The following is a 277,563-nucleotide window of genomic DNA, read 5'->3' on the forward strand; positions in this document are numbered from 1 at the left end:
GGGCGGCTTGAGCAAACGCCCCCGTATTGTACTTAGCCGCCCCCCGTTGTCTCGCGTTGCTCCGCACGTGGAAAACGCTACAAATTACCGCGCGCCCATTTATCAAACAGAAAAGGCCGTCACCGTGGTACAGGCCGAGTCGACGCCGCCGGGATGGAGAAGCTACCCGGAAGCATGCCGGAGCGCTTCCCGAAATAGCATGCAGGGCGATCGTAGCCTTGCAGTCGCCGCCACAGCGAAGCCGCCGCCTGGTCGATACAGTAGCAGAAGTCTCTCGAAATGCGGCCGCCTGCCCCGATTCCAAGAGCGGTTAACACGGCACGCGAGTGACCTTTCAAACGGGACAGGGAATTCGCGACATTTTGATCGGGAGCAAGGGAAAAGCGAGAACGTTGTAAATGTAAAGAGAGAGTCCATACCACAGCGAGGCTGATTCCAAGTGCCAGATAAACACTTGGAGGAGCTTGCGCAAAACATTCAACATCATCACCATCATCGTCTGCCTATTTTTATGTCCACTACAGTACGAAGGCCCCTCCCGGCGATTGCCACTTACCCCTGTCTTGCGTTAGGTGATTCCAAATTGCGTCTGCAAGTTTCCTAATTTCATCACCCCACCTAATTTTCTACCGTCCTCGACACCGTCCCTTCCGTTCGCACCTGTTCTGTAACCCTAATATAATAGCCCATCGGTTATCTACCTTACGTATTACATGGTCTGCCCAGCTCCTTTTTTTTATCTTCGTGTCAACTAGAATATCGGCTATCCCCGTTCGCTCTCTGGTCCACAGCGCTCTCTCCCTGTCTCGTAGCGTTATGCATAACGTTTTTCGTTCCATTGCTGTTTGCGCGCTCCTTAACTTGTTCTCGAGCTTCTTTGTTAACTACCAATCTTCTGCTTCATATATCAACACCGGCAGAATGCAATAATTGTACATTTTCCTTTTCAACGACAGGGGTAATCTCCCAGTCAGGATTTGGTAATGCCTGCCGTATGGACTCCAACCCATTTTTATTCTTTTATAAATTTCCCTTTCATGATCAGGGTCCCCTGTGAGTAATTCAGCTAGATAAATGCGCTCCTGTAGAGACTCTAAAGGCTGACTGGCGATCGTGAGTTCTTGTTCCCTCGCCAGGCTATTGAACATTACCCGTGTGCACAAGACATTACCCGTCGGTAAACTTGCCGCTCAAGTTAGTAAAACCGGGCGCGCTGGTATCCTCGCATCGTAAAGCAGCACGAGAAAACGACACCCAAGGCTGATGAGGGGAAGAGAAGCGCTGGATTGTTGTTGTTGTTCATGCGATCGAACTCAGCACTTGTCCCATCTCCCTCCACTGCCTTGTGTGCCGTTTACTCTCGCGCTCCTTCTTTCTTGATGCGAAAGAAAAATATACATCCCCGGTTCAAATATTCACACAAGTAACGGTTCGTTAGCGCGCAGTAACTTTTGAATGGCAGGAATCGCGCTTGTCCTAAACTTGTTGCATCTGTCAGTCGGAGACCTAACGTTACTCGCGTGAAGCATTCTGCCCGTGTATAAATTTACCTACGGTTGAACTGCTCGGTGCAGCTGACAATTTCCACAATGCAGGATGCCAAGAGACCAAACTAAGAACACTCGTGCAAGTATTACAGCACTGCGCAGGCGCGTCACAATGTTGCAGGCGTCACTGGCGTCGCGCCTCGTTAGTGCACGAGATGAAACCGGCGAAAAAATAAAAAAAAAATACTACGACAAACTGCCGTCGTTTGTCGGCGCTACATTTAGCTTGACGTCTACTGTCCTTTCCACTCAGACCAGTGTGTATCCGCCACGATGCGGTAATACTAAGCACACAGCTGCTTGAAAGGTACTGTGCGCACAAGGCTCGTGCCGTGACAGTGGAAGCAGCAGCACGCTGCCCTCGCTCCGGCAGAGCCGACTAAGGATAGCATGACGGTGCTCCGTCTTGTTGCACGACGCGGAACAAGAGATTGGTGCACCATTTAGCCCGGTCTCGCACCCTTCATGAGGGTGACTAGGCGTGACTCCGCTTTGACGCTTTGGCAGCCAAGCTATAACTCCACGTCTTTGTACATACCTCTTCTAACCCTATGCACGCGCGGACCGCGCATGCGCGTCGATACTGTGACAGCACGGCGGTGGCGGCGCGAACGCGCCTGCAGTGTCCTAAGTGCTATAGCAATAAAGTGGCCTTTGTAAATTGTTAATTTCTTGCAACAAAAAGAAAATGAAGTATGTTACAGTGCAGGTGCGAAAGCAGCTGAAAGTTCGAACGCGCATTTTGCTAACATGGGCACGAAAATAAATGCGGTAAATGCACTGCCACCCAAACCCATGCAGCAGCCGCGAGAAAGCACTTCTCGTGTACAAATTTAAGGCCGACGAAGAACATTGTGAATGCGGTTAGGGTGCAAGCCATCTACTTGTACTGGAGCGAACATAAGGCAATCGCCAATGCGGTCCAATAAATAAAAGGCTGTAAAGTAGTGCACTTGCAAAAGCGGTAACAGTAGGACCGTATCAAGAGCGGTAGTTAGCATAACTATTTTATCGTTCGAGAGAACAAAGCTTTTCTCTTTGTGAATAAACAAGAGTGATTAGAACTATTTAAAAGACATTTCAAACAAAACATAATTAGAACCGTTTTCTTTATTTTGCCAGCTAATGTCGTTAAGAGCCAGATTTTTCACTTGGCCCTTGAGCTTCGCACAGAATGCCTGACGTAGCCCCCTCAGTAAGGGTGGTGCCTGGCCTGCGCTCACGGTTTCAAGTTCCAGCACGGCCCGGCCTGTACAGTGTTTTAAGGCTAAACCCCATGAGCGCGATCTTGTGCGCGACAACGACGAGCGACGGCTTCGAGCGACGGATCGGGCCGTCGCGTGAACAGATCGCTCGGTCTTGTCGCGCGATCGCTCGGTTCTGCAAATCTAGAATTCGTCGCTCGTCGCCCGGAAGTGCTATGAGCGACTAGCCAATGGCGCGAAGCCAGAACTGGATGTACATAACTCAAGTACTTCCGATTGTCGCACGGAACTAGCAAACGATTGAATTTTTATACGTGCAAGGATAAGAACCTACTGCAAGACTTTCAGAAATATGTTATGCTGCTTTTTACAGTAAAACATATCAACTTAAGTTAATAAAGCACGTGTCACGCTAGTTTCGGCGCTTATATTGCTGCCCTCACACCGGCAACACTGGGGAGACGTCGCTCGAAGTCATCGCTCGCATGGGGTACGACTTGTAGGCGACGAGCGAACGCGAGAGCCATCTCCATCGCGTCGCTTGTCGCTGTCGCGTGCAAGATCGCTTGCATGAGGTTTATACTTAAACAAGTGTCACGCGACGACCCATTGAGCGGTAGGTTACTGTCCCTTGCGCTAGACGCTTCGCCCACGCATAAATTTACCAACGGACAAAGGGACCCGTGCCCTGACCCTGACCTGGCTCTTAACCTAAATGAAACATCCACGCTGCCGGGAGAGAGACGTCTGTAATGTCCACAATGTTTATTTCTTGGCAGGCTCACAGGCGCGGGCGGGTCATGACACAAGCCTGCCCACCTATGGAGCGTACCAACTGGTTTATTCTTCTTGTCAGGCTAGAAGCAGGGATCCTTTTTCAGGATGGAGTCTTCTTTCATAAACATAGGCAGTGGTACCCACGTGTGATGTTCGTGATGCTCGTCCACTTGCAACCATTGTAGGTTGCCCCAGTTCACTTTAGCTACAAAAATATGTCCAACACGACGATTGCTTGCATACCAGCTGTTACGAATTGCACCACTGTAAGAACTGTTTTGTGAATACCGGTCGTATTCTTAGGTGCTCATATATATATATATATGTGCCTCCTAATTACTCTGTCTTGTGACAGGTTATGTGGCATAGGGGTGGCGAAGTAGCTTTATTTACAAACAAAGGCATTGATTTTGTAGTGCTACCGAGTCTCCCTAACACTGACTGTGCTTATTAAAATCGGCTCCCGCTCAACTCTCAGCCTGGTCCGAATTCACGTAGATATTTTCATGTTACACGTTCCTGTAGCGGGGTGTGCGCCACAGCGTTCACATTGTGACGCTGCACCTTGTCTTGCTCTCGCGATTTACCTAAACAATCTCACGCTCTTCCGCCTTCATTTAAGATCCCTTCGACTGTTCGTTTCAGAGAGCCCCTGCATCGCTACAGTGTCGTGAAAAGCAGCACTCGTGTATTTGGAGGGTATGTGTGCCCTAAGTGCATGGGACAGTCTAGCTTCATTATACACAACGGAGCCGATTTAGCCCTTAATTAAGCTTTGTTGGTGGCTTTAGTCTTCGGTATGCGAATGGTCATGCGTACTCGGCCTCAAGTGCAACGGAGGTGCCACGAGTGCAATGGTTTTGTTGTTATTATTATTATTATCATCATTATTGTAGCAGTAATTGTTTTGTGCGCTTATTTATTTTGAAAGCAATTCAGAAGCGTCGTGTTGGCGAAATATCCACTTGAGTCGAAACGGCGAACAGGGCCACGTGAGAAGCCGCGCCTTCCCAAGCGAATTATGTTTGCTCGATGCAGCAAACAGAGGGAAACATGCCTGGCACGTTAGATCTGTATGTCCGCATGTGCCTTGCCGTTTGCGAAATGTCAGCAAACCGGAGACGTCAACGGCAGTCACCACAGTAGTAGCATCTTGTGGCGCTTCGATCAACGAGAAAGCGTGAGAAATGCCTTTTTTTTTCTTTTTTATTGAAAATATGCTACACGCCGCCATTTTTTAAGCAGAAGTACCACTCTACCTTAATAATTATGTTCCTGCCGACGCCTTTGTCAGCAACAAAGCAGCTCACGTACGTTATTGCATGTGCGTTCTTGTTGAGCTCAACGTAACAAGATGGCGCCACAGAAATGTTGATCACCTCTACTTCTAAGCTATCTTGCAAATTCTAACACAGTCGGACGCCTTTATAACGAAGCGCTGGGGGCCTCCAAAATCATTCGTTATGCAGGTCACTTCGTTGTAAAGGTCGCGCACCGCACAGCTCGCTATAGAACACTGAAAGATTCCTTCGTTACAGGGGTCATTTCGTCGTAGCGGCAGGCGGTCAACTGCACTTATATGGACAGGTAAACTATTTACTGGACAAGCCGAAGTAATGGTTCATTAACCGCTAGATGGAAGGAAGACAACGGAGAAAAACAAAGTCAGCACACAGAGCGTTGGCCGATGTCTTTTTGAAGGGCCGCAGTCCATAATGGATCAGCACCAACTAGCCCGACGTACTACACTTCTTCAGGAAGTGATGCTTGTTGACATAGCCCTGTTGCTGGCTGCGAATTGGAATGAGTTCCATAAATTGGAATTTCCCGAAAGGTACGCGTTGTAGAAGTGCGTCAGAGAACATGCACCAAATAATTTGTGGCACTCCACTCTACGACGCCTCGACACGATCTTTGGAGACAACGTTCTGGCGCTATATTCGCATCGGCATTAAATTAAGTCGAGTAGGCTTGTATGAACACGCACACTACAAATGAGCGGTATTAAAGGACACAAGGTATCACAAGCACCCTGTCCGTAAGTGTTTCTTTTTGTTCCTTCGGAGTACCTAATAACCGGTTCAGAACAAAAGCGGCTTTACAGAAAACGAGGAGCAGGAGGAAAGGGGGAAGGAAAGCGGCCCGGCTTCGAAATGAACTAGGAGGAGGAGAAGGAAAGAAGGAAGGTAAGCCGCCCGGCTTCCAAATGAGCTTGATTATACAGTACTTAAACGGCAAAACGTTGGCTTTCTACACTCGCAAATCACTATCCCACAGAAGCAGGATATAGTTTTTAACCGGCGCAGCGACAGCACTATCATGGCCAGCGGCGTGGCACTCTGCTCGCCTTTAGAATACCGATTACGGGACAAAACTTATCCCCGGCTTTTCCCATTTATACTATCTCGGGCGTCCCTCTCTTGCTGACTATGACCACAATGTCTCCCAACATCAAAAATACATTGTGATGTCAAGTTATCTGTTGGTGCAGTATGCACACAGTGTATTTACCGCACTATCTGTTTTACGTGAAGTTATTTTATACCAAAACATCCTCTCCTCAAGCAAAAATTTCAGGTTCAGGGCCCCGTGAGAACCCCGGGACGTGCTAGTGGTATACTCAGGCTGGGTGAATCGTTAAACATTCCAATACAAGGCTTGACGGTAGTAGTTGCGGCGAGCAGAACGCAAGTGGTATTAACTCCACATGTACACACGTGCGAACTACACGGTTCGACTACACTGAGACTACGCACTAAAAAATTTCTGAAGCAGTCTTTACTAACGCCTGTGGAAGTGAACGAACAGAAATTTTGATACTGCTCCAACATCATTCCTTACCTTTCCTAATGCAGCTTCTTAAAGGCAACAGCTTCGCCTGCAGAACAGTGCAATACGAGCCAACAAATGGCGTACAATTTAATGTGCTAACACATCTGGCGTCAGCATACAAGCATGTCCACGAGGAAGGCCAAAGGCCGCTTCACGTAACTGAGTTCAGTTCTATTGCAACCTGTCAGGAAACCGAGCATTTCTAGACCAGCCAGTAAGAAACTTCTGTCGTAAATCCAGGTTCTTGATCAATGCCTGAAATGTTGCACTTGAGTCAACGCTTTCACGTAAAGAGACATTTACAGACGTTAAGTATCTGGCGCACGGAGGAACAAAGGCACTCGTAAACTCCGGAGGATGTGACGCAGTTTAATTACAGTAGAACGTTGCGGTACAGGCATGATTTATGGTGACGTAATGTGGGCGATGAGGCACTGTATTCCTTGAGGCAATGAGCCGAGGGCCTTTCAGAAGGCGATCTTCTTCATGAGCAGGTACACATGGTTGTCCACTTCGAAGCCGTGCAAGTTGTTCGGGTCACCTTGCAGCCGCATCAGCAGGCCCCCGAAGGAGACGTACGACGCACTGCACGTGGTCAAAGCAGACAAAACACTAAAGAATGAGCTCAGCGATATACGAAACAACATACAAATAGAAAGTTTCTGCGCAGCAAGTGCAAATTCTTTCCGAACGAGATGTCACGTCTGCGTAGAACATTGTGAGTTCGCGCACTATGTACCCACTATCATCTCGCTTGTGTGCAGGCATTCCGCCTATGCTCGCTGCACCAAAAATATCAAGTGGTGCTAGTCACAAACGAAAAAAAAAAAAAAAAGTCGACATCTTTCAGCCAGGAAATGAAATATCGTAAAAGTGAATAAACAATTATTTGATTCCATGTCGTTTTACACAACATATTTCCTGCTATAAACCACATCAGTAGAAACAGGCGGAACGGTTAATGAGTGCGCACCTGAGGTCAACTTGTGCTCTTGAATGCAAAAAAAAAAAAAGAACAGTGAGTTTATAACTACAACAAAACGGTCTGAGCATTATGCAACCACCGCTTTATTACCGCAAAAGTAACATGGGTAATAGCTACTCAATAGTGAAAAGACCTCGCAAAAGCGCAAACATTGCAAGTTAGAAGTAACGAAGATTTGAGTTTGAAAATGTCAAACCAGTTTTACATAAATATTTTTTTTTCGCACAAGGTTTGCTTTACTTCCTTATTTTTTAATTGAATCAGTTTTGTTTTAGCAAACATACGTGTTCTTGCGACACTTTGTAACATTTTGCTCTCCTCTGCAATGTGCGCGCTTCAATCACAAAATGAATGAATGAATGAATGAATGAATGAATGAATGAATGAATGAATGAATGAATGAATGAATGAATTAGAGCGCCCAATGACAGCTCGAGTCAGTATTCGGCACGCTTGCCCGTCATTGCATACTCACGCTGACGCGCAAAGATGACAGAAGTTCCCTCGTTGCCAGACGAAAGGAGGAATACACTGTATCGGCAATACAGCTAGTGGTTGTAGTACGTCGCACACAACCAGCTAACCACACTGCCATACAGTGAACCCTCGCACTCCAACGTGGAGCCGAAGGCGATAACAAAAAGAAGCACTGATCAACTCGGCAGGTAAAGAAGGGGGCACTTACCTCATAACATGCTCTGGCCTTTGCTTGCAACCAACCAACCAACCAACTAACCAAACGAAAGACTCGTTTTTATTTCGAAAAGCCTTGGCAGTAAATTATTGTTACTGCGCTGCATGTTTGTTCCTTGGGCGTGCGGACGTTTCATTCATTTGTTCTGAGTAAACGCACTTAGCATGAGAACCACTATCGCTGCTTTAGCAGGGGATTATACAGAGGAGAACGCGGAGCCCTATTTTCCTGTGTGGGCTACGTCTGAGCCTCTCTGGCCGGAGGGCCCAATTTCTTTCTTCGGCGGGAAGTCTCGCATCTCCTTGAGGCTTTCTTACAAGGCTTTGGATGACGAGTGTCATAAATCGACGACTAACGCGCACGCGCGCGCGTGCGAAAACACAAGCACAAAAGAGACAAGTATGCACAAAAGCACGAATAAATGCGAGACGAGCAGCGATGCCTCCTTCTAGCCGAACCATGCGTGCAGAACGTCGTTTTCCGAATCCCTTGTTTCAAGCAACAGGGCTCCACAACTTTCTTTCGTCCCTTGAAGGCACCGAAATGGTTCCGCAGCGCAGGAAGAAGCGCCAATGACGATCGCAAGACAGTAGCAAGTGTGGAAGGTATATATTGCGGGGGAGAAACGAAATAAACAAGACCTTCAAGGTTACCAATTCCACCTACTGCGCAGACGGCAAAGGCACACTCAACGCGGTTCAATCCCTCCAAAGCATTGCATAAAGGGGTCGCATCCGGTCTGTTTTCCACGAAAGCCTGATAACAATCTCCATCCATTACACTGCACAACACGACGAGGAAGTGCCGAGCGCAAACCACCACCAATGAGCCGGCCGACAATGCGGGCAGCAGTAAGCTTGGACAATCCTGTGCTGCCTTTTGAAGGCAAGAAGTGGAAGAAGAAATGGGTCGTTCACGGGTCCTGCGCAGCTGCGGCACTACCGTCATACGAAACCGCGGCATGCAGGAAAAAACAAATAAAGGTATGCCCAGGTGCGGCGCAGCACGCAGTAACGTATAAAGCAGCAGGACGGCACGTGCAAGAGGGTGTCGCGCGCGCGCCCGAGTCCTTGCGTTATAAGAACATCGGGTCGCCTTCCTCTTCACAATCTCTCTCTTTCTCTCTCTCTCTTGCTCTTTCGCTGCGTCTCGACGATAACAGACGCGTGCAATGCGGCGCCACTGAGGAATGAACGAAAGAGTGGGGGTGGGGGGGGGGGGGGTAACAACCAAACAAAAGAAACAAGCGAAGAGCCACTACAAAAACGGGCAGTGAGGAAATGAAGCCCGCGGGCGCCAGGCCAACGCCAATAAACGAGCCCCATGCAGAGAGGCGCACAACTCTCGCTGCCTTCGGCTGCAGCCCCGCAACGGCAGCGCCAAAGGGCGCTAGGAAGGAAGGCGTCGCGCGCAACTCGCCGGCGCCGAACTTAAGAAAGGGCGACGTTCTCCTTCTCTCTGCTAGAATTATTTACTGCTCCGGATCCTGACTGGAGAAGAAAACAAAATATTGTAGAGCGAGAGAGAGAGAGAAAAATATATATAAAAGATCACGGGCAGACCGCAGGCACCTGTATGCCGACAAGCCAGCTGCGCGGGCTGCGGCAGCGCAGAAGCAGCATTTCACGGTCACTTCTCGCCAACCGAACTCTCGAACGCGAGCGCTCCCTCTCCGGCACTTTCGCCCCTCCACTACTCAATCGACGGCTGCTGGATGGATGGTGCCCGCGAAAATCGCTCCCCCTCGCCTTGGGCGGGCGAACGGCCGGTAGGCAGGCAGGCACGCGAGCAATGTCGACCGCACGTTGAGAGAGAAAGAGAGAGAAAAAAAAAACGGAAGAAGGACGCGCGAGACGACGCCTCATCCTTTCTAGCGTGCCTGCCCTTGCACAGACGCAGTCCTAGCCGGAGGCCTTGAAAACGCAAGGCCTCGAGGAATGATGCGTGCCGAGCGACGGAGGCACGCGCCACTCGGCGCCGCTCGAAGCAGCGCAGGAATAAAACCCCTTACGCGGGAACAACGGACTGAGGATGGGGCCGAGAACGCGCGCACGAAACGCGTGGCGACGCCAAGAGGTCAAATGGCGCAGAATCTGGATGTTCATAGTCGGTTGCTAATAAGAAAGCCAAAAACGCCATTTCAGTGCCCATTCCGTAACGAAGTCGTGCAGCTCAATAAGTAAGCAAGCACCAGTTCTCAAATCCCGTCCAGACAGAAACGACACACTGACAGCCAATGCCATCATCAGCCTGTATTAAACTCAAGTGCAGGATAAAGGTCTGCTTGACGTGTTAAAATACTTCTGCACTGTGTCAGCCGAGCCCATCCTTTGGCTTCACACAGAGTGCAATCGAACTGTTGATGCGAAACCATGGTTACAGGCAGCGCGAACTTGACACGCGCGCAGGAACAAAATCCCTGTGAATGTCCCTGTGTCCGCATCAAGTTTGCGCTGCCTGAAACTATCCACCCTATGCCTACAAATTCTCTATTCTTACCACACTAACCTTGTGCCGCCCTTAATCGCGTTCCGCCTGTCATTTTCGTTTTCACTGCTCGCTTCGTAGTTTGAGGCTTACTAAATTGCTAGCTATCCACCACGGATCCAACCCCGAGGCGAATCGATGTAATTAATACGTTAATAATCTTAACGTCAAGATGATAAAATCTGACGGCCACTAAGCGCACCTGAGCAAGTAACCACTTACGCACGGCAAAATCGCATAGCCGACAGAGAGAGCCAGATTAAGAGATTTGCGATTAACTCCTTTTCTTTCTTTCTTTTTCAGATAACCCAGAAAACGAAAGCTTACACCTAGGCAAATTAAAGGAGGGGGGGGGGGGTAAACACAATAGTCGAACTGCGCACCGCCTCGCGACGAATTAATGTCAGCGACATGCTCGCACACGTGTAATCTCTTAGCCAATGAGCTCCTCATTCCTGTTGCGCAACGGATCGATGCGGTGTGCACAAGGCGATTCCGGCCAGGTAGCCGGCACATAAGATGCCCAACCGAACACGCGCGCCCTATTTTTCCAAAGATAGCAAACGAGGTCACTCCCTCTCGGGCAGCGTCCCGGTGAGTGGGCGATATACAAAAATAGGAGCGCCAGGTTCACGTTTCGCACAGTAGCTAAGCGATTTAATCCCGAAAGAAACTCGCTGAAGGCGCTAGCAGAAGCTCCCCGATTCTTAATTGCCTTCAGCAGCAGCCGCGTACATGGCTCGGATCGCGTGGAAGACTAGCTGCTACCGGCTAGGTAGCGGGCTCGATTCCCAGCTGCGGCGTAATGCGAAATGGCTCGCTCAAGAACCGCTAAAAAGCTGGTGAAAGAAACTCGAGTGGGCGAAATTAGCCAGGAGCCTTCTACTAATCGGCCTCCCTCTTATACCACTATGCAAGCTCTGGCCTGGAAATGACTAAATATCATTACCTGTACCCTTCAGTTATAAGCGAATGAGAGAGAGAGAGAGAGAGAGAGGCGCGTTAACCAGGTTGCATCTGGTTTGCTATGGAAACCGCGAAATCTTCTTTCACGCTACTAGCTTAAAAGTATAGAAGTTGTAAAATGACACTGCGCAGGCCACGGAAGAGCGCTATGTCTTTCTGCTAATTTCATTTTTCAAGCTACCGGCAGGACAAGCACGCCGGGACATAAATGCAATCGCATTGGCGCGTATCGCGCCACTTCGTAGCCGCCCATTGCCTCGCACCCCAGACACATTCATCCCCCGTCTCCTTCCTACGGAAGCGTAAACGACCCCGATATCATAGGTATCGCGCGCCAGAAACCCAGAGAGACGGCGCCGTCCGATACCGGGGCAGGGATTTAAACTCATCGCCGCCTCCTTATCGTCTGTTGTGGCCGCCTAAAGGAAGCCGGCGCGCCAGGCTCGAGTACAAGGATTCACAACGGCGCGGTAGAGATAACTCTTACGAATACTTTATTCCCGCTCGATCCGGGTTATGCAGCCCCACGGGCTCGCAAAAGGCGGCGGCGATAGTAACGGAGGAGCACGCGCTCCCCAACCTGGCGCCTGCCGATAGCGTACTATACAAAGCGAAAGTATGTCCGTTATTTCGCGGAGTTCTTAACCGCGCGATATACAACCAGGCGTCCAGAAGGCGGAGCTAGTTAACGTCCGCATGTCTGACCGACCCTCCTCCGTGGCCGCAAGCGCAACTAATGGAGGTTTAATGGCTGACGAGCTCGAAACAATGCCGAACCGAAAGGACCGCAGCGAAAGCGTCATTGTTCGTTCACTATATAATCACTCCCTTTACTATATAAAGCAGTCTCTTTACGAGATCTGCGTATGACACAGCGCCGCACACTGTTGCGCCTAACAACACATCCACGACTCTTCAATGCAGAGTGCATGGGACGGAAGACATAAAAAGAGAGACCTTGCCGACATGTTCTAACGAGCACTGGTTTCTCTATTGCTCCGTTATATGCGTGGTCTGGTCCGGAGCAGCGCGCGCTCGCGATGCAAGGCGTGGGTGGGTGGCGAAACCAGTGGCAACATTGTAACGGCCTAACCCGGAAGCAGCAGCCACTGTCCTCCTCGGATCAAACCTGCTTCCTCCGCAGGCAAGCGCCCCTGTCGATCGAGCGCACCTGGCGCGAGCGCACGCGCGCGCTTCGATCCGTCGAGCGCGCGCGGCATACTCGACGACAACGTCACGCGCGACCTTCCTGACGTCACAATGACGCACTTCCAGTCCGCTTATCCTCCAACGCGTTGTTGTTCATCTGCTGCCCTTCTTCCTCCGCGAGCACTTTTATTTTATGTCTCCGAAAGACTCGAGCAATTGGGGTCGTGCTTCAATGTATGCGCGCGTGTGCGGTGTAGAGGCGCGCGGGCGGCTTTGTCGAAACTACCACTTCGTTAAAACTTTCGGCGCGCTTTGACGAAGCAAACTTCGACTCGCTCGTTACAATTGTAAAGAACGCACTTCGCTCGCATGTGTGACCATAAGGAGTTTACTGCGATAAATTACTAGAGCGAACTTTGGCGCCAGCGTCTACGGGAGTTGCAAGCATGTGGAATGGTTCAGCGAGCATGGGAATCACGAGTACTACACGGATTCGCCTAAACTTCATCTTTCTGGCTTCGAACGGCTTTGTGTCTTTACAAATTGATCATTTTCCGACAAAGTAATCGCATTACAAATGCAGCAATTCTGAACGACTTGCACGAGAGCAGAAACCCATTGTATAAATGCCTATCGAAAAAAAAAATTATGTATGTTTGAAAGTCATAAATGTCAAGCGCTCTATATTGCGCCACAAAATCGTCCAAAGCCTCAAAAACACGAATGTTAGACATGCACGTACCACCCTGTCATTCACATGGTAGCTGAACGTAACGCAAGGGCTCTCTGTAGTCTGTCTCCTCTCGTATATCAGCAAACAACGAAGGAAAACGTAGAACTGCACGTGCTCGACTGCAGATACATAATTGGGTCGATGCGCGCTCGCTTCTCGTTCAGATTATGGATCGCCGCAAGTGGCGATCCAAAATTTTTATCGAACACGCGCGCACCATCCACGGAGAACACAGAAAGACCGAGACCAGCCTGTAATTTCCGCGAGTCAACGTGGAATCGAGGATTATTCGGTATTTCTCGAATTCGCGACACTACAGCGTCAAAGGCGCTGCTGTACCGGCTCAATATATCTATGTATGCCGACATGAAAGGTTTCCATACGAGGCGAGAAGTTCGTCGGGTTAACTGCCAGCCAAGCATTCGGAGTCGAATCCACACGTCGCGGTCACAATCGCGGCTTGGAAACCAAACACGAAAAAAAAAAAAAATCGATGTAGGAGAGGAAAGGAAAGCCGTAATCTGTAGCGAAAAATGAGAAAAGCTCTCGAGTGGCACATTGCAGAAATACATGGTTGTAGCACAGAGCCACGATTACAATGACGAAGGAAGCAAAGCTATTGAGCTTTTTTTTTTTTCTAAGTCACGCACAACGATCTGGCGTTGCGCTACCGCCCCAACCATATAAGCTGCGCAGCGCGAAGCCGCACGCACAAATGGTATTTTGCGTGGGCGATAACTTTAGTGCTGAAGCACAGGCGCACTGCTAAATCGTCCTATTAATACGAGCTGAGACAAACCGGCTAAATCGTTCTATTAATACGAGCTGGGACAAACAGGGCGCTCTACCTTTGTCTCGTCACAACATGCAAGAAGGGGACACCATAAAAACGACCTTCGAGTTGTTCTCGCCAATCGCCACCTCGACACGCTGCGCCCGTACAAGGCTCTCATAATCATCCGGTCAACGTACTGCACAAGTACTTACTAAACAGCGCCTCCTACATAAAAATGAAGATAAAAGCACGAGCGGTCTTCCAAAGCAAGTCTGCCGTCTGAAGATAGCCGCGCCCAACAACCAAGATCCGCACTTTATGCAGAGTCGCCGACATCACGCAATAAAAACGGCTTGCAACAACAACTTCATCACGGCTGCCATGTTGTTCGGCCATTGGCACGATGAAAATACTCACGCTTATTCCCCAGCAGCAGTCCGGAAGCTGCGAATGAAGCCCCAATACGGCGTTCGCGGCTGCGCCCGCAAAGCAACTGTGCGAGCTTCGGAACATCAAAAAAAAAAAAAAAAGGAACGGGATCTCACACCAATTACCAGACGCGGCGCCGTCAAGTACCAGCCCTAACGTGGCTGCTCGCGTCTGACCAGCTTCCGACTTACGAAAGATGGACGCTCTACTGGACAAACAACTGCCTCAAAGAGACGAGAAGTGGTTACCAAGCAGCTAGAAATGACATAAGACCGGTACAAACTGGCTTCGTCTCGTGACGTCATTTCTCTAGCGCGTGTGCGACAGCGCCGCAAGAAAAAACGGCTGACACCGGTTTCAGCGATAGTAAAGGAAAAGGAGGGAAAATGAAAGGGAATAAAATGTATCCAGGTTGCGCTCGCATTCATTTGATATTCATTCTTCATCCCGAGAGAGGGATGAAAAAGAAAGAAAGAAAGAAAGAAAGAAAGAAAGAAAGAAAGAAAGAAAGAAAGAAAGAAAGGAAGAAAGAAAGACGCAGACAGAAAGTATTGAAATCACTGAGAGATAGCGTTTGCCCACAAACGCGTTTCACAAGCCGCGCTAATGAACATAAGGTGTCCGGATGTGTATGTATGGACAGCGGAGGCACGAAACCGTCTCAATGAAATCACGGCGCGCAACGTCGCCGTAGAATAACATACGCGCTCGAACGGTCCCTGCAAACGTCGTTCCAAACGGGCCGTCGAGGGTTTCCTCAGGCAGAATAATACGCGTGCGGAGAGAATGGCCAGCGATGTAATCGAGAAAACTCGGCAATAATCGAGGGGCGGCTTAATTACGCCGCGCCATCCGTTTTCCTTATCGCGTTCACCCCGCTCCAACTACACGCGCGACTTGTTTGCAAGCCTGCCCATGCTGCAGGCAGGTCCAGCGAGGAGTGCAAAGTGCACGCCCTGCTGCTGTTTCGAAAAAAAAAAAAATACCTCGCGGTCGTATCGAAGCGAGCCAGCTTTGCTGGAGTGCTGACGGGACCAGCCGCAGCGTCACCTCTGATACCACTAGTATGCAGAAGGCGAAAAACGCGAGCGCAGCGCGCAGGAAAAACAATAAGCAAATAACAAAGAGATAGCGCATTTGGGAAGGCGCTACTGTCCCAGTGTGCCGAGTCGGCGCTAACGCCCGACTGTCGAAAACATCCGCGCCGGTCTGAGCTGTTTTCCTTTCTTTCTTTCTTTCTTTCTTTCTTTCTTTCTTTCTTTCTTTCTTTCTTTGCTTATGAACTTGACGAGCAAGCCGGACGGCCAGGGCCGTTCAAGCCTCGCATTACGAAATTTCCATTCCGACAAATAGTAAAGGGTTTCAGGCAAGCGTTCAACGTAGCAAAACCATTGTAAATGTGAATAATACCGTATAATAATAATAATAATAATAATAATAATAATAATAATAGACACACCTATCATATATATATATATATATATATATATATATATATATATATATATATATATATATATATATATATATATATATATATGTTACAATGCACATCGTATATGTACATGACATGGACTACTGGCGACAGGGCAACTGACGCCTAAGCAACACCGACGATCAGCTTTGAAAGATTTAAGGAGAACGCCCCCGTTTCCGATTCCCCACAGCCGAGGCCCGAACACCTGGCGACGTCGCACGGCTGCATCGTGTTTTCCCGAGACCCGCGGCCAACCAGCTCCACAGTGTTGGCCGGAACACGTTTATAGCGACGACCGCAGATATAGCGAGCGGAAAGCGGAAACATTGCACAACGCCTTGGTCGATACAGCGTAGATGCGGCGGCCGCTTACGTCAGCGTGTGCTTCGCCAAATCCCCGGCAACCTTTTGCAGTGCGGCACAACCCGCAGCTTCCGCGCAAGGCCAAAACTCTAGGGTAATTAAGACGTGCGGAAAACCCTTCCAAAAAAAAAAAGTCAAATTAAATAGCTGACGTCGCGTTCAGTTTGCTTTCCACTGACGCGACTGGAACAGAACAAAAGGGCACGCTGAATAAACCGGAGAAAAACACGACATCTCTCAGTGGACGCAAGGTCGTTTGGTAGTGTTAGTGAACCAAGGTCGCTGCACACTCTTACTTCACGCGCCAATGTCGGCCATCTTTAGCCGCGTGACTCATCACAAATACAGCTAAGCCGATGAAGATGGTAAAATATCTCGCGATCTCGCGCAAGGACAACCTCGGTCACAGTGAAATTTAGCAGTCAATAACGGATCCTTTGCAGGATGAAATATTTAAAAAAAAGGAAAGAGTTAATTTAAACGTCGCGTTTATACCAACACAAGGCGGAGAAGTCCCTTAGGACTAATACAGCTGTGGTGTCTACGACAGCAGTGACCTTTCTCTCATTCGCAAATGGCACGCTGAGAGTATCCAAAGCCTCTCGAGCGAAACAAAAGATGAAGGTTTCGGACTTCCTAGGTTTCTTTAGACTGCCCCCTCTCACACACGCACTTGACTTTTTAACCTTCCGCCCCCATCCAACCAGCATGGCGTCACCGTGGAATTTGCTTACGACCTACGAGGACCGCAGTGCCACGATCCGGAAATTTCCAAACCGGAAGCAAGATCTACTACGTATATCTCTTCCCTTCCCCTTCCGTCTTTGAAATCTTTTTCTTAGTCGTTTAATGACGGTCGCGGTGCAAAATAGAATGATCAATACGGACCGGGGACAGATGGTCACGTCCGTACTGGCAGCACCATCGCTGAAGCAGAGGAGAGGGTGAATGGAGGCCAACAATAAAAAAAGAAAGAAATGAGCGCGAGACAGAGCCCTCGGTATACTGGGCCGCGCATTGAAGGCGGCCGCGCATCGGAGGCAAGAAACGCAGGCAAGGTGGCGGCGGCGAACCTGAGCGAAATGACAGCTGTCGGAAACGCACTCGCAGGCCTCGCAGAATCCACAGGTTGCCTCGCCCCGACTGCAGCGGCTGCCGTGGCGAGCCTAAATGGCGGCAGTATTAAGAGGGTCGCGCGCGACCTTCCCAGCCCTCCCCACCCAGACCGCCGAAAACACTAGGCGCGAGCCCGCCATCACGTTCATATCTACGCTGGGTGACAATGTGACACGACAGCGCCGGCAGCGGCGACCCGTATCCGCAGTGTCAGTGCCAAGGCCGCGGTTTTTATATATGTATATATATACGTCACCGTCATGGCAGCGGTCCATCTGGAAAGTGGCGCGAGCGGAGGAGAAGAGCGTCTCTCCGTACCTGTGGGTGCGAGGAGGGTTGGCCGCTGGCGGTCCGCGTAGAGGGACGCCGCTGACAGCGGCACAACTCGAGGCCAGGACGTCCGGACTTGGGACAAGGCACGGCAGGGAGGTACGCGGACACATCGCGCGACTCCGGGGAGGGCGTCCGTCTGTCCCGAGGCGACGCGCGCGCGAGAGCCGGCGTCACAAACTGCGCACTAACCGCGTCCGGCCCAGGGGGGAAGAGAGGTGGCATCGCGCACCAGGTGCGGGCCCTCGGTACGAGGTCCCGGGCGTCGAGGTCGCCCTTCGGGGAGCCCGCGGTCGAGCTGTCAGGGCCGCTGCGTCCGAGACCCCCGTCGGCCGCACGGAGGAAGAAGTCGCCGCGCTGCGAGAACACGGCCGCCAGCTGGTCTCCTCCCGCTGCTGATGCGGCGGCGCGCCGCCGGGTGGGGGGGGACCCCGCAATCTACGCAGCGCGCGAGAGCGCAGCGCTGACGGAGGTCCACGATCGAAACCGCGCGAGGCTGCGATGTAGCGAACCACCACGAGGCGGCGCCACGGGCCCCGCGCGCGGACCACCGGCTTTGCACGGGCGAAGGAACGCGGAGAAGAGAGAGAGAGAGAGAGAGAGAGAGAGAGAGATCCCGCAGGGGTGGAATGAGAAGGAATGCGAGAGCTTGGCACGCGCGCGCCTCAGGGTCGCGGCGACCGCAGAGAGAGCAGAACCTACCGACCGCCGCACCCCTTCGTCTTGTGCTCGCGCAGTATCGCGCGCAGGGTCTGCACTGCGGCTGTTGTTCGGTGAGTCATGCTGGGAACGAGCCACGTCACGCATTCGGAAGCACAACACCGCTACTAAAAACCCGCTTGCGTCTCGAATGGCTTCGCGCCGAAACGCCGTAACGACGCACGCGTGGCTCGGAGCGAACTATGACGCCTCCACCAGACTCGCCGACGAACTGGAAACGCTGAGTGGAAACCTCCGCGACGATCGACACAAAGCGTCGCAACAAAAGTGGATTGAAGGTCACATGAAAAGAATGTACCACAACGAAATGAGGAATCGCCGCGAAATGAAACCCTGCGGACGTCCAAGAGTGCAAAGTTAAGGCATTTAATAGTTTTGTCATTAAATATTGTTACAATACATCAATAATAGCAAGGAAAGTATAGTAAACGAAAAATAAATACGTTACACGGTTATCCGCTCGCTGCCCAACCACCTGGACCAGCGTGAGTACACGAAATAGCCCGAATAACGGAACGTAGTGCCCCGCCGACAAGGACACTTTGCCGCATCGCTCCCGCGCATCAAGAGAAGCTAGGCTCGAGTACGTGGCGTAACACAATCGTTTCTCTCTGGCTCCCACACAGCCACAGTGGTTGGTTGCTCCACTTCTCGCGCAAAAGAGATACTCCGATAAATAAGATGAGCTGACAATTTCATACGAAGAAAAAATCTGTTTTAATGCCGAAGAGCCTTAACTATGTGATCTTTATAATTTTTTTTTCCGGTAAGCCTCCTGGTAGATTTGTATTGAACTTAATTTTTCTTACGCGGCGCCTATTGCGGTACAACGCAGGCTTCATTCAACAGAGGGCGTTTTTATTCGTCTGCCCAATACTAAATGCCAGACAGCAGACAATCCTTTTTCTATGAATAACAATGTTTGAATTGTAATTACAGTGTTCGTATTCTGAGATGTCCAAACGTTATTTCAGGTCATTCGCTGAGTCGATGTGAAACGTCTCCTTACAAGTTCAAAATAAAAAAAAGAGAGAGAGAGAGAGACAACAGTCGCTAAACGTCACAAGAAAGAAAGAAAAATAAAGAAAGCCGTTATGTTCTTATGCCCCTTTACTCTGCGTTTTGTCAAAGAAAGAGAACTGTATCAGATTTCTTCGCTACCCAGTGAAAAACTCGCATTGCAAGCGTGGCAGTTCGAGCGTTCAGGTTCAAAAAACGCATTCGTGGAGTCGTGTTTTGCAGCAGTAGAGCTGGCGACAAGCTTACATGCAGTGGTCAGGCTGCATGCTGTTAATCAAAAACCTACTTTCTCTGGCCTAACCATTCCAATCCGTTTTGGAAGCTCCAAACTGGTACGTTCCGCAATCCCTGCAACCGACTGAAATTTTATTTAGAACCAAGTACATTTTATTATAATTTTCTCAAGTCCCAGTAACACTTCACATACGCCCAAGGACGCACCGACGTAAGCTTGCAGTTGCCCGCGTGTTTTCTTCCTTCGTTTATTTACGTAAAACTGCCTCAATAACTGCCACAACCAGCGTCCCGACATCGACGCACATTGCGTCAGACTTCGTTGAATCCCCTCCTTTCTTCAAGGAGCACATCGGCGAGGAAGAGAATAAGGTGATTCAATCGCCGCTCCCGATGACTCATCCGGATGAGGAAGCCTGGGAGCTGAGCGATCGCAGGGAAAAACCCGAACGGACGGTAACTTCATCTCTGATCGAGAGGAAGCAACAGGCTTCCACCGGTACTGAATCGCAGCGACCTGCAGCGGCCGTCTTCTTTACAGCCGGGTCTCCGCGAGCTTCGACATGACGGAGGAAAAAACGAGAAACCTCCAGTGATGTTTTTTTTTTTTCTTTCGCAGTATACAAATGCCCTCCTGAATGCGCATCGTCTTGCCCCCTGACCCCTCGGTTGAATTCCGCCATCGCTGCGTGTGATGTGACGGACTTCGGACGCTATTCCGCACTTAAGTAACACGCTAGCGCGGAGGAATTACCGACAGCTTCGGTTCAACAAAACTCCTCCGGATTCAGAAGACTGTAGGGAGCTCATGGTAATTCAGTAACCTCAATTTGCAATCTATATGTGTGAAGGATCGGTCACAAAAATTATTCATATACTATTTACATGCCGCCATAGGTATGTAGCATGCTGCAGCCCCTGCTGGAAGCGACACAAAGCGTGATGCAACGCCAGGTAATCTGAAAACATTCCGGGGCAGCAGACTCCCGCCGACGACAACAAACCCACGGCGGAAGTTCAGTGGCAACGGCGTTGCGCCGCTGAGCTCGAGGGTTCAATTCCGGCCGTGGCGGCCACATTTCAATGGGGGCGAGCGAAATGCAGAAACGCTCGCGCACTTAGATTCAGGTTTCGGCGCACGTGAAAGGCTTCCGAATGGTTGAAATTTACCAGGAGTCCCCCCGCCACTACGGCATGCCTGATAATCAGATAGTGGGTTTAACTATAAATTTAATCATTGATTTAACATCCAACAGGCGTGTGCCGCGTTCCGGAATAGCGGCGAATCGCGCATCTCTCGCTCGCTCTCCTCAAACTTCAAGCCTGCGCCCAAACAATGGGAAACAATCGGCCCCGAGCGGAGCACGTCCCCTCCAGCAGTCCACGAACTCCTTACAAACACGAGTCGGCGCCGCTGGGGCGCAGCAGCAGCAGCAGCAGCAGCAGCTTGGCCGGGCAGTTGGGAAACATTCTGATGCAACGTGTTTACGGCCTGCCGAAACAGTGCCTCCCTCCCTTTTAGCATTCCTTCTGTTTTGCTTCGTTCTTCGCTGCGAAGACGTCGCGGTTCGCGCATATATTTCCGACACAGCGACATCGTGCGACTGCGACAAGGTGGCCATCTCAAGGAAAACGGCCTTATAATGTTATGCAAAAAAAAAAAAAAATACACGTCGTCTGCGTTCGAGCGGAGCATGCGAATGAACTGAGCCTGCATGGCGAATGCAACGCGTAAGCAATACTCCTCAAAAGCACTCGTACACTTCACGAGGAGCCGGTTCAATTTTCGCGATTTAATACGGTGTTTTGGTCGAGCGTTCCCTCGTCTCGATTCGATCAGCCGTTAAAAGGGAAAAATGAAAAGCTGTATTAAATCGAGCTAAACGGGTGGATCACTACTTTAAAAATGCGACTGGGCCAATATAACGACAGCGGAAGCTTGCTTAGAATGTGTTGCAAATGACGCTAAATTACACGGCTGGTGGCATTACATTCGTTGGGGCGCGAACTCAATCTGGCAACTACTGCGAACTTTCCTATAAAGCAAAAAAACTACCGCGGTAGCTAACACACACCGCTAGATTCGTGATGTACTACTGACATCCTCAACGTCGTGCTTGGGCATGAAATTCAAACGGAGATTTTATGCTTTGACATTTTCCTGCATATAATCGTTCCGTTTCTTTTTCTTTTCTTTGCATTTCAATGCAAGCGGACGTTAGAGATAAAAGTCTAACAGTCTGGACACGTTTATTGTTTTGCTGTATCGTTTCTTTAAAGCGGCCCTGAAACATTCTAACAAATCGTAGAATGGCCTCACTATTTAGGCACTTCGTCCCACAAATGTCCATGTCGCACAAGAATTTTCGAATCCTTCAACTAAAAGTGTGCATTTACCACACCGATACCCGGCTTTTTCTCTTTTGGTCTCCGCTAGCGCGCTGGAAGCTACACAGCGATGAAGCCAAGAAGCACCGGTCAAAAGTTGAGTGTCCCGGCTGCCAAAGCGCTCGTTGCGCACACCCCGTGCGGTCGTAGTAGACTACGCTACGCAGACCGCCACTGTCACCTCGGAGGCCACACGAAGCTGACGCAGCTACGTGTAGTGCAAGGATGAAACGATCTTTCTGTCTTCTCGAGATCGCAGACATACATTTTTTTTTCATTTATTTAACTCATAATTAGCAATTACATATAACTAAGAATGTCCTCGCGATCACGAAATCGGCCAGTAGTGTTGGTGGGTCAGCTCATTCGATGCTGCAGCACGACGACACTGCGAAGCGAGAGCAAGCGATTTTTCGGTGCGTTTGACGGTAGATGGTAAATTCCATGCCGCATGGAGTGCAGTTATATTTGTCTGACATGTTCACAGAAGCCTCGTTAAAGGGACACTAAAGAGAAAAATGATTTCTTCTGCATCAGTAAATTACCTTTCTACGACACCAAAAACACCGCTCTTACCACGATAAGATGCTTGGTAAGCCAGAAAAAGCGCATGCAAGAACGAAAGACGGGTGGCGACGCCTCCTTGAAGTTCCCGCACCTGGTCGCTGTGACGTCATGGATTTTGATGGCAGCTTCTAGGGCCTACCTAAGTATATAGCGGTACAGACCGACTACATTGCGTTCTAAAGGAACCAAATATTAACCATGGCAAGCTTCGGGGACCTTTGCTCAGCGAACGCGGCCCAAATGCGAAAACATATTTTGGAATTCCTGACGTCACATTGAAGTACCGGCGTTGGGGTTTCGGCACGAAATTCAAATACTGATACTTCGACCTTCATTTTCTCATCTAATAATCAAACTATTATGTTGAAATGACTGCCTTGCAGAGTTCTCAAATGATGCTTTATTAGTCTAAACTGATTTATTGTTTCGCTTTGGTGTCCCTTTAACAAACTGGCGACGTTTTTTCTTTTCTTTTACTATGTTGAAAAAGTGTTTCAGGACCGCTTTAAACTAGAACGTAACTGTGAGCGCCGGGGACGCTCACTCTGGTTTATAAACCAGAGCCGTAGCTATAGCAAACTTGCAAACTCCGCGATTATGCATCACCTCCAGTTGCCCCGGCACGCTGAAATATTCCTATGCGCTGGGACTTCCGCCATAGCCGCTAACCGCGAAGCAAACGGGTCGTCTGCTTATACGCTATCAAAAGGTTGCTAATAAGAAAATTAGACGACTACCAGTTCTATAGTGTTGCCAAGATTGCTTCCGTAGCACATAGTTATTTATATTGTACTTATTTACATATACTTATATACCAATTAAGCCAAAAGCAAAATTTCGTTGCAGCTGGCTTTTAACAATGACTCTGCTCATTGTAGTTTTCTATGCGTATACATGTCATGGGCGAGAGACAATAAGATACGCTGCTCTGCTATTTGGTTTACGCCGAACGTTTGACATTTTCTCGCTCATTTTACATACAGGGTTCTTTTCAGGTCGCCATTAAAGAACGGCTCACGAACTTTCGCTACCGCCAGCGGATTTTCATGTTGCATTAGCCTAAAAGGGCATCCAGTTCTTTCTTCTTTAGCCCCCCTCCCCCTCGCCCACCCTTTGTCCCCTTTCATTTAGAAACTCGATACTCGCGTGCTAGCATGGCCAGCAAGTTATATGCCAGAACCGCCTGCTCCCATTTCTAGCTTTCTAGAGTACGAGCGCGAACCCACGTACAGCGCGCACCCACGAGGTCGTTAAAACAGGCAAGGAGCACTTAGCTTGGACGTCGGTGGCCCCCTATTTACCAAGAAGCGCCTTTTTAAAAAGAGCGTCTCCCCATTTGCAAGACTAAAAGAGCGGGTCTCCAATGATACTGCCACGAGAAATCTCGACAAAGGAGCGAGTGAGCGCAAGGGGTCGTTCGGTGGGCGCGGAAAGCGGCGAACGCAAATGGCAGCGAAGCAAGACTGAAGCAAATCGAGTCCTCTATCAGTTGCGCACACATACATGTATGCGCGCGCCCAGGCTAGCTGGCTCGCTGGCCCAAGGCCAGGACTCTCGGAGGAACCGCGACGACGCAGCCAGCCAGCGTACGGTGAAGAGACCGACAAACAATGGGTAGGGGACAGGGTCGGTATATTCGCGAAAAACGCGATGTCGGCCGCTGCTCCCGACTCGCAGGAGTCGGCTTCCTTCCGGCCAAGAAGCTCGCAACCTTTATCCTCTTTCAGTGCATGCGCCCACAATGTGACCCTGCCAACGTCACGGAGAGAAATACAATTCGGACGATCGCATGGTAGAATATGTGGTTACTGGACTGCTGATGTACACACTGGAGGAGGACCTCTCCATGTAGCAAACACCCACGACGAAGGCAGTGCTAAGATCCGAGTTTCGCACTATATTACCTAGAGGGAAATCTGGCGCTCTTGCGCTGTGGTATGCAAGGGAATGCCGGTATATTGTGACTTCGGATTGGCATCGTTCTTGGAGAGCCAGGTCACCTTGAAGACGTGCCTAGCAAGCACCGTTCCGTTCGTTACAATGATTCATTTTCTACTAAAACAGCACGTAAAAAGCTCTTTTAGCCTTATTATAACACGTTAACATGTGTTGTTTAATTATGAGAGCTTGTTACTGCATGTAAAATTATATGAAACGTTAGAAGTTTCAGCAGGTCGCTAAATCTGTAGTACAGACGACAAGATTCGCACTCGCTTTGGAACAGTTTATCGTTTGTTCTTGCTTTTCTTCGCTTGGTTATGCATTGTAGGTGAGTAAATTTCACTGGAAGATGCAATACAAGTGAATGACAGCCTTTTATGCAGTCTAATTTAAAAACGCGTTATTTGTGCAGCCATATCCACGTTTTAGACGAAGCCTCTTACAACACGAGCCAACACAAGCCTTGCAGACCCATATACCGTCATTCCCATGACGGCACAGCGTCCCCTAGGGAACTCCCATTGACGGCAGCGCCAAATTTCCCTCTAGGTGTTATTGTGAGAAACTTTATGGCTAAGATTGTCACCGTGGCCCCGGATGGCAGCTGTGACTTGTAAAAGCTATGGAAGTTGAATTTGCAGGCAAGCAAAGCCGGATGACTCATGAAGCTTATTCAATGTGTGGAAGTTTATTCAGTGTGTGTTGTTCTCGTTTATTAAGTGAAAGTCATCCAAAAAAGTGGCTAAAGGAGCCGGCTTAAAAAGTTAAACTGAAATAACGCAAACGCTAAAAAAAAAAAAAGACGTGCTGAGCGCAGCACCAGAACGTCCTCGCTAATTAAGACACCTGAAGCAAGTATTGATTGCATACTAATACACGCTAAAGATTGCTTTGGCGTGTCCGGTATTCCGTTATACGCAATGACGTTTCCGTAATACCAGGATAGTGGATGCTGGTAGCCATATCTTATGAAGGTTCGAGTAATCACAGTGCCTTACAAACATGTTTTCGTCTTTCATAAACGTTCTTGTCGAAAAAAAAAAGCATTTTAAGAGACAATGCGTTGCCCATTATGCCACTGCCGAAAATTTACACCAGCAGCGAGGTAGAATACACTTGGTTATTGCACCAATAGTTCTGTGTTTGTCTGCTTGAACTCCATGTCACCAGGTGGTGCCACCAACCCGACCGCTCAAGACTACGCCTCCGGTAACCCGGTAATCGGCAAACGACACTGCGTATACCGGAATATCGGACACGCTAAAACTAAAGAGATTTAGTGTGTCTAGTATTCCAGCAAACGAGGGCGGTTTGGGAGAATGGCCGGATGGGCGGGAGCGTAAACGTGAGTGGCCAGGTTGGTGCAGTCACCTGGTGGCGTAGAGCTCAACCAGACCAACACACAGCTTGCAGTCACCAAGTATATTCTACTGCGCTGCTGGTGAAAATTTACGCCAGCAGAAAATAATTGGCTATATGCTTGCCTGGTTGGACTTTGCGCCACCAGGAGGCGTCACCAATGCGACCGCTCACGTTTATGCGCCCGCTCATCCGGCAAACCACCCGCGCTAGCCGGAATATTGGCTACTGCATCGGACGGAAGAGGAGTGAAAGGGCACACAGGATCATGTCCGATAAGCATTGGTAGGTAAATAGGCGGTTAGGAGGGCCAGTGGGAGGCGATATTTGTGGCTCCCTCGGCTGTCGACACGATAAGCCAAGGAAAGGTACACGAAAGAAGAAGCCAGGGAGTGCGGTTCTTCCTCTAGGCGGTCGACGGTAGAACTCGGCTCGACGAGAGACAACGGATGCCGAGCTCCGTTGCTGCTGACGCCGCTGTCGCCAGCGGGGGCAGTGGCGTTCGTCAGAAATAACTGATGATAGTCGGCCAAGTGGGACACGCTCGAAAGAAAAGGGTCTCCCTCTCGCGATGCCCGACAGGGCTGACAGGACGCCGACACAGAAGCCCGTCACCACCTCGCGCACAACGAGCGCGCGCGCAACAACGCGGTCGCAGTTTCTCACGCACCCGGTCAGGCCTTTCAAACCGCGGTTAAAACGCGGAAAAGAGGCCGAAAGGGCAAAGTTTAGAATACGGAACTTAACCCGGGGCAAACAAACAAACACGCAAAGAAAAAAACTTTGTGCAGAGCAGAAAAAAACGCGAAGTTCCATAACGGCATCGAAGCTAACCGATGTGAACGACAAAAACTTATCTTGTTAAACAACATGCGTGCGTGCTCGCAACTATCCACGTGCAAACCACGCTCCGCCTCGCGAAACCAGTAATTTCCTAAGCTTGCGGACTCGACGAAAACAGTGCTGAGCCTAGATAAGACGGACCTCGCTTGGTGCTTCTCGATATAGGCTTCGTAGGTTTTTCCCAAAGGAAAAAAAAAAAAAAACTCTTTAACAAGAAGTATAAGGGGGAACCGACGGGACTCGAATTTTCTTCTTCGTTGTCATCTTCATGCAGTAAGGAGCGATTAACAGGGCCGCACAAGTGCGCGCCCTACTCCAGCTGTACCGAACGCCGCGCGGCGCCTCCGCCCGGCATCGCCAGGTTCCACGACGCGAAAGGAAGCCAGCCACCCGGCACGCGCGTCACGCCGCTGCCGCCTCCCTGCCGCGGCTCGATCGAGTTACCGCGTGCGCGCACAGGAATCGTCCTCGAGAGAGGCGTACCGAGTTTCGGCTTTCGCGTCGCTACCGACGCCTGCGGCGAGACATTTTCCAGCCGCCGGGCAGGCTTCGGGTGGCGGACAGGAGCGCGTGTGTCGTCGTGCATACTTGCCCACTTCCTTTCGCGGTCGTGCTTACCGAGAGAACAACGTACACTGCGTGTAACCGATGCGGTCGGCGTCCCCATGGCAACGGCCAGCTGAGTCCCTTCGCGAAACCTAAGGGAAGGCAGGACCGACCGATCGACCGACGATAGCGTTGGAACCGAAGAGATAACCAGAAGCCCAATTTCTGGAGTGGAGGATGAGCGCTAGAAGTGCCGGACCGACGTTGATACCTTAGGAAGGACACCTAGCACCGTGCGGCCCACAGGAAGCATGAACTTGACCGAATTCACAGCACGTTTTGTTTTTATTATTAGTTGCCCATGGGAACATTACGTGACATATGACCTTGCGCCTCAGGTCTTCCGGCGGCACAGGGGTACTAAAATTTTATGGCAGCAAGAATTAGCTCTTCTCGCTGAAGATTCAAACTCGATAAGCAATAACGCACGCGCTCTGCACGGTCTCCTTTACTTCTTTTCGAATACAAATACCTTCGCATATCGCTAGACTTGCTGCCGTAAATATTCATTGTCCTATCCTTTATTGCTTCTTAGTAGGGACCTTCAAGTTCTCTAAATAACCATGCACCCTGCGGCAGCTGCGCCCATTGAGTACAAAGAATAAAACTGAGTATGTTTTTTTTTTATCCTCGTAGAGCCAATCGATTAAATGATCAATTATTTATTTCTGCTATTCGGCACAGTCGTAAAATTAAATTACGAGGTTTCGAGTTCCAAAGCAATTACCGGGCTAGGAAATACGCTTTATATTGGAGGAATTTGAGTTTGGTTGACTTTATTTCACCAGAGTGGCGCGTACCAGAGCGCACATAAGTGACAAATGATAGTGGGAAGTTCCAGATTCATTTCCGCCGCATGAGGCTATTTAATTCGTACTAAATTAAGTCTAGTTGTACGATCGTTTCGCATGCCACCCCCATCGAAATGCGGCCGTCGCGACGGGTAATCGAACCCAGGACCTCGCGCACAGCAGCAGCAGATCGGCATGGCCACCGAGCCACCACGGCGGGTGTCGTGCTCGTTGTAGGTGTTCCAAAGAACTGGGGCCGAATTTACAAAGCTCCTCGTTCGTAAGTGTCCTTTGCGATTGGCTGGCTACCTTCACTAATATATGTCCAGCATCAGGGTTGGCTGGAACGTGCTCTTACGAAGAATTCTAAAGTAAGAGGACTTAGTGAACACGAGTCATGGCTTTTACCCTCCGCGAGGGGACAGACACGTTTGGCAACCACAGTTATGCACTGCGTCACAAAATGTGTTTACCAGCGTTGTTGGTACCGCACACCTCTCCGGTAACCTGGTACCCTGCAAACTTTAAGGTGTTCACAGACAAGTCGAACTCCCCCCCCTCTCCCTCCCTCCCTTCGACGGCCTACAGAGAGGTAGCGAGAAAGAGCAAGGAAAAAACCGGGAAATTAGAGAGGAAGAGGGATGTACCCTAGGCTCACGTGGCCGGCAACCGTTGCTCCAATGCTTCATAACACGAGTTTCAAGAGGCTGCTGTGCAGCACACGCGTAATGCCATTCAATCATGAATGTTTAACACTCCCGGCCGCCGGCCATCTCCACTACTTCGCTTTGAGCGCACGCACCCAGCCAAGCCACCTATGCAGCCAGGACTTGCATTTGACTACAGCTGGCTTTTCTCAGCGAGTACGCGGTAGAATTGAAAACGCAGCCCGCTGAGACAGTGATAAACAGGAAAAGACTGAACGCTGCCTAGGAAGGTTGGCCGCCAATCCCACATATGCCCAAGGGACATCGCTCTTCCCCGTACGGTTTAAAGATAAAAGCATCCCAAGCTAAAATATAGGAATTTTTTTTCTACAAACATTTCTCGCGTTCTCACTGAGGAAAACAAAAAAAAAATAAAAGAAGGAAGACTGTGACCGCCATCGCTTGTCAAAAAAAAAAAAAAAGAAAACCATTCTTTCTTTTCTTTTTTGCATCTTTACTCCTATGCAATTCCTTGGATATATTTTGCACGCGCTCGATACGGCTGCATATTTTTTTTTTTTTTTTTTGCGGTGATTTAATTAGCGGTAACGTAGGAGTGTGCGCTCATACAAGGAATCTGCTGTCTTCGCCAGGCGCATTTCTGAAACCCGTTGCCCTTTTTCACGATGTCTTCACAAACTCCCTCCTCCCCTCCTTCACTACCGCCTAGTCAAATATGTTCCAGTCTTTCCAGCTTTTTTACGAGACTGCGTCTGTAACTACATCGGCCCTTGCGCGCCTCTGCAGACCAAACTATTAACGACGTTTTGGTTGAGCAGTAACTATATCCCAAGGTTCTTAGCTAGGGTGTCAAACTGCCTTAACGGACAATATATATATATATCTATATATATATATATATATATATATATATATATATATATATATATATATATTATTTGTTGTCCTGGCGGGAGTTTCGAAATCGGATTACAGTCGAAATGATGGTCTTTTAAACTATCGCCGTTATGTCTTTGCTATCCGCGGGCGTAATTTTTCCCTCAACACTGTTTTGCGAGAGTGCGATGAAATGAGACCTGGAAACCAGCTTGGGTGCCTATTTTTTCTGCGAAGCCGTATCGGGGAGCCTCACGATTCTCGCGTCGCGACGTGGGCGGTGTCAAGTGTTCGCTTATTAACGCAGCCTGCATTGCGGCCCCGCAGAGCGGCCTCACGACCAAGCCGTCAGAACGCGCTGCTCGACGTCGCTGTCCATAGAGCCGGCGCAGAATACAGAAACATGTGTCGGATATAACGCAGACTATAAATGTACAAAGCTCGCACACAGTGGATCAACATAAGTACTAAGCTCACATATAGTGGATCAACATAAATACTAAGCTCGCATATAGTGGATGAACATAAGTACTAAGCTCGCATATAGTGGATGAACATAAGTACTAAGCTCGCATATAGTGGATCATCTGAAACGGCTCGGGTGTAGCGAAGGAATTTAAAGTATTGGGTCGTTTTCGGTAGAGGCAAACCAGCCTGCAGGCCCCTAGAACTTGCAAAAGGTAGGAGGGACGCCTTAAACAGCTTCACTGTCTTTGATACGAGCTGCTAAGACTCCCATACATTTGCAACGATATTTATTTTTTCTTCTTCGAATGCGCGTGCCACAGGAAAGATCAGTTCTGGTTGGACATTTTTTTTTTAAAGTTTACGGCTGCTTCGTAGACATTCGACGCTTTTTGATTCAGCTCAGCCGATTGGTGCTAGTTTGCGCATTGCAGCAGCGCTGCGTGAACTGGGCGCTTCATCTTTCTCTTCACTCCGGCGCTGAAGTGCGAAGCACTCGTACAACCGCAGGATAAGCTGTAACCCCACCCGCTGGCTTGTTTTGTGCGCCCATGGACGTGAAGTCGTCGCATGCGCGTACTATTCCTTGTGATGAACGAACGTTTTCCATAAGCCGAACGCAATCACGAGCAATTTCAGCTCGCTATACCTTTTTACTACTGTAAAGACGAGTTACAATCGCTATAGCTACGCTTGTGTACAGAGTGTGCATTTGGCTTTGAGTGAATGTTGAGCATATCTTCGGCTATACTTACCTGAAAAAGCTTGTTCATCCAGCTTCCTACAGACGCAGTATTATGGTAGTTGATGACATTTAATTACGCGGGGTATCTCAACGCGAGAACCTGTGCACCATGATGGCAGGCTGGAAACTTATTGTGCAACTTTATATCTTTGTTTCAATTCATTCCTTCAATTTAATCAGTTAATTCATCAATTCCAAAGGCGGGCATCCTATACATCTGTTCTTGAATGTTCAAGGCAACGACGTTCAGGTAAGCCTTTCTCTGCTTTCAAATTTCCCAGTGACAGGGAACTGATTGATCATTTACAAAGACTTCTTATTTTGCGCCACTCCTGAGAGCGACCCTTTCAGCGAACTGTAGGCAAAACTGTTCCGTTTGTTCATTAAATGGCATTTGTGCGTATACATGTAATTCCGCGCTTTATACGTAACTGCACACATTTAGTGGCATGCCATATATTCCTCCGTTTCTGACGCTGAGAATAACGAAGGTGCAATGACTGATGACAATGCAATGACTGATGCGTGACTTGTCTGTAGTCATCGGAGAAAACTGTTCAGACCTCGCACATCGCTTCACGGTCGCACCATTGTCATATATATATCCCAAGAAGCACCGTTCCAAAGGAAGCTGCAAGAACACCAGTTCTAGGTCGCAAACTAATGCAGTTATACAGAACACGGGGAGATCCAGACACAACGTGGTCGCGAACGACAGGAAGAAGAATAACGGGCTCCCAACCACACAACGAGCAGCTTTATTTCCAGAGACTGGCTCCCGACCGGAACGGTCATCCAGAATGGGACAGTGTAGCACTGCCGAAAGAGCACCAATACAAAGGAAAGAAAGATAGAACTACAGAATAACACGATCCGCGCGCACACACGGCACTGCACGAGGCCCACGGCCCGATGCACTCCATCCTGCGCGCGGACGCAAGGACTCACACCCGAAGACGTCGACGCCGCAGACGCACGCTCGAGGACCGCAGGCTGAAGAGGAGGCGGGGCTAAGCAGGAGAGAAGACCGACAGGCGAGCGGGCGCGGACGCCTTCCATTCCAGATAATGCATTTACAGCCATCGCTACGTCACCTTGTAAATGCAGCACTGGAACGAAGCCATCCGTGCGCAAAGACACTTTCAATGTCCGTCCCCGCTGTCGCTTGGGCGCACATACGTCATCCAAGCGCCGTTTCGGAGCAGAGTGAGAGTCTCTTTGCGTGCCTCGGCCGCCACCGCCGGCACAGCACTTCCTCGCCCAGGGCACCGCCAATCACCGCCGCACGCTCCGCGAGCTCGCAATGGCGGGGCGGACGCCCGCGCTAGTGCTGCCGGTAGTGAAGCACGGGCAAGGGGTAGTAAATAAAAAAAAACAAGGCTTTCGCCTTAAAAGAGAGAGAGACAAGCCGTGCACTGCAGGCTGGAGCGTGCGGAGTTTCTGGGCCAAGCCATGCCAGGTGAACGTCGTCGGACGTCCGTGTGTAGAGCGACCGCTCTTCCGATTCACGTCTTCTCCACGCATGCCTGAGCTGCAGGATCGAAATGCGGACACGTGCACAGCGGTGGGGGAAGCTCATGCCGCATTCCAGAACGTTTCTCCACTTAACTGCACTCCGCATCGACACCAAAAAGTGGACCCCGTATTCCTTGCTCCTCCTCCTCGACTGAAGAGATCAATGCGCTTCGATAACGGTATTGCGCGATTACCGATGTGAAACTCCGTAACCATGGAGGCGCTTTCAACGTCTATTCGTGAGACTAGCGGAGCGCTCCTCAGGCAACTCCACGTCGCAGGATACGCGGAGAAGCGTTACTGAGGCGCACTGACCAATTCAGTGAAGGGTCGGCGCTGTTCTCTGGATGGCGCCGTGGAAGAGCTTCGAATCTAAAAACCGATTGACGTGCCTACGGTGGGCCGTGAAAGTTCACCCGCGGCAACCGGCTCGAGCCTAAATCGTTTCGTCGCCGAATGGCCATTGAGGCGATAAGAAACTGAACTGATTCAGTTCACTGCCCTATGTGGGGAAAGTTTACTAATACGCACGTCATTCTAAAGCACGTGGAGCAAGAAGCTCTGAGGAAGCAAAAGTTAACTGTCGTCGTTCCCGTGAACGAAGCGTGCGCTGCGGCAGGACATGCAAAACTTGCTCAACGTGCCAGTCGGCTGGCTGCAGCTGCAAGATGCACTGCCTTATAGAGATTCTAAATCGCAATCGCAACGCGCATGTAATCCGCCTAAGTTAGACTAGCCTGCTCTCATGCATCTTACAGCCTGCTGAAGGTAGCCTGTACAATGGCGCGAGATGAGCCTTTAGTAGAGCTAAACAAAGTTACAGCACCGAGCCTGCATAATCGTTCGAGCTGATTTCCTTAGCGAATACACCGATAACGACAGCAGAATTGTCGCAACATTGACGGTACTTCATGCTTCAAGTCGCAACGCGCCAGAGGGATCCAACGGATAAATTTAACGCTGCCGCGCAGCGGTGCAGTTAGAAAGCGAGAAGTGCAGGACATGCTTAAAACGTTTGCACGTAAATATAGCGGGCCTCTCGGACACTATACAGAGGTTTCAGCCGCTGTCCCATTAAAGCTATTCTACGAAACTGACCAAACTTACAAGTTTAACGCGAATATTTCAGGCCGCATTGACCAATTACGAGCCAAAGACTCAAGAGAGAAGACGGTGGGACATGCGTAACATTCACCAACAAAAAGAAAAACGATACAAGCGAAGAATCACAAGGCAGCAGTTAAACAAGGCCATCACAGCAGTCGGAATGAGACGAGACCAGGCCATGGGCGTACAGCGCGTGCAAGCACTGAGACGAGGCGCTTAAGCGGAGACGACCATCGAAGCTGTGCCGTTGAAGTCGCACGGTGCAATGCTCGCACACAACAGACTGCGAAGGGGCAGAGACGCACACGGACGCACTCGCACACAGGCACACACGTGGACGTAGCGGCACAGAAGACGCGAGCGATCGGCGACGCATCTTCAGGGCAGGTGGGAAACGTGCTGCATCACAGGGAGACAACCACGGCGGGCGACAGACGAGATAACAGAGCACCTCCGCGATGAGGCTGTGACGACGACAGTGGAGGGGGGCAGGCCGCGTGCTAGCCAAAAAAGCGCGTGGCGGGCGTGCCGTCTTCGCAGGAGCGACGCGGTGCACACGACAACGCCGCCGGTCGGACGGCCTGCTCCCGAGAACGCGCGGACGGGCGGTCCCAGCGCGACACAAAACGGCCGACCAGCGGCGGCGGCAGCGGCTGCAGCGCGGGGTCGCCTTACGCCAAGCGCTGCCCCCTCTTCCTCCTCCGCACTTCACCGCCGCCAAAGCGCACGAGAGAGGGGGAGAGAGAGAGAAACCGCAAAGCGCGGGACGCGAGCGTCCCGGGTTCCTCCCCCAACCCCTTCCACATCCGAAAAAACTGCTACTCTCCTTTGCCCACTCGCAAGCCACCTTCCCTTACCCTAGCGGTCCTCGTCGGCCAAAAACAATGACGCAGGCAGGCACAAAGTAACGTGCTGCTGCTGCTGCTCTGCCGTCCAGAACAGCGACGGCGGGGGATGAAAAAGAAGAAAGGACAAAAGAGCGAAAGGAAGAATTAGGCGCACGAGTGGAAGGAGAGGGAAACAGTAACGGACAAATGGAGTTTGGGCACGGCGAGAGAAAGGGCAGAAATCTAGAGGCTCGTATGGGGAAAACAAAGGAAGCGAAAAAAAAAAAGCGCCAGAGACAGATTTTCACGGACCGGCCGGCCCGGTACGCCGTACGTGCGGTTTTGCGCCGAGCGGTCCCCCCCCTGAGCCCTCGCTCACTGCAGTGCTGCTCTCTCCTCGCCCACTTGGCATGCACGGCAAGGGCCCACGCCCCGCGCAGGGGTGGTTCCGGTCGAGAGGTCCACCGCAGCACGGTGCATGCACTTTACTGCTGCCGCTGATGCCGCTGCTACGGCTGCTAGTGGCCAGCTAGTGGCCGGTAGGACGTGCACACCACAGTTAGACCGGGCAAGGAAAAATGAAAGCAAAGAAAGATGAAACGGGAGTCCAGTGCAGTGGTGACAAGAAGCGGCAGTAGGCCGAAAGAAAAGAAATAGAAAATGGCGAAGAATGGGCACGGTGACGGAAGTATAGAGCGCCCCGGAATGGGAGAGTTAGTAAGACAGAAAAAAATGTATAACAAAAAATTGTTTAAGCTTACAGGGAAATAAAGTTCGCTTAACGCCAGCTAACGACGTTAACAAACGACGCGGGCAGATTAGGCGTTTGAAACAAAGCAGAAAGCGAGAGTGGCAAGACGTAGGGGAAGGCGCACTCCGCCTGCGCGCTTGTTTTTGTTTTTTAGAACAAATGGCAGGCAAGAAGTTTCGGGAGACAAACGCGAACAGTGTGCCATAAATCTCGTTCACCGCGGGACAGCCTTTGCATACGCACGAAAAACGAGAAGGCAACAATAAAGAAACCTGAGCGAAAGCCCACGAGCGAAGCAGTAAAATACATCGAGCAGAGCGCGGCGAAACCCACCAGAGAACCCAGATATAGAGATGTTCTTTTTTTTTCTCTCTCATACTTTTGTTTCACGACGTGCTTTATCCGTAATGCCTATTCCACGTAGCGATGCCTATGCCTTTCCCGTCGAACTTCCGGCGCCGTCGTGCGGTGCAGCCGAAAGCGAGCGCGGCACCAGCGGCGCACAGAAAAGAACAGCATGCCAGCCAACCCCGCTCTTGTCGCGCTCGCTGGCTACGGGGCCGCCGGGCCGCGTGCCACTGGGCGATGCCAGAGGAGCGCATCTATTTCGGAGGAGCGCCCGCCCGCGCCTCCGAGCGCCGGCTCGGTTTTTACAGCTGCGCAGAAAACCGCGCGCGGCATTTCCCGCGCGGAGAGCGAGACACAGAGAGACACTGCGAACAGAAAGGCTCACGCCCAAACTCTCGGTCTCTCCGGATACGAGCGCAGGAACGTCCTGGGCCACATGGAAAGCCGGGAGCGGGAGCAGACGGCAAACGACGAACGCGAAGGAGCAGCCTGCCGACGCAGAACCACTCGCCTGACAACGAGACGAATGACGTCTCCAGTCCTTGTCTCTTCCTGCCTTTCGCCTGCCCCTCTCCTCACTGGGGTCTCTCTCTCTCTCTCCATCGCACTTTTCCTACGCGAGCTCCTTTTTTCAGCCATCGCCGGTCTGCAGAAGTAATGGACGCTGCGAGCACTCTCGGGAAAACGCTCGACTAACGTGCTCCACAAACACAACCCCAATCTGAAGATTCGCTCGGGGCATCGAGAAAGGGCTGCTTGCCGAGACGGCGACACGAAGATAATTTCTTTTGGGGGTAAACGAGCCGGACAAAAAAAAAATGTAAGGAAGAAAAATAAAGAAAGAAAGAGCGTTTTGCGGCGATTACTGCAGTCTCTCCGTTATTCCTGACCCGCAGCCCAAAAATTCTCGCTAGTTTGGTCCTAGCTGTCACTTTGAAAATGGTGCACGGTGTCACAAGAGTCCACTTCGCTCTTCAAATTTCGGTGCAACTTCACGTTGCAGCGCGAGGTTGCAATGCGAGTGTTGCAACACCCCCAACCCAACATGCAGACTTCGCAAGAAAACACTGCATCGCTGTGCAAAAGGCGAGGAAGTAAGATTTTAGCACGACGAACCGAGTCGACGAAGGAGTCTGAGAAACGCCGTCAATTGACGATTCTTCTATAAATATTTTCCGCTCCCATAAAAAACGCAGCTCAAAACACTGGTTATTTTAGAAGTCCTAAGCGCCCCCTTGCAAGTGGCCAGACTCATTACGACGTACATGCAGGTATGACTGGCAGAAGGCATCGACTGCGGGACGCGCACGATTCGTGGCTGCCCATTTGCCCTCGCGTCTGCCACCCGAAGCCGATGGCGTCTCACAGCGTCAACAAACGCGCCACGACCTCGGCAAACGCGTATCGCGCGCCATGGTTGCGGCAGCTGCGCCCTCCGATGTATTGAACGGGCTGTCGCGGCGACGGGGTAAATAATCACTGCAGCTGCGCCTGCATTAGAGTAATGGGCGTTAACGAGGGCAGCCCGCGCGCAGGAGACGCCAGAGCGGCACGCGTCGCGTTGTAGATCCGCGCGAACGAGCGCGCCACTAAAAGCGAGCTCACCGTCGCCAAGGGGACGCGGCGCCGCGAAACCGCTACACATCTGTGCAGGAGAATCGATGCCCCGAGTGGGCCCCAACGCTGGCACGCAGTCGCCACCAAAGGCCCTGGTCACCAAAGGGAGCAGGGGGGGGGGGGGGGCAACGGAAAGCGTTTACAAGTCAATATCACACATCGAAGGCATCACGCTACCACTAAGAGTCCTCGGCGCGACAACGAACATTGAGGGCAATTCGCGCCTCTGCGGCTGCGACGGCGCGAATTGGAGGCACTACAAAGCGCAGGGCGGAACGTGGCTGACCATAAGGATTGCTTTCCCGCCACCGGTAATCTTGGTCTGGAGCGGTATGAGAAGAGAACAAATACGTCACGCGTTTTCTACTCCGGGTTGAATCAGCCAGAAAACGCACCTAACCGCCGCTGAGAGCGGCCACAACTGCGTCGAGTCAACGATCACAGCAAGCGACCCTGACAGCGGAAATCGCATCTTTCCTGCACAGCCCCGAAGAGGTACAGGAAGCCGAACTTAGGGATAACAGTACGGAGGCAGTGGGCCAACAGAAGCAACAGAAACGCCTTCGCGAAGAAGCCTCAGACGGTGCAGCACAAATAAACGTGATCAGCAATAGAAACGTCGCAATGGAAAGCGGACTTAAATAGAAGAGACGTCACATACAGTATAAACGTACGACACGAAGGACGACACGTGTCAGACGGCGATAAATAAGCCGCAAAAGAGAATGCTTTCACTCGTAACGAGACGTCCACAAATGGCAACATGTCCCGAGTCTTGCACTGGACTAGATGTCCAGTTGCGTCTAGGACAGCTAGTAAGGCTATTAGTCGATCGGTAATGTGTTGTTTCCTGAAAGAGTCGAACAGAAGACAGAACAAAGGAAATGCCAAGAAACTTACGTTCGTTGGGGGCATCGATGATGTGCGACTGCCGAGACCGACTGATATACCACCAGCTGTGTTCACACAAGTCATATGCCAGTGGGAACCCAGGGTGGTACACTGCCGAGCTGGGCGCATCCAGTACAATGGTATCCGCCCCAATGCTGCTCCGCTTGTGTATTTTAGGTACGTTCAGGCAGTGCGTCTTTTTTTTTCTTTTTTCGTTTGTTCAACACCATCGTTTAATACAAACTAAAGAAAAAAAACTCCTTGCAAGTGTTCCACCATAGCATCTTTTACGCTCCAACACTGTCTCTGTCGTTCCCCCAAACTGGCTTCCTCCCCAGTGTTGAGTGTGGCTAGATGTAAGACACTAATGCCAACCTTCCCACCATTCCCCATTTTCCTCACTATCCCTGTCGATTCCCTTTACATCCAGATCTGCTGTCATGCAAAACTTAGATATAGCTGACAAAAATGCTCGCATTTCAACTCGAGCTGGTTTCGAACACGCCTAACATGGGCACAAAATTACTCAGCGGTTTTGTCGATGCTCTGCTGCTTTCTTTACTACTAACCTATTCATCCCCTGGGGCGTTCGCATAGGAAAATGAAATGGAGGAGCGTTAGGTAGCGCCAACTCGTGATTTTGATTTATTTGACTGCAGTAACCAGCACTTTGACTAAGCAGTTTCGATAGCGAACTATCAGGATATAAACTGCAAAACCGAGAGTGGTCGGCAAGACTGGAAGGCGCTACAAGGTCGGGCGACGAGACGAGCAGCGCTGTGTGCGCATCCCCTTAGTTGTCTTTCACTCTGGCTTTACTGCGACACACGAATGACCACAAAATAGCACGGCCAGCACACTTTTCAATTATTACTGCGCAGCTTGCCCGCTGCTTTTCTTTCTTGTGCGGTGAAGGGACACCATTCATTCTAGACTGGTAAACATATTCTTAATCCTGTGCATTCGTTAACACGGCGGAAAAATTAAGAAGTTGCTCATAAGAGAAAACTAAGGCCAAGGTTTCTTCTTTTAAACTTTCGCTGAAACTGCAACGGCTGTACTGCGACGCCACGAATGTTTCTCGTATATCTGAGTCGTTTTAGCGCAAGGAAAGTTGTTAAATCCTGCTAGGTCGAATATATATGCGCTCCTAAGAACGCAATACAGTGGTTTATGAATATCCAATAAGCTACACGTGAGAAAACGCCGTCAAAGACGTGACACCAAGCGAAGCTGATGCGGGAACTTCAATGTGGCGGCGCCACCCGAGTTTTTTGGGCGTCTCTCCTGGCTTACCAAGCCTTCTCTACGGCTAAGAATGTTCTAATTGCTATTTAAGAAACATAATTAAGTGAATAGGAAAAATTATTATTTCGCTCTCGTTTCGACAAAGACATGGTGGAAAGCAAGGCGTTCGAAGTCAATAATGGCGCGCAGGCTTCGCTGTAATCATTAATTAAGCAACGTGCCGGCCGACGCATTTCGGGAAAGCGTGCATCGCGGGAAAGCCGGCTTGGAAGTTTCCCGAAGGGTTCCTCCTGCACGTTAGCACGGAAGGTGCTATCGAACCGCTAAACCGGCACGGCAGCCCCTGAAATGTACTCACAGTCTGGTGGTCTCGCCCGTGATGTCGTCCCCTTCGATGCGGTAGATCTTGCCGTACATGACGTACTCGAAGCTGTCCGCGCGCGACGGGCCAGTATCGGCCGGGTTGTACTCGCCGTCGTCGGGGTAGCCGTCCTCGCGAAGGGTGGTCGCGATCACCAGCCGAAACTTGTCACCTGCGAGCGATAAAGACGCATAAGCTTTAATACCGATGGCCTTCACGAATTGGTAAGCACGCTGCATGCCAAAGAAAGTTTTCTCGCCAGCGGGCGCCTGACCAAAGCTATGTCAATTGGTCGATATCACCCACGTGAATTTCTTTTCTTTTTTTTTTACTTGGTTTATCAGCAGCTCTTGTAAGACGTGCAGCGATCTGGAATCTTGTAACCAAGGCGGCACACGGGCACTAAGGCCAATGTTTGAGGAAGCAGCCAATCATAGTTTTCCAACGCCTATTACAGTGCATATTAGACATGGAGGACTGGAGATATGATCTACCTTTTTAATAGACGTATAGCTAATGCGCTGTGCCAAAGCCAAAGCAAGCGCGGAAAGCAATATTCCTCGAACGCCAATTACTGTTCCCTCTAAAGCTGAACCCGTACTTTACATAAGTAGCACTGGTAGCGTCAGGACAAAAGTAAATAAAACGAGACAACGTGCCAACAAACGCAAGCTTGGCACAATGATGGGAAAAGGAGTTTTCCATGAATGAATTAGAGCGTAAGCAATGTCACAAAAATGTAGAATGTCCGGGCCATCTCTTATTACCTACGGTGGAAAGCAGATCGCTGAAATCGACGCCCAAGGCTGTATGTTACAACACAACATAAAGAGCTTTGCATGTGTCGGAAACAGACACGGCTGCTTTGAGGCAACCGCGTCTTCTCTTCCATACTTCACGAGAGTGTTTTGCCTTCACTAAGACAACAAATCAAAGCAAGATATACACTCGCAAAGCAAGCATAGCCAGACACAAGAGGAGTTTCCGGTCTAGATTCGGCCAACCTCTATGAGAACAATTTGAATGACAATAAAATAAATAAAATAAATGACAACGAGCCAATTCAGAAAGCGCGTGAACTGAAACTGCGCCATGCTTTAACTGTAACGTCCCCGCGAACGGAACTCTGAACGTTGTGCAGAGCCTCGAAACGTCCAAAGCAAGATCACGGCACGTAACAGTCGAAACTCAGTTTTCTACCAACGTGCTTATAATTCCTACTGCTACGGCGATTCAGCTCGGCTGTACGAGTTGCGAGACGTCTCCAAAGGACGTTATTAACGTCGGTGCCACCTAAGAGAACAACAAAAGACAGGCGCGACGTGGCAAACGAAATTTGGCTCGGTGCACAGCCTACGAAACAGCAGAGGCACGTGCACAGAGAAGGGCGAAAAATATGGCAATGCCGGCTACCACGAGCTTCCCCGTTCATCTATTACCTCTCTCCTCCGTACCACAGTGCCGTCAAGGGCTCGGTTCACTCGTTCATTAAAGGCGCCGCTACATGCCCGAACGAACAAGCGCGCGCGCGCGTGCTCGCTCTGCCCGCCTAGCAACGCCCCGGGCGCGCTGAAGATAGACAATGGCGGTGGTGTGCCTCCTCCCTCGCATGTCGCCGCATTATCAGCTCTTCCTTTGACCAGGGCGGTCCAAAGCGCATGCTTGCACACAAACACGACAACATGCGCCGCACACATCCGCGCGCACGCTGGTCGCCAATCGCTTCCGGGGTCGAAAACAAGCACCGGGAGGGCGAGATTGCCTCGGCTGCGGAGGCAGACTTTGGCAGCGACCGCGTGGCCAGCTCACCGCGTGGGAACGGCCCCCTCCTCGAGCGGGATGACGCCGAGGCGATGCGACTCCCTTATCGCGGCCGTGGGTTCGCGCCCCCTCGCCATGGTTACGCCGAACAACGGCGCCTACACAGCAGAAAGTCTAACGGGGACGGGCTACCCCGCAGTGGAGACGGCACGGGCAGAAGAACGGTGTGGCTATACCCGCGCTGTGGTGGCACAGGGGATATATGGCGTTGCGCTGCTAAGCTCGAGGTCGCATGTCGACGGGAGCGATATGGAAAATGTTCGTGTACTTAGATTTAGGTGCACGTTAAAGAACCCTGGGTGGTCGAAATTAATCCGGAGTTACCTACTACGGCACACCTCACAATCAGAGATCGTGGTTCTGGCACGTAAATTTTTAAGTCGGTGTGGCTTCTCTGCGCCTGCTGAAACCCTGTACAGCTGGAAAAAGAAGGTGAAAAAAAAAAGAACAGGGACCCGCCATGCGGAGACATACCTATATTACAAGAGAATAGCGTGCAGCGATTGCGACAGCACGCTAGATAAAAGTTACTAAGACAATGACATAATGGGCAAACGTCCAATCGTCACCCATAGGCTTAGATTCCACATAAGCAACTCTATGCAGCGAAAGCTACGGGTTGTGTCAGCCAACCAGAAGAGAGCCAACGAGAATGGAGCTCCTTTATTGTCCGCCTCTGATCGCCTTCCGCGCAATTTGGAAGGAAGCGTCAGGGAAAGGATTGGCAGTGCACAAAAGACGAGCCCTCCTCCTCCATCTGAAACATGGCCGGCTCTTGTTTTTTGATCGGCTGACACGAGCCCTATCATACAATGCACGGAGTTTGCGCGTCCTTCACCAGTACAAGGGTGTCGACCGAAGCGCTTGCGTGGAAAAGAGGGGGTCTTGGACGTTCGTGTGTGTGAGTGCGTGCGTGTATGTATGTGAGAGCGCTTTCTTGGGCTCTTATGCTTGTTACCGAGACAGAGTGCCAACTTGACCAGCTACAAGTTCTTCTAAACGCCCGAAGACGTCCTATTAAATATTACGCGCATTAAGAGGTCCGAGGTGAGAGTCCACGGACGCTCATCAGCGCACTGATGGCCTCCCCGAGTGGCCTCTAGTGCCTAAAACTGCTGCTACGGGGAGGGGGGGGGGGGCGTTGATATGAAGGCCGGAACACGTGGCTCAAAAAGAGTGCCGTTTTCTGAAGACCGCTGTCTTGCGCTAGTGCTGACGCCCAGAGGCGAAACTATGCGACAGTCGACGAAAACGCGTGCATGCTCTATGCAAAGCTGGAGAACAATCAAACTAACTAAATATAGCGGTTCTCCCGCTCTGGTCTATGCGGCCATATTTATGTAGAAGATACGACAGTTCAAGTCAATCCGCCACGAGCCACAAATCAACTTCGTACAAGGCAGCTGTTACCAATTGAAAAAAACTTATCTGAGAATATTTCTCGTGTCTGACAATGCATGAAAAGGTCACTGCTACGACGCTGGACTACGCCCAGATAGAGGCGACTGCCAGTGGCACGGCTCGCAGAACCACATTCTCTGGCGCGATGCGGAGAGCTCGGTTCGATTCAACCGCACAGCGAGCGGCGGTGGAAGGCCAAACACAAGTGTGTCCGCGTGATACGCAAGGCCACACTCGTATCGGCCGTGTGACAATACCTGATCGCACAACAAAAGAGAGAAGGCGGGCATGCCGGCACACCTACCGCGATGGCACAATCGCGGCGGGCCAGATAACACTGCCTCGGTGGCACGAGACGAGCGTGCCCCGTAATGGGACGCGGGGGAAAGAAAAAGGGAGACGAAAAATAAAAAGAGCGCGGCTTTGTGCGATTCCGAGAAGTAGGCGTTGCACTCTGCGCCTCTACAGCACATACCCCCTCGCCTTTCCTTGGCCTCCTGCACCAACCTCCCCTTTTACACTTCTATTTTCAGAATGGATTCCAACAGCGGAAAAGGGGGTCTACAGGAGAAGGCAACAGTGATGACATCGAGTTACGTCATCTACCGCAAAAGACCCGGCATGCTGAGCACGGATTACGAAAAACAAGGGTATAATGAATGATGACAAGTATTTAGTAAGAAAAAAAACGGAATGTTGCGAACGAGCCATGCCTACGATCAGCAAGTCAAGCAGATCACCGTATCACGCCACTAGACTTCGCAAACCACAAGAAAGCGGTAGCGGTAAGCTTCGACGCAGAGGCATCAGTCGTTAAACACGGTGGCACGTTCAATAAGACGTCCCACCGCAGTGCCAGATATACGTTCCGTTATACAGCTTTCATGCGCCACTAGTAGAAAGATTTCAACAAGCTTAGGAATCAGCAACAGACGCAAGCGATCTGAGCGAAATCAAACCCAAAGGAACCGAGCCCGGCGACGCCGTGCGGTCCGCGCCGCCTGGAAGATCCACGATGGTGGCGCTGTGCTCCTCCAACCGAACGGCGGGCGTATTCCAGATGGAACAGCAGAGCGTGTCACAGCCAAAAAGCCAGCAGCAGGAGTGAGCGGCAGCGGCCGTCGGCGCCGCAGCTTAAGGCATCTTTGAAAACGCTTATCAGCTAAGCGTCGATGGGCCGTGGGCGAAGACAATAGGTGGCAAAGCGCGCGAATGCAGCCGATAGGCTGGCGCTCCCTCCCTCCCTCGCTGCTCGCAGTTCGCCGCGCTTTCGTCCCTCGTTCCAACGGTTCGCGCGCTGATGTGATGACGAAGCCAACGATCGACCCATTGAAGTTTGAACTGGCCACGGGGCACGGGCCTGTTTCCAATCGCAGGGGCATGACGCAAAAGGCCAATTAATGAACGTCCTTAGCCAACAGCAGCGCCGAAAACTCCAGCGACGCCCCGCGGCGTTGCTTCGCGTCACTAGGCGGCCACGTCGCCGCGAGCCAATGTTTTCGCGAACGGAGCGCTAAGCGCTAAGCCGAAGTCATCGCATATGGCTCCCATATCCGATGACTTCGGCTTAGCGCATGCCACATAGTGGACGAAGTTAGGGCTGTAGCCGTGTGCAACTGCCTCGCAGCACAGAAGTCAGCTTCTCTGCAATGCCGATGAGATAAGCGTTTCACCCAAAGGTCTGGAATGCCTATTAAGCCTGGGAAGCCAGCACGCAACGCGTGTGCTGGGGGAGGCAACCAGCGTAGCTGCCGCGCCCTAAACAGCGTCATCGACGCGGCGCCTTGGTGAAGAAAAAGGCGCAGCGAAGAGGGAACCTGACAGCTGAGCTAAACTGTAGAATACGCCTACGTCGGTAAAAGTGGAGAGACCGACAATGAAGATGAAGCAGATCATACTGGCCCTGCGAAATCATTCAAGTCAAAATTCACTATCACTAATCAACTCTATTGCCCACTGTACGTTCGCGTCACGTCCAAGTAGGCCTCGACTGCTTGACAAGAAGCTGTGCAGTAAGGTTTCACTGCAAATAAACGTAACAATAGAAAGTCAAATGATTGGCAGTTCTATCTCGTACGAGCATGGCCAACGACACGGGCGGAACGAACGGTATATAGGCCACGAAACATTTTCGTTGATCCGCGCGGCACACGCGTCCTATTCCGGCAGTGGGCACAAACCGAAGGCGTTAGTCTCCAACGATTGCACAGTACGCCACACGCAGTAACGTGCTGAAACAACTCGTGCGTCAGAACGGCACGTCCAGATACTGCTACAAGGAACCTACGGTTTGATAACGCTACCAGTGCACAACGAAAAGTTCTCGGGGCTTCAAAACAGAATACCGTCCCACGAAGAAACACTGCCCCCCTCGATCGACGCCCAGCAACGACGGGCTAATAATGTCAGCCATGGCAGAACTACCACTCTCACGTACCGCCCCCAACGCTGGCAAAAGATACGATAACGACGACAGAGGAAGTAGCAGAGTAGCCGTGCCTGGTGACGCCGTCCACGCCCGGGCAAATCATATATATATATATATATATATATATATATATATATATATGTGTGTGTTAACCGAGGGGCCCGATATTTATTAATCATCGCATAAGCAGCCAACAAAGACACCAAGGACAACACCGGGAAATGACTTGTACTTACTAATTGAATTTTAAAAAATGATAAATTAATGGAAATGGAAGTGGATGGGAGAACGGCGCCGCGGTATAGCTCAATTTGTGGAGCATCGCGCGCGTAATGCAAAGATGTGGGATCGTTCCCCAGCTGCGGCAAGTTGTTTTTCCATCCATTTTCATTTCCATTAATTTATCATTTCTTTAATTCAATTATTAAGTACAAGTAATTTCCATTGTGTTGTCCTTGGTGTCCTTGTTTCGCGGCTTCTTACGTTGTAATACACACACACACACACACACACACACACTAGAATACGCTCCGCTCGAGATCCCTTTACGCAATGGCAGACTGTCTTGACAGTCCGGCATAACGATCCCTTTTATGTCTTCCTCGTTTTCACTATTCATTTTTTCCCTTTCTTTCTCTCCGTCTTTTGGGTGTGGAATAATCTCTCCGATTTCTATATGCGGCTTTCAAGGAAAGCTGCCCGTCGGCCCGATAATCTATCTCTCTCCGCAGTGTCCCGCTTCAAGTTCGCCGTTCCCCGCAAATCGCCCTGAGGCAAGTGTGTGTGTGTGTGTGTGTGTGTGTGTGTGTGTGTGTGTGTGTGTGTGTGTGTGTGTGTGTGTGTGTGTGTGTGTGTGTGTGTGTGTGTGTGTGTGTGTGTGTGTGTGTGTGTGTGTGTGTGTGTGTGTGTGTGTGTGAGAGAGAGAGAGAGAGAGAGAGAGAGAGAGAGAGAGAGAGAGAGAGAGAGAGAGAGAGAGAGCATCTAATCTGGACCAGCGCTGCCCATATACGAACGCCGCGCGGCGAAGGCACGCGCCCACCTTCCGCGGAGCCTTCCCGCAACAGCTGGCCAAGAACAACACGTAAACGCCGAAAAGGTCGCACGGGCTCGGCAGGCCGAATGCGAGAGCGCCGTGCGTACGCCGATGGCTGGCGACCGCACAGGAAGGTTAAACCCAACCGAGCGCAAGCTGCCGTGTCGGAGCGCCGAGAACTCAAGTGCGCGGACTCGCAGAGAGTTCGAACGTGCCTTTTCCAGCGGTGAACTTGCGGTCCCAACAAAGTTCAACGTTCCAGTCCTGTGTCCAACCAGCCGCGTTATTTTATTAACAATAAAGATAGAGATAGCTAGAGGTGCTTTAAAGATGTCACACGTACGAGACGCCCACTTAATCTGCGCTTAGAGGGGATTTACCTGCACACCAGAAAGAGTGTCCTCCATAACCGGCACTGAGCATTCGTCAAAGACTGTCATCACTTGCGCTACGACTTGAAATTTTGCGGGCTCCTGCTTTGCGGCGCTACCGCGGCTGGCAGTTGCCTTGTTTAGCCGCTGAGAAGAACACCGGAAGCTTGCCAGGGCCCGGTGTATGTAAACATCAGAATGTTCCATATGTTTTAGTTAAACGGACAATACGCCACTACGCCACGAGACTAACTGTATTCGCATACCACGCCTTTCAAGCAACAAGTCAGTTACAGCGACAGCGGCCGTACTGCGTAGAGCAATGGACGGCGTAAATGTGAAGACAGGATGCGGCAGCACCAATTACAAGTTAGAAAAATAATAATCAAAGGAACAAGAACTCTTCATGCCATAAATTTTAGCAATGCTTCACCAAAGATCACCAGCTGCTTATTATACAGAAACTGATCTCATTGCATTCGGCCAAAGAAAAAAAAAAATACTTGTGGAGGTGGAAAGCCTTTGCAAACAAATGAACCATCACAAATCTACGACGGTGCCCACATTCGTCCTAATTTGTGTACGAAATTAGCTAGACTGGCTTTAATATTCTTTTTCCCTCTGAAAACTTGTTCCTCTCATTTTCTTTTTTTCTTTCTTTCATCGAATAGACGAGGAAACAGTCACAAAAGACTAGCCTAAACTAATTTAGTTCTCCCTGGCGTCTGCCCCAACTGCGGATTACGGGCTGGCTCTTCAAGTTAAGAACAGTTGACAAGCTTTATACCACAGAACAACTGGTCGAAAGGGGAGTTGAGGGCACAATATAAGTTTCCTTAATAGAAAACGTCAGGGACATGCACCCCTGAAAACAGCATCAACGTTATATCTCAGCGTATGCAGCCTATCCAGTTTATACATAAACGCAAGACGCCCGCACGTCGCGACTCCTTCGCCATGCCCTCCAACGGCGACAGGTAAATTTCTGTCCTCCTTCTATTAATGATGTTAACCTTATTTTGAAACTTACGCCAGTTTGCGGTATGTCTTTGTATCTATGTATCTATGGCCGCGCCTAACCTCTTTCTCGCCAACTTGTGTCACTAGGTAGCCGGTGGCCAAATGGGCAGAGTACCGGGCTGCAGTGCCGGGACAACCAAGCTCAAAACCAACCGCCGGACCAACTCGGGTCACTGGGTACGTAAACCTGGATACGTGGTGCTCTTCACTGAATCGCTCTGACGTCAACTTGGATCACTGGGCATGCGCCACTGGTGCTACGTATGTGTTGCTCTTCAATGGGTCATCTTCGCCGACTCAAGTGCGGCCCTGCAGTCCCTGAAGTCGACGCGCGTGCATGAACAACTCGTAATGGACGTCAGACGCCTATGCAATAAAGCCTGCGAACTGCATCAGAGCGTTGTGCTGCAGCGGTTACCAGACCACTGCGGAATACGAGGCAACGTCCTGGTTGCCGACCATGCTGCAAAAGCTGGACACGACACTTCGAGCGAAATGGTCCGGATACCTTTCTCGAGAAAATACGCGGCGACACTGGTATGTGCGCACGCTTGGCGTCTCCAGCGATCCCTCTGGACGGATGCCAGATACCAGTACGGAACCCTAAACAAAATAGATCCATAGTGCGACTTTCACATGCCGCGAGGCCTCAACAGACAAGACTATCATACCTTTACCGCATAAGACTCAACGAAGCCTACACAAACTACTTCAGGTGTAAGATTCAACTCACGGACTCGCCAATGTGCTCTGAATGTAACGTCCCTGAAGACCTGCGACATGTTCTGTGGGACTGCAACCGCTACGCATCAGAGAGAGAGTCTCTGAAGGCGTCACTGCACGTTAAACGGGACTCGAGCTTGACACTACAGCGCATTCTCGGACCATGGCAAAGCACCACCAGTGCGTTACGCGCCACGAAGGCGCTGCTAACGTTATTGCGGGCCACGAACCTTAACAAAACTTTGCAAACATCTCTACTCTCTCTCTCTCTCTCTCTCTCTCTCTCTCTCTCTCTCTCTCTCTCTCTCTCTCTCTCTCTCTCTCTCTGCGTGTGTGTAGCATGTCAGGCGAACAGCGGGGCTAACATCTCCAGCATACCATTAAAGCTTGTTTCTCTCTCTCTCTTCAATGAACCTCTTTCATGCAAACATGGAGCACTGGGTATATGCCACTGCGTACTTGCCGCTCTTCAATGAATCAGGCTTTGGTATCAACTTGAGTCACTGGTTATTTGGCACCGTCTTTCATAATTATATAAAACATATCATTGACAATTACCCACGAACCCTAAGATGGATTGCTACAACAGCATTAAAGTCGCCTGTCCTGTCTGAAGGGTGGATGAACCACCGTTTTTATTTCTCTCTCTCTCTCTCTCTCTCTCTCCTTTTGCTGGGGCACGTTCTCCTCGATGGACCCCATCAGGTAATGTTGTCACGATTGTGCGGGTCATCTTCTAGCCTCGCACGATTATTTTCGGCACGTGCGCCACAAGAGTAGCTCTGCGAGAGGAACGTCTTATACCCAGCGTCAACCGCACAGCGTAGGAGCATCTTAGAAGCCGCCTCATCCTCCTCCCGATGGGTATTTCGAGAACAAAGGAATATACACATAGAGACCACTAAGCACCTACACCACGCGCGCCCTGCTCTCACTGTTTCCATTTTAACTCCTCTGCCTTCACCACGTTTTACTGAAGTCAATACGCCCGTCGCGACTAATTGCATCTTTTCTACAGAAGCTTTTTCTTGTTGTTGTTGTTCAAGGTGCATTTTTAAAGCCTCAGCGCTGGCGCCGTTCCCTTTGGCGCTTATCTCGCCTCTGGGACGCGCTAACAGGATTGATGGTGTATTGCGTTACAAAATAAATGCCGCAGACTATGGGGAGACGCCGTAGCAGAGCGGTAACAATTAGCTTCGACAACTGCAGTTTCTTCAAGAAGCGCACCGAACATGGCCGTCACGATCCGGAACGGCACCGGCGACCTCGCACACAGCGACAGATCGAGCACCATAGTCGCTTTGCAAGCGTGGCTGGTATGCATGTCGCCACGAAGGACAGTCATCATACAAGCTAGGGTGTGTGTCTGGGTAGGTTGGGGGAGGGGGCAGAAGAGGAGACCATTCGTGTTCGTTACAGCTGAAGCAGCAGTGTAAACGGAGCTCTCCGCTGTCCCACCACTCGAACGGGCTCTCCAGACGGCGTTAAATTCAGGGAGTCGAGGTGGCCCTTATCTCCCATCCTGGGAGACAATGGCTGCGCCGCGCATGCCGCATGCGACCCTCAGTGAGAGACAGGCGAGACATGTGGCGCCAAATGAAGTGCTCCGCGCCCGGATGTAAAGGGGAGTTTGTTCGCATGAAGCTGCGACAAAGAAAACCCGGCTGATGTCGGTCGCACGTCTGGGAAACCGTGTGTCATGGAATAGTACGGAATGAATCTCGGTATCACGATAAATGTCGATGTCGAGTCAGAAAGTTCGATGCGAAGAAATCGGTGAGGTCAGCCGAATTTGTTTTGTCTGTAACCTGGTACTACTGCGCGGTCGGCAGGCTAAGAAGGAAAATGAAAGTGAGAGAAAGTGCGGTGAACTTTGCACACGAACGATGGTCATACATGACCTGCGGGCAGGACGTCACGAGACACAGCTGCCAAGACACAGCTGTCAAGTGGCGCTAAACTGCCTGGAGATGAAGCCACTCAGATAAAAATCACAAGAGCGCTATTGCTTCTCGCAGTACCCTTTGAGCGTCGTTCCACGCCCCCAGAATCTTCTCTACGAAAGAGGTCGAACGTCCAATGGAGACAATATACGGCATTGAGCGTCCGGCATTCAGTGCTCTAATCACGGCAGTCCCAGAGGCTGTGCGCGATAGTTTCTAGAGAAACCCACGCGTGTAACAGTTGGTCTCGCATTCGCGGCCTTTGTTGTGCAAAGCGGACATTACAGAGCGGGTGCAATGAAAACCGATTACTTGTTCGATCTGTGGTGCCTATTATGGACCCCGTGCGCAGAGGGCAGATGAAGAAGGAGTGAACTGCCAACTGTGTGATGCAACTTCGAACAATTAAGGATGCTGCGCAATGCTTCCTCGGTCAAATGCTGCAGAACTCGACGCTCACTTTACTGTCTTTAAGCAGGCGGCTTAGATGAAATTAAGAAAAAGAGCGTGCAATTTCACCACAATGGCAAGCACGCGTAATGGATTTCGAACGGCAACCTCGAGAAGTAGACGCACAGTAATGTAACGCAGTTTTGCGCACTAAATGATGACGAATGATGGCTTGTGGAATAACAGAATACTTCTGGCAAAATAGGGAGGCAACCGTGCGAATCCAAAGCCTGCCGATTCCCATTCACGGCTCTAAGCATACACCTACGTGTCCGAACGACTCGTTGAAAATAAGTTGCACATTGTCATTCTCACAATGGTTGAACACCACAAAAGAAAAGCTATGAGAGCACGCAACTAATCCACCTCTCTTTCAACTATTCGCCATACACAACTCGAAGTTTCTTGCAGAATGCTGAAATATAAATGTGACAAAGCCAAACCCATAGATACATAGGAAATGCTCGCGGTAAGTAACCCTCACCTACATCACTTTTTATTTGCTTCGTTGTTGCCGCCAAGTGTGCGTGCGAGTGCACGCTCCATAGACAATGCGCATGCGCGCAGCGGGACACGGGTTTGCACGTTACAACCCACCGGCGACCTTAAGAGATACCAGCCACTTCGTCGCCCGCGCGAAATGAGAGTGCAAACAAACGGCCCTCCGTAACACAAAGAGAGAGAAAGACTGATAGATATCTAACGGCCGTCACGCCGGTATTTGTGCAAGTTCAGAGTCGAGCGGACCCTGCGCGCTTGCATGCCCGCGCATACGCGAGCGAGCACGACGATTCGCTCAATTACTCATCGGACTACCAACGATAAAGGCTGTTAGCCCGAACAATGACGGCCAATGCGCGATCGGCAAGGTCACGCGCGCCTATCACCGATAGCGATCGGGGACATCGCGACAGACACCGGCCCTCCATTCTTTTCTTTTTCTTTGCATTTCGATCACGTATACGTAGGCGTCGGACGCAATACGCTAAATCATGCAAATTTGCTTCCGCGAACAAACGCACTAGGCAAAGTCGGCACCGCCCACCTATACATACTGCGGCGCATCCATACATTACGGTGAGCATTGCGACGCTCGATTGGTGGGTGTCAGGCAGCATGCCGCATAGATTCGCGTAATAGCCGCACGCTTTGCGAGAAAGGCTTTGTGAAAAAATATGGCTGCGCGTATCGCAAGAATCAAACAGCGATCTTGTGCGAAGGAGTTCAACAGTGTCGGCGCGTTTGCGTTCGCGAAATGGAACAAACCACCGAGCGCAGGTCGGAAGAAATTTGCCTAACTTTTCACGTATCAGTGGACGGCGCTCACTTGAACCACATTGGCAAGGTACAACAGCCGCCGACGAGCGGATATGTCTACGGCTCGTCTCGGATATATGGTATTCGCACGCTGTTTCCTTCACAAAAATATATTCGTAAAGCTAGGGACTGGAATCGCACGAGCGTAAAATCTATGCGCAAATAAATTCCATACTTTCTGTCTCAAACTCGGCTGTGCTGCTATTACACGAGTGTGAACAATATTACAGCAAAGTCAGCCCGCTGCATGCTCTACACAGCTAGCACTGCCTGCTACAGTCGGATACAACTGAAGTCTGCAGTGAAGCCCCGCCCATGCCCTCATAACGGCCAGTCACTGTTCCTACGCGAGGCTGCAAGTAGTTCGTACTTCAAGCTTTCCCCGTTACCTAAATAAAATTATAAATTATAAAAATAAAATTATAAGCACGTAATTTTATAAGTTTTCACTCGTATATTATAGTGGAACGGTGAAAGCCTAATTCTTTATTGAATTGGAACAAAACGCTTGCTTCGCTGCAACTATTTGTTGTCAAGTTTCACTTCAGTTGGCAAGTTTCATGAGTAAGAAAGACTCGGCAGTTAAAACGAACTGTACCGTGGACTTTTGAAGAATGAAATGCTCAGACTCCGTACACTTTGTCCACGTCTGCTGCACACTTCATCGCTTCCGCCGATGAAAATACTCTTCAAGAACAGCAGACGCTCCGGAGCTATCGAGTACGACGCCATTTTGAAAACGTCGCATGACGACGACTTCGTTTGCTTCTGTGATCGGCTAGCGGAGTAACACAACCCCGCACGATCCATGTGCCTTGGTTGCCAACTGCTGTTTATTTAAGTTGTATCCTACTGTAGCTCCGGCAAGAAACATAGCTTGAGCCCTTATAACGCACAACGAAGGTTGCCGACTCAAGTCTTGGAAGGGTGGCTTGAATATACATCAGCTTGCAAGAAACATTTTGAACCCTATTTATTGACAGCCTTCATTCAATCGATAGATGATTCAGTTAATAGGCTAGCCGTGTTGATTTCTTACGCGAACATCTAAAGAAGAAAGAGACATTGAGCTGGACGTTCGTTAGAAATAGACCGAAGAGATGCAGTAGGTGCTAAGAGCGCAGTATATGACGGAGAATTAGTGCGGCAGTAGTTCAACTATCTATGGGCAGTAAATAAATGCACGCAGCGACCCAAAACGACCTCGCAGTGGGCTACTTGGACGCAAAAACTGTCTGCTAACAGTTGCCCGCAGGATTCTACCTACGCACGGCTGCATTAGTTGGACTAGGACAATTCAGCTTATTAAGCGAAATCACAGAGAGAGCTTGCTTAAAGAGCGTAATCTACTCTCTCTCTCTCTCTCTCTCTCTCTCTCTCTCTCTCTCTCTCTCTCTCTCTCTCTCTCGCTCTTTTCTTGCTTGCTTGCTTTTTTTTCTGCTACTCCACGTACACTTTCCGTTGACCTGGAGGCGCAGTGCACAGGCCATGGAATGTGCTGCGGAAAACAGGAAACGCTCCGAACATGACCAGCGACGGCACCCTTGCAGAAAGAGCAGGTGTCACAACAAGCAAATAATAAAGGTTCCTCTACTATACCAGCCAAAAATATTCCCGTTTCGGAAATACGATTTCACTGAAGGCGCCACGCAGGCGAAGGCGAGAACCTTGCATCTCGCTTGTATGGTGCCCGAGGCCTGACGATGCCCTCTTCAGATAAACCGCGGAAGATATGACGCACTCGAGAAATGTCATGAGGGGAACGACACCAGAGAATTGTTCTCTAAAAATACTGTCACAGGCGGAATGTGTCACTCGCAGCTTTATCAGCAACGTTCACGCCGAGAACAGTATTGCTGCCTTGTTCATTTATTTGTTCTTTTGTTTTCGGTACGGAAAATTCCGCAAGCGCCGTTAGGTTTGCTACGATGACATTCAATAAGAGAGCGAATGGTCCATCTACGGTGGCTCACAGGATGACGTAGCACGCCTGTCCAGTACTGCGAGAAAACGGACCGTAAAAAAATTGCCGCGGTTAAACGCGGTTAACCCAAGTTATTCGAGCGATATCACGGTTTTGCTTGGTTTGGTAAAGGACACAGACGCTGCACGGTGCGGTGGCAGCAGCGAGCGAATTGACCTTCAGGCTGGGTCTCGCTTCAACGCGAACTAAGCGTCGACCGAAAGCACAGCGCATACAAAGCTATCAGCACTCGGCGCACTTTGTACACATCGCAGATCGCTTCGAAGACGAGGCCCGCGCGACCGCGCACTTTGTCCGCATAGCAGATCGCTTTCAAGATATGAGCGCCCACGCGGCGTACGCAGCAGCCGCCGGTAGTGGCAGGCTAAGTCCCAGTTTTGCCTCGGCTGAGCTTGAAGCTCAGATTTACGGAACCAGCCGCTTTCTGGGTTTGTACCTGGAGCAGTACAGCTATCGCTCTACATGTCTACGAGCAAGCGATCCCCTCCACCCGTTCCTCTCACACAATCACGAGAATCGGGAAAGAGTTCTCCACCCCCTTACTACAATGAAAATAAAGTGTTATCTCTCTCTCTCTCTCTCACGCAGTTAGTCATCATTCGAAAATGTAGCAGAAACTTCTTCCGAAACAACGTGATGTACACTCGGCCATAAAATATTGCGAGGTGCGTGAGCCTTGCGGTGAAACAGCCCTCCACGCCTTCTGGCGGCGCACCTCAGCTGTCGAGACCGACGCTTGCGTGCATGCGCGTCCGCTCCATGACTTCGCTTTGTCCTTGCGCGCCGGCGATAACCGAGTACAGCCGCGAGGTGACCCTCTTGCGATTGGCGCTGTGGCGGCTTGAACGGGAACAACTTCGTTTAGATAACGGAAATCAAAAGCTCATTTTCGTCTTGCCTGTCTCCTCCTATAGAGCGCCTCTTCTGCCACGCTCTTTTGCGGGAGAACACACCGTTCGTAAAAAGAAAGAACGAACTAAGATTGGCCACGAAAAAGCGAAGCGCAGAAAAAAAAAACAAAAGAGCAAATTACTTGTTGCATTTTCAACCTCGCCCTATGCGTCCGCGCTCGTGGCTCGACAAAAAGCGGCCGCAGTGGCCCGCGCCAGCCCACGCTTCACATAGTTTTTTTTTTTTTTTTTTTTTTTTTGCCCGTCGAAACCGCCACAGCGCCAATCGTAAGAGAGGCACCTCGCGGCTACACTTGGATATCGACGGCGCGCGAGGAGGAAATGCAGAAACGTGCGCGCTTGCAGTCAAGGAGGGACGCACATGCGCGCAAGCGTCGGTCTCGACAACCGGGTGCACCGCCAGGAGGCGCGGAGGGCCGTTTCACACGCGCTCGCGCGTCCCGCAATATTTTGTGGCCGAGTGTACCTGACATTGGCCCCTCCGCGCTTCGAGAAACAGACCCGTTATACAGATGTCATCGGCACGATGAGGAGGCGCCCCAGTTGTTCAGCAACGATGGGCACGTCGCTGTCACGAGCCGCATGCACGAACAGCCGAACTCAACAGGTGCAGGGACTCGCAGCGCACTTTGTGCAAAACGGAGTCATGTGGAAAAAGGAGTCTGAAAAGGAATGCTTAGAATTCAGATTTCCCTGACCTGCTATCCAAAGTACTTCCTCAAAGACACCCAACCCATATGTGGGCGCACACCAACGCCGAGAGGGAGCGAGAGAGAAGAGCGATAAGGAAAAGGCGAGGAGGTTAACCAGACTGATCCCGAATGGATATCCTGCACTGGGGAATGGGGAGCGAATGATGAGAAGGAGGAGAGAATTGCATGCGCACATATATGCGCCGGCTTCCATCGTTCAGTCCGTAACTGGTGGTCGTATGGTTGATGGACCTCTAGAAGCGCAGCAGAGCTTTCGTGACCTTGCACATCGCAGATGTTCCAGGCCACAAAGGATAACCAAGGAGAAGGCTGCCACGACGGAGCGATCCACTAGAGCATGTACACGTTTCTTTTGAGGGACACTACCAGCTTCATTTTTGAACTGTCCCTGACCACAAAGTCATTTGGAAGTTCCTAAACCTGCAACGAAATACATTGTTGCTTCGCATAGCCCTGTCCCAGGGTGCACATGGAAGGCTTATTGGGAACAAAAAATGCAGCCACATTTACGAAGCGAAGTTGACAAGTAGAAATGCTGGACATACTACGTAACGTGGTACATTTTGCTTTCTACCATCAGCGCCACAACGATAGCTTCAAATAAGGCTTCCTTGGTAATATCTAAGAACAGTGCAGCTCACAGACTAACACACACAGTTTTAACTCGTTAAAACTCGCTAATTAGAAATAACTACTTTAGGGGGCGTAATGAGGCTGCAGAATGTGTAAACCGCGAATGATCAAGGTTTCTGTTCATTTAGAAGCTACCATGTGACTATCCCTAGTTTAGAAGTATGCGCGCCCAGAAGCGGTTTCCACGTTATGTATTTCAACAAACATGCGCACGAATGCACGAGTGCATGTAACGAATGATGAAAATCCGCATGCACTGTTGTAAAAAAAATTATGGGGTTTTACGTGCCAAAACCACTTTCTCATTATGAGGCACGCCGTAGTGGAGGACTCCGGAAATTTCGACCACTTGGGGTTCTTTAACGTGCACCTAAATCTAAGCACACGAGTGTTTTCGTATTTCGCCCCCATCGAAATGCGGCCGCCGTGGTCGGGATTCGATCCCGCGACCTCGTGCTCAGCAACCTAACACCATAGCCACTGAGCAACCACGGCGGGTAGCACTGTTGTACGGGCAGAAACTGAAACTGTTAACTACTGACGGCGCACTTAAAGCAGCACGCCATTTATAAAACAGCACAATAATTCATAATCGTCCTTATCTCTTCGGCATGTAACTGCCTACAGGGTAGCGCAAACGTAATTAAATACCCTGTCCAACATGAGCCGAGGGACTACACGAACCCGTGATAACGGGGCATGCGCTTTCGCAGTACAACTCCACTCAATGGAATCGTTCCAATGTGCAAGGTCTTAACATGCTGGACACGTATGATAGGCCTGATAGCAGGGTGACCTTTCATGTCAATCACGTTGAAGGCCGGAACAATGCTGAGCACAGATAGACAAGCGCCCATTGGTGGCCATTCCAAAAGCACTCCGCGGACGTTCCTTCTATTCGATCCACTAATGCGATTGAACACGATGAAGACAACTACATTAAATCGATATAGGTGGTGTTTATGCATACACAACAGCAACAATGTAGAACATCACAATGACCGCACGCCGCCTCACTACGCATTATATCATCGTAGACGCCGCTGCAGCTACACACGATGTGTTTACGGTGCAAACGGTCAAGCTTCAATGGCCAACGAGAGAGGGCCCAGGGTCGACGCTGTGGTTCCTGCTAATTCATTTATATATAGCATGCGTATGTATGGATGGGGACGCATACTGTTGCCACTGTTGCACATGCACACATTAGCAGCTTCGTTTGTAGGTAAACGTCTGTAAAACTAACAGTACCACCGAAGTCGGCTTCCTGCCAGAAGTCCTCGTACAGTAGGTAAGCCAGCTTTCACGAACGATATCGGCTAAAGGATCTGCCCATAGACGTACTCGTGTCAGTTTCTTGAGACACAGTGAAAGTGCCCCCTACCAGATAGGCTTTCGCACGTCCACGTAACCACTCCACTCTCACCGAACAGATGCACAGTCGCTTGTCAATGTTACCTGCAACACTCTTGGCCGTGGTCGAACGGGTTCCAAGACTGCACGACAGCTCTGACATACGATGTATTAGTTTAACAAATACCAGTAATTGAAACTGTGTTAGGTAAGTCTGCAATTTTTCGCATGTCGGCGCAGCCGTGCAGTCTTGGGGCCCCTTTAGACCTCGATGTCGAAGGCCGTATTGCACGCGACTGTACATACGCAGCTCATGGCTATGAAGCCAGACGCGCTGCGCAATCGTGAGCGGACCCAACAACCGGCGTGTTTCTCCGAGCCTAATCTTCGCCCCCCCCCCCTACGGCAAAACAAATAAATTATCCCCAGACGAAATGGGAATCGGAACAAGCGAAATCCCTTGTCGGTCAAATCTCAAGTACCAGGTGTGTCACGCGCGCTCTAAGCTCGGAACTTGAAACGTGCGCCGCTGCTGCTGCCGCCCTGTTAGGCCATTTGGTTAATCGAGTTCTTGCACCGCGCACGGCGTTACTAAGGCACCCGACCGACGGTGCTTTTCCAAACACAGGGGTCTCGCATGTGCGCTTGCCAGGAGAGCACGGCGTGTGGCCTGCCGTAGAAGTTTGGTTGGGTAGTATGTGTCTACAATCTATAGGGTGTTCCAGATAACGTTAACAGAGCTGTTCAACAAAAAAAAAAGAACAAAGAAGGAAGGAAGCAAGGAAAAGAAAAGATATTTAAAAAATGCGGTGCAAGATACGATTTTAGGCCATACGGTGTTCGGTCGCCAGACCTCTGACGACCGATGCCTGCAGGTCCTGCAAATATATCTTGCACCATGTTTTTAAATCTTGTTTGTCATTGAACAGCTTGGCTAACTTTAGCTGGGATAGAAGGTATACACCACCGCATTTACACACGAGAGAGCCACGGCCATGTAATTTTCATAGCTTTTTTTTTTCTGTTTGGTTTTATTAAGCTCTAAAATAAGAAAAGTTGTGAAATATGGTTGTAACCATCTTGCACAGCTCCACCTTACGAAAACCTCCGTCATCGAAAGCTATATGGCATTGCATAAGCAGAAAGAAAACCAGGAAAAGCAGGTCGCCTGTCGCATTGGTCACAAACAGCAAAGAGACTGTGCTTTGCTTTTTTTTTTTAACAAAATCACCATTGGTGATGGCCACCAGGCAGACGCTTTACAACGTTCGCCTCGCGAACGTGTAGAGAGAGAGAGAGAGAGAGAGAGAGAGAGAGAGAGAGAGAGAGAGAGATGAAACACGGGACAAAGGAAATTAATCTGCGGTCGCTAGGAAAGGCGTAAAGCTACTGTCTCAATGGCGGCGCAGAGGCTTCTGAATTTGAAAAGGAACGGCAATAAATGCTCACAGCAAGACTTGTACCGCGTGAACGCACGCATCCAGACGAATCCGGCGACAACCATTAAAAGGTAGAATAATAATAGTAATAAAACAAGACGAATCCACAGCCAGACACGGACACTGCGTCGCACAACGACGGAAGACGACGGGAACTGGGGTTAGTGCAAACCGACGCCAAAGTAAAGGGCACCTTCCCGCATGAGACACGTAAGAGAGATATATGGCAGACGACTGGTATAAGAGGGGTAGGGGGAGGGACGAGACCGTATGCGGGCAGCAGTGTTCCTCTGTGAGCAGCATTCCCAGTACACATTTACGACCAAAAAGAAAGGGGGTGCGGGAGGGGGGGGGGGGCAAAACGAAACGCCAGACCAGACGAAGAAAGTGAGTAAAAGGAAATACGGGAGAAAGTTGGGTTCGAGAGAGAGAGAGAGAGAGATTGGGGGGGGGGGGGAGGCAGATCGCGTTTGGCACTGCCGCAAGTTGCGTCGACACCGGCGATCCCGAGCACAAAAAAGCCGGCCCATGGCGACGCGCTGCACTATGCTGCGCGCTGTCGTACAAGAGGCGGACGTGCCGTTGCGACGGGCACACGTATACACACGCATACACGCTCGAGGCCCGATTCGGCGGACCCTGGACACGGCCTCGCACGGACGCGGTCTCCCAGGGCGACCGCGGGGGTCCAGCAGGACGTGATCCCAATGCGCGGACATGTCGCCGCGGGCCCTAATCGACGCCAGCAACGACCACGTCTTCGATGTTCGGTGCGCGCGCGGCCAAGGCGCGGCGCTCTCGCTCGAATTAGGCGAATGAATAGAGCCTCGCCGCGCGCCTCCCGAGGCATAACCCGGAGGGATCGGTCGACCAGCTGAAACCCTTCCCTCGCCAGCTCGAGTCTCTCACTCTCCTCTCGCTTGGGCGCTTTCTCTTAGTTGATTTCTTTGCCTCAAAGTGTTCCAACCGTTTCTTATTTAGCTTTATCTTGCCGTGCTTTCCATTTTACACGCTACATATTCCCTCCCTCCCCTCCCACTCGTCGCGTAGTCTTCGACGTAAGAAGCTCCATTTTCGCATTCTTAATCGCGCTTGTACACAGGCATATGCTTAACCCCCCCCCCGCTCACGCTTAGCATTCTGTAAGGTATACCAGCGTCGCTGGTCACGTTATTAATGCGTCGTCACAGAAGGAGCCGACATGCACTTCCCTTTCAATGTTGCGGCAGTTTCCCACCGAACTCACGACTATTGCTAATTGGGGTAAAGACGGAGTGCTGCATATCTCTGTAGTTAACTGCGCCACGAACAAAATGGAAGCAAACCGTCGAATTATAGCCCGTATTTCGCGCGGGGAGGTGCAGTTAATTGACGCTTGCAGTGCCACAGCAGTTTGACCGACATCCGCGCGAGCGAACTGTGCTATCGCCTGAGTCGTCCTTGCTTACGCAGCGACACTATTGCGACACCATTTATGAAACGTTGCGCGTCAGAAGGAATCTTTCCACCAATACCGCGTAAAACACTGTCATCCGACTGACAAGCAAACGAAACAGTTAAATTTAGCCGACTTCCACGTCGATGTTTATTATCCCATTTCCCGGCTCCTTAACAAATATCACATTCGGACGCGAAAAGTAGTTTCATAAACGATGCTCGTTAGGCATGAACAAGGATACGGAGAGCAGGTAAACGTGTATCTACCACACTTGCTTATCACGCGGCACAAAAGCACGACATTCGAACGCCGATAGTTTCAAAGACGCGACACGACGCAGCCAGTACTCGCAGTCACAGTAGATTCGATCCCTACTTTCGAAACGGGCCGCGTCACTTGCAACAAACGAGCGATCCCTCGGGCGGCGAGTGAATGATCCTCAACAAAAATGAGACGCTTCGGCGAAAGCACCGATCCAAGCTAACGTATTTCCCTACAGCGCCATCCCACTTACTCTAACGAAGAATGAAGTTACACGCGCATAATTTAATAATAATAATAATAATAATAATAATAATAATAATAATAATAATAATAATAATAATAATAGTAATATGAGAATACAGACAGAAACCTACTTCGTTAATTCCCTGTTGGCAGTTAAGCGACCAAAAATGTTGCACTATGAAGTGTTACGACACGGGTAATTACGAGGCTGTGTGTTGCGCAGCGCATGAATGGTATTGGGGAAAAAGATTAGAGGAGAAATAATTCTTTTAGAACAATTCTAGAACCATGCGCTGCGTAAAACACCGCAATGAAATATCACCAACTCGCCCAAGCAACACCCTTGTAGGGCAATCACAAATTGAGAGAGAGAGAGAGAGAGAGAGAGAGAGAGAGAGAGAGAGAGAGAGAGAGAGAGAGAGAGAGAGAGAGAGAGAGAGAGAGAGACGCCATTTTCTGCAGCCCTTTAGAGAGCACGGCTCGGCGCCTTGGGGGTGGAGCGAAGGACATAAAGAGGGAAAAAAAAGATTACAAGTTTAAGTTAGGTTTCAAGAATGATGAAGACCGCCACGACTGACACGGCAGAACCTGTTTCCAAATCAGCCGCTATTAACTAACTTAGCAAGGTGGCTGATTGGGCAAGTTGGTGATTTAACCTCGCCTTTTAACCTCGTGAGTTAATCACGCTTAACCTCCCGCTGTACACTTACGAGTATTAAATGAAAGTATTAATTGAGACTGCCAAGCAACATGCTTTTTTCCGCCTTCTTTCTTCTAACTAATCATAACTTCTGGTAAATATTCCTACTAATTACAATATTTCAACTAAAACCAAAGGCCACAAGTAACATAGGTGACACGTTTTGACTAGTCTGCTCTGCAACTACCACGCTTATTCCTTGTTGCTTCAAGGGTCATTGCCGGGAGTCGGCGCGACTCGTGACCCCACGTGGAAGCACGTAAGCAGCTCACACTGAAAAGGAATCTCGGAGAGTCAAGGCCGCTGCTTAACGGCAGCGTCGCCAACCAGGAGATATTGGGAAAGGGGGGCCCAATCTGCACTGCAACCGCGGAATGGATCCGGAACGGGTCGTCTCTCTCTCCTTCGTGCACCCCCGCACTCATGCAGCCATTGTTCTCAGCAGTGGGCCACTCGAGCACAGCACTACAGCGAAGACAAAACGGCCCCGGATAACAACGGCCGCGCAAAGTACGGCGTTGTCGGGGAGCCACTAGAGAGCGCGAAGAAAGATGCTCGAGGCACTTCCTCGAGACGCTTTCTCAAAGCGAGCAACAATGCAGGCGCCGTCGTCTTCAACGGCGCCTGCGGTCTGCGCGGGGAGGCTTGACAGCGACCGCTGAGAGGTTCTCGAGCACCGAAGAATTCGCAGACCGGTGAAAAGAGAGCAAACAATGGAGAAAGATATAAGCGAACAACGTCCGTGTTCCATCCGTGTCTCTGCAGTGATTGTCCAGATATCTAAACTTGAAATCGTGCACTGTGTGGAGGGGGGGAAAACGGGAAGGAGGGGGAGGGGGTAGCCACAGAAGGCGCCATACGGCAGGAAATTGCTTAATGACAGCCCGAATCGAAGCAATAATGTCGGCGACGCTTTATAGAAATAGCTGCACTTTTATGAATGTATATACAGTGCTCAACGATTGAAACGCGATAATCAGACCGTACACGGCTGCCGGCGCTTATCGGGCCACCAGGGGGCGCTATAGGTGATCGCTGGGGGCACAGGATGCGTCGATGTACTCCTCTCCACGGAGCGTGGGAGGAGGTGCGCATTAAGGCACCCCAGCTGGGGGACCCAAGGCAATCATAATTCCCCGAATTATCTCTCGTTTTCATCGTATATACCACAATACATCAGCTCAAGTGCCTCCAGTACCCGCAGGTAACGCAAGCGCCGACTGCCGCCCGCTCCGGGTATCACGTTTCAGTCGCTTAACACTGTATATTAACACCGTAAGGTAACAGGTTACGCACGTTCTCTATACGATCAACTTATTATGCAACACTAGTAAATCTCGCTTCTTAGCCTAATTTAACCAGCGAAATGTGAGCGCCACCATTCCTTGATCCTTCATTCGCAGCATACAGTCGCGAATGAATGGAAAATATTACACGCGTCAACATCCTGCTCCAGCTAACCACGTTAACATAATGTTTCCGCCACGCAGAATGACACAAGGCTTCGCACGTCTCTACACAACCTCCGTCGCAGGGACGCTTATCACTCCTCTCGTTCCCGTGCAATCTATCCTTATGGCCTAGTTCGCCACTCTGCGCTACAGCCGTGGCTACCGCGGATTGCGCCAAGTTACCAACGTCACCTATCGACCCGGTCGACCCTGTGACGCCGTACGCTCATTCGCAGACCGCGCGCTGTACGAACAGATAATGGCCAAACTGGCTACCGGCTATCAGCCCCCATCGATTTAAGCGCCTCGACGGCTGCCCACTCGCGCGCTCAGTTGAAAAGAGCGAATTTTATAATTACCGGGAGATACAGGCGAAAAAGAAATGCCGCCCCCTTCCTTCCAGTATGTAACGACAGGTGGCCGAAAGTAAGTCCGCGAGGGGAAAACGAGAAAGATAAGGGGGGCAGGCATACATACACGCTCCGCATCTCTCCACGCGCCGTAATCTCTGTCCGGTGCACGCCGAGAGTGAAATATCGGTGTCCGAGATTTCTGAGAAAAGGAAGTGGAAGAACGGCGCATTGTCTCTCGCGTCGCGGAACAAAGGCGAATCCGTAATCATGCAATCTCGAGAGATAGTCGGCCTCTCTTTCGCTTCTCAGCTGTGACGAGTCGGCCGCACCATCGTGTGCGTCTGCGAAAAAAAAAAAAAAAAACAAAAAAATAACCATTTCACAGGCGACCGTGGCGCCATAGTTGAAGATGCCGCGCACTCGAGACACAAAACGTGCAGCGAAGTGCTGAACGTGGGAGATACCGCGATGCTGACACAGTGGGCAACAGCACAGAAAGGACGGCGTCCGCCTCAGATGGCTCATTGTGGCTTCATTCAAGCTGAAGGCACAGAGGGGGTGGAGGGCGGCTTGCTACCTGTGTGTGAATACACAGCTACTCGCTGTGGTTTTTATCATTAACTATAGATGGCTTGCACTGACGTTATCGTTGCCGCCGTGCTAGTGCACTTACACGGTGAGAGGCTGGGTCCGTGACGTCACGTGAAAGCTATCAATATAGCAGCTCCAAACCACCTACCACAAAGGCGAACCCTTTCACAAAAATGAACTGTTATTCGAACGTCGCGGTTCAATGACGTGCCGTGGCGGGTGCTGACTTGAAGGAATGTAACTTTCGCGAGCCAAAGGCGGAGCGTCAAAATGATGCCGTGGATAAAGACTGCATACAACGAACATCCGTCTTGGCAACCACCGTAGAGAATATATATCAATGCGAATAATAGAAAGATGGAAGTGAACTAGGTGCAGGAGAAGGGGCAAGTGCAGGTTACCTGGGTAGGCAATCTTGACTGGTCACTAATTTTCGTTTCGTCTTTCTTTTTGTTACGTAACTATTTTATATTCTGTAATATGTAGATACAATATATAGTTTATATCTACATCAAGTAAAAATGAATTTTCACACGTTCCAGTTACCAGTTTACCAGCCTCGCCTGATTTATGGCCCATCCTTCAGAGTGAGCTACGTCCCCAGGTCACTCAGGAATAGCAACTTCCAGGGATGCTTTTCACATCTGCGTGACGTGACGTTATGCACGGCGCCTCACTGAAGCGACGGGCGTTCTGTGCGCCGGCTCAGCCAATCAGCATTCACTGAAAGTTTTTTTTTTCCCGAAAGTGATCGACCCGGAATACAGCCCTTAAAGACAAGCGAAGGTATACCAAAAGACACAAACGCGCCAACTTAAGGCCAGGTAGAGAACGCGTAATGTGTCGGCTGCGTCACTCCCAATTTGCCCTGAAAAGGAAGAAAAATTGTCACCCACTCTATCTGACTGCCATCCGCTTCGCCCCCCCCCCCCTTCTATTTCACTAAGAGGCCCTCCCAGACCAGACAATGCAATCTAATCGCCACTGCACACCAACGGTCGAGATATCGGCCCCGATCGAACAGTCTTTTGCTTCGGCTGCCTACGACGCGGCCGGACTGCAAGAACAGCACACGCGAGTGCGGCCGCAAGTTTAACGTGCAGAATAAAGAAGAGCTCCCGACGGCCTGCTTTCACTCTCGGCGAGCAAACGCCTCCCGTCCTTTTTTTATCGTTGGATGGCGGCAATGAGCCTTCGGAGTAACGGAGGCCGCAGCTGGTAAAGTTTCACGGTTACAATTATAGAGGGTGTCCAAATTAATTCAAAACAAATTACGGGGTTTTACGTGCCAGAACTACGATCTGATAATGAGCCATGCCGTAGTGGGGGACTCCGAAACTTTGGGCGACCTGGATTTCTTTAATGTGCACGCGGGATTCGATCCCGCGACTTCGCGCTTAGCAGCCCAACACTATAGCCACTGAGCAACCCAGGCAGGTGATGGCGCCCAAATGCACGCCCCGGGATGGCTCACAACAGGTCAGTCACGAAGGCCATGCTTTCGCCAACTGCGTGCGCCGGAAGCGATAAAGAAGCTGGAAACACGTTATAGACGCTTGTTTTGGACCACATCTATTCTAGCGGGAAATCTGGTGCTCGTGTCTACGCGCACCGGGCTGTTTATCCAGCACGCGGAAACGACCATGGTAAGCAAAAGAAGTTGCCCAAATTCGTCCTTCGTGCTTCTCTGTGGATTCTAATGCCGACCTTCTCGAGGATGATGTCTGATAGCACATTTGTCGAGTGGCACTCCTAAGTGTGCTCTTACTTCTAAGCGATGCGCGAACAAGAACGGTGCTTAGAAAACAAATAATCATTGCGCGCGGTGAGTGTTAATTATAGAACTTATCAAACGTTAACCATCACAATTAGAGGCCCAAACACCAGAACTTGCGGCGATTTATTTACACGCATCAAAGGCAACGCTCCACCGTCCCCGTCAGACAGTCGCTTCTCCCCTCCTACTATCTTATACCAGATACCGTGCAAATGAGATAATCAGACCGCTTTTAGCTGACGCCCAGCGCCACAGCGGACTTTAAGCGCGCAAGCAAAAAATCCCTATCGGGCCTTTCGTGTTATCAGTGCGCGCGTTTGTAGTGCCCAAGGTCCCCGAAAGCATTTTGCCCTTGCGCATTGCAAGTCCACTATTCTGCGAAATACGCAATACCTCTAAGCGCGGTGCACTAAATATGTCGATGTTAAACTAATCCCGCTAGCTTGCTCTATAGTTCCAGCTTAAACAAGGCGACAAAGCGTTCTCGAAGTCCCCGGTGGCTTTGTCGGTGTTAAATGAGTGCGATATTATAAACGGCCTGGAACCTCCGAAACAATAAGCGGTAAAACACACATCTGTAAATCATTTATGCCTTCAGCAAGCGCTCTATAGCCCCCGACAACCCCTACACTATTAAAAAAGTTTAAAGCCTTTGGGGCATATCTTGCCCCGCACGATAATCGTCATCTGCATTGCTCGCGCTTCCTCTCCTGCAAACTCTGCGCTCGCTATTTTCCTCTGGAGAATGTTATGTCACGCTGATAACGCGCATGCCGTTCGTGACCTGGAAGTACCGGGCGCGCAGAGTTAATGACAGGAAATGCGGGCAGGGCAGATGACGATTATCGTTGTGGGAAAATATAAGCCCCAAAGGGTGCAAACTCTTTTTTAAGAGAGTAACTGATCGTCCAGGAGAGTCACATAGTGCAATATCTCGCCACAGTGGAAGACGGCAGACACATGGCGATCAATGGACGCACCACAGATGCGGCTGATGAACCGCGCAAATGCAATGTACAGCGTTAGGGTCTATACAGCTTTAGGTCGGCTGTTTCTTTGCTATCTCCCCTGTGTATTTATCTGTACAAATTCTAGCTACGCACGTTATCCGCCGCAAGAATGCGCAGAGCGCGTGATCGACAGAAACGGAAACGCCAATGCGCCCGGCGCAATCAAGAGGCAATTATCTGAAATTGTCGACGGATCCTGAACGCAGCGATTGGGACGTCGCGGTGTTCGTACCCTCCCGCTTCCGATTAACTATATTGCGAAACGACATGCCGAAATACAAAGCTCCCCCACGTACCGATAACGGTTCGTCAGTCATCAAGCTACATTGCGATCTCGATAACTGAGGGAATGGTTGTTTTCATTGTTATAATCAACGGAGTCGAAAATGGCCTTTATTATCACTTCTAAAGCACTATTCTCACCCGGACATGAGCAACGGTAACACTAAAAACGTCATGTAAGGTCGATGACCAATTTAGCAGCAGTTCATTGATAGACGACCGTCCGAATGAACAGAAAAATTAAAAAAAGAAAAAGAAAGACGGGTGGATGCGGGGGGGGGGGGGAGGAAGAAGCCTTTCCAACTGCTTCCAGAGAAGACTACCTGCGAGAGGCGGTTTGTTTATGTGCCTTCTTTATCCTTTAATTGTCTGCTTCCACAATCCGCAAGCCAGCGGCAGCTGCAAAGTTATATTCCGCAATCCAAGTAGCGGTTTCAATTGTGTCGAGCCCAAGGCGCGTCTTCATTGTAACGTTTCCCAGGGATTCACGTACGCACGCAAGCGCGCGCACACACACACACACACACACACACACACACACACACACACACACACACACACACACACACACACACACACACACACACACACACACACGTGCACAAACAAACCATCAAAGCGAAATTCTCTAAGTTGGTGAAAGCTGGAGATCAATCAGCCAAAGACAAGACGTTCGCATTGCAGAACACCGAAAGCAAAGAATAAATCAAAATACAAAACGCGTAAATCAAGAAGCACGCGAAGTGATGTGCGCGAAATGCAAAGCCTTGAACACGCGTTATACCGCAGACGTCACAGTCCATAAAGAGGGAGGAACAACAGCAACCGTGGCCACGGGTTAGAGCTCGGTGACGCATGCAGCGGCTACTGAAGAATGCTTCTCACGCTTGCCGGCAACTGCAGCTTATGTAACCGTAATGTTTGCCGGGAAATGCTGGCGGCGAACGCTATGCACGAACGCGAGCTTTTTGATAGAAACGCGGCCTCGTGCGTGGGCCGATCCCGGAGGTATAGTGCACGGCCGCGCCATGAAATTACATCATGTTCAGGTTACTGATATTGTTTTGCACTTTCAATATTTGAGTCTGGGAAGATTTAACATAAAAGGCATGCGCTGCCGGTGTTTTGTTTCATGACATTTGTTTCTGGGCTGTCATTCTCAAAATTCCGTGGAATAACTTTGTTAACAACGTAAGACAAGGTACGAGCGACTTTAGTGATAGAACGAACGGTGTGGCAATATAACCCGCATATACCACATGTCATATAGCAAGGCGTGGTACACCCAGATACACCTAAACGTATCCGCCAATTTTCGCTCACGGACAGCTGCGCCGACGCCGGCGTCCAGAATTTCTGCGTCAGGGGGCCCTTAACGCTATAGCGCGTTAAAAACAGGCAAAACATACCCCACTTGAAACTTTCAGACGGCAACGATAAAGATCGCTACCCTGTCTCGGCAGTGCTCTGTTCGCAATAAAGAAGTCGTAATTTTTTTTCTCTTCGTAGGGTTACCTTCCTACGAGGCTGTATTGCAACACGACACGATAATGGATTCCAGCGGAGAAAACAGTGAGACGTCAGGCGTCCGCGAGTTGAAAAGAAAATCCAGCCTGGTGGGCGGCTCTTTGCTCTGTATGCATCAGCCAGAATGGAAGGAAAGCATGCTTTCTGTTGAGCGTAGTGGCGAAGAAATAATATACTATCGTCAACCATCAGTTGGATACCAAACCAAGTTATTATACCGCTCTGAAAGGCTTTCAACAAGCACAGCAGGCCGGTTGCGCTCTCAATGCCACTTGCATAGTGCTGCCACCTCTCTCTCTCTCTCTCTCTCTCTCTCTCTCTCTCTCTCTCTCTCTCTCTCTCTCTATCTATCTATCTATCTATCTATCTATCTATCTATCTATCTAACTATCTATCTATCTATCTATCTATCTATCTATCTATCTATCTAATCTATCTATCTATCGTGACAAGAACGTACCGCCAGCTCGGTAAGAAATTAGAAGACGCAATAGAGAATTTTAGTGCGTCCGGTACTCCGGCAGGCGCGGGCGGTTTGCCGGATGAGCGGGGGCGTAAACGTGAGCGGCCAGATTGGTGGCGCCAGCTGGTGGTGCGAAGCTCAACCACCTAAACACAGAGCCAATTACTATATTCTTCTTAGCTGGGGTGTAGGTTTCCGACAGCAGCGTAATTGTGAACACAATTACGCCGCTGCCGGAAATTTGCACCAGCAGTGAAGCAGAATAAAGTAGGTCACTGCAATTTAAGCTCTGTGTTTGTCTGGTTGAGCTCTAGAACACCAGGCGGCTTCACAGCTCCGGCCGCTCACGTTTACGCCCCCGACCATCCGGCAATCCGCCCCAGTTTGCCGGAATAGCGGACACGCTAAAAGTCTCTAATGACGTGGTTAACTAAATCAAATAAAAGCAAACCGAACATCCTCGCTCATATATTGAATTCCGTTGGGCCAACGGGGTAACTGCAACGCAGAGGCAACGCAGAGGCAACGCCGAGCGCGGCACAAAACGTCGAAAGAGCATGCAGTTGCTAGTGTTCATGTTATCACGACGGATCTCGTCATTAATGAAGCACAACCGAACAATGCAACCGGCGATTCCCGAGGAAAATGTGTCCAACCCCATCGTGTGCTCCATATGCACTTGGCAAATGGCGGACCGTTAATCAACAAAAGCGTTCTCTGGAAACACCAATGAAAGCTTGGCTCAAACCAATTGCCAGAGCGTGGGATGTGCAATTGCTTTTTGAACAAATGTGCATGAACGCAAAATCTATTATGATAACTTTCAAGAGTTCCCGTAGTATATCTACCGCGCCATTCAATTCAGGTGCGCACCAGTGATTGCGTAATTTTCGTTCAAATTCTCGCAAGAAATAGCTGTGGGACCAATATATATTTTAAAAGAAAGGAAGAGGTTGTGACTTTGAAAACAAACACAAAAAAAAAGAAGCAGTAGAGTTACGCAGAACCAGCTTTTTCTTTCGGTAAATAGATAGTCTTATTTCCTCGTATAAGTATTGCCATTAACAGAAAACCAGGTTATTGAAGACGCGCACGGCAGTAGCAACGCTGGTAGCGCCACCTTGCGGTGCGGAATTGAACCAGATAGGACATAGAGCTACTATATAGCAGCGGCCCACCGTATTCTACTTAGTTGCTGGTGTCATGGAGGAAGGAGAGAACTAGCACTGAGAGTTACGTAACAAATTTGAAGCCACGAAAGTCGGCCCAAGACGTGATCATGTAGCGGTAAACCTTAGCGTCTTCCACCGCCGGGATAGACGCGCACAGCACACGTGCTTATGAAATGACAGCGGATGCGAAAGCAACCACTGTCTGATGTTCAATGTAACAGTCGAAGGCCTTTATAACGAACTGCTTGGGGCCTTCGAAATCAATCGTTACACAGTTCAATTCGGCGCAGAGCTCGCGCACTGCGCAACTCAATATCGAACTAGGACAGAATTATTCACTCGTCACGCAGGTCATTTGTTTGTCGAGGCGTCAGTTGTAGACGCGCTCGACTGTGTCCGTTGCAATATAAACGACCAAATATATCGGGAGAAAGTGTGCACAGCGCGGTTGGCAGGGGACTCTACAAAACACGCCCAATACAGCTCGATTAAAACCTTCCGCGAAGCAAGGACACACTGGACCGAGTACCCAGAGCAGGGTCACGTGTGTTGGCCGGCTTTTCCAGAGAGAAAAGACGAAGGGCGTGGCTTCACAGAGGCTGGTTGCGTTAATGTAATGCTTCCTCCTGGTTTGTTTACGTCCTCCGTGGCTGGTGAAGAGAGTACTTTAGTTTTTCATCGCACGAGAGCCCACCCATGTATAATACAATACGTTCCTAACGTGTTGGGATTGGACCGTCACGAGAATTCGGCCCCAGCGTTGCCACTGGCGTCCGCGCCTCCGGTAACCCGTTGTTCCGTAAGGGGTAACTCGTATAAGGGCAAGCTAAAACTGTCTAATGAGTGAGACGGCTAGCAAAAGAACATCTGGCAAATAAAAACCACGGCAGCCGGAATCGTGCGCTTTTAACAAGACGCTACGTTCAGGAAAAAAAAACGCAAGAGCCCTTGAAGCAATACACAGTTTTAGCGTTTCCGTAAAGGCATTGCAATCTACGGAATATACCGGGTTACCGGAGACGGTTGCGTGAGCGACCGCGTTGGTGGCGCTATCTTGCGGCGCAGTTTAACCACAGACAACACAGAGCTATTATTGCAATGACCAGCCATATTCTACTTAGCTGCTGGTGTGAAGCGTAGGCAGCAATATTATCGCTAACGTCCATGCTCTTTCTTTCCCCTTTGAAAGGAATACACACGTAATAAAACTATTTCTAACTTTTTGTAATTGGACCAAGCGTCAGAAGATGTCGCTACAAGCGTTGCTACTAGCGCCTGTATATCTGGTAACCCGATATTACGTAAACGGTTATACATTTACGGACAAGCTGAAATTATCTAACGGAGAGCTTGTCAGCACATATGTGTATTGCCGTCGACGGAATGCGGGAACACTGGAGACATGGTGGGTAGCAACTGTAGTGGTAGCGACATCGTGTGGTGGTTTTTTGAACTGTGAGGTGTCACAAACGTTATTAGTACAGTGTACTTGAAAAGTTGTTATCAGGAAGTTCTAGATTCTGCGCGCGCAAACTTAGGGGACGCCAACTACTGCGCTTACAAGAAAAGAAAAAAAGACCCTAAAAGAGTACAAAAAGAACGCAAGCCGGCCGTTGCATTTAGCGTACGCAAAGGTCTATTTGGGTAGGGGGGAAGGAAGGCGGGAAGGAAAGAATAGCGTTAGAGGTTTTAAACACGAAAGTTAGGATCGACATCAGATAGGCAAAAAAGCTAGATAACGATAGATGTAGTAATACATCATCATCATCATCATCATTGACGACTCCGGTATTCCGAAAACGTAATTTCGGCATTCTGTGAATAAGCACAACTCTATCATTCACGATGTGTGGACACCACAGTGAGTGCGCTCTAATCAAGGTCTGCATGCTACGGTTATGCAGACACGACATCAACGGGGGGGACATGATCTTGAGAGCCTGTTCTGTATTCCATTGTGTGAGTGAGACGTCACAAAAGGCGCACGACATTGGCACCTCACAATCGGGCAATCAATGAGCAAACTCCCCCACCTGTACATTTCAGCAGGTCACAAAGGGCGCCAACGCGGCTCAAGCTCTAGTGACTACTTCGCAATATCTCAGGAGTAATCGTCATGCGGAATGCCCACGCTAATCAATAAGCGACTGAACGCACATCTGTAGACGTATTTCGCTCGCGCCTTGAAGACATGATGAAAACTTACTGCATCAGTCGTAAAGTAGTAACTCGGACAACAACCAACTGCGCAGTTTTACGGTGTGGCGCAAACCAACTATTACTCCGACCTCCTACAAGCCGCGCCGGAACTCGTCAGTGAAACCATGCCACAAGCACCGTGTGACGACGAGAGCTCGCACTACCTACGCGGAGAAGCCAGCTGCGTGTTGCCAAGGCTGGGGCCGAGCCGGCAGAGCCTAGCAACGCTTCGCGAAGCGAGTGGTGGTGCCATCTAGCAGCACTCTACCGAAATGCGACGCGATACCGACGACGCCGGGCGACAGAGGCCTCTTCCTTCGCCCGTTTTCAGACCGATCCATTGTCAACACGAGCAGCCGAGGGCGCTCCTTTCCCCTTTCATGCTCTTTCATCCTGGTCTCCACGTGAAAGATTCGGGCCGATCAAGGTTACGTAACGACAGGACCGAGTGGTTTCGGTGGGCGACGGTGACGCAATACCCACGCGCCTGCGCTTTGTTCAAGGCTGCCGAGAAGGAACATTTGCGGACACGTAACCACAAAGGAATAGCCATCGTAGGATGTTAATGCGTAAGTTTTCGAACAGTACAGCTCAGGAAAACGTCGCATTCACGACTGGTCACTTCCAGGGACACTTCCACATTTGCGTAATCTTCTGGTTCCTTCTCCTCTTCGAGGAATTAAGGGGCCAAGTAGTTATGAAGGGCAGGTGCCGCGTAGTTCTACCATGGAACCGGAATTTCCAGACCAAAGAATATCTTTTAAAAATATTTACTTAGCAAAGAATCTAGTTGGTCACTGAGCATCTCTACGCTCCCGCTTTCTCCCTGGCACATCTGATATCCACAGCGTGGACTAAAGCTTTAAACTGGAACCATGCACTGAAGGGCAGCCGACTTATACCCTAGCTACACGGGCAACTTAACCGCGGTTAAACTGACCGTGGTTAACTCGCTCAACCGTGGTTAACGCGAACCGTAGCCCGCCAGAGTTGCACGGGCTATCCCGATCACGGTTAATGGTCTGATAACGTGTCACGTGATCTCTTGCGTACAGGCTCCATTCTGAATAAATTTTCTTCGACATTTGATTACAGTGGTATAAAGATGTTATTTTTCAGCAAAACAATTGTCATATTTGGGGGTTTTAACCTGCAAGACTGTCTTTTGCACGTGCAGGTTATTTATTTTGGATACTCCTGCTTTCACTTGTGAGCATGCCTGGTGGGCACACAACTGTATAAAAAGTCAGAATTAAGGGTCACAAATAGATAAATATAAAATAAAATTAAGTCCACTGAACAAAATGGTAAAAAAAAATTCTTAGTGAACAAATGAATGTTTCAACTAACAAACATTGGTTACATAATTGACGGGAGTACAAGTTTACGCGAACGCACACTGGAACTATACGCTTGCATTTACAAAAAGAAAGAATAGAAAAAGAAGCAAAGGCAGTGCCTTCAAGTGGTAACGTATGTATACACTGCGATTTCACATTGCCCAAATTATCATAAAAAAGTTCGCGTTAAAAATACGGAAGTTATAGTTTAAAAGTAGCGCCATCAAAGCGGACAAGCAAATGAGACGCACACAAACACACAGCGTTTGTGTGTGTCCCACATGTCCAGTTTTATTGCGCTGTTCTTAAATTTTGACATTTGTGCGTAGTCGTCATCTCCACGTAGAGGCGCGCGTTTCGAGTACCTGAGCGCAGGGCGACCAGATTATCTTCCCAGATGCGTATCAGTGCCTCAGTTGTCGCGTCAGGCCAAATGATACGCTTTCTGGAAGACATCTGGGCAGCGCCAGCGCTGCACTTTGGAGAAGTACCTTCCGCAATTTTGCCCGTTTCCGAAACGTCGGTTAAACTAAACCGAGGTTGCTAAGCTCGGTTGGCGGTCAACCGCGGTTAGCGACCTAACCGCAGTTTCGTCTGCAGCGTAACCGCGCTATTACAAAATTTTTCAAATCGTCCGCACAGAACTGAAGACGACGTTATCGTCACGATTCTGCTCACGCAAGAAGACACGTGCAATCTCTGCTTTGCCGACGAGTTCCAACTGGCTCGTTCCGTTATGCAGACGAGACTCTAGAGGCCTGTATCTGCAAGCAACAGGTCGTAGCGTTGAGTGCACCTCAAGTACTTCCAGGAACATCCTCCATCCCGCTTTTGACAAGCAAAAGCATATAGCCGCATGACCCCTACAGCGACCTGCAGTGACATCCAAGGCTTGTGGCAAGCCCCAGCATCGGGACTCGCTACCGTGAAAGCGAAATGCCAATTAAATGAATATTTAAAAAAAAAAGACGAACAGTCATGCGAAAGAAACCGCCGGCCCAGCGTTTTCGCGCACGTGCCCAACACAACGGAGTATAGGAGGAAAAGAGAAAATCGCAGCAAACGGCGAAAGTCCTCGGCGGCCCCCAAGGGAAAAGAACAAACGAAACGTCACGCGACATTTCTGCGTAAGGAAAAGTGGCGACCACCCCCACTCGCTCTTTCTTTTTTTTTTCTTTTCTTTCCTCATGGCAGCAACCGCTCACTGCACGCCAAGAACCCGTTACGACGCATGGTGGACGCGTAGCCGCGACGCAGAACTTCAGTTATGCAGGAATCAGACGAGGAACGAGACAAAACGATGGGCGGGGACGCCGTACACTCAAAAGTGCGAGGATACAGCGGAGGTCCGTAAATGGTCTCCGAGATTTCAACATTTCTTTCTTTCGATAATTCATTAACGTCCCAAAGTGACAAAGGCACTGTAAGAGACGCCGCGGTCGATGCTCGGTACACGCGCGTTCCTTCTTTTTTTTTTTTTTTTCCATCGGAATACAGCTACCGCAGCGGGGAATCGATCCCGCAACCCTCAAACTCAGCAGCAGAACGACAAAGCCATTAAGCTAGCGGCGGGTCAACATCTGCTTAATGCAAATGGCTGGCGCCTTATGGGGAAACCATCAGACGCTCAAAAACGTCCCACTGGTTTGACTGCGGCCTCACTTCATGCATGCTATATGACGTCAAAACGAAGTTATTTTTGACAATGCTGGCATTCGAACCCTGAACTTCAATAGCTTTCAAAGAAAAAAGGAAAGATGTCACGAACGCGCACGCATTCCTTTGCATAACCACAAAGCGGAAACGAAACGGCCTAAGAGCGGTGGGATGGCCTGGCTGCTGGCAGCGCAGGGTCGTCGGGACATCACTATCGATGCCCCTCAGGCAGTTATAGGCACGCCCAAGCGCCGACCGCACGTACCTACAGAATGCGCAGGCGGACAGGCGTGGAAGACGTGGCCACCAGGGGCGGATCACATCCAAGCGTCACGCGTGACTATGCACAAGCAACTTGAGTCCGGCACGCACGAATAACAGTTGTTGCCATGTAATTACGCACCTTATGAATAAGGACTCTTTCGGAGTCCTTTCACAATCGCCATTCGAGAGAGTCTCCACGCATTCCTCCTCTCTCACCACACTTCCCTTTTCGGTAACGGAGACTGCCTGGCGGCCAAGACTTATAGTGTGCCCCTTCCCAAACCCACCCTCCTTCCAGTCGCTTTCTTTCCACGACAGCCCCTACATGCAGCTCGACACACTGGTGCAACACCGCCGCTTGACTCTGCAGCTGTTCATCCAGAGTACTCATAGGAAAGCCAAGAAATAAACAACTAAAACAGCTCCAAATTGGGCTCATATTATGCGCATTAAGAGAAAGAAAGAAAGAAAGAAAGAAAGAAAGAAAGAAAGAAAGAAAGAAAGAAAGAAAGAAAGAAAGAAAGAGTTATTCTGTAGCAAACGTAATCGGTTCGTTACCGAATTATTCATACTATCCACGCCATCGGGAGTTCTAAGGCTGCCATCAAGCTGGTGAACAACACTGTGTGGTGTCAAATTGAATCCTCAAAAGATACTAACTTCATCGTTCGCTTGATCAGACATATGAAGTTACAAAAACATGCAATTCTTCTGCGATTGTAAAGTGCGCCGCAGGAACGAATGGAGAAACTCGGAAGAAGCAGGCCAACTTTACGTTGACATAGCGTCCTTTTATTATCCGTTTTCTAACTTACTTTTCTTCTCCTGTTTTACCGCGAAGACACAAAGGCAGCAGCATAAGAACGATAAAATTTTCAAATTCGTCCCGAGCCACCATGTACTAAGCCTCAGTCTCCTTCAGTCGAAGACAGCCCAAGGTCATCGCAGTACTAGCTAACCAAGTGCCACGACACGAGCAAAGAATGATTTTCCGTTAAGACACACGCGTTCGATGTAGTGGCAGCGGTTTTCCTCCGCCACGTTTACTGAGGCGTAAGTCTTACAGCGCAAGTGCAGTTTGGTTATTCAAAGAGAAGCAGAACGAGCTACAAGCTCATAAAACACGCTTCACCGGCGCAACCGACTACCGAGCTTGGGATGGCCCGAACTATGCGTTCAAAAAAAAGGAGACACGAGAGGGTGCATGCAACTCACCCAGGTCCACAGGGTACAGCATGGTGTTGACGTCGAGGATGAGGTCCATCTTGAAGGACTCGCTCTCGCAATGGAGGCGGCTCACTGCACGACAGAGAAAGAAAGCAAGAAATTAGGAGGAGGGCAGTCAGCGCGAAAGCGCGGCCAAGCTAAATTACAAAGCAGACGCACACCGTTGCTATAGACACCGCAGTGGGAGACCCTGTAGATGCATTTGTGCGCATGCGTACTGGGAATCACAAGCGCAGCGTACCGAGTTCAACTAACTCTATCCATGTGCGCACCTCAGTTTGGGTGAAATCTGAATACACTCCCACTGCTCGTCCCTTGTTGGCCTACAACCTACCTCGTCAATCTGTTTCTTGCCCGTTTGGCGACAAAGGAAAAAAAAAGAAAGAAACTGAAGGTAACCAGCGAAATAACGTGACTATGCATACGACGGCAGTCAAGCAATTATTTATTCCGCGTACACTATAATATGCAAAACGGAGAGCGAAAGATGATGCGACTGCCGCTGCACTATTCCCGAATTGCCCGATCACTAGTAATATGTCTGTCTTCAATGGAGGGACATAAAAGTAGTGTAGACGCACGGAGGTGATTTTCCGCTCATCGGTAAAGCGCCTTGTCCATGTGACTCGGTCCCATGTGACTTCACCATTTGTTCAACCTCGTGAAAAGTGGCAACTGTGTGATGCCTAAAGCGGATACCCATCAGGGGCCGATATTCTAGTTCTTGGTTCCAAATTTAGGCTATATGCTATGAGCGCTTCAGCGCTAATCAGATGTTCTATATCGAAAACAAGAGCGCTATATAAGTCACCAACCACCTCACACGTGCGCATTTTTGGACTGTTACGCCAGACAGAGGGAAGATATGCACCGGAATACCGAAGAATGCGGACGGCAACAGAAGCGCAAATGGCCACGCCTTGTGGCACGCCACCAGCAGGTGTCGCCGATATACGAAGTAGCTAGCAAAAATCCAGGCCGTCGTGAATCGAAGATACGCCCGCAATCAGTCACCACAAAAATATTTCTTCGGGCAACAAGCACAAATTTAAAACTGAAGGAAGAAGTATTCGTTCTTATGGCAACGTGTTTAAAATTCATGGGAAAATCCACACATCGTGCACAATACAGAGAGGAATGCGTGGATACTTAATAGACGCACACATCCAAGTCCGAGTTAGTTCAACGTGGCTGCATAACAATTGAATCTCTTCAAGCTTCCCAGTCTTTTATTTTTTTTTTTCCTCTCATCATTGTGCCGACGTTTGCGCAGTACACATGGGCTTAAATTGCATGACGTGGGTAGGCAGCCTTCATACACACACGCGCGCTCTGGCGCTGTGCAGGGCGTAGGCAGGTGTGCGTATGAAGACTGACCCTTAGACGCAGACGTACGCAGCTGCCCTTTAAAGGCACGGCGACGTGCCTGCAAGAGCGAAATCAGTGTAAGCAGGTTCCATGGGATAAAGCGCATTAATACGCGTGTTAACAATTCAGAAGTGTTTGCAACAAGACAAACATAGCCGTCCATATAACTCATTCGACGTTCCGCTAACACGTTAACAAAGGGGGACGTAGTGACCACCCAGGACTGGTGTGCACGGAGGTCAGCGCACGAAATCAGCAGAGAACAACGCATTTGTCCTTTGACTGCTCATCGCGACAATCAAACAGAACTTACTCAATGCGTGCGGCGAGTGGAAGCTGAAAATCGCTATGCAGAAATGACGCTCACAAGATGACGTAGTTGAGGCACAAAGCTGGTCTAGCAGTTCGTTTCTCGAATAGTGTGACACACTCATATTTGCAGCGCTAAAGAGGCAGCGCAGGGCGAAACTGACGGTGTCCGTCTTGTCTACCTTGTTACGCTGCGTTCCGCCCATTTAACGCTGTAAGTATAACGCACAGCGAAGGATGGTGGCTGTAACGCGACTACCGAAATAATCCGAAGCTGAAACCTGCACACGTACTGGGACAGAGTAACAGAAGGGGACGCCACAACAAAACGTGAAAAAGCGTGTGAGTCCAAGAAAGCAGGCGCGCATCCACTCGCTCTGCGCTTGTTTTGCGCCATCAGCCGTTCAATCTCGAGCAGAACGCCCAGCTTTCGACAACGTGGCCGGCAAGCCCTGAACTTGCCTTAATTCCTACAAAACGCATGCCGTTCTATAGGTTGCCGCAATTGCGGCATAATTAGGCAGATCAGCCATCCTTTGCCGCTCGCTTTGAGGCGCTGCGAGGCACTCTTCAGGAAAAGTAAACATGCCCGCAATGGGCATTAGTAAGAGACGATTGGAGGATTGGTGGAAGAAAAGTAGGGAAACGACAAAAAACGGAGACGTACAAAAGCACAGTTTGCAATACGGGATCAGAAAATTTGGGTGTGGTAGTTCTTTTTTTTTCTTTTTTTATTGTTTAACCTGGGTAGGACATTAGGCAGTATAATAGCAAGAGCTTGGTGGCGCAACCCACTGCCCCGTCCCAAAGGGGACGCTCATAACATCTATCCATCCATCCAGCTGCATTTCCTCGGGTGGAGCGGCACTGTTTTCGTCAACTGACTACGCCACGGCAGTGGTCGCGTTTTATATATAGGGCGCCACGGTACACTGCCAAAAACTCGACGCACGCCTAACGACCTGACGCGTCTGGGAGACGCAACCGGCGAAAAAAAAATGCAGGAAAAGAAAAGAAAAATTAGAAAAGGAGAACAAACGTGGGGAAGTCTAGCGAACCGCTCGCGAGTGAATGTCTAAACTGCTCGCGGCTCTCGCGCAGCACTAACATTAGTGTGGGAATCGGCCAACCGGACATCGACGAGGTCTGCGCGGTGTGAAGGCCTTCCGTCGTCGCACGCAAGAATATATTTGTCATTTCCCCTGCCCCCTTGCAAGCCCTTCGCTCAGCGCTTGGCTTTTTCGAAGAGAATACCAAGGAGCCGGGATTTGGGGGAGGGAGATCAAGATTCTGAGCGAGCGGGAGGGTGCACTTCATCGCCAACCCCTAGTTCCTTGTTGGACGGGTTCCATGTTTCTACCGGCCTTTCCCCCGCTCGGAGCCACGTGAGCAACCCCACACGCAGCGACAGCTAGCCCGGAGCCCGCAGACAGCGGTGGGACTTTTCCTATCCGTGCTCTTCTTCCGGGCCCTATATGTTTCCTCTCTTCAAGCACGAAAAAAAAAAAAGAGAGAGAGAGAGAGACAGAGACACATTTTTTTGTTTCGACAGACGAGTATACGCACTGTCGTCGAGGCGAGTGAAATACGACGTGGAAGGACTCCGGCGACAAGAAGCGCGCGAAATGAAAAGAAGGCAAACTCCGAAGCGTCATAAAAGTCATGCGAAGAGCGTTTCAAGTAACGAAGCCCGATAGGAGCACGCAAATACACGTGCACGACACAGGCGCTCTTCCTGTCCTTGTCTTAAGACGGGACGGTTTAGAACCGAGTGCATGCGCAAGCAGCAGAACTCCTATATGCGTCGCGCCCTTAACCTTAAGCGTTTACCCAACAACACGCAGCACGGAAACGGAATGCAAGCATAGAAGCCCAAAGCCATGAAAGCGCTTGCACTCGAGCGCGTTTGCGAGAGAGAGAGAGAGAGTAAATATTTATTTACAAAATTAGCTGAGACTTTTTCTAGCCACACAAGGATTGCCAAATAGCTTTGTAAATAAAACTGTACTATCTCTCTCCCTCGCAAACACGCTCAAGTATAAGCGCTACCTCGGCTTCGGGCATCTATGCCCGATCTCACATCGCGAACGTCAGGGACTCGGTCCGAATCTTCTGCCAACGTTAAAGAAACTTTCCTACGCGATCGCAACGTTTTTTTTGCGTCGATATTTCCAGCAGTGCCTTCGTCGCTAGCGCTGCGCCCGAGCGGAAGACGTCAACGCACCTGCAACACAACTCGTTCCGACTCTTCGCAGTTAAGAAAAGGAGATAACTTGACATGCAATCCCGAGAGATACCCCAGCAGTATCTCAACATCGGCATCACGGTCGACCGCATCCAAAGTGATGCGACCCTCGCTCCACTCCAGTAGAGAAAGCTAAGTCTTTGTCCCCATCATGACGACACCAGAAGGACACGTGACGCTTATTCTGAAAGACTCGGGGTCCCGGCGTAACGATATGTTACTGGAAATAACGTTCCACACTCGGGAACGCAGCCAAGCCCCGGTCGGTTCTCATGAACAGATTCAGTGTCTGGCAGGACTTGTTTTAATGATGCGACTAAAATTCACCAGACACCCTCAGCACAATGGTTAGAAGGACCACCAGCAAATGATGGTGACCGACTACGTAACCTGAAACGCAGCGTCAACTTCCCGACAGTTTACATACACGGTTCTGCAGGACTATCATAATCAAGGCCAGCAGGATGCCCATCACACACCTTGAATATAAAAAAATAACAATTTAAACTATCAATCAAACAGGCAAGTCAATCAATCAACGTCCGAGGCAGATACAAACAAGCACTAGGTTTACTTCAGCCTATACGAACGTACCTCCGCGTACAAGCTTGCTGCCGGACCTCGGAGCATCGCAGTACCACAATACGAACTTGCACGCAAAACGTAGCCGAGGAAGCAGCCGGTGAAAGACAAATTGACAGGACGAGAAACGAGGCGACGAGAAGTAACAAAATACATGCGGGAAGCGCAGCGGCAGTCGCTCACGCACGTGCAGATCGCCGTCTGCGGGAACCGAACGAGACAAACAGGAAGACAGAGGAATGCATGTACGGGACGCGCGGGCCGGAACACGTTCAGCTGCAGAAGAGAGACGCGCGCTGCCGAAGAACCGTACGCATGGGATAAAAGAAGAAATAAAAGGGACAGAAATGCAGCGATATCTTGCAAGGAAAGCGAGGAATGTACCGCAGTAGCAGCGGTTAAGAAAGTTCCAATACCGCGACGAGCGACAGGTTGCAAAACTTACGCCGATGCGCTAGCGGGAGGAGCGAGTGTTTCGCAAGATTTGACGGCACGCGTACATAGCGTCGCTCGGCTGGCGCGTGACCGGCGCACAAATATCAGTGGATTTTACAAAGCGATCCCGTATATGAAACGTCAGCCACATTTCGCGGCCGTTGGTTGGGAATGGTGTTTCGAGCTCGAAACCGGCCGATTGGCCGAGAGATGCGGTAAACGGATCTTCGCCAAAGACAATGACGAATCCGTTTACCGAATGTTAAAATGAGAAGCATGGTTTAAAGAAAGAACCTCGTTACACGGACCTTGCCCACAGATGTCCCCGGGTATGCTGTAAACTGTATTCTGCACCATGGTTTTCTGTAAAGCAAGACATGCTCAATGGAAAATGCCGATACCACCGAGAGACCAATCTGAGAGTATGTCCGACAGCATTTCTTAAGGGGACACTGAAAGTAACGTAAGTAGGCTAGGATCAATAGATTATTCGTGTAGAATTCTTATCGCCGTTTTCTGTGCCCAAATATGCCACTCTGTTGCGTAGAAACTGGTCGCCGAAACACCCGCGGCTGCTCCTCGATTTCAGCCGCCCGCGCCAAAACGGACGAGTTTACGTAATCTCCGCGTGACCTCCCTTCTATGGCGCAGTCTGTGAATCAGCCACAGCTGACGCTTCAGGGGAGGTAGTACCATAGTCCACAACAGGTGGCGTCATTCCGGTTTCTCATTTCCGTCATATTCTCGATTACAAAACTCTGATCCTGCTACGAATGGCGAATTCGTTATTATAGAAGCCCAATCTTTCAAATTAGCTGGACTTAATATGTTTGTTTTAGTGTCCCTTTAAGCACCATTGCAGGGCCACGGATCAAATCCAATCGGGAAAGCCGCCCATCGAAGCACAAAGCCAGTGCACAGGTATTTCGCAGCTAAACCTTGGACAGGGACTTCACTGCTCCATTTTTTTTTTTTTTTACTCTTAATCTACTTAGTCGTTGCGGAGCAACGTTTGGCAAGCTCCAGTGTACCGGTGGCGGGCGGCGAGCCGCCCCCGCCACGCGGCTCACGCAAGTTCCGCGCACTGGTACCGGCTTTTCTTGGCTCGAGGAAAGTCAGCCCACAAAATAAAACGAAGAAAACAAATGTGGGTGTACGGGGAACGCCTTGCAGGCTAAAGAAATCGATCGGCAAGAGCTGCCAAGCGCACGTCAACCGATGACGTCAATGGTCCCTGTCCCTCCGTCAGGCCAACCATGACAGAAATCGGGCTCCTTCCGGATTCGCACGCAAGGAAACCACGGAGAGAGTAGGAGGCGGTAATGTGCAGTGAAATATGCCGACGACGAAGGATGACACGTGCAATATATAAAGTGCGCAGACTACCTACAAAACACATAAATGGGTTTGTTTAGTCGACCAGTCCCCAAGTTGTCGATACACATTCTATGGAGTGCATAGAAAATTATCACTACACCTACGGATTGCCTAAATGTGTGCAGCATGTCATGCCACCATGCGCTTTTCTATCACTTTCTTTTTCTTTTCGTTTGCACAAAGACAACGATGACCAAGCTGATGGCACGTACGAAAGGGAGCTCCACTACTCACCAAACCACTAACGATCGCCTCTGGGCCCCCACAGTGACCACTGAGAAGCTTTGGAAAGCATTCGTAACTCAAGATGGGACAGAACCACCTCATGGCTGGCGAACCCATAGCTTTCTAACTCCGTACGCTCCTCCGAGAGAAAATCTGCAATTCGGCTACGTTCAAACGGGGGAAAAGCTCGCAAGGAGAAAGCCACTGCAGCCGTCTGGTTTCTATTTCCGCGAGCGAGCCAGAAAGTACAGGCCCAATGAGTCTATAGAAAGACAGTTATCTGGCAGCGCCCTACAGCCAGACCACGCGGCGGCTTCTCGGCACGACAGCAGAACATAACGGACGGCCCAACGTTCCCGACCAAGAGCGCCATCTCAGCGCAGCAGAGCGGCAGCAGCGCGGCTTGCAAGCACCGCAGAAAAGCGTGCCTAAGCGCTGCTACTGCCGAAAGTGCACTGGTACCAGGGGAGAGGGGCAGGAAGGGAACTTGGGCGTCTCGCCCTCCTGGCAGCAGCAGCAGCAGCAGCCGCTACAGTAGTGATGGTGGATGTGCTGGTTTTTTGTGCAGTAGCAGTGCTCTGCCTCACTGCGCCGCCGAGGGGCAAGGTCAAGCGGCCATAAAAATAGCGGCGGCGGAGCCGCGAGAAAGCTTCACCGTCGTTATGTAGTACCACCACCACCACTGATGCCTGCGCATCGCCACCCAAGTCACGGGAACGGCCTGGCGCTGGCCAGCAAAGAAGCGACGGAGGAGAAAGTGGGGGACAGAGAAACGCCGCGCCGCGAAACAGCCCCAGCAACTACAATAACTTGGCGAGAACGTTTCCTTTTATTTGTTCCTTTTCCCTTTTGACGCTTTTTCTCTCTTGTTCTGACCGCTTCCTGCTGAGAGTTTGCCAGCGCGAAGAGCAAACGAGGGCTCCTCCGCGGAACGAGTTGCGCAAGCAAGAAAGGTGGAGGAAATAAAACTAAGAATGGAATGAGCTGCGGGGGGAGGGGGGGGGGTGAAAGCGAACGGAACAGTCGGCGCTCAGATGTAGGTAGTACAAGCCGGTGAGGTGAACCGTGCGACGGAAGCCGGCCGCTTACGCCCGCTACTCGAAACAAAGGACGCTGCACGTGAGTTTTGAGAGAGACGAAAACGCGCATTAAGCCGTCAAAAGAGAGAGCGTGGTTTCTAAGAGTTGGTTGGGTAGTCCGAAAGCTTCGCCGCGAGCGCCGCAAGCATCTCTCGAGTATTTTGCGGCAAGAGCAAGAAGGCGAAGGGAAAGACAGACAGGTGATTGGAAGCGGCGTAAACGTGAATACCGAAATGAGACGACGAGATCGTTTCGTCGTATAGCTCGAGGACGAGGCAGGAGGAAAATGGAGTCGCCTCTCGCTAAATCCATAACGACGTCGCCAGGTACGATAAAGCGGGGAGCCACATCACAGAGCAGGCGCCATTTGCCAGCGCTTGCTACGAGTTGGGAAACGCTGCGTGACTTCTCACCTTCGAGGAGCGCGTGGCCTTCGGGAGGCGTGCCAGATTCTGGGCGAAACGATAGGTCTCGACAGCGAATGTCGAACGCGTTAACCGCGCGCTTCACAACTAAACAACTAATTTTATCATCGTCGCGATCCGGTTTCACAAATTAGGCGGATAGATGAATAGGCATTCGATCAGAGAACACAGTGTCCGTGCCGTGAAGCGAACGAACGCTTGCCAGAAAGGTCTACAGTAAAACACTCCACGAAGTGAAACAGCTAGGTGAAACAGTCAAAAATGCGAGAAAGTACTTCGAGGTCCGCGAAGTCACGCTGACGAAATCGAGCTGAGGCTTGAGCGCGAAATTGATAATAACCGAACAATTCCAGACATTTGAGTTAAAAGTATGGGCTGCTGAGAGAACGATTTGAAATTGCACACTGATCTAGTGCGGCTCTAAAGGGTCCCTCTAAATGTGATTTCTCTACTTCGCACGTTTAATCTTTAAAGTCAAGGTTTCTTTGCGAACCATCGCGGACTTCCTCGACCGTGGCAGCTGGCTGCTGCTGCTGTCTCGCCGAATAGCTCACACTTAAAGAAAGAAAAGAAAAAATAAAATTACATGCCCGATGGCCGGATCGAACCTCGGTCCGAAATCGCAGCACCCCCGTGATCTAACCATTAGGCCCGCAAACGCATGCATACTTCTACCGTGCCAACGCGAACTAGGTCTTCCAGATGATCGCCGCGAGTGTCAGATTGCGTAGCACGTGTGCGCACGTGCCAATTTACGTCAAAGGCGCAAGAATAAAAGGAGCAAACTTATGGCATTTGATAAACCGGCTTCGCGAAAGCTTCGCTTCACGTGGATTCCAAGACGCGCGTTGGATCTGTATTTGATTCACCCCAACACCCGCCCCTCCCCCTTTTTTTCAATATCCTCCGAAAGCGTTTAAAGGGACACTAAAGTGAAACAATAAATCAGTTTAGACTAATGAATCATTGTTTGAGAACCCTGCAGGCAGTCATTTAAAAGAAAGAGTTTGATTATTAGATGAGAAAATGAAGGGCCAAGTATCAGTATTTGAATTTCGCGCCGAATACCCAGCGCCGGTACGTCAGCGGGACGTCAGGGATACCAAAGTATGTTATTGCATTTGGGCCACGTTGGCTGAATAAAGGTTCCCGAAACTTGCCATGTTTAATATTTGATTCCTTTAGAACGCAATAAGTCAATCTGCACCGCTATATATAATTAGTAGGCCCTAGAAGATGCCATCAAAATCCATGACGTCACAGCCCCCAGGTGCGGGAACTTAAGTAGGCGTCGCCACCCGTATTTCTTTGTTCCGCTTTTTCTAGCTTCCCAAACGTCTTATCGTTGTACGAGTGGTGTTTTTGGTGTTGTAGAACGGTAATTTACTGATGCAGAAGAAATCATTTTTCACTTTAGTGTCCCCTTAAGCTCCTTTCCCCCTCCCCACTACTTATGCAGAGTAGCCTGTCAGTGGTCTTACGCCCGGCCGCAAGAATACCTGCATTCCAACAGAAGCTCTCTCTCTCTCTCTCTCTCTCTCTCTCTCTCTCTCTCTCTCTCTCTCTCTCTCTCTCTCTCTCTCTCTCTCTCTCTCTCTCTCTGCATGCAAAGAATAGAATGTCGCCAGAAGGTTAAAAGTGGCAGCCCCAGAGCTGCGAGTGATTGGCCTGAGATGAGCGCGAATGCATTGCGAGTGGACGCGCATATTTCTTAGATTAACACGGCAAGAGGACCTTGGAAAAGCTGGTATGCATTCGATCTTGGGGACCCAGCGCCTACAGAAGATCGAGGTACGGTCGAAGATGCTACTCAAAAGGCGCATTGCGACTGGGACGGAGACAAACAAACACAAACCACATCACAAGCGCTGGTTCCAGAGAGAAAAGAGTCAAATGTAGAAGAAATGTGTTGCAGTACAAAACTTTGATTTGGGCGAGTTGGTTCATGGCTATTCAAAAGACGCAGCGCGACTGGGACGGAGAAAAAGAGACACAAACCACATCTCAAGCGCGAAGACGCACCAACGTTTGTCTTCTGTTCGGTTGTCTCCCAACCTAAACAGTCAAGGAAAGCCAGCTTTCTCTCAGGGTATATGTCAGAGTCAGAGTTTCTGTCAGAGTCAGCCACTTCTCGTGCAATTCACGCCCTACGAATAAGGCGCGAGTTGCGATCCCATCGGGTCCCCCCTCGGCATGAGTTATGCTCACACAAGTGACCTGTGTGAACACTGCTGAGATTCCTACATGTAAACACGATCATCATTCATAGACCGTTTACGTTTAAGACGAGGCTTACGCAAATGAGTTGACACGCGCTCTAAAGAGAGAGCGCACGGGGAACAAGTAACAATAGTTATCGGGAATTATAATGCCACCACATTATTTACAGAAAAGGCTAGACGTCTCACTGTATGCATGCAGTGACGCTGTACGCGCCACCTTTTTTTTTTTTTTTTCTGTCTGACCTTTGCAGGATTCAAGCGAGCGTAAAGGTCACACAAAGCTCGGCATTGTAATCATACTCCGACACTTTTTCTCAGAAGAGGCGCCGCGACTGTTTTGTTCACTGCGCTACGACAATATCGCAGTATTTTTTTTGTTTGTGTGTGTCGTGTTTTATATATCGTGCAGAGAGCAAGCAAGCATGCACGCGCACAGAGCGCGAACGGAATATGCACACACACACACACACACACACACACACACACACACACACACACACACACACACACACACACACACACACACACACGCGCGCGCGCGCGCACACACACACACAATTATATATATATATATATATATATATAGTAGGCAAAGAGGGATTCTTCAGGCTACCTTATACCTTATATATATATATATATATATATATATATATATATATATATATATATATATATATATATATATATATATATATATATATTCTGCAAATTAAGGGGCAATGCACATCACTGCCTATGCTACCGTCGTCGCCATTGTTCTACAGTTAGCAGTAACGAACATCTTGGCGCGTTATTCTCACTGTCGCGTTTTTCACACAATTCACATTTCACCTTTGCTTGCCGGCGCATTCGTGATATATTCCTGAAAAGACCTTCTAAGGGCGTTTTCCTTCGCGGTATCGTAAGGTCATTCGTTCCGCGGCCCCTGTGTCAGTGATGCGTATTGCTCCTTAATTTGCAGAATCCATATATATATATATATATATATAAACGAGAAGGAAGGGGGTTAACCGAGGGGCCCGATTTTTATTAGTCATATCATAAGAAGCCAACAAACACTGACACCAAGGACAACATAGGGGAAATTACTTGTGCTTAATCAATGAAATGAAGAAACGATAAATTAATGGAAATTAATTTCCATTAATTTATCGTTTCTTCATTTCATTGATTAATATATATATATATATATATATAAGGAGCAATACACATCACTGAAAGAAGGCCGCGGAACGAATGACCTTACGATATCGCGGAAGGAAACGCCCTTCAGAAGATCTCTTTAGGAATATATCACGAAGGCGCCGGCAACCAAAGGTTAAGTGCGCGAATTCTGTGAAAAACGCGACAGCGAGAATAACGCGCCAAGGTGTTCGTTGCTGCTAACTGTAGAACAATGGCGACGACGGTATAGCATAGCCTATTTTACCGCGAAGCTGTTTACGGCTAGTGTTTGTTCCCTGCATTTTTCGTGTCCGTCAACCAATCTGCGTGAGCAAAAAACTATCATCATCAGCAATAGCTCGTGTCCCTGCTCGCGAGTTCGTCGTCGTCGCCTTTCACAGTTGGCTCCGTTGGCGCTCTTCACGCCAGCGTTCCCATACTGCCCCTCCCTTGCGAAGGACGGCACTGGCCCTCTGCTGGTCGGTGCGGTGATTTCGGTCTCAAATTCTGTGGCTCAATATTGTAGCGTAGAAAGTTGTCCGCTACCACTTCGTAGCGTAGAAAGTTGTCCGCTACTATATATCGCGAAATGCAAAGAGGAATGTACATAACGAGTGTATAACACGAATGAACGCGGACGTACAAAAATAAATATAAAAATAAATTTAGGAGACCAAAGCGTTTCCAACACATTTCATTCGACCACAAGAGGCTGTCAGTTAGTTACCAGCACTACTCCTCCCGGCCGTTCACGGGCACTACTACGGCGACAAAGCACTCCGTAAAGCCAGGCTGAAATTTTCTACCGGCCCTAATGTTAGCACTACAGACCATCCAATCTGCCCAATAAGGCGGCAGCCTATTTCCCCTAAAATAACAAGGCTTGCTCAAGAATCACGCATGTTCATATTTCACATTTAACGCATAACTTGGCGGTGGAAATGCATTATTGGGAGCCACGAGAAGGGAAGCGCAGTCGAGGACGGCAGAAAACTAGGTGGGGCGATGAAATTAGGAACTTCGCAGGCGCAAGTTGGAATTGGTTGGCGCAGGACAGGGATGAGGAGATCGCAGGATGAGGTCTTTGTCCTACAGTGGGCATAATATATATATATATATATATATATATATATATATATATATATATATATATATATATATATATATATATATATATAATTATTATTATTATTATTATTATTATTATTATTGCGCGCCAGCACTTCCGCTGCGGTATAACGTTCAGTTGCGCGGTTCAGCCACTATATATATATATATGTTATTGCATTCTGCCATGCACTTTCAATGTATTTCTCCGCAGACATCCCTTACGCCTTCCTCGGCTCCGTATCTGCGGCCACATAACGGCTGCCGCTTTAACCAGCGCAAAAACCGCAGTGAACTCGCTGAACCAGCCCCCGTTTACCTATTTCGTCACTTCTCCATTTCCCGCCTTCGCGCGGAAACCCCCTGCCGGCAACACGCTTCCACTCGGGTCATCATCCAGAATTTCGCAAGCGCGGCTTGGTCGCTCCGCAAGTCGGTGCACCTCCCAGGGCTGTTCTCTCGGCGGTTGGGCGCACGCTCGTCGAGCACAAAGTGCCGAGTCACACAGGCATTCGATTCACACCTACACCTCCCCTCCTCTTCCTTCATATAAGCGCGGTCGCGACTGTCGTAACACCTCCTGACGAGCTTGACCCGCACAGTCCTGCTGGTCGACGCACTTTCCGTCCGAGGGCAGTGCCTAAAAAAACATGGCGCTCGTTATACGAACGAATGGATGTCTATTCGCGCAGTCGAAGGGCGAGGCGCGCGTGTGTGTGCGGTGTTACAAAACGACGCGAGCTCGTTGCGTAAAACGGGACGGCGCGAGGTGGCCCAAAATTAACGCGCGCGCGCGCCCACTTCGCGACGAACGCTCGCCACCCGGCGCAGCTCCGGCCCGTTCAGGGAGAACGGGCCGCGACGACGTGCTCGGTTGCGCAAGGAGAACGGTCCCGCGGGCTCAGCAGTGTGCGCGCTTAAGTCTCCTCTGCTTCCTTCCTTTCTTTCTTTTTTTTTTTTTTTCGTTGGCATCGTCAGAAGCAGCACGCCGAAGAGGCGCCGCGTGCTACACGGGTCTCCGCGTTTGCCGATATCCTAAACAGCGCCGCTACTAGATTCTCTGCATTTTACGCGCTCAACCTTTATGAGCCACATAAGGGTCGGGCCATCTAATTATCACGCTTGCGTGCCTTCGCCATGCGAATAACTTTTTTTTAAATATTTGTGTTGGTTGGGTTGGAACCAAAAACCGCACACGACTGTGAAACAGGCACAATACCGCTACTCCCTAGCCGCATTAGATTGCCATAAAGGGAGGCAGATGCTTGCGTGAGTTTATGAGCTAGATACTAAAATGGTTTTAACGGATCACATTTAGGATAGCATCAGAAAATTTTACATTTATTCATTCGTGGTTTATATCAAACGTACTGCGAGATGACCAAAAGAGAAAGACTGAGAGGGGGCGGGGGGGCTAGACCTGGAACAGTTTGCTACCCTACACGTTAGAAGGGGGAGGGGGAATTAACGAGAAAGACAAGTGGTCAAATTATGCGCGTGAATGACCAAGTGGCCAACGCCATCAAGCGCTGCGTGCAGAAGAGTATTAGCGTTCAATTATTAGTTCAATAAAGAATTAGGCTTTACGCCGTTTCACTATAATAGACGAGTGAAAACGTACAAAATTACACGTTAATAATTTTACTTTTGTGGTTACCGCCTTATTTAGGTAACAGGAAAAGTTTCAAGTACGAACTATTTGCAGCCTCGCGGTGGAACAGTGGCTGGCGGTTATGAGGGCGTGGGCGGAGCTTCGCTGCAGGCTTAAGTTGTGTCCGACTATACCTATAACGTCATATCTCGTTAACACATAAGTAAGCTAAGCATGAATTCATGTCGAGTTTGTGTACGGCGAATGCCTAGTGCTATACTGACGCTGTTCCGTGAGTGCGCTAAGCAGCTCACTATCCACTCCTTCGCAACTCTTTTACAACGTCCCTCCCTGCCACCTGCACAAGCGGCTGAAGAAATGCTTTCAGGTTCAGTTGGTCTCGGCGGCCGACGCTCGCTTGCCGTATACAGAGCTCTCACGGTGTACATGCACAGCGAAACAACTGAAATTCAGAAAAGGAAAGAAAGAAAAAAGGAAGTCTGACAATAATAATTCAGTGATCAGTTCAAGACCACTCGAGAAGCGTCCGCGACAATATATTTAGCGTTTTTTTTTTTTTATCAGCCACACTGAACAACGATAATGGCCGCAATAAATACCCGCGCACCACACCTGGTCGATACGGTGTGTGTGCGAATGCTGTTAAAAACGCGACAGCGAGAATAACGCGCCAAGGTGTTCGTTGCTGTTAAGTGTAACACAGTGGCGACGACGGTATAGCATAGCCTATTTTACCGCGAAGCTGTTTACGGCTAGTGTTCCCTGCATTTTTCGTGTCCGTCAACCAATCTGCGTATATATATCTGCAATCTGTAATCTGCAATCTGTATCTGTAACCAATCTGCAATATATATATATATATATATATATATATATATATATATATATATATATATATATATATATATATATATATATATATATATATATGCCAATAAAAGAAAGAAAATTTTCGCACTGTGATATCCAAAGCTCACTCGACGAATTGCACTTCGGCTTTATGAACGAGTTGTATGCCGGAAACTGATTATTTTTTTCTCTCTGTGCCATTGCACTTCACAAGCAGCACATACTGTGAAACGCGCCTGGAATTCGATACAAGGATAATTTGCCTTGTTTACTCACTTTTCTTTCTTTTCCTTTTGTCTGTACCTTTCGCACTTATAGCGCCGCGCTAGAAAATTCTACAATGCATCAACGATAATTCTGGCGCTCGATTAAGCCTTAATATCGTGTGATGCGCAAGTATTTCGCACTAGCGAAATGCTTTGTTTATGCAACTGTCCATTGAAGCGGAAAAGATTCGGGTTTCGAAACATTCATCAGCTATACACAGCCCAGACAACTGCTGCAGCGCGTTTGCGCGTCGATATTATTTTAGGCGCATGCATTACTGTTCTACCGCTATCGTTACAGCTTTTTCACCCTCACCTTCATGAACTACGCATGCGCAGTCGGCGGCAAGAGGTGTCCATAAGGCTATGCTAAAAATACTGCTCTAAAGTAATCGGGGGTAACAGGAGCTACGATCTTTCTTTTTTTCCAGGTTGAATTCTTAAACCGTGCAAACCCCGCGTAGCGCTGTCGAAGCTATGGCCGGCTGTATTCAATTATTGGCCAGAATGACGGGCTACGTGAACTGGTCATCACCCGCGCGCTCCGACCAATTACAAACTGCCATAAATAAGGTGCCAACTCATGTCAGTTGCAGCTAAAAAAAAAAAAAGAATAACTTTGGGGTTTTACGTGCCAAAACCACGATCTGATTACGCGACATGCCGTAGTGGTGGACTCCGGATTAATTTTCATCACCTGGGGTGTTTTAAAGGTGCACCTAATAATGCACGGTCCACGAGGGTTGTTGCATTTCGCCCCCCCCCCCCCCATCGGAACGTGGCCGCTCCGACCGGGAGTCGAACCCGCGACCTCATGCTTAGCAGCGCGACGCCAAAGCCGCCAAAATCACCCGGCCGGGTCTGTTGCAGATCACGCAATGCTTTCTTCCTTTCATTTCTTTTTGCGGGCCACGCGATGCGTCGCGGTGATGGCGGCAGCCACCACTCTGGCTGTGCGCGGTGCACAGCTGGGCAGGTGAATGAAATGGCCAGCGCAAACGAGGAACAGGAGCGCGGGTGAAGAGTGCGGTAAACAAGAACGAGGACAAGTGAATTACGTCGACAGGGCCCGGGAAGAAAATGGCGCGTCGCGCAAACGGCACGCAGCCGCGTGTGAAGGAAGCGAGAAGCACCAGAGACAACGCACGCACGCGGGCGTGTGTGCATATAGAACACACACACACACACACACACACACACACACACACACACACACACACACACACACACACACACACACACACACACACACACACACACAGCGGATGATTGCGACAGCGCGAGAAGCGGCAGCTACGACGACGAACCACAGGAGAGGGCGGCGAAGGAGCGATGGCAAGGGGAGAGTGGCGCGTGGGAGGACAGGCGGTGCCGAGGAAAGGATCCGAAAAAACGAGAGAGATCGAGAAAGGAAGAAGAGACGTAAGAGAAAATTGGACGAGAGCGAGAGGAGAGTGAGAGCAAGGTCATCCGCGTTTCTCGGTCGCCCTTGGACCGCCCTTGCGCACACTCGGGCCGGTCCGAGCGTTCCCAACAGCCCCCACCGCCCCACGCGCGCTTCGCTGAAGCGGTAGCCGCGGGACACCGCCGTCGTCTCACTTATGCACGCGTTGTTCTTTTGGAACCGAAGGTAAAAAATAAAAAAAAACAAAGAACTTGCCACTATGGCGGCAGCGACGTAGCGTGCATTATTTCACGTTCAGAATAATCCCTCTTATAAAATAACGAAGGAACAACAAGAAAGTTCTGTTCTGAGGAAACGTCGCGACGTTGCGAGAGGTACGCATTTTTTTTTCTCTCTCTCTCATTTCGACCGGCACGGCGAAAACGCGACATAAGAAAAGCGCGTTGAAGCCGAAGAACCGAAATTGCCGCGCGTTGCTTGGCGACGAGGCAAGTTGCCAAGCGATGCGGTAGCATAAAGGCACAGCCGCTGAGCCCGAAATCCGCATCCCCTCCTCCCCCCCCCCCCCGCCTTGCCCGTCCGTATCCGGATGGACGGCAAGGTGGCAAGAAGGGGCGTTGTAACGGAGGTTGTCACCATGGCAAACTGCATACTCTACGATGACGTAATAGCCGATTATTATTATTATTATTATTATTATTATTATTATTATTATTATTATTATTATTATTATTATTATTATTAAATAGGCAGGGAATGATGAAAGGGAAACGCCGCGGGCATACTATTCTCACTTTTCTGCAGACACCCGAACTGTCTCGTAACTTGAATAAACGTATACCCATTAATCAAACGAGCCACATCAAACGTAGCGTAACCCCGTTACATAACGGCCGAACACTCGATCACGAACGGCTGAGTGCTTTTCTTCTTTCGCCCCTGTATAAGAAGCGCGGAATCTATCGACGCTGAATATCGAATTAACGTTTCGCATAAGGCATATCGACATATAGTCGGTGATGCGATGCATATGCAGCTTATAAGTCGAAAGTTTGCATTAGCACTCCTTATTATTGTGATTTACGTTTTGTCAACCCGCAACTCATGTTTCAGGCCACCGAGTCAGACGGTCCAATCCGATCCGGAGGACATCGCCGACACTAACCCCCTCATCTTAACTTGAAGCCCATGCCTGACGTAATATAAATGACGCCTGGTGCGAACGCGCCCAAGACGCTCATTGCGTTTCATTCGGTGCGCTCACGACGGGCGTCATTTAAATCAAGTCAAGCGTGTGCTTCAAGCTAAGGTGCATTTCTGAATACGGGGGTAATAGTCCCACCTACGCTTGCCTTTTGAGGCCGTCATCGAAAAAGCGTATTCGGCGACCTCTAACAAGCACCGGGATCGTCGTCATTCTAGATTACTCGGCGCATTCCTGCTTCCGGTGGCACAAATGATGCTTAAATAAATATTAGGAATAGCAGATTTTATTTTTCGCCTAATCCAAGACCCTCACACTTGACTTAAAGCGTAAAAAACGAGGACACAAAAAGGAAGACCGGACAGGGTGAACGCTACTTCAAACTAAATTTTATTGTAAGAAAGACCCGTCTATTTACCAGTCGACAAAGATCAAACTCCCCCCAAAAGAAAAGCTCTTATCGTAGGGACCCTGAACTGAGGGTTCCTCCCACACTGTTCTCGCCATTCAAATATTATTAATAAAGATATTTTACTCTCTCTTGAGGAGTTTGGAGCGCGCTTGCGCAATGAAGTACAGTCAATCACAAAAGTTTGCGGAACTGGGGATCTAAGAAAACGTTCAATTTCTGAGCCGCCAGCCTTTAACAGCATTCAGTAAACCCGAATGTCACAATGCTGTTCACATATACTGGTAGAGGCTCTAAATGGGAATACTATTGGGGGCGAGCTCCACCACTGGAAATGCTGGCGCCACCGTTGGCGTGAGGGACCACGTGGACAAAGCGGCCGCGTCGGAAGCGCCGAAGCGAGCTTTGGGTGCGTGCTTGACAACGCTTGAAATCGCTATAATAGTGGCTGCCTTTGAAGGCGTACGCAACGGAGCCCGGTGTCAGCCTTCACACGTGCCCGCAGGACAAGAAGCTGCGCGAAGCCTGGATGGGTCGCGGAACTTAGAACCGGCAAGCAGCCATCGGCTGCAACTCGGGTGTGCAGCATGCAAGCAATTCCGCGAGGAAGATCTCTGATACAGCGTCGGGGCTGCGATGCTCGGTGTGTGGCAGAAGACGCGCACTGAGACACTGGCCCGCGCGCGCTGCCCGGCTTATGTCATGTAGCTTTGGTCTACCAGCTTGTTAGTGCTAGATACTAGCAAGTTCACTGGAATGGAAAGGCAACGGCATGGCATATGCTCATGACTGTGTTGGCACTAAACAATGAATGCACTGGATTAAGAAAAAGAAACAGCCGGTAATCGCTCGCTGAGAAGACCGACAAGTGTGCAGTGCGACGCAACTTGAGAAAATAATGATATTGAAACGCCTTACACTTTAGAAGAAAAGAAAAACAAAAGATTGAATCGTCACGGCTGGACGTCAAAAGTCGCCGCCGTGGGCGTCGAAGTCCTTAGCTATAAGGAAATTATTTTTGAACAGCTCCGATGGTGTCCACGCGGCAACGGTTACTTGTGTACTGTCAAATGCTCATATATGCTGCGACCTAAAGCTCGCGGCACGGCGAGAAAACGCGCTCTTAGCGAAAGTGAAAGCACTTTTTCAGCCCACTTTCTAATCCGCAAACTGCGCGCAAAATAACATCACCATTCCTTCGTCAGAGGTCGCGCTTCGTCCGCCGTATCGTTAAACAGAGCAAGGCGGCAGACGCTTTCCTCGAATCGGGAAACGGCTGATCTTAACGTCTCGCAGTTCGTTTATGCGCGCTTCATCGCGTCCTCGCGCGGTTCTGCGGAGCGGTCAGGCCGCTCAAATGTCACCGCATGAAGACGGCATATCGGGTGACACAATAGCAGTCGCTGCACGGAGCTGCACGCTGCCTCTCACGGTGGGGCGTCCGAGGCGCGCCCGTAGCAACAGCTCCGGCGCAGCCCACGCGGGGCGACACATATACACAGCGCACAGGCGCGCAAAATCGAAGCTGCTGCTGCTGCAGTGCGCGGGACTATACACACGCTAACGCCACCCCGAGGGGGGTGAGGCAAAGTGCGCGGCAACCTAGACGCGGGGGGGGGGGGGGGGGGGGCAAGGGAAACAGTGCCGGGAAACCGCGTGTTTGCTCAGCGAGACGCGAACTCGGCACAGCACTGACAGCCCGGCGACGACAGCGACATGTACGGCGCATCCGGCAGACTTACACTCCTACGCGTTGGAGTGACGGCGCAAGTTTTGATGTTGCAAACGGCAAATATATATATATATATATATATATATATATATATATAATATATATATATATATATATATATATATATATATATATATTTATTTATTTATTTATATATGCCCGCCTTGTTTCCTTGTTCGCTTCTTCCTCTGTTTTTTACAGCGAAGCTGTTTATGGGCTCGGGTTTCGTATTTTTCTTCTGCGTGTGCAAAAACCGTGGGCCGGTCCCCCGGAGATTGTGAAATACCGCGCCGACCCGCGGCGGAGGTGAAGCAGGCTCCAAGCACTCCGCCAACCTACAAAAATAACTTTCATGTCTTGGTTCCCAATACAACCCGTATAGTATATTAAGCTGATAAGAACAGATACTACACTCTGACCCGCGTCGGCCATGGCCACGTTCGCACCACCCTCTCTTTGTCGGCGTTCCAAGCGCTTGCGTATCTACTTTCCTTCCGCTCTCCCGTGGTGGCGGCCCCGTCGAAACGTCACAGCGTCAAGGGGGGGGGGGGGGGGGTAGAGCTCAAAATTGGGGGGCTTTAAAGGGACACTAAAGTGAAAAATGATTTCTTCTGCATCAGTAAATTACCGTTCTACAACACCAAAAACGCCACTCTTACAACGATAAGACGTTTGGGAAGCTAGAAAAAGCGCAACAACGAAATACGGGTGGCGACGCCTACTTAAGTTCCCGCACCTGGGGGCTGTGACGTCTTGGATTTTGATGAAATCTTCTAGGGCCTACTAATTATATATAGCGGTACAGATTGACTACATTGCGTTCTAAAGGAACCAAATATTAAACATGGCAAGTTTCGGCAACCTTTATTCAGCCAACGCGGCCCAAATGCGAAAACATACTTTGGAGTCCCTGACGTCACGACGACGTACCGGCGCTTGGGTTTCGGCGCGAAATTCAAATACTGATACTTGTACCTTCATTTGCTCATCCAATAATCAAACTATTTTTCTGAAATGACTGCCTGCAGGGTTCTCAAACAATGCTTCATTAGTCTAAACTGATTTATTGTTTCGCTTTAGCGTCCCTTTAAGCGTCACGCGTGCCTAGTGTCCTCCGGCTCCTCGGGGCGGCAGTACCGTCGTCCACGCGAATGTATACAAAAATCACGGTAAATGAGTTTGTGCCTTTGTTAAAAATTCTGTGTGTCGCGTGCTAAACAAGTTCGATGGGCATCCACCGTCACAGAGTGGAATGGCTCATGATCTTTCTTTCTTTTTTTTTTCCCTCATTCCTCGCGCTGTCCTGTGTTTTTCCTCTGCAATATATATATAAGAATCAAGTCCAATGGATTCCGTGCGATGTACAGCTGAAGAGCCCTAACTAAGTATTAATTCCACCGTTGCAAAATTAGAAAGTACAAAACGATTAATATCCCACAATTCGAAGTTTGTTAGCTTCAGCGTCTTTTGGCGTGCGACTTAATATAACGCGCCCCTTCATTCGCCAACAAATTTCTTTTTTCTTTTTCTTTTCTTTTTTTGTCAGAACACGTGCCCTGCACTCGCGAGCTCGCACACTACTTTCTCTCTGCATTTTCGAGACGCGTTTAGACGGCCAATAAAGGGAATATTAAAGGTTGGTACACTGCGCTTTCTGGGACATCTAATACAGATATTTAGTATACAGGTATTTACATATATTACAGGCGTAAATACAGATATTTACGCCTCCGGGCTAGCGGAGGCGTAAACATGAGCGGCCGGATTGGTGACGCCACCTAGTAGCGGAGAGCTCAACCACAGAGCTATTTGTGCTATAAATGTATGTATGCGACTTCGGTGCTGGTGTAAAATTTCGGCGGCGGCATAATAGTGAACACAATGGATTTTTAAATGTCTTGTTTGTTTGTTCGTTTGTTTTACGAGAACTCTCACACAACACGAAAATACGCATATATAAAGCTATAAACTTGGGAGTGCATCTTATTTTTCAATAAGCAATCACCATGCTTCCGCCACAAAAATGCTAATAGAGATGTTTCAAGGAAATAATTTATACGAGCTTAAACCTGATTCAGTGTTTAAGGATTCGCGATACGGAAACACGGACACCAAAATGACGACATGGACAACACAAAAGAACAGCAAAGACAACGCAAACTGCGCTTACGCCGTCCTCGTGTTTTCTTGTGCGCGTGTTTTGCACGCTTGCCGCTACGTGCCGCGAATTACAACCAACACTCAAGTTCCTGTCGTTCTAAGATTTGCGCAACAGCAAGATAGAGAGATCCGACGACTAGTCACCACAGCGAAGCGTTCGTTTACGAACAGGGCGCAGAATGTTGCGCAGGCGCACGCAATTAAAGTATGCGAAATACTTGAGAAAAAGAAACGACGGGGAAAATAAAAAATAAACCGGTAAGCGACGATCGCCCTTGACGCACAGCAGCTGCATGCTGGAGAAACGCTCCGCAGTCAGCGCCGACGGCCTTCGCCGCTGCACACCACGGTCGCGGCGGTGCTTAATTGAACTAAGGCACGCAGCTGTCACCTGACATACCCAACAGATGCGCGCCTATACTACCTCCCGAGACAGTCGGCACAAAGGAACTAATTTGGATGCGCCTGCATCACGGATTTAGTCAAAGCGCTTGCTCCTCTCGAACACAGCGAAACGCTATATCGCGCATGCGCAAAGAAGGGGGAAGAAGAACGGCACTATGATCCGTTAGTAGTAACAGTGCGTTAGTAGCGTAACGCACTAAAAAAAAAAAAAAGCAGACGCATCGGAATAAATATGGCCGGCGCGGGTTCGATTTAGTAAATTCGACTTGTGATCATGTGGCATGCAGTAGTGGTGTGCACTTCGGATTAATTTTGACCACCGTGCACGCAGACCTAAATACCCGAGTGTTGTTGCGTTTTGACTGCCCCCCGCCCCCACCGTCGAAATGCGGCCTCTGGGAATAAAACCCCGACCTCTAATCTAGCTCAGCAGCGAAACGACATAGCCATTGGACTACCGCGGCGAGTAGCCTCGAAAGGAAGGGTAGCCAGAAAAAATAACGCCCTCACAAAAAAAAAAAAAAAATAGAAAGCCGATACTGCAGCAAACAAAGAAACGGCCGGGATCATGAGAAGCGGTCGGCGACGAAACGGCCGCACGAGGCGCGACGACAAGGAGGAGGAGGAGGAGGAGGAGGGGGGAGGGGGCGCAATCCAGACGCCACACAGCAGACAAGCCTCGGGGCTGCAGTGGAAATCAGCATATACGCATGGGAAACATAGGCGCGGCCGCGCATATCGTGCACGCCGCGTTTCAGGAAGGGGGGGCGCGTAATCGCCGACGTGTGCGCGACACGGCGAGCTGCAGCCAGCCGGAGCCGCGTACACGACTGGGTTCCGGAACACCTGTCGCCGGCGCCGCTCCCAGCGCTCGAGCTATACAATTCCGACACGCGGCAATGGGACACGGCGCCGAGGGACCGCATGCCGAGCTCTTCTTTCTTTCACTCTATAGCATTTCGCGGCGCATTCGGACTTGGCTTTGCAAATGTACAAGTGATAAGGGACGACGTTCTGAGAAGTTCCACAGAAAGCTTCTACACTAAGGAAGCAGTAGCCAGAGGAGGTGTTCCCGGTCAACTTATAATGTCTGGGTTTCTTCATCGCGCACTTGGCGTTGCTGATCGGGATTCAATTCAGCGAATTGGTTATTAACAGCGGAACGCCGTGACCACTGAATTACCGAAGCGGGTTTGCCAAGTTCAAAGTGTGGAGCGACACCAATACACGACGAGCGAGCGTCGGGTGATGCTCACATCTTAGAATACGAGGGAACTCGGCAGGTGTGACGAGGTGACGTCTCCAGCCGCACCAGGCCGTCACTTCGCTAAGCAACACCTAGATAACAGAAAGCCCGAGCACTTCGAGTCGTGACGTCACGCCTGGGAGGCCAAGATTGTACGCTCGGCTAGATCGCGATGTTTCTGAAAAAGAGTTCTTACTACGACAGTTGTGTGTCTGCACACCAATTCAGGGTGGTCAAGCGGCGAAACCACATTTACAGGCAAGAAGGTCATTCTATCGTTTTACCTGCAAATGTGTTCTCGCCGCTTAACCTCCGGTAATCTTGCAACGTCCCGGTCTACGCTTACCACCCCGATGACATAAATTTCGGCGCAGCTACTAAAACTAATCGCTTTCAAAACGAAAAACAAAAGCAACTACCTTCACCGTTACGCTCTTAAATATCACGAAGACCACTGAATTCGCATCTGCGACTTCAGTCGCTTCAGCAAACAAAACGCAATAACGCTGTCCTTTAAAATTAGCTCACAATGGCAAGGATCTCCACACGGTGTCCGACACACAGGTTATGCTCGTGCAAGAAACAATACACGTGGCTCATCGTCTGTCGCGTAATAAGTTCAGCAATATGGCGTCAACTTCTTTTGTTGTTAAATACGAACAAAAAATTTGCAGACTAAACAAAGCAATAACGGTCGGTAATATCTTGCGTGAAATGCTACAACAGCCACATTACGGTAAGGATTGGCAGTGAGACGTTCGCGTTTCAGCTGCTACGACAAAGGAAAGTTCAAGAAATTGAGGCGGGCAGGCGATCAGCCCGCTGCGCGTGCGCAATAGCGATTGCGCTGTACGAGTGCCGTGCCCTCTGAGTGACTGAACACACGTGCACAGCTTGCGCAATAAGCCTTGCGCAAACGCGCGAGCTCGTTTCTAACCCGCTCCGGCAACGAAAGCAGCAGCCTGGCTGCTGGGAAAAAAAAAAATCTGGCACGTTTCAAAACTCTTCTCTTCCGGCCTCCCTCCTTACTGCTATTGCTCTCCTCGCCATTCCTCTTTCGGAAGCTCTTTCTTCTATTCGCAGGACTCACAACAGACACCTGCAAGACGAGCCCTCGCAAGAACCCGAGATTTTGTACGTTTGAGTGTGTGTGCGTGTACGTCTGCGTCGTTCACTTTGTCTTGTGTCGGGGCGCGCTATCGCCTAAGGCCTTTAGTATTACGTACCAGCAAGCCCACCGCTCAACCATAGTCGAAAACCTGAGGTCGGCGCCTCACCGCCAAGCCGCAAGCTCAAGCGCGTGAGTTTGTAAAATAAAGCAAGAAGGGCGGCTTCAAAATGGGCGCTCAGCTTTCTTTCTTTTTTTTTTTTCTTTTTTGAAATTGCCGCGCGAGGGAGGAAAAGGAAGAACGACGGGAAAGAGGGAAGTGTGATTGAGAGAGGTACGCTTCCCAGAAACGAGCTCCGTTCCGAGAAGGGAGAAGGAGCGTTGCTCGCTCACTCCGCGTACGCGGCTCTCTGCTCCCCATCCTCCGGCGGCGCGAGATGGCCGAGTCGATTCGCGTCGCCACTTGGCACATGCTACACACACGAGCGGCCGCTGGCCTCGCGGCGTCCAGATTTCCGAGAAATGCGCCCGCCGCACTCTTTCTTCTTCGCCAATCTAAAACCACGCCTTCTCCCTTCCTCTGGATCCTCGAATCGAGGACGCCGCTGCGAACTTCTTCGAATAGCGTTTCGCCGGGGCAAAAGAAGCGAATCGCGCGTTATACTCGCGCGCGGAGGGGTGAACGGGCGCGCAGAAAGGGCGACACGAGGCCCGAGATGTCGCAATCGTGCAGCTTCTTTTGTCTCGTTCCCTCTCGTCTCCCCTCTCTCGATGGCTGGGTTGTGGAAGCGATCAGAGACACGCGGCGTGCCGTGTTGCGTCAAGTCGGCAGGGCTGCTGAACAACGACGCTGCGCGACAATGGATGCAGAGGGCGGTGCGCGTACACAGAGGCCAACGCGTGCTAGTTATCGAAACGAGATCACGCGAGCACTTGGAATGCGAGGCGCTGGCAGTCTCCTTAAGATATTTAAACGCTGCATCAAGCGCATTTACTGTCATGCAAATTCTCGACAGATGGCTCCGTTGACACCTTCGGGAATCCCCCAGATCGCTTCCCCTTTAGCCCCTCTTACTAGTGTCACTGCGTCATCGTCATTGCTGAGATTCCACAACGGTATGCATACGGTTACTCGTCTGCGCTGTTAATGTACAACGCCGGCCTCCGTAATTTTCATACAGCTACTCTTGCGCCTAAAGCTGCTAAGCAGGAATTCTCAATAGACCGATCCCGGAAGTCAACTTTTCGTTGCTGATATTTAGTGCTAGTCTTCGTCTTCATTTCTTCTTGTATCTCTGTGTTGTTGCGCTATACAGATACCTCTCAATGGTGACCGACCAACAAGCCCATATCGCCACCCTCGTCTCATTAGAGAGCTTTAGAACAGGGGCCCCAAACGTTCGGGGCCCCAAAGAAGTAGCGTCAAAGCCACTGTGCATGCGCGAGGCGCGAACTGCGTTTCGGTTTTCCGTCGGGCACACTACTATTTCACTGATTTCGCGGGAGCCCCAAAAACGTTGCGTGAACAAACATGGCGGAACCCATCGAATCGACGGTTCTAACCTAGCACAAAACTGGGTTCGATTCGTGGTAACGCGTAAAGTTCGCAAGCTAGGAGAAGTATCTGCGGTTTTCGCTTTCTCCAAGCTATCGTGTGTTATGAAGATTGATTTATTAGACGCCGTTGATTCCGAACTCGGTTGTCGATATCATGGCTCTTAGGCCTAACACGGCTTAGCTTGGCTGGTGAAGGCACGTAAAGTTGGTTACTCGAAACTAAGCGCAACAAATTGCTTGCTGATAATAGAATAACCTACAAATTGTAATTTAACACAGAAACTCAAATGCCAGAATTACTCTTCTTATTATAAAATGGTACATTTTATTTAATTATTTACGATAGCTTTTCTTTGACGCCGTAGTGGTGCTACAAGCGCAAGACGCTATCCACAAACGCAAAGCTCTATTCTAGAACTCTTCACTCCTGCGTGCCCCAAAGCTAACATCTGCAAATTTCTCTGGGGCCCCTATTCTAAAACTCTCTATTAATAAAGCGAAAAAAAATAACAAAAGAAAATCAAAAGATAGACGAGAATCTACATGCGCTGATCAAGTAACTGTAATCGTGTCATCTAAGAAGAGGGGGGGGGGGGTGCATAACGCTATGTGCGAGGCGAGTGGGCCATTTTGCGGCCTACTAAATTAGGCCTACTGGACCAACCGTCGAAACGGCCTCTTGTCATAGCCACACACAGAGACAAAGCCTAGATTAATGAACACGCAAGCTTCTAGAAGCAGCGCCACATGAGTTCATAAAATGCTATTATTACGCAAGCTCCCAGAAACAGCGCAACGCGAGCTTAGAAAATGTCATTATTGCGCAAGGGCTCAACTCCTAATAGCATATTTGCTCGCTTCCGCGCGGTAAATATCGTGACGTGAAAACTACGCTATTGCCGGTTTCGGTAATTGCGGCAACATGTACGCCTTAGTATGTGCCGAGCAGTACGCTAAGCAGTATGTGCCCAGACGACGCTAAGTGAGAATGTATAATTACACTCCCTTTACTTGGTTTTCATCTTATCTATAAGTAGGCTACCGATTACCCGACCCAAATATTGATGCCGTATACGCAGCGTCTTCATCTTCGCCTAGAACACGATCAAATCGCGTTTATCTTCTAATTCGCGTTGTTATCACCTGGTCCCCCTAACGAGGCCGTTCGGTCGATCAAAGCGGCGCCCTTAGCTTTTTCTCAAGCGTCACTTATTCAACCTCCATTTTCAATATTCCCACAGTCGAAGAGGAAAGCACGCTCTTCTCCGCACGTTGTAAAGTTCCAAGGACCAAAGACTGCAACTGTTCGAAGGGCGCCACGCCCCGGCCGTTTTGTATGCACGACTCGTTCGCTCCTTGGGGGCTCGCGTACGTATGTATGCAGTGGGGCGTGCGACGGCTCCGAAAACACAGGCGCGCGCGAGAGAGAAACGCGCGTTTCCGACGCCTCCTTCGAAAAGCGGGCGAAGCGCCTCTGCCCCCTTTGAGAGCGGAGCGGACAGTCAGTCGCACAAGTGTACAAAAACGCTACGCGGCCAGCCAGGTGTCGCCGCGGTGCGCTCATGTCGACGAAATGCAAATGCCGCGATGAAGCAAGCAAACGACCGTGACGCACCACGCAAACGCATACCTCGCGACGAGGTAAACAAAAAAAGAAAAAAGGAAGTAAAAAAGAAAAACGCTTACACAACTCCGCGAGCCCGGACGGAGTTTCAACGCAGGCGAAAGCCGACTCGGGCGAAGCGTTTCAAAGCGCAGAGCGGAGTCGAAGCATCCGTGCGAGAAAGGAAAGGAAATAACTGCGAGAAAAGGGTCGAACGCTCTGCACTCGCCGGTGATGCTGCATGCCCTAACAGATTGCCAGCTTTCAGCGGCTTTGATGCGCAATTATGCGCCTGCCTTATTATCTCTCCACCCTGAACGAGCTTGGAACGAAAACCACAGATAAGAAGAACGCTCATTCACTAAGCGAAAGACATAAAAGCCTAATCGGGTATTCAGTCGCAATGCAGCGGCCGTTGAATCCGGCGTCTCTCAATAGGGACGCGAACAACCACAGGAAGGACTACCGGGAGCTGAGCGTTACAATTCTTCGCGGACGAAAAAAAAAAAAAAAGAAAAGAAACCACTCGGCGAAAGCGGGAGTTTGCGAACGAAGTGTATTACGTTAGATTTTGCACGTCCTGCTCTGCGCTTGCCAGCTCAAAATGGGCAGACCTGGTGAATGGCCCTTTAAGTACAGTCGCAGCTCGAAGTCGAAATTATAATTCGAACACTATGCACCAGTCGCGGTTAAATTACTTTAAATCAAGAGCAATTATTTACGTCTGGAATGTTTCGAAAACATCCGGATATCGGCACCCAATGGTGATTAAGTTAAATTGTTACCGAACAAAAGCGTTTTCAATTACAATCTATATCTTCTTCAATAAGGTTGATCCAGAAGGTCACAAGAACGCTCAGCCACTCTAGGCAGTGCTGGCTCAGCGCCAGGAAGAGGACGGTTACACGTGTAAGTTCCCATGCACGGTAAACCGCCCATCACCTGCCGCGGTTGCCTAGCGGATATCTCGTTGCACCGCTGAGTTCAAGGTCGCGGTTTCGATCTCGGCCGCATATCGATGGGGTCGAAATGTAAGGGGAAAAAAAACACTCGTGCACTTAATTTATAGGTGCACGTCAAAAAAGCCCAGGTCGTCAAAATTAATCCGGAGTCCCCCCCTACGGCGTGCTTCATAATCAGATCAAGGTATTGGTACGTAAGACCCCAGAATTATTCATTATTTAAACCACCTATCACCCTGGCGCGCTGGGAACACTAGTGCCGGATTTATTTCTAGTGATATTTGTTACTAAACTCCACGACGAGCACGTGACATCCGAGATCAGATGACGCGCACCGCACGAACCTTGGAGCGCACGCCGACGCGTTGCGTGTGCTTCGGCGCTGCGCGACGCGGGAGTGCTGCGTGCAGTCCCCACGTAACTAGAGCCAAATATTACAACTATGCAAATGCCACGTAGCTGGACAGAAAAATACGGTAACGTTGTCTGCCGTCGCGCGCGCGCGCGCGCGTGTGTGCGTGCGTGTGTGTGTGTGTGTGTGTGTGTGTGTGTGCGTGTGCGTGCGTGCGTGCGTGCGTGCGTGCGTGCGTGTGTGTGTGTGTGTGTGTGTGTGTGTGTGTGTTTTCCTGCCAGATTGTCACTCAAAACGACGGACAGCTGAAAGAAGGGGGCGAGTGTGTGTGCACGTGCAGCAACGGCGCTTAGCTAATCTGTTGCACGGCCAATTAACAGAGAGGAGGTCAGCACAAACTACACCGAGGAAAACAAACGCAGACCGGTATACCGATAGGTGTATTTTGGAATCGTGAAACAGCCGCACGGATCACAACATCCGGTGAAACTCTGGTCAACCCCAATGCGCTAAAAACGTTCTACGACTGCGAATGAATGAACGAATGAATTAATGAAACAAATAAGAGAAACCATCGTGGGGACTATAGGTCGCTGCCAACCCGTTTTACGCCAACGTATACAGTACAGGTGGCGCTTACAATAGTACATCTACACGCTCGCCGGTTCAAAACGGCGTTACAAGGTGTCGCCGGCAACGCTGCCGTTCGTCAGCGCCTTGCGGTATCTCAATTACACACCCGTCCGCACGCTGACTCGATTGTTCGGACGTTTCGCTGGCCCCGTGCTGGAACCTCCCCTAGCATTTTCTCATTCCCATCGCGACGTCCTACATCCCGAGGAAACGGCATCATGCGTTTACAGGAGCAGCTGGACGCACGCGCAGTCCGCCCTTGATTCATACGCAGGCTCAGCGTCGTCGTATGCGAATTGCGCTGCGCCAGAGCAATGCGTTAGTATAACACACAACAAGGATTACTGACACCCTCCGCCAAAGTCCAGAAGTCTGCCTTCTGTTCTACTTTCACAACGGCGCAAGGTTTCGCTCCTGTAACGAGCAGGCCACGACGAAAGCTCGGTGCTGCGTGCGAGCGCGCAGTCCCGGCGCACATGTAGAGGCGAAGGGACAACTGGGAAGCGTCGTTCACCCCCTCAACACTGGCGAGCTGCGTTTTGTTTTTTCAGCGGTGGCGGATCTGCTGGCGCAAAAACAAACGGTGTGTGTGGCGGGGTCCCTGCCAATCAAGCCGTGCGCCGCGTGCATCCCAAACACCACCGGCGCACGAACCAGAACGGGTGGGAAACGGATGGGGCGAGGCCCGCGAATGAAGAGTGGGGGCAAGGGCGCGACCCAGCGAGCGATCGAAAAGGACAAACAGAGAGGAACGCAACGGAACGACAACACTGCGGCACCGAAATGGGCCGCCTTGTGGGACAGTCAATAGTACACACACAGGGAGAGGCGCGCCGAGGCCTAAACTCCGCCTATCGCGTGGTAGTGCGCGCATTATATTCTACACAGAGGGGGACCAGCCAGCGCTATACGCTGCGCGGCCACGGCTCCTGGAATCGACGTGGCGGTGCGCGATCGATATGTGGCTGCCTCGGCAAGGTCGTCCTCAGCCGGCGGCCGACCTTGGGGACGACCTCAGCGGAGGAGGCTTTCCCCGGCTGCCGCCGACACCGCCACCGCTACTCGGAGTGAGAACGCTTACTCCCTTTCCTCCTCCTCCTCCTCCTCGCCTGGAGTCGAAACACGGCGGGACCCCACGGTGAGTCGTGTAGCTTAGTGGCAGAAATAATTTAAGAAGGTTTTACGCTACGAACTACACTGAGCCAAACGACGCGGCGAGGAACACCGGATTCTGTTGGACCGAGAACTGGCGTCCTAATTAACGTGCACCATTAAGTATCCGCATACGAGGACGGCGGTCTTTTTCTAATATTATTGTTATTTATTTATTGTTTTGTTTTTCTCATTGCGCCTCTATGTCAGTGCGACGTCAACTTAGTAAACTGGAACAAAATACGTGCGTTCAAGCTCGTGAATAAAGTAACAGCGTTAAGAAAGAAGAAACATGCAAAGTTCTGTATTCGCTTAATTTGTCCAATTTAGTTAGTTTCCTCGTGTCCGACCAACTATCCCAATTCTGTACCTTACTCAAACCCCGCGCTCAGTTGCAGAAGGCCATGGCAGCCGAGACACCGCGGCGGGTGACGGCGAGTACAGGAAGCTAAGTTGCGGGCTGCTTGCAATCCGAATGACGACACGACCCAAGGAAAAGTCTCATATGACACACATGCCACATATCCAATAACCTCGTATGACCATACAATATAATTGGATATGCGTCACATGCGCTATATTAGATTTTCCCCTTTCTTCTTTTAACTAGGAGAATGGTGCAAACAGAGCAGGCATTGGGATACAAAGAGTCGTCGAGGACGAACGCTAAATTTGCGCGTTCTTTTTCCTTTACCTCTTTTCTGGCGCATGCACATTTTGAAACCGGCCTGCTAAGTGCAGTCACGCATAGAACGGTGGCAGGAGCGAACGTGCAGAACGCCGATTATACGTTGCACAATGTCAAGCAGTGTAGCCCGCGACTACTTCGAAGGAAACCTTCGCCCCCAATGGTGGAAGTGAGAAACCGGAACTCGGAATGACCAGCGGAAAAGCGACTCGAGGAAGGGAAGCGGGGTGGGGGAAGCGGTATGCGGAAGTGCGACGTCGGACGGAGCTGGAAATCGATACGAAAGAGGCAGCGCCGTTTCCACAAGCGTAAAGCGCTAACGCCGTCCGCGCGCGATAGCCGAGGACAGCATATATAGCGGCAACGCTGCGAATAGTCGTTCGGCCTCGCGGGTGCGGAACGTACATAGTATGCAGGACCAGAAACGGCGCACTGTGCACGCACGGTTGGTCAAATCCCCGAAAAGGGGCGGACAGTTTGGCCCGCAAGACTACAAACGCCAGACCAGGCTTGCGACCGAGTAAAGTTCACAGTTGGGCCACTTGGCAACTGAACAACTTGAAGAGGCGAGAGGGCGGGGAGGGAAGCGGGGGCCAGCGCGCAGACCACAACACAGAGAAGAAAGTGAACAGGACGTACGGTGCAGGTTTCTCCCCCCCCCCCCCCCCCCTTGTTTTTTTTTAAAGATGTGATAGCAAGGGAAGGTAGGTCACGTCAGAGCCGGTTATACCGAAATCCCAAATTCTTGCGCCCACTCCCTTTTTTTGTGTTGTGTTCTGTGAGCTGCCCCTCTTTTCGATGTGCAGCAGAGAATAGGATGCTCTTTCGCGTGAACTCGCTTGAGATAAGAACAACTTCTTATTTATTTGTTTGTTTGTTTAATCGATAACACATTGTCGCTTCACTTTTGCAAGGCGAAAGAAACAAAAGGAAGCAAAACAAATGCGGTGGGGGTTCTGTCCAGAGGTGTATGTCTGCACGCGCAGTTCCGCGAGTGGATAATAACGCGCCACTGGCACAGTTCATTGCACGAACATTCTCCAAACTCTGCCGCGGATAACTGAGGCTTTCTTTAGCTACGCGAGCGACTCCTGCATTTTTTTCTTTCGAGTCTATGCTATGTAAAAAAGAAAGAGAGATAGGCCGCGGTATTAAAACTTGTCCACTACGAACTGCTAGTGCGACCGAGCGAGAGGCTTAGCCGAAAGAGGCATGAATACCTCGCGGTCCACATTTAACTTGATCGAGATGTCGCAGCAACGGTCTGCGAAATGGCTGCCGAGTTAGCGACGGCCACGTCAACTTGGGGGCTCGCGGTCCTTGTAGCCTATAGGTACGAAGTTGGAGCATTCTAGGAAACGTTTAATAGCGCGTTATTAAAATCGTTCTTACTTTCGTTATTAAATGTCACGTGCGAATTTGGACATTGACAAAATAAAGAAAATTGAAGACAATTGGCTTCTGTAATTCGTTAATCATCTCGCTCAGCAGAAAAACCGTTACCGGGCTAGATAACGTGTACGTACGCGAGTCTCTTGCTTAGTGACAACGAAACAGAGGACACACTGAGCTGCAGCGCAGGCCTGAAGTGACATTTAAACAGGCTATTCTCTATGACGAGGGTGGAGAAAGTCAATTGTTCTGTCACAGACAAAGAGACAGTGGCACATCAGATGTGCCGAAGAACAAAAAGAAAGGCTGAAAGGTCCGACGCTGCACGTCACTGACCTCATAAGTGAAGCGTATAACTCCAAACCAAAAACGTCGGTGCCTGCGGGCGAGTTCGATTCATAACAACACATGAAAAGAGTAAGGGCCTAGACCACGACCTGGCTCACTGTTCGAGACCAGGAAGTCATCGCAAGCTTGAAAAGTATCCTGTCTGTCTGTGAGTAACTGCGAGTGTTACTATGGCAACAACCAGCATCGTCATAAATAATTACCAAGGAAGTCACCACTGCCGAGGCAGAATCTGCGCCCTCCAGCTTTCAAGAACGATATCCAAACGATGGCGACCTCAAGATATCCGTCCACCTAGATACAATGATTAAAAATTATTTCTCGACGAGTGGTGCATACCTCATTTGAAAATTGTAACAGCGCTAACACATGCATCCACAAAATAACAAGGACGAGACACAAGCACTCACTGTCAACTAGATTTTATTGACGGAAGACGGATACCTTATATAAGAGGAAAGGCAAAAGTGAAGGGAGATACAAGGAGTAGTCAGAATTTCGCGTCGCATAATAGTAGAAAGCGGCAGAAGGCAGCAAACGAGTTTCCGGAAAGTACAGCCCCCTACACAATAATCTAGAGCGGTTGCTAGGTCAGGGCGACTTATTTTTGCTGCTGGAGGTGCTTATCGACAGGCCACCGCTATAATCGCATCGCCTTACGCGCAGCGAAGACAGCCGGTTTACGGCGCGATAGGTCAAGCGAGGCTACAAGGCCGCTCTTCGCTCCTTGGCGAATGTCGAGACTTGGTCCAGTGTATATAGTGCAGTATCGTTAATAAAAGAAAGCAGCGAAAGACGACAGCACAGCGAGAAGTGCGAGATAGCAACGACCAGCGCATCTAGCAAAGCGTGCTCGAAACCAAGTTGTCTGGTACTAGCGGTCTATGGCAGAAGTGCAAAGGTAGTTCTGCTTTCACAGGGACTGCAAGGAAGTTCATGGAAGACAGAGAAGGGCACTGAAATGGAAGGCCGAAAAGGAGGCCAGGAGCTGCGAAAGGCGAACAAATGGTGGCTGAAACCTTTCAGTCGCTGGATAGTGCTAACATTCGCGTTGACTTCTTTTTCTTTCTTCTTTTTTTTTCTCTCGTTTGTAAATGCCCTGTAGTGATCGCCGTAATCCCAGTTGTTAATATCCGTGATGGCAGCTCCTATGTTCAGCAAGAAGTGTCGTAGTAAAGATCTAAGGCCGTCTCTAGTTAACATCCACACCACTTTCGCCCACGTTAAGCGCAGGCAAGACTTCGTTGCAGTAGGTCACAATATTTTAAGATAATGGTCTTCATTACGCTTTTGTTCACCCGTCAGATAAGGCACTTTCCAGCCAAACAAGGCGAAACGGAAGGGGATATTTCTTGTCTTTACTTAAAGACGGGTGAATAGGTGAACTATTTGACCTCCTCACCACCAGCGTGAAACGACTATCCGGTGCTAAAAAGCAGCAAGAGAGAAACAAAATTCGAGCGCTTAATGGGCAAGTAGGGAAGGCGGCATCTAGGCAGGCAATCACAAGCAACTTCGCGCGGACACAGGCGCGTCCTTTCGCCGTCGGCTCGCCGGTAGCCGGCCACGCTGAGAGCAGAGGTCCTCGCCAAGGTCAAATTTCCCAAGCCGCGCGCGCGTACCTAATTGCCGCTCCCCCCCAAGCGTCTCTGTCTCTCTCTCCTCCATAAAACAGCAGCAGCACCCGCAATAACAACAACACGAAAAAAAAGAAAAAAAAAAGGAGCGTCGCCGCCACCGCGGTCGCAGTCATGTGACGGACGCTCCAAGGACAGCGCGCGCTCCTTGGCCGAAAGAGAGAGAGAAATCGGGCAGGCGGGCTTCACCGCGAGGCAGCGGAGCGAGCGCAGGCCGCATCTGAGCGGGCGGATGGTGTTTTATTGAAATGCAGCAGTGTGCGCCCGCCTCGGCTCGGTGCCATGGCCGAGACCCGGCGACGGAGGCCACGGTCAGGGTCGTTCGGGCTAACAACCTTCCGCCGCTGCCGCCGGCGCGCCGACTGCTGGGCACGCACGTAGTGGTAGGCTCTGCGTGGCGTAGTACATAGTTTGGCAGCTAGCCTGGCGTAGCTATTATACCACGTCCGCCGACGGCGCAACCAGTGGTTGCCGCGTTCTACTGCTAGGGGCGAGGATCGCGGGAGCAACTCGCAGCTGTGGAAGCCGACCTCTTCACGGTGGGATGCGCAACGAAGAAGCAGACTAACTACGCGCAGATTTACGTTCGTGCTCTTAGAGAACGTCGGGAGATGAACATGACGGCGGAGTAACGGCAGCTTTTGAAATAGCATGAGAGGAGGCGAAACACATGAGTGCCGACTAGCAACCGTAACGTTATTCCGCTGGTCAGCGCTCGTGGGTGTCGTCTCCCCCGTATGAACCCACCGGCCCAAATTAGCACTCTCTCGACAAGAAAGAAAGGCGGCGGAGACGTTATCGATCGCATTACTCTGCGTTCGGTAAAAAAAAGAAAAAAAGAAAAGCGCACGAGGCTTACTGTATATAAGGAGACTCTAAAGTCCTAACACGCTGCTACGATTCCAAAGTTCGACACGAGTCTTTCGTACCGACCTTGGCGAGGACAGTAGACGTACAACGCTGGCCGCCGTACCAAACCATCTCCGCGCTGTGCTGCACGGATCGCACAGCTCGACCTTGGAGGATAGCGCCGCAAGGAAAGTAGTCTGGCCGTACACGGTTCGCGGATATATATATATATATATATATATATATATATATATATATATATATATATATATATATATATATATATATATATATATATATATATATATATAGTGTTGTGTGTGTGTGTGTGTGTGTGTGTGTGTGTGTGTGTGTGTGTGTGTGTGTGTGTGTGTGTGTGTGTGTGTGTGTGTGTCAGCCTTTAAAAAAATTAACAAAAGCGGGCAGCGCTGACTGTTTCAATCGAGTTTCTAGCAACTCTATAAGGCACCTACACACCGCGCTCTCCAATTCGCAGTTTCCTTTTTTTTTTTTGTTTTTTTTTAACTTCAGCTTAAATTCAAGTTCGTTTCTCTGATAGTAAGCCTGTCTCTGTGATAACGCTCCACATCTCCCGGAGGAGCTCACTCCCCGCGTGGAACCATGTTTGAAGGCGCGTTGCAACACTTGATCGATCAGCGCGCTGGTGACGTTTTTCCACACCTGCTCTCTCTCTCTCTTTCTCTCTCTCGGCGCTGACTCAAGCAGGACCGCTGCGACTAGCGGCGTCCCGCTGCATCCGGTCCGGCCGCTCGACCTTGGACCACGAGGACGAAGACGCGGCCTCGGACAAAGGAGAGATACTTCGGCCCACATTCCGCCTGCCGCTGCCTTTTTACACGACAAAGGACCGTCTACGCGAGAGCACACCGCGACGCGAGTGGTTTCAGTTGAATTCCCGCAGGCCTTGTGGAAGCGATAATGACTACATCATTTTTCTAAACGTTAAAGGGAAAATAAAGAGGAGCACTTCAATGAGTGATAAAGTATCCTCTGACAGCTGTATTATTTGCGTTAATTTTGATGGCAGAGGCTCTTTACTGAAAGCGAAAATAAAGGGCAAGGTTTTTTTTTTTTTTCATTTTCCGCCGAAACATCCCTGGCCATGAAAGTCTTTGAGGAAACCAGCAAGGTCACGTTGACGCATACGCCACCTGGACTCTGCAACATGAAGACCGTGACTTGCAGGTGGACCCTACACCTCCTCAGTAGAACATCATCCTCCAATACTACGACCTCTCCCGCCGCATCTATCCATACACAGATCCCTCCCTCGCGAAGACGAGGCCGCCTGTCCTCAACTACAGCTTACACTTTCCCACAACTCAGCTTATGTCACGTTATACACTCCTCCATCTATCCCTATATATGATCCCACTGCGAGGAGTGGGATCATTTATAGTATCATACTAGCTGGGCGTGTCCCAACCTCCCCCCCCCCCCCCCATTTTCAAACCAACAATCGAGCAGTGGGAGGCCATGCTGTCAAGTTCGGACCCGCGCAACCAGCAACAGCTGATGTGGAGAGTCCGTCAGGCAGCCAAAGCCGTCGGAGTCCTGTAACAAGGAACTGGCAGTCATATATAGCTGCACGTGCTGGGGATTGTCTCTTGCGAGTGCTTTCAGGACGAGAGCCACGTATACATTTTCCATGTTACGATAGAATCAAACTGTGCTTGTACACGCTGTTTGCAAAAAAAAATGACTGCGTTGCCATTAGTCGGGAAAACTGCGTCGCAGAAAAGCTAGCTTTACAATTATGAAAAAAAAAAAAGGTCTATTTAGTGGAGGCACAAGAGCAAACTGGCGATAGCTGTTCCGCCGTGCACTTGGCTTCTTGAGCGGAAATCTGTCTTAGGGTTGAATTCACGGTGACCCATTAGACCGCGAGTAATAAACAAAATTTGCCTTGTCCAGACAAAGAGGGCAGCGAGAGCGTCCGATAACTTTGGCAAAACGACGTTCGCGAGTGTCGCAGAACGCGAACGAGGAGGGGCGGTGAAAAATAAAAGTACCAAAGCGAACAGTCAGCTAATCTAACAGTCGAAGTTGTACCGGAACACGGCGTGGGAATGACATTACCGCGGCGCGCTGCCACGGCCGTGAACGCATTCCGCGAAGCGAGCACCCCCGTCCCTCTCCCTCTCTCAGCTGCTGCGACACTTGCGCTCACGATTCTGGCAACACTACGGGAAACGCCGAATGCCAGATAAGGCTGTAACAGCAAGGATATCTGCAGCGACCCTTCAACGCTTCCCCCGCAACTGTGAGCTAGCCGCGTCCCTATAAAAAAAGAACCTTGACAAACAACCCGTGCATGGTCCACTTCGCGGTCTAATGCCGATCCACTATTAAATGTTTCCGGGCACTAACAACCCCCGTCAGGCGCGCAACCATATATTTCGAACTCTTTTAGAGCAGGCGCCCGTCCTGCGCCGAGCGTCGGCGTTGCGAGCACAGCGAATGATGAAAGAGCGAACGCTTAGCGAGGCGGGGGATGAAAGACGGCAATAGCGAAAGGAGCGCGAGGGGGAAAGCGGAGGAGGGTGCAGCGGAACCATGCGGCTGTAAAGCGAAGTGTGGCGAAAGCGGTGAGAAGCGTAGTGCCGCGCAAGACGGGCTCTGCGGCGACGATGGCTGCGATATGGCGCCAGAGTAGCGCGCGTCGTCTGTTCACCGATGGCGCTACTGATACCATATATATGGAAACAAAGCGCTGCATGAGCAGACGTCTGTCTGCGGCGGCTGCTGTGAATCGCGCCCACGCGTCATCGACGCGTTGCCTCTCGCCATCTTCCGATTAGCGAGCCAGTCGCACAACACTTCGCTCCGTTTGCAACATGCCGAACGAGACAGATTGTCCGCGCCAGCCACTATATCGCGAAATGAAAACACACATAGAGTTGAGCCCAAATTTCGCGTTAGGGAGTACCTTAGTCGTCGGTGAATTTTTTTTTTTTTTCAGGAAGCTTCGATGTAACGGTGTAACTACATTACGCTTAAACGTCTCCACAGATTAACCACCTCACGAATTTAAGGAGAAGGAGCCATCAACGAATGTTATATGTGTGGACATAAAGCAAAGCGACATTGTTTTGGCTTTATTTTTATTACTATTATTATGCTTGGCGTAGGACCGGCAAGCCAATCTCACGACGTCGCCATCTGACTGCGACGATTCGTGACTTCAGTAGATATGCTTTCGTTCCAGCAACATTACATAACTCCACAATAGACGAGCCAAGGTGTAATAAACCGATGATCATGCCACAGAATCATGAATGACAATTCGTTTGCGATCAACACTAAAATCGAAAGCACGCGCTTCTGTCACGATAACAGCAAGGTTAATACGTCGCGTAAGATGAATGCGCCGACGCCAGGGAAAACAAAAGTTTGTCCTTGTTTTTAATCTTTTTTTTTTAAATTTTCCTACTCAGTATTCACAAGCTTGCTTACGTTGTTGCGTAACCGAGAGGTAACGCAGCAGGAACTAGGTCGGGCTATTGAAAGGGTGTCCAAAGGCAAATGACTGACGCGTCAAACCTCGCACGCGCACTCGCCCGCTATTTCCCGCCCGCTTATATATATGTAAAAAAAAAAAAGGACCGACCAAGTAGAACCCAAAGAAAGCCGACTAACTAAAAACAAAACAAACCACCCTCTATGAACCCAGCACGAAAACAAGCCAAAGAATAGCTTAAGAAAAACGAAAAGTAACGACACCTTCGTCTTTGGATGAACCAGCTATGCGAGGACCCCAAAGTCTCATTATTCTGCACAGACAACCGTAACAAACAAAAAAAAGGAGGGGGGGGGGCGGTAGAAGGAGTCCCGAGCAGTAAAATCAAACACGCTGTCACGGCGAGTTGCCTCCAGTTGCCGCCACGTCGCCTTCCGCGAATGATTTCTCCAGCGAAGCACAGTCGGACCGCTTCTGCGAAGCGAAGCTTGGCTCGCCATGGCGGCGGCAGACAGTTCTTGCCGCTGCTTTTAACGGCCTCCCCCGCAACTCCGACGCTGGTCGCGCAACGATGAGACGCGCCTCGATACCCCCCGTGTCCTCCCCTTTCTTTCCGATGAGTGAGCGTGCCGCACCTCGAAGTGCCACATGCGACGTTGGTTATTATTCCGGGAATTACCACGAGGCTCACCGGCACCGCGTTACAGAGAGAGAGAATAAACATCTAAGATGATTTTATTTTCTGTTCATGGGTGCCGGATCCATTTTGAGCCCTCAAACGAATAATTTCTCGACTTTGTGCCCCAGTGACGTCAAGTTGACAAGGTCGCGAAACAGTCGAAATAACAACGACAAGAATAAATTATATGGGGTTCTACCCGATATGATTATGAGGTACGACCTAGTGGGGGACTCCGAATTAATTTTGACCACCTGTGGCTCTCTAACTTGTGCCCCCGATGCACGTTACACGGCGCGTCTTTGCGTTCTATCCACGTCGGAATGCGACCGCCGCGGCGGGGTTCGAACCCGCGAGCTCTAGCTCGCGGAGCTCAACGCCATGGCTACTGGGCTACCGCGGCGTGTCGCCAAACAGTGAACGCATCCGTCCAACCGTTGCCGGGCGTACGAATCCATTGGAATTCCGCATACATTGGTCGTTACAGCTGGAAAGCGCCAGTGTTAACAGCCCGTGGTGACGGCAACTTCGGAATACTTTTGCAAAACAGTCTACACAACAGGAATGCATGACGTGTGCTTATAAGCCCATATGGAGCTTACCACGACGGGGGCTGAAATCAGAAGACGGGGAATTTCAAAGTGGAGAGAGGGCGCGATGCCCCCGTTTCCACCCCATCACAGTAAACAAATTGAGATGTCACATTAACGAGATACCAAATAACAGCGATAACTCAGTATAGGCTGGAAAAGGGCCGTTTAGAACGCAACAAATGAAAGCCGATCTACCTTTTCTTAAATGCTTGAGCCGATATCGCCGCGCCGGCTCGCTAGTATGACGTCACGAATTTTTGTTTTTCGCGTATTTGAGTCTTGTGCAGAAAAAAATTATCCAGTACCTCACGCACGCGTCCTCACACACTGACGTTCATTCTTGGAAAAGGTGCTCAAAACTAATCGACAGTAAATAAATTAATAGATACCAGCACGCCCAAGTACCCTAACCTCCTCAACCGCGACACTTGCATTAATTTTTTTTTCTTGCTGCTACAAGTATACCACGGGGTGACGATAACTACTACTGAGAAGGCACTAAACATCTACAGACTTTGTTTTGAAACCATTTGACTTAATTGAGCAGCCTATTGCACCAAATAATATCTACGAACCAAACAAATCCAAACAATTCAAACCTGAAAATGCTGACCACGCTGCTCTCTTTCCAGCGGCAGGTGATTAAATTAAGCGACACGATATAGGGAACCGATAGCGGCGGCGGCAGCCTGCAAAGCATTGTTGCCGCTGCTCATTACATGGTGCGGTGCGCATCCTACGGCGTGTTCCCTATCAGCCGAGCACAGCGATCATCCGCCACACACGTACACACAAATAACACAAAGTCAGTGCCGGATGCGCGCCTGCTGCTGGAAACAATGGCCCAACGCCGCAGGAATGCGCCTTGGCTCGCGCACCGGAAGCCTCTCTCACCATGACAGGCACCCGATGCGTTCTGTAGCCCAACATGGGACGCTCGCGTAGACTGCAAGAAGCTGGAACTCGGGATCGGCTCCATTTTACCACGATTTAACGGTGGCGTTCAACGCTGCAAAGCAACACAGCTGCTATGAGAGACTCCGGAATGGAGGACTGCGCACTGATTCCGACCACCACCGGTTTTTTAACGTGTGTGCTTCAACTTATTAAACATTTTTTCGATTTCGGTCAGCCTCCGTTCAACTGCGAAGTTTTTTTTTTTTTTTTTTGTAAAACTTGCGTTTGTTGTCACTGTTGTCGCCGTCGTTGTTACCGCTGTTTCGCCATCGCGCTCTTTCAAGCGTATATCGACTTTCCCTCCTACGTCACTTGGAGGACATTTCTAACAGTGCGGCTAACGCAAGGAACCGTGACGGCATGTTCAGAGTAACAGCACCGCGCCACGCCAACTGTCGTCGCGTGCCGTATAGTTAGGCAAAGGTGTTGATGCAGTGCTCTGCAAACGCGCATGAATGGGCACGGTCGCGCTTCAACGCGGAAGCACGTGCATTTGTCCTAATGTTTATCGCATGCGTACGATGATGCTTGTCATTCAAAACGTCGATTTACTTTGAAACACAGGCGGGTGGTATTGGTGACGGCGACGTCTGGCGACCATACAAAAAATTAATTGTGGGGTTTTTTATGTGCCAAAACCACGATTTGATTGTGAGGCACGCCGTAGTGGGGGACTGCGGAGTAATTTGGAGCACTTTAACGTGCACCTTAACCGAAGTACAAGGCTATTTTCGCATACCGGCCCCATCGAAATGCGGCCGCCGTGGCCGGGATTCGAACCGGCGACCTCGTGCTCAGCAGCCGAATACCATAGCCACTAAGTAACCACGGCTGGCCTGGCCACCATAAGTCTAGCTGTCTATATAGCGGGCGGCGATGCAGACGGGGAGCGACGAAAACGCGGTTTGCTGGTCTTCCACTTCCGACTGAAGTTGTCAGCTATAACCACGCGACACTACAGCTCTGAGACCCCCCCCCCCTCCCCTCCTCCTAGTCTGAGTGTTATATACATGAGATACGCGCAGGATCTGACATAGTTGGTTATTAACTCAAGGCGCCATGCAGCCACATCGATTCATGATGCATTAGAATGAGCGTTCTTAAGAACGCGAATAGAGAGGTGAACCTTACCGCGCTCCTTGTGGAATATGGAACATCGTCCCGCCCTCACTTTCGTCAATAGGGGCACCAAGCGCCCCAACCACGCTTTCGACGTGTGTGCGCCGCACACCTTATACGCGGTTTCAAATACCAGCGAATGTCGAAAAGCGTGGTGCGCGCCAGGCAGAGCTCGCCTAAAATCGTGCCACAACATCGTATGCGCAAGGCAACAGAAGCTGAATATTCGCGTTAAAGAACGCAGAAGCCGCTCGCAACAATGTTTAACGCCACGCGTGGCACCTATATAGTTGGACCATTTATCAGATGGTCCACACATTGCTCCAACGCGGTCCATCACTGCCATGCGGCGGCTGTAAAGAGGAAACGAAAAACAAACAAAAAAAATCCATAGCTCGAAATCACTGATTAGGGTCGCAGCAGCGCGACTCTGATGCACTTCTTGGCAGAAAGAAACGGGAGATCTGTCCCGCGGGAAATGCTGTGCAGAGAGCGACCCGCGGGAGCAAATTACTTTGTCAGCCTTCCCGAAACTACACTTAACAAGTACATACATACGGTAAGCTGCAGCCATGACAGGGCCGGTGTCAATCGTGACTCGCACTATTTGGCTAATAATAAGCGAAGTCTGGTCTTACTCTAATCGAAAGTGGTGGAAGGCTTAACAACCGCACAGGAAGCAAGAGCCTTCACGGCGTGGAAACTTCTGCGCCTTCACGTGGATGCGGGTGACTGTATGTGCGTGCGAGCGCACATAGCAAACACCTGGCAGGCCCTAGTCTGTAATACAACGGTTCTGCACGCTTAACCGTTGCAAAAGTAGTTATACAAATCCTGTTGGGTTTCAGTCGAATCTTCGTTACACTCAGTAGACTGCATGCTGAGATGCAGTTGAATGCCATGCATGTTCTTACAGGTGTTAGTAGTGTCGAGCTAAGCATTGCCCAACGCCCCCCGCGTCAAAGCACACACGATGCGAATTCCATTCGCAGGCTGCGTTTCACGAGGTGTAAAAAAAAAAAGTGTGTGTGTGTTTGCAGAGAGAGGGGGGGGGGGGGGGGGTTACGTGCCAGAACCACGATCTCATTATGAGGCTTGCCGTAGTGGGGGGCTCCGGAATAATTTGGACCACCTGGGGTTCTTTAACGTGCACCTAAATCTAAGTAACACGGATGTTTCCGCATTTCGCCTCCATCGAAATGCGGCCGCCATGGCCGGGATTTAATCCCGCAATCTCGCACTTATAGCAGCCCCCAACAGCATAGCCACTAAGCAACCACGGCGGGTCACGACGTGCAAGCTTTGCGCAGAACGCACCATTCACCGCACTTGGAAGGAAAGGTATACGTGCAGGGCACTTCCAAGCGGTGTTGGGCGTGTCCACTCCAAGCGCGAGAGTGCCACTAAAACTGAATCACAATATACCGAGCGAATCGAACGGACCTAAAGGGCATTGTAGTGATATTATCAGAGATGCCAGCATTTTTCGTGTAGCACAAACATGACAACTTGAGTTTAATTTAGGTGAAGTATATTCTATTATATCCTGCAATTCCGGGAAGTTATTCGTACTGCAAAACAAAGAAGAAGAAAGAAAAAAAGAAACAAGCAATTCTTTTAAGCTTAGCGCCACGGTATGTTTAAATATAAATCATCCGCAAAAGCTCTGCGATGTGGTGGGGTTTGAGCTTATAAATTATCCAAAACCTTCTTTTTTTGCTTATTTGACTGTCCGAGACGGTGGTTACCTAGTATTCCGCTGACCTCAAGAGCGGAAGGCCGGATATAGTTCGACGTTGCCGCTCCTTTATACGGCCCAGACCGAAGAGCAACGCCGGAAACTGTCGCCGTAAAGCAAGGTAAATTTACCCATAGATCATAGCCACCGACGTCGGCATCCGTTCGAGTCGCGCACTTGACTGCGCAGCGACCCCACACCCTTCCTTCCGCCGAAGAAGGGAAAAAGAGGGGAGGAGAAGTGGGTGCATCGTTTCGCAAGGAGACCACGCATGCATGTATGGGTTCGCCGCCCCGCAGTACATACACGTTTCAAACTCGGGACAGAAACTACTAGGAATATAAGTTAAATTTAAAAAAAACACACATACGAATAAAGCACAGAACAAATCCTCACTGCAAGCAGTAACAACATGGCACACATTTCGTTCCGAGATTTCTACCGTGCGCATTGGGCACAGTAAACAAACACCAAAATGGCACGCCGAACGAAAGCCGGAAATGTGCTTTCGAGTGATACTGCTCTTCGGGCACTCCACCAAATGGTCGTTGAACGCAATAGCTTAAATTTTTTTTTTTTTTCGAGTTCGTTCATTAAGCTGAGAAGACAGCACAATGCGCATCGTGGTTTCACATCTGGAGGCGGGGGATACTACCAATAATTCCAAACCGCAACGGGTGTCCCGACAAACAACGACGGCGCTCAACAACCGCTAAAACGTCACATGCAAGCCCAGGTTTCAGTGGCCCAGTATGATGACACTATAAATAGGCATTGCTCAAGATTATCTGTGCAACAGAAGACGTCCATGCGACGAAATCGCGTGGTGGAAAGGAACCAACGAGCTCTTTATCGGATCTCTGCTGCGCTAACAGTTTGGGAAGCTTCCAAATGTTCCGAAAAGGGGAGGTAACTGACACAGGGTAAAAAAAAAAAAAAGTCCACCGAAATCGACTACCACGTATAGAATTACGATGTGTGCAGCAGAAGTAACAAATGATCTCCTGTCTGGAACAAAGAAAGACAGTACAACAAAATGGGTTAATGCTGCCTTCAACTGTACCATGAAATGGTACATATATGCGTTATGTAAACAAGAAGCCCAAACATTATCTCTGCTAGACGGGGGACAACAAACGTTAATGCTCCTCTACCCACACAATTCCCTAGAGGCTCCACAGAGCATTTTCGCCCAGCATTAGGAAGATACGTGGCGTCCTGCGGAATTACAGCAGGAGTGACAGTAGTAGCACTGTGAAACCGGGCGAGGCTGAGCGCCGAAGGACACAAGTGTCCGACTGCCAGAAAACTATAGTTTGAAACATACGCGCTTGTGTGTGTGCGCGCGCAGTGCGTGAAAGAAACAAGCCTAAACTTTATGATGCGCGCGATCACAAAATGGACTGAATGAATGAATGGGTGTAGTTATTTCTCATAAAAAAATATTTCTATTGTGGTGTTTTGGGTAAAAAGTTGCGCGCATGCATCTCGACCAGCCCAAAAGCCCATCAAAGGCAACACAAAGCGGCGGCCGCTCACACGCGAGTACACAGGGGGGCAGGCGTCAATTTACAGAAATGCATGTACACAAACAGGAAGTATTGCATTTTTAATAGCTAGAAAATAAGTAGTCTGTGTGCACGAGAAAATATTAAACTTATATACATGAGCAGTATAGATTAGTTAGAGTATTTTAAATTGAAAAAGGAATCGTAACATAGCACTACAATCGGTACAGCACAAACTCGAAAAAATGGTCACATGCAGCAGCATAGCATACAGGCAACAAAAAGCATAACGCAACAAAAAATAAATAACAAGAATTGGCTTGACTGAAAGTAGCTTTGCAAGCTCTATAAGGACGGAGCATCCATTTTTCATAAGGCGAGGTTATTGAGTAAGGTCGGAGGTGCATGCCGAAGCAGTTGTTGACCATAATTCGTTCTTGAGTGCGGAATGTTACATTGTGCAGTGTTTGGATCCGACCGCTGGTAGACAGTTGTTTGAAGTCGGAGGCGATCTCACCGCTGGCAACCAGATGTTTGAAGTCGGAGGCGATCTCACCGCTGCCAACCAGAGCGGTGCGATCCCAAACAGCAGGTGCCCTTGTGTCGTAGGCTGCAACATTCTTATATAGACGAGTTGTGCTTCGAATACCGTTTACCGTGTGATTGAGCTCATTGCGATACGTCAGTGCCAAACGGTGCTGAGATTTTGGAATGTAAGTAGATGAAATGTTGTGAACAGTGGCTGAGCAGGAGCGTCGTACGGCTTATTTGATATCAAGCGTATTATATTTTTCTGCACGACAAACAGTGTATGTTAGTTTTAGAAGCCGCGCCCCATACTAGGCAGCAGTGATTTAAACGATTTCTGAACAAAGCATTGCAAATTAGTATTTTTATTTTTCGCGGAAGATATTTAAGGCAGTCCACTGCCCCTACGAGTTGGGACAGTTTTATGCAGCGAGGAAGTCGTAATGGGTGTTCCACTACATATGATCAACAAAGAAGACACCTAGCGCTTTTATTGTTCTTACAATTTCAATTTTCGAGTGCCCTATAAGTAAATCTGTTTCTGGTGCAATTTTCTTCTTACTTTTAGCTTGAAATTTTGTTTGCGTTAATTTCAAGGCCGCTGTCAACAGGCAATTCGTAGAAATTTCCTTAGAACAAAGTCGGCTATCGTTACGAGGCTATGTGCATCGCTTGATTTAAACATCAAAGTGGTGTAGTCAGCATAGACGGCATATTTGTGTTAGGATCAACATTTAACTAAGTCGTTTACGTAGAAATCAGAGAGGACTCGAGATGCTTCCTTGCGGAACACGAACCTGAACTGGCCCGACATGTAATATAGCGTCAAGTTGCATGAGCTGCTTTCCGTGTTTCAAGTACGATGTGATTAAGTATAGAGCTATCTATGCCCCGTATATCGTAATAAGTGAAGTCTTGCAACAATAGAGCATTGCGTATACTGCCAAATGCCTTACTGTAATCTATAGATACTCCTAGGGCTAAAAAACTATTTTCCAAGTTGTTCAGAATGAATTCTTTTTGTTCAAGGAAGGCAATTTCCGTGGACAAATGTTTTCAAAAAGCATGCTGGCAACCACAAATCAATCTCATTCTTTCAGCAAATACTGTTATACGACAGGCAATAATTTTCTCCAATCCTTTTCAAAAGATACGTAACATTGAAATTGGTCTATAATTACACATCTGTGTCTTGTCTCCTTTTTAAATATAGCAAGTACCTTGAAAATCTGCATATTACATGAGAGAGAGAGAGAGAGAGAAACTTTATTCGCAGTCCTTGCTGGGGTCAAAGGAGGGGGCGGGCCGGGAGACTATTCCCACCGGAGCCTACATTCCTCAGGCGGCGGCCAGACCTTAAGTCTTGGCGGCGGCGTCAGCCAGCCGGACAACCCAGATTTGATCCACCGGGCATTCACTGAGAAGCATGGCCTCCCACTGCTCGGGCGTGGTGTTTCTGAATGTAGGATTGGTGCTGTGTTTGATGGCGTGTGGTGCTGCGGGGCATGCCCCGATAATGTGGTCCGGATCTGCGCGGGGCACGTAGCATGTTTTGCAGCTCGGTGTGAAGGCATCGGGGTAGATGTGATGACACAGGGACGGTGTAGGAAAGGTGCGCGTCTGTAAGAGCCGCCACGTGGTCGACTGATGCTTGTTACAAGGGAACGCACCAGGAACAAGACAGATATTGTAGATATACATTAACATCGGAGCTACAATATGAATACTATATGCTTCACATGAGTGATTTGTAAATTATTATCACGTGTGGTACTATTCCTGAATTCGCGGGAAACGGTGACTACTTCAGGTATTGTCGTCGGGCTCGGAAAATGGTGTCCGAACACCTTGACAGGCGTTCATGTTCACTAGTGGATTGTCGATTTCAGTAAGATGTTCACTGAACGCTTTCGGAAGACGCTCCCCTTGTGTTTCTTTTCCGTCGCGTACAACGCATTCTATCGTACTATGTATTCTATACTACGATCTTTATGGTGAACGTTTTAATAGCAAGTTCAATCTGTTCCGCATCTTTCTGCTGTCATTTTCACAAGATTGAAAATATTTTCCATTATACATGTCTTCGCTTTGCGTAGCTGAATATGTAGCTTGTTGCGGAACTTCTTAAACATTTCGAAGCCAGCTATGTCACGCGATTTATTAAATTTGTCATGCCATTTATTTTTCAGTTGAATATGAGTATGCAATTCGTCTGTTATCAATGGTTTGAGAATTTCAGTTGAGGAAGGAAGGAAAGCAGAAAGATGTGCCGAACGTAGGCGGAAGAGAGGGACCGCAAGGCGAAACGGGAAACACCAAAGAGAAACGGAAAGTCCTAGCAGGAGGCAGCCAACTGTGCTGTTGCCAAGCGACCGCGCTGCGTCCGAGGGCGGCGAGGAAAGGATGGAAAGAAAGCAGAGGCGGAGAGGAAAGGCTTTATACCACTGCGCATGCGTCACCCAGTCCCGAGATGCGCCGCGCCGCCCGCCGCTACCGCTGCATTTCAAGTTCAAGGTCAACGCGCAAACAACAAAATACTACGCGCCGCTGCTGCGGCTGCTGCAGCCTCCTGCCAGCCTCCCCGAGCAGACCGCTGCCAACAGCGCTGACGTCAATAAAGGCGAGAGAGAAAGACGGCTTCCCTCGCTCACGCGCGCACAGCAGAGCTAAAGCGGTGCAGTGCTCTGAAAGCTACGGAGGCGCGCAGGGGCGGTCGCTAAGGCGCGGAGGAAGAAAGATAGTTCCCTGTTTCAACAACGTTTGAGTTTGACATTTCTCACCCTTTCCTTACAAAAAAAAAAAAGAAAAAAAAGAAAAGCAACACGAACTCACCGAAGCACTGGTGTACCGCGTCGCACGTGCTGAGTCGTCACCTCGACGGCATGCTAGGAGGACGCGGATGTACACACAAATGCGTTCCCTGTAATAGGTGCGCTTGCGTTCGCACTTATGACTGGCTAGCCTCAGCTGCCTCTCCCACAAGGGTACATCGCTTTAGGGAGGGAGAACACAGCGCCCGCATGCTATCTCTCTTACACACACATGCTCACAGATGCCAGCAGCAGCGGATGCAGCTGCTGCTCGGAAAGTGGAAAACTAAGGATAAAACACAGTAAACCGTTCTGCCTATCTTTATTTCATCTTTCTGAATGAACAAAGCGATAGCGCATAGTAGAGCGAGCGAAAGAAAGCGAGAGCCGTGGTTAATTCTAGCCAGCACGCCATTTTCGCAGGTCGATCTCTGGAAAGAGAAAGAGAGCGCGGCAAAAACATATCGATCTTGTTAGCCAACACTACTCGCGCCGTTTCACCCGTGCAAGGGGAGAATATTAGCTATTCTGCGCGGCAGCTTGCGTACGCGTCAATGGAATGTCTTTTTTTTTTTCTCAGGTGTCACCGCAACATACCTTCGCAACTGTACGAACAAAATGCAGCAGGTGCACACTTAGCCCGCACCGCTGCAAAAGTTAGCAGAACTGACATGATGAAAGAGACTGCGAAGTGTGTGCCTGAGGGGAAATCTGGTGAGAGTGAGGCCGGTGAAGCCATCTCGATCCACTACCGCTGCAGCCGACAGCATCATTCTGGACAAAGCAGGTTGTTTTGGACACTGTCAAACACCACCACCTTGTCGAATTCCACCACCTGGAGGCTTAGAGCCAATCCGAGAGGGCGTGGCCACCTCTGTGAAGCCACGGCGCCTTAATATAAAAACGCGCCTCCTCGAGCACAGTGAGTAGGCGTGCGCACGAAGGTTCCTTCATATATGTGAAACCAATCGACGCTCACAAGATAGCGAACTCGACAATATGGCGGAATTTGACCGAGTCAAGAACTGCACCCCAGGCCGGACGAACAGGAAAAGCTCAACTGCAATGATACCGGACAGCCAGCAGCTATGCCTAGCGAAGCCGCGGCCCATATATAGATCGCCTCGCACGTACCCTACCGAGCACAGGGTCGAGCTCATGTTTGCGTAAGGCGTGGCGAGTGCTGGTCGTGGCCTTGCGCGCGACTCTAGGCTCGAATCGCCCACTGCAACGGATCGAACGTGAATGCGCAGTGTCCTATTATCTCACTATACGCGTTCATGCACGCCTACTTCACTCGCAGTTGCGTTTGCGCCAGTTTTCAACGTGCCAGCAGAGAAAACATGTTCGCGCAGCTCATGTGGAAGGTGAAAGTGTGCCGTGTGCCTCCATACAGGCTGAATATGCTACCAAAAGCGCATTCACGCGGGAAACGAAAGAGGTCAAGCTGTCCGTCTTCAACTCAGCCACCAGGCGGTCGAAAGCACTGGCCAGCTTTGTGTAAACTGGCGGCCAGGTCGATGTCTGGACACACGAAAACATCTCACCATAGCCACAGCTAGAAGTTTCCGAAGTACCGTATTTATTCGAGACCAGGTTGACAGTCCTTCTTTGAAAACCTGACCAGCGATCGATACTCCTCACTCGGCTCAGATTCAAGGCTTTCATTAGGATCCGTCGGAAATGGCAAAATGGCTCGCTACTCCCTAACAGGAAAAGACAATACTGTAACCATTACTAGCCGAAGCTGCACAGTAGTATACAGCTCACTTTTGCACGCTATTTTGACCGCGTTGCGCACAATGCCGTTAGTCAGTCTTTCTTTTTTTTTTTTAAGTTCGCTTTTGGCAGATTGGTACGTACAGTTAGCCGGGGCAAGTGCGTAGTTGGCGCTGAAAACGAGTAATAAATGTTATTTGTTTTCTGTCGCCTACTTTTTCTTTTTTTTTTCACGCTTTCTGAATTTGGAAGGGGGGGGGGGGGGGGGGGATCGAGGCCGCCTTACGTTTGAGTAAACACGGTACGTGCACGAGACCACGCCGCAACAGCACAAGAGACTGCGCAAAGCACATCAGCGACGCGAGAACGCAATGCTCTGAAGAGAAATCTTTCGCAAGGCAAAACACGCACGAGTCCGAGCCAAAAACAACGCGGCCGCTTTCTAGGAACGCCTTGTCGCCAAGGCGTGGATATGGAAGTGCGAGTGCACCCGATGTTGTTGTTGTTGCTGCAGTGACAGCACATTTAGCAGCTCGCAGCAAAAGAAAGAAAAAGCAAAACAAACCGCGCCGAATCACCGAAGCTCCGATAACAGCGATGCAAGCAGCACATTGAACTGCGTGTTTTAGCTTCTTCCTTTTTTTTTTTTTTTCCCTCGGGGAGACGACAGAAACAGTGGCGTCCAACGAGCTCGCACAAGAGTAGCCGATCTCGACCGAGGCGAACAGAGATGCCAGCAGCGGTCCGTATCTCTGAGCGTCGCCGAGCCACTACAGCGAGAAGCCGAAACAATCAGAGGTGAGCGAACCGGGCCGAACCCGCGTTGTTCGCATCGGCACGACAGGAGGAACGATGCTCGACACGTTTGTATTAAGGCTGTAGCCCTTTCAGTTACGAATCCCGACGCACTGTGTGTCAAAGTCATAAAACTTTAATTCCAAATTGGAGTTCATTGGAGTACAATGTTCTCATTGACCCTTCTAATCTAATTATAATATTCGAGAAGCTGATTAATTAATTAATTAAGGCTAATAATCTAATTAGGCGGAATGAAAAAGAAAGAACTTGAGTATCTCCAAGCGACGGCAAACAACATTACCCTGGTTCTGTCCAGCTACGTGGCTTCCGCGTATTTTTAAACCCTGGCTAAAGTTAGCTGGGACACCCTACATATTGGCCGAACTTGCACCCTGCGTTCACGTTGGATTCAGCCGGCGTCATTTATTTCTTCTCGCTTGAACCATCCCCAGAAGGTCGTCATAACTCAGTGTTACACCAGTCACGTACTCGCATTCATTCCCCCCCCCCCCTAAAACATGTAAAGAATGGAGTAACTTGTCACCTTCGTTATAGTGGCCGTAAGAGATGCTGTCCTTTTTGAGACCACAATACAAAACATAAGCCATTAATTATGCCCTAGCCAGACAATGTAATTGTATTATGGTGCCTTTATGTTTAGATGTTCATTGGTATGTGCCTGTTCCTTTATTCTTTGTAGTTACTTTTACGTGTCTTTGTTTTGGTTTACATTGCAATGCCGCAAGTGTTGTGTTACATTTTTTTCTTTTGCTCATGCGCCTCCCCTCTGTAATGTTTAATGCACCATGAGGGTATCATAAATAAATAAACAGAGAATCACTTGTTCTAGCGAAATTCTGCCATTCATCTGTTTCATTGGACGAACGATGACAACAGGGTATCCTCCTATCACATAAGGTTATTATTATTATTATTATTATTATTATTATTATTATTATTATTCAGGCCGTCGTATGTCAGCTGCAGACATCGTTGGAATAGCAAGTGTTTCTTCTAAATTTAGCCCGTGCTAGTTGGTCAGTTCCAATCAAAGTTTGCGATTTATTATTGGTTGCACTCATTCAGACAGTACACGTTCGATTTAGCGGAAAGCTGGGAAATTTTTCTTTCCGCCCGTACATGCAAGCGCGTCACCACAACTGCATCACGAACTAGCAGCACGAACATGCTGCCCGCATCAATAAGCCTCACAGATTAGACAAACAAGGGCTAGTAGCTAAACAAAACAAAGTTTCAGGAACAAGCGGTGCGCGTTAACAAAAAAGAAAAATGTGTTGAAGAGGAAGAGCGAGAGATCTTTTAGTGAAAAGAAAGGCGGAGAAGAAGGTTATAAAAGAGGCTGAACCTCCCCACAATAGCATTCCTTTGCAGACAACAGAACTGCGGTCGTAGCGGTGCATATCGAATCGGATATGCACGGTATTGCTACGGGGAAGGAAAAAAAAATCGTTCTATCACTACGCACAACAAAATTACCTATCTCCTTTTCCGCCACCGCAGTTACATCTCCTCTCGCAAACTATGCGACAGCGTCGCGTGCCTCCTTTCCCTACGCGTACGTGTATCCTCCGACGTGTTCATTAGGCAACCAACTGACGCAAGCCATGCAACCGCTTTTCCCCCTCTTGCTCCCCCACCCCTTCCGCTCTTTCTCTCAATCTCCCTGTCCACGAGTCCGAACGTTTCGTCACTTGCACGTGAGCGGCTACGAGTGTCGACACACACACACACACAGAGAAAAAGAGGCGCAAAGTCGCAGCCAACGACGCCGCCATCGGACAGGTCGGAGCCTCGGGTTCTGTGAACACTGCGAAAAGGGACTAGCGCCAGCTACCAAAACGAGCTCACTTTTCCAAGGAGATCCGCCTGAAGGAGTGCTAACGTGGCATTCCCTACTCTTCTCTCTTTCTCTTGCGTTAAATAGAGGTTCAGACACTCTATACTCTAAAAAAGTGCTGGCAAGCGTGACAGCGCCCTACGTAATGTACCATAGTTACTGTTTATACGAACAAGTCTCAGTTTCGGTGCCCGAGAGGTGGCTACGTCACGACGCGTTGGCTCGCTCCGCTCCTGCGATCGAAGCCGGAACAAACGTGCACAGCACTCCTTTGTTATGAGCTGAGTCACCATGCTTGGCCATACGCGACGTCAGCAAATTTTGGTTATGACGCCACGACAACGATGGTGACACCGAGGCTCACGTTTCGAGACCAAATTTAGTATCACTCACATTAAAAATGATCTTATTAGTGTTCAACAACCTTCATACTGTCATCCATGCAGCTGTTACAAACAGAGGCAGGTGACCCTTTAAAATGGGAGGGCATCACCCAGTGACATACCCTATGCAAAAGCTTTTCGTAACACTTCCACGATTTCCTATTCGGTATTTATAGCATCTGATAAGGTTTTCGAACGCTATCCGTGTGAAAGCCACACTTGCGAAAGCTATACTGAAACACGGTGTAAACGTTCGCGTAATGTCGTATCTAGCTCGATATCCTTCCTCCTTCAGCCCAGCCTTGCGCCGGCATTTTAAAGCGAAGCTTCCGTTGCCCAGAACACCCTGGTTTCGAGCCTGTCGGTCGGTCTATCGGTCATTATCTCGCCGGATGCATTTGCTGATATGTATATTGTCACCGGCCTATGTATAAGCACTGAATGTTGACCCACAAAGCGGTGCCAGCGGGCGCACGTACGCGTGCTCCATAAGTGAAAAAGAATGTTACGACATAAACCTGCAAGTATAATGTCGGCTCATATACAGGTATGTCTAAAGCCATCAGACCACTTAGTGAAATAGCGTATGATATTCAAGGGCTTCTTAAATTTTTCTTACACATTCGGACTACATCACCCCTTCTTGGACCAACGGGAGTGTGCCCAGTCTCGGAAAACACACCTCTGAACGGATATCTGTCGCTGCTATACAGGTGGCATAGAAACGACCTTAATTCGGCTGTGTGACATACTGACATGCGAATGACGTAAATTGAGTTCGAGCTGCTTAACGCAGCCATGGACTCGGGGCTTCTGAGTCTGCGTCTTTTTACAAACACGGCGTCGCCATCCTTCCCTCGACAAACGTCATACATCGCCGTCGCCCACGTGACATCGCTGCGCCGACGTCTCCCAGTTTCAGCCGCGTGAACTGCTGTTCGCATTTTCGTATGGCTCGTGAACGGAGTGGTGTGCGAACATGAGCAAATCATGACATCAAGGTTGTGACCTGTGCGGTGCACAAACATAAACAGTGCGTGCACTTGATGAAAATAAAGACAATTCTACGCATCTAAATTAGTCGCACACCATTTCATTAACCGCATCACCGAACCTTCGCTTCACATAGACTCCAGCATGTGCGTTAGTGCGCATAATTTGTTTTCTCCGTCCGTTCTTATTGTGTTGTTCGCAAGAAACGGCGTGCCCCACCAACCAAAGATAAACCTTAGGGTTCGCTGCAACCATGGCCCGGTGATGTATATGGCTCAGTTTCGAAAGAGGGGTGGGCGCCCCGTTAGTCCTGACATTACAATGTGGCCGTTGGCTAACCCGGTGCCCGCCCGAGAAGGCTTATAAAATAAAAAGAAGAAAAGAAAGACGAAAGAAATGTGGCAAGATCGGCCTGAAGGAGGGTTCTCGGAGAACAGTCAGGGAGGGAGGCGCTTATTGAGTCACGGCTGAGTACGGGTGACGAAACAGCTCAAAACACCCACTCAGCGGTTACAGGTGCTACCGCTACATCTTTCTTTTTTTTTTTTTCTAAACAGCAGCACGTGACAACGCGTGCCTCTTTTCTGTTTACTGTAACTGCCAGATATCAGTTTCGCGCGCTGTGAGGACACGCGGGAAGTAAGGGGAAACAGAAAACCGCCTCGGGCCACTCGAAATCGTTTTGCGCAAGAGGGAGCGAGCCGACAATAACAGACACGAACTGGCGCAGCATCTGGTGGCGTCGAAGTACTATGCTAGTCCGTGTTCCAAGAGAAGAAAAGAAAAAAAGAAAACAATGTAAGCAGATTGTAGCTCACCAGCTACATAATAGAGGTGACGTCAAAAATTCCTTATCCCTCTCTCTCTCTCTCTCTCTGATTTTACGGAACTGCCATTGATGTAGGCACTTCGTACAGTTTGCTCATCGGTACTCAATAAATACGACATCAAAAAATATCCTCCCTTATCTCTCTCGTTGACATTACAGAAAGGCCCCATTACAGGCTTCTGTAAAAATAAATTACTTCAAAGCAATGATAAGCTCGCGGGGCCAGCCCGATAGCTGCCTTAACCGCGCTACGATTGCTTCTCTAAGCAACAACTAACCCGCTCAGCAACAAGTTCTTTTGAATTACCCAGTAACTTCCACTGTTTAGGTGGAGCTCAAAAGCTGAGCTATGCAGGTATACAGTATGCGTAAGTATGTTAGAAAACACAGAAGCGGTACTGAAGCAACTACTACCACAGAGTCACGATCTCAGACCATACTCACTCAGCTAGTGGCTCTGCAATGGGTTAATCTGACCTCTTCATACCTTCTTAAATTTCAGTACAAAAATATGTACAATTAGGTAGCACTTAGAGAAATCGAGAATGAAGGAACTGTAGGGATGTTACTAGATTTTTTTTTTTTTGTCCTGTTTGCTACTCTACACACGAGGAGCGGATAGAGAGAGAGAAGCTTCGTCAGTTGAGTAACTCAACACAATTTTTTTTTTCTCAATAATGTTTACTACTACTCGTCCTGATTCGGGGATAGAACCCGGTACCAACGCCCTCCATCCCTTTCGAAATCACTGAATGCAGTAGAGCCTCATCACTATGAAGCAACTGCCACTCTCGAAAAAGCAGGCGCAAGTGCGCGCTCCGAGGGCACCAGTCTCGGGTTCTCTCTCCCGCTTTCCATTTTCACTCGTCTAACATCATTATTACTTGTAGTGTCGGAGAAAACGACGCGCTCGCGCTCCTAGGCGGCAGGCACGAGAGGGTTCGCGCAGAAGGCATGCTTCGCGGCTGGAACGGTAACGAAAAAAAGAAAAGGGGGGGGGGGTCGGGAGAGAGAGAGAGGAAGAACAGCGCTTGCGTCTAGCCTAGGGAACAGGTACACTCTGCGCGACGACTGCAACCAACGGCAGCAGCGGGGAAACGGCGAGAAAGGGCCGCTAGGCGCGCGCAAGCCAGGCTCAGCTGCAGCAGCCTGCGCTGGCTGCGCGCGCTATGAATGAGGAGACGAACCTGACCTTGAAAACGGTTGGTCGGGGACGCGCGCGCGGAGAAAAAAAAAAAAAAAAAGAAGAAAGAAATAAAAGCTCTCGGCCGATTTGGCGATGCTCCTGAGCAGATCCCCGGCCGCGCAGACGGGGCAGCAGCAACACCAGCGCGCCGAACGACGGCGAACGGCATTGAGGAAACGGAGGAAGAAAACAAAAATCGATCGCCGAAAGAACAGCATCGGCGATATTTTCACGCGGGTCGCGCTACACTGACGCGCTACACTCTATACACACTTATATCGCTCGCATCCGCGCGTGCGTCCATTTGCGAACGATGTAGATGCGCGTGTGTTTGTGTGCTAGAGGAGAAAGCTCTCGCTGTCGCTACAGGGCTGGCGCGCTAACGTTTGTCAGGTGCGCGTTTGCAGAGAGCACAGGAAGCGTGGAGGGAAAAACAAAACTGAAAGAGAAGCAAGTACGCCACCGAAGCAAATACCTTCGACGTGGCAGCAGGCGAGGCACGCTACAAGACAGGCCGCGGCTGTTTACGAGGCGACAGGCGGGGAGTGGCAATGAAATCACTGAAAATGTTTCCCACGCAATTTTAAGCTACGTCAGCACGATAAAAAAGAACAAAAGAAAAACACGAGAAGCGAGTGTAGAGGCGCGAGGGAGTGATGTGGACCAGTGCAAAAAAAAAAAAAAAGGTAACTCCAATGACGTGGAACTTTCAAGAGAAGCCAACAGTACATCGCGCACGCACAAGCAGGTGCAACTAACGAGATTACAAGCGTACGAGGACAGCGAGGGGGAAGCAGAAAAGAAAAAAAATGCAGAAAAAGATGGCTGAACCGACCCAATAACGGCAAGGTGGTCAAACACAGAACGCCCGCAAGTGGCTTGAGCCATGCGTCTTTTCCTTCAAAGGCATCTCGTGAAAGGTAGCGAGCGCGTTTCGCGCTAAGGACGTTGAGATAACAAAAAAAAAAGCAATATGGAACGTCTACTTTTGTTATGCTTGTTGTTTGCAGCGCGGTGATTCATTCGGGGCGAGTGCGCGCGCTCTAGAGCAAGTGCGCTACGTGGACACGGCCGCTGCCGCCCCTCCAACCGCACCTGACATAAAAGGAACCCAGCGCCAGCCGAGGCGAAGCTCGTGATATAGCTGGAGGTGATAACGTTTATCAGCAGCGGTGCGCACCAGCTCGCTTTATCGGTCGGGCCAAAATGTAGGAAATAAACACATCTCGCTAATCAACGTAGGCGCTCCATCTCAGCGCGCACACACGCGCGCGCGCGCCAGCTATGCGTGGATTTGTTCGAATCGCGCCTTGAGAAGGCGAAGTTCGGTGCTATTTTTTTCTTTTTTTTTTTCTTCAGGAACGACGATGATTGTACCATCGTCTCTCTCGACCGTCGCTTGCCCTTCAGAGGCTAAAATCAAGTTTTCTTTCCCCGCATTTTTCTCATTGTTCTTCCTGCTACATTTATCATCGCATCGACGAATGGGTCCGATATTTTTTTAGAAAAAAGAAAGCTCACCTAGGACGCTGTTCTTTGGCCATGGCTGTCACACGGCGAGACCGGAGCGCAGGCGGTGGAGCGCCCTTCGAGCCGGGGACTCGAGCCCAAACTAACTGCGTCATTCCTTGAAGACTCGCGCGCCGAGCGGGGAGTTTTCCGACGGAGCTTGGGGCAACTGAGAATGCGCCGTATCATTGGAGCGCCTTCCCTCCTTCTCGACATCGGCGCGCGCGCGGCCGTCCTCTCTCTTGCGCCAGGGCCCTTCGCGCTCCCTCGCCCTCTTGCGTCGTCACCGGGAAAACACTTTCAAGCGCCGCCCTCGCTCTTCTCCCCGGGGCCGCCGAAATGCTTACGTAACGTTCCTTTCGTCCTTTCCTGCCCCATCCGCCACACATACACACGCGCTCCGGTGCGAAATCGCCCGCTCTTTCGCAGTTTTCTTTTTCCCCCTTTCGCCACCGCCAATCCGAACATTTAGTTGCTACTCTCGCTAGATTTTTTTTTTCTTCGTAAAATCGTTACATACAGACCGTTGAAAAGGATTACGTGGATCGACCTAGTTATACTGGTTATATTCGAAGGCTCTGCAAGGCGGCTCACTGAATGGACTTTTCCTTTCGATCAAGCGCCACTGACTTTCTCTTCCATATATATATATATATATATATAGTCTTTTGTTTCCCAGGAAGCACGGGAGTCGATTTTAACGTGACCGAAATGGCAAGTGTAGTAGCCGACGGCTCGTGCCGTTGTATTAAATTATCAAAGCTCCCTCTAATTTTTTTAACCTAATTATTCAAGCTTCGTTCGCGGACCGTTAATATATCAAGGACGCCGCACCGTGCTGTTGGTCACACCACGGCAGAGAGAAGAAAATGGGGTTGGGGACATGGAAGGGTTGAGATAGGCGGCGAGCATGGTCTACGTGCTGCAGCGTGTCAACAGTATCAGCTGATGCAGGCCCACAACAAACAACTGCGGATGCCTGACTACGTCAAGCTAGCGGCGAAGGCTCCGCGCATGCGCGTATCGCCCTCACTGCGCGACTGCCAAGGAAGCGCTGTCGGCAAATAACAACCCCACGCGCTCTGAGTTGTTTGCAAAGCACAGCGAGAGAATGACAAACGAACACGTGAATGCAACTCAACTACAACAAGTAGCTATAACACAAGACGCCGAATAGGAAACGGCGTTCAGAAAGCGCACAGCCAGTCTGGTGCTCCGGACATGCACCGACGCAATCGATACGCGAGGCGCTGTACCTCTTGTGAGATATGTGATGACAGGGAAGCTCGGCAAAAGCAGACATACTTTGGAGAACCCAGCATGCAGAGCTCGCCATACATCATACATTGTATTTCTCATTATATGCAACTTCGTAGGCTGAACTCTAGCAGTGATCCGTATATGGCACAATATGCATGTTGAGGTTAAGCGCATTTCTGAATAAACAACTACTAGTTATTTTGTTGACCATATGCTATCACCAGGAAAACAGCGGACGAATCTTACACACGCTCATGTGTTGCGAAGACGGCGTCATGATAATCAGTTTCGGTTTCCGCACGCTCGGTTTCACCGGTTATTTTACCGGCTTCGAAATGTAGCGGGCACGAAGCGTGCGGCCGCGTGTACAACGCATGACTACTTTCTCAAGCTGCGTGCATTCAAATGAATGCAGTTAGCGGCTACTTCACTAACTATTTCAGTCATTGCATGCGTGGGCGTGCTGTGGTGAGAAAAATAAAAGAAATGACGAATCGTGCAGTTAAAATACAGCGTCAGCGTCATTCATTGGCCGGCGTGCACTGCACGTGGTTAGGCAGGATGAAGTACTCTTTGGCATACCAAAGCAAATGTACTACATGAGAACGAGAGGCTGTTCATTTGCACTTAAATAAAAGCTGTAATCTTACCTCTGTCAAATTTCTTCCCTTCGGGATCGATGTCTTTCACGTCAAAAATATCCTCGAATAAAACACCCGCCATTTTGGATGCACTAGCGCCGCTTGTGGATGACAGTTTGAAACGTCACGGAACGAATTCAGCGGGACGCTCATTGCGTATAACATTTTATGACTCTAAAGTTTTAAATTTAATGACTGTGTGCAATAAAATGTTGTTGAATATTTTGGATATCTTTAACAGGAAACGGAAGTGGTTTTAAATACCCGATGCAAAAAAGCAAAATGGCTTGAGCTTTTTCGTTTTATTTCGGTTCTGCTTGGGCGTTATCGCCTGTGTTTCTAATTAGATTTTTGTTGCAGCCGCTATGGGCCCGTGTATCCGCATTTAGTGCGTGTTGAAGTGACTCGTGCGCTATCAAATAGTGATTGTTTTACACCGCGAGACGATGTGACAGCGTCGAATGGCTGCCCCTCCTCCACGCCGAAATGTCAGCAGTAGGCCGCACAAGCAGCACCTGTCTCCTCTTCAGGTTCTGCTGCAAATGGGATTTCCAAAACACAGAGCGTGAGTGCCGGCCCGTCACCTAACGAGCTTAAGCAGGGCGCAATCTCTTGCGCTATGGGTGCCCGTGCATTGATTTGGCAGTGTTGAAGTCGGCGGAGGCACGTCCACGAGTCAAGGACCTGTGGTTGTGCGCCTGTGACTAACTGGAGCGCTCCCGTTTGCGCCTCTCGTAGGCGGCTTTGAGAGGAAGCTTATCGTCGTATAACGCTTCCTAAGGCCTTGAACTCTGGTTTTTACCAAGCGCGCACTGCTGTCGTTTCCTGCGCGAGTGCTGTCTTTTCGCGGGAGCTGATTCGTCATCGTTTCAATTTTTTTCTTCTTCTTTCTCGTTTCAGCGAGAAGGCTCTTGCAGCGACGGGGGACAGGGGAGTGCAGTTAGCGGCTGATTGGTAATGCCGACTTTCGAGCTGTTTCTGGTGCCGTGCCTCGTGAAGTGGTCCCGCGGGTTCTCAGATTTCGATGCCGTAAGGTGTCCGTCAAAGATCAGAAGCCGCTATCGCGGTGATACCTTTCCTACGCGCAAAAAGAAAATCGTCTTTATTCTATAGCGAGTATCAACATTTGCGCTCGCTGGGCCACTATCACACAAAACAACAATATTTTAAAGTTCTCCATCACAAGAAGTGTTCAAGCTTCAGTTTCGTTTACGTGTGTAATTGGCACATTTGGCATCTTTCAAATGATGTGAACACTAGATGCTTCCTACACTTCCAAGTTAGCAGTAGACAAAAATATGTTTAAGAAAATGCTTGTTAAATGACCCTATTTGCCACTTAGTACCAGAGACTATTTGCTGTTTAATGAATGCTTACACTAACTTGGAGTTTCTCTTGATTTGGTCCACGTTTGATTTTAGTTGCAATGATCTCCTGCATGTTATGCATGTGTGTTTCCTGTCCATCTTGCATTGATACTCAACTGCGTTTCCTCGCGTTGCTTTCACCCCTTACCAGGCTCTTAGCTCACGTCAATGACCCCACCTTGGACGACAGCACCCCTAGAGAGTATATCCTTTATCTCTGTCCGGTGGGACCGCTTCTGGAGCAGCTGCAGAAGTTCTCTCTCCAGTCTATGCTGCAGTGTGGACGCAACGGTGCACACAACTATCTGCCGCACATCACGTTGTGCTCTTTTTTCCAGGTGAAAGCTTTTCATCTTTACTTAAATTCTTGCATGAAAAGTTACGAAAAACCATACTATACCAGGACACAGGACACATACGCATACACAGGACTCATACACAGGACACCAAGCTCAAACTATCAGCTGTTTATATATATATATATATATAAAGAATGTGAATAGATAGGTGCTGTACCGTTTGGACGTAATTCAAGAATGAAAAGAATGTTTATTCAGAAAACACCCAGGGTATATATAGTCGTCGGCATTCAAAGGCACATGCTGCCGTAATCTTCGTGCTGTCAATAAGTTCAAGCTGATGCATGCGACGCATACATAGTTCTGCACGATACACCTTCCTCTGTTTAATAGTTTGTTAAAGCCAAGATACACGATTCACTTGATTGAAATTGTGGTCGTACTGCAGCCGTCTTGGCTGATGAGTTATCCGCTTAGAACGTCTTGGGAGCGGTGTTGTAAGTTGAGTCGGGTTTGCGTGTACTGCAGTTGGGGATGTTACCAGCTGGTCGTCCTCACTTTCCGGCTCATCGCTGTATAGGTCATCATGTCGAAATGGCTCACGCGTTGGAATCAGGTGTCTCCGATTCCAACGAAGTACTTGGTCATCTTCAGTAACGATGCGATAGGACCTCTGCGCTGCCGATCCCACGACCTGCACTTTGCAGGTCCATGCTTTATCTCGGATCCTCGCCACATCTCTTTTTCGGAGTACTGGTAGGTCCTTTTTGTGGGCGCCAAGTTGTCTACGCTTAGACAAAAAATTTTTAGGTTGCAAGCTTAAGTCGGGAAGGGAAGCCTGGTTCATAGTCTCCTGCCTTGCAACAGCTCACACGGGGAACGACCGTCCTCCTGTGGTGTAGATCGGTAGCTGAGCAGGCCCAGCCAGAAGTCGTCGTGACTTTCTTGTGTTTTTTTCATGATCCATTTTACTATCTAGACGCCTCTCTCTGCTAGTCCATTGTACTGTAGAAAGCCAGGACTAGATGTCACGTGCTTGAAGTCCTACCTGAACGCAAAGGTGGCAAACTCGTGACATGCGAACTGGGGGCCATTGTCACTGCATACCTCGACTGATATTCCATATCACGCAAAAATGCAGCTCAATTTGGCAAAGATTGTGTTCGTCGTGGCGTCGCCCAGTTTTTCCCACTTCCAGGAAGTTTGACTGTGCATTGAACACGCACAAGTGCAAGCTTCCCCCTTGCTGAAAGATATCAACGCCGACTCTGTACCAAGCGTGATCTGGCGTTGGTCTGAGCATAAAAAGCTCGCTTGGTTGCCTGTATGCGTAGTTTCGGCAGACGGCACAACTTTTCAACATAGTTTCAATATCTGCATTAAGTCTGGGCCAAAACACCAATCGTCGGCCTCGTGCTTTGCATTTGTTTATGCCCAGTTGCCCTTCGTGTATACGTTGAAGCATTTTGTCCCTCATTGGCTTTGGAACAACTACTTTGGTTCCCTTTACCACCATTCCCCCTGTTAGTGACAGCTCAGTAGCAAAAAAGGTTTCATGCAGCCTTCAAGATTGCTGCTGCCACTGATGTAGCGCATCACTTTTTGTAACTCCAGGGCACTTGCAGTTGCCGCAATTAAACGGTCAAAAGTTTTTCTGCTTACCAGGTCCGAGACTGCACCAGTTGCGTGAACCTCTATTTCTTCTGTCGAGCCACTTGTGTCCCCTGGTGGTTGATGGGCGTTGACCTTGAGAGCATGTCGGTGAGCAGCAGTTGCTTCCCTGGTACAAATTCAAGCACATAGTCGTAGTTCAGTAAGCTCATGAAGAAACGCTGAAGACGTCGCGGCATGTCACTGATCCCTTTGGATGCAATGGCTAGCAGTGGTCGGTGGTCGGTCTCTATGATTATCTTACGCCCATATGCGAAGTAGTGAAATTTTTCACACCTGAACGTTTTTCCCATTGCCTCTTTTTCAATTTGCGAATATGGTTGCTCAGTCTCATTCATCACGTGTGATGCATGCGCAACAGGCCGCCAGCTGTCACCGTGAAGCTGTAGAAGTGCAGCACCTAGTCCACTTTTAGAAGCGTCAGAAAAAATTTTAATTTCCCTGGCAGCATCGAAAACAGCCAACACAGGTGCGCTTCTGAGCCATGTGCAGATGGCTGTCCATTCATTTGCGTGGTTGGCCAACCATTCAAACTTGGTGTCCTTCTTGATGAGACTGCGCAAAAGTTTGGTCTTTTCTGCCAGATTCGGGATGTATTTTCCAAAGTAATTGTTAACACCTAACATTCTGTGCACTGCAGCTTTGTTCGTTGGCTGCGACATTTCTTTAAGGGACATGCTCAGTGCGGCATTGGCCTTATTCTATCTCGGCTGATGACATTACCCAAAAATTCAACTTCAGTAAGCCCGAACTTGTACTTGCTTGCATTAAAAGTTAAGCCAGTGTTTTTTGCCAGTTGCAATGCATTTCGAAGGCATGTGTCATGTTCTTCTTTAGTAACACCCCAGACAAGGACGTGATCTACATATACACGCACCCCCAGAGCCCTGTCAAAAATTTCGCTCAAAGTTTTTTAAAAGACTTCTGGAACCGAGGCGATTCTGAAGGGCAGCCTCAGCAAGTGGTAGCGACCAAAGGGTGTGCCGAATGTGCAGATTTTTGATGTGGCGTTGTCCAAAGGAATTTGGTGGAAACCTGAATTCGCATCGAGGCAGGAAAAATATTGAACGCCAGAGAGCTCAGCCTCAATGTCTTCATGCTTAGGCATCTGATAGTGCTCATGTTTCAGGCACTCATTGATATGCCTAGGATCGATGCATACACATAGTGTGCCATCCTTTTTACGTTCAATAACGAGCGGGCTCACCCAATCCGTTGGTTCTGTCACTTTCGTGATGATGGCGCCCCTTTCCATGCGGTCCAGCTCTTCCCGCAGTGGTTCTTGTGTCAAGGGTACGCGCCGCGCTGGCTGAACTACAGCTATCGAACCAGTGCATAATACCATCCGATACTGATGGGCAGCAAAGCCTGTTCGTTGGAAGAGTTGAGGAAATTCCTGCAGTATTTCGTGGGCAGTGCTAGCGTTGACTGTATCCACCGACCTCGCCACCAGTCCGAGCGCCTCACATAGTCAGAGTATTGCTGCGCGCTGGCTGAACTACAGCTATCGAACCAGTGCATAATACCATCCGATACTGATGGGCAGCAAAGCCTGTTCGTTGGAAGAGTTGAGGAAATTCCTGCAGTATTTCGTGGGCAGTGCTAGCGTTGACTGCATCCACCGACCTCGCCACCAGTCCGAGCGCCTCACATAGTCAGAGTATTGCCTGGTTGCCTTTTTTGACTATGAAGTCGAAACTCCCAGCCTGCTCTTTTATGTTCTCTGGTAACGTCGCAACACCAAAGTGTTTGATGGTGTCACCGCTATATGACTGCAGAAGGGAACTGCTTGGCTTCAAACTTTGCATCTCCTTGCACTTTCGATAGACCAAGTAAGGCAGCAAGTTAGCTTGGGAGCCTGTGTCCACTTTCAAGAAGGCATCCTGGCCGGTCACTTCAGCGTTTGCGATCCAGTCCGTTGAGCTTCTCACACTGCAAGTTTTTTTACATCAAGGATGTCAAAGGTGCCCTGCACGTTGACCACTTCGCCTACTGTAGACCCTTTCTTGCAACACGCGGCAAAATGTTTGCCGCCACCACACACAAAACACGTCTTCCTGAACGCCGGACACCTGCTGTGTTCGTGCGACTGGTTGCATTTCATGCATTTAAACAGACGCTTCTTTACTGACGCTACCTGTTTTTCCGCCTGAGCCCATGCCTTATTCTGCTGGCTGGACAGTTCAGCAGCCTTGCAGATTTGTTCGGTCTTGTCTAGCATAAGGTCTTTCACTTTGATGAGCTTCTCCCGCATTTTGGGGTTATGTACACCGAACACAACCTGGTCGCGGATCATTGACTCGGTTAATTCAGCAAAGTTGCAGCTTCGGGACAGCTTTCGTAGGTCGTGCAGGAAATACTCAAAGGGCTCAGCTTCGTCCTGGGTTCTTGACCTGAAAATGTACCTCTCAGAGACTTCGTTTTGCTGTTCTTGACAGTACTCTTTAAACTTCCGCACGACCGTCGTGTAATCATCCTTGCGTTCTGCCTCCAGAAAGGGGAAGTTGTTAAACACCTCAAGTGCATCGTCGCCAGCAACACTCAGCAGCAGCGCAGCCTTGACATCTTCTGACCTTGGTTCTTTCGTAGATACTGTCACTTGTAGGACCAGTTCGAACTTCTGGATGAACAGGTTCCAATTCTTCGCGATGTTGTCGAATGAGCCGGAAAATTGCAGATGCTCTGGGGGCTTGACTAGCTTCATTGCTCGGAATGATTACGTTCATCAAGCAACCCCACTCCTGACACCATGTATCGTTCGGACGGATTCCAGGAATGAAAAGAACATTTATTCAGGAAACACCCAGGGTATATATAGTCATTAGTTGTCGGCACTCACAGGCACATGCTGCCGTAATCTTCGTGCTGTCAGTCAGTTCAAACTGATGCGTGCGATGCATGCACATTCTGCACAATACAGGTGCCATCATTGAATCTGCAACGACAAGTCACAGAGCCAATGAACGCCATAATTTGTCACTGATCTATCGATCTATGATTTATCTTTTTGTTGCTAAATGCTGTGAAAGGCACACTGATACTTGTGTCAGGAGTAACAACCTCAGTTAAATATGCTTAGATAGCTTGTGTAGCTTTTTCTTTGGTTGCTGAATGTGTGTACGATCTCCGTCCTAGCAAAAATAGTTTTGCACTTGCATCTAGCGCAGTGCACAGCTAGATGATCTAGTGCTTGCGGCAGAATACAGTTGTATCAGCATTCATGCATTGTCTGACATAAGCAGCACCAAACAATAATATAATCTTGTACACATCTGCATATTCCCTTTAACCCTCCATTTATTTATTAAAACAAGCTAGAATAAGCAATAGCATGGACAGGAGCTCTCTGTCATGTATTTATGGGCAGTTGTTGAGAAAACTAACTGTTCTCATAGCTTTACTAGTTGACTGCTCTGCCTAGGTGATCTCGGACCAAAGGCTTTCACACAAGTATTCTTTGCATGTGCATAAGCAAAAACTAAATGAAAAGAAGTCCTCGACCTCCTAAGCAGACGTTATCAGCCACTTCTACTCTACTAAATGTCACACTTAAATGCCACATTTAGTTGAGAGCTCGTGGCAAGAAGCATTGCTCACGACATTAATCTAAAGTTAAGTTCTGGGATTGTACAGGCCAAGACCACAATCTGATTATCAGACATGCGTAATAGCGGGGACTCCGGATTAATTTTGCCCACCTGGGGTTAACATACACTTGATGCAAAATCCACGATCATTTTTTGCATTCCGCCCCTATTGAAACACTGTCGCCATTGCCTAAGCTTCAGCCTTCTGCCTCGAGCTTACCAGTGCAACGCCACAGCCGCTAAGCCACCACGGCGGGTGACACATTCGCCTATAGCACAGCTGTATGACAGCTACTGCTTTGACAATGCTCAGTTCCTGCTTTAATTCTTGGAGGAAAGCAGTATGCAGTGTGTTATACAGTATATTTGTGTATAGTTAAACATCAGCTCATAGTAAACCTATTTGTTTGTTCAAATTGGACTTCTACACCTTCAGTGTGGAAAAAAATGTTATCAAAATAATGAATAGCCAAACCTAATATACTTGTAGTAGTAAGCAGCAGTGGCCTTCGCATTGAATTTTAATAAATAAAAATACCTGGAACACAACTAACACGCTTCGGAGTCATTTTTTTTTTTTTTTTCGTGCTTTAACCAATATCTTCAAGAACAGTGAAACAGGATGGTAAAATCTGCTGAAAATAGAATGAAGAGGAGAATACCAGAGCAACTGTGATGTACATGAGTGCTTCAGTGTACCACACTGTTCTCCCCTTCCCCCCCCCTCGCCCCGTCTGAAACTCAGATAGATGTGTGCAAGTATTTTTGATTGAAAAAGGCCAGGATGTTTATAGCACCTCTGTTAAAGTAGTTGTAATGTGATATTTTTTACTTCTCATATGTCTTGTGTTAAATGAAGGTCCTAGACTTTAAATTCCAGCTTCGGAGAGCCCTACATAGTATACAGCAACAGCTTTTCTGTGTACGAGTCTCGGTTTCTTTTCCCAGGAGGTGCATGTGCCTTGATGTGGTGACTTGGAAGGTGGTCACATGAGAGCAAGGCATCCTGATGTGTTGGCAACCACTCTGGCTAACTCAGTCGTGTTGTCTACAATGTTGCCACTTGTTGTGCAGCCCGACATAGTAAGATAACAAATGACCGAGCGAGCCAGAGTGAGTGCTTATACATGACAGTGCTCGGCTTCTGCGTGACAATATCATGGCTCGTTTGTACAAAAGCAATTATAGCTCATTATTTTGAGCTGTCAGAGGCCTGCCATTTCTTTTTCAAAGGTTTCGAGATCAAGGACCTTAATTTGAAGCAAGAAATGAAAAGTCACAAATGTTACGTCAGTATTCCTTCAATAACACAGCAGAACCAGCACTCACAGGAAAAAACCTGGAGATTGTTAGCCTTTATGAGAGTAGCTGCTAATTCAAAATGCTGCTTTCAAAGCAGCATGGAACAAAAAATTGGCCTTGCGAGGATGCCTTGCATATTGATGGGGGCAGAATGCAGATATGCTCGCATGTTGTTCTTTGAATGCACGTTAAAGAACCCAAGGTGGCCAGAATTATAAAAGAGCTCCTCCCCACTATAGCGCCTCTCATATCCCGCTGTGTACTGTTTGAATATTAAACCCCACAAAATGATTTAATTCATTTTGTGACCTCACAGCTACCATTATGTCATTTGCAAAGGGAAGCGGCGTGTAAGACTAGGACTAAGAAAGATCGACAACACAAGCACTGCCTAAGAACAGTGTCTTTATTGCAACAAGGCACTGTATAAAACAAGCACAGCCCCCACAGGCATCGAGCGTATCGTCAAAGATATGAAATTATAGACAAAACTTTTCTTATGTATTAGAAGTGTAAAACATTGATTTTAAAGAAGTGGATATCTCTCAGGAACGGTCCAAGGTGCACTTTCTAAGAATAAAATTTCTGTTTTGCTTCGAGCTATCAAAGCCATGCTCACACATACGTTGCCTCCTTTGTAAATCTGCATACTTCGGCTATCGAACACTCGTAAGCTTTTCGGTATCTGCCAACAGTCTCGTGGGCACCTACGATTGCCACAATGTAGCACTCAGTTGCTCCCTTGCTTCTAGCGATGGTTGTTTCCCTGTTCTTCAAGGTGAAAATTGGCGCTCTGTCCGGTTTGGCCTATGTACAGGTGGGTCTACTGCTAGAGGGAACACGCGAGCGCATGGCTCAGGCTTCGTGTAGCGCCACGTACAGGAAATGACGCAGACCAACCGCATGTGCGAAACGGCGCAGGGGCAGTGCGTGTCACACCTCGTCTGCTACCAAGCCGTCCCTTCACTTTGCTTTGCTCACGTGTAGCCTCACCTGTGAAAGCTTAAGAAAGCTTAAAGAAAGCTCAAAGGAGAAAGCTTAAGCTCACCTGTGAAATTTAGAAAGTGCTTAAGTACGCTCACTATCTACGGCAGTGGCGTAGAATGCAAATGTCCCTGTGCTGTGTCTCGCACGAGTGTTTCACAGAGGGAAATACATCCGTAACGCCATCGGCAACTGCAAATTCTTCTATCTCTAGTAGTGCGTTAGTGTAACTCCCTCACTATCATTTCGGAAGGAAAGAGCGATACTTAGAAAGGACTGTATACATGTTCACGTTTCTGATTCACCAACGGCAGCTTTACAAGGCGTTTCATATCTTCCAGCAACTCGACAGACTAAGACCACTGGAGGAGGTCAGTGAAACATGCCGTGCACAACAGTGCCAAAAACAAAGTGCAGCGTCACTCGTTTCATTGAGTCAATTTCCATGCTCCATCCACGAAGTGAATGTTTCAATCTGTCGTGCGATAACGTCCGAATGCGAAGATTCCACCAGGAAAACAGCGCTTCATGTCACCTATAATGTTCTGAAAGCTTGATCATTTCTATGCTCTTAGCATCCAGATGGCTGGCAAGTCGAGTGCAATTTTGCTCCTTTAAATTGCATTATTTGCAACCGCAACTCAAGACCTGTGGAAGCCCAACTGCACACAGGCAAAGTGAAGAGGGACACTACACCACGTATAGCATGCGCCGCTCCTTTGCCATTTTGTGCTTTTTCTTGGTTTTCGCCACTTCTCGTACATGGCACTGCACAGAGCATGAGCCATGCGCTCGTGTGTTCCCTCTAACATTGGACCGACCTGTACATCTTCTTGCAGGACAGCGGTTCTTCATGCACAACTCCGATGGTGCAGTTCACATGCGGCCATCTTTTACCATCTTTGCCTGAGTTCTCTCTGATTTTGCCCTCACTAGTGAGCTTCTGAAGGCTCAAGAGCTGAGGTTTCTGGACCCAAACCTAAAAACTTGTCGAGCGAGCAATAGGGACTGGCGCACTTTGATATGCTATTTCAAGTTCATGCTTCTACCATAGTTTACTCGAGCTTCAAAGCTCAATAAGAAGATTGACCAGCGCGAGATTTTCTGTTCTGCTACTACAAGATCTAGCAGAAAGGTTCCTGAAATCTTTCTGCAAGAGCACGCAGCATGGGCAGAATGCCTGCGCCTGGTTAAAAACGTGCATACTTCCTCGCGTCCATTCCATATTTCACAGAATCAAAAACATTGCTCAGCGAGTAGGAGTTTCTGTTGCTTTTTCAGCCCCAAACAAGTTAGACCAGCTCTGCAGACGTATGAACCACGTCTGCAGTGTGAACTCAAAAAGGATATATACATTGTCAAGCACACGAGACTGCATGGGAACTGTACCATCAGAGTTGTATTCGAAATACCACTGTCTTGTAAGAAGACATACGTAACCGCATGCTGCCTGAATGTTCGCCTTGGAGAACACGAAAACAACCTTCGCCAGAAGCAAGGGAGCAACTCAGCACTACATTGTGACAATTGTGGGTCCCTACCAGACTTCCGCGAATGTAGGGTTATCAGCAGAAACCTGCAAATTTACTCACATTGGATAGCTGAAGTATAAGCAATTCACAAAGGAGGCAATGCATGTGGGAGCACGGCTTCGATAGCTCTAAACAATAAAAAGAAATCTCACTCTTAGAAAGTGCATCTTTAGACCATTCCTCAGGGATTACTACTACTTTAAAATTGATGATTCGCCCTTCTTCTACATAACAATTCCTTTATCTATCATTTTATATCTTTGACGATATGCTCAATGCAGGCAGGGGGCTGTGCGTGTTCTGTATATTGCCTTTTTGCAATAAAGACAATTTTCGTCAGCACTTGTGTTGTCGATCTTTCTTAGTCCTCATCTTATGCGTTGTTTCCCCTTCCAAATGGAAGACAAACTAGCCCAACATTAACCCCTTATACCATTGTATGTTTGGAGCTGGGGAAAAAGAGCAACGTTTTCAGCAGCTCTTATTTAGAACAGTGCAAATTAGAGTTGAAAAGTTTGCAAATTTATAAATTTGCTGTATGCTCCTTCTAATATTAGTGCTCGTATGCTACCAAAAGCAACCCACCACAGTGGCTTAGCAGCTATGGTCTTTCACTGGTAAGCAAGAGGTCGTGAAATCCAATTTCAGCAATGGTGGCCACATTTCGATGTCCCATGCATTGAGGTCACATTAAAAATCCCCTGGTGGTCATAATTAATCCGGAGTCACGCACTACGGCGTTCCTTACAATCAAATTGTGGTTTTGGCACATAAAATCCCAGAATTCAATTCAGTTTCAATGCTACCAAAAGCACTTTTTGTAATGCACTTCAGGGCATCCTCTTCATAATTGAAACTCATAAACAAAACAAAAAGGCTACAAAGCCTTAAAGCTGTGTTTAGTGTTTGTGTGAGAAATGTATCTCTTCAGAATGACCGCTAGTTTACTATTGAAGTTGTCAGCATTCACTATGGATGTACCACGGTGTAGAATGGCATTCTGTCGCTGTGGTATCTTCTATTCATCTGCTCATAAATGCAGATATATCTAGATTACAGGGGTTTCTTTTTTTTGCTTCTGAACTTGCTAGAACCATTGTCAACATGCCAATTGAGTGTATTGATGTTCCTATTTTACTGCTCTTTGTTCATAAACCAGTAAGTGGTTCAGTAATGAAATGGTCTTTCTGGGAGAAGACTTTTGAGTGGATTGCGCTTTAAGTAGAGCTCCCAGTATATCATGCCACCAAGTTATTTGCTTTGATGTAGTTATACTTTGGAAGTAAGCATTGCACATTCTTGCAACTTCACAGCTATTCACGAGGGTTAAGCAACAGCCTCGATACATGCATTTCTTTCTCCAGGAGCTACAGAAAAAGGTTTATAAATTTACTATTTTTACAAGAGTTTTTGTTGGAGCCAGTGTTTTCCAAGAAACGGACAGAAAAATTTTAAAAGTCACCTTGAGTTGCACAGTTTGCACTGAAATAAATGTTGAGCCGTGCACTGCAAAGTGTGCAAGGATCGTCTGTGAGGAATTGTCAAGAAACATTAAAGGCAGCCCATGAGGCGGTGATGAGGCAGGGCCTTGACGTTCCCCCATGGGAGACCTAAGCTTGGGTCGCATTAAACCTTGCCGGATATTCAATAAAGTTGCATCCATGCATCCATTGATAATTATTATTTTTTTTATGTTCGTTCAATAGTGAAAGAATTTGTTTCGTCATTCACTTTTTCCAGGCTCCCGATGATGCTATTGGACACCTTAGTCGAGCACTGCAGCACGTAGTGGAGAAGCTGAAAGTGGAACTTCCGGAGTCTATTAAGCTCGAACATTACACCTCACAAACATTTCTCGGACTCTTTGTGGCCGAAGAACACAACGACGCGTTAAAAAAGCTTGCTGTTTATTTTATGCGAGAGGTGTCTGAATTTAGTGAGTATTGTTTTTTCTATTTCTTTCTTATCAATTAGTTTGTCACTGTTTTGTTATATTCGTTATCCATGTGACATGCATACAGTGCCAAGCATAGGTCCAACAGGACGCACTCTCTTCTTTGTAGTAGTGTTCATAATTCCAAATTGCTTTAGGTACAAGTCACAACAGTTAACAGTTATCATTCAAACTAGTATTTTCTTTCTCATGCCATTCAATCCTCAGGCAATTATTATTATTATTATTAATATTATTATTATTATTATTATTATTATTATTATTATTATTATTCAGAAAATATTTCAATGAAAATTGGCAACCCTATGCATGTCATGTAGCATCTTGTGTAAAATTTTAAAACTAAAGATGGGTACTAGCATAGTTACAATCTTGCATAATGAGGCTGTCTAGCTTAGAAAAGTTATCAGCTTAGCTGTTCTAAGGCATAACAAATTGCTTGTTTCATCTTGATCATCTTGATGGTAAGGTGGGAAACACAGCATTTCGGAACGCTGTATGCTAGTGCTGTGCACAAGTATCATTCTTGTTCCTTGGCGATCAAGCTCTGCATTCTCAGTGCCTTTTGTTGGCAACTTGTTTCATTAAGACAGTAGAAGTCTGTGCATGCCTGTATAGTTGGACTGTCATTAATTTGATCCCAGTTGGTTGTACAGAATTTTCAAATTATTCGCTTGCTCTTAAGCTTTGTCAAATTAATAGAAGTCAAATGCTCAGTGTAGCATACATTTTCTTTTTCATTTATAACTTACATTGGTTAGCAATATTTACTCTGCTGCGCATGGTGATCGAGCGTTCACACCGCATACTTGCCTTGTAGGCTCAGTGCGCTTAACACGACTAACCATGGGTTGTGCATCGTGTTCTGTCTTTGTAGTTGTATCCGATATCGGAGCACTGGAGGTGTTGGGCACTTGCTTCCCATGGTGCTCGTCTTCTTATGCTTCCCTTAGCAAGACTGCTTCGCGAAACAGGCGTAAGCTCGGCACAGACCACTCTCTGGCAATCGCTCCCTTTTGGAGGCACATGTCTGCACTAGCTCAACTGCATGTTCCACTTGCACATCTTCTGATGATAGTGATGAGGATGACGATAGTCATCGTAACAGTATAAAGCAGGATACATGTGGTACAATGCAGTGACCAATACAAAATGTGGTGCTGGCTCGAGGTCATTTGGACAGTAGCTTTCACGAGATTTCACATGACTTGGCACCGGGCGGATCAGCGTCTACAGGAAGTGAAGTGCAAATTAAAAGCATGATTGACACTCTGCAAGGAGGTATACCATAAAGCTTAACCAGCACATTTTATAAGAGGTACCAGAGGTGGTATTCTCAAATGATCACTTCTGTGAGATTACTGTGCAAGTAATGCTGTTACCCATATACTCCGATACATGAGGTGCCAAGTAATGTAATCTCAGGAAAGGGGTCATTAGAAAATATCACCCCGGGAACCTGTTAAAAGCTTGTTGGTTGCTGCTGCTAGCATGACTAGCCGTGCCTTAGATTGCACGAGGAATCACACCACATGTTCCCTGCTTAACAATAATAACAACCTTAAAGCAGCAGCCACACTGAACATATTTACAACATATCCTTGGTGCATAGCTATCTGGTGTCGGTCCGCTCATTTTCAACTGTGCAATAACAATAATGTTATCATAAAGGAAGTGCACACCGGGGTGTATATGCCTTAATCGGCAGCCATATTGAACACATTCCACCCAGGAAAACAGAATGATGATGTAGCATAAGGTGAATGCACAGATATCAAACGCTATCTCACTGATGATATGTCAGAAGTACATTCGATGTGGTTGCTGCCTAATTCTCACGTGATAGCAGTAGGGACACGCTCAGTAAAACCTGTTGAATCTAGTGAGCAACATGACAACCTCTAACCCTGCTAGAACGCATGAGCATGTACTAATCGCCAGCCTGGCCCCCTTTCTTTTCATTCCTTTCTCTATCTGTTTCGTGGTGTTTCATCTCTGTGCGTGCACTTTAGAATTGCTGTGGTGGATGCGCATTAGCTGCATTAGCCAAAACCTTTGGGAGCAAGGAAATGTCAGTTGCTGCCATTCCATACCATCGACACAACCTGCTTGCATTTTACCGACGAATGTGCCTGGATATTACAGTGAATTTTCTGCTTTAGTTAATTGCCCTTCTACAATGCAAAAAAGCCATTCTTAGTGTGAGAAAACGTTATGTAAGCCAGAAAGATGCAAAATTGAATGAGGGTGGCAACGCCGCCTCGGCGGCACCAGCTGGTTGTAGTGTTAAGGATTTTGACGGTGTCTGCTTGGTCCTTGCTAATTGTTAATCGGTGAAGGTGGGCTACATCACATTCTGAAGGAGCCAGCGACTGAACTTAAAAAGTTTGAACTTTTACTGAGCCACAATGGGCCAAACTGCGAGAAAATGCATTGAAATCTGACTTCATATTGACATAACGACACTGGAGTTCTGATGCAAACTTAAAAAAAGAATGAAAGTTTGGCCTGCCTTTTCCCTTCCAGTAATAAACCTCATAGTGCAATATTAACAAAAATAGAGTTGTGAAAGATTACTTTATCAGTCTAAACTGATTTAATGTTTCCCTTTAGTGTCTCCCTTTAGGGTCTTTTTAAACCTGGACAGTGCATGTTAAGTAATGCCCACGTAGAGTTCTGGTCCAAAACATTGCTTTTCTGTCAAAAATTAGTGCTTCTTGTTCAAGGCTTCATTAATATGTTTGGCACCAGAAAGGAAAATGGTCCTAGTTATCTTCTTGGCCCTTGCTTTATTGCCAAAACCCATTTTTTGCCCCCTGACAATCATTGCAGTAAGTTAAGTGCACTTTTGGCATAGTATTCTGGCATTCAGGCATGCAAGGCAGTTTCTGCCACCGTAGTGTGATGTCATTCTTATACATTTAAAGCAGAAGTGTTAGGCTACAATTCCAGAGCACGAGAACTGCAACTGTTCTTGTTAAAGTAATCGTCATCCATGTTTTAGCAACAGTGCTGGGAGCAGCACTTGCCACTACCCAATGCACTGCAGTAAAACATCTGTTCTTCAACATTGACTGAATTTATTGGGAGCATAATCATGCTTTTGCATCTCTAGTTTGTGCTTTAATGGTGGTGACCATTGCTGCGAGTGGCAGAGGAACCAAAAGAACATTCATCAAATTTCTCCAGCTGTCAAAGTCAAACTGCTGACCTGGTGGCCTCCAAAGGTGCATTCGCTGACCGCTTCCCTGATGCCTTCTGGCCCCCTTTCTAGGCTAGTTGCAGTGTGCATGATGCACATGAAATGATCGAAGGATGCTTCCACACTGCTCAAGTAGTCGATGAGCATGTTAGTGCCAATATCTCTGCTGGCCAGATATTTTATCAGCCCTGAAATGAAAGGGCTGTCGAAAGTCAAGTGCATAAGAACCAAGTGTAACCTGCAGGCACATTGATCTCACCAAGGGAAGAAAAAAGTGTAATCAGTGCACAGTAATCCATCCATGCAGTGTAAACACAGCGCTTATAAGCACATCCTCAGCACCCCAATAGCAGTTTGTTGGTAAAGGCACATAACAGGCTATTATCAGCTGTGGATGTATCGGTGCACACTGGGGCATGCTAGGTCCGTCGAAGTTGAAGCTGCTGCTACAGTGACAACTGCATGGACATATGTAGGGCACAGGCAGATCTTGTTGAAGCTAAACATTGAAGCAATGAACATCCAAGTTTGATGTGCAATGGCAGTAGGAAGCTGCGCATACTCAAACGAGATGTTGGCATCAGGCAGACGAGGCTAGTGAGGATAGGCTAGCCAGATAGGTTGGTTTGCTCATTTATGGTGTGACACAAACACGATGAAACGTGCTGTTCCACATTTGCTCACTTTTTCTTTTTTTTTGCCGAAAAATGCCAACTAGCTCAGAAGCAGCTGCACTTTTCAATGAGAAGTTTCTCCACACAGTTTTGTTGCCTTCTCATTGCATTCTTGCCTCTCAGAGGGTTATAACTGTAGCTGTAACTGTAGGCAAGAGTGACTTCTGGTGAGCTATTCTGCGTTGCTTCAAGGGGGCACTCGAGAATAAAACTTGCACAGTACTTCACACTATTTGTGGTGACTGCAATTCATGAACGGAACACCACCAGCTGAACTGCCCTTGTAATTTGAGTGTCCAGAATGTAATTCAAATATCCCTCACTTTCACATCGCATGTAGTACACCTTCGATGGAAGCCGGGTGTCTAATTCTCAAACATTTGAAGTAAATGCACAGTCAACGCTTCTGTGTTTGCACCAATGGCACGGTACATAGTAAATATGAAAGATGAAGCCAGTGCCACACCATTTGTAATTACAACCATCAACATCCCTTGCACGGCAACTGTGGCTATCTTCTTAACGGTAAGGAGATGTGTTGCTGTAGAAGCAGCTTAAAGCTAACTCAAGTATTACAATATGCAGCCAGTCATCGTACCCTCCAGCCAAAGATAAACACTACTGAGTCCCATGTGTGCATTAAGGAAACCTATATGGTTTGAATTAGTTGGGAGGTCTAGACTACATCATGCTTTATAGCTGAGATGTTGCTTCAGAACTCTACACTCCAGCAGATCATTCACTTGTCGGTCACATGCCGAGATCAGATTAGTGAAGCACAGGAATGCTCGTCAGTTAGTCAAACGTAAGTGTGGTAACAAACTCATCATGGGCAGGTCTTACGCAAGAGACATGAGGATTGCATTTAGTGAGCTTTGAACTGGTTCCTATTGCACATGCTGCACACAAGTATCGGATCTCATCTTTGCAGTGACTATCAACAGAATGGTATGGGCAGACTGCAAAAAGTATGTCAGTGCTTATGAATATGTCGGGGATTAAAGAGCAAACAGGGATATCCAATATTCCAGTTGAGATTAAGAGAAAGAAGTGGGGGGGAGTTAGACAGGCCATATGATGCACAGGGCAGATAACCAATGTCGGTACTCATGAACGTGTAGATTCAAGAATAAATGCGGTAGCCAATATTCGAGTCAAGATTTAAAAAAAAGGAATTGGAGTTGCGTAGGGAAAGTAATGCATCGGGGCAATAACCAATAGTCTATGTGCGTTAGTGTTATCAAATGGGTGTCAAGGGAAGGGAAATGCAGTCGAATATGGCATAGTACGATAAAATAAGAAAATTTGAGGGCAAATGATGATGTCAACTTGCACAAGACAGGGTAATTAGAGATCAATGGGGAAGGCCTTTATACTCCAATGGACATAAAATGGGCTGGTAATGATGACAAGGACTAGTGAACTGTTCATGGGCACTTGGATGGCCGATGAGGTGGCAGATAAGTTCACGAGTGCAGTAAAATGGTAATAATGAGTTACTTAAGGTTCGGTGCATTTCAATACTTTCTTACGTGTGTTTTTCTAGTTTAAGTTCCCTCCCTCACCTTGTCAATGGATGGCTCTGCAGGCTGCGTCATAGAAGTGGAAAGAATGTACAAAGATTTTATTTGGTATTACACTTTCAAAGCCAAAGCTTGCCATGCGGTGTTGCCATGCGGTGTTGCCATGCAGAGAGTGCATGCTGTGGTTTCACTAGTGGCAGCTAGTTTCCTTCCAACTAGGGGTGTGTAAATCAAATAGTGTTCAATTTGATTTTGTCTTCCATTGGAATAGTCACTATTCATAAACACGAATATTTCTGTAATAGCATTTTAATGTTGTCAGGCTGCACGACAAAGCCGAAGGAAGAGAAAGTAGACGTGTGCTGGCTGCTGCCTGTTGGCCTTGCATGACCGTCCTGTCCCTTGCTCTATGCTAACCATCTGTCATCTTGTAAATGAACCCATCCTATCCGTTACAATCTTGGTGGACGTGCTGGGTACATCACACTGGACAAACGAGCTATACTGCCCCTTGGATGCAGCAAACGGTCGGCCAGGCTACCACCAGGAGACGCTGACATGAGTGATTTGGACGGAGGCGACATTAGTGTGGAAACCGCGGAAGAAAGCATTTGCCCAAGGTATGCTGGCTACTGGAGACCTCATTGTGAAGCACGCACATTATCAGGCAAAGCGAATGAGGACATTGAAGACTGGTTGAGACACTGTCAGAGGGTGAGCCTCTACAGTGAATGGAGTGCATCTGTGCAGCTCCCTTACATTGTATTTTTCCTTGCCGGAACTGCCCGTATGGGGTTCGACAATAACGAGGCTTCACTCACAACTTGGGGACAGCTTCGTCGAAGAGATAAAGAAATGCTTTGGTGACTCTCTTTCAAAAAATAAAAGGGCTGAACAGGCACTTTTAGGATGAGTGCAGTTACTGAGAGAGACAAGCACCACCTACCTCGAGAAAATTCTGAAGCTTTGTGGACACAAGTATGCCGGACGAGGACAAGGTTGGACACCTACTAAAGAGAATTGCTGTAAGATGTATACATCTTTTTTATCTCTAAGGAAGACCTCACTACCCCTTCTGACTTAAGCCGTCACACTCGTACATTTGAGGCTCTTAAAACATGCCACATTCATCCCAAGTTCGGACGGCTGGACAATGTGACCAACGTAGCAACGACCTTGCTGCTTTAGTACGACGAGCCATCAGAAATGAGCTGGCTCATTTTCAAGGCCCAAATGCCGACTGCATTTGCCACCAATGCTCCATTGAAGAGCACTACCGTGAGGCACTGTCAGCCTGGCCACGACCTGCCTACAGCAAGCATCCCGTTTACCACAACACCCATGCCCAGAGCACCATGGTCCAGCCACGACCTACTAGATTGGAACGTCTAGATTTGAACGATTGATACGACAGACAGCTGCGATGTTCATCTCCTGTCAACAACATGCCTTGGGGATCTGTGCCCAACTTCAATGAAAATCGTAGGCCACCTGTTTGCTACCGCTGTGGGGCTCAGGGACACATTGTGAGGTATTGCCGCTGTCTCCCACAGCGTGCTTCGCAAGATCGCGCATATTCACCCCCCATGCAAGAAGCTGCAACCTGGCAACCATTTGTCCCTTTTCGTCAGCTACATCGAGAGTACATGCCAAGGAACGACTCCCCAGTATCTGACCGCAGTCTGACTCCACCACCGACCCGGACACGTCAATCGCCATCTCCGCGTCGCCACTCGCCTACACCACCCGAGCTGGGAATCTAGTTAGTCAATCAATGGAATTGAGGTCGCAGGATGGTCACTTTTGCAAATGCCTTTGCCTGTCGTCATGTTAAAGACAAAAGTGTGTGTTTGTGTCAGTGGTGTAAATGCTGTTTCTTTGGTAGATACTGGTGCTTCAGTGTCTGTGATGTGTCTTTCTTTCAAGAATCGTCTAGGACCGAAAGTGATGCTTGCTTGGGACAGAAATACCAAGTTTCACGGAGTTGGCGGTGAACTGTTAAGTCCTGTGGGAGTATGTTCACTTGTGATAACCATTGGTGGAAAGGCATTTAGAACGTAATTTACTGTACTTGCACGCACCGCACATGAAGTAATTCTTGGTAGTGACTTCTTACGCGAGTGTGGGTCAACAGACTGCAGGTCTGGTGAAGTTTCACTCAGCAGCAATGTCGGACCACCAGCGCTCAACAACGTTTCATCCGATTGTCAAAAAGTATTTTCGTGTTCATTAATGTATGTGTGCCTGTGCAGATGGTACTGTTCATCCCAGTGACCTCGTCACGCACCCATGTTGGTTATTGCTGTGGATTAATTGAGCCCGAGTACGTCAACACTCTAAAGAAAAATGTACTTGTCTCAAGCTCACTTATCAAAGTTGTAGAAGGTTGTGCTCACGTGTGGACGGTGAATGTGTCCTGCAAATCGGTTATTTTGCCTGCCAGACTGAAAGTAGCATGCTTTGAGGAAGATGGTGTTGTGAGCATTCGTGCAGTTGCTACTTCCACGGATGCAAGCTCGTCGCTCAGTGACCACTCTTCAATATTTAAGAGCATGATTAATAAATTGCTCCCCCTTCTCACAAACAAACACTCCAAGACCTCCTTGCCCACTATGCTTCAGTGTTTGACTTTGCACAAGAGCATCTACATTCACCACTGCACTCCCGGGTACACCTCCGCATCAATACTGGAACAGCGTCGCCTATACGACAGAAGCCGTACCATTTTTCTTCAGCCAAGCGCAAAGTGATCGCCGAACAAGTTATACATGCTACAGAAAGGCGTCATCCAGAAGTCCAATAGTCCATGGACGGCTTCAGTTTTATTGGTCAAGAAGAAAGATGATTCATGGCGATTCTACATCTACTACAGGTGCCTAAATGCAGTGACAAAGAAGGATGTGTATCTTCTCCCACATACAGATGACGCCATTGACTGTTTACATTCAGCCTTGTACTTCTCCTCTGTCGATCTGTGCTCAGGCTACTGGCAGATACCTATGCACCCCCCAAACAAGGAGAAGACTGCCTTCGTAACGCCGGATGGACTCTTCGAGTTTAACGTAATGCCTTTTGGTTTGTGTAATACTCCAGCAACATTTGAACGATTTTTGGACACAATTCTGTGCAGACTTCGATGGGAAATATGCGTGTGTTACCTGGACGATGTTGTCGTTTACGACAAGACATTTCACGAGCACAATCAGCAACTGGAAATTGTCCTTGACTGCATATGGCAAGCTGGACTGATACTAAACTCCGAAAAGTGCCACTTTGGCAAGCGTCAAACAGTTGTTTTGGGTTTCCTTGTCGACAAAGAAGGCATCCGCCCAGACCCGCAGCAGCTTGTAGCTGTTCATGTCTTCCACCAGCTGAAGACAGCAAAAGACTTCCACAGTTTCCTATGATTACGTTCGTACTTTCGCCGTTTTATCAAGGACTTTGCATACCCACTCATCCGCTCACGGGGCTCTTTCACAAGGACATACCATTTACGTGGACTACTGAGTTTGAGTCTATATTCTGTCAACCAAAATTTCTGCTCACCTCAGCTCCAATTTTGCACCACTTTGATCCTGAAGCCTAAACTGAGCTTCACACCAATGCTAGTGGTCTGGGTGTCGGAGCTGTGCTCGTACCGATACATGGTGGACGCCAACAAGCCATCGCCTATGCAAGCCATACTCTTGCCAAGACTGAGCAGAATTATACCACAACCGAATTGGAACGCCTCATGGTAGTCTTCGCCATCCACAAGTTTCAACCATACTTGTATGGCCACCACTTCACGATAGTGCCAGACCATCATTCTCTTTGCTGGTTCGTTGGACTATGCAATCCATCTAGCCGATTAGCTTGGTGGTTATTACGGCTTCAAGAATATGACTTTTCTATCACATACAACAGTGGTCACTGTCACACCGATGCTGACTGTTTATCTCGCCTTCCATCAGCAAACATGCGAGATACGGACGATGACTTAAATGAATACCTCTTTACCATCTCCAAACAGTTTCCTGATGCCACAGCCTCCAAACATGAGTGACAGCATGACCCTTTCGTTAGACCTAGTCTTGACGCCGCTCGGCCATCAGCACGAGGCTTACCTTTCATTATTATCGACGGCTTACTGTATAAGACAAATTATTCTGCCGATGGCGCTCCACTTCTCCTCGTGGTCCCCCAGACATTGAGCCCTATAATCCTTCAGGCCATGCACGATGACATCAGGTCAGGCCACCTTGGCTTTGCTTGGACGCTCCACTGACTGCACGAGCATTTCTGTTGGCCCAAGCTCTGGAAGATGGGGAAGCAGTATGTTTCCAGCTGTGCAATTTGCAAACACCATAAGCAGCTAACGACACCTTCTGCAGGTGACATGCAGCCAGTTCAGCCTCTGACCTTGCCATTTGAAAAAAAATTGGTGTCGACTTGCTGGGTCTCTTCCCCAAGTCTACTACTGGACGTCGCTGGATTATTGTGTGTATGGACTGTTTGACCCGGTATGCTGAGACAGCGGCACTTGCTTCAGCTACAGCAGCTTACATTTCATATTTCCTGCTGTACTCCATGATTATCCGCCACGGTGCTCCACGAGTTGTGATTAGTGATCGTGGATGGCAGTTTACTGCAGACGTTGTTGAAGAATTACTGCATCTTTGTAATGTGATTACCGTCACTCGACCTCTTGCCACCCACAAGCAAACAGCCTCACTGAGCACACGAATTGTACCCTGTCCAACATGCTTGCTATGTATGTCTCCACAAATAACAAAAATTGGGATTCTATTTTACCAGTTGTTACGGACGCTTACAATACTGCCAAGCATGAAGCTACAGGTTATGCTCCTTTCTTCTGTATGCTCGCAACCCCCCAAAGCTTTATCGACATCTCCCTCCCCCCTGGTCTCCACATGATAACTCCTCAATAGGCCAGACTTTATGTCATGCCGAAGAAGCCTGTCAACTGGCCCACTTCCGGACTCTCTCCTCTCAAAATCGTGCCAAGGCTCGTTATGATGCTTGACATGCTCATCACATTTACTCCTGGGGTCTTTGTTTGGCTTTGCACACCTGAACGGAAAAAGGGGTAAAATGTAAATGTAATGTAAAATTGTAGCAAAAGTGATATAAATTTCATGCACGCTGCCATAGTAGACATAGTAGAGCACAAGAACATATACAGTGTAGCATGCTATGTGTCATTCCGGGCAGATGTTTCAGGCTATGCTACTACCTTTTGCCTCAGTAAAGGGCACTGAGTGTTCAAACTGCTTATTTGTGCCTAATGTCCCATTTGTGCTTCTTGTAAACAATGCCTCATAATGTGCAATGTAATGGCAGACGCTTGCTATCATGAATATATCGGGATGTAAGCATAATTTTGAAAATGATGGTAAAAATGGGTGTTTGTTATTCAAAAAATATTCAATTCCGATTCGATTTGTGTTTGATTCATTCTTAAAAATTTACCATTCGCACACCCCTACTTTCAACAACGTACCCTGTTCCCAATATGGGGATGCCAAAATGGCACATTTCATTTGTCGGCAAGTTGTACTGGTGTAGCATGGAGTGGCACTGGCTCAAATATATTTCCTTTTATAAAGCTTTTGACTGCTCATTTCACTAGCTGCAGTAAACACAAAAACAAAACAGTCACATGGAATAATGTACCCCCCACCAATCTTGAATGTAAGCTGTTTGCTTAGTATCTTTCCTTCCCTTTTTTTTTCTTTTTTGTGCGCTTATTTTCCTATGCATATGCATGAAGTAAATATATTATGCTTCCTTTGCTTAACTTTTTTTTAAGTGTGTTATTCATGGATGCTTTGCATGCCAACCTCGCTTCTATCATTGTTGTGTCAGTGACAGTGTTAGTACGTATGGTTAGGTATTTTTGTCTGATAAACATAACTGGGCAGAGGGACTTTCTTTTTGTTGCTGTTTGGGCCTACTAAGTGGCCACTCAAAGCTTCAGCGGGAAACACTGCCTGTACATGTCTTCCTCGTGCCATTCTTTTTGTGGTGAACTTGTGATTTCCTTTTCTTTAGAAAGATGTTCTAAACAAATTCACTGGTTGACAAACCTGTAATTGCCTTTTCTTATGGAAGGTAGTTCAACATGTATTCTCTGGTCTGTAAGGCTAAACCAGTCATAGCTTTCAGTAGAATTGCGTGTACCCATTGTTTTGACTAAGAGCTTTATTGAAACATTTTGAAACCTAGTGTCACTGTGATTTTGATAGTAACAATTGCCTGCCTGTAGGTCATTGTAGTACTTGCTTTTTTGTCACTTTGCATAGGCATCCAAGTGGAGCCCTACCTGAAGGCCCTGCATATCACGCTCGCGTACCAGTTTCAGTTGGAACATTACGCCACATTAGAAAAGCTTAGCCAAGCCATCAACACCAATGCTGCGACCTGCTGGGAACTCAGGCTGTATTCACGCGACACCAGGATAAAGGGTTGTGAGGTAGAGCCAAGTGTCACTGAATGGTCTTCAATTTGTTTGCAGCAGAGAGCTGTGTCCCTCATTTTATGCTCTGGTGGTATTCTTGAGTAATCACTTTTGGGGATACGATCACTTTTGCGAGATTTCACATGATTTGGCACTGGACACATCGAATGGCCAACAGTGTTCTGGCACTTTGCAAAGATGGTGAGCTTGGCACTGTGGAAATTTGGTTTCTCGGACTCAGCCGTGGCCCTCAAGAAAGACACTAAGGCCAACAACCTGTGGGCTTAATCTTTTTCTCATGAAGCCAGGCTCCTTCTGGCAGCTTGGTGTTCCAAGTGCTCACACCAGAGCTCGGATTGTGCTGTGTGCCATGAGCAGTAGTCAACCCAGCATCTGGCGAGGAACACCCCATAGTTCTCTCCCCTTGTGGCTATTCGATGACCCAGCGTCTGGGAGAGCAGACAGCAAAGAGCTGGAAACAGTGTCAGATATATGTGCCAACAGATCTGGCGCAGAGTCATGCAAAATTTTGCTTAAGTGACGTTATCCGGAACGTGATTATTATTAAGTCTCACCTTGCAGTGAATGTATTGTCATGGAAAAGTGAAACTCAAACAAGTTTAGAACACACTAGAATGCATCCTTTCAGTTCTGCGTTCACCATTTCATTTGGCGTCAGCGCGATTTCAACTTGTGCTCCTTGATTTGGGCCTGCATTATCTTTGGAGATCAGATGTATAATAGCAGTTTGAAATTGCATTTCCAAGTTATTACTAATCAGGGGCATTCTACTATATAAATTCCTGTTTGCATTTCATTTTTCTGCATTAGTACAACTTTATATATTACAGGTGTGTTAGTTGCCGATGTACATGTACCGTGTGCCCTAGCTAACATTAGCCAAGCTGTTCAACAACAACAAAAAAAAAGATTTAAGGGACGCTGTGCAAGATACAATTATAAGACCTCCGGTGTTCAGTCGTAAGAGGTCTGGTGACTGAACAAAGCAGGTCTTAAAACCATATCTTGCAGCATGTTTTCTTTTTTTTTTTTTTTTCATTGGAACAGTTTCATGAAAGTTAGCTGGGACACCCTATGTAGCACATACACATACTTGCAGTGAACGCAGAGTAGAAGACGCATCGGGCCCACTTCATGTACTGTGTGGTGCTCCTACTTTCTCACCCATTGCAATGACTCAAGTGCTATGGCATTGCGCTAATGAACATGAGGTCACGGGTTTGATTCCCGAATGCAGTGGCTTCAATTCAGTGGTCATTGAATTCAAAAATGCCTATGTAGTTAGGTTTGGATACATGCTAAAGAATACGGTTATATGTAAACAAGAGCCCTCTGCTGGATTTCATAGCTCTAGTGTTGCTTTGAAACATAAAACCCAACCAGTCGGTCACCTGCTCAGATCAGGTTACTGCAGCATGATGACAGCCATTTTATGAGACTTCAGTGTCAATGCAGTTGTAAAGTTTTGACAGGCAGAGCTCTATCTCGTAAAGTCGTGAGGACTAAAGGTAATGACTTCTGATAGTAGCCCTACGGCAAGCTATAGAACTGCCCTTCGAGTCATATTCGTTCTGACACTCGCCAGAACCACGGAAAAATGATCGAGGACTTAATGCATTGAACGACCCATACAAATATTCCTTCTTTCCTAGGACTAATAAACAGTGCAATGCATTACCGAAAAACGTTGTTGACATTACAAATGCCGATACATTTATGAAAATGTTTGAATGTGTTAACTGAAATGTTGGCTGTGTGTATATACAGGGTGTCCCAGCTAACTTGGACCAAGATTTTAAAAATACCCAAGAGCTCTAGAGAAATCGTACCGACTGCATAGTAGCCGTAGTCGTATGTACTTACAGCCAGCATTTTTTTCATCACGAAGTATTACTTAATTAATTATAGTTAGTTAACTTTTTAATTATTGCTTGAATTGCAAACATATCAATTACAATGTTGTAGGGCACCTTAAATAACCTCCAAATCAAGCATTTATTTCGTGCTGAAGTGGTCCTGGTTGTTTTTTCGAAGAAAAAACATCCCGCGAAATACGCAAAATACGAAACAGATGCGCACTCGCACGCCACTACTCAAGCGCCTACAAGCAACCATTGAAAGATATACAGCTGCATTCTCTTATCGCCGCATCGTACAAGGCTTCGCAGCGCTTATCAATGTGTGAGTGGCGTGTTCTCTTGATGCCGCGACCATCACATAGTGTGAAGCCCTGTATTGAGTTGCCGCCCCTAGTAAAGCCGTGTATCCGTGACTATTCACTTGGGAGCGCTTGAGCAGCGGCTATCTATTTCGTATTTTGGATGTTTCGCGCGCCTTTGTTGTTTCTCTGAAAAACCAACGAGGCAAAGCTGAGCACTAAACAAATGCTTGATTCGCAGGTTATGTGAGGTGCCCAGCAACTGATATGTTTGAGATTCAAGCAATAATTAAGAAGTTCGCTAATTAAAAGTAATTCATAATTAACACTTAGTGATGGAAAAGATACTGGCCATGAGTACATACGACTACGGCTACTATGCAGTCGGTACGATTTCTCTAGAGCTCTTGGGTAGTCTTAAAATGTTGTTCCAAGTTGGCTGGGACACCCTGTATATATATATATATATATATGTTACTAAGCCATCTTCCCTTGTTACAGGTCCACAAAGTGCTGTACTCGCATGTGCCAAAGGAGCCTGATGAGCTAGAACTTCTCATTGGTGACTTTGTGTATGTGAGCGGAGAGCACCTTGGTGCGGCCACCGATGGCTGGGTGGAGGGCACTTCGTGGCTTACGGGAGCCACGGGTTTCCTGCCCAAGAACTACATTGAGCGGACGGCTGAGTCGGACGCCTGGACTCTGCACAGGTACAACCATACTGACATTAAGAAAGCTGCTCGTTACTGGCGGCCAAGCAAACAAAAAGAGATCAGTGTGGTTTAAAGGACAACTGCAGCAAAATTTTGGTCCCATGAGAAGCCTAGTTTCAGACAGTGTCTTTTTTGAAACACGAGTAGATGCGTGTTGAAAGGTTTGCAAAAGTGGACGTTTATGACACCGAAACTGCAAAAAAAGCTCCACCATTAACATTCGCTGGATTGTGACTCATAGTTCGGAATTCACATCTCAGCATGACCTCTGAGATTAGGCGTCACTCACTACGCGCTGAAAAATCTTGGAGGCTACGTGCTGGGACTTAAGTTATATCCGCTAACCACCAGGTGCAGAGGTCATCTTTTTAGATGCTATTTAAATGCTGGTATTAGTAAAGTTAGACAATTACGAGCCCTGCCAAGATTGCTTCAGTAGTATGTACTTATCATTTATAACCAATTTAGCCAAAATGAAGTCTTGTTCGAATTGGCCTTTAATGTACAAATGTGATTTAGTCATGTTTCACTGGAAATTAAGGGGGCATTAGCATGTTAAACACTGAAGAAACCAACCTCTCTCACTGCTTAAATTTGTGGCCAAATAAAACTACATCCATGAAAAAAGAAGATGTTGGTATGCACCATCTAATTATATGCAACATTGTCTCATACTTTTATGTCACAAATTATTATGTAATTTTTACATGGAAGGCATTGCAGATCTGAAGTTACCACCGAATGAGCGGAGTGACACGTACCTGCAACCAGCAAGCAGCCACAGCACACCACCTGTGCTCATAACCAAAGCATATTCTATCACATGCTGGAAGTGCAGAGGTGCACCAATATGTGATTTGTTATAACCTTATTATATTCACAAGTTGTAGTTGTAATATACGAAGTAGTTGTCGCATAGAAAGTGCCGCAGGTCAAGAAAGATTGTAGAAGGCAAACATGCAAAATGCGCAGAGTTGGACTGCACAACTTCCATAGCTTCCACAATTTTGCCAGCTAAGTATGAAACTGAGTATAGAGAATATAAAGAGGTGGAAATGGGGGTCTGCCCAAAGTTCCAGTGAAGAATCTGAACTCTCTATTGGGGGAACTTGGGCCCAGAAAGACAAGCTAAACTCAAATCATAGTGATAGCATCAAGCATGATGTCTAAGTTGCACTCACAAATCAAGTCTGTCGGCTATTTATATGTGTAACTGCGTTACATTCCTGAGTACTTGTTGGTACTTGCGTACATTTGAGAACGTACAACACTATTTGCATAGTGCACAATCTAATTAGACATTTTTCAATATAGCATTGATGGCAAATTTCAAGACATTTAAGATACAGTTGGCTGATCTTGCACCAAGCAATAACTTGATATCACTGATCCGGGGAAAGACTGTCACTGGCAGAATGTAAAACAATGTACGCTTGGCAATATACTGACAGTGAATGGCGTGAAAGAAATGTGGGGAAAAAAAGCAACCAGATGGGACATGCGCCTCAGTTTGCAAGAAGGACCTGCCCAGTCAAGAAAAGCAGGAGTCAATGTTCCATCAAGCACAGAACACAGTTCGTGAACTGTGTACAGAGTGTTGTTTGCAGAATTCTCCTTTCCTGTGGTGCGTGATATGTGGGCCAGATGGGTAGATGCCTCGATGAGCGCTTGATAGAGCACGCTAATAATGTCCGAAATGGATAGGAAGGCTTTCTTGCTCTGCATGCCAGAACATTTGGATGTGCTCCACAATTCCAGCGGACCAGCGAATGTAACGATGAGCAAATACGTGTAATCAGCGAGGCAGCTGAGATGGCTAGGGAACATTGTGCCTGTGTGAGTGAACCGTCGGTTGCCTTATCCAGTAAAAAACTCAAATACTTGGAAGGTAGAAGTATGCGCAGCGGGTGTCGGTGACTGTCTGGGCTTTCACTCTCTCACTTTTTGGTTTTCGTTGGTTCTTTTTCTTTCTCATTGCAAATTTGTTTCGTGTGAGGCTTTCCCTGTATGTGTATATACAGTTAAACCTTGATATAACAAAGTCAGTAAAATTGCAATTTGTTTTGTTATATATATAAAATTTTTGTATTAACATTCGACCTTTCATGCAAATAAGTAGAGTCACTAGTCGATCTTTTTTACACGGAAAGGGGCCACAGAATTTTCCAAATTATCGGGCAATAGAAGAAAGTGAATTTGAGTGAGAAAACAATTCATTTTGATAGATTTGGGAGTCGGCGACGAATGACACGGTTTCATGCCTCGTACGTCAACAATATCTTCTCGGGGGTACGAATTAAACGAAGCCAGCCACGCTTTTGCATGCACTTCATCCCAGTGGCTGATAGCGTCGCCCCCACTGGGACGACACTATCAGAAAAAGCACCGGCAGCGGGGAGCGAATGCTTCGTCTGCCTCTTGCTCTAATGAGTCACCGAAAGTCGATATTACGCAACCTCCAATACTAAATGTGTGGTAAGACAGCTTACATGGCGCCGCGCTGTCTCGGCACGCCCACTCTTTGCACACGCAGCAGATTACCTCTAAAGCAGGATGCACGGGCTGCATGTGTGGTCAGATGCACTTATAGCCGTGCGCAGCCGCCGCCAACACGCTTGCCACCTTACCCTCCACTCCACCCCATCACGCGCGCTTGATCACATTACCGCGAGCTCACTCCCTTACCCCTCTTTCCCTTTCTTCATGTGTGAAGGCAGCACTCGTGATGCCACCATCTTTCTTGTCTCACCATTTGCACACTTTCACTCACACCTAAAGCACACAGTGCGCATGACCCGATAGGACATTATCGAACTTGGACTTTATACGGAACATGATGCTGCTCCACTTCGGCGATCGTTCTTGTCACGCAGTGCACTATTTGAGGGGTACGTTTGCAAGCAGCAAGTTGTAATTCAATCATTTGACCATCTGCGTACACGAAAGTTCACATTTATTTTCTCAGCATTGCTTTTGTGGCGGCAGTGAAATTTCCTTATGTTGAAATTGCATACAAACACAATTTGTTATATTGAAGTTCTAAATACATGGTTCTCTATAAAGAAGAGGTTATGAAAATTAAATACTTCATTATATCGAGGTTCAACTGTAGTCACGTTTCTGTCAATAAATATTGTCAGTTCGAAGTCAACACTTGTCTCGTCTGGTTGCTTTTCGTCCTGTCTCCGTCCCCCCTATTTTTTTTATTTTTTTTTTTCCTTTTCCCCGTGCTGCTTACTGTCAGTATGAATTACCGACTAGCCTAGGTAGCCACCTTGACAATATAATACTTACGTATGTGCCTCCCATTCATTAATTGTGCTTAGGGCGAGTATTTGGTGGGCCTTGACATGATCTGCTTCCAGTTTCATGACCAAATGCGTGTTAGCTGATCACACCTTGAGGAGGTGTTCGCCTGGCAACCTACGTTGTTTTCTTTGTCTTATTATTGGGTGTGTTGGTTAGGATTTAGGCATTAAAATGCACAGTGTGACTTGTATTGAAGGTTCATTAAGTGCACTCAAACCTCATTATAACAAAACGCAATATAACGAAGGAAATGAAATTCCCCTTGACATACCTATAGAGGTCCACGTATTTAGAACCTGGCTTTAATGAAATGTAATTGTTCAGCCAATGAACATAAGGAACTAGGTTCATTTCTGAAACAAAAAAATACCGGACCGTTGCACGCCGAATACATCCCTTTCCAGGGGGTTCGGCACTCGTTCGCCGTGGCACTTCAAAATTTTGCGTCCCTGTGTCGAATACGCCATCAAGCGACACTGGTCTTTCTCACCACCAGCTGTAGCTGCACACTTGCCCTCAAGCAGTGGCTCACTATCACACTTCTCCACTGACCTCTCTTGCATATGCCTGGCTGCACGAGCCATGCCACAGTGTGTGGCAACGCACGGCGGTGCGAAAGATTAGTGCGCTCCCTTCTACTGCATGGCGCCGCTGGCCATGGCCTCCGAGATCTCCTCCAGCACAATCTAGGGGGTCGCGCTCAAGCCTGTGCGAGCCACGCCATGCTGCATGGCTACGCACAACAGTGCAAAAGATTACTGCACTCACTTCTCTCCTCTACAATGCACCTTGAACCTGGCCTCCAACATCTCCCCAGTGCAATCTCGGGGGTCACACCCAGACTGTGCGTTCGCTACTACTTCTCCATGCAGCGCGCCACGTGGGCTGACAGCTGGGCGCGGCCTCCAAAATTGCAGTGGCAGCCATGAAATCTCGGAGGCCACGAGACGGCTGAGCCAAGTTCACTTGCCTCCTCGTTTGCACAGTGGAGTGCTGTGTTGTGTGCCACTTGCTGCTCGACCACGATGAACCAAGTAGAAAGTGGACCCGCAAGACCATCACAATAGAACAGACGGCAGCCATCTAAAAGCTATCATGCCAAGTGCTAAGAAGTCGTGTGTCGCACATGCCGGAGATTCTTTTCTTGTTTTATTCAAATTTCATTGCATGCATGACTGTGTAGTGATTCCACGGGCCGCGATGCCGTCTTCTTGTTTCCATCTGTACAGTTGTGTACCCCATTGCTTATATATTGCAGTAAATGGCAGAAATGAATATGACGAAGTAATTTTGCCTCCACCATCAACTTCGTAATGACAAGGTTCAAGTGTACTTGACTCTGTTTTAAAGGCAGTAGAATAATTTAAGAATTGTAGCGAGGATCTGGGGCAGGTCCATTTCCCTTCCTCCTGAGCGGCATTCCGGTAGAGGCACAATACAACTGCACTCTTGCACCAGTCATGTGATGCCCATTAAAGAGGCACTAAAGAGAAGCACTAAATCAGTTTAAATGGATAAAGTAGTCTTTCACAACTATATTTTGGTCACTTTTTGCAATAGAAAGTTGATTACTTAAGTAAGCAGAAGTAGAAGAGTAGTAAGGTAATAAAATAGAAAATGAAAATCAAACTGTTTGAATTTCATATCAGAACCACAGCGCCGGTTTGTGTCACTGTTACATCATGAATTTCAGAGCATTTTCTCATATCTTGACAGTTGTGATTAAAAATTAAATTCTGGGGTTTTTACGTGCTGAAACCACTGTATGATTATGAGGCACACCATAGTGGAGGATTCCGGATTTTGACCACCTGAAGTTATTTTTACTATGCACCCAATAGCAGTGTGGTGCAGTAAAATTTTCGAAACTCTTAAGTTCATTCTTTGGATCTTTTAAGATACAATGAAGTCCATCGTTACCTAGAAACAATTAACTGGGCCCTAGCAGATGGCATCAAAATTCATGACATCACAACAAGGCTGGTGGAGGAACTCCTAGGTAGCATCAACAGCAGTCTTTTGTTTTTTTGTCTTTTCTGGCTTGTTATGAAGCGTGTTCTCACTTTAAGAGTGATTTTTTTTTATTGTGTAAAGCTAATTTACTATCACAGCTCAAGTTATTTTTTTTCTTGCCATGTCTATTTAAAGGAACCAATGTGGTAAAAGTAATCTAAATCCCGCCACTGTGGCATCTCTCAGCTTGTGTTGCTTCAGTATGTTAAACACCATCAGTCAGTGAATGCTTTCAAAGCGAAGATTTCCTTGCCAATATTCTAATGCTCAGCGTTCGTTGTTGTTTCCTCACCAGATATATTTGTTAATATTTATAGACTGCTTCGTCCTCTGGGTATGTGTCCATTCCTGGCTAATCCCCCAGAATAGATGTGTCACTGTGACACAAGGGGTATGAGGCCTTAAATTTATTTAAGTACGTGTCATACTACTCTGTGCATATGCCTCTCATCAGTGTTGTTCCCTCGATGAGCATCGTACATTGCGTTTGTCCTCATGATGCAGGCAGCTAACAGGTACAGGCTGCGAGGCTCTGTCGGTGTCATCCACCACTGCTGCTGCCTCGCCAATTCAAATGAGCTTTGCATCATTGAGATTCCAACATTGCATTGGATCTGCATGGTTTTTGTTCCCCAACTCTGTGCAGGTCCATAACAATAGTGAAGGATGTCTTCATTGATGGCCTGGACGATGGCGTGCTCCAAAGAAGGCCAGCAGTGGCAGCAGCCCAAGCTCCGCCAAGCCCTCAGGTGAGTGTGACCCATTTACCTCTGCATGATACTTTAGAGCGGCAGCTGGTATGGGGACCACCCAGCTACATTCGCAGCATCACCATGGGTTACCGCCATTGGCCATAGTAGTTCCCCAGTAGTGATCGCATTCATGTTGTCAGGATGACACTAAAACAGGCAATGTAACACGTACCTCAGTCATCTTTTGGGCACTTTAGAAATACTTAATTGCGCCAAGGCTTCTGGTTAAAGCCACGAGGCATGCAGAACATCATTAAAGTTAATATTCGGGCTTCTTTGTCTCTGAGCCATCTAAATTGTTCCACGAAAGTGCTCTGCTCACACATACTTTACAGAGGCTTGGCATCAGGCTGCCTGCAACAAGTTAACCCTTTAATGATGGAATATATAAGTGCCCGAAAAATAATGTTTATTATCTCTATAAATGGTGCAAAACACACTGAGAATAACCATAATCAATGAAAAGAAAAAAAATATTTTGTTAAAACTTTTTGAGCAATAGAGGGAAAACACCATGCAGACAAAGGGAAGTGAGTGAGCTTCACATCAAGCCAGATACACCTTTGTTTGGAATTTGTAGAGACAGCTCTCGCCATATGTTAACCATAGGGGTACATTTCATTTGCTTTGCATCATTTGTGTGAACCCACTGCGGCGGGAGATCTTGTATCAGTCTCTCTCCTCTGACCATGCCTTCAAGGGGAAGCGAATTATGTGGCAAACATCATCCTCATCCAATGTTCGTGCTTTAAAGCAACAAATTATGCTTAATGCCTGTCATTCAGTGTTGGCTAAAGACATTTATCCAGAAACTTCATACTGAATACCAAAACTCAGGGAAAAGAGACTTCTGGTATGTTGCCTGTAGGCAACACTCTTCTATAAAGGGTTAAACGAGTACTGAAAATAGATTTTTTTTGCTTGCAATTTATTGACAAAAAATGAATGTCCAAGTCCTCCTAAGTTCTTGGAAAAAATACCAACCTGCATAAGAGCAAACAAAAATATTTACTGAATACAGCCAAATCTAATAAGAAAATTGCACCCAACACAAAATGACCTTCACTACATCCAATATTTGGCTTAAGCGTACGCACCTATTGGGGAAAAAGAAGTTTCAGTCAGGTCTGTGGAACAGAAACACAAGCTTGAGGCCTCCAATGGGCCACCAAAATCAGCCAGCAAAGTGTATTCTGCAGGTTTTCATGGCCTTTCAGCAGCTTGCTGGACCAATGCATGGCACGAAAACTACAATAAATTATGTTACTCCTGCAGTTAATTGCATTTGCTCTGTGTCATAATCTCACAGTAAGGTTGATAATGCCAGGTCAGGCATCTTGAGCCCAACTTTCATATAAATTAAGACATTGTCAGGTTTTAGTAAGGGTGAAAAACCAGACAGTGCCAAAACTGTGTTAAGAATCTAACTCTTTATAGAACAAACTTGTGCCCAGAAAAAGAAGCAGCACTCAAAGCATAATGATACCTACGAGCACAGTTGTGAGTCATTGAAATCTGATCTCATGAGTCAAGTGCTTTGGCTAGTTTTGTATGACTCATCATAAATTCCAGTGTAATCGCTGGTGCTCGGGTATGTTTGAGAATGTACGCCGCTATTTGCATCGCACATGCAATCTAATTAATTAAACAACGCTTTTTTCACTACAGAATCAGTGACAACATGAAGGAAAGTTCCAATACATGTAGGCACGTCTTGCGCCAATTGCTTTGTAATGTTGGTTAGCTGGTGAAAAATAGCCACTGAAAGAGATAAACAATGTATGCATGTCAGCACCTTACAGGTGTCTCCCGACCTTCAAACTTGGCTAAATGTTGTCATTTTATGCTTGAATGAGTATTTGGTAGTTTCTGCAACTTCAAGAAATATGTCTCGGTACTCCTTTAACCTTTATTCTTTCTGGCATATTGCGGGCCGCATTCATGAGCTGTGCATTTGGTTGCAGGTGTGTCCCAAAGTACCAGTAGCCCCAGTAGCTCCAGCATCACCTGTAGCAGCAGCAGTTGTACAGCCAGGGCCTCCGCAGGTTGCAGAAAGGGAGGAAAAGGTCACCACTCCACCAAAGGAGATCATCTACGAAAACCTAGGATTTTTAAATCAAGCAGTAAGTGCCAACTTGGAACAACCCGCGGTTGCAATGTGACATGTTCGGCAAAAACAAAAAAAGAAAAAGTACCGTATTTACTCGAATCCAATGCGCACTTTCTTTCCGATAAAATGGGTCCAAAAATTGCGTGCACGTTAGAATCGAGTACAACCCTAAATCTGCGTTACGATATTGTCATTGGCATTTCAAAATGGCCACCTCATACGCGCTTTGAGCCTAGCTGCTGTAGCTTTCTCCATGTGCTGTAGTATGTGTGCTTAGCCAATGCTTCCTTCGGCTTAGGTTAGTGCACCATCTGTATTCCTGTTTTCTGCATTTGCTCTGTCAGCATGGAAGTGTCGACTGCAAAGACATGCGGAGTTCATCACGATGCCGCAGTTAAAAGGAAAGCGATAACGTGTGCAGAGACGGACGGAAATCGGGCCGCGTCACGGGCGTTCGGAGTTCCCGAAACTTGCATGTGGGACTGGCGAAAACAGCAGGAGAGGCGTACTACCCCAGCGGCTGCTAGGTACGGCGCGGCTGCACGGCTCCTATCTTGAAAGTGATCTGCGACAGAGACAAGAGTCTATGCATCTAGGTGCACCGCGCTGTGTTCTCGTCGCTTAGTTCATGTTGAAGCGAGAGGCAGCACAAAGGTCAATTCCCTCGCTCCTGCTACCGTACATCGTCACTCCAGCGTTTAAAGAGTTTCCGCAGTCATTGAGTGAGACGTGTTCATGTTTGCTTGTTTGCGTGTGACACCGTGCTTGTTAATTTAGTTAGTAAGCGAACGTTTAAAAGTTTATACGGCCGATAAAACTACTATCCTTACTTCTCGTATAGCTGTCTACTAATTTGCTATCGTCATCGATGCTTCGCCTTTCAAGGGAAACTATGACTTTCTTTATTTATCGCAACTTTAGTGCATTGGGAGTAAATCTTTTGTTTTTTCCAAATGAGAGAAAGTTGTATTTCTGTATGAAAGAATGAGGTGTGCGGTACTATAAACGACTTTTCTTTAGGTCACGGCAAATTGGTGCGCGTTACAGTCGGGGACGGTTCTTTTTTTTTTCCCTTTCTTTTGGGGGGTCACGGAAAACGGGTGCGCGTTACAATTAAGCAAATACGGTAAGTTTACTAAAAAGGAATGCTAAAGAGAGAGTCTAAATGAACTCAGATCGATGAAGTATAATTTGAATACTATTTTCATCGATTTCATGGTAAATGATTGATTACTAGAAGAGAAATTGAAAGTCAAACCATTTTTTTTTTTTTCATTTTCACACCAATACCCCGGTGCCGGTGCATCAGTGTGATGTCATTGGTTCCAAAGTATTTTCTCGTATTTAGGCTATTGTGCCTCTTTAAAAGTTCTTCAAGCTTGCTAATTTCAGTCTTTGGTTCCCTAAAGCGCCCCTCACCAGGTTTGGCCACTTTAAACACACAAGCACAGTGCATATGTCACACACTGAGAATCTTGTCTGCAAAATGTTACTGTGCTCTGCGTCGCGAAAACAGCTAAAATTCTAAACCAAATGTTGCACGTCCTCCTTCTTGAGAAGTGCAGCTTCCAGCCAGAGAGCCAAGGTAACATGCACAAACATCGTGACCCGAAATGCAATCTTGGCAATGTCACTCACTGTGGCACGTTGCTTCAGTAAACACGCAGCGCCACCACCAGGAATGCACCACACAGTTAAATACGAAGAGGAATTGAACAGAATATGTTCCAGCAAAAGAAAGCATAATACTAGCCACAATGTGTGGAGCCAAACAAAGGGAAAACATAATGTAGAAGTATACTATACTAATATAGCATAGCTAATTTTTATTTTTGGTGACCCTTTGACAACAGCAAAAAGTGTTAGCTGGACAAATGCAACTGTCAAGTCACGACTAAATTTTATTCTAACAGACTATGGTCTCCATTGCTGTAGGAAAGCACTGTGGTGCTTATGCTGCAACAGGGAAATGTTGTTGATCCTTTGCCTTAGCAGCAAGCCTAAGCATCCAGATAGACTAAATATAGGCTGCCTTTAGTGTAAGTCTCCATGCACAAGAATTGCTTGCAGCCAGTTGAAGCAGTACTACCAGGGTGTTGCCGCCACTGCTGGTGAGCTGGAAATTCTGAGGGAAAGTGCACCATGCAGGTGCTTGGCACTTTGCATGACTTCAAGTAAACATATTCAAAAAGGCATAGTAGTTGCAAGTTTTGAAGTGCCATTGTCAGCGATGTTCTTCCTAAAGCTGTCTGCCAGTTGAACTTCACAATAGAAGTGAGCAATATTGACAGTACTGCTAATGTTCCACCTTCTTGTTTGTTCCTTCGCTTTATGTTTTACGATAGTGTGTGCAAAATATGATTTGGCACCTGAAAAGAGATGGAACGTGACTTCTGTGATCAAACAAAGTTGGAAAAAACTGGTGACCCTTATCACAACCTTGAAAAAGTTATCCATACAGGAACTTCAGGTATCTCACATGACTCAGCAATTCAATATTGACATCAAATCCTATGAAAAATATTGTTGGATTTTTAAGGCGTTATTACAACTTTTCTTTTAGATAGTTATTCAAAACGCTCATGCTTATGACAAGGGAGATTTTATAGCAGAACCTCTGCGAGAAATAGAGCCCTGAGGAAAGTGCATTGCTTAAGGAAATGAAGAGCTAAGAAGATACACGTGCACAGTGTAAGAAAAGAAACTGTTGCACACTACATCATGCTGCATGTTCTTGTTTTGTCATGTTTTATTTGTGAACAGCAAAAAATCTGTTCATAGGAAATTTAGTTACAAACCAGCACTGCTGTCTGTGCAGCCTTTATGTTTCCAGTGCATTAACCTTAAAGAGGCGCTGAAACACTTTTTGAACAGTAAGCAAATAGAGTTTTATTTTAGCGTACACTATAAAATAGCCGGTCGTCTCTGCGCATGCGCAGAACGCTAAACGACCTATAGCATATAGTGCACGCTATTTGTCAGATTTAGTGTTAGCATCTTTGCATGGTTTGCGGAGTTTGCGTGAAACATGCCGGCAGTCTTTGCTGCCCGCTTCGAATTAAATTTGTCGTTGCTTTTGTAAAATGCACTTCGTTCATAGCAAATGACTGTGTAAACGGCTTTCGCTTAGTCTCAGGCCGCTTCGACGACAGAGTATTATGGATAACCTTGTGGTGTTTTCGAGATTGCTTCTCGTTTCAAACGAGTCGAAGCCTAACGAAAGAAACATTCAAGATGTCAGTGCCACCTATTGCTGCAGTGAGGAGATAACTGCAACGACGGCATATGGCCTCTGAGATTCAAAGATCTTGCAGGTCAACTAAAGCTGTGAAAAACATACGGTGCTTAGCGTACGCTATACTAAAGCTGTCTAATGTTGCCAATCTGTTATAGAGGCTGCTGTAAACATGTGAGCCAAATATTACTGCACTGAATGCAGCAGATAATTCACAATCTCGTGTCATAAGCAGCGAAATATCACGTGCCCTTGCTTCCACATTGTCATCATGCAGCAGCATCAAAAGCATGGCAGACTAACGCTATTGGTTGGTTTCGGGATCCTGAGAAAATTCTCAGTAACACATAATTGCACATTCTTAGCTAAATAAATTAAACATATATATGTGTGATATCATAAGTATGGAAAAATTATTTCATCTATGCACTGCCGGCTGCATCTCCTGCGCGTGACCTGCCTCTGAGAGTCACCGCAGCAACCAGGTGCCACAATGAGCCCTTTTGCCCTGTTTCGCCGTAGGGTGCCTGAATGCTCTCCTCCTCAACACCGCACCGTGCACAGAGTGGGGAAGAAGGAGAACCATTTTGGCTTCTCACCTACGTAGCTTCTAGCATTATTGCGGAGATGAAGAGAGAGAGAAAGCCACCTATAGGTGCGATAACATTACTACTACTTGAAGGATATGAAAAAATGTAGCGGCATGAGATTTGTGAGACGTCCTTTTATAGTGAGGCCATTCTATGATTAGTTAGAGTAGTGTTTCAGGGCCCCTTTAACCATTTTAGATGATCCAAGCTCCTCCATTCCAAGCCATTCTGAAACCGTCCATGCCACTCCCTAAACCATTATAATAAGTATAAATCATCAAGGCTAATTGGTGTACCACTTAAATGTATTGTGCAAGACAAGCTTGTCTGCTCTTGTGAAATAAGCAATCGGTGTAAGTTCCAGGAAACTCTGTCCTCAGTATAAGAAAATGCTGAAAAGGTAACGTCCCTAAACACATGTTGTGATCAGCAGGATACAAGTCACGAGAGTGTCTTAAAAGGGTGATCGTTTGGGCTAGTTGGTTTTCCATGTTGTGTGGTGCTGCGCTTGTCCTCGTTTTTCTGTGTCCCTTGTCCCACTTCGCGCTGCACCTGCACGCAGTCTCAGGACGACTTAAATCAAAGTATTTTGGGGCAGGTTTTTTTGTTCACAGTAAGTATACTGACAACAAAACTCTTAAAGAATTTCCATGGCCTGAACTTTATCAATCCATCCCTTAATATACCGTACTTGCACAATTAAAACACGCACTCAAATTTCACTCAATTTTCACACGGTTAAAATGAGGAACTAAAAGTGCACATGAATGTAATTTATAAATTTATATAAATTTATAAGAGAAAAATATATAGTGTGTCCTCACATTCACGATCAGAAAAAATGAGACGTGCAGAATTTTCACAGAAGGGACACTTTCCTTTTAATTTATCTTTCATGATTGAAGCTGCGCATTGTCCCTCCCATCTGTGCTTCATTGGCTAAAGGTGCCAAGCACATAAGGTGGTATTCCTGACTGATCACTTTTAAAAGATACTACTATCACTTTCACAAGATTTTAAGTGACTCAGCATCAGACTTGTCAAAATATGTGACCTGGCACTCTGTACTGATGTAGTGAGCTTGGTAAAGCACCAGAAACGCTGGTGGCCGTATATGCCGGGGCATCCAATGCAAAGCCGCACGACATCTCGCGAAAGTAATAGCATCTCTGAAAGGGATTGTAGTCTAGCACAAAATGAACCCATGGCAACCTTGAAGAAAATGTGCTCTGCCGCCATCTCATGCTGGTGATCATGCTGCATCTGACAGCTTTGGCGGTAGGCTGTTGCCAAGGCTGCGAATGCGGTTTTGGTTTTGTATCCTGTTGCAATGCACAGGAAATTTTCGGACCCAATGTCTTTTGGAAAAGGAGTGCCTTTTAGATACACGCAAAATACAGCAAACCCAGGACATTTGGAAAATTTGTTCAAGCTTTTCCGGGGTGCTTTACCGATGCACAAGTTCTCTGCTGTTGCGTACACTCTTCTAAATGTAATTTAAACCCAGTGCACGCCTCTTTGAGGAATTGGCGACATAACCATATGTCCTGTTTTTGTATTCTTTCATTCATCCTTTCAAAGGCAAAGCAGGAAAGCACCAAGGTCAGCACGAGTCCACGAAAGCTCTACGTTGCTCGACATGCAGAGCGAGTCGATTTTACATTTGGTGCCTGGCTGCCGATCTGTTTTGATGCAGCTGGTAAGAGTCAATTTGCTCGTATGCATGTTGATAGGATGTGCTGTGATCAATGCGCCTTGTTTTCATTTGCTTCATTTATGTGGAATAGATGCGGAACCACCATTTCAACACCTGCTTTTTCTTTCGAATGGTTTGCTAGTGCTTGTAGACAAAGTTCCCACTTGCAATACCTCATTTGCATCTGACTTTGCTTGTTCTAGCTGGTGAGGCTTTTTATTGCAAAAGCAATTATGTGGACACTCCAAGTGAATTTTTGCCGTCGCCATGAGGTTCTATATATGTAATTGGGTACATCTATGCTATATGCCATGCCACGCTATATGACATAGTCTATGCGGGTTATAATGCCATACCATTCTATCACTAATGTTGCTCATACCAGGTCTTACATTCTTGACAATATTACTCCTCAGAATTTTGAATGTGGCAGCCCGCAAACAAACGTCATAGAACTAAACACCAACACCGCATACCTTTTGTCTTAAATCTTCTTAGACTTAAGTAGCAAAAGTGCGAAACAATAACGGAGCTGAAACCTGAAAACGTTGTAATTTTATTGGCACGGCTGTGCACTGGATCGGCCCAGGAAAGAAGTTTGAAACCTACCTGATACAGAGAAGTGGTGTTGCTAAGAAATGCGTTGACTTTAAATAATAACCATAAATGAAATTATCAGATGGCAGGATTCAAACGGAGAACCCCTTGCTCAACAGCTAGTTTTTACTTAGTCAGCCTAATTTACTTCCAATTCATACTGCCACTACAGCTACTAGTCTTACACTTCTTGTAATATTCAAACATGTTGCTATCGCATTCATTGCTTCACTCTTATGGAAAAACTGTGATATTTTTGAATGTGTTACATCTCTAACATCATCCTTAATACTTCCGTGTTTGTGCTGCCATGGAGAGAGCTCAGCTCTGTTTAAAAAGTGATGTGGTTCTTAAGAGACAAAAAAGACAGGAAAAAAATATATTTTTTTTTTAAATAGTATTTGGATAGCTGTAGGCAGACTGATTATATCCCTTGTAGTTACTAACCGTCTAGCACTATAAATATTTCAATATTGTTTGTTATATTCAAGTAACAATGAGCCTTGTTTCTTTTTTTTTTTTTCACATTTTCACAAAACGCAAACTTTGGGCTTCGTGCAATCTTTCAGGAGTGACATCTCGGCCATCAGGGCATCTAGAATCATAATTTTTATTACAGCATGTAGCTAAATGCATTCGAAAGACATTCAAATTTTGGTTCAACTTCTTGTTTCTCAGCTGTACAGTAAATAAGTCAGCTACATTTTGAACACAACACATTCAAGTGCTGTATAATTGTTAACACTTGATATACCAAAAAAGTATTCCTACCATTGCAAACCTTATGCTTCTTAGTGTTAAGCTATGTGCCTAAAGCCATATTTTGGTGAGTAGTCCTTGCTCTATTGTTCCTGGAAACAGTAGTAATCTACTTCTAATTAGCTTTGGACCTAATAGGCCCATTATAAAGAGGAATGCATACCTGTAATCAGCATAAAAAGACTAAACAATATTGTGCAGTCTCCGTGAATCCCATAAATAAGGCTTTAAAGATAGCTTTAAAACCCACTTCCTTAAGGAGTGCTGATGCAAAAATCTTGTATCTATCTCATTTTACTTTATGTACTAGGTAGCTGTAGACAGCATAATTACAGCATGAAGCCCCAATTCTTGTAAAAGTGCAGCAAATAATTCTTTAAATCTTCTTTTAATACTACTAAATGCACCACTGCTTGTACGTAAAATAGGAGACCTTACGTACGAGCATGACTGATATTGGAGGTAGTGGACTCATGGTATCATAAGCCACTCATGCGTGCCAATTAGGCAGCCTGGTACAGTGGTTGAAGGTTATTCAATGACCTTACCTCTGGAAGCTCACTGGAAGTTTGCCACATGACACCTCCAGCAGCCATCATCATCTTCCTTGGCCACCTTTTATACAAGTCACGCTCCGGTGCAGGTGTCTCGTGCCTCGTGCTCCGAACTGTGAGATTAAAAAAGGAAGAAGAATAAAAGAGAGCTTCTTCTGCTCCTGCTATCAGTCCAAACGGTTCTCAGGTCTTTCGCTCGCCCACTCACTCATTGTTGTAGTAGACCTAACCTTGGTCCCTATAACATGGTGATGTGGACGTAATGTGGCGCGTTTCTGCAGCCTTCAGCTTCTGGGAGAAAAAAACCTGAATGGGCATCAGGAGTTGCACTGCAACTGTTTTAAAATGGCACCGACAGTCGCACTAGATGCATAGACGCATTGGCGCAACATGTAGAGGATGCAGCAGCAGGGTGGCACGTGCCAATCCAGCAAATTGGCCCTTCCGCCTTTCTTCATTGTGCATTTATCTGCATTCGACATGGGCTAAACTACACACTCCACTGTCACGATTCTGGCAATGCAGAAAGTCTATGTTACCTCCGCCAAAATAGAGTGGGTACATTATAGGCTTTAAAACTTTTAGGTTGCCATGTTATGATGATGATGATTATTATTATTATTACCTGTGGTATTTCGTAGTACAAGGTCCACGTATAGCCAAAGAGCACCAAGAACGTAACAATGTTGCATTTCTACTGTGGTGGCCAGGTGTCTATAGTGTTGTGCTGCTGAGCTCAAGGTTGTGGTTTCAATCCTGATCATGGCAGCGACATTCTAATGGAGTGCACCTATTGCTTGTGTATTGCACATCGGGTGCACGTTAAAGAACCCCAGCTGGTCAAAAATTAATCCGTAGCCTCCCACCTACAGCATGCATCATAATCAGATTGCGGTTTTGGCACTTAAAACCCCAGAATTTGACTTTTTCTTTCATGGCAGTGGAATAATGAGTGGTTGGATAGAGTACAAATAATGCCCATAACACGGCTATACAGGAGCTTAAAAGTTGATGGTGGTATAGCTGCCTAACAAATAAATATATAAGCCTTACAAACATAGGCTGCATGAGTGCAAGTGTGTAGCATATATGGAATTGTGGTTACGTGTTGCATTAAAAGCGGTAAATTAGTATTTCACCATTTTCTCTGACTGGACACTTTGTGGCACGCCTATTGAATCCATGTTCTCCTGCAATGATGACCAGTCGTGGGATGATCAAAAGGGCAATTCACTATATTGCATACTTTTCTGTGTAGATGCAGCCTTTCTGTGAACTGTAACAGTAGCTAAGAAAGTGTTGTGCACCTATACATCAGGGGTTCGAGTCATGCAATGGATTTCATTGAAAGAATTATTGCTGCAATGAGGCCCCATGTAGTATGCACAAGAGACCCTGACACTTTGCCTTTTTTTTTTTTAATGGCGCTTGCAAAGGCAGATTGAAAGGAGGACCTGCAAATGCACGGCATTTAATGTGCCGAAATATCCCAAAGGGACAGCTCAAACTTCATGAGCTTGCTCTTCATTCCTGAGCTGTTTTGCTGCAACAAACAAGCAGGATTGCCATTCTTCTCCGGTTACTCTCTTGCTTGTGGTGGTGTTTTCTGTGTATTGGGGCTAACATCTGTTGTCGATTACTTGGTTAAAAGTCATCCCTGCATGTGAACTCATTTAAAATGTTGCACTTTGTGTAGTAATAAAATAAGTAATATAAAGGCATGTTTAGAGATGCGGTTAATACTTGAGTATGCTGTATCTAGGGGTTGTTGAAGCACATGCTGCTGCATGTACCAAGTGAAAGTCACAATGAACAGTCCTTTGATTTTCTTTGTTCGTGACTTGATAGGAGGTTCTCGAATCATGCTAGCTAGAGACGACTTCGTTGTTGCTGCCTTGACTCGTGAATTGCAAGCAGTACTCCTGACATAGTCAAATCCCACCATTGCTTGTAAAGTGGGGCATTTCACTGTCCAAAATAAATAACAAATAATAGTCGTGCGCGAGCATTGTAAAATTCAAAAGACAAATCGAGTAGTCTTTACTGTTAGATTTGAACAATTTAATATTTGATGTGAAATATTTGTGTCTATTCAAATGGATACAACAGTTGTTGCAGTTTATGGGAAGAGGAGGCTCTTCCGAATGATTCTGCCGCAAGAGAGTGCACGGAGAAAGTCATTTCTGCACAGTAGTTTCCAGTCATTAAATAAGCATGCCTCACGTTAGGCAGCCTGTGAATTTGCTGTCTCAACTTAATCAAACCGAATTGTTGCACTTCGCCAATCTCACCATGTTCGTATTAAATTAAAATTATGTGCAGTGCTGTAGTGTTACTCTTAGCGCCTTTAACAAGCACTCACACTGCTATGAGCTTCCTTCAAGTTGAAGAGCTGTTTCTTGTTTGTTCCATTTCTTTTATGACGTACTACATACAATTGCCTTTCAATTGTTTTTCATCTATAAGCTCTCCACTTGACCTGGCATCCAGTTACTGGCATTGCATGTATTGAATAATGCAAATAAGCCTTTTCTTTTTTTTTTTTCTTTTCAGAGTGGACTCTGTGCAGCCTTTATATTTCACTTTGTTTAGAAATTGAAAATATTAGGTATTCGATGCGATTCGAAGATTTAGTTATGTGAGCACTCGTAGTAAATAACAGCAAAGGCACTATTATTACTTGCTACTGATCAGACGATTGTTCGCATTCCTTGCCAGAGTTCTTGAGCAGTGAAGGTACGATGCAAAGTTGGCTAGACATCTTGGATTAGGGAACTGGAAAGAGACATTTTGAAAGTTGGTTGTGGCCACAAGCGCAATGGTTTCATATTTTTTCACAAAGGCTGCACACCAAGTGTGTGTTCTGTGCCATTATTGAAAAACACTGCTCTCTCTCTCCCCACCCTCATTTGACCCATGCTATGCATGATGCCACACTCACATTTGTCTGTCTTGCTCTCAGGAAACTACACGCGGCGGGACTTGAACATGCCAGCCGTGGTACCAGAGAGGAAAGGAGGCTACATGGACTATGCTAAGGACTCCCCTCTGACTAACATTGGCCTGTATCAGGCCACACTGACAGGTTTGTGAACAACACAGCCTCCCTACAATGCATTCAAATAACCATTACACAAAGACAATACACACTGAAGACTAGTAAAGCATAACAGAAAATGAACTTCCATTGAAGAAATAAGCACTACATCTTGCCCGTGCCAGTGCAGCACCCTAAATCTTTTTGCAAAGCAGCGTACAATTGCAGGACAGTGATCAGGATAGATAGAGACAAACCACTGTGCTGGCCTGCAATAACAAGAGTACAGTAAAAGCTCGTTAATTCACAACTCATTAATTCGCAATTTCGGATAATTCGAAGTAGCTGCCGCGGTCGATCCAGCAATATATATATATAAAAAGCAATATGTAACATATCCCGCTAATTCACACTAAAATCCGCGCCACCACCGATAATTCGAAATCCGTGCCATCGTGGACGTCGCCAGCGTGCACAGGAGCACGCTGGCGACGCTACTGTCACCACGCGTACTGCACAGCTTTGCTCTTTCCATCTGTGGCCCTTTGTTGAGTACTGACCGGAGAGAGACGCGTTTTCACCTGGCCAGGCACGACCAATGTCTCTGTTGCAGGTCGGTTCTCTCCCTCTCTCAAGGCCTTCAAGGTAAAAACTTGGATGCAGCGCTGCGTCTCTCTCTCATGTTACATATTGGAGGCTATGCGCTTTTCCTACGAAGTTTTTTGCCAAGAAGCGGCACCAGGTAATGTCTAAAACGTGGCAGCCATGGTGTTTATTGGTGCTCGCATTCCAAAGAAGCATAGCCTTTGAGATTCGTGCCTGTTATTCAAAGAAAAGCATAGCTCAAATGCATGTTTGGATGCCACCTATGCATGTAGTGGACCTCAGCAGCGTGCAGCTGGTGCAGCTACGAGAGTACAACGGAAACCAACATCTCAGCAGCTTGTGGTGCATTTCAGTTCTTGTTCCTGGGGCAAGCGTCGGCGGTGCTTCTCCTCTCCTACCTGCTTTTCTCCCGCTTTCCGCTCCCTCTAGGCGCTGAGCCATGCTCCCTCAAGGGCTGCAGAAAATAGCGCTAACCTTTCCTTTCTCAACACGAACTACTTCTCTCTCGGCCGTGCAAAGGCACCTTTAAAGTCCAGCGTTTTCGGCACGCATCACATGCGACCTGTCACGCTACACCGCTTGGGCTGTGCCAGCCAAAACGCCGTCCTCTCTATACTTCGACGCACACGCTGTCGGCTGCTCTCTTCGGTGCATGCGCAGAACGATCCCCAACCCATGCGCCACTTTGAACAGCTGTCTGTGACTGTCAGTGAAGCCAATGTGGCGAAGCGAAGTGGGCGCCTTTTTAAAGTGAAGCTTTCTTTGCCTCTTCCTTCGATTTTCCCACTGCTGATGCTGTTGCTGCTGTTGTCTGGCACACTGCATCCAAGACAGGAGCAAGGCAATGGAAGAAACTAACTCATTTTGACCCCACCACATCGGATGTGCACAATGCCCTCTGGAGCTCTTTGGGCATGGCCACATTAGCCTTTTGACAGCTGTAATTATCCATGACCCCCCTCAAAAGCATTGCAGAAACTGAGTGCTTACCTTTCTAGTAACTTGCGAGTCGAGAGGGGACATAAATAGAATTGTAGAGAGGAGGGGGGGAGAAGAGGCACTTCCGGTACAAGGAGGGGAGGGGGGAGAGGGAACAGGTGACGTGAGAAGGCAAGGAAACGCTAATACGATACGACAGCAGTTGTGGGGAAACTGGATAAGCTTAAGTTCAAGGTATGTTACAGTATGTTTCTGCTATTTCTGAAAAATAAACACCGTGCTAATATGTCAAGTGGACAACTTATGCAGGGCGTGCAGAAGCAGAAGCCGCATTAATTAAAGCGCACCGTAGGGTCCAGGCGACACTACGGAAGCAGTTGCACATCAAATCAATACTGTGCCCGCCGTGGTAGCTTTCCGGCTATGGCACCGCTCGAGGTCACAGATTTGATCCTGACTGCGGCAGCCGCATTCAGATGGAGGCAAAATAAAAAATGCACGTGCACTTAGATTTTGGGGCACATTAAAGACCACAGTGTCGGAATTAATACAGAGTCCACCACGGTGGCATGCCTCATAATCTGATTGCTGTTTGGCACACACAGCCCCATAATCCAAGTTTAATACTTCTTCTGTCACAATGTGATGTACCATGTGAGGCAGTGACAGTGCTCACCCATCTGAGTTTGTGAAATATGGCGCACAACAACGCCTCAAGCAAACACCTCTCCCTACGTGTTCTGTGTACTACGCAGACAAACAGCAGTGGTGCACGCAAGGTAGCATGTAACATCTACTCACCACTCTCGTGTTAGACTAAACATTGAAGAAATTAAGCTTTTGCCGTCAACGTTACAGCCAATTATCATCAATAAAAGCAACCAGCACAAAAATGGTCGCTTACATCGATTGCCACAGTGCGTGGGATCTTCATAATTTTCTCTCCACGCCATGCATTATGGGTCGGCGCAGTTGGCGCGACGAACGCGCATATGGAGCAAGAGTCATCTCGTCGTCGGGCACGTCGCATCTCGTTGACTGCGTCCAGCAACGTTGGCTACACCAGTGCATCAAACTATTGAGTTGTTGTTCTCGCCAACATGACGTAGTGTGTACGCGTGCACGCACATTATGTCAGACTATATATGCACCTTAGCCAAGCAATTTTTTCTGGCTTTCATTAGTTCGAATTTTGTATAATTTGAACTTTCGTAGTATCCCCGCTGAATTGGAATCAACGAGCTTTTACGGTACACCAACATGTCCAAACTGCCACTCTTAGTCTATAGTCTATCCCATTCAAGTGTTGTGCACAATTGTGTACCCCGAGATAGTGCATCAAAAGCAAATTCGCAGATGAAACCAATGATATTTCAAACATGTTGCAAACATCGTGAAACACTTATGATTGGACCTGTGCTGCAAGTTTGTGTGATAAAGTCAACGCTTGTTAACACGGGCTGTGATGATCCAGAGGTGAAGGTCTGTTATATCCTAAGTTCTCTCCAAAATTACGGTCGCATTATGTTGTAGATTGACAAAACTTTGCAAATAATACTGCTGTTTAACCCCTAAGTGATCGCAGAAATACTAAGAACGTAGAAATTAATATAGATAACTATTGATAAATGGGTTTACGTGGTAATCATACAACCAAGCGTCCCGACGTCTTCCTTTCTGCCATTTACCCAGTGCTGGTTGCTGACAAATGGTAATTTCCCCATACTAGAACATACAGTTGAACCCACTTACAACGATACCGGATCTAATAAAATATCAGCTATAACCATGAGAAGCTGCTACACCATCAACTTTGTATGTTTTCTATGGTGAAATAACCCGCTTACTACAATGCCCCGATGCTGCATTATTGGTTATAACAGCACCGTGTCATCGTTTTATTCCTTCTGTTGTCCTTGTCTTGGGTGCGCTGTTACAATCGGTTATAACGATGAAGTCTGGCTGCTGGGTGTGCGAGTCGAAAGATGGTGAAATGCAAACTTCTTGAAAAGAAGAAACGAAAACGAAAAATTCGAATACGCTGCACGATGGGCCGCTGCTTCAATAGCCACCGTGCGCTCATTTTCCAGCCATCTCCACACGCCTCTCCCCCATCTCTCTTCCATCCTTCCGAACACAAATGGGCTGCGCCCATAGCTCTAAGCTGCCCCACCCTCCGAAACACGATTGGACCGCACTAACTGCACTGCTCGCAGATTGCTCGCAGATTGCTCACATGTTGCTCGCTGGCTCCTCATTCAGCGCCGATCTGCAACCAGCTTAATCACTCGCATTTGTCTTTGTTGGTTGCGTCGAAATCGTTCCTGGCCATGCTGTTCCTCAGCCTCATTTGACCAACAGTTGGTTTGACTTGCCGCCGAAACAGAAGATGGCTGATGCGCCCACTGACCATCGGCTATACACGACGTTGCCGGGGAAAGAAAGCACACAGCTATAGATTTGGAAACTAAGTGCTTCTAGCCGATGAGGCGATTGTCGTGAACGGGCTTGCATCAGATGGCAGCAGCGGCGACGGCAGCGATGATGCGGAAGGGCAGGTTGCCTCAACATTATCCTTACAGAAGGCCCAGCAGGTGGTTCAGTCTCTCCGGGGCTTCGTTTTCACGAGGGACCTTCCGCTACACTACGTAGAGCACCTGGATGCCTTGGAGAAGGATGTCGGCAAGCTTCAAGTAATGCATGCAAGGCTGACGGACATAGGGTTTTCTCGTGCAAGTCAGTGAGAAGTATGTGGCGCGATGCTTGTGGCGATCCCGCCTCAGCGTTTCTTCTGGATTTCTCAAGCTGACAGGCTGCCGCGACAGCCTTTTCGCAATTTTTGAAAGGCCCATTTTGGGGCCACCAATGCAATACCTCAGCAGTGCTAGCATTGTCGTTTGCCACCCGTGACCCCTCTTTGCAGTTGTTATAGCAGTGCCATTCTTTAACGCCGACAGCCACGGCTTGTTACACACGATCGGAGTGCCCAGGAAGCAGTTAAACGAGTGAACACAATCAGCAGCCAGATGGAGAAAGGTAGTGGGGAGGGGCACTGGCCTCCCAACCGTTGTAGTTCTCTCGCATCAGCTCCGCCATCCCCCTATTTTGATTTTTTCATGCAGCCCGGTTATAACAATGATCAGTTATAACAATGGAATTTTTGTGGTACTTGAATATTTTTATAAGTGGGTTCGACTGTACACACATCCACACAACGGCAAGATAAACTGCCGGCGCATTGGCAGGGAGACTGACGACCAGTGCTGCTGTGCCGGCCACCAGGGCCGAGCATGTTGCCACCACCAATGACAAACATTGGCTACAATTTGTTCTGCACGCATTACAGTGGCCGGTAGTATAAACTGACGTCTTAATTTTGTTTTTCGCGACAAGCAGCGATTACTGTTAAATCTGTAGCACAAACTAGAACTGTGCTGCAAGGCGAGTTCAACTCGGAGCCTACATCTGGCCACCACTGCACTGCACGCGAGACGATTTGACCACATCAAGCGCCTCACAATCTCAACCTGTGAATAGCAGCAGTTATCTTCCTTTTTGTGCAAAGTGATGCGGTGAGAAACGAAAAAATGTTCGGAACGGTTCATTTCGCAATTGTTGGCGGTTGTTTTAGAGAGCACCGTATGCTATGGCTTTGCTACAAAGCTGGTTTGGCCTAGTGGGGCTCTCGGCACTTGATCGGCACTGCACCAACAGCTGTGGGCAGCGGTGCTCTACTTGTGTGGTTGACGCAAAAACTCTTCAACGGCAGAGCGTCATGCGGAACACCAGTGTGGAAAACATGCGGGTAGTGTATTCATTCCTTAACCCTTTGAGGGTCAACGTTTTTCACCAAATGTGACCTCCCATGGTCAAATTTTGTGATTGCAGATTTAAAATCTTCAGCCATACCTATTTTGGAAAAAATTTACCACAACTTACTTTAGAGTGACCATAAAGTAACAAAAAAATATTTTCCTTAGGTAAACATGCATTCTTTATTCATGAATACAGATGGGCTTCCATAAATACTTATAATAGAAATAAGAAAGTAGACACACTGAAATAGAGATATTCAGATTCAGCGCTTGGGTTGGTAGTTGTGTGCATCAGAGAAATCATCACTTAACTCGCAGCAGAGCAACCAGCACGCATGCCCGTAGCATAATTGAACTGCGCACCTTTAAGAAAAGCAAAACGAGTCGGAAGCTTGCAGTAATCCTTCATTCCATCGCTAATGAGGGGCAGTCAGTCATTGCGAGCCGAGTCTCGAGAAAAGAAACACAGGCATGGCAGCATTGTTTGTATACGGCGGCATTGTTTGTGTAAACCAACGCCCTGCTGTCAATAGATGTGATCACACCCCTGTGAGCAACAGACAAGCGAGCATCTAGCGGTGACCCTTTGCGAGATTAGAAACCGGATAAATATCGTTTTTTACGAGCGCAACAAATGAAAACAGCCTGCAAGACAAAACCAAAACTAACTGCCGCACGCCTTCACATGTGCAAATGCACAAGCGGTCGCTGAAACGTCTAGCGTATGAAAGTCATGGAATGAAAACCAAAACACTGCGGAGCAAAAAAAAACAAAAATTATTTTATCCACACATGGTGGCAGCACTTGCTGGGCAACAAAGAGTCGAAAAATTGGCACGTGCTTTTCAAACATACAGACGATGCCATAAATATACTGCATTGACCATTTGGGACTTACTAATGGCACCACATATTTACGGCGTCGACCCTCAGAGGGTTAAGAAAAAGTGCATTTTCACAGATTCCTCAAGCAGCTGGAAATAGTTGCGTGCAATGCACTGCTGCACGCACGCATCGCCACTGTAACGTGCATTGCATTTACACTATCTAGACAAAATTTTCCCAAAAATTTGTTGTACCCAATAGTCTGTTATAGTCGGGTCTGTTAAAGGCAGAATTGGTTGCATTGATAATAAATGCAGGCCAACGTAAGTGAGAATAGTCTGTTATATCCAAAAGTAGTATGCAGATCCATTGTAACAGGTGTGATCTGTATGTGTAAAATGATATAGTAAAATTAGTTGAAATGTAGTAGACAGCTGGGTGTTTCCTCTCGATGTCAGTATGTCGTCATATAGCAAGTTCACTTCTTTCATTGTTTTTAAGAGTGTTTTACATCAGGAGTATTTTCAAGTGACTGGGCAACTGCTTTCCAACTGTGTTAGACATGAAATAGTTGACATCCTCGTATCTAATGTTCCTGTAAAGAGTTGTCACAGCAAGTGTACATTCTGTAAAGTTTTCAAAGCCTGCAAGGAACTGAAAATTCTTAGTCTCTTCTGCAGCTGTACACTTTTCGTGGTAATGAAGATGCAATTAATGGGGCAAAACTAAACCTTCAGTGGACAGAAATAATTGGTGCCTGAAGAGGCTATAAATTTATCTGTGGCAGCAACTGCATCGTCCTCTGCTTTTCTTGGGTACTTGTCTTTCTTTGTTGTATCAGAAAGTCATTTGCATTGTTAAGAGCCCTTATCCTTTTCTCTACTTTCAGGGAATGCTATGTGTGAAAGTAGCGTCACATTCAGTCATGTGTTTTCATCTCCATCTCTGCGCTGCATACAGACATGCACTAATATCCTAACAGGTAAGTATGTGTGCCTCCCCAGTTTTGTTTGGCCTCAAGCTTTTCTGCAAGATTCTCTGGCAAATGCTTTGTTTGTGGAAGCTGTCTTGACACATTCTTCATGTTGTTTATAGTAAATTCACCCAAAAAGTTGTTGGTTCAGTATTTCAAGTTGTGACATTAGCAGCATCATAAAATAGGAAGGCTTTCGTAGTGTGATATTTGTTAAACATGCTTGAAGTTGAAACACGAACACTAGAATGTAGGTGCATTTTGCGAGGGCAGATTTGCTGCTGCACAAAGACTGTGTGTCCTGTAGTTCATTCAAGCTGTGTAATTTCTTTTGTTGTTTATAATAACCATCAAATGAAGAAGAAAATGAAATGAGAGTATGTGGATTAGATAGGGAGGTTCAGCAGAACATAATCTTCTGTTTAGTTGGTTTGACACAGCTTGCAGACATTGTGAGAAAGCATGGAGAATAACAGGACAGGACAACCACAGGGAATTCCGCCGTCTCTGCCGTGTATTTGTCCTGTCTTCCCTGTTCTGCACACTTTCTGCCTTGTTTTGCAAGAAAGTGCCCAGGTGTGTGGGGTTGGGCATTGAAGAGTAGCCGTCTCTCTTCTTTTCTGATGTGCCTTGAGGTCAATTCCAAAAATGAGCAAGTCTGGTAACCTCAGAGTGTCTGTCAGTCACGGCAGTGCCACACTGATTTTAGGAGTAGTTTTTTTGTAACGCAGTTACATTAGACACAGGCTAACTTGTGCTCATTTCAGTAGAAACACCCGCAATAGTTGCTTGGTGGCTTCGACATTGCACTGCTAAGCACCAGGTAGTGGGATCAAATCCTATCCACAGCTGCTGCATTTCGATGGTGGCAAAATGCAAAAACGCCCATGTGCTGTGCATTGGGTGCACATTGAAGAACCCCAGGTGGTCGAAATTAATCCGGAAACCTCCACTACAGCGTGCCTCACAATGGGGTTGTGGTTCTGGCGCATAAAGCCCGAAAATTTCATTTTTTTTTTTTAATTTTGGGTAGAAACAATTCAGCAAGATGTGGCAAGAAGGGAAGATGAATATGCTCTGTCATTCGTCTTCCACCTTAGTTTCCTATTTATGCACTCTTTCAGCCTGTAGTTCTTTGGTAACAACAAAAATTTCACTTTCCAACTTCTCAACTAGCCAACTTTCTAGTCTTATGGTAGTTCTTTAACACATAAGCTCTCTTTCCCCTGAAAACTGTGGAACTATGGATGCAAGACCCTTTTACACAGCCTAGGGTAAACTACAGTAGTACACAGTGCGGCTCGTGTTCTCTGGACGAACGTTGTACATCTGTCTTAGAGGGAAAGTAAAGGAGAACACCGACCTGTTCTGATTGCCTGTAATGGAATAGCTTTCCTGCGTGGCTTCTACAGTCATGCACTAGCGATCTCCAGTTCATGCACTACCAGGCCCTGCCGCCTTAGGCCTGCGAAGAGAGGGTGCCACATAGTCTTAAAAAGCACCGACAGAGCAGTGTAAAGAAGTTGCACCAGCAAGTTCTTCAGATTTGCTTTCACATTAAAATCTAACATAGTTTTATTTGTGTTAAGTTGTCTGCATGATCTACTAAATGTAAGGTCATATTGTCTCATGGAAGGCGGTTCAGTCTGTTTGCAGTCATGGCACCAATTCTTTAGCCTTAAAAAGCACTGACAAAGCAGTGGGAGGAACTTGCCCTAGTGAGTTCTTCAAATTTGCTTTCATATTGAAATCTAACAGTTTTATCTGTCATAAGTTGTCTGTATGATTTACTAAATGTAAACAGGTTGTGTTGTCTCATGGAAGCTGGTTCAGTGTGTTCACAGTCATGGCACCAATTATTTCCCTAGGTTGCATCATTTTCTCGCTTACAATGGATCTGTTCTCTGTAAAAGCGTTGCTTTGGACATCTCAGAGCACTAATCTATCACTTTAGCTTGATTTACAGTATTGGTGTTTTGTGCCCCTTTAATGCCATAACCTCTGACAAATTTTTGTCTGCCTTGTAGCCATGTGGTCATGGGTCATCATTCAGAATGGCTGCTGATGGCCTTGTCTTGCTTGCATGCGTGAATGCAGCATTGCACTTCGAGGACATGCTCATCAACGTGGAGCCTGGGTTATTTGAGTGGCTCGCCTGGTACCCCGAAGGCACGCCAGCATGGATGACACCTGCTGAGCTGAAAGAGCAAGGGTTCCACATCAACCTCGACTACAAGCCGCTCATCGAACCTGAGGAACTGAAACACAAGAAAGAGTCTGTTGACCAGTACTACATGCGGAGCTTCTATGTTGCTCAAAATGTCTTGAAGAGGACAGCATCGGAAGGTGAGAAGGCTGGTGGGCAAATAAGTGTGAAAGCTGTTCCGCAGGATAAGTTTGGAAGACATCTCATCATTATCATTATTTATTGTGCCCTTAATAGCCTCTTTCAGGGTATGACATACTGGGGGGAATACAAAGAATAAGTGATACATTGAAACATGGTTACATAACGTCTAAAACAAGTAGACATCTCATAGAACAGCTGGAAAAAACAAAGAGGGAAAGAGATGATTTTTCAAAATTATCTAGAGTTTTAAGGGCCTTTTTTTTACTATTTCTGGTAAATTATTCCATTCTTCAATTGCTGTTGGTAAAAATGATTGGTTAAAACTATTGGTCGAGCCATATAGGTGCTGCACGCTACAACGACGTACACTGCGACACTTTGTCCCGTTGCCCTTCTTGTGCATCAGCTAAACCAGTTCTGCGTCTGCATATTTCTTAATCCCACTCTATCTTCTGCCACTGACTACATTTTGCTTTCCTGCCTGACACCACTTTCTCCTGTTAATTCCAGCTATAATACCATCTGCAGTACCTTAGTGCCTATGGGTGTTTCGCAGCTGAGCTCAACGTTGCAGGTGCCACATTTCAATGGCGCTGAAATGCAAACACACCCGTGTAATAGATTTAGGTACACATTGAAGGACCCCAGGTGGTCAAAGTTAATCCAGAGTCCTACATTGCAGCATGCCTCACAATATGGTTGTGGTTTTGGAGCGTAAAACTTGGGAATTTATTTTAGTCTTTCTTTATGTTAACATTACACTTATAATTTTCTGTTCTATTGATTGTTGTGTGTTCTTTAGCTAGTTTTCAAGTTTCTCTGTTCTCCAAGTTTTGCAGGTACACCAAGTACTGGCAGAATAGAGGGATTACTGTATATATTTTATTGTTACTTTTGCATTTTTTTTTTTCAAGGATATCAGTAAGCTTTTGCTCATAACTTGGGAGTACCTGTCAAACATGTCCTGGCCTGACCCATATATGCATAACTTTCATAACTTACTCCGAACTCTCTCATGTCTTTGAAAAGCTGAGCTCGTCAGCACAATCCTACCAACATGTGTTTTCAAAAAGTACAGCTCGTCTCTTACAATTGTCTACTTGGCCTACCACTTTCATGCATTAAACTTAGATTACATAACCACACTGTCAAAATCAAATATCTAATGCTTCATTTGGTCACAGGCCAATATGGCGACACAAATTGATTGGGGCATCCAGTGCACAAGAGAGGGAATAGTAGGCGCATAAAAACGAGTAACAACAGCACAAGAAATGACATAAGAAGGAGACTGATGAAGCGCTGATGTTTTATTATGCATACAGTAAATACATACAGATGTGTGAAAAGGGGAGGAGTGAGGGCAAGCTACATGGCAAAAAAGAAAAGGCATGATATTGAAAATCAAGGTCACTACTGTATATGGGCGCCATTACCAACATGCTAGAAAACCGATTTCCTTGGTGAGGGATGATATCGATCGCACACTCACACACATGTCACCTTTTCCATCAATGCAGTAAGCCTCATATAGTATCGCACACACAAGTTGGTCACTGTAACGCCTTAGTGCTTTGCACTGATTAAATAAAGTCTTACAACCACCTCGAGAGTAATGCGCTGCTAGGTGGCTGCCTTCACTTTCCTTCATTAAATTTGGATGTTCTCTGAGGCGATTGTTAACAGAATGACCATCTTGTGTCCTGTTCCTTGCACGGTTACTCTCTCTCTCTCTCTCTCTCTGAAAGAAGTGCACCTTATGGTTGAGGCATGGCATATAATTAATAACAGTAGCACGTGCCTGAGTGAGCCCTCGGTTATCCTGCATAAAGAATTGCCATGCCTAAGATGGTTATCTTTTGTGAGTACACACACACATACACACAAAAGGCATTTGTGTTGTCCTTTGCATTGTGCTCGTCACGTTTTCACGCCTACCTTTTGTACATTACATCAACTTACGTGCACACAAAAGGCTTTAGCTCTTAATATTTTTTTAGTGAATTGAATTTCTTTTGCTATTGCATAATTCTCAATTGCTGCCAATTTTCGTAACTCAATTCTCGTAAGATTTCCTTTTCATAATTGCTGTACAAGAAGAAACAGAGATGTTAAAAATGGCTTATATAGTACGTAACTCATTCATAAACTGATAAAGGCATGCAAATTTTTTTGTTCCTATGTCCTGCTGCTACAGGTGGAAATGTGCTGCTTGTTGGCCATGCGGCAACCCTGGAGACATGCACTCGCCAGTTGACAGGTCGTAAGCCTCGGTCAGCCACAGAGCTTGTACAGCTGGTGCACAAGATCCCGTACTGTGGTCTGTGCGTGGCCCAGGAGGTTCCAAACTGTGGACCCCAGGCCGCTGCAGAGGGCACCACTGGAGGCACTGGCTGGGCACTGGTGGCGCCTCCTATCCCTCCTTTGACCCACAGTGCTAACACTCGTTTTGATTGGCGCTGCATGCTTTCCACGTGATTGAGCTGCGTGGGCAATGCTGCTGGGTGGTGCAGGAGAAAGTGTCGGCCCCGAGGGGCACTTTCACTCACCAGGTGCGAAGAGGAGTAGTATGGCTGTGCCGCCAGAGCAAAGTGTTCAGGGCCGGTTCGCGAGGCAAGATACAAAGGCGACACATCTTTACGACTTGCCATTTACAAACCATCATTGCACCGGTGCACTGTTATGCAAATCATTGAAAGGGGCTAATGTCAACAACCTAGTGTTTTCAGAACAGTAGTGCATGTTAACATGTTAACCAAAACTGATGTTGGATCGCACTGGTCAGTCTGGAGGAACAAACTCTTACGTCCAGATTTTGCATATTGGCATCTGCGAGAAAAACAATGCAAGAAAAAAAAAGTAGCAGACAAGGAAACACACAAACACAGCTGTGACCCTACCCTTGTCTTCGCCATTTCTAGCACATTTAGCACTATAACCATAATGTATTGCCCATAAGCCCAAGCTACTAGAGCTGCCATGGGAACACAAAGTGCTCCATTTCAGATCACAGCAGAGATTGTTACAAGCACCCAGTTACCAAAATGGTGTATACTTTCCACCAGGCTTGTTAAGTGATTCAATGCTGCTGTTGCCTGGTAGCTTGATTTGCTTATCAAATTACTTGCTGCTAAACGAAGCCTCAAGACAGCCCCAAGCACAGCCAGATATCATACGGTAAAGCACAATGTTGCCCAGTGATGCTTTACATACAGGGTTTAATAAGGACAAACTAATCCTCTCGGCAGCCCAAAGCAGTGAAGTCCTCCCTTGAAGCTCTGTCTGGACATGTGTGTAGACAGCAGAGCAAGAAAAAGCAATCTTCCGGGGAGCTATATTCGGTGACAACCTAAGAATTCAGCACAAGCTGCACCCACAATACTGCAGTGAACCTGCCCTCCATGCCTCTGCTCTTCGAATCATTTAGCTCGAGAAAGGTGAAGCCAGTGCTTGTCCCGAGTTCTTCTCTGAAAGAGAGCCACACCAGCTGAAATCTGCTCACAGCTGAAGGGCTATTTCTTTGCTAATGTAAATTCTAGGCTAATTGAGAAATAAAAACTCGCTTCTATCTAAAATATTACTTTTGGCTGAGTCCTGATATTGTGAACTCCCATAAAACCTGACAAGGTGTTCAAGTTTCATCCTAACACCAGCGATACAAAGATAGGTCTGTGCAGTGAAATCAGCCATCTTACGGGAAAACGGAAAGCGCTTGATATCACGGAAAGGAACAAACATAATTGGCTGGCACATCTATAGGAAATCTCTTCGAGTTGGGCAGCGGTGCATATGCCGCTGCATTTTCAGCTTGTCGCCGACTGTAGTTGGTCAAAGACGACCATAAAATAATGGGAACCAAGTTGACCAGTCCAGTCGACCAGTCTTCTCCGCCGTGGCTAAATAAGTAACTTACTGCAGACTGGCCAGTTAAATTTATAGCAATACAGTACCGCAGATTCACTCTGGCTGTTGAAGGCCATTGTAGGACTTGAAGCATATTCATAAAGAAACAAGGAGTGGAGCGACCACTGGTGAACAGAGTAAATCCACTGCTCTGGGAACAAATAGATCATGATGATGTATTTGCAGCTGCATACGGCTGCAACTGGCCTTTAATTGCATGCAGGTGCCAACTAGTTCAACAACGATAGCTAGGTCACTCAACATTGAGTCTGCACATGTGATATTGGTGTAAGGTGGTTAGAAGTAAACTTTAGTTTTGGTCTCGAGACACAGCTGTCTTCGAAACACCGGGGTTGTAACACAATTGCTCTCTCAGCATTGTGCTTCAACAGAAATATCATTCATTGGGTACCTCAGTGCTTGCTTCTGTGCTACTAAGATGGTAATGTATGAGTGCTCTCATTAAAAATAGTCTCTACGCAGCTTTAGAAGAGTGCCGACATGACATTTTTTACTTTCCATTTTTTGCTTCAAGTAAAAGTTTTAGACCTAGAAAAAATATGAATACCAATTTGCATAATAGTTTTTCGGTGAACCAGTTTCAGTTTTGCTTCCCAGGAGGCGCATATGTCATGATGCAGAATGTGGTCACGTGAAAGTACTCTAGCAAAGCCTGCCCTTGTGTGAGGCCTACAGCCTCGTTCTAGTGTGTAAATAATTGGAGATAAGGTTTCACTAAGCAGCGCACAGTTTCAGTCTCAAAGGCCACGCGCGCAAGTTGGTTAATTTCTGCAGGCCACTACTAGATTGCACTATTTACTGTTCTGCTGATGATGCAATCATCCCCGTATCTCACAGAATCGCGATCACGTGGTGCAGATCCAGCATGCTTTAACTGTATCACTCTGTCATACTTTCGAATGCATAAGAGGGCATCGCTGCAAGAAGTTTGCTTAGATTTTGAATGCGTGGCGTCTCGTTTCGTTTAAGACTGTCATCAAAAGCTGCTAGCTGGGGGGAATGTCAAACATAAATGAACAGCATGAAAAATTGCCACCTTTGGGAGAGCACCTATGAGGCGAGCTCTTCAAACTGCAAGAGTGACTCAGTGAAAGTAATCATAGCCAGCCGCTAATGGTTGCATTATTCTGCATAGCAGTCCGAGCACAGTTTGAAGCTTGTTAGTAGCCACAAATCTGCCTTGTGTAAGGCCCATACCCTGTAAAAAATCTGGAAAAAAAAGTGTAGGCCTTACCCGAGTGAATATGATAGCACATCGTGAAGTCCTGGTGCTCGCTCCAGCTTGTTCAATATCTGCTGTGCTGCTCCATTGGGCTAGTTTACGAGCAGCAGCAAAGCAGACTACTGAGTGGGCCAGAGCAAGTGCCAAAATTTCACAATGTTCTACTCCCACTTGACTACCTTCAGGTAGTCAAGTGGGAGTAGTGGGAAACCTTTGTACTCTAATTAAAATGTCCAGGTGCTGCCATATTGGGCTGATAATACAGTAGCTACCCTATTTCGTTGCTGAGCACTGACAATGCATCCCAACAACTCCTGTTGTTAGGATGCAGCACAGTTGCTGCAATCGCCCACCACCGAGCGAAAGTGTGTATTTGTTGACATAACCCATGCTACAAGATTCTCAAGAAATTTTTTATTGAAGTGTGGGATGCAGCCAACATGGCTTCAGCAAAGAGGAACAGCCATGAAAGTGGTGGTGACTGAGCATACAAAATTATTCTTTTGGGGCTGTGGCTTGTGCCGACAGTTGTGCTGTGTTGTGTTCATAAAGAATTGAATGTTGTTGGATGCAGTTGCCTGCACAGGTTATTTGTTTTTTTTTTTTTTCTCAGGAGTTCTAAGCTGGGCTAATAGGTTTTGATTCATTATGGCAAAACAGCACTGACAATAGTACGGGTGAGACAGACAACATAATGCACTGTTTTTTTTACTATGTAACTTCTTACAAGGGCAGTAAATGCAGATACCAGTCACATGCAAAGCTATGTTATGCAGGTTAAATTTTGTTAAAGAGACACTTAAGGGAAAAATTGCCTGAGCTGTAATAGTAAATTACCCTTCTACAATGCCAAAAGAAACACTAAATTGTGAGAAAAAACATAGTAAGCCCAAAAAGACTCAAAAACAAAAGGCTGGTGGCAATGATGCCTTGAATTTTCTGCACCAGCTAGCCGTGACATCGCGAATTCTGACAGTGTCTGCTCAAGCCTGGTTAATATTTCATTGCTACATTCTAAAACAGCCAAAGACTGCATTAAGCAAGTTTCAGAAACATGTACTGAGCCACAGTGGCCCTAATACGAGAAAATGCTTTGAAATATGTAACGTCACATTGACGTACCAGTGCTTGGGTTTTGGCACGAAATTCTAAAAGTTAAGCTTTGACCTTAATTTTCTCTTCTAGTAATCAACCTCTTACCATGAAATTAATGAAAATGAACTTTGAGAGAATACTTCCTCTGTCTAAACTGATTCAGTGTGTCTCTTTAGTGCCTCTTTAATTACCTGCTGAAATGAGGTAATTTTTATATCAGCTACACAGGGGTGTCCTGAAGATGATGGTGCCCAACGGCTAAGTCTGAAAGGGTTCGTATGTAGCACAGTGACAGGGAGTTGGCATGTACTGCTAAGGTTGTCTGGGTATTTCACATCACTATCATTGTCATCATCAGCCACCTTGAAGAGAAACCTGTGGCATATCACAGTTTCAGTCGGCACCTCTCCTGTCTGTAACTGTAGCGAGAGAGTACAGTGGAATCTCAGTTATGATCTTTTGCAAGTTATTCTAAAATGTCATTTACCTTGGCACTACCCCAGCATCAAGGATGTTGACTTGAAATACTGCTGTCATGCTGAACAAGCAAAACTGGGCTGCCGAGCTGCCCTGTGTTACAGTGAGCTGTAGTAGGGGCAGCGTGCTCACTTAAGTACAGTGGTGATGGAGAGCGCTGCGACCGTGAGTGTCAGCGTCAAGTGTTTTGCTCACAGCGCACCCTGTGTTGCATCGGTTTAATCAGTGTAGCTTTAGTGGTAGCTACGATCGCTCAGTGTGTAGCTGTGTTTGTGCTGGGACCAGCCAGGACATGCCTTAGTTTTTCCTGTACGTGTAAGATGTTAATGCACTGATATGCTGTTCAAGATTGTAGAGTGCGGTTAAGTTCGGCCAACGATGACACGGAGACGCCAGAACCACTGCTGCACGCCAGGCTGGGTGTGCTTTCCACTTATTGGGTGCATTTCGCACCTTGAAACTTTGACAAAGTATGCTATGGAGTGTTACATTGTGGCAACGCTTCACTTTTGTGCAAACGTCTGAACTCTGGCAGCTAAGAAAAACGAGAGAGGCCAAACATTTTAAAGTTGAGCCGCTCTTGAAACTCCACAGATGAATGTTCGTGTTGTGTACTGTACATTGAGTAAATGTACAGTCAACCACATGATTTTATGGAACACGAGTTCGGAGAAAAAGCTGAATATTTGTGCAGCATCACAACACAGCTTAGTGTTCGCATTTACAGCCTCTACTAGTATATGTGAACAACAATGTGATGTTCGGTTTTACTGATTACTATTCCAGGCTGCTTGTAAATTTAATGTTTTCCGAGATCCTGTGGCCCGTAAACTTTTGTGGGTGACTGTACCTTTGAAGGAATAGTCTATCTCCCTCACAACAGCACTGAAGCAGACCACATTTGTTTTTCATCTCTACATTTGATGCATTTATATTAGGCCACCATGCAGAATAACATACGAGCAACCATTTCTGACTTCAGAATGTTAGTACCATAATATAAACATACCAGCTGTATGTTAATAGAGGTGAACTGACTTTGGATTGAGCTTGAAAATCATAGCAGTGGATTCACAGCATTGAAAGGAAAAGAAGCAGATAGTGCAAGTTCACCTTTATAGAAGCAAGGATTGCAGTAAGAGAAAAAATGCATCAGGGTTTGTTCAATTCACAAGCTATCAGTTCACTGCACCACAGCCATTGCCTCTTGAACAAAATCTTACCTTTACGCCGCTGTAACCGAGGTCCTCAGTAGCGGCATGGTGCCACCTTTTAGGGAACATTTGTACCTGCTGGTGAAGTACTACAGCTGGCAGGCTCGTACAGTGTCTTGCAGTGTCATTAGCAGCATACCTAAGGATGCTCTAGAAATGCGTATGTGAACCTGCATGTCATTGCACCACGAGAGACAGCGTACACACCAGGGCCATTCTGGGATTGCAGCGAGCAGGCAACACGCCAGCGTTCGACTGAAACACACGTGTGGCGCACTGGATCAGCACCGCCAGAAGTGCTCCGGTGTCAGTGCATAGACGACGCGTGAATCTTAACAGACCAAAGCATGTGGGTATTGGTTTAATATGCAACTATAAACCAATACTGCATGCTTTGGTTACATACATGTTTTTAGTGTGCTTCCCCACCCATGCGACGACAGACCTTTCACGTTTTGCATCGCTCTGAGCTCGCGCACCAATGTCGCTCCCTGTGTTTGCACACATGGAAGAAAAATAATTTGACGTACGACCTCGATATAAACCTAAAAAATAACAGAGAAAACGTTTCTAGTCTACAGTGCACCTGCCAAGCTCTTACGACATCGTTCTCAAGGTTCCACACTGCTGTAGGGAGCCTGCGAAAACATGGCATTCATGAAGGCTCCCTACACAGTACTCTCTACCCCATATTTCAGCTGCAATTGGCACCACCTCGCGCCTTCGTTTTGATGTAACACCAGCGCTTTCACTCTCGCAGTGCTTCTGAGCACGCTATCTCTATTCTTGCTCACTGCACCTTTGTAAACTGCTAGTCTTAAGAAGATTGAGCTTTTTTTCACACAAACTTCTTTTAATGAAGGTACCCGAGAAATCTTTCTTGTTTACCTTGCCTAACAGAAGCACTAAAAAAATATCACAGGTGCGGTTGCGCACTTCATTCACTTTTTTTTTTTTGCAATATTTGTCGTTTCCATGCTAGTTCGTTGTGAGGTTTGTGACATGAATGAAACTGAGTAGCTAGTGCTCCAGCGTACGCCAGTGTTGCATCAACATTCATTACCATAAGCTTGACTATTAAAGGTATGACTTGGATTCCACTGTATTTCTCAATCCATAATGTGTATACATTTAGAAACAACTGTTTTGGAGAGTTTAGAGGGCTTGAACTTTATTATCTGCACCCTCGACCAAGTGGCCAGAAACATGCTGCTTCAGCACTGGCCGCAATTGTTGCACTTTCAGATTTATGACTGCTTGCGACAAAGCCTCTAGACGCAGAGTCGCAAGATAGCAATTGTCAGTGATGTAAAAGTAGTTTTTGCTATTGTCAAGCCAGCTACTGCCCAAGCACCAACCTCATTCAACGGAGTGACAAACAGACATTCAATGAATCGCTGAAGTAATGAGCTTTACTAACAAACCCAAGGTTTCCTGTGCTCAAGGATTTTTAAAGCTGTTTTTGTGTAGTTGTAGATGCCATGTGAAGATGTTGCTGCTGTTGCAGTGGTGGAACTGCTATGAAAGCTGCAGCAAAATTCCACCACTGCTGTTTTGGGGAACAAGGGACCGTAACTGGAGTGATCATTTTCAGAGGTCTCCACTTTCGGCAGTTGCACTCTGCCTACCCTCGTAAGAGCTCTGTGTCCAGACAAGCAGTACAGTGCCGTTCACTGTTAACAGGAGCATGTGAACATGTGGCTCAAACTTTTGGAGGCACGTGAACTTTAGTTGCCAGCAGGGGCAGTGCCAGCGCACCGCTCCGACGACCTGGTTTTAATTTTTGCTGCCTGCTTGTCTGCTGCGAGTCATCTGCAGCCAATCCAGTTCTCCAAGACTTGCTACAGAAGGAAATTGGCTTGCGCCACACACACACTTGCATGTTCACATAAGCAGTGGGCCACACTGTACAGGCAACACCAATACAAAAGGGAACACCTAAATCAAATGATGATTACTACACAAGTCCAAATTAGAGCATGAAGACTTGTTGGGTGCATTCTATGTGGGGCTAACATTCTGAAAGTTTCTTGCCTCTTTAGTTCAATACAGAAAGCAAGGACATTTAGCAATCCAAACCCACCACAGTGGCTATAATGTTCCGCTGCTGAGCACGAAGTCACAGGTTCAATTCCTGGCTGCAGTAGCCACATTTCAAGGCAAAATGCAAAAATGTGCGTGTTCTTAGATTTATGTGCATGTTAAAGAATCCCAGGTGGCCAAAATTAGTCCAGAGCTCTCTGCTACGCCATCTCTCGTAGCCAGAGTATTGCTCTGGGATGTTAAACCAGATGAATCAATTAGCAGTTTAAAATGCAATTCGCGTGTTTCCTCTCTGTTGGTCCACTGTGTACTTATGTCGCCGTTTCATTGCAAGCCGTGAAAGCTGGCTGTATTCCATGCTTCTGAATGTGACGTTGTAGCGGGCCACTGAATTGTTTTGATGGGTACTTGGGTGTCGGAAGTCAGCGGCTTTGTTTGACTGCTAACAACCCACTTGAGGTGCTTATTGATGTATGGAGTAAAGGTGCATGTCTGCCCATTTTAAGAAGGGAAATTATGCTGTTCACACATTTTGCTACATGTGGGAGCATCTAAGGTGTGCATCTGGGCCAAAGTTGGCCTGCCTACTCCATGCTACTTTCAGGTGGTAACTGTCACTGCAGATTGAGGTCGGACTGAGAAGTGCTGTTATTTTTAATATACTGTACTTGCCCACAAGGCTGTAGTTGTGCTAAATTTTCCGGTTGCTGCTTTAGATGTACGCATCACTCGGACCAGACTTGTTAGAAATGCTGTGATGCAGGCAGAAAGTTATGTAATAGTTGAGTGACTGTTAAAGCCATTGACAAAGGAGCTGCCCTCTATGCAATAATTTTATTGTGTGACTGTAGCCTTCCCCCCAAAATTGCTGCACTGAATTGATCTTTGACTTGCTTAGTCATGTGGCAGGTTGTTTTGTCAGAACAGAGCTATAGTTGTGTAATTGGCGCCAAATGGAACACACAAGAGAAGGGCACAGACATCAGAATCTGTACCAGCTAGCCTAAATTTCAGTTCTTCAGGACAGGGAACTTATTTTTCTGTGCAATGTTAAGGCACAATCGTTGCCAGTGCCAAGCACAGTCATGTGCAGTACCAAGAAACTGCATAAGAAAATAGAAACACATACCTTACCTGCAGACAAGGAAATTACATGTTTTTCATGGCCAGTCACCTGTGCAACTTGCATGATGGGAAGTCACTATTGGCCATAGGCGTGCTGTGGTTGCTTTTGCTCAGCATCAGGCTTTACATTATCCTTAAACTGCTCTGGTCATACTTGTAACCATACTTTAAAGTTGTACTACCGTGCTTTCTTTACGTCTGTGGTTAGCATTTCAGTCTTCACAGGTTGTGTTGAAGCAGCTGTCTAAATCCTTGAGTGACCACTTGAGCTGCATCATTGGTTGCAGAGGAAACTGTCATCCACAGCCGTTAGAAGTGTTGCAGTGCGGTTGAGAACTTTTGGCTGAAGCCATACTTTAACAGTGGAGCAAGGGAGGGTGATTTACCATGGAGCTAGTTGATAAAGGACAAGTGCAAAACATGGATTCACTCTGAATCAACCAATAGGGAACAAATTCTTGACCACAGAGTGTTTCAAAACGTGCTTCATATCGACAATTCGGATTCGCTTTTAGTAGCAGCACCGATCCAGCAGCATACAACTTGCATTCGGCTAACACCGGTGATAGTTTCTCCCAATGACGTGCCACTGGGTATTTTGTGCACCGGATGCGAGAAGAGAATGACCACTGCTCACAAACATTTGTATGAGGCACATTGAGTGTTCGCATTATGTCACCCACTGGTGTGACGAGTTACCTTCTGCAAAAACTTTCCAGTTGTGATTGTTGATTTATATTAAAGCACACGTTTCGGCAACTGAACAGCTCCCCAGGCACTTGCAGTGTACACGGCTGTTCGAAAAACATATGGAGCCATGGTGACGACCTTACCCACACATGCACGAAGCAATGAACTCGCGGGGTCAGCTTACATGTGTGCCATACTTTGTCTGAAACCATAACCAAGCTATGCTGACATTTTCAGCTAGTTCTTCAGGCTTCTTTAGGCTTGAAATGGCTGAAATCATTCGGCTTGATTATCAACACAAGGGAACCTGTAGCCACATCCACTCAGTGAGAATAAATAAATTCCCTTCTGGTGATGCTGTGAATAATACAGGTGGTTTCACACCGACAAAATCATGAAAGGAGGTGCAGGTGGGCAGGGTTCATCAACTGGCATCTGGCGGTGTGGCACATCAGCTGGTTGTCATGGTTGTCATACTTGGTTGTCATGACAACCACAATGATATGATGGCAGAATTGCTTTTCTACCTTTCTCAGCTACCAAATAATATCACCACGCATTGAGCTCCAAGTTGCTCGAAGCATCTGCAACTTTTTCTGGCTGTGTCAAGGAAAGGGGGTTTCTATCCTGAATGTTTCTTGCGTTGTGGTAACACCCTGTCATCTTCCTCCAATGCTTGAGTTCAGCTTAGAGTTGAAAACTGTGAGTTGTTTTCATTGCAGTGTGCATTTGTGAAAAAACTGTGCCATCGTATGAAAGTTTCCTTTGCTCTGTTTAGGGACCTCTTGCTATTCATGAGGGGTTTGGTGTTGTAGTCCTGTTATTTTCTTCTAGGAGAAGGTACCTTCAGTGAATTACGAATTGCTGTTGCCTTTGTTTTCTCTTGCATGTAGCCCATCGTTAATTTATTTTTGTGTAAATACACATCTTGTGCCGTGTGTGCCGAAAACCTTTGTACAGATTGTAGAGGTGTACAATGAAAAATTGTTTTGGGCAGAGGGCAACTTATAAATCATGTATTTGAAATTCTATGTGTGCAACTTTAAAAGCAAGACAGTTTACCATTAAATTATTTCTTGTTATCATGGCTTGCTTGTTTTAATTCTGCACTGGTCACATTTAGTGGCAGACTTGTGTATAGTAAGGTGAGTCAAGTAGGTGTCTTCAGCTTGAAAGCGGTGTGAATGCCAGAATTCTTTCACAACTGACTGCTGTTTTCATTGTGTTAATGTGTTATAATGTGTAGTAATGAAATTGTTGATTTCTGCAAACATGCGAATTGAATACTGTGAATGTGAACATATTCTATTGAACATCCTCTATGGCACTGGCTGCTGTAGCCATGATCTGCACCTTGCATCAAGGGCAGATGGAAGTGACAGTAGATTTTAAATTTAAAGGGACACTAAAGGCAAAGATTGTGTTGAGCTAGATTGAAAGATTAGGCTTCTGTAATAATGAATTCATAACAAAAACAGAGCTCTTGTAAGTTAGAAAAATGAGGTGGACAAAAAATTGCAGTGGCACCATCTGTTGTGGACTATGGTAACTCTTATGTGTGGGGTCAGTGCCTCTGATGCACAAAGAGCGGCGACCTGCCACTGAAAGTGGCATCCCTTTTCTCTGTTTGCAACAACCTAGGCAGCAACGTGTGGCAATTGAGCACCCTGCTGGGGTCCGTGGAGGCTCAAGTGATGGTAAGCTAATTCAAATTGAGGAGCAACAGCGGGACCTTCGACGGCAACAATTTTATATGCAAGAAATTCATATACTGACAAACAGAAAAGGATGATAGACTTCTAGACGAATACACTGATGATCTAACTCTACTTTCTTTTTTCCTTTAGTATCCCTTTAACTTAAGTGAAGGTTTAAAAAAAAAACTGCCATGAGACCACACAATTCAGACCATATGTAGGTGCTCATTTACGATGTCAACAAACTTCAATACATCTTGAAAATGTATTGGAGCACTTCCTTACTGCAAAATTTGCTTAATGGTAAATCACTAAGCTTAGCGCATAAAGAAAAAATAATGCCTGTCATTGGTTCTGACGCAATAAAGCATAATGTTTAGACTGTTCGGTCAGAAAAAGTCAAGGAAATATTAATTTTTTTAGAACCCATCTTATGTCGCAGACACTCTCTCAAGGATTACTGATCCCTAAAACAAAACCAACTTGTTGACTTACAAGATAAATTATGCAGATCTGATGCACTGTAGGAACTTGCAGGGAGCTGGCCATGTAGCATTGTTTGGGGTTCCACCACCATATGGTGCAACATGTCTTAAGAGTAGAGTAAGCAGTTTCTTGTGTGACACGTGCATGTGATAACAATGGCAAAGGGATGGCAGGAAGATGACAACAAGGATTGCTTAATGACTGATTTATTGTACTTTGGCAATGAAACATTGCATGGTGACCTGGGCAAATACCGAAGGCTGTGCTATGTCACATAGCATCTCAAGATGCTGGCTGCCATGAGGGAACGCCATTTGATGCTATGCAGCATGATGCATGTGCCAGCTGTTTAACAGCACTATGTTGCACGTGGGAAGAAGTGTCGTAAAGTGATCATGGAATGCAGAAGTCACACTGCCGCAATAAAGAAGGCGGGGCTTGACACTGCGGTACGTCCCTCGGCTCCAGTATGGCAGAAGGCAGGGAAGGAACACTGCTTAAGAATGCTACTAGAGCCAGAGGGAGAAGTGTCTCCATTGGCAGTGACTCTTGTCGCCTGGCAGCATGGTAACAGGACAGTTCATTTCTTCTGTGTCCTCCAATAATGAAGCGATTTGAAAATTTAGACTGTGTTTTACAGCTTATAACATATAACCAAAATCTTCACTGGGGCCTGGTCAGGGGCCCTTTAACATTATTTTTGTATGAAGTAGTATTGTTAAATTTTCCAAAAACAAGTGCATTGAGTGGCATGCTTGCTAGCTGCCGATAAACATGAGGTAAAGCTAAATGGTAGCAAATAAAGACCCCGGCATTTCCTGGTGTAAAATAAATAGACCTATTTCTCTACAAAAAGCCGCTTAGCGCATTTTTATTGACATGTTTTCTCAGCAGAAAGGTCACTGCTATACCTTCTTTGTCAGGTGTTTAGTGGTAACCTCAAAGAGGCCTTGTAGAACCTTTTATGAAAAGTGTAGAACGCATTTGTGAAAGATGCCTCTAGAATCCACTAAAGAAAGATATCTCCAATAATATACTAAGCACAAGCTAACTACAAACAGGTTCCCTGACAAATATTTTCCAACAAAATATCTTAAATGCCTCCCTTATAAGCTTAACGTGAGGTATCGGCATAAAAGTGCTGCCACTGAAAGACCTTTGCACGTTCACCATCATTCTTGCTGTGCTCCAAATGTCTAAAACTAAACCATTGTGGAACAAAGCCCTCATTACTCTGTAATGAGCCTTGGTGTAAGCATGGTCTATAAAATAGGTGCAGTATGATCCAGTCCTAAGAAGAACACTGGAAACATAAGTCAAACATAATGGCAACACTTGTTTGACCTTATCAGAAAAGAGGTTCTCTTGTAGACGTGTCAGGCAGACATTAAAGAAGTATAGCATGCATGCCTTCATATATTTGAGTTGCAGCCACTGGTCAAATGTCAAAGTTTGAACTGGGTGTTCCCGTTGAGCATCGCTTATACTGTACATTGCACCCTTCATCTCGGAGGCCACAATGTTGTCAGAGAGGTACCATTATCGACCACCAGATGCCACCACCCACGTGTCATCGGCATCTTAGCCACTGCTAGAAGCATTGTGATGTCTAAAGAAATTTCTCCAGTACTGGTAATCAGGCGCATCGCAACAAACACAAGATGTGATAAGAATTTTAGCAAGTTGAATAAGAAGAGCAACTGTCATTTTTAGTAAAACTCGTCCACTCCTTACTGTGTATACAGGAGTGCTTTTTGGCCCAGCTGTTCACAAGAGCATTGTCTAGTCAGCAGACAGATTTTCCACATTCATAAAATACTGCAGGGCCCCTTACTGGCATGGCAAATTACTGGCATGGCAAACCTGCATTTTTTCTAGCAAATATACCAGGAATGCCCATGGCACTTAATTTTACTGCTGTTGCCGACAAATTTAGCAAGAAGTGTATATTATTTATGTGTCAAAATTACAAAGTAGTGCAACTTTTGTCATGACAAGTTAACTCAGTTAAGGGGTTAAAATTAACCGAGTACGTACCAAATGAGCACGCTAAGTTCAAACAGCACTGATTAAAGAAACAAACACCTTCTTCTGGATTGTGACCTGTTGTGAAAAGAGCATAATGTGACTTAAGAGGAAGCTTTACCTCAGGCCCAAGTGCAATCTCCCTATTCAAATACATGTGAAATGCAGAGACTCTTATGAGACAACCACTAGACCAATTTGAATGAAATTTGTTGCATATGAGAAAGAAAGTTGAATCATCGCAACTGTAGGAAGCAGAATTTCGATTTAGGACCTCGTGCTGTTTGCAAAAATTGTCAGAAAATCCAGAAAATCAGTATAAGACGAAATGCAAGAAGTTTATGAAATTGATAACTGCACCAAAAACAGATATTGCGGTTTTGTAAACTGCATATGTTAGAGCATCTAAATTGGACAAAGTTGATATAATTGCTGCTTGTGTGGAATTGTTACAGTGGTTATGAGGGTATTGCAGAAGTCCTACTTGCAAATTAGTGGAATTTTTCAGAGTGGTTGTATAGTAACTTTCTTTTTTTTTTTTTTACTGCTGTTCCAATTGCGATATCATGTTTTTGTTTTTGAGTTAGAAAGTTCTGAACTTGATATTAGTTTTTGCAATAGCACCTTTTTCGGGAACTTTGTTTAAAAATGTACTACCTTTTTCAAAAAATCTGCTTCCCATAGTCACTAGATGTTAACATTTTCTTTTAAGTGCAACAAACGTCATCAAGGTCAGCACAGTGAATGCTGAGCAACACAATTTCTCCATTCCTACATGTTAAGGTAAAAACTTTGCACTGGAGCTCCCTCTTAGGGATTGGCAGCCACCATCGGTGTAGTTTAGAAATCTGCTTCCTAGAGGGAGCAGGTGTGGGAACTTCAAAGCGGTAACGCCACCTGTCTTTCGTTCCACTGTCTTTCCTGGCTTATCGTACCTTGTCTCATGGCAAAAGAGGCTTATATTTCTGTTTAGAATCCCTTTGAAGATATCAGACCAGTGATATCAGACCTGTCATTCGGGCTTCGTGCTTGCACTAGTCGCACTAACCTATGTCAAAATGGGAACTTCTAAAGAGCCTCCCTACAAATGGGAAAGCTGCTGGTTGTTGTACGTGATAGCACAAAGTGGAGTACTCTAAAAGGAGGCAGTGGCCATATCTGATTACTATAGGTGTTTCCTAAACCAAAGCGAAGCTGCTTAATTTTTTTTTTTTTTTCATCTCGAGTTACCCAGTGTGCGCATGTGCATGTAGCATTGTAGAATGTCGCGAGCAAGCTTAGCATGCCCCACTATTTCAAGGTTTGCCACAAGTCTTGCCACATGCAGCAAAGTATGTCTGTGGAAGTGTTAGCGGCCAACTATCACTATAGCAGCCCAACAGTGCCATGGTACCACATTTGACCAGCCATGACCAGTTGATACAAAGCAAGACCACTGCTATTGTAATTATGAGCCATTAGTTACACCGATGAAAGTAAGCACCCAAGCTATTATCTGTCAGTATATTACTTGCAGCAATGACAGTCTTGTGGTTTTAAAGAGAATAGAAGAGTTCATTACTAAGTTGTTGGGTATTCCATGCTTGGGGGGGGGGGTGCAACTAATGCTGCCACGTTTATGACAGGCCAGTTCAGTACTTGTGTGAGCATGTAAGGTAGCAATGTGATAGCGTCTGCATAGGGACATGGACATAGTTGGACAGGACCTGACTTGTGTCAAAATTAGTTTTGTGCCATGACAGCAATGCGTTTCTTAAAAAATTGGTTTGCATCAATGGCTGGGCACCCTTGCTCTGAATTTGAGGTCACACTTGTAGTAGTGCAAAGGCTCACAGAAGAGTAGTCCTACTCTGTTCAGGTTGCTGATTTTGCCCTCCCCCGCCCTAGGTGCCTGCAGATTTCTCAAAAAGCACACACGCAGTGGCACCGGGTTGAATTGAATTCTTGGGTTTTACGAGCCAAAACCACAATTTGATTATGAGGCACGCCATAGTGGGGGCCTCCCAATGCACGAGACATGCGCATATTGGCATTTCGCCCCCATTAAAATGCGGTCGCCGCAGCTGAGATTTGATCCCGCAACCTCGTGCTTAGCAATGCAACACCATAGCCACTAAGCCACCGTGGTTAGGAGTGGCACTGGGCATGCGCCTATACACATATATGTGTATATATACGTAGGCAGACCCATAGGATACACACGTCGCAGGAACAGTAACCATTCGCTGCAGAATGGTTATACGATTCACAATAACCGTTCTCCACTATGCCAAATATGCTTTCACATTATGTAGATTTCAACTAGAGTTGATTTTCCCTAAGTTTTTGCAGTTTAAACTGCTTATAAGTATTGAAAAATAATTGTCATTGGCACCTAAGGCAGAGCAACAATGGTGCTTTTATGTTGTAGCATGCTGAAACACAGCGCACATGCACACATGCCCCCCCCCCCCCCCCCCCACGAAGGATTGCACAAGAGTGCACATCTTGCGCACAGGATTAGGTAGGTTTTAAAGGAAGGAGGGGTAAAACAGCCATTTGCAGTGTATGATCACGTAAGCACCGACACATGCCTAGGCCTATTTGTATATGCAAACTGAGTGTTGCATAAACATGAATGCCAGGTATACATGATTCCTTTACATAAATAGCTGGCTGATCTCCACTCAGATTTTGCACAGAGCTACCATTTTACATTAGGTTTACTATAATACCATAGTTACACGCATTACAAATTTAGTCCACAATAAATCCAAAGCGATTTTCAATTCTGCTGCAACACAACGGTGGTGGCATCCATCATGGCTATAGTGAAAATGTGTTCAATGTAGCAGTGATAGATGGCATCACCATACTATTGCAGTGAAATGAACATGTTTTGAGTGATGTGGAACATGTTTGAGTGAGTGGAACTTTGGATTTATTGTGGGCAAAACTGGGAGTTGTAATGTCAACAAATTTGGTATTAAAGTAAACCATGTAAAGTGGTAGCTCTGTGAAACCTGAGCGGGGATCGGCCAGCAATTCAGCTGCCATGTAAACGCGGCACTCCTAGTGATGTAATACAAGGTGTATATAAAATAGAACATAAAGGCCTATAAGAGCAAGCCTCAATTCTTATGCCAAAGTAAAATGTCGCTATAACTATAAGTAATCCAGAACTTAATTTTGGTACACATAGTGCATATTGCTGATGTGTTCGGTTCTTGCAGGACAGACAGAGTCAAGCTAGTTTCGAATAACAAAGCTCTCTTTATCAGGAAAAGCAGGAGGGCTGCACAGTCTTCTTTCTTTTCAGGCGGGTCATCTCACATTGCAAAGGGATGCATACTGTCAATTTATATGCCATAACACCCACTCCAAATGCAAGGAATGCTGCTGGTACGTCTATGCACATCTACCACCAGCCACCAAACCTACTCCTCTGGTCAACTCTTTCACGGCCATAAAAATTCTGTAGACAATTATACTTAATGCTGGCGGTAAGCACCACAAGGGCACAGGCCAGTTGCTGTGCTTTTATATTCCAGGCACATACAATTCCATGCAGAACAGATATAATAGTAACCTTGCTTGGGAAGCTTGGCGCATAGCAAGTTTGGTACCATACACGGCAATGAGGTGTATTAGCAGCATGAAATATGTTTGATCGACCGTTTGCATCAGCTCAGCCAGAAGACACTGCTGTCTATTGGCACCTTTGATTACCTACTGATATAAGTTATCTACCAAACTGCTTACACATCAAAGACGCTTTCTACAGTAAAACAGGCATTGGTTACGTCATCTGCGGCAATGCTTGTCGGATTGAAAGGTGCAAGGACAGGACGGACATCCAGGCACACCTAGCTGCTCAGTTACCATGCACCTTGCAACGGCTTATGCGCATGATGCATGCACAGACAGTCATTGGCGATGTCATACTTGAGATCTCATTATTGCCTGAAGGAACGCAAGAGTCATCGTCAACAGTCAGGCGTCTAGAGGACAGGTCATGGAATGCATCACCGGTAGTAAGTCAACCGAATAGACTTTAATAAACACAACAAGCGAGTGGCAATTATAACATCCTAAAGCTGCCCCCCAAAAGTAAGAAGCGTCTCAAACAGAAGGGAAAAAAATAATCGAAAATGCGGAGGAGGGCACGATATAACTGTGGCTATTCGTATACGGCTACGTGACACCATTAAAAACTGGCCATGCGGGAGCTTTTCTTTCAAATCGGCTTGTACAGCAGCGTCGTGACGTACTTCTTCCGGTACCTGTGCGTGGCACTTAGCACCATGACGCCGTCCTTGATGGACAAAGCGTACAGGTGGTTCAGCATGACATGGTTAGGTTCGGGCAGAAGCGTGGGCTCGCAGCGCAGCGGCGTGTCCTTGTTGAGGATGACCTGCAATAGATGGGGCGGCAGCACGGGCGGTCCCGTCGCCTTCTCGTAGGGCTTGGCCTGCGGCAGCTCCTGAGCGTAGTCGCCCGGAGGCGAGCCGGACACGCTCTGCGTGCCGCTGCCCGAGCTCACACTGTCCATGGCGAGTGCCTCGAACACCTCAAAGTCGGACTGCTTGACGTTGATCAGGTTGTTCTTGGTGCCCATGTCGTTGTCCACGGTCGGCTCGTTCTGGTCGTGCACCCATTGTCCGTCCACCATGAACTTGTACTGGTGGTCGCCCTCGGGCACGTCCAGGATCACCACGAAGTCGCCGTGGCTGTGCACCATCGGGATGGGCTTCCAGTTGGTGAAGGTGCCGCTGATGCAGACGTCTTTGCCGCCGCCTTCCCACTTGAACACGGTGGGCAGCGTGGCCTTTGGCTGGCCGCCTCCGCTGCCTTCAATCGTCGAGGCGCGCGGCCGCATGTCCGAGTCGCCACCCTTTCTAAAGCTCGGGATGTCGTCCGAGTCGTCGAGCGAGGCCTGGTAGATGAAGCGGCTCTTGCGCGACGAGCTGCCGCCCGTCGTGAACTCGAAAGCGCGGTCATCCTTGCCCGGAGACGATGGCGTGTCCGTGTCCGTTGAATAGGCGCGGTCACGCTTGCTGCCCGAACCGGTGTTGCCCATTGGTGATCACAAAGAGTTCTGTCCTTTTTGTTTACGCGCTACGAACTAAAAGAGAAGAGCAACATAACCAACTGGCCACTTCGTAAACAAAATCAATCACAGAACGGCCATTTTATTTGCGCTTTTCGGCCCCTGGTGCGTTTACTCAGTTGTTGCCAGATGATCCGCCGTGCGCCTATGTAGGACTTGTTTTGTTAGATATTTGAGAAAAATAATGACCACGCTCGTGTCCTTATCTAAATAAGATGCTTGAATTATGAACACAAGTACGCTGCTAAACACTAAATACATTATCATGTTTTTTGTTCTACAGATCGTCTAAAATATAGTGCTGTTTTATTTGCCATAAATTCTGTATTCTGTAACCTGTTTTTTTTTTTTTTGTAAACATCGTAATATTTTAACAGAACTTTTTTTTTTACTTTGGCTCTTACTACGTTATTTATATGTTTTGAGTTATTAGCGCTGATTGCTTTATGTTTAGCTGACAGGTTCGGCATGTTTCAGTCGAAGTATTAGGATGCTGAATATTACCAATGTTGTAAGCGCTGCAAGCAACTACGGCGCAGTTGTGTTGTTGCGCGTTGCGCTATGCGCTAGTTGCGTTTTCGGATATCGCGTTCTCGCATGTTTTCGCTTCTCCAGGCGCTATATGTGGGCCCGAGATGGGAAAGTAAGCAGTATTTAATAATTCAGCAAGAAGATTTCCTGCGCTGTGCTCATGTCGTACCTGCGTTTGATCTACTACACCGCGAGGTAAGTCGGAATCACTTCCCGAAAATGTATTGTGACTGGAAACTCCAGCAGTTCGAAATCCAGCGTTCGTTACATTGGACTTTTCTGGTGGTTTAGTACAGAAATTTTTATGGTGGGCAAGATTAAGATAGCAGATGCGTTGGACAGAGAAAGCGGCCGCATTTTTTTTTTTCTTTTTGCGTGTGTGTGTGTGTGTGTTTTGAATGCACCCCGGGTGTTGTGGACACGTCAATACCGCAACCGCCAAGGCGGGGCTAAAATTAATTTCGTACTTCCCGTGGAGAACTTCGTTCGCGCCCAAATTGATAAAGGAGCAAGCATTGAAACCGTAAAGTGTTCTCCGCAGCTATATAAATTGTCCTGTCGAAAGAGTGCGCGACAGACAGTAGGAGACCTACTGGTAACATCTGTGCATATACGTCTGAACACTTGTGTCTCAGGATTTATTGTTTGTTATCCCTTGCTCCTTACCGTTTCGTGCGTTCGATTCCAACTTCAGACACTCTTCCAAGCGCTCTGCCTCCAGCTGCCGGTGCCTACTTCTTTCTTTCTCCTTTCTCAAGGAACGAACGGTTTTTTGCATTGATACGATGAACTTGTTTAACGCTGAAGTGTCCGTAAAGTATGCACACGCGTGCCTAAAGATGCATGTTTATGCGAACTTTGTAAAAAATTATGTGTCCGAAAGTTACGAGTTCCCATCCAACACGTAGCTCTGTAAGAACTGCAGGAATTAAACTTTATTATAGTTGGTACTTTTTTTTTTTTTAGTTTCCTGCCTGAGTCCCGACTTTACATGCGCTAACATTTTTTCAAGCGACTTTATGGGGGAAAATAAATTCCGTATAATTTACGTGGTAAAAAATTGTGTTCAACTGCCCTTTTATTTTACTTTTTTTCTTCATAAAATACACATATTGATATGCACTAATCTGTTCTGTACATAATTTGTACTAGTTCCCACTTAATTATTCGTACTGTCCAGATAGGAACAAGCATGCTCTCTGCAGCTGTGTCCTAAAAACATGTGCAATTCAAATGTGCTAGTTGCTTCCATCCGCTGCCCTCTTTTAACCCATTCACTTCATTGTGTGGTGTTTTATTTCAGGTAAATGTTTAAGCAAGTGCCGGGACACTGCCATGTCAACTCGTTCATGGTCTGACTTGCTAGGTGAAAGCCCCCTTCGGAAGTATGGCCGCTGACACGAGAGATAGCAGTCATGTAGGCAAACCGCCTTTGCTTGCTACAAGTCAAGTGCCCATTATCAACAAGCCGCCTGAAGCTGGCAGGAGAGAAAATGCCAGAGAAGACGAAGATGGAAGCCCTCATGAGGCATATCTCTGGGAGAGTGCCAAAGTTCACGGTGGAGCTAGCAGAGTTGAAAAGGACAAGGCTCCACACAGCCAGTCACACACTTCACGGCCCGCTGAAAGAGACCGCATTGGTTGGGAATGGAAATCCTTGAAAGAGTGTAGGTCATAGCCCCTTTAATTTTCAAATGAAGCTATTGCATATACATATATGTTTACTGATGTGGTTTCGGAGCCAAGAGCATTTCAGAAAAACATGGTGTAATTCAACGTAAGGAGCACCACCGGCCTCCGATTACTATTTTTGCTCAATTTTCTGCTAGGAAATCAGGTGTCGCTAGATTTATGCACCATGCAATGCACTATTGCATTTCATTGTCAGGATGCACCTCAGCTATTGCATGGCGAAAATCTGCTTTCAAACATTTTTTTTAGTTTTAAATTCTTAACCCAAAATATTATATGCTGTATTGACCTTCAGATATACAGCTATTTCATGTAGCATACCATGGAAAGATGGCATAGAATATTTAGGTTATACCCAAACTGGTTGTCTGCTTGCATGAGTAAAAGCAAGGCATTTAGCTGTTTTAAAGAAGAGTGCACTGAGTAGCCAGTGTAGCATCAAAGTTGATACTAGTGCAATTATGGCAACGTGTGTTCTTAGTTCCTGCCTACCACATCCCCATTTACAGCTATCAATAACTGCATACATTGTAGAACATGGTGGAGGATGTACACATGCTGATAAGACAAGCAAGTAGCTTCTGAACACTGAACAAAATTGCACTGTGTCTTCACAGCTTTCTTGACAAGTCCAACCAAGGCCATGTTTCATAACATGTTATGCTATAATGTAACACAGAATGTCTTGCAACGAGGTCAATATTTCAAAATTAGCTGCATTAGTAGAACCTTTTTTTAATATGCTATTGGGATTGGCTATGGCTCGTCATTTACTGCACATGCTGACAGCTCCCACCTCATTATTGTGATGCAACTACGAATGTGGCTCATCTCTTATTCAAGAGCCTGCGCATTATCACACATGCATGGCACAGAACTCATTTGGCGGCAGCAGCAGCAGTAACCCCACAGACTTGGGGAGGGCCAGTGGAGAAAGCTTGAGGCATGTGCCACAGAGATGCAAAGGCTAGGATCCAGTGTGTTTGAATGATTGCCTGAACAATGTTCTAAGTTCCTCTTAGTTCAAAACTTATTGTTTAAATATGTTTCTGTTGTGGCAGAGCCTTTTGTAACTGGGGTGCACAGCTGACAAGGTACTGTTCTGGCTTTCAGAAAAAAAAAAGTATGGATGCTTCAATTTTCAGATGCTACCAGAACTTTCCAGATTTAAGAGAAAACTCATATGTTTGTAAGCACTTAGCAGATTTAGGACCATGTCACTAGTTTCGAGTATAGAGAGGCTCCACTTATAGAAAATGTAAGTGTCAGTTTCTATTTCAACCGATATGTTCTGTGGCAAAAAAAGGGGAAATGAAACACAATGTACTAAATAGGCAAATGTGTCGCACATTGCTGTAAGCATCAGCGACCTGAGCAATGCTGTTGCATCCTGCAGACAACCTTGCTTTCAGCAATGCACAATATTTGTGTGCAGCCTCATGGCATTGACTGTAGATACATCATGACTCGTAGCAACATTCTTTGGGGAACCTGTAACTCTTTTTTCCATCAGTAGTTAGCCTCATGTTCACACAATATTTGGTGTCCAATTATGCTAGCATGACTTAACAGAGCTATCCATGCCAGTCCATCTGTTGATTTTTCTGGGTTCAGGCTATTTGTTGATGTCTGATAAACCTTTTGCCAAATATAGGGGCAGTTTTGTTGCCTGAAGGACCATTCTGGAGTGCCTTGGCTTTCTTTCAAGCTCCAACTATTTAGCTCAATCTCAAAATTTTCTACCGAGACAGTGTTATAGTGTGCTCGGGATAGATGCATGCATGCATGTATCCAAGTATCCAAGCTCCAACTATTTAGCTCAATCTCAAAATTTTCTACCGAGGCAGTGTTATAGTGTGCTCGGGATACATACATACATACATACATACATACATACATACATACATACATACATACATACATACATACATACATACATACATACATACATACATACATACATACATACATACATACATACATGCATGCATGCATCCATCCATCCATCCATCCATCCATCTATCCATCCATCCATGTACATACATACATACATACATACATGCATGCATGCATGCATGCATGCACCCGCCGTGGTTGCTCAGTGGCTATGGTGTTGGGCTGCTGAGCACGAGGTCGCGGAATCGAATCCCAGTCACGGCGGCCGCATTTCGATGGGGGCGAAATGCGAAAGCACCCGTGTGCTTAGATTTAGGTGCACGTTAAAGAACCCCAGGTGGTCAAAATTTCCAGAGTCCTCCACTACGGCGTCCCTCATATTCAGAAAGTGGTTTTGGCACGTAAAACCCCAAATATTATTATTATATGCATGTATGCATACATACATACATACATACATACATACATACATACATACATACATACATACATACATACATACATACGTACGTACGTACGTACGTACATACATACATACATACATACATACATACATACATACATAGTAACTGGATTTTTCAATGGGCCAAAAGTATTTAGAAAGATGAGAAGCACAACTTTGGCAGTTATCTTTGGTTTATTTACCCAACAGCTTCAGTCTGTGGACCAACCTTTTTCAAGATCCCTTGAAAAAGGTCAGTCCACCTACTAAAGGTCAGTGGTTTAGTGTATGTGTGTGCACACAAACATGCACGCACAGCAAAAAAGATGCATGTGTCCCACTTTTGGGAGCTGAGCTGTGCAGAATGGCAACAAGCAAAGCAGGAATAGGGTCTCTTGTCTAGTCTGTCTCTTGGAATGAAAGAGTTGAAGTATAAGTTAATTTGGCAAGGCTGTATACCAAGTTAATGCTGTGATAAGGGTTAAGCAAAGTGTACAGTATAGCCCATGGTTAAGCAGTATGAGCATGAAATTTTTGACTTCTCTTTTGCTTCTTTACAAGGAGCTTCTTGGCCTGAATACCATGTAAAAAATACTAGTAAGCCTTACAGAAGTTACTGTGACATCTTTTCTATGAACCAGTTTCGGTTTCCAGGAGGTGTATGTGTCGTGGCAACAATGGTGCAGAAGGTAGTCACATGGAAGAAGAACACAGTGACATTCTGGTACTTGCTCCAGCTCGCTCAGTTGTCTGCTATGCTTCTACTTGTCACACAGCCAGATTTAGCAGAATCGCAGACAACCAAGTGAGCTCAAGCAAGTGCCAAAACGTCACGATGTTCTCCTCCCATGTGATCACACTCAGCATCATTATTGCCACGACACATACAGCTCCTGGCAAATGAAACTGAAACTGCTTCATAGAAAAGTTATAGTAAATCATATTTCTCTGTAGCTCACTGGTATTTTTTCTACAGTTTTCTCGGGACGTTGATTTAGTGGGGGGAAAAATGACAAATTGTAAGTTTCATGTTAGTACACCTTAAAAGCAAGCACACAATTAGTGCTCTGCCATCAGTTATCGCTAAGATATGACATAAAAGTCCACAGACTCTTTTTTTTTTTTTTATGTATAAGGGTACCATATCAGCCGCTTCTTTACAGTAAAAGTGAACAAAAAGTTCAGTTATGTTGGCTTTATTACTGGTCAGGTTCCTGTTCTTTAATACTGGACCGTGCTGTACATGTGTGGCAGTCTCAATGGTCACCGAGGGTCATCACCACCATCATTGCCGAGGATCATTCATCTCATTAACACCTTTCATTAAACATGGAGAAAATTGTGAGCAATTTGCAATAAAAGCCACTTAACAGCAATTAATTCATGCTAGTCAGCAGTTAGAACATTAACCAATCATGTAAGTGCCCATAAGTAATGTGGCATTGCCACTTGAAACTGTCCATCTTGCACTTATTCTCTTGCTGTAAAAGCGGATGATGATTTTAAGCCTTTCACATGAAAAAGACAGTGCTATGCAAATGATGCCCGCATCATAAATAACAAACTATGCTGTGTTGTTCCCATGTCTTGGATGTGCACATTACATTCTGTTTTGCACATTTAAATTCTGTTTTACGTTTCTACAATATCATCCTCTACCCGATTGTTATTGTTAAGTAACACTTGATTAATTTTTTGTTTAGTATTGTCATTTAATCACACTTTCAGTAGTATTGGGTTAGCACATGATAATGTACTCATTTTCTATAACAGGCAACCTTATTTTCATATTTCAGTGTCTGCGCTGGACTGTGAGCAGCTTCGAAAACTTTGTTCCAAGCTGGCTCAGCTTATCAAACGTAAGTTTCTTTCCTATGTGCATAAAATATGAAAGGTGCTTAAGGTTTCGCATTTGTTTGTTTCTTTTGGCAGTTTCGTGATACTATCAAACTCGAGCATGCAAGAATCTGCAACAGTACTTAATGAGATTATATTGCATACCTGCCAAATCTCTCGAGTTTTCTGTAAAGTTCACTCATTTGGGCTTGTTTTACACCTATACAAATGTTGCACCAATCTTCATTGGAAATAAATTCTGCTTCTGAAAAAGTTTAGCTCGTCGGTGTCTGCACCTTCTGTTGAAAGTCTTCTGATTGTGAAAGAACACCAGAGTGCTACTTGCTTCAAGGAAGTTTATGCAGGCAAGTTCCTGAAGCAGACGAAATTAGTAACACCAAAGTTGCAGAAAAAGTCACCGATCTAAAGACAACTTGTTGCTTGTCAGTCTGCGTGGTTCAAAATTTGCTGTTGCTTATATGCTGTATGTAAAGGTAAATCATTATTAATAAAGTATGTACGTATCCCACGGAGGATGTCTTCTCAAGTTGTTTTTTTTTCCTGTGCTACTCTTCCATTGGTGATGCCTCCCCAGGATGTTTATGAATTTTAATGTTCACATGTTGGCAGGTATCACATTGTATTATGGTTATTAATTTGCATTTAGTTGGAGCTTGTGATGATATTGCATCATAAATGAAATTTATACTTAGCTAAGCAATGATTTTGCCTCCCTATATTTCCTGTTCCATAACTGAGTAACATCAGATGACACAAAATATCTTAACTAAATGTATAAACCATTTCTGATTTCATGAAATTGTCTTGCAGGTTATTAAAAAAGAAATCTTCCTGAATTGACCTTCTTCGAGTAGTCATTTGTCTCAGATTAAGACCTGGCCGAGCTTAGAATAAAAATCCCTTCATGCTGCAGTCATGTTAAATTTGTATCAAATATGATACAAGAGAGAGGGAGATTTACTATGAGAGAAAGTCTGAGAGGTCGGCCTGTATATGATGCGATGTACACACATCTAAACATCGTAAATATAGGCGTGCACCCAGGTGAACGGCAATATACCCTCCACATGACTCTGCTTCTGCTAAGAGGGGAGGGGGCACAAATCAACAGTAAAGTCATTAGTAACATGTCCCACGAACACTTTTGACGGTTGCTTTAGCCTTCTGAGCAAGTCATGTCACTGTCTTCTAACTATGCTTCTATCATTCAGCATTGGTCAAAAGAATGCAGGCTTTTTCATTATTTGGTGAAGACAGGATGAGGATGTGTACAAGCTAGGACGTTAGAGTCATGTTATCCATGTTTGTTAGCATCCAGAGCTGTTATTGCCACCTTGAAAAGCACAGTGCAAGATCTTTTTGAGGTTGTTTTTCATTTCTTAGAAGTTGTAACTTTTTAAACTGTCTTTGTTTGCACTAAAGAGAGTTCTAATAAGAAACATAAATTTACATATGTTTACATAATTACATAAATTTACATAAATTTACAGAAACATAAACTAACAACACTTCATGGGGTTTCTCATACAAAAAGAGAAAGCCTGTAATATTTTTCTTTACACCGGCTTGTGTTATAGTGCATGGTTACAGGTCACTTAAAGTCAGCTCTCAGCGAAATACACATTCCACAACAGCCTAGCACATCCTAATATGGAAGTGTGAGAAGGGATTATTGCATAAGCGACAAATATTATTTTCTATGGTAGGTTTATGTTTCTTGTTGAATGTCCACAAGGTGTCTCGCATTGGATAACGCAGCATGAAAAGGAAAGTGGATGGCAGGGGAAGGGATGTAAGATAGTTTGGCCCCCCCTAATGAAATGGCCTGCACACGCCTATGGCTGTAAGACTTTTTACATTTGTGTGGTCTGTAATGGAAAGCTTGTTAAAGAGGTCCTACAAAACTACCTAAAAGATCGCTGGGCAGCACCGATAGCCGCATCATGATGCAACAATTTCATGCACTTCATGCGCCGAATATGACATCACTGTCTGGTGCGGTGATCATTGGTTGAAAATGTTATGTGGGATTTATGATTGCATGATATTGCAAATGTAAAAAACTATTGACATTATATTTTAAAGTCATTTTAAGTATTGCCTAGTTATCACATAGCCATGAGCAAAGTATTGTAACCATAGAAACAACACGTCAGCATACCGAGAACAAGGCATGCCACTGGCCATCTCACGGAAACTGTTCTAACCATATAAGTGGCTCCATGACCTCTGAAATCAAACTGTGGCAGCCAATCGTGGAAGCCATGGTGATGCCATCGACAGGCTGAGCAGGCTTGGCAACCATGGCACACCTACTTCCCTTAAGTAACATTGATGCTCTGCGGATATTGGGTACCACACCACCGCATCATGGGAAAGTGAACTGTGGCATGCAGAGGTGCGAAAATTTGAGTTGGGGGTCACCCTCGTTTTGCTTGTATGTTGATGTTTGTGAGACCGATAATTTAGGATTGTGTGCATTAAATATAATGATTGATTTTGCTTTGGGCACTTTCACATGATAATAAAAGGTCATGAGCAAATATGGTGGCATTAAAAAAGTGTTGCAGGGGCTCTTTAAAGACCAAAATGAACTTGAACATAAGTGGGGCTCATTATTTCAGTCAAAGTGGATTGCCTGTCATTTTTGCGCAGTGACACAGCAATACTTTTGTTGTCAGTATGCGCTCTACTTGAACTGCATTAACTCATTCCATATAGTATAGTGTTATGATTTTCCTCCACCATGGTCCCGTGCATTTTATTTTCATGTGGAAAGAATAAACTTCATTTATAATCCATTTCATACTTGGCAGGCAATGTTGCATAAGCTTTGGAGTAGTGTGGTCATGGAAGTCTTATTCATTTGTGTTTCGCAGTGCAATCGTTCTTTATCTCAACACCTTATACCAGACAACTGCTTCGTATGTTACAACTACTACTTGTGGACATAACTAAGGTCGCATCAGGTCGCATACATATTATTCGTAACCATTTGTGCTTCCAGTATGCACTATAGTATGTTTTGGTTGTAAGTGTAAGTGGTGCCTTGTGGCCACTAGTCGCAGAAAAATGTCATTTTGCTTGTTTGCAAAATCGCTGTGAGATTTTTGGGACCTTATTTCAGAGCGCTCCATGGATCTGGCACCTTTGCTCGAGGAGCACCACAACCTGCAAGAGGAAGTTGACGCACGTAATGTTGTCATACAGCAGCTTCTGAAAATCACCTGCCAGCAAATGGAGCTGCCACGGAGGCCCATCCAAATGTCTGTTATATTCCCGGAAAGCAAGTCCGACGAAGACGAGTCTGACGCTGCCTTGTACAATTGATCTCGCTGGGACACTTGGCATGTAGTGCTTTCAAAGTCCTCTTTGGGCATACACTTTTCTTGCGCACAGTATTGTTCTGCCACCTTTTTGTGTCTCAGAACGCCCTAAAGTCATTTTTTTATTGCCACTTGTTGAGCCAGCTGCACGGGTATTTGCAATGTATATTCCAATAAAGTGCCATGCACAGTTTTTGCACCTGTGCATCTGTTCCAGTTGCAGCAGTTTACTCTCTACAGTTGGCATCAAAAGTTTACGTATCATGGGATCTAAGAAAATGCTGAATATTTCTGCTGCCTGGTCATGCAGCTTGGTGTTTGGATTTCAAGTCTACACTGATACACAAGGATGACATAGTGTTGTACACTACTGGCTGTAAGCACAAGCTGCTAGAAAATTCAATGTTCTCTCGGCTCTCACAGTTTTTAAATGTTTGATGCCGGCTGTGCACATTCATTGCTGTGCGTGTTCATTTACACTAATAAAGGTGCCTGCTTGCACTTTCCAGCGTTTGGAGGCATTAACTGTGCCAGGAAAAGATACTCACTGTTTCTGGTAGCATGCAGGGCATGCAGCCAAAGAAAACCAAGCTTCAGCTGTTTTCACAGGGACAGCCCAGCTTGCCATTATAATTTTGTATAATGTGCAGCAAACAAGCTCAGCGTGATTATCGGGGTGTTCTGTTGCTTTTATGTAGCTTGTCAGTAAACTGCCTTGCTGAATCAATCACCGGATGAAGCAAGAATACTGCAAATATGGGATGTGAAAGAATAAATGTTTTTGCTTCTCTTGGTTGTGCTGCTGCTTTCAAGAAAGTGCATTGTTCTGTGACAGTTGTGTCAGCTGTCTGAACAGTGAGAAGAAAATGCCAAGTTTTAGTGGTTTATTGAGGGTGAGATGTCGGATATGTGGTGTCCTTGGAGCTCACAGTAACTATGCTGGTCACAAACATGGATTAAGACACATTCCCCCTAATAACCTTCCTGGATGTGCAAGAGCACATTACTTAATTCATTCTTGAATAAAAAGATTCGTGACGGCTCCATGTAGTAATATAGGAACATATGTTGGCTAAAATTAATGTGCAGTGACGCCCACCTTTGGTGCTTTAATGTAGCTATGTATGACTGGCTAAATGAAATGTTTCTGCCCCAGATTCTTTTTCAGCATGTTCTCATGTGATATGTGTAGTGCCAGCAATTTAAACGAATACAGGATTTTTCAGGTTTGCCATACTGAAATTGTTGAAGAGATCTTTGATAATTAGCTGTCAAACTAACTGTATTTATTCTCCCACTCCCTTCTCTCATCACCAATCTCGCAAGTGGCATTGCATGCTGCACAATACCGGGTGTTTCTATGAAGGCTAAGTAATATTTAAAAATAGCCTTTTTGAAATAAAAGGACGGTGCCTTCGGAAACATGCAGGCAATGGTGGCTATCACGGGGTGATGATTGATACGGGGTAATTATAGTCGCTAATTAAGAAAAAATAATTTTAATATTTTTGTTTCAATGCGCTCATCGTACATGGGAAATTGAAGCGGCCTCTAGGTACGCCATGTATCAACTTTTTGATCTGGAAGAAAATGCGATTACACCGCCATGGAACTGCGGCACGACAAATTTCGGCTATCAGAGCACGCAAAATCGAAACTCTGAGGCTGCAGAGAGTGCAAACAACGCCTCCAAGATAGCGCAAGACCTGTGCACTTCGATTCATGATATGCTACTGTGCCGACTTCCATAGAATTTAACGAAGTCACGCCGGGCTTGACAATGGAAATTTCAGTTCAAGTAGCATGACGCCGTAAAGCGCAGTGCACAGGCGTGCTATTTAGGTTGGTGCAAAGCTGTCGACCTCGAGGCGACGTTCGGTTTACGTCAACCAGCGGCGGGCAGCCAGCGCGATCCGGGGTCCTCGCGGTCGCAGCGATGTAAGAACGATCAAGAGAAAATCGTTTATCTCATATACCTTCCCTACACTTACAAGAACTTTGAACGCATTTCGTGAAAAACCCCAGCTGGACTCGGAAGTATTGCACCGGCAGAGGCGTCCGCACGCGCCCTTGTCGGCAAGTGCGTCTACCTGCCAACACGCAGCTGGCAGCTAGCGTAGCGCGATTGCTGCAGCGCTTCCGTTGCAAAGCTGGGCCATCAAACACAACAGTCTATAAATAGCTCACTGCGTATATTGAGGTTATGCAGGCATGCGGGAGGCGGCCTCCTATAGTTAAAAAAAACTCAATTTCTAAATAAGCTGGAGCGCTAGCGTACGAGCTGTGCTCCAAATCTGCGGTCAGTCGAGGTATATAGTGGGTATTTCACGTAACTTGTGCCAAGGATATCTTTTAAAAAAAGAGTGGTTAGCTAGCAGCTGAATGAAACAAACGGCATATGGTCTGTCGTCATGTGGCGCTCCTTTGAGTGTATTAATTAATTGAGATGAATTATGCAAAATTTTTAATATTCACCTTAGGGTCAAGTGCGTTTCCTTGCGTTGTAGAGGGGGTCCGGAAACGACCGATCCAATTTTTTGTGGCAACTTACATGCTGCGTGGTGATATTTTAGACGTTTAAAAAAAGCCCGCGAAATACGAAATAAAGCCATGTGACTGAGCTCATGCGCTATCGTATTGCAGCGCTCTCCTGGTTCCAATTTGTTCAGTGACCTAATGAGTGAATGGGACAGGTCATCATCAAGGTGTGAGGCGTCGTAGCTAGCCCATGCGGGTTAGGTTTTATATCTCGCTTAAAGCACGTTATTTTTTAATTCCCTTTACTGCCGTCATGGTAAAGACCTCAGTTGATCGAATAGTACACACAAACGCACACACACAAGCGCGCACACACGATTTGGCATCTGGGATCTCTTGCTTATAGTACGTAAGCATAGTCATCGTGTAGCTGAAAAGCGCAGGGGAGTGTGTGAAGCTGGCTTTCCCCTACAACGATACTAATTGTTGAGAAGCCAGCTAACAGGAACTTTTCCCTTTAAGGAGCCCTGATACGATCTCGACTGGGTGAAGTGGCTCTTCAACGCAAGAATCGGGAAACGACGATGAAGGAGGGCATCACGATGATGAAGAAAGAGTAGAGAAGATTGTATTCACTTCATTGGTACGTGATTGTGACTTTCATTCGAGTCTCGAGCGGTTCTGATTAACACGGGGGCCAGGACGGCCTTAATTAATAGCCCCTGGCGGTCCTGTGGTCGTCAACGCTGCGTGGTAACCTGTGGAAGTAGGTTCTGCCGTCGAGTTCCTGACCTTCGGGTTTTCTTCGTCCTTCCCTTTGTGTCAGCTCGGGGAATAAAAGGGTACGTTGGCGCTGTTTCGGAGAAGAGGGCAACTATATGTATATATATGGGGACGCCCGCTTGAACGCTTCTCACACTTGACAGGTCACTAGTACGGGAGCCAAAGCAGCCTTAATTACCCCTTGCGGTATTGTGGTTGCCGACGTCTTCCCGTGGAGCCTGTGGAAGCATTAGTGCATTCGTCAGGCCCTGTCGTACGCTGACGGCCTCCCACCCTTCCGTTTGTCGTCTCTTCGACCATCCCTTTGTGTCAACTCTGGGAATAAAGGGCTGACGCCGTTTCCGAGAAGAGGACAATTATGTTGACATGGGGACGCCCGCTTCTCGAACGCTTCTCACATTTGACAGGTCGAGGACCAGGCTTACTGCAGCAGCCTTTTCTGGGACGAGGCAATCATCTTGTGATGGGAACGTACGCCTGAATGTCTCTAACTCTTGACAGGTTGATCATAACAGCGCCTCACCATGCAGGTCTGGCCATGTTGAGCTGACAAGCGCAGTGCATACAATGTGCGCTAACGATCGTGTCAGCTAATTAAGTATTACGTCACTACGCGAGCGGAAAGAGCTGATATTTCAAACCGAATTCCATTTACCCTTCTCCTCGCGGGCGCCGCGCTCCAATTAAGCCAGAGGGTGACGTATACGTTCTACCTACGCACATGTGTTTGTGCTCATAGTGGCCCGTGCCTTCGAGAATTATTCAGGGCAACATCTGTTATTTGTACAATTTGTTGGTTCAATAATAGACGAATTGATGTTTAGAGAAACAATTAAACACACAAACCGAATATATATATATATATATATATATATATATATATATATATATATATATATATATATATATATATATATATATATATATATATATATATATATATATATATATATATATATATATATATATAGGCATAAGACCCGCCGTGGTTGCTCAGTGGCTATGGTGTTGGGCTGCTGAGCACGAGGTCGCGGGATCGAATCCCGGCCACGGCGGCCGCATTTCGATGGGGGCGAAAATGCGAAAACACCCGTGTGCTTAGATTTAGGTGCACGTTAAAGAACCCCAGGTGGTCAAAATTTCCGGAGTCCTCCACTACGGCGTGCCTCATAATCAGAAAGTGGTTTTGGCACGTAAAACCCCAAATATTATTATTATATAGGCATAAGAAGCCAACAAAGCACGCCTAGGAGGGCATAGGGTAAATTATCAGCAGTTCTTAATTTAATTAACGAAGGGATAAAAATTTGGCAAAGACTCTTACGCCTGCTTACGTGTGGAAATGCGAAAGCATTATGTTTCCTTTGGTGAAATGTCTCTTACCGCTTGCTCCATGTCCGCGCAAGCTCTCGCCTGCGTTCTCACGCCAAGCGCCTCAACACGCTCGCTTGGCCACGAGGAGTTCAGAGTTCGGAGGACCGCTCAGTGCCGTTCAATTGGACGTTAATGCTTTTTATTTTATACACTCATGACGTGGCGCCACCTCTATCCTCTCCATTGGCTGCACCGTCCCGTGTGCAATGACGCACGCGCTAAGCCAATTGGCTAGGCACAGTCAACGAGAACCGTGTAGCCGCCGTGGCGTCGTGCAAGCGTGCTTGTATCGTATCCGGGAGGCTCGGATACGATTCCCACCCGGACCTTAATTTTAAAAATTTGTATTTTCAAATCCATTAATTTACTTTTGTTTAGGAACCTACCTGAGAAATTTGACGTCAATCCGAGCATTTTATTACGTGTTTTTGCTCTTTGGTACCGAGAGGTCACGATATCTAGCCTCTCTATAGTTATGCTGACTACGCCGACAGATTTTCCCGTTAATAAGTGGAAGTGAAAGTGGATGAAAAAACAAATGGCCGCAGGTGGGATACAAAGCCCATGTCTTCGCATTACGCGTGCGGTGCTCTTACCAGTTGAGCTACCCCGGCGCCGATCTCCTGTCCACGTGCCTTCCGCGGTATTTATGTCTACCTACTAGAACTAACCCTGGGAATGTTAGCCAGCGCCACCACTCACGGCCTTGATGCCTGGACGGCGGACGTGGAACATCCTTTTTGTCGCAGGCGTCAGCTGCGAACTTTTTTTATCGCGGCACGTGTGAACTTTTTTTATTACAATTATATAGGCACTCCAGGTGCATTTCTGCCGTCGGCGTCGCCGTGAGGTTCCATACTAAGTCCAAGGGCGATAAAATCGTCGCCGCACGCCATGTGCTGTATATGTGCGCGTGAAAATGTGCGAGGGTGAGCCGGCGACAGCGGCTCTATATCGTGCACGCAAAAGAGGAAAGCGGGGTGGAGGCGGCCAGTCTTCCGTCGCGCGCTAGGCTCCCGGGAGAGGCTAGGGAGGGGGGCGGGTTATATGCTCCGGGCCCTAAAACCACCTACGATGGGAACGGTGTCCACCGTGCGCATTGTTTTCGCGGCTTATTTCACGTTCATGCGAGACGCAGCACGAAGGTCAATTCGCTCGCTGCAGTGAGCTTCCTGGGTCATCGAGTGAGATGTGTTCATATGTTTGCTTGTGCGCGCGTGACACCATGCTTGTTAATTTAGTTTGTATGCCTATGTTTACTTGTGATGAAACTGCTATCCTTACTTCCTATAGCTAGCTGTTCACTAATTTCCTATCGCAATCGGTGCTTAGCTGACAATCGACAGAAGCAGGACGACGGCAACAACTGTAGTGTGGTGGCTATGGCATGGTGAGTGCATTGTTTTTACTACGGTGAACAAACGTTACAGTTAACCTGTTCTGTTACGACCAGTGGCGTAGTAACGGGGGGGAAGGGGTTGAGGTGCCAGTGCCAGATGGAGGAGCGGTATCATATATGTCTGTCATATATGCCGGCTTCACTGGGCGTAAATGGTAGCGTAACGATTTATGTGTGGGGCGCTCGTGAGGTGTGCTCATGTCCCATCATGGTTTGCGTATCGTGAATATGTATACAGTGTTCCATTTATCAGTTCTGTATCAGTTTCGCGGTATTTAATAAAAATACTGTTTCCTAATCATAGCTAACCATCTCTTTCTCATTTTGTTGTTGTCACGGTGGCGTGCCACAGGGCGGGGTATTGAGCGCTATTCTCTTTAACCTAACTAAGGTTGGCCTTGCTAAAATACTACCCAAGACAATTCACCTACCAATGTGCGCTGATGATATTTGTCCTTGGTCTTCTGCGGTGACTCGTCTTCAAGTGCGCACAAGAATTCAGTGGGCAACCACCTGAACTTGTTCGTATCTTCGCAGACAAGACCCGTGGCACCGTACCCTCTTTCTCGGAATGGCCAGGGTATCAGGTAACAGAAGTATCACCGCTTCTTAGGTGTGATTATTGACAGGAACCTTTCATGGTGCCCCACTGCATCTACCTGAAGCGGAGACTAATTTCGATTGTATATATAATGAGGTTCCTGTGTGGAAAAACCTGGGGCACGTCGGTACGGTCCATGTTGCAGCTGTACAGAGCACTGTTTCTGAGCTCTTTATATTACAGCTTGCCTGGTTTCGGCGAACACAGGTAAAACAAACATTCGTACCCTCAAACTTTGGAAGGCCAGGCTCTACGGACATGTCTTGGACTACCACAATGCGCCTTGACTCACGCAACACTCTTGCGTACTAGTGACTAGTTGGTTCCAACTGTTACGTTTCGCCTACGACGCGCGGTTTAGCCGGCGCGACTGCAACAAAGCGGCAGACATTTTGGCCCGTTCGGCGTCGCCGCTACGCCTCCCCGCCAAGCGCGTCCAGGCATGTTCCGATGCCACGTGTCTTCATGTGCGTGTGTGAGTGTATGTGCATATTGTGCCCGACCGGCGGCGACACGACAGTGTGAGCCACCTTCTCCTCCCCATTGTGCCCGACCGGCGGCGACACGACAGTAGGAGTCACCTTCTCCTCCCCATTGTGCCCGACCGGCGGCGACACGACAGTAGGAGTCACCTTCTCCTCCCCATTGTGCCCGACCGGCGGCGACACGACAGTATGCGTCACCTTATCCCATTGTACAGTCACGTGCTCGTCTATAGAGGGGTTCCTTCTTGCCCTCAACTGCGAGAGTATAAAAACAGCTGCCCCCGGACGCCAAAGGAAGGGCTCCGATTTCTTCTGTTGAGTAAAGTGCACTCCCGTCTCTCTACTTCGGTCAACCTGACCGCCAACTCTTTGCGATGTTAGAATAAACAAGTTGTTTTGTTGTTACCAGTCGACTCATGCTTTGCCGGGACCTTCGGATGCTTCCAGTTGTACCCCAGGCCGCCAGGCCAACGCTACCCTTGGGGCTTGCGACCCAGGTGCAACAACGGGCGTCAGCGCCGAGTTCCCAACAACTCGTGCCACCGGTACGACCACAACAACTGTCTGCCAGCGGTGAGATCGCGACAACGGAGGCCAGCAGCGAAGAGATGCAGTTGACTGTATGCTGAGCAGCTCAACGACCATCCGGGAGCAGTGCAACGAGCCCTGTGTGATGACTGGTTGCCTGCAGCGGAACGACTGCGCTGAACTCTTGGCTGCGAGGTTTGGTGAGTGCGGGACTTTCTTCTTCTGAGCTTTGCCAGGCTTTTGTTAGTGTCAGAAACAGAGCTGGTAAATGTGGTTGTCGTTGCTGCCGGGTTAGTTTGCGGCAAGACAATAGTAAGCAGTAGAGAAAGCAGCATTCAGAGCAGCCATGGATTTGAAGTCGTTGCGCAAACCGAAATTGCTGGAGCTTGCAAGAGAGTTGGGTCTAGATGTCTCGGACAAACTCAGAAAACCAGAACTGCTAAAGGCTATTCTTGAGTTAGAAGCTGAGGATGACGAGCTGTCGGAATGCCTTGAGACCATTGAGGAAAGGGAGACGGCAAAAAGACAGGAGCGCGAAATTAAAGAACAGAAAGAAAAAGAAGAGTGTGAACGTAAAGAACAGAAAGAGCGAGAGCAACAAGAGAAAAAAGAAGAGCGTGACCGTCAACACGCTTTGGAAATGAAGCGTCTCGAGATAGAGATGGAACGCGCTCGTAATGGAAGTCAGGCACACGGTGCAGGAGAACGAGTATTGTTCAAAATGACTGACCTGATGCGGCCGTTTAAGCTTGGAGAGGACATTGGTTTGTTCCTGGTTAACTTTGAGCGAACGTGCGAGAAGCAGGGGTTCTCTCGGGAAACGTGGCCACAGCGCTTGCTCACTTTGTTACCCGGCGAGGCGGCCGACGTAGTCGCTCGCTTGGATAGAGAGGAAGCAGAGGATTTCGACAAAGTGAAATCGAGTCTGCTAAAAAAGTACAGGCTGTCAGCGGAGGCGTTCCGTCGGAAGTTTCGGGAAAATGAGAAAGGCAGAAGTGAGTCATACACAGAGTTTGCGTACAGGCTTATGTCAAACATGCAGGAGTGGCTCAAAGAAGAGAAAGCGTTTGGTGACCACGAGAAAGTTCTGCAGTGTTTCGGGCTAGAACAGTTTTATAGTCGGTTACCGGAGAACGTGCGGTACTGGGTCTTGGATAGGCCAGACGTTTGTACGGTGGCTAAAGCCGCTGAGCTAGCCGAGGAGTTTGTGACGCGTCGGGCTCGCGGAGCTAAGGACGGTCAAAAGGGTGAATTTGGCTCGAAGTTTGAGAGGCCGAAGTTCACACCCATGAGAGCAAAGGGGAACACACGTAGTGCGGATGCGAGTGAAAGCAGTCCGACAGAACGTAAGGAGACGGCGGCAGCCAAACGCAGAAAGCGGTTCGAGATGAGGCAAGCGCGCGTTTGTTATACGTGCCAGAAGCCGGGTCACTTTTCGGCGCAGTGTCCGGAAACAAAACCAAAAGTTGTGTTTTTGTCAATATGCAGCACTGACGAGAACATGAAGCTTCTCGAGCCTTACATGCGAGACCTCCTCGTGAACGGGAAAGAGTGCCGAGTGCTTCGCGATTCCGCAGCTACAATGGATGTAGTTCACCCCTCTTACGTAGAACCCGATATGTTCACGGGCGAGTGCGCGTGGATCAAGCAAGCCGTGGAAGCTCATAGTGTGTGTCTGCCGGTAGCAAAAGTGCTTATTGAAGGACCTTTCGGAGCGCTTGAGACGGAGGCCGCAGTGTCATCTATGCTGCCCCCCCAGTACCCGTACCTATTTTCGAACAGGTCCGATCACCTCCTGCGCGAGAAGGGGCTTTTGTTTGGTGAGGCTAGCGTTCAGGCCTTAACCAGATCGAAGGTTCGGGAGCTCGCTGCAAAGGCGGTAGTTCCGGGCCCACGTTGGCGAACAATGAGAAAGGGTCAGTGGCGCAGCAAGCCGATATTCAGAGCACGCCCGAACTGAATAAAATTGAGTCTGTAACGTTAAAGGCACCAGATACTGGAGAGGAAAATCCCGATGCGGGAAAGTTAGAAGAGCTATCTGCAGATTTGCTCATCGCGCCTACGTCAGACGGACTTGATAGGTTGCTAAAAGTCAGCCGGTCGGCTTTGATAGCCGAGCAAAAGAAGGATGGTAGCCTAGAAAACATACGCTGCAATGTCAAGGAAGGTATCGCCAGGAAAAATGCGCGTTTTGTGGAAAGAGGTGGAGTCCTGTACCGGAAGTATCTAAACCGCAGAGGAGTGGAGTTCGATCAGCTGATCGTTCCTCAATGCTATCGTCAGGATCTGTTGCGCTTGACGCATGGGGGTTCGTGGTCCGGACACCTTGGAGTTAAGAAAACTAAGGACCGTCTCTTGCAAGAGTACTATTGGCCAGGGTGTTTTCGGGACGCAGACCATTTCGTGAGGACATGTGACACCTGTCAGCGGGTGGGCAAACCAGGGGACAAATCGAGGGCGCCGTTGAAGTTGGTACCTATCATTACGGAGCCTTTTAGACGGCTCGTTATTGATACAGTGGGACCTCTGCCGGTAACAGCCACGGGGTACAGACACATTTTGACTGTGATCTGCCCAGCGACAAAGTTCCCTGAAGCAGTGCCGCTTAAAGAACTCAGCTCAGTTGAGATAGTCAATGCACTACTGTCCATATTTGCGCGAGTTGGTTTTCCTGCGGAAATCCAATCAGATCAGGGCACAGTGTTTACTAGCGCTTTGACGACAACTTTTCTCGAAAGGTGTGGGGTAAAGCTGTTACACAGCTCAGTGTACCACCCACAGTCGAATTCCGTTGAGAAGCTCCACTCCGTCATGAAGCGCGTGTTGAGAGCATTGTGTTTTGAACATCAAACTGACTGGGAGCTGTGTCTGCCTGGGGTGATGTTTGCATTACGGACCGCGCCGCATGCGGCTACGGGGTTTTCGCCAGCTGAGCTGGTGTACGGTCGCTCGCTTCGGTCTCCGCTTCGCATGCTTCGAGAATCGTGGGAAGGCAGGGGCGACGACCCAGTCGTGGTGGAGTACGTGCTTAAGCTCCTCGAACGCTTAAGAAGGGCACATGAGTTGTCAGGTGAAGCAATGGCAAAGGCCCAGCAGAGGGCCAAGGTTTATTATGATCGGACAGCCAGGGCCCGTCGTTTTGAGGTGGGCGATGAGGTCATGATATTGCGCACATCGCTAAACAACAAACTAGACGTGCAGTGGGAGGGCCCAGCACGAATTGTTCAGAAACTGTCGGACGTTAACTACGTGGTAAGTCTGCCAGGAAAGCGGAAAGCACAGCAAGTTTACCACTGTAATCTGCTCAAACCTTATAGACAAAGGGAAGCAGTGGTGTGCATGATGGTAAACGTTCCTGAAGAGCTTCCGGTCGAGCTTCCGGGACTAGGCTCAGTGACGAACAGGGAAGACACCGGTCAAGTCATTAGTGACTTAGTCAGTGGAGCATCGCTGTCGCGTGAGCAGAAAACCGAACTACACCAGCTCTTACAAGAGTTTCAAGGTCTGTTCTCTGAGAGGCCTGGTAGGACTTCTGTCCTTACTCATGACATAGAACTTACCTCCCCAGAGCCAATACGATCCAAGGCGTACCGGGTGTCACCCCGCCAGAGCGATATTATGGAGGCTGAGGTAAAGAAAATGCTACAGCTCGGTGTTATTGAGGCAGGTGAGAGTGATTATACCTCCCCTTCGATTTTAGTTGAGGTACCGGGCAAGGAACCTCGTCCTTGCGTCGACTACCGCAGGCTTAATTCCATCACTAAGGATCAAATTTATCCGATCCCTAACATCGAGGAGCGCCTTGAGAAAGTTAGTAGCGCTCAGTTTATTTCCACCCTAGATCTTGTCAGGGGTTATTGGCAGGTTCCACTTACAGAAGAGGCTAGTAGGTATGCGGCGTTCATTTCACCAATGGGAACATTCCGTCCTAAAGTGTTGAGTTTTGGTTTGAAGAACGCGCCATACTGTTTTTCAAGCCTCATGGATAAAGTGTTGCGGGGACAGCAAGAATTCGCTTTACCGTATCTAGACGACGTAGCGATATTCTCCGCATCCTGGTCTGAGCATATGGCACACTTGCGGGCAGTGCTAACCCGCCTGCGCGAAGCGGGCTTGACAGTAAAGGCTCCTAAGTGCCAGTTAGCACAGGCCGAGGTTGTCTACCTCGGTCACGTGATTGGTCAGGGTCGTCGCCGCCCCTCTGAAATAAAGGTGGCCGCTGTGCGAGACTTCCCGCAACCGCGCACGAAGACCGATATTCGGTCGTTCTTAGGTGTCGCCGGCTACTATCAGAGGTACATCCCCAGGTACTCTGATATCGCGGCTCCCCTGACGGATGCTCTAAGAAAAACAGAGCCTCAAACAGTCGTCTGGGACGAGACAAAGGAAAGAGCTTTTAGCGCCCTAAAGAGTGCCCTAACAAGCCAGCCTGTGCTACGATCGCCAGACTATACAAAAGGGTTCGTTGTTCAGTGCGATGCTAGTGAGCGAGGCATGGGCGTTGTACTGTGCCAACGGGAAAATGGAGAAGTAGAACACCCCGTCCTGTATGCTAGTCGTAAGCTGACCAGTCGTGAGCAGGCGTATAGCGCCACCGAGAAAGAGTGTGCATGTCTCGTGTGGGCCGTTCAGAAATTGTCATGCTATCTAGCCGGCTCGAGGTTTATCATTGAGACGGATCACTGCCCTCTCCAATGGCTGCAGACCATCTCTCCCAAAAATGGCCGCCTCCTGCGCTGGAGCCTCGCTTTGCAACAATATTCCTTTGAGGTGCGTTACAAAAAGGGGAGTCTCAACGGTAACGCCGATGGCTTAAGTCGAAGCCCCTAACGTAGGAATCAGCCTCAAAATTGTTTGTTACTGATGTTTTTCTTCCTGAGGCAGGATTTTTAACATATTGCTTTTGTTTAGTGTTTCAAAGTGATGACATGCTTTCTAGTGCAATTTTCCAATTTGTGGACGCGTTCTAAGTGCTGCTAGACTACTGTAAGGAACTAGGCAGTGGTATAGAAGGGGAAAGAGCCTGGCAGGGCTTAGTGAGGGTTGTGCCGTGCTTGCTGACTGAGCGGTTGAGTTTCAGCGTAGTTCTAACGCTTGCCGGGAACGAGAACAAAAATGTGAACTCTCCCGAAGTCACTTTGCAGTGTCCTGTGCGAACCTGAACGAGAGAACGAGGCCTTCTCTATGCGCTGCGCTCAAGAAACGTCGAGGGACGCCCGACTTCGGTTATGAGCATCATCGAGCGACATCCCTCCGGACAGCGGATGCAGTCCCCTGTCCATCGGGATCTCCTTCCCCCGGCGGGGCGGTCTGTTACGTTTCGCCTACGACGCGCGGTTTAGCCGGCGCGACTGCAACAAAGCGGCAGACATTTTGGCCCGTTCGGCGTCGCCGCTACGCCTCCCCGCCAAGCGCGTCCAGGCATGTTCCGATGCCACGTGTCTTCATGTGCGTGTGTGAGTGTATGTGCATATTGTGCCCGACCGGCGGTGACACGACAGTGTGAGCCACCTTCTCCTCCCCATTGTGCCCGACCGGCGGCGACACGACAGTAGGAGTCACCTTCTCCTCCCCATTGTGCCCGACCGGCGGCGACACGACAGTACGAGTCACCTTCTCCTCCCCATTGTGCCCGACCGGCGGCGACACGACAGTATGCGTCACCTTATCCCATTGTACAGTCACGTGCTCGTCTATAGAGGGGTTCCTTCTTGCCCTCAACTGCGAGAGTATAAAAACAGCTGCCCCCGGACGCCAAAGGAAGGACTCCGATTTCTTCTGTTGAGTAAAGTGCTCTCCCGTCTCTCTACTTCGGTCAACCTGACCGCCAACTCTTTGCGTTGTTAGAATAAACAAGTTGTTTTGTTGTTACCAGTCGACTCATGCTTTGCCGGGACCTTCGGATGCTTCCAGTTGTACCCCAGGCCGCCAGGCCAACGCTACCCTTGGGGCTTGCGACCCAGGTGCAACAACGGGCGTCAGCGCCGAGTTCCCAACAACTCGTACCAGCGGTGCGACTACAACACAACATATATAACGATTGACAACCTTAAAGCACAGATTACCCACTCACTAATTGCTGCTTTGCCAGTACAAAGACCTCAAGCCACATTTTCCAAACTTGTTGCGACACATCAGGGCTATACCTTCCGTCGGGCTTTACCCAGCAGCAATATCACTGTTACCCCTCTGGTGCCTACGACAGCCACAAGTACGCCTCAGGATTCCGGGAATTACGAAGAAGACCCGTCAATCAACAGTGGCTCTACGTCAGTTCACACTGTCATTAATAAACGAGGCATATAAACAAAAAATGCGGATTTACACTGATCTGTCTCAGCCACCATGCAGCTCCACAAGCGCTGCTATCATACCGGCCTTGCAAATCTCAATTACGTTGAAAGTGTCCCATATAACGACCTCTACGGCAACAGGTCTTGCCGCTATATATATATATATATATATATATATATACGTGCCGCTGTTAATCTTATCGCACAAGCCAAACCTCGAAAGCGGGTCGTTTTTTGTGACTCCACGGCAGCCCTTCAGAGTCTGTAGTCAGCCTTCCGACGCAAGAACCACCCATGAACAACTGGTGTTTGAGACCAGCGAGGTTCACTATCAAGCCTTCATAAACGGACATGGCATCATCTTCCAATGGCTTCCGGGGCACTGTGGCATCGCCAGAAATTACCTTGCTGATGATGCCGCCCGGTCAGTCCATAAAGAAACCGTGGCACTTCCTATATAGGTACCCTTGTCAAGGACAGACGCTGCGAGGGGTCGTTTACTTGCACAAACCAAGACTGAAACTTTGTGGAACACCCCGATTATCCCCAACTGCCGTCTCCACCGGCTGGATCCTACAGTGAGGTTGCACATTCCATCGAACTTCTTCCGCTGTGATGAAACTTTACTGTGCTGCCTCTGGTTAGGGGTTCCTTTACTAAAGCCTACTCATTCCTTATGTTACGTTTCGCCTACGACGCGCGGTTTAGCCGGCGCGGCTGCAACAAAGCGGCAGACATTTTGGCCCGTTCGGCGTCGCCGTTACGCCTCCCCGCCAAGCGCGTCCAGGCATGTTCCGATGCCACGTGTCTTCATGTGCGTGTGTGAGTGTATGTGCATATTGGTGCCCACGCTTGTCGAAGCGCGGCAGCCGGGGAGAGGAGCTCCCAACAACTGTGAAGCGAGGGGGTCTGACAGGCGCCGACACGACAGTGTGAGCCGCCTTCTCCTCCCCATTGTGCCCGACCGGCGGCGACACGACAATGTGAGCCACCTTCTCCTCCCCATTGTGCCCGACCGGCGGCGACACGACAGTATGCGTCACCTTATCCCATTGTCGTCGAGCGGCACAGTCAGCGGCTCGTCTATTGAGGGGTTCCTTCTTGCCCTCAACTGCGAGAGTATAAAAGCAGCTGCCCCCGGACGCAAAAGGAGGGCTCCGATTTCTTCTGTTGAGTAAAGTGCACTCCCGTCTCTCTACTTCGGTCAACCTGACCGCCAACTCTTTGCGATGTTAGAATAAACAAGTTGTTTTGTTGTTACCAGTCGACTCATGCTTTGCCGGGACCTTCGGATGCTTCCAGTTGTACCCCAGGCCGCCAGGCCAACGCTACCCTTGGGGCTTGCGACCCAGGTGCAACAACGGGCGTCAGCGCCGAGTTCCCAACAACTCGTGCCACCGGTACGACCACAACAACTGTCTGCCAGCGGTGAGATCGCGACAACGGAGGCCAGCAGCGAAGAGATGCAGTTGACTGTATGCTGAGCAGCTCAACGACCATCCGGGAGCAGTGCAACGAGCCCTGTGTGATGACTGGTTGCCTGCAGCGGAACGACTGCGCTGAACTCTTGGCTGCGAGGTTTGGTGAGTGCGGGACTTTCTTCTTCTGAGCTTTGCCAGGCTTTTGTTAGTGTCAGAAACAGAGCTGGTAAATGTGGTTGTCGTTGCTGCCGGGTTAGTTTGCGGCAAGACAATAGTAAGCAGTAGAGAAAGCAGCATTCAGAGCAGCCATGGATTTGAAGTCGTTGCGCAAACCGAAATTGCTGGAGCTTGCAAGAGAGTTGGGTCTAGATGTCTCGGACAAACTCAGAAAACCAGAACTGCTAAGGGCTATTCTTGAGTTAGAAGCTGAGGATGACGAGCTGTCGGAATGCCTTGAGACCATTGAGGAAAGGGAGACGGCAAAAAGACAGGAGCGCGAAATTAAAGAACAGAAAGAAAAAGAAGAGCGTGAACGTAAAGAACAGAAAGAGCGAGAGCAACAAGAGCGTGACCGTCAACACGCTTTGGAAATGAAGCGTCTTGAGGTAGAGATGGAACGAGCTTGTAATGGAAGTCAGGCACACGGTGCAGGAGAACGCGTATTGTTCAAAATGACTGACCTGATGCGGCCGTTTAAGCTTGGAGAGGACATTGGTTTGTTCCTGGTTAACTTTGAGCGAACGTGCGAGAAGCAGGGGTTCTCTCGGGAAACGTGGCCACAGCGCTTGCTCACTTTGTTACCCGGCGAGGCGGCCGACGTAGTCGCTCGCTTGGATAGAGAGGAGGCAGAGGATTTCGACAAAGTGAAATCGAGTCTGCTAAAAAAGTACAGGCTGTCAGCGGAGGCGTTCCGTCGGAAGTTTCGGGAAAATGAGAAAGGCAAAAGTGAGTCATATACAGAGTTTGCGTACAGGCTTATGTCAAACATGCAGGAGTGGCTCAAAGAAGAGAAAGCGTTTGGTGACCACGATAAAGTTCTGCAGTGTTTCGGGCTAGAACAGTTTTATAGTCGGTTACCTGAGAACGTGCGGTACTGGGTCTTGGATAGGCCAGATGTTAGTACAGTGGCTAAAGCCGCTGAGCTAGCCGAGGAGTTTGTGACGCGTCGGGCTCGCGGAGCTAAGGACGGTCAAAAGGGTGAATTTGGCTCAAAGTTTGAGAGGCCGAGGTTCACGCCCATGAGATTAAAGGGGGACACGCGTAGTGCGGATGCAAGTGAAAGCAGTCCGACCAAACGTAAGGAGACGGCGGCAGCCGAAGCCGAACGCAGAAAGCGGTTCGAGATGAGGCAAGCGCGCGTGTGTTACACGTGCCAGAAGCCGGGTCACTTTTCGGCGCAGTGTCCGGACAGAAAGCGGTTCGAGATGAGGCAAGCGCGCGTTTGTTATACGTGCCAGAAGCCGGGTCACTTTTCGGCGCAGTGTCGCGAAACAAAACCAAAAGTTGTGTTTTTGTCAATATGCAGCACTGACGAGAACATGAAGCTTCTCGAGCCTTACATGCGAGACCTCCTCGTGAACAGGAAAGAGTGCCGAGTGCTTCGCGATTCCGCAGCTACGATGGATGTAGTTCACCCCTCCTACGTAGAACCCGATATGTTCACGGGCGAGTGCGCATGGATCAAGCAAGCCGTGGAAGCTCATAGCGTGTGTCTGCCGGTAGCAAAAGTGCTTATTGAAGGACCTTTCGGAGCGCTTGAGACGGAGGCGGCAGTGTCATCTATGCTGCCCCCCCAGTACCCGTACCTATTTTCAAACAGGTCCGATCACCTCCTGCGCGAGAAGGGGCTTTTGTTTGGTGAGGCTAGTGTTCAGGCCTTAACCAGATCAAAGGTTCGGGAGCTCGCTGCAAAGGCGGTAGTTGCGGGGCCGACGTTGTCCAACAATGAAAAAGGGTCAGAGGCGCAGCAAGCTGATATTCAGAGCACGCCTGAACTGAATAAAATAGAGTCTGTAACGTTAAAGGCACCAGATACTGGAGAGGAAATTCCCGATGCGGGAAAGTTAGAAGAGCTATCTGCAGATTTGCTCATCGCGCCTACGTCAGACGGACTTAATAAGTTGCTAAAAGTCAGCCGGTCGGCTTTGATAGCCGAGCAAAAGAAGGATGGCAGCCTAGAAAACGTACGCTGCAATGTCAAGGAAGGTATCGCCAAGAAAAATGCTCGTTTTGTGGAAAGAGGTGGAGTCCTGTACCGGAAGTATCTAGACCGCAGGGGAGTGGAGTTCGATCAGCTGATCGTGCCTCAATGCTATCGTCAGGATCTGTTGCGCTTGTCGCACGGGGGTTCGTGGTCCGGACACCTAGGAGTTAAGAAAACTAAGGACCGTCTCTTGCAAGAGTACTATTGGCCAGGGTGTTTTCGGGACGCAGACCATCTCGTGAGGACATGTGACACCTGTCAGCGGGTGGGCAAACCAGGGGACAAATCGAGGGCGCCGTTGAAGTTGGTACCTATCATTACGGAGCCTTTTAGACGGCTCGTTATTGATACAGTGGGACCTCTGCCGGTAACAGCCACGGGGTACAGACACATTTTGACTGTGATCTGCCCAGCGACAAAGTTCCCTGAAGCAGTGCCGCTTAAAGAACTCAGCTCAGTTGAGATAGTCAATGCACTACTGTCCATATTTGCGCGAGTTGGTTTCCCTGCGGAAATCCAATCAGATCAGGGCACAGTGTTTACTAGCGCTTTGACGACAACTTTTCTCGAAAGGTGTGGGGTAAAGCTGTTACACAGCTCAGTGTACCACCCACAGTCGAATTCCGTTGAGAAGCTCCACTCCGTCATGAAGCGCGTGTTGAGAGCATTGTGTTTTGAACATCAAACTGACTGGGAGCTGTGTCTGCCTGGGGTGATGTTTGCATTAAGGACCGCGCCGCATGCGGCTACGGGGTTTTCGCCAGCTGAGCTGGTGTACGGTCGCTCGCTTCGGTCTCCGCTTCGCATGCTTCGAGAATCGTAGGAAGGCAGGGGCGACGACCCAGTCGTGGTGGAGTACGTGCTTAAGCTCCTCGAACGCTTAAGAAGGGCACAGGAGTTGTCAGGTGAAGCAATGACAAAGGCCCAGCAGAGGGCCAAGGTTTATTATGATCGGACCGCCAGGGCCCGTCGTTTTGAGGTGGGCGATGAGGTCATGATATTGCGCACATCGCTAAACAACATCATCGCAACAACCTCATGGATAAAGTGTTGCGGGGACAGCAAGAATTCGCTTTACCGTATCTAGACGACGTAGCGATATTCTCCGCATCCTGGTCTGAGCATATGGCACACTTGCGGGCAGTGCTAACCCGCCTGCGCGAAGCGGGCTTGACAGTAAAGGCTCCTAAGTGCCAGTTAGCACAGGCCGAGGTTGTCTACCTCGGTCACGTGATTGGTCAGGGTCGTCGCCGCCCCTCTGAAATAAAGGTGGCCGCTGTGCGAGACTTCCCGCAACCGCGCACGAAGACCGATATTCGGTCGTTCTTAGGTGTCGCCGGCTACTATCAGAGGTACATCCCCAGGTACTCTGATATCGCGGCTCCCCTGACGGATGCTCTAAGAAAAACAGAGCCTCAAACAGTCGTCTGGGACGAGACAAAGGAAAGAGCTTTTAGCGCCCTAAAGAGTGCCCTAACAAGCCAGCCTGTGCTACGATCGCCAGACTATACAAAAGGGTTCGTTGTTCAGTGCGATGCTAGTGAGCGAGGCATGGGCGTTGTACTGTGCCAACGGGAAAATGGAGTAGTAGAACACCCCGTCCTGTATGCTAGTCGTAAGCTGACCAGTCGTGAGCAGGCGTATAGCGCCACCGAGAAAGAGTGTGCATGTCTTGTGTGGGCCGTTCAGAAATTGTCATGCTATCTAGCCGGCTCGAGGTTTATCATTGAGACGGATCACTGCCCTCTCCAATGGCTGCAGACCATCTCTCCCAAAAATGGCCGCCTCCTGCGCTGGAGCCTCGCTTTGCAACAATATTCCTTTGAGGTGCGTTACAAAAAGGGGAGTCTCAACGGTAACGCCGATGGCTTAAGTCGAAGCCCCTAACGTAGGAATCAGCCTCAAAATTGTTTGTTACTGATGTTTTTCTTCCTGAGGCAGGATCTTTAACATATTGCTTTTGTTTAGTGTTTCAAAGTGATGACATGCTTTCTAGTGCAATTTTCCAATTTGTGGACGCGTTCTAAGTGCTGCTAGACTACTGTAAGGAACTAGGCAGTGGTATAGAAGGGGAAAGAGCCTGGCAGGGCTTAGTGAGGCTTGTGCCGTGCTTGCTGACTGAGCGGTTGAGTTTCAGCGTAGTTCTAACGCTTGCCGGGAACGAGAACAAAAATGTGAACTCTCCCGAAGTCACTTTGCAGTGTCCTGTGCGAACCTGAACGAGAGAACGAGGCCTTCTCTATGCGCTGCGCTCAAGAAACGTCGAGGGACGCCCGACTTCGGTTATGAGCATCATCGAGCGACATCCCTCCGGACAGCGGATGCAGTCCCCTGTCCATCGGGATCTCCTTCCCCCGGCGGGGCGGTCTGTTACGTTTCGCCTACGACGCGCGGTTTAGCCGGCGCGGCTGCAACAAAGCGGCAGACATTTTGGCCCGTTCGGCGTCGCCGTTACGCCTCCCCGCCAAGCGCGTCCAGGCATGTTCCGATGCCACGTGTCTTCATGTGCGTGTGTGAGTGTATGTGCATATTGGTGCCCACGCTTGTCGAAGCGCGGCAGCCGGGGAGAGGAGCTCCCAACAACTGTGAAGCGAGGGGGTCTGAGAGGCGCCGACACGACAGTGTGAGCCACCTTCTCCTCCCCATTGTGGCCGACCGGCGGCGACACGACAGTAGGAGTCACCTTCTCCTCCCCATTGTGCCCGACCGGCGGCGACACGACAGTATGAGCCACCTTCTCCTCCCCATTGTGCCCGACCGGCGGCGACACGACAGTGTGAGCCACCTTCTCCTCCCCATTGTGCCCGACCGGCGGCGACACGACAGTATGCGTCACCTTATCCCATTGTCGTCGAGCGGCACAGTCAGCGGCTCGTCTATTGAGGGGTTCCTTCTTGCCCTCAACTGCGAGAGTATAAAAGCAGCTGCCCCCGGACGCAAAAGGAGGGCTCCGATTTCTTCTGTTGAGTAAAGTGCACTCCCGTCTCTCTACTTCGGTCAACCTGACCGCCAACTCTTTGCGATGTTAGAATAAACAAGTTGTTTTGTTGTTACCAGTCGACTCATGCTTTGCCGGGACCTTCGGATGCTTCCAGTTGTACCCCAGGCCGCCAGGCCAACGCTACCCTTGGGGCTTGCGACCCAGGTGCAACAACGGGCGTCAGCGCCGAGTTCCCAACAACTCGTGCCACCGGTACGACCACAACACTTATTGGAATGACCGACACACCGATTTGTTACTCGTGCAAATGTGAAGGGACGATCGAGCACGTGTTGCGTTTCTGCAATCTCTATGAGATCGAACGCGACGTTTTTCGGACGGTGTTAAACCGATTAGACAGCAGACCATTTTCAGAAACTAAGATTCTTGGACCATGGCACCACGCGTCGCAGGCTCACAAAGAGACGCGGGCACTGCGACGTTTCATGATATCGACTGGCCTCAGTGACCGATTATAGGCGCGAAGTTATGAACATCCGCACGTATTCACACTGATAGTACCTTCTTCCCTCCTTCTCCTTACTTCTCTTCCCTTAAACACCTTCCCTGCAGGATATCAAACTGGACGTGCGTCTGTTTGACCTTCCTACATTTCCTTAATTCCTTCTTTTTTCCCTCCCCATCCTCCTCCTCCTCCTCCTGTGGTTGTTGTTGTTGTTGTTGTGTGACTTCATGCCGCAAATACAGTGTCCTGTTTCAGCTACACGTAATTTTACAAAAAAGGTGAATTTTGTGAGGATATATCCCGGTATTCTATCAGGTTGTGGGTCCTTGTGACCACTAGGAACTCGGTATCGTGCAAAATATGGCAGATAATTAATACGAATATCTTAAATAACTGCTTAATTAGCAACTATAGAGGAAAGAATGCATCAATTCGGGAATTGAGGACCCAAATTCATATCACCAACTCAACAAAAACTTCTCTAAACCAAATCGTCTTGGGTGCTAGAGCATGCAGTACTTTGGCACTGCGGGCAGCCCAGTGTGGCAGTACCGAAAGAAATATGAAATAGTGCACCAGTTACGTCGGCCTCTCTATCCTATCCATTGCGAATACAGACCAACAGTAGCACAAGCTTTCGCTGGCACAGGCTTCATGGTGGCCTTCTCATTTTTTCATTTTTTTTTTTTCATGGTGATGCCAGGAATCGACGCCCCGGAGCGTGCTCTATTCCGTTTCCAATCTTGTGGTGGTAACGCAGCTCGGATGATCACGTTTGCCAATAGCAGCAAATAAAGAAAGGCTTTGTGTATCAGAATGAAGAGAACTCGTGATTGTCACAGCATTGGCGCCCTCGCAGCAAGGAAGCAGGTGGCGTTTTCTGATAGAGTGGGGACATCAGCGCCACTGACGCGCTATTTAATTTTAGTTTGCGCTGGCCGTAGTTTGCACGCCGTAGTACCTACGATGATTTTTGTGAAGTTGTTGTTGGGCAACATATGACTGTCGGGTTTCAATTTTGCAAATGCAATACCGCCTCGAAAATCGCTAATTAAATCTTTATCTGTATTGGCTGCCAAGCCTTACAGTCTGACAGCAGATGCGCAAATGCGCCTATCACAAGTTATCAGCGCAGCACCCATGTCCTATTTGGTGCGGAACATAAAACAGCCTGTATAACTGTTACATTAGCGATCTCTGGGAAAGAAAGCGAAGGGGGGGGGGGGTGTCCAACTTCCAAGGCGGCTGTTCTGGTGCTGAAACATCACCCCCCCCCCTCCCCGCCGACTCCCCGGAAATTTTCAATATTCTCGCCTTCCTGACTACACCCGGAGAGGGGGGGGGGTTGACAGAAGACCTATGGGCCCCGGGTGCCAGACGTCCTATAGCTGCGCCACTGGTTACAACCTGGGCCGATCCCAAAGGCGGTACAATGCCGCACAACATCATAGCGTTATATCCTGCGAGGGCGGGACTGGGGAATGTGGGCCGATCACTGAAGGCTGTGCTGTCTATACCATAGCGTTTTAAAACGTTTGTTGATGCATGAGGCAGGAATGGGAGAAATGGGCACCCTTCCGCTCGTGACGGATGGGAAAGGCAGCGGTAAGTCTATGGCCGAATCAAGGGCGGTATGGAAACTGTTGGACACGCGCGAGCTCTCGCTCGTGCTAATTATGTGACCTGACGTATGCACCAGTCACCTCAAAGGGTGAGCTCTTTGGCGTAGGCACGAGAAACATATGCGTGCGATCGTGGCCTGATATAACAGTTGGATTGGAGGGCTGTGCTCTGAGTCAGAGGTTCGGTCCCACCATCGGACACTCGAATTTTATTTTCGTCGAAAAGGCCCGAAATGAGGAGATACAGGAAATTATATATACCTTGCGCAATGTGTCTGGGCTGAGGAAAATTATGCTTCGTATATAAAGGAAAGGCGCCTTTAGTTACGGCGCTGGTCGAAGGTTATGAGGACTTACAAAAATGAAGGTTTATTTACATTAAGTATACAGGAATAGTAGAAACCAAAATAACAGTAAAATGCCATCGTTACGGCCGGCAGCAAATCGGACCCTGCGGCCCGCGGCCAGAAGAACGCCTTTCTCTTCCCGATGTTTCTCTTGCTTATAACCCCATCAGTTCATCGGGGTCAAGTCATTTTCAGCCACTCGCCGAGCCCTTGCAGGTGTCTTCATGTTCGTCCAATCATCAGAGCCCGTGCAAGTGGCGTCATGTTCGGCCAATGGGGACACTTCGTGGGCTCTATTCTCCGATGGCTTACCTCCGTCCGACGTTGCCTCCCCGCCTGGAAGGCGCTCATCTAGACGGGAGAGGCCATTCTTGAACGACGTTACAGTGCTACGAGGCAGCTTTTCTCGGGAAGAGAGTCAACGACCTCGAACCTTGTCAGCTTCCAGTTGCGATTTCGGGAAGCGTCACGCAGGGGGAGACAAAGCTCCACGCGCGCCACACGAAGGTGGAATAGCCAATTAACCCGTTTGACGGGTCCGATAGCGTGGTCGAAGCCCATCTTCGCGGAGTTGCGTTCGAAGAATTCTTGACCGATGCTAGTTAATGGTCCCTGTCTCGAAGTCAACGCCGGAGCGGTGCACTGTCCTTTAAGTTCTGCACCGTGGGAGTCATTATCGTCATTCATGTACGTAGTAGCGGGCTCCGAGGCGGAAATACGCCTTAGATATTTTCAAAATCTCTCAATAAAATTTTGCGCGTGCGACAGAGAGAATTAGAGGGTCCATAAAGTAAATAATAATAAAGCAGAGAAATAAATAAATAAATAAATAAATAAATAAATAAATAAATAAATAAATAAATAAATAAAGAAAGAAAGAAAGACTGAGTTCATGAGTATGTCTGCTTGTTTTTTAGTCTTTGCACTTTCCTCATTGATCCAGGTAGATAATTCCCTGCTAACCGCACGAGGAAACAAATCCTGGTTTTGTTCTTGTCAAGGACGCACACACGTACCGTCTTTCGGTGCCGTGCGCTAACCTGTTTCCACGCCGTATTGTTCTACCACGTCCTATATCCATGAGGTAGCACGCACGCACGGAGCGATTACTGCCCTTTCCTTAGTTCTTTCTGCGACTTATCCGACATATTTTTTCAACAAAGGTGCCGATCTGCTAAACACGCCGCATTGATTAGGCAATGGAGGCGCTTCACTGCCGTCAGCACGGCGACCTTCTCAAACCTGTGGGAAAAGGACTTAAGGTGTGGCGATCATAAACAAGAACAAGCCGTTATCATGGTTAAAGCTAGCTGACGTTCGTATCATGCCCGAAGTGTTTGGACAACTCTACGTTTTCTACGCCGCTTCATTGAGCCAAATATATATGCTTGAAACAACCGCCAAATGACGACATGGGTGTGGTTTAATGACGTCAGCTTTACGTTTTTCCGGCAATCCCAAAAGGACACTCGGATATGCCAGTAGTGTGCTAGTTCCGGTCGGCAGCGTAGCATCGTTTCTGTTTAGCACAAGTTACCGTACTTCGGCACACAAGTGTACACGCTCAACGTAGAGCACGTGTAGCCTGTGCTGTTTTTCCACGAGTGAGAAGACCTTTGCCTGGCCGTGTGCTGACAGAACTGCTGCTTCGCGACCTTGCTCCCGTAGAACATTTTACCTGTACGGATGTGAGTAGTACCGCTGCCTTACCTGCTCGTCGCGGGTTCGTCGTGTCGTGCTAATCTGAAGATAAAATGCTCCGAAGCAGTCAGGCAGTTATTTATAAAGCATTGACCCGTCGGTGTGCCTGGTCTGCGCACTTCACCTTTGGATGCGCTTGAGAAATTCTTGGCGTTTGTTTCGTGATGTGAAGCGTAAAATTGGGTCGTCGGGAGATTTCGTGTTCATGTAATACGTTATATCACTGTACTTCCTTACATACTTAACACATATTCAGTAACTGCACAGCCTTTTTTTTTTTTTTGTTCGTGTTTCAAGTGACTAAACTTGCCCGTGCTTTTACTAGTACCACGGATTTATAACGATGATTCTACATATTGTTGAAACCAACAACGTGAGCGAGTTTCGGAAACTTGAGTCTCCAAATATATATGCTGATCAGTGGGAAAGTGTACGTGCAGATTATAGGCAGCAGTAAAATTAATAATAGAAAAAGCAATGCACAGTTCGTTTTTCTTGCCTATTTCTTAGTTTTGAGCCCGTTAAGAAATATATTACTAACGCGTGTTACCATTGAGCACACACAACAAACAACAAAAAAGTCAGTCATTATTAGTCAAAGAAAAGGTCTGTATGCTGCTGAGGTGCGTTCTAGTTTATGCACCCTGCACTCTGGTCTTCTGATAATGCATCTCATTTGATGCTGTAGGAAATTATGCCCGATATATTTGACTAAAATCAAAACTTCCAGTACCTGGAACATCCAGTACCGGCGTCGTTTCTTGCCCAAATTACGTAACACGATGTAAGTAGGTGATGAAGCATTCACTCAATTCTCAGAGACATTGTGCACTTCTTTGTTGGCATAATTGGTCTGCACGCTAACATTTTGTCGAAAAATTACATGCATGTGTCAGTGCGACCGTTAGAATGCTAGTGCTTGTGAATTATTTCTTCTTGGTGCTTAGCATGTAAAGAAGGAAACGTCAAGTGAAGAAGTGCTTGTCATGAAGCTTTGCTTTGACATAACTTGGAGATTTAGAAGGCCTTGTAATGACTGTGCAAAAGCACACAATGCGTTATCCAAATTATGCAGTGCTTGGATTTTACTGAAGACACTATCATTATTTTCTGTCCATCTCGAGCTCTGTCCTGAGTGTTAAGATGGGTAGCCTTGCCCTGATACCTCTGTAGTTGCTTTCTGATGTTATTAATTTCTGCAGTGTGGTGTTCTTATGGGGGAAGAAGGCAAGAACACATTGTTTGATGAGTGTTAGGTGCATGTTACAGAAGCCAAAGTGCTCTAAATTAACCCAGAGCCTTCTGCTGCAGCATGCTTGATAGGCCAGGTGTGATTTTAGCACACAAGGTCAAATTATTATTATTAGTTCCTTCAAAATATATGTGTGTAACTGTGACAAGATGTGCAAACGTTTGAAATATTCAATGCCTATGGTGTTATGGATGGATGGAAGAAGTATGCACATATGCACAAAATATTTACATGTAGCGGCACATTGGCATACATGCAGGATGGTATGCTAACAGTTCATGCAAGTGGCCTGCCTCAACATCAACTTCATCGCTTTCTCTTCCATGGGTGACCTCCTCAAATTGCTCTATAAATTGGCATATTTGTGTCATGTGACTGAAATTAGCAATATTTTGACTGTACCATGCAGAAGGGAAGTAACACAGCTCATTGATTATTTCAGGCTTAAGAACTGAAGGGGCCTGAATGAAATTTTGGCATGAAATTAAAATTTTTGCCAACACTAGACCGCAGTGCACATGATGAAAATTCAAACGATACTGAACCAACACCTGATGCATTCAGCCATTGGGATGACGAACCACAGTATGAGGTAAGCAGTAGTGTAGTATATCATGCTATTAAATATTTGGTTTATTTCATGAGCCATAGACCACAACAGCTAAATGTCTTTTCCGCTCTCTGTGCCCTCTACAAAACAAAGTCATGTGATCTTTATGGCTACAGAGTTTGTGTATTGCAGAAGGCAGAAATGGCCGTCACTAAGGTTTTGCTCGTGGCAGCAAGGTCAGTTCAAATTCTCAGCTCCGATTGACCTATAAGCCTCACCAAACAGGGGCTTCTGAAGTGTATTTTGAGTGTGGGGGCCGGAGCTGAGGCACATTTCACCTACACAAGCTTGCTTTTATCATTGTGGAACCAAGGCTTAATTTACTGTATTAGAGGGGGGGCTGGTGCTCAGGGCTAGGGAACCTGTGGCGTCTCTCTCTCTCTCTCTCTCTCTCTCTCTCTCTCTCTCTCTCTCTCTCTCTCTCTCCCCCCCCCGATTCAGGAAACCTTGATGCCAACATTGATTCTGTCAACGAGGTGCCAATTTGTCTTGTTGGTACAGTAGTTCACACTTTGGTATGGAAGGCCCGAACTCTAGGCTGCTGAGGAAAAGGAGTTAATGAAACAGCAGCTGCTAGGCTCATTGTACTGGGCTGAATACTGTATTACCCGAGTATCCTTGGGTTCCGCTGATCACCAGCATTGCCTTTCAAACAAGCCAGCACTGCACTGATATAGATTTCATTGCATCACAGTGCACTGATTGGGAATTGCTGGATATGAGTGTGGGCACCTGTACATACTAAGGCTAACAATTGAAAAGCACAACAGTGAATAGGAAGAACCGGGGAGGTGCACTGGTGGAGGTTCTGATTTTTCCTTTCTTTTCTGCCCCATATGTTGTTCCATAGAACTGTTTAAATTGTACTGTGGTTTGGTTAAACTAAAACAGATGTAAATGTGTTTTTTTTCTTCATTCCTTTTCAATTATTTGCCCTGTTCAAACATCTTCACTTCTAAACAAAGTGGCACAGGAGATATACCATTAGCTTTAAAGCTTAAATGATGTGGAACAAGCTTGAAAGCTTCTTTCTTTTTTTTGTGGGGCATGCTTATCTAATTTCGAGGACTACTTAGCACATTCTTATTGTTTTCTCCAAGTGGAATTATAGTGGGCTAACATTTGTGTAAAATCAAGAGGAAACAATGCAATTATTGTTCATCTACAGTCTACAAATCTGTCATTTTTCTAGGCCTATACATCACTTTTGGTGGGCAGGATGCTGTGCTTAGCAGAAGTATGGGGTGATGTAATGTATGGGTGATGATGTATGGATTGGCTTCACCGCGCATTTAAGCATCTAAATTCTTAGAAGGAGCTTCCTGCACCTTGCGAATTTGCTGTTTTCACCATCCCTGTGCTTCAAGTTGTGAATTAACTATAGCCTTTGCAATGCAATATGCTAGCCTCCTGGTTAGCTCAAATGGTAGAGCGACCGCCCCAGAAATGCATTAGTCCCATGTCAGAACTTCTTACTAGGAAAAATTTTTCTTCAACTGCGAAACTCTTTTTGAGAAACCCGTAAAGGTTTCCTTTGTAGCGTCATGCTACATAGGGTGGATGACAATATTTCTCTTGCATGAAGCTTCCTTCACTTTACAGATTTCCACAGAACTTATTTGCCATGTAATTACCACTGCCCACTACCTTATTCGCTCTTTTTTTTCTCCTGAGTTATTATTTGTATTCTTCACAGTAAAGTGTTTCACCTTTGTGCTCTGGCTTCTGGGTTCCGGGCCTACTACCTGTTTCCTTTTTTTTTGTATATAGTTGTTTATTGGCAGCCACATACAAATTTGAGGGCAACAAGAAAGCTCAGCAACATACACGCCATGATATGCTGATGCCACAGTCAAGACTCTAATGGTTCCGCTCCCTCTCCCCCTCCCCCCCTCTCTCTCTGTTTTTGTTAGACTTCATGAGTATGGTAGTCTTATCCTTTGTGGTCACTTAATGGATCTGTGCATAAGCTTACCCACCATGATTAGTTAAGAACACTATGAAAAACTGAGCAACAAACATAGCAGGTTTAAGGTTATCACACACGAAAAGGGCACAGCGACTTTCTGTGGCGCATGGCTGTTGGGACAAATAAATAGCACTCTGGATGAGGTGAAAAACATATCACTTCTGAATGTAATTGGCTGCAGTGCTGTGAGTTCAAGTGTGAAAAATATAAAGCATAGTCATTCGTGTCTGCAGTGATTGTAGGGAACAGTGTGATAAGCAGACTTTGGATTAGGAATGGCTGTTTACAAAAAAAAAAGGAGAAATACAGGAAGGGCATTTGCATGCCTGAAATAGGAGGGTACAAAAAGCATACAGAAAAAAAGAATAAACCAGTTGGAAGTCAGCATCATGCTTTTCTCATTCATTGTCTAAGTTTGTTTGCCTTTCTGTTATTAATAATCGTGTCACACCAGCTAACTGAAACTTGCACAGATCTGTCTGGTGATGGAAAAGAAAACAACAAAGCAGCTTGCATTGTTGTTTTATAGCTCTTTTCTTCTTCTGACTTTTTTTTTTTTCTGTTTCTAACTAAACTTGTGTAGCAGTAGGTGATGCAGCAGCAAGATAGTGGTGTCTGTGAGAAAAGCTAGTCATTTAATGTTCTGCTGCTGATTGCAAAGTCATGAACTTGTGTCCTGGTCATTGCAGCCACATTTCATTAGGTGCAGAGCAAAGAAATCTCTTTGCTTTTGTATTTCAGTGTACTTTAAATAACCTTTTGTGATGAAAATAAAGCTGGAGGCCAAGATTGCACCATCCTTCCGTAGTCAGGGTGTAGCTTTAAGACATTAAGCTCAACCAGTCAACCAGTGATTAAGATTGTACGAGCTTATTATGGTGCTTTGAGCAAGCTAGGCAGCAATCAGCGTGGCAAAATTATGAACAAAACTGTGACTTATACGTAAATGTGTGCATAATTGTGAGTTTTTCTATTATAGGCTACATAGCAGAACGGGTATCTGTTGCATACTTTCACATTCAACATAACACAAATTTCATCCTTGCACTTTCCTAGCAGAACTAATCCATTTTGTTTGCCTGTTCTCATTTTAAAAATTTGGTTACTGGTAGTAGTTACCAATGCAAGAATATTATTATGCTAAACTAATGCAACTATTAAAATAAACACTGTATTTAAGAACATAACTTTACTGGCATGATGCAGGAGGAGAAAGGAGCACTTTGACAACATTAATGCAATTGCTGACCCTGGATTTTATTATTTGCTCATTTCGTGTTTCTCCCGCCCTTCTGGCTAGGTTTGGAGACAACGCTTCCCTAGGCTGATCTTTTCGTTCAATGGCTGAGGGAGAAGTTACGGTAAAGGCAGATAATTTTGCAAACACTGCTTGCTTTCTTCCACCTCTGGGCACATTTCTGACTTCTTAGCAATTCCCTTTTCACTGACCTTACAAACAACTTGCACTGACTGACTGGCATGCTATAAAGGATTCAGTGGAGGCTACCTTTTAGGTGTGTGCAGCATGTTAATAATTGCTCAACAGAATCAAATAGACACTTTATTTGCCACAGCAGCTAACTCAACTAATTAGTTGTTCCTTCCAGTGAGGGAGAAAAAAAAAAGCTTTCTTTTTATAGTAGACTGACTTCAACACCACTGTTTTATCCTCTCGCAACCTTATTAGCAGTATGCATGGTAAGACAAACACCTCCACTGAATTACCCAACTGCTGACATAAAACTTCACTGGTTACGTTTACTTGTGTCCAGTACATGCAAATCGGCCTCCAAAACGTGACTAATTCGTCTGCGATGCTTGCTGCTCGTTAAGCTTTCGAAGCTTGTACAGTGTGACTTCCAGTGCTCTGTGCTGAATGTTGCAAACAATTCGGACTTCTCTTTTTCTTTTTTTCCCTGTTCACTTTTTATATAACTGTTCAGCTTGTATGTTGTGGCACTGTCCTTTCATGAATATTGCAAATAGTCATGATCTGTTTTATTTTCCTTCTTATTTGCAGATAACGAATCGAGATAAAGTTATCACTTCGTTCATCGCTGGGGCACTAGCTGGCTCTCTCGCGAAGACGGCTATAGCACCCCTTGACCGCACAAAAATTAACTTCCAAAGTAAGATGTACACTTTTATGGTGACCTAGTACTACATACTACTGATTCCACAGTCGGTGTGGCATGCCGAGTCATGGAAAAGCCACTAATGAGTTACTTTTTTATCATATAATTTCTTGCTATTGACTGAAGTTTGTAGTCAGGAGTTCCTCCTCTCTCTTTTTTCTTTATGCATGCATGTGTAAATATTTAGCCTTGTACAACAGTTTGATTGTTACTTGATCTGTAATCATTTTTAGGCTAGCTTCTTAAATTATATAATCTTACAAAGGCTTTGCCTTGTGAGGAGAGTTTTTGCTAACTCTTTTTGCATCTCCTGCATTTTAGGTAGCCTGAATGTTCTCTATTTGCTGCTGAAAAAAGAAATGAGGGAAAGGGGCCTTGTTTAATATCTCCTTGGTTCGGAAGCTTTTACACAGTGTCATTGAAGTTGCCTCTAAATGCATATGCTTTCCCGAAATAGTACTTTTTAGCATGTTTTTTTGCCATGCATGTTCATCATGTTTTAAGTTGTGCTTTTTGTAGTCTGGATGAACATTGACCATGAACTGTATGCCCTGTGCTCAGCAAAAAATGCCTCTTTTTTTTTTTTTTTTAATTCTGTGCACTTTCAGCGGGGAGGGTTGCTGTTTTTTATGTGCTCTTTTTACCACTTTGTCCTAACACTTACTTGTTCCTTTGTTAGCTTCCTTGCCTCAAGGCTATATTTGATGGCGCCTTGCGGCCCTTTCTCAGGCTGACATCGTTTCCCCTGTTCCACGTGCCTAGTTTAGATTACCTCCTTGGTGATAATAGCTTATGTAGTGAGGCCACCTGAATAGTGCTGCCTTATTTTGCATATTTTATTGCACATCATCTAGGAAATCCCTACATCTTCTTGCATAAGAAACTGAAAGTCCCAAGGCCTCTCTATACACAAAAAAAAATTAAATAAACACTGAATAGAAGTGGTGATACATTCACATGAGAATTGCAACATCTACCTGGGATTTTTCAAACATGCTTTCACTGGAAGTGAACTTAAATAAGGATCAGATTTTTCACTTATTCATCTGGTGTATGGTCACTGGTGGCAGTAGCTTTAAAAGTCTGTGCGCTTCACTGTAGAAAAAAAAATAATGATGGAAAAAGGGAAAATCAGAAGTAGAAAAGAATGCTTGGGAGCATGTCCCTAAATTTGGCAGTGTGCTTTGTCTAAACTAACATCTTTATTTTGCACTTCTTTATTTTCCGTCCCCCATAACATTGTACTTCCTTGCCCGATTGCAGTACACAATGAGCAGTTCTCGTTTCCCAAGGCGATTAAGTTCCTGGTCAACTCGTACAAGGAGCATGGCCTATTCAGTTGGTGGCGAGGCAACACAGCCACCATGGCAAGAGTTGTCCCCTTTGCCGCGTGCCAGTACGCTGCTCATGAGCACTGGAAGATCATCCTCAAGGTGGACACAAACGAAAGGAGGTGAGCTGTCAAATTTGCCGGTCAAAAAGACAATTTTGAATAGGCGCTTTTGCTATGCTATACTACAATTAAAACATAGCAGGCAACGCTATGGAGGTTATACAACATGGTGCTGTCATAGAAGTCTCACTCCGTGTGTTTCGCATAGAATTTGGTTTTGATCTGCAATGTTTTCTACGGATGAAATAGTTCGGAGCTTCCGACTTCACGGAAAGGAAATTAAAGTGGAGTCCACTTACAGCTTAATGCCTTTGCTCTGCTAATGTAAAAACTGGGCTAATTGGGAAATGAAAGCTCGTTGTTTCAAGCTCAAACATTATTTTTGCCCGAGCCGTGGTATCAGTATCATTCTTAAGATTTGCCCTGGACATTCATATTTAATCCTGAAACCAGTGACACAAAGACAGACTTGTACAGCAGAAACAGCTGTTTTAAACATGCAATACCACTGAGCGTCAGAGTAATAAGCAAACCTTATTGGCTGTACATAATTTGTGTCTAATTGTGAGTGGACTCCTGCTGGCTTGGCTCTCTTTCAGAGGATAAGGATAGGTACACTGTGTTTTTATTGGTGGAGCTTGTTTGTAATTTTTAGCCTGTCACTGACTATAGTTTGTAAAGAAATAAATGTGAGGTTGTCTTTCTCTGAACACCTCCAAGTGGGTCTCATCGATTTGCCATCCTGGACTGTCCAGGACTGCCCGAGACACTGCATATGTAACGTGCATTAGCTGAAAGCACCGCCTTGGGCAGTCTGGGACTGTCAAGGACTGATAAGGACTGAAGAGGCCCACTGAGCGATGCTCAAAACATGGCAGCTGGGGACATTAGTACCTTGGCATTTTCAGTGTCCGTAGTATGCCAGAGGATGGCCTTCGAGGTAAGTTTTCAGTAAGTGCAGGGGGTGGGATATGGACACCCAAAGAGGTGTGGATAATGGCAAATTTGCATTTTTTTTTCTTGACAAACCAAGCAGTTAAGAGTGCCAAGTGATATGTTGAATGAACTGGACTGTAATATGCCACCTTGCTGTGAAATTTGCTAGGAAACAAAGCAGTAGTAAGCACAAAATCTTCAAAATTTTAAAAATGTTTCCAGGGAAAAGAACACAGGTCACTATGGAAGGTGTAGTGTCATCTCTTTTGCTGTCCATCATCACCATGTGTCACATTCACTGCTGCTGAGGTGCCGATGTCAGATAGGTTAGGTTGCAAGTCACAAATGGTATGTGTTCTGATCATAGGCAGGACTATGCAGCTTGTAGCTACCACTCAGTGACCCTTTCACCTTCAAATAATGTTGGGTAAATGACCTACTCTGCCTGTAGCTGTCGTGACATGTTTGCAGAAGGTGTACTCATGACTCCTGTAATGGCTTACTGTGAAACTCGTCTCTGTATGAGTGAAGGCCAGCATCGCAATCCATTGTGCAAAAGCACAGTGTGTAGAGAAAGGAACTGAATCAGAAGGAGAAGGATCCTTAGAACTAAAGCTGTTTTAATCGCAACCTTCCTCCTAACATTAGACTTTCAAAAACTAGGGCAACAGTACTTAGTATATGTTCATTTTCAAGCAGAGGAGTTGTGGAATGCAGGTTTTGCAAGTTATGCAATCCAAAGGTGTGGGTATCATGCTGTCTCCTATTTATATGCGTAGAGTTGTGTTTTGTTACATTCGATCCACGGTGGCGCCACTAACACCACTAACACTAACGCTGCTTACCCATCTAACAGAGAGCGCCACTGAAGTGGTTCCAGGCATTCGTGTATATATATCATGCCAATAAACAGTGCCGGGACACTTCGTTCGTTGCCGGCCCAGCCGAAGGTTGCGTCGTTCCTCTCTTCTCGACAATATGGGCTTGATTATACATTCTAGATTACCCTGAGACAACCGCACATGTTTGAGAATGTGCTACACTAAATGGTTATTTCATGCATGCACTTGACTAGGCCCGTCTTACTATGTGTGGCTACAACATTTGAGATGTACAGGCACTTAGATATTGCCAGCACATCTTGTGTGACCTGAGACACTTCTTGATGTTGATAACTTGGTGTTTATTGAATACCTTTTAAAAAGTGCTCCATGTTTCAATATGTTATGTGCTGGAAGAGCTGTATGAACAATCATGTTGTTCTAACATCCATATTATCTAATAACAGGCACAGAAGGTCACTTTCTATTTTGTTAATAAGGAATACTGTGCTAAATAAATTTCAAAGTTTGCTAGACTCCACAAAACTTCTTTGTGGATGTGCAAAATTGTATTAAGAAATATGCACCTAGAAATTTGCAATGTGCTACCTGCTAAACACACGTTTTTGCCAGTTGGCACTAGATAGCAACTACAGTCAACTGTTACATCCTATGTATTGCTCTGGCGTAGTTTTAATGAAGTCTTACACCCATATGCCATTGGAGAAAGGCCACATTTGTTGGTGTGATTAAAGAAAAGGAAAAGAAAAACTTACTGGGGCACATTTTTCCTGCAACAGTAATTGTTATCATGTCAGTGTGTGTGTCTGTTCATTAACATGCAGTTTGCAACTTGGTTTTGTTCATGTCAGAGATGCTTTGCATATAAAAGTACAGCTGATACCAAGGTGCAGAGCTTTAATTTTGCAGTGCAGCCTATATTTAATTTCACGCACAGCAGGCAACGCTGTGGAAGCTATGTACGTAGTGCGGTCATAGAAGCCCCACTCCACGCACTTCTAAATGTAGTTGTTCTTCACTTGCCACGTCTTCTACAAAATAGCTACTTTATATATTATATGAACAACAACTTGCAGTCACGAGTTTATGTCAAGTCACATATTGTGCACATTTGTACTTCTAGTAGGCAACATATTATTTAAAAGATTCTGACCTTGGAGATTGTTCTTGAGCGACGTATGTTTTGGTCGCGAGCGCAAGTCGTGCGCTGTGGCGGCTGGTCACAGAAATGTGTCACCGCGCTTGTTTGGTGGTAAATAGTTTTGGATTGCCGACACCTTGCACGTAATAAGTACATCATACTTTGCAACGTAAATGTATGAGGCTTAATTTTACATCAATTTACATGGTGTGCACCTAGTATCTTTCTTTCATATGTGATGCACTACTTTTTGGTCACGGATGTCAACAGCCTAGTTTTCATAGCGTTGCCTGTTATGTATGAACCAGAGTATAGAATAGTGATTATTGCTGTGGAACAAACGCACACCTTCAAACAGTCAACACTTCCTGGAGTGTGCGTATGCGACTGCGATAACTGATGCTACTATGTTGTTCCATCTATAGATTGTGTGCTAATAACATAAACTTGGGCTTGCCAGGAAGAAGCACTACTTCAAGACCTTCCTTGCCGGCTCCTTAGCTGGTTGCACAGCATCAGCATTGACATACCCCTTGGACGTTGCACGTGCAAGGATGGCCGTCTCCAGGCCAGAGAGGTGATTATAGCCCTCTAAGATTGCAATTTTGCAGCGAAGCTTGTGATGGTTTTCATGTGGTGAAGGCCGGCCTGTGACGAGGTTGTTGATTTCAAGTGTATATGCAATACAATGTATGTTGGAGCCCTGAATCTGCGTTAAAACGTAATGATCAGTGATTATGAAATAAAAGTTACTTTACGTGTATCTCATTCGAATAGGACGACTTACACACTCATTTTTTTTATTGAGTGCTCATCCATAAGTTTTGTTTGTCATGTCGTATTATACCAGCTCTACCTTGGAGGTTAGCTAGGAGTTTGTAGAGTTGCAACGGCGAAAGCTGACACTGTGATAATGCAGTGCAGCCTGTATTGAGGCCATCACTAAGAATGACCAGCCACTTTCATGCTTTAATGAAGCAGTTATGTTTCATTGAGGCCGCGAGCCAGCAAACACAGCCCCCTAGTACTGCCGAAGGGTAGTCGGAACTCGCTTATACAGCTTCGCTGTGTATGTTGTATCAGTTGTCAGTTTGGCATACATCTGTGAAGGATTTTTTTTTTATGCCCTGCTACCTGCCAAAAGCAGTGCTTACAGATGCTCCACTTCTGGCATTTTACTTGTGATGGCTACCAATCATGAGTAGTGTGGTTACTGTATATTGCATCAAATTAGCTGGAGGCATGTTTAGCATGCTTGAAAGCAAGCTTTGCCCTCATGCACTTTTATCTAGATACATCGGAATGCAAAAATTGCTTTACACAGTATCCAATGAACTTTTTGATGTGGATTGTTGCATTTAAGTGGGGGCAGATTTTTTATGGTGACTGTCACTCTTTCAAGGATTACAAATAATCATAGCTTCCCGGTTCACTCACTCCGGCTGACGGTGATAACAGGTGCCAGAGAGAGCTATTGCTTAGTGGAAAAATGAATGCCTTTCATCGCGATGCCAGTGCTACAGCCAATCAAATTGTCGCATAGGCAGTTAGAAGTAGGTAAAAGCCAGAAGCAGGAGAGCTGATGGGCCATACGTTAGCCCTACTTTTAAAGGGAAGCTTTGTTTTCTTATCTGCATTTCAGCATCTTGTGGTGGTGGTGGTCATCGGCTGTGTCATCGAGTGGAAGCTGTCACTATTGGGAATATGATCACATTCACAAGGTTTCATCTGACTTGGCACCAGATGCATTGGTGTATATGGCCAACGGCATTCTGGCACTGTGCCTGGGTTGATATCTTCGCACAGTGTCAGGAATGCTTTCGGTTGTCTACTTCGATGCACCCGATACTGGGTTATGGAAAATCTTGTGAAGGTGTTGTATCGCTGAAAGTTATCAGTCAACAATATCGGCCCTGAATAAAACTTGCCTTTGTCTGCAAGACATGCCACCGTGGCTGATGACCATCTTGGGACACATTCGTCGCCAAAAACCACGGGACATTTCTTACCGTGATGGGTTGTTTGGTCTTGCTGACTCGTCAAAGGATCACTTGCACTGATTATCACAGTGTATAGGTCTACATGATTTTTTTTTTTACTTCAAAGGTGTCTGTTCTGTGACAGCATTGTATGTTGCTCATTTTACAACTTGTCTTGCATTTTGCTTGCGCGATGAGTTGTAATTCCTATTATACGGCTGGTCTTAAGTCAAAGGATGCATGATATGTGATGGAGCATGGGAACCATGCTGCTGGAAGGCAGTCCGGTATTGACAAAGTTCATGTGGACTGCTGGCTGAAGCAGCACATCGAGCTGCTTGCTATGAATTGGATGCACCATGTTTTCTGGGTACGGAAGAACAGAAAGCTGTCATTGTTTGTAAATAGTGTACGTGTATATTTACTGCAGAGCTATATTATATAATGCATTTTTTAGTAATTACTGTCTTTCATTTCTCATTTTTAGTTTTTCAATACAATTCCCATAAAGTTTACCCCGTATATTAAATGTATTATTAAAATTACTACCTTCCTATGTTGCTCTGGTTTTTCAGAAAAAAAGTGTGTTTAGTATGCAAGTATTATGCCGTTTACATTATGCCATTTACAGAACTGTGATGTCTGTTTTTGTACTTATTTACAGATTTGCAAGCTTGGTGCTTCAATGTTTTTTAATGGATTGAGTTTTCGCAGTTTACATAAGAGAGTTGAGGTTCTAAATGAAAGTTCTGTTTCCACTAGTCGATAGAATTTTATGTTACCTAAATGTAGCAGATTTAAGCAGATTACAAATAAAGTAGATTTATGGCAGCAGTCTGTCAGTGGTTTTCTAAAGAGAGCCTTTCAGTGTTTATACAGTAACTTCCTACCAAGATTGGAGTTGACCCTGAGCAACAGCTTCCTTCTAATCCAGCTGGCAGGTGTTGTCTGTGTAGTCTGGTGCGTTGCATGCTATCAATACGATTATGCTTCAGGCACAGCTTGACGCACAAACTATGGACTGTTTGCCCATGCACTTTATTGCTCCCTCTCTTTTTTTTCTTCTGTATCGAACTTAACATTCTTTACCTGGCAAACTCTGTATGAGGACACTAGGGCATCGCGTTGGCAAAAACTTCACAGCCAGACCTCTTCTAGAATGCGGTTGAACAAGTTCGTGGTTGTGTGGTAGCCTGTGCAGTGCATGGCAGCTTTGCATCAAGTGGCTCCCATTAGTTGAGACTCCTCTTTACTTGAACTGATTCATTGTCCCCTTGGACTCTGAATTGGATTTTACCGTAGTACTAATGACACAATGGGGGTATGCCACTAATGATACCATTACAAAAATGAATTGCACTAAATAATAATAAAAAAAGATGATGTCACATATGTTAAACATTTCTTAACATGGTTTTGTATTTACTCCTAGTTTTGACCTTGCTGCAGTAAGAGAGGCGTAGGTGCCACTGTATAATGCAAACCCTCTGTGTCAGCTGTTCATGTTATCTGAAGTTCAGAGTGAAAAAGCATGCACTGTCTCACTGGCTGCTGGCGTCTCTTGCTTCACAGCCTTGTTTCTTTAATTCTTCCTCTACACCCGCAGGTATCGAAACATAATTGAAGTGTTTCGGGAAATCTGGAATAAAGAAGGCCCGAGGCACTTGTATAGAGGGTTTTCACCCACGATGCTTGGTGTCATCCCGTATGCTGGTGCTAGTTTTTTTACGTACGAGACTCTGAAGAGGCTAAGAGCAGGTAAAGATTTTTCCAGTCTATGGTTCTGAATGCATGTTACACTTATCCATGCTTTACCATTCGAGGTATTCAAGGTATGTGTTCAGAATGTTATTTAGAGCATAATGAGCACCGCATCAAGTTTCTCTTAACAGATTGTTTTGACAGAAGTGTTGTGAAGTAGTGGCAGCAAGCATTTGGCACTTTTAAGACCGTAAGCATGAACTGATAAGTTCCAAAACCAATGATTGAAGATTGTTTTCTTCTGTATCTACGTATACATATATTAGATTGTCCATTTTAATGAAAAAATACTTAAATATCTATTTTGGTAGATATACTAATTCAATCACATCAACAGCATCACTTCAAGATGAACACTACTTCCAAAACAGATTGTAATGTTATGTTAATTAACAAAATTCCACTAATTAACTTTGTAATTGATCTTTTCAGATAGTAAAACCAGGATAATACAGCGATTCTGCTCCAATTCTTTTCTTTGCACTTCGGCACTGATCCAAAAAGCGCTTTGCCTACATTATCACCAAAATGGGCCAGTCATGAGCAGTAGGTGATAAGACATAAATGCCATCAAGTGAAACGAATCGCTGCATATGCTCGCCTGTTTCCCAGCTGCTCAATTGAAGCTGAGGCGCATTGAAGTAATATTAATTTAGCAGAAATCCTTTGCTTTGCAACAATTCCAAGTAATATGTCCTCAAAGTCCATGACTAATGGCATTACTGTCCCAGTTAACGTTTACTAGTACTCTGTTTACCACAGTGGTGATCATCGTTGACTGGAACATCAACGCATTTAGCTTTGGATTCGGGTGTCTTATTTCGCTGAACTGCTGGCACAGAATTTCTGATAAATGAATATTACTTCATTACTGCTCGGCTTCATTTCGGCAACTGGAAAATGTGCTCGAAAGTTAAAAATTAAAAGGTTAATTAGATAAGTTTGGTTTATTACCTAACATTGCCTTGCAATTTGTCTTGAAAGTAGTGGCTGCCTTCTCAAGTGCGACAGAATTGAAGTGCGACAGAATTGTGATATCTACCATGGGATAACCTTACTGAGGCTGTTTTGATTAAAATTTAGCATGCCAGGACTTCTGTTGCTATAGACTTCCATTAACTTGACGCTGATTCAATTTATTCTTTGCTTAATGCTATCCTGCCGAATGGTCCTAACCTACAGGCTAGTAGGGGTAGAAATTCTGAGGATCGTGAAGGAACTTGAGAAGGAGCCGAGGACTGTGCAATGAATAATGGAACACCAAATGATTGATGTGATGTTGAGAGACAGGAAAGCGACAGTATCAAATAGGGAGTAGGTGCTGGTGTTCTAGCTAAAAGACAGAGGAGCTTGGCACATCATATAATGTATAGAGCACTTAACCGTTTGGTCAGTTAGGGCACAGTCAATCTTGATATCAATGAACAGAGATATAACAAATTGAAAGCAAGGTTTAATTGTTCATGCCTTATTTCAGCAAGTATTCGGTTGCTATAACAAAATGGAAAATAGTAGATCCGAGATAATATCAGCTGCAGGAAAGCAAATGTTTGTTAGCTGCAGGTGAAAGTACTGAATTTTCTGGTAGCAAAAGTGTGAAGCGTGGGCGTGTGTGTTTTGGCCTATGACTTTGCTTGGTTGGCCCACAGCTGGTGAGCCAACATGCCAATCTCGTGTGATCACACCGACCATGTGATTGCATATTACCAATAGTGCAAAAGCATGTTTCTAATTTAGCATTGCTCACATGCCAGGAAGCCGGCTACATGGTGGGCGGCACGGAAAGCCGCCACGGGGCCATCAAAATTGGCAGGCAATCCTTTGCTGGCCTGTCTGAGGCTTCGTCACCGGATTCGTCACCAATATCAGCATGCACACTTACAATGATTGTTGGGTATAGTGAAAAAAGTTTGTGTCGGATGCGACTTCGTCATGATGAGGTTCGACTACAACAGAACGGAGGTCAAGGGGAAAGAAATCACACAAGGGCAGCCAATGATTAGGTGGTGTGGCGAGATCAGAAAATTCGCAGGCATAGGATGAAGTTGGCTGATGCAAGAGAGGGTAGCTGGAGATTGCTGTGAGAGGCCCCCACCCTGCAGTGGACTAATAGACCGCTGCTGCTGATGATGACAAGACAGAAAAAAGGAACGAAAAAACAGTGTGTCTTGGTGGCTCCTCAGATAAGCCTACTTTTCTGCAACTTTTCTTGCTGTCTTGCCTCGGTGAAGAATGCCCTTTTAAGCTGTCACTGAAAAACTGGCCAAGCTTCTTTGGTCTGAGTGTGCCTCTTAAAGTCAAACGTACACCTTCCAATATGGACACCCTAGTGCCTTCATCACTTTTTGTACAAATAACTGTCACAATTGTGCTTTATGCTTGTGGGGTCTGATTGTGCTCTCTCTCTGTAGGAAAATAGCCAGTATGCATTAGTGCGAACATACGAAAGGGGCATTTATTGCTTCTTCTATACAAGAATGCCAGCTAGCCGCACTAAAAACAAGGAATAGTGCCTCGATGGAACATGCTGAGGAATCGAGGAAGTTTAACTTGCCATGCGAGGCTACCTAACGAATGTTTGTCCATTTATTCTGGACGCAAATAACGATTTAGATCATTTGCAGGTGCAGTTAAAGATTCTAGCACCCCCACTTGCCGCACAAGAACACATAGAACTTGGTAGCAAAATTGCCAAATGTCCGTCAGACATCATGACTGTTCTAATATAAGTACCACTACTAGTAACTAGCACTAGTAACTAAGTAACCAGGTTACTGTGCCAAGTTTGTTTCAAAATTATTAAATGTAATGGCAATTAAGTTTTACTACTTCTTAAAGTTAATTCTTAAAAGTGTGAGCTGTAAGCAGCTGGAAACTCCTTAACAAGCTGCAGCACTTGTGATGGCTGCATGAGGTACTTACCAAAACCACCTATCCTGTTGGGAAGGACACCTAAAGTGGCAAGGCGCTTCTGTTGTCTACTAGGGCGTACCTGCTAATTCCCTAGAATTTGTTGTGAAGTTGACGAACTTGGGCATGTTCTGCGATCTTACAACTGTTGCGTCAAATTTTACAAAAATATTTTATTCATGAAAATATGTTAAAAGGTGCTGAAGGATGGGGCAAGCGAGATTGAAGAGCATGCAACAAAAAAATTGCAATGGTGTGTGCAGCACCCTTTTGTGGCAGGTCAAGACGTTAAGCAGAGGGCTACTTCCTTCGCACAAATTTCCTCAAACGTCTTCCTGAAGCAGGCTAATCGGCATAAGCAAAGTCACTGAAAATGTCACTGTGATCTAAAAACACTGCATTGCTTCTAAGCCTCTGCTTTAGCTTGTTGCTCTCAAGGGGCCCTGCAATGCAGCAGGGAAAGCTTGTTGAGCGGCACTGACAGCATCGCCTCGATGTTGTGATCACGTGTACTTCACAGACAGAATGTGACATCTAAGTGTGGCGCCATGATCATTGGTTAAAAATGTAATCAATTTACGTTCGTGCAATATTGTGAGTACTGCAAAAGAAACTACAGGATTACGTTTTACGACCATTTGAAGCGTTGCACAGCCACGAGAGAGGTTTTGCAACCACGCAAAAGATGCGCCAACATGCCGAGCACTTTGGCGCACCTATGGCAGCCTTGAGGAAGCTGTTCTAACCATTAACGTCGTGCCATGACCTCCAACATCAGACAGTGTGCTGCTCGATGACAGAGGTCATGGGAATGCCATCGGCAGGCTGAGCAGGCTAGGCAGGCTTGGCAACTTTGGCACACCGACTTCCGCTAATGCCGTGCTGCTATTGTTGCCACCCTATGATGTCATGTGAGAATGAAATGTGGCATTTAGAGCCATTAAAATTTGAGTTGAGAGTAGCTATTATTTTGCATGTACTTTGAAATTTCTGACCGATAACTTGGCTTTGTGTGTGTTACCATAACTTCTTTTGCTCTTTTTTGCTTTAACATGCTGAGAATATGTCTAGAGCAAATATGGTGGCTTGAAGAAAGTGTTGCAGGGCCCCTTTAATGTGCTGTATCTAAACTTTAATAAGTGCAAATAAAAGTGTGTATTTATCCCATGACATATGTGTGCTTAGGGCAGACATAAACAAAAAATGCATGCTGCTTCCTTCCTCTCATCCCTCTCCTTTTGTCATATTCATGAGTATTGTTACAAATTTTTTAATGTTCACAGGTTAGCAGGTATGCTGGGCGTGTAGTCAACTTTTCTAGATTTTTGGTTTTCTTACTGGTTTCCAAGCCATTTTTTTTTCAGCTACAAGGCTAAGTTCTAATGCTACATGATTATGACCGATGTGCCGAAACATGGGGGGTAAACTGGAGAAATCATAGAGTTTTTTTATAAATTTACTAGAGGGAATTCTGGTGCTGCGACTGTTTAGTTACCATGGGAATGATGATCAGTACATGGATTTCTCTAACTTTCATGCTTGTGGCCTTGAACATTCTCATTGCATTATTTATAATGCTTGCTAAAATTTCGAAGCTGTTCCAGTTTCCTAACACGGTGGGGATTAATAAGTATTTGTGTGCACACATCACGATTGTGAATTATGGATTTATAATGCATTGTTTTGTTGAAAATGGTTAATCTGCAATCACAAGGCCATTAGAAGCCAGAACGATAAAGTTTAGGCAAATCCATGCACTACCCATAATTACCGTGCTAGCTGAAGTGCCAAACTTGCAGCTCCCATAGACACTAGCTCCAGAGGTCCCTCTACAGTCGATTCCTGTTAATTCGACCTCTGTTAATGTGACTTTTCGCTTAATGCAAGTGCACTGGCAAGTCTCGGAAAGAAACCGTACGGTGATGTAGGAGGAAAACTTGCTTAGTTTGCACGCAAAAAATATGGCGCTTTGGGTAATGAAACCCCCGCCAGTGTCACCTCATGTGAGCAGTGGTTAGTAAAAGCTTAAACATGGAAGACATTCAGCAGGCGGCGCTACTGATTCCTTAGGCGGCAACAGTAACAACAGCAACCTGTTCTGCAGCGATGGTGACAGCTTTCACTGTGCCCTGGGTGGTCTCTGTGGGCCAGTGACTGACGACTATATATATAGTTATTATATTACTGTATTGAAGCAGTCTGTCAACTATTACAGACTACTTCAAGCAACATAATACATTTGAATCAGTTCATTTTGGTGCCATTTATTTATTTGACCTTTTGGATAATTCAGCCTAAACTTGCTGCCCCACAGGGGTTGAATTAACAGGAGTGAACTGTAGTAATGTTTGTAGGAAACACCATGGGACATCCCTTCTCCATTTAATCTACACTTTTGAGCGCATCACTCATTATCGTGCATGTGTATTAACTAGCCCACCTTTCAGTTCTACTGCTCTAACAATTACTTATCAATCTATTCCTCTCTTCCTTTCAACAGAGCAGACAGGATCGACAGAACTGCACCCGATCGAGCGCTTGATGTTCGGTGCAGTAGGTGGCCTGTTCGGCCAGTCATGCTCCTATCCGCTGGACATTGTGAGAAGGCGGATGCAGACTGCTCCACTCACTGGACAGAACTACACCAGTGTATTGGGAACCCTCATCACGGTCTACAAGAACGAAGGCCTCATTGGTGGCCTCTACAAAGGACTGAGTATGAACTGGATTAAGGGACCCATCGCTGTTGGCATCAGCTTCATGACGTTCGACATCAGCTCACAGGCGATGCAGAAAGCGCTGGCATCGCGATTTTGGACACGATGGCGCAGTGTCTAGGCCTGCTTAGTTCTTTTCCAAGGATTTAGGTTTGTCTTTGCTTGACTTTGTAACGACCGTGGCAGTAGTATGAACTGGCTCTAGCTGTTGTTAAAACATTGTTTGGTTGCGAGTTGTAGCTTGGTGCCTCATGTTATGAGAACCGATCCCATGGCTTACAGATTACACTGATGTTCATTCCAAGCTTTAGTTGTAGTGGAACAAAAAGCTTTTTGCAGAGTTGCAGTGAAGGAATGCTTGTACTTAGTCAGGCTTAACGACATCTATGTTTTGTGACTGGGGATTGCTGGATTATAGGTGAATATATATCCCTGCCGCATTGCTTCCCAACATCTCACCGTTTCTTGTTAAGGTAGTAATGCAGCTGTGATAGCCATGAAGGAGGGGCAATAACCTTCCTCTAGTCCTTCAGCTTTTGTGAAGCTTCATAGCCTCAACTTCATCAACAATGACAACACAGTGAAAAGTTGGGTTTTACACCATAGTGTATCAAGTCAGCCACTTCTTACTTTGGTACATTTTAATTTAGCACACTTTTTACGAGAAATAATGCTACGTGAACTTAGGTGATCCATTGGCATAGGAACTTGTGGAACGGCTGCTAACCTGCTAGTTAATCACTTGGTCTGCAATCTCTCTTGAGACTAAAAGTTGAAATTGGATAAGCTGCACATGTTAAAGGTCGTGCGGCTCCTAAATCGCAGTGATGCATAATTCTTTAAAGCAGGTAGCTGCATAAAAATAATAGCTCCTTTGATTGTACTCCAAGCAGAAGATGTGGATGGTTGGGAGATTAAATTTGCAGATAAGCGTGATTGCCATACTGAGGGCATCGTGCCTTGGCAGTCACATTCTCACTTTTAGCTGCCCAAATACATCCCTTGTGTGGGGCGCTGGTCGAATGCATTTGACCCTGCTTTGCCATCTATTTGGGTAAATATTTTGAAGTTGATGGGCTATCACTGTTACACTGTTTGATCTGACTACTTTCCTATGTAGCCAAGGTTGCTGTCCCACACTGCTGCTAATGAAGCATTTTTTGTACTGGCGTTAGATGTGCACTCCCAAAGATCATTTAATGCTATCAGCATTGGGTATCTCTACCCCCCTGTGGGGACGAAGAGCCACTGCCACTACATGAAGCTACTAATTTACCATGGGAACAACTCAATGATAGCTGCTTTGAAAACGGAAGCCAGCTGATCATATTAATTTCCCTTAACGGTCGACCATGAGTTCAGTAACAGTGGCGTTCGGCAAACGCTGGAGATGCCAGCATTATTTTAAAACAACTAGTAAGTTTGTTTCTTTTTATCCTAAAAGCTGTGTTAATTACTGAATGTAAGATACCTTTCTTGCATAAATGTCACGCCATTACCAGCATCATGCAATCATAAATACTGCATGAGGAGGGACCTTCGAAGATGAGGGGAAAAGATAGTGATCATAACGCAACCTGGTGATGCTCAATGCAACCATATTAATGGACTTGGAGCAGGCCTTTTCAGCACAGCAAAATGGGTGATGCATTACTACGGTGCACTGCTTCTAGACTCCGGATTCACGCATGCTGGAATAGATGTGTTTGTTCTTTGAGGCCATAGGGACATGCATTGCTGTAGTGCATTCGCTTGTCGGACCTATAGTCCATTGATCCATCTAGCTACTCTTGTTGGAACGTCTCTGTGCCATCCACGCTTCTTGCCATAAAGAGGTTAGTTTTCCCTCCATGCTTAGCCACATGGTGTCTGAGCCCACTGCACTATTGAAAGGAGAAATTAAATTAGGGGGGTGGGTGGAAATTTCGCTTAGTGTCTGCATAATTTTTCCGTATATAAAGCAAAATGCCTTCTCAGATATACCCCCTTTCTGAAGTAAATGTTATGTTAGTATAACTATGGCATGCCCCTAGCATAAATGCAATGGTACAATGCATTGATCTAACACTGCACGAAATTAACAAATATTGAGGGCCAGAGTGAGTTTAGGCAGTCAAATGCATACCACGTCAGCCATGGAGAAATAGATTTTTGTAGCTACTAAATGACCATCGCCTGCACTGAAGTTCTTTGTAAATATATGCAAACCACATGCAGAAGGCAGCGCCTTGTGCATGTCCAGTTTTAAGCCATGTTGAAGCAAAGGATGCATGCTAATGAGGTGTGCCATACAGTGTGCTTCACTTAAAAAAGAAGGTTTGTCTTCACGCTTGAGTTTTGTTCTAGGGCACAAATACAGCTAGGAATCTTTGCGTTTGTATTCCTGCATTTGTGTGCAGCGAAGGGCATTTTTAAACTTTTAGGTACACTTATTATACTTGGTCATTGTGCACCATTGACCTGTGAGCTAACTCCCAAGTTAGATTAACATTTTTCTCCAATACTGGCACCCTTGCGCCATAAAACAACAAATTCATTAATTCATTGCAATACTGGCAGAAAGAAAGCAGCTTTGGAATTTTGCATCGGCACACAACGATGGGCTTTGGGAGACTTTGGGTATCACAGGGGCTTTTTATAAATTCTCTCTCATAGTTGCTTTGCCAGTCGTGGTGATGTTTGTGTGCTTAACACAACTGCTGCTTCCAGTAGTAAATTGTGTCATGTTAAGGCAACGGTCATAATGTCGATCAGTCGATTTCAAAAGCCAGCAGAAGTGAACATTATGAAATGGAGCACAGTTCACATCAGCATTATTTTCACATCACATACTTCTAGAGTACATAGACATGATACCTGTCATCCCTGTAAAGTGTTGTGGTAGGCAATATGTCTTGCAAAAGTTAAAAGCATGCCTAAAGTGATTGATTGATAAAAAGTATGGACGGAAGCTTCAGTGAGCGGAGTGTGTGTGTACAGTTGCTGTAAGTGTGAAGAGTGTAGCGGCATTATCAGTAGGCCCCTGTTACATTTGACATAAGTTAAAGACTGAGGTTACAGCTTTGGAAGTATTGCTTGGTCCAAAAGAGTGCAATGGCAGATACAGTGCCTTGATTCACACGAGTCAAACAATTTGTGGTGCTGGCGAATCCGTCCTCAATGGGCCAGTTCGATAATCTGTCTGCTTGTATATATCTGACTTTGTCAGAAATGTAAAGTGTTATAGGGGGCTCAATGTGGGGAAGCCTGGCTCCACTTTTGTCAGGATTGTATAGTGTTCGAGGTTTGTAGAGCTGGTAAAGTGTAGGCTTTATTACAGAACTGCTGCATTGCATGGAATGTCTGGAAAGTCAGTCATCTGTGCATATTATCTAGGTTGTTGAAATAAAGTTGAAGAAAGTTATTGCCTCTGCTTCTTTGCCCTTACCTACATTTCTTGTTGGGAGCCATCCTGCATTGTAGAGGTGGTTAACAGGTTTTTTAATGAACAAGTGTAGTGTAAACAATGCACATTTATGATTAACTAGGCTAACTGTAAGTGCGTTGCCCAGTGCCAAAAGCCCTCCAGATTCCAATACGTGCTTATAGCAAGCAGGTAGACATGCCCCAGACGTGAGAGAGATGTGTTTAATTGGTAAATGTTCTGACAAGCAATATTTGATTTTATGACAGTAGAAAGATTGAAGAAGCAGTAAAGAAACCTGAAATTAACAGGTAGGGGACTTTGCACTGGCACACAAACAAGATGTATGCAGCTCATGATAAGCAGGGCAATGTCGGCAACAATTTTGATAATGTATTAATGGCAGCAGAAGAGTTTTATGCAATATTGTACCATGGAGAGGCACTAAGCCACAATTAGATGCAGCTGCAGAGAGGAAGTTCAAGTACTGTGTAAATAGGGGTGAAGTTGGAAGGTTTCACAAGATGCAGTCGAGAGAAAAGTAGCAGGAGCACAAAGAATAACAGTATAGTCGCAGCCTTGCACTTGAAAAGCTTGTGACGCTTTATATGCAATGCCTCGTGACTTGCATGAAAGAATGCAGCATAATGTTATTCGATAAAGAAGGAGACTTTAAGGAATTGAATAAAAAATTCTGGGGTTTTACATGCGAAAACCATAATTTGATTCTGAGGCACACTGTAGTGAGAGACTTCGCATGAATTTTGACCACTTGGGTTTTTTTAACGTGTACACAAATGGGTGTTTTTGTATTTCACCTCCATTGAAATGCGGTCGCCATGGTTGGGATTTGATCCCGCACCTTCGGGCTTAGTAGTGGAAAAGGAATTGAATAAATAGGCCCGTTAGCTTGCTTTTGGGTTGGTGTTTCAATCAACCAAGAAAACTTTAAAAAGAGATATCCAATGACAGATCACGTCCACGTTTTCAACCAAGGAGCTGAGCAATCTGCTGTAATATAACCAATCCCTCTATACAGTCTTCTTAGACCATGAAAAGGCATTCGGTTTAGTACAGATACCAGCATTCATGAATGCTTTGAATATTCATATGCTGCAAATAACAGATAATCAGTGGTCTATTAGAATCATGCTGTCGAAAACAGCAGGAAGTTGGGTAATGTCATGAGGAAATTCACAGGCTGAGGACAGAGTCTGCTGATGCAAGACAGGTGATTGGAGATAGCTGGGAGATACATTCATTGTGCAGTAAACACGAAATGAGCAGAATGATAAAATAGGCCGAACTGTTACACCATCACTGCGCAACTTTGCGCCTTTATCACTCCTTTTCTCATCTTCGAGAGCTGCTGCTCCATTCTGGCTCATTACCTTCTCATACAGTCCCTTCTCATATAACCTTCTCATATAGTCCCTTGGATAATTTGCAGGAATTGAAATGTGAACGTTTTAGACATTCTACTTGCCTAAAGCTTGGAAGCACCAAGCAGAAATTTTCATTAGTACCTTTAAACTGCTATTAATGCTTATTCTTACCTGTAGAGTCAGATCTGCAAGGGCAACATACTGCATTTACTCGAATCTAGGCCGACCCCGATTCTAAGCCGAACCCCCAAATGTCCGAAGCCAGAAAAAATAAAACAAAAACTTACCTCTAATGTAAGCAAAAAAAAAAAAAAAAAGGACAGCGTTCACAAAATGAAAACAGCATTTATTTAATATGAACATGCCGAGCTCACTCGACACCATTACCGCTGCTAGCCTCGTACGCTTTTGGACGCGTGCAAGCTTGCGTCCGTGTGCCTGCACGTGTGCAGACAGTGCGGCATGGCTTGTACACGTCGAAGCGCGGCGCAATCTCGGTGGACAGCTCCTCTCTGTTATCACACGCTTATGTTCCTTGTTGCTGTCATTTCCTCGTTGTGGCACATGCAAAAAGCGTCTCCCGTTGCCCCCTCCAACAACGGATGTTTTTCTCATTGATGCTGAAGTCTCGCCTGGCTTGAATGTTTGACAATGCCTCTGCGGCTAGCACAACTTTTCATTTGTGGCATCGCCTGTACGACACAGGTAGCGGCTGCAGTACTGACTTTTCTATGTGGCGCTACCTATGTGCCAAATTTATCATTTTCAATTACAGACTGGCACATTTTTTAAAGTCCTTGAATCCAAGCCGACGCTAGAGTTTGGTATATGATTACTTGAAAGAACTATTGGCCTAGATTCGAATAAATACGGTAAGACTCTCTGGAAAGTACTCCCAAATTCTTAGTCTCTGCAAAACACACCACAGTATTACAGCCCTTTATCACTTAGCCTGAAATCTGCAGAATGCCGTGTTGGGCTCACCATTACAGTTGCACCTCGGCAACGAGTGAGTGAAAGGGGCCTGAAACACTTTTTAAACAGTGTGAAAAAAAGTTGCCGATCTGTTAATGAGGCTTCTGTGAACATGTGAGCCAATAATTATTGCAGGACATGCAGCATGGAATTTACAATCTCATGTTAAAGGCAGAGAAAAGTTGCTTGCTCTCGTATCCGCAATGCCATCATCGAAAGCAATTGGCCCGCCAATGCTGTTGGCTGATTTCGGGATCGCAAGAACAGTCTCAGTAATACATAATTGCCAATTTTGAGTCGAATAAATGAAAAATATACATGTTTGCAACCTCAAAAAGACAGAAAAATCATCACTACAGATGGCCTTCAAGATGGCAGTAGCGTGTTGTGTAGTGTAGGCTATCACAGCCGTCACAGGGTGCCACGATGAGCCATTTCCCAGCCGCAACATTCAACTCTTGGGCCACACTTTGCCCTGTTGGCTTTGCCAGTGTATAGCTACGAGCACCCCAGCAGAGACAGAAAAAAAAAAGAGAGAAAGCCAGGTATTGGTGCGATAGCTCCACCTATAGTTGAAGGATTCGAAAAATTTTTGCAGCATGCGATTTGTGGGACGACATATTTTGACAGTAAGGCCATTCTAGGATTTCTTAGAAAAGTGTTTCAGGCCACCGCTCTGCTAGGCAAAGTAGATAAATTCGAACTTACAAGGCCTGGCAATAGATGCCCAAAATTGTATTATGTAAGGAGGAATAATGGGGTTAAAAATCTGCCTTTATGTAGGTCTCTATTGATAAGCCCTCTGAATGATCCTACTCGTAACAAGTGCCAGTTTATTACAAATGAAGGCAGTATGACTGGCAAAACAAAACCTTGTTTATAAGAAATGGGGGGTCCCTATGTCAAAAAAAAAATAAGTGATATGTGGGTTCGTCGCAACAATACTGTGTCGTATTTACTTGATTGTAACATGCACCCAGTTACTCACAATCAGAAATTAAAAGTGTAATGCCCTCAACTGTAATGTGCACCCTGACTTTTTAAAAAATTTACGATACCCTTGATTGTTCCCTCACCAGGCTTTCATGGCAAGAGGCAAGAGAGATAAATAGTGATTTGTTCTCACTCGAAAAAAACAATTATTGCATCCAAGCCACAGCGGACCTGCATCACTCGTCAGGTACAAACTATAGGTGATGCCCAGTGATTACAAACTTCCAGCACTCTCAGTACGGCAAAGCACGACCTTTGAGACTGGAAGGTGGGGTCAGAGATCATGGGATGGGATTCGGACCCCACCTATTGCTTTGTTTCGTACTCGATTGTAATGTGCAGTGCATCATGAAGATGGCGCCGTTGTAGGTCCCTGCACCCAATAGTTTCGCATTCCGCGCATGCCTTACGTCAGTGCCTGATGTGGTGTTTTTGTTGTGGTGTGATATGTTCTTTTATTTAGTGCTCCGCACCTGCTCGTAGTAGCAGCAGGGCACTGCATGGGGGTCGGGCCTGGCTCAGGCCCGCCATAGAAACTTAGTCTAGGTATATATGACTTAAAACTGTCATGGCCTGCAAGCAATGTTTTCATCTTGCAAGCTATCTTAATTGACTAGAAGATAAAGGATGTCGCCGCTCATTTCAGTATACCACAGGGCTCGCTCATCGCTTTCTTGAAGTCAAAAGAAGCTATCCTTAACTGCACGAACTCCATGAGTAGCAGACTCCACGAGTAGCAGACTCCACGAGTAGCAGACTCCACGAGTAGCAGAGAGACAATGCCACTCCCAACATTTGCGACTTGCAAAAATATTTTTTTTCTTCCAAAAAAAAAAAAAAGAAGGAACTAATAGAGTACAAAAATATACATTCCAAGCTACAAAACCAGGTAGCTTTTTTCTGAAGGCTCGTTTCTGACAAGAAAACGAACAAGGATGCTCTCAGACGGCACCAAGATGACCTGGGTCTGATAAGTGCTTTTATAGGCCAATCAACAATACAGCATTTTTTCTCAATGCCTTGTCATTTTGAGCTAGTTCTCTTGCCAGCAGGTGTGCCACGATTGGTAGATAAAAAATAAGAAATGAAAAATATTCGTTTCCAAGATCCATGTCCCCCTTTAGTAATCACTCAGTGTTTGTACCATGCCAATATTGGCAAGGTACATTTTAGATTTATTTTGTTCTATCTGATAGTTTGTATCTATATCAAGGTTTAATTGTGTTTGACTAGTTCAAGCATGTGCACTACCTTAAGGTGGGCATGCTCTCTACGTGGGCTGCTTTGCACAAAGAGAATCGTACAAAACTCTCTATGCATCCAGGAAATGAAGGCAGATGATCTACATGCAGGCAATGGAACCATGTAGCAAACTTGATGGTCTCACTCACTTGCTCAGAGTCAGTGGAGCAGATCCTGAACCTCTACGGTTTAGCGGTAAATGGGCCCTTAATGGGAGCTGTTATTTCACATAACAATAACGGGAGCGTGAACTGTATCTTACATCACATTCTTGGTATCGGCCATACTCTCTCCGGAGTCGGTTTCAGCCAAGACAAAAATCTACACTGACAACTGCTAAGGTGGAAGAAATTATTCATCCACAATCTGTACATAAGTACTATACAGTTCTTTTGATGTCTGCTATCTCTCCCTTCTATCCTCACTCCCTGTACTTCACACCTATTTCTCCCTATGTCTCTGCTGGCTGCAATTCAGATATGAAGGTGTCAGCCATAATTCTGGACAGTTGCAGCAATGCCGCAAGAGATTTCCTGTGTCTAATTAGTGCAATATGTAATGCCTCCGGATCTTTAAGGCTTCAATAATTGAAAAAAAGAATATGAAATGAAAAATGAAATAAAGCAATCGATTACTACTAACAAGTCAAGGTCATAATAAAGGGCTACTACTGCTAGGCAAGGCAGCAGGTACAAGTGGTGAAATGGTATTGACAACCAGCGCACATTGGCTTCTAATCCAGTTTCTCCAAAGAGCCTGAGCCAACAGTCCTATGAGATGTGCATAAGCACTTCAGTAGCAGCATTATAAGCACCAAAAATCTGGAAGTGCACTTTGTGCTTTCAATAAGGTTAA

General features: G+C 47.1%; 5 protein-coding genes and 1 pseudogene across 9 annotated transcripts; 3 read left to right on the top strand and 3 right to left on the bottom strand.

Moving 5' to 3' along the window:
- Positions 1-6,714: 6,714 nt before the first annotated feature.
- Positions 6,715-138,060, bottom strand: Polr2H (DNA-directed RNA polymerases I, II, and III subunit Rpb8). The gene is made up of 4 exons (XM_075692813.1): positions 137,956-138,060; positions 77,239-77,322; positions 39,751-39,925; positions 6,715-6,946 (listed from the first exon to the last, which is right to left on the bottom strand). Exons 1-4 carry the CDS (start codon positions 138,026-138,028, stop codon positions 6,829-6,831), a joined length of 450 nt encoding a protein of 149 aa, XP_075548928.1. The 5' UTR covers positions 138,029-138,060; the 3' UTR covers positions 6,715-6,828.
- LOC142583839 (U2 spliceosomal RNA) lies at positions 97,516-97,697 on the bottom strand (annotated as a pseudogene).
- A 22-nt stretch (positions 138,061-138,082) lies between the features above and the next one.
- On the top strand, positions 138,083-197,784 carry Epp (Ecdysteroid phosphate phosphatase). Of its 2 annotated transcripts, XM_075692807.1 has the most exons (14): positions 138,083-138,511; positions 138,847-138,900; positions 139,465-139,651; positions 150,429-150,624; positions 151,520-151,618; positions 162,347-162,516; positions 165,182-165,390; positions 171,362-171,464; positions 173,432-173,590; positions 178,984-179,101; positions 183,971-184,093; positions 191,120-191,212; positions 193,301-193,549; positions 195,751-197,784. In XM_075692807.1, the coding sequence occupies exons 1-14, from the start codon at positions 138,408-138,410 to the stop codon at positions 196,029-196,031; spliced, it is 2,145 nt and encodes a 714-aa protein (XP_075548922.1). In that variant the 5' UTR covers positions 138,083-138,407; the 3' UTR covers positions 196,032-197,784. The 2 variants fall into 2 exon arrangements, with proteins under 2 accessions (XP_075548922.1, XP_075548923.1); XM_075692808.1 differs by lacking the exon at positions 151,520-151,618 and having other exon boundaries at positions 138,085-138,511.
- A 15,778-nt stretch (positions 197,785-213,562) lies between these two features.
- On the bottom strand, positions 213,563-214,779 carry alc (5'-AMP-activated protein kinase subunit beta-1). The gene has a single exon (XM_075692809.1). The coding sequence runs from the start codon at positions 214,608-214,610 to the stop codon at positions 213,768-213,770; it is 843 nt and encodes a 280-aa protein (XP_075548924.1). The 5' UTR covers positions 214,611-214,779; the 3' UTR covers positions 213,563-213,767.
- A 365-nt stretch (positions 214,780-215,144) lies between these two features.
- LOC142582779 (uncharacterized) lies at positions 215,145-225,177 on the top strand. 2 transcript variants are annotated; one of them, XM_075692810.1, is made up of 4 exons: positions 215,145-215,366; positions 216,475-216,838; positions 220,998-221,060; positions 224,186-225,177. In XM_075692810.1, exons 2-4 carry the CDS (start codon positions 216,559-216,561, stop codon positions 224,386-224,388), a joined length of 546 nt encoding a protein of 181 aa, XP_075548925.1. In that variant the 5' UTR covers positions 215,145-215,366; positions 216,475-216,558; the 3' UTR covers positions 224,389-225,177. The 2 variants fall into 2 exon arrangements, with proteins under 2 accessions (XP_075548925.1, XP_075548926.1); XM_075692811.1 differs by lacking the exon at positions 215,145-215,366 and adding an exon at positions 215,777-215,898.
- Positions 225,178-248,836: 23,659 nt separating this feature from the next.
- Positions 248,837-272,123, top strand: DPCoAC (dephosphocoenzyme A carrier). Of its 3 annotated transcripts, XM_075692815.1 has the most exons (8): positions 248,837-249,052; positions 250,577-250,644; positions 250,760-250,909; positions 254,917-255,025; positions 256,295-256,484; positions 259,804-259,920; positions 262,929-263,080; positions 268,494-272,123. In XM_075692815.1, the coding sequence occupies exons 3-8, from the start codon at positions 250,796-250,798 to the stop codon at positions 268,829-268,831; spliced, it is 1,020 nt and encodes a 339-aa protein (XP_075548930.1). In that variant the 5' UTR covers positions 248,837-249,052; positions 250,577-250,644; positions 250,760-250,795; the 3' UTR covers positions 268,832-272,123. The 3 variants fall into 3 exon arrangements, with proteins under 3 accessions (XP_075548930.1, XP_075548929.1, XP_075548931.1); XM_075692814.1 differs by lacking the exon at positions 250,577-250,644 and having other exon boundaries at positions 248,838-249,052; XM_075692816.1 differs by lacking the exons at positions 248,837-249,052; positions 250,577-250,644 and adding an exon at positions 254,197-254,257 and having other exon boundaries at positions 250,773-250,909.
- Positions 272,124-277,563: the final 5,440 nt, after the last annotated feature.

Source organism: Dermacentor variabilis, chromosome 5 (assembly GCF_050947875.1).
Source record: "Dermacentor variabilis isolate Ectoservices chromosome 5, ASM5094787v1, whole genome shotgun sequence".
Classification (NCBI taxonomy): Eukaryota; Metazoa; Arthropoda; class Arachnida; order Ixodida; family Ixodidae; genus Dermacentor; species Dermacentor variabilis.

Coding starts and splice junctions, on each gene's coding strand:
- Polr2H (XM_075692813.1), bottom strand. CDS start 138,028: ATGGCGGGTGTTTTATTCGAGGATATTTTTGACGTGAAAGACATCGAT. Junction 77,323..137,955: donor AGGGAAGAAATTTGACAGAG/GTAAGATTACAG, acceptor TCTGTCGTGCAG/TGAGCCGCCTCCATTGCGAG. Junction 39,926..77,238: donor GCTGTACCCTGTGGACCTGG/GTGAGTTGCATG, acceptor TATCGCTCGCAG/GTGACAAGTTTCGGCTGGTG.
- Epp (XM_075692807.1), top strand. CDS start 138,408: ATGGCTGCCCCTCCTCCACGCCGAAATGTCAGCAGTAGGCCGCACAAG. Junction 165,391..171,361: donor GACGCCTGGACTCTGCACAG/GTACAACCATAC, acceptor AACTCTGTGCAG/GTCCATAACAATAGTGAAGG. Junction 179,102..183,970: donor GATCTGTTTTGATGCAGCTG/GTAAGAGTCAAT, acceptor TCTTGCTCTCAG/GAAACTACACGCGGCGGGAC.
- alc (XM_075692809.1), bottom strand. CDS start 214,610: ATGGGCAACACCGGTTCGGGCAGCAAGCGTGACCGCGCCTATTCAACG.
- LOC142582779 (XM_075692810.1), top strand. CDS start 216,559: ATGGCCGCTGACACGAGAGATAGCAGTCATGTAGGCAAACCGCCTTTG. Junction 216,839..220,997: donor ATGGAAATCCTTGAAAGAGT/GTAGGTCATAGC, acceptor TTCATATTTCAG/TGTCTGCGCTGGACTGTGAG. Junction 221,061..224,185: donor GCTGGCTCAGCTTATCAAAC/GTAAGTTTCTTT, acceptor ACCTTATTTCAG/AGCGCTCCATGGATCTGGCA.
- DPCoAC (XM_075692815.1), top strand. CDS start 250,796: ATGAAATTAAAATTTTTGCCAACACTAGACCGCAGTGCACATGATGAA. Junction 250,910..254,916: donor ATGACGAACCACAGTATGAG/GTAAGCAGTAGT, acceptor TCTTATTTGCAG/ATAACGAATCGAGATAAAGT. Junction 259,921..262,928: donor GCCGTCTCCAGGCCAGAGAG/GTGATTATAGCC, acceptor CTACACCCGCAG/GTATCGAAACATAATTGAAG.